The sequence below is a fragment of the Neospora caninum genome, chromosome III (assembly GCF_000208865.1).
Source record: "Neospora caninum Liverpool complete genome, chromosome III".
Classification (NCBI taxonomy): domain Eukaryota; phylum Apicomplexa; class Conoidasida; order Eucoccidiorida; family Sarcocystidae; genus Neospora; species Neospora caninum.
This window is the reverse complement of record NC_018388.1, coordinates 788,964-1,036,078: the sequence shown is the minus strand read 5'-3', so window position 1 is coordinate 1,036,078 and position 247,115 is coordinate 788,964. Positions and strand designations below refer to the sequence as shown.

At 56.1% G+C, this 247,115-nt stretch overlaps 29 protein-coding genes and 1 non-coding gene across 30 annotated transcripts; 12 read left to right on the top strand and 18 right to left on the bottom strand.

Annotated features, from left to right (window-relative positions):
- Positions 1-9,510: 9,510 nt before the first annotated feature.
- NCLIV_008120 (conserved hypothetical protein) lies at positions 9,511-37,572 on the top strand (the record flags this gene model as incomplete). The annotated part of the gene is made up of 10 exons (XM_003880325.1): positions 9,511-9,619; positions 10,563-12,397; positions 12,550-15,349; positions 15,787-16,389; positions 16,831-17,446; positions 17,992-19,477; positions 19,640-29,788; positions 30,117-32,545; positions 33,106-35,356; positions 35,929-37,572. The coding sequence occupies 10 exons, from the start codon at positions 9,511-9,513 to the stop codon at positions 37,570-37,572; spliced, it is 23,922 nt and encodes a 7,973-aa protein (XP_003880374.1).
- A 1,263-nt stretch (positions 37,573-38,835) lies between these two features.
- On the bottom strand, positions 38,836-43,554 carry NCLIV_008110 (conserved hypothetical protein; the record flags this gene model as incomplete). The annotated part of the gene is made up of 6 exons (XM_003880324.1): positions 38,836-39,320; positions 39,644-39,794; positions 40,188-40,661; positions 40,911-41,916; positions 42,238-42,481; positions 43,446-43,554. 6 exons carry the CDS (start codon positions 43,552-43,554, stop codon positions 38,836-38,838), a joined length of 2,469 nt encoding a protein of 822 aa, XP_003880373.1.
- Positions 43,555-48,901: 5,347 nt separating this feature from the next.
- Positions 48,902-57,915, top strand: NCLIV_008100 (putative IMPortin-alpha re-exporter; the record flags this gene model as incomplete). Its single annotated transcript, XM_003880323.1, has 12 exons — positions 48,902-49,133; positions 50,230-50,946; positions 51,366-51,470; positions 52,167-52,379; positions 52,971-53,406; positions 53,796-53,955; positions 54,201-54,557; positions 54,989-55,399; positions 56,374-56,632; positions 57,131-57,183; positions 57,437-57,532; positions 57,790-57,915. The coding sequence occupies 12 exons, from the start codon at positions 48,902-48,904 to the stop codon at positions 57,913-57,915; spliced, it is 3,165 nt and encodes a 1,054-aa protein (XP_003880372.1).
- A 2,217-nt stretch (positions 57,916-60,132) lies between these two features.
- On the top strand, positions 60,133-63,791 carry NCLIV_008090 (conserved hypothetical protein; the record flags this gene model as incomplete). Its single annotated transcript, XM_003880322.1, has 4 exons — positions 60,133-60,307; positions 60,696-61,621; positions 61,928-63,262; positions 63,621-63,791. 4 exons carry the CDS (start codon positions 60,133-60,135, stop codon positions 63,789-63,791), a joined length of 2,607 nt encoding a protein of 868 aa, XP_003880371.1.
- Positions 63,792-71,307: 7,516 nt separating this feature from the next.
- On the top strand, positions 71,308-78,283 carry NCLIV_008080 (hypothetical protein; the record flags this gene model as incomplete). The annotated part of the gene is made up of 8 exons (XM_003880321.1): positions 71,308-72,477; positions 73,302-73,463; positions 73,697-74,168; positions 74,473-75,749; positions 76,221-76,300; positions 76,828-76,930; positions 77,209-77,625; positions 78,131-78,283. 8 exons carry the CDS (start codon positions 71,308-71,310, stop codon positions 78,281-78,283), a joined length of 3,834 nt encoding a protein of 1,277 aa, XP_003880370.1.
- A 7,711-nt stretch (positions 78,284-85,994) lies between these two features.
- Positions 85,995-86,834, bottom strand: NCLIV_008070 (conserved hypothetical protein; the record flags this gene model as incomplete). The annotated part of the gene is made up of 2 exons (XM_003880320.1): positions 85,995-86,420; positions 86,805-86,834. 2 exons carry the CDS (start codon positions 86,832-86,834, stop codon positions 85,995-85,997), a joined length of 456 nt encoding a protein of 151 aa, XP_003880369.1.
- Positions 86,835-87,908: 1,074 nt separating this feature from the next.
- NCLIV_008065 (uncharacterized protein) lies at positions 87,909-89,312 on the bottom strand (the record flags this gene model as incomplete). The annotated part of the gene is made up of 1 exon (XM_003880319.1): positions 87,909-89,312. One exon carries the CDS (start codon positions 89,310-89,312, stop codon positions 87,909-87,911), a length of 1,404 nt encoding a protein of 467 aa, XP_003880368.1.
- A 1,394-nt stretch (positions 89,313-90,706) lies between these two features.
- On the bottom strand, positions 90,707-93,365 carry NCLIV_008060 (conserved hypothetical protein; the record flags this gene model as incomplete). The annotated part of the gene is made up of 3 exons (XM_003880318.1): positions 90,707-90,768; positions 91,378-91,738; positions 92,190-93,365. 3 exons carry the CDS (start codon positions 93,363-93,365, stop codon positions 90,707-90,709), a joined length of 1,599 nt encoding a protein of 532 aa, XP_003880367.1.
- A 2,020-nt stretch (positions 93,366-95,385) lies between these two features.
- NCLIV_008050 (conserved hypothetical protein) lies at positions 95,386-95,856 on the top strand (the record flags this gene model as incomplete). Its single annotated transcript, XM_003880317.1, has 1 exon — positions 95,386-95,856. The coding sequence occupies one exon, from the start codon at positions 95,386-95,388 to the stop codon at positions 95,854-95,856; it is 471 nt and encodes a 156-aa protein (XP_003880366.1).
- Positions 95,857-102,233: 6,377 nt separating this feature from the next.
- On the top strand, positions 102,234-105,942 carry NCLIV_008040 (hypothetical protein; the record flags this gene model as incomplete). The annotated part of the gene is made up of 7 exons (XM_003880316.1): positions 102,234-102,321; positions 102,955-103,784; positions 104,238-104,372; positions 104,586-104,677; positions 104,943-105,051; positions 105,472-105,645; positions 105,868-105,942. 7 exons carry the CDS (start codon positions 102,234-102,236, stop codon positions 105,940-105,942), a joined length of 1,503 nt encoding a protein of 500 aa, XP_003880365.1.
- Positions 105,943-109,032: 3,090 nt separating this feature from the next.
- NCLIV_008030 (conserved hypothetical protein) lies at positions 109,033-111,351 on the bottom strand (the record flags this gene model as incomplete). Its single annotated transcript, XM_003880315.1, has 4 exons — positions 109,033-109,192; positions 109,579-109,655; positions 110,400-110,498; positions 111,079-111,351. 4 exons carry the CDS (start codon positions 111,349-111,351, stop codon positions 109,033-109,035), a joined length of 609 nt encoding a protein of 202 aa, XP_003880364.1.
- A 3,990-nt stretch (positions 111,352-115,341) lies between these two features.
- Positions 115,342-127,724, top strand: NCLIV_008020 (conserved hypothetical protein; the record flags this gene model as incomplete). Its single annotated transcript, XM_003880314.1, has 9 exons — positions 115,342-116,960; positions 118,145-119,393; positions 119,583-121,085; positions 121,818-121,885; positions 122,444-123,233; positions 124,290-124,739; positions 125,225-125,895; positions 126,505-126,864; positions 127,241-127,724. 9 exons carry the CDS (start codon positions 115,342-115,344, stop codon positions 127,722-127,724), a joined length of 7,194 nt encoding a protein of 2,397 aa, XP_003880363.1.
- A 1,645-nt stretch (positions 127,725-129,369) lies between these two features.
- On the bottom strand, positions 129,370-137,407 carry NCLIV_008010 (conserved hypothetical protein; the record flags this gene model as incomplete). Its single annotated transcript, XM_003880313.1, has 10 exons — positions 129,370-129,641; positions 130,408-130,547; positions 131,007-131,105; positions 131,487-131,612; positions 132,235-132,479; positions 133,233-133,338; positions 133,857-134,751; positions 135,145-135,230; positions 135,695-135,813; positions 136,502-137,407. 10 exons carry the CDS (start codon positions 137,405-137,407, stop codon positions 129,370-129,372), a joined length of 2,994 nt encoding a protein of 997 aa, XP_003880362.1.
- Positions 137,408-140,023: 2,616 nt separating this feature from the next.
- On the bottom strand, positions 140,024-144,295 carry NCLIV_008000 (putative CMGC kinase, CDK family; the record flags this gene model as incomplete). The annotated part of the gene is made up of 2 exons (XM_003880312.1): positions 140,024-140,119; positions 141,503-144,295. 2 exons carry the CDS (start codon positions 144,293-144,295, stop codon positions 140,024-140,026), a joined length of 2,889 nt encoding a protein of 962 aa, XP_003880361.1.
- Positions 144,296-150,367: 6,072 nt separating this feature from the next.
- On the bottom strand, positions 150,368-152,630 carry NCLIV_007990 (conserved hypothetical protein; the record flags this gene model as incomplete). Its single annotated transcript, XM_003880311.1, has 4 exons — positions 150,368-150,508; positions 151,215-151,339; positions 151,876-152,065; positions 152,412-152,630. 4 exons carry the CDS (start codon positions 152,628-152,630, stop codon positions 150,368-150,370), a joined length of 675 nt encoding a protein of 224 aa, XP_003880360.1.
- Positions 152,631-154,910: 2,280 nt separating this feature from the next.
- Positions 154,911-161,059, top strand: NCLIV_007980 (conserved hypothetical protein; the record flags this gene model as incomplete). Its single annotated transcript, XM_003880310.1, has 2 exons — positions 154,911-156,113; positions 156,458-161,059. The coding sequence occupies 2 exons, from the start codon at positions 154,911-154,913 to the stop codon at positions 161,057-161,059; spliced, it is 5,805 nt and encodes a 1,934-aa protein (XP_003880359.1).
- Positions 161,060-163,998: 2,939 nt separating this feature from the next.
- NCLIV_007970 (putative WD domain, G-beta repeat-containing protein) lies at positions 163,999-165,838 on the bottom strand (the record flags this gene model as incomplete). Its single annotated transcript, XM_003880309.1, has 3 exons — positions 163,999-164,403; positions 164,532-164,746; positions 165,580-165,838. The coding sequence occupies 3 exons, from the start codon at positions 165,836-165,838 to the stop codon at positions 163,999-164,001; spliced, it is 879 nt and encodes a 292-aa protein (XP_003880358.1).
- Positions 165,839-168,453: 2,615 nt separating this feature from the next.
- NCLIV_007960 (conserved hypothetical protein) lies at positions 168,454-170,723 on the top strand (the record flags this gene model as incomplete). The annotated part of the gene is made up of 2 exons (XM_003880308.1): positions 168,454-169,588; positions 169,693-170,723. 2 exons carry the CDS (start codon positions 168,454-168,456, stop codon positions 170,721-170,723), a joined length of 2,166 nt encoding a protein of 721 aa, XP_003880357.1.
- A 1,740-nt stretch (positions 170,724-172,463) lies between these two features.
- Positions 172,464-173,803, bottom strand: NCLIV_007950 (putative rpp14 family domain-containing protein; the record flags this gene model as incomplete). The annotated part of the gene is made up of 3 exons (XM_003880307.1): positions 172,464-172,649; positions 172,992-173,120; positions 173,702-173,803. 3 exons carry the CDS (start codon positions 173,801-173,803, stop codon positions 172,464-172,466), a joined length of 417 nt encoding a protein of 138 aa, XP_003880356.1.
- Positions 173,804-175,024: 1,221 nt separating this feature from the next.
- On the top strand, positions 175,025-178,705 carry NCLIV_007940 (conserved hypothetical protein; the record flags this gene model as incomplete). Its single annotated transcript, XM_003880306.1, has 1 exon — positions 175,025-178,705. The coding sequence occupies one exon, from the start codon at positions 175,025-175,027 to the stop codon at positions 178,703-178,705; it is 3,681 nt and encodes a 1,226-aa protein (XP_003880355.1).
- A 2,405-nt stretch (positions 178,706-181,110) lies between these two features.
- Positions 181,111-185,864, bottom strand: NCLIV_007930 (hypothetical protein; the record flags this gene model as incomplete). The annotated part of the gene is made up of 8 exons (XM_003880305.1): positions 181,111-181,278; positions 181,518-181,619; positions 182,565-182,672; positions 182,998-183,103; positions 183,608-183,690; positions 184,235-184,464; positions 184,972-185,122; positions 185,733-185,864. 8 exons carry the CDS (start codon positions 185,862-185,864, stop codon positions 181,111-181,113), a joined length of 1,080 nt encoding a protein of 359 aa, XP_003880354.1.
- A 2,892-nt stretch (positions 185,865-188,756) lies between these two features.
- Positions 188,757-188,828, bottom strand: NCLIV_t040005. Its single transcript has one exon. It is a non-coding gene; the product is annotated as a tRNA-Asp (tRNA).
- Positions 188,829-189,975: 1,147 nt separating this feature from the next.
- NCLIV_007920 (hypothetical protein) lies at positions 189,976-195,878 on the top strand (the record flags this gene model as incomplete). The annotated part of the gene is made up of 8 exons (XM_003880304.1): positions 189,976-190,145; positions 190,562-190,725; positions 191,127-191,188; positions 192,004-192,189; positions 192,374-192,469; positions 193,787-193,996; positions 194,812-194,868; positions 195,813-195,878. The coding sequence occupies 8 exons, from the start codon at positions 189,976-189,978 to the stop codon at positions 195,876-195,878; spliced, it is 1,011 nt and encodes a 336-aa protein (XP_003880353.1).
- Positions 195,879-198,102: 2,224 nt separating this feature from the next.
- On the bottom strand, positions 198,103-204,930 carry NCLIV_007910 (conserved hypothetical protein; the record flags this gene model as incomplete). The annotated part of the gene is made up of 3 exons (XM_003880303.1): positions 198,103-198,489; positions 198,679-200,880; positions 201,040-204,930. 3 exons carry the CDS (start codon positions 204,928-204,930, stop codon positions 198,103-198,105), a joined length of 6,480 nt encoding a protein of 2,159 aa, XP_003880352.1.
- Positions 204,931-208,155: 3,225 nt separating this feature from the next.
- Positions 208,156-209,587, bottom strand: NCLIV_007905 (uncharacterized protein; the record flags this gene model as incomplete). Its single annotated transcript, XM_003880302.1, has 8 exons — positions 208,156-208,530; positions 208,580-208,672; positions 208,726-208,850; positions 208,910-208,972; positions 209,025-209,085; positions 209,139-209,198; positions 209,283-209,323; positions 209,383-209,587. The coding sequence occupies 8 exons, from the start codon at positions 209,585-209,587 to the stop codon at positions 208,156-208,158; spliced, it is 1,023 nt and encodes a 340-aa protein (XP_003880351.1).
- A 1,617-nt stretch (positions 209,588-211,204) lies between these two features.
- NCLIV_007900 (pv1h14125_P, related) lies at positions 211,205-213,450 on the bottom strand (the record flags this gene model as incomplete). Its single annotated transcript, XM_003880301.1, has 7 exons — positions 211,205-211,435; positions 211,557-211,722; positions 211,844-212,010; positions 212,177-212,365; positions 212,483-212,680; positions 212,780-212,970; positions 213,402-213,450. The coding sequence occupies 7 exons, from the start codon at positions 213,448-213,450 to the stop codon at positions 211,205-211,207; spliced, it is 1,191 nt and encodes a 396-aa protein (XP_003880350.1).
- A 727-nt stretch (positions 213,451-214,177) lies between these two features.
- Positions 214,178-214,985, top strand: NCLIV_007890 (conserved hypothetical protein; the record flags this gene model as incomplete). Its single annotated transcript, XM_003880300.1, has 7 exons — positions 214,178-214,382; positions 214,440-214,475; positions 214,531-214,583; positions 214,641-214,681; positions 214,743-214,771; positions 214,829-214,890; positions 214,953-214,985. The coding sequence occupies 7 exons, from the start codon at positions 214,178-214,180 to the stop codon at positions 214,983-214,985; spliced, it is 459 nt and encodes a 152-aa protein (XP_003880349.1).
- Positions 214,986-215,766: 781 nt separating this feature from the next.
- NCLIV_007880 (gm10776, related) lies at positions 215,767-226,612 on the bottom strand (the record flags this gene model as incomplete). Its single annotated transcript, XM_003880299.1, has 15 exons — positions 215,767-216,035; positions 216,230-216,732; positions 216,910-217,346; positions 217,604-218,360; positions 218,936-219,255; positions 219,837-219,993; positions 220,296-220,378; positions 220,816-220,875; positions 221,253-221,393; positions 221,793-221,925; positions 222,305-222,871; positions 223,343-223,943; positions 224,180-224,360; positions 224,956-225,103; positions 225,567-226,612. The coding sequence occupies 15 exons, from the start codon at positions 226,610-226,612 to the stop codon at positions 215,767-215,769; spliced, it is 5,403 nt and encodes a 1,800-aa protein (XP_003880348.1).
- A 3,781-nt stretch (positions 226,613-230,393) lies between these two features.
- On the bottom strand, positions 230,394-236,129 carry NCLIV_007870 (hypothetical protein; the record flags this gene model as incomplete). Its single annotated transcript, XM_003880298.1, has 6 exons — positions 230,394-230,812; positions 231,095-231,140; positions 232,141-232,424; positions 233,593-233,685; positions 233,927-234,652; positions 235,103-236,129. The coding sequence occupies 6 exons, from the start codon at positions 236,127-236,129 to the stop codon at positions 230,394-230,396; spliced, it is 2,595 nt and encodes an 864-aa protein (XP_003880347.1).
- A 2,769-nt stretch (positions 236,130-238,898) lies between these two features.
- NCLIV_007860 (hypothetical protein) lies at positions 238,899-245,314 on the bottom strand (the record flags this gene model as incomplete). Its single annotated transcript, XM_003880297.1, has 11 exons — positions 238,899-238,965; positions 239,195-239,322; positions 239,724-239,839; positions 240,065-240,206; positions 240,510-240,614; positions 241,105-241,216; positions 241,632-241,770; positions 242,203-242,688; positions 243,110-243,304; positions 244,154-244,296; positions 245,235-245,314. The coding sequence occupies 11 exons, from the start codon at positions 245,312-245,314 to the stop codon at positions 238,899-238,901; spliced, it is 1,713 nt and encodes a 570-aa protein (XP_003880346.1).
- Positions 245,315-247,115: the final 1,801 nt, after the last annotated feature.

The following is a 247,115-nucleotide window of genomic DNA, read 5'->3' as shown; positions in this document are numbered from 1 at the left end:
GACGCTCGCCATCGGACTCACGAACTGGTAAAGGATAAACAAAAAAGACCCGGGAATCCTTAGCAAAACAGCCCCCTTCAGGCACACAGTGTCAATCACATTGCTGTCAGCCAGCACGAAAAAGGGAAGGCCGAGACCGATAGAGACAAGAGAGGAAGTGGCCGACATCCAGAGGAACTCTGTCCCTTCCCATCCGTCGCCAATACGTACAAACTGTCATTGACCAGAAATGCGCCCACACCGACATCCCCTACACTTCCCCCCTCTGCCGACACTGTAGGCAGAGAAGCTCTACGACAAGCAAGGACAGAAAAACAGCCGAGGGCGCAGTGGTCCTTCCCGGCGTGTCCCGGCCCACGCTATGTTTTGAGAGATGCTGGGTGAGCTTGGGACTCTGCACTGCACTGGGGGAACTACGCGTCTGCGTTCCTTACCCGCTGGGGTGGTTTCCGAGAAGCGTCGACTTCGAACCTTGGGAGAATCAACCGGCCTGAACCAAACGCCGTTAAAGGAGTCGTATTTTGCGGTGCCAGAATCTGGAGCAAGGTACAGATTGTCTCCTCGGCGGAAGGAGCTGGAAGGGGTCTAATGCGGTTCTCTCACCTGACTGTTAAAAAGCATGCTGAGGAGAGGCCCTGTGTATCTCCACATCAGTTTGGGAGTCTGTGTCCCAGAATTCGCTACCACTGAGTCACACGCATTCTGCCTTGATTCTCTCCTATGCACCATATGCCGTGGTGTGTCGTACTGACTGTGGCATCACGACGTGCGTGAACCGAGGCCGCTCTCGTTGCATCTTCCGCCATTCATCGTCCCTTAACGGGGCCCTCACTGTCTAAACCCTAAACCCTAAAGCGCTGCGAGCGAGTCAGCACTGGTATTGGCGCTTGGCAGGGGCGCAGCTCTATTCACTTCCATTCCCGGCTCGTCTGCTGTGGCAGGTTGCTGGTGGCGGTTCAACATACACAGACAGTCCATCCTGCCGAGGCTTGTGAACCTTTCGCGTTCCCAGCAGAGCTCTCCGAAGTCGACACCATCTGAGGCTGGCGCCACATGTTGCTCTAATCCTTACATGCTAAGCAGGCACGCACAGACAGGGCACTGCAACTCGCAAGAAATGCACACAGTGACTGGAGCAGAAGGTTCGCGCTAGTCCACAGCGGCGCACATCTCAGTCCCAACGGTGAATGGTCACAACAGTCGTGCAGTACTCCTATAAGTCCCTTACGAACTGGATTCGCACACGACATCAAGAACCATCTAGATACATCGACGCCACACTATTTTTATAAAGATGTGTGCTCGAGAGTCCAACAGCATCTCGGTTGGGACCGATTGCAATGTACACTGGTGCTCTCCAACAAACGTGGTGCGGACCGCTTCTTATCGGGATCCAGTGGCTCCGCCACATCGCGGTCTGAGACATGCTAGTTTTTGATCGGGTTCTCCCGCCTTCCCGCCTACATTCTAGTCGAAATTTGCCAGGAACAAAAAAGCGTCGGCATGACGCGAGTCAAGCGCAAGCCAAGACACCACACTTCCACACGACGAAACTGACTGTTGGGCGTGACGCCTGAAGGAGCCTAGACCGTCTGGACTCTACCCTTCCCATCCGGTGGCGTTGGTGCACTTACGCTCTACAGCCGTCGAGGGGAGAACACAGGCAGGGATAGCACGCCATTGGCTGCCACACCACGTGGGACAACGGAGACCACATCGATTGTACCAGAGACACTTAACTAGCGAGGCAATGAAGGTCGCGACTCCCGAACCCGGGATGCACATTCGTCAGACCTTCCCTTCCCTTCACCCGTCGCGCTGCCAAGTCGTTCTCGCCAGCTGGAACTGGGAGTCTGCGCGCAGAAGTCAGGTCGAACACATCTGTTGGTGCGGTGCAACGTGATCGCGCCCCCCCCGTCTTGTTGAACCTCTGGGGTATACAGTCCTAGTGTCTGGACGGCGTACATTAAGTGTCCCACACTGAGGAACCCAGCGGAGTGCGTGCGACGATGCCGAGCGAATGATGAGCTCGGCAGTCGCCAAGGAGCTGCGACCTCTGCGCGGGTACTCACTGACTGAAGACGAACACGGGAAAGCACATTAAGCCGCAATCAAAGGTGAAGTGTGCGCGTTTTTACGGTGTCTATTGGAAGAACTGCCCCTTGGGGGCGCCTCTCGCTGACGTTCCCTCCAGAGCAAGATCGATCCCAAACACACACGTGAGTCTTGTTCCTTCCTGTTCTGCACCAAAGCTGAGGAACGCAACTGATCGTCTAGGAAAGCACAACAAGGACGCCGTTTGTGGGGGCGACTCGCGCGTGGAAAGCGCTGAGAAGAACGCGAGGGTGCTCGATCGTCTCAAAGAAACCGCCGCCGTCTGCCGGGAGGGACCCCTGAAGAGCGGCATGTCCAGGACTGCGAACCGCCAACTCCCGGCCTGAGTGCGACAACCTGGAATCATTCCAGTACCAAACCGAGTAGGCTACGACGTGCGGCAGACCTGGTACGGCGACTCACATGCTGTTTGTCACAGCAGAACCCACGGCAGAAAAGCCCTGTCGGTGCGCCTGTAAACGGGCTGTATGCATGGCTGCCCGCTAGGCAGGACACTACCAAACGGTACCTACCGGCCTAGGCCCAGAACGCTACGAGCGACTCACGACCTTTTCGCGTTTACCGGAAGAAAGCAGATGCTTCTGTTAGGAATCGCTGTTGAGGTGGACCGGCGGCAGGGACGTTTTCCACCGCGGAGGCTGGCGGCAGCCCGACAACTAGTTTAAGAAGTGGAGAGGAGTAACGCCTTTGGGTAATTCGTTCTATTGAACCCGGAGCCCATGCTCGAGACAAGTGAGTGACCCCAAGGCGATAGGCTCTTGTTTCGCCTGCGTGCTACTCGAAGTCGGCATCCACCAAACGGTACGTCGCTTACATCTTTCTGAGCAGGGACACACATCCGACGAGCTGACGAAGCGTGATTACAGACAGCAGGGGCTGCGCCATAACACTCTTTTACAGCGGTCCCAGTCCCTATGGAAGCACACCACCGAACCGAAAACGAACGGCACGGCTCGTTGCCCGCAGGGGCATTCGCTCCATCTCTCGGTGACTCTAAACGCGGCTAGGAGAATCCAGGTGCCGCTGCGAACGCTACTCTTTCTCAGGAAAATACCGGAAAGCCCCGTTGGCTTCTGCTACTCAGTTACCAGTTGACACTATGGAACATGGGAGAACGAGACAAGTGGAATCGGATGCATCTCTTCTGTCCTATTTGGCTTACTATTGACGTAGCACTCCACTTGAGTGTACGTGAAGTAGACGATGCACGCGTAGAACGCGAGCTCCAGTGCGAGCGCGGCGTACGACAAAGCAGTCCGTTTCTTCCTTGTGCGACGCGTTGAGCGCCCCTGAGATTCGCTGTAAAGAGCAAACCTCAGACACCGAGCAGGGAAGAGAAACGATCTGCATGTCAAGCAACCGGCGTTTCCAGAATACCTGGTGGAGAAACGTAGCAAGGTTTCCTCAAAGGGGGGGCGTGCGCTAGCGATTGGGGAGGAGCTGTGTTCCCCAGTTCCATCGGAAAGGAGAGATCTCCTTCCGGCCCCCAGATGACGAGCGGGACGCCCACACTGCCGCGCTTGCCAGCGGCGAGGGCTAAATCGTTTCCCAGTTCCCCTGGTGTTTTCCTCTAGATAGCTACGGCGCAGCTTGGTCTGAATACGGGTAGGGATAACCTCTTCGTTTCAGATGCATGTTTCCTCGAATACTGAAAATCTCGTTAGACGCAGGCTTACGCAACAGAGTGACGGGATGCCGCGACATGGCTTCTTCGATTCTGGCGGGATCTCGGCCACCCACTCTTTTGCCTCTCGGACCTCGCTCTCCCGGCAGCGTTGAGATCTAAAGTCGCGGCGCTGAAGTAGCAAAGACGAAACAATCTCGTGATAAAGGCGGTGTATTATCCGAGAGCGAAACAGACGAAAAAAAGTGCAACGTAAACGCCAACGGGGACTCTCATGAAATCAGACTCCTTCTCCTCTACTCTCCCAGGCTGTTGGACGAATGTTCAGTTTGAACGAAGTTTCGAACCACGCAGATGGAAGAAGAGTGCTGAGGTGACTGAGAATAAGGCCATGCGGGCAAGAGTAAACCTGTACGGTGTCAACAGGTCTTCACCGCGTTCTTTGAACTGACCGACGGCTACAGGCCGCAAGATAGTGCAGGACTATGGGCTTTGAAGTGTGTAGCCGGGATCAGTGGGGGCGTCGACAGCATAGGATGAACGCATCGCAAACCTTTCTAGACCTCCGAGAATGTACCTCTGGTTTTGCGACCGGAGTCTCCCAGTCTAGCCTGGTCTGACTACTGCACAGGTATACCACGACGCCTCATTCGGTCACGAGAGAAAGACAAGTGGGAGCCTCGTGTGGTAGAAAGACGCCCGTTACCCGGCTTCCCAGCACAGAATCAATGTTGGGAGCGCGCAGAGTCGGCCCTCCCCATTAAGGAAGCGGATGGTTCGCGGGGGCAATCTGGAGCCCAGCGCCGCCGACAGGGACGACTTGTTAGGGTGGAAGGGACTCTGGAGCCCACCGGGAGAAATGGAGCATCGCCAGTATTTGACGCAACTCCACAGCGACGGCGGTTTACACGGTTACACATCGTAAATAACTCTCGGTGGCTCTGCGAGGGCTTGGACCTCGAGCACACACTTCTTTGAGCGCTCCTTACGCATCCACGGTTGGAACTGCGGCAGGGGCTGGGGCTGCTTCTTGAGCTTCCTTGACCGCGACGTTAGTGGCGCTTGGGGCGATTTGCGAGCCTCCTACCTGGCACGCCACTGCCACGAACAGCAAAGCTGCGCCGAGAACGACGGCATGGCGAACACCACTGTGAACAGCGGCGCCGTTGGGAGAGAGGCATTGACTCATTTTGTCGACAGTTTCGAGGGAAGGATAGTGCCGATGGCAACTTAGACGACAGTCTCGCTAAAGAGATGCAACCTGGCGCGGTATCTGAGCGCTTCAACCCCCGCTGCGGCAGCAAGATTCGGTCCTTTGCACAGCGGGCACGGAAAACTTTGAAGAAAACGCGTGATGCACGAGGCGCTCTCTCCCGGACTCCTCTGTCAGCTAGAGGAACAGACGGAAGGGCTTCCTTGAAGTGTTTGTCGATCCCTTGCAAGACCCAGCTCCTCATTTAATCGCTCATCGATTGTTCCAAAGTGCATGCCGTGGCATTTCCCGTCCAATTATGGCGAGGGCAGGACGGCGGCCCGGGGCCCGCGCGGCCTTCAAAGCGCATGCGTCTAGCGAGACACATCTCCCTGGTTTGCGTACCCGTGCAACGGGAACACTTTTAACCGAAACGCCAGAAAAGGACTCAACCAGGAAGCGAAACGCTGGCCGTAGAGCAGGACGTTGCAGCGTGTCCGAATGGAAAATGTTCGCGACTTGCCTCACGTGAGACATCTCAAGAAAAACGCCGTCCAAATAGCGCAGATTTCGCGGATTTTCGGCCCGTGGCAACTCTCGACCCCGGGCCGCTTCAAAACGGGGAACTCCAGAGGGAGGCAGACACGGTGACCAACTTGCGAACGTCTTCCCGTTGCAGAAAAGATTCCCTCTCAGCAAATACGCCAAGTCCCAAGTCTCGTCCTCGAGAGGTGTTGCCAAAACAGGACATAGCGTGGCTCGGGAAACGTGATTTCTCCATTTCCTTCGTCTTGAATTTGTTCAACCCATTACACCAACGCCAGCGGTTTTGATAGCAGGAGTATTCCCTACTTGCGTTGCCAAGTGTGTGCACGTGGGCAGATGACTGAGGGAGTACGCTCGAGAACTCTCACCCCGTGCGACGCCTCGACCGGGGCCACCCTCACTAGTTTTGGCCAAACGGCCGGAGGCTACGCTGAAAAGTCAGTCCGCCAGAAACAGCGATGCGCCTGCCATCATTCTCTGGAGTCCCGAGGTCGCCTTGCTTCGGCTCAGTAAGACTGCTACTAAACAAAGGTGCTGTGGCAGCCGTGGTACCCCGTGGCTTCGCGGCATCACAGAACCGAAGCATCGTTTGAACACACGAGGTGATGTTCGTCATAAGGTGGCCTTCACCAGCAAGGCGTTAGCTGCACTCTTGTCTTTCGTTCGAGGATTCGTGTGAAGGCGACGTCAGCGCGAGGGACACTGGAAGGGGCACCCCATTCTTTTGGCATTCTCTGCTGTAGCACCACCACTTACACAAGATCGCACGCCAGCACCGAACACAAGGGTAACTCCACACTTCAATTGTCCCCCCGTCCGATCCGGTGCCTCGACACCAGTACGCCCAGAGGTGACCGGGGCTCTACGCCGTCGGATCGACGCCCTGTACTGATCCCGTGGCAATCACCAGAACCCGGGAATAAGATGACAGACCTGGCGATCACCCACCTAGGAAAACATTTCCTTGTTTAACTAATATGCGCCCCTGTTTTGCAACCTAGGCAGCGTGCCTCTTGACTGAAACGAGACGACATTCATTTAGGGATATAATATACACCATCATTCTCTTAGGCTCGTAGCGCCTGGGGTGAACAAAGCGGGGGCGGGGGGGGGGGGGGGGGTTACCGCTTTACGGCACGCGTAAGAGAAGACAAGGAAAAACATCTAGAGCGGAAATGAGGCGCTAAGCAGCCAATTGGCATACAACTATGCCATTGTGTGGTTGGGACTGTGCGGACTGTTGCGGTAATGAAACATCGCTGAGCATTGCTAGTCACAAATCTCAATGCCTCTTGGACATGGAAGAGTTTTGGGGATCTTGCAGTGTTGTAGACGTTTCCGGCTCCAAGATTCGGTATCTCACGTCGTGTCAAAGGTACAAGCTTGCGCATGCGAAGCGAAGCTGCGTATTTGTGCTGAGGGACACCTTGAAAGGCCATTACGGTGAATCTATATCGAAGCCAACCTAGCATCACAAGTACCTTTCACGACCTCTGTCGGCCCTTCACAGGATCCTCCTGGTCGTCTCCAGTGCGTTCCGACAACGTTCGTACTCCTGCTGTGCGCCCCTGGTGCGGGATATCTCGCACCTATCCCAGTCGTCGTAAAAAGTTGCCAAGGCCATTTATCCCTTTGAATCAGAGGCCCCGCTTGGAGACACAAGCATGGAGACCATGTCTGCGGTTCATGCCGGGGCGCTAGGACTGTTCCCCCCGCTTGCTTCTCGGGGTATGGATCCACCTTTCGCCGGATCACAGGCCTCAGAGGCACCTTACTATTTATTAGAAACGTAACTGAGAGAAACCTTTTTTTTCTGCCATCCATCACTGGAGAAAGCGTAACGGTCCAACAGCGAGCATTATCCAAACGAAAAAAATGGAACGAAGTGCCTATTTCCGCCTCAAGGAACGCTGTCAGAATCAACCACCACCTGGCGCTGAACGGGAAGCTCGGGCGCCGAGGCCGGAGTTTTTCTCCCAAAGCGGCCTCTGACTGCAACAATAAAAGCCCTTTTTCACTGCATCCTCTCTGACGTTTTGGCGAAAAACTAGGATTCCGTGGAGCTGGCCCATACTTTAACGAGACAGGCGAACAGAAAGTGTCGGAACACCCTACAGCCCGTGTCACGTCTCCTCCCTGGGGTGTCCTCGATTTCCCCTTTTTCTTCCCTCCGATCACAGTTTCGCACCACCATTTCCGTCCTGCCTCGAACTCTGTTTCGTTCATGTTGAGGAAGAATTTGTGGGAAAATGGAAGGGAGGAGCGGCAATCGGAGACGTTTTGCCACGCAGGCGTTCGTGGCGAGGACATCTTGCAGCGCGGGCAAGGCTGGGAGACCGGGACGGCAGGAGGCGAGGGAGACGGAACCTTCCCTCCTTCTTTTAGGCCTTCTCTTTTCAACCCGTTCTTTCTTGTCTGTAGCAGTCGTCCACGTTTCTGCGTACTCGTTGGAAAGCAGCACTCTGTGCCTTGCGCTCTGACTCCTCGGAGACACCCAGCCCCGTCCGAACAGCATCGACATCTGGGGATATTTCTGCACACTCTCTCTCCCTCGGACACGGCGAGCGTGTGCCGATGGGTTCCCCTCCCGCGTGGTTGTAGGGTGCCAGGGGGCGCGGGATTTGTGTAGAGTGGTGAAGTTCGACTGGGGCGATGCTTTTCCTGGGTTGAGAAAAAGGGGATTTGAAAAAGTGGAGGTCAGCGTAAAATATACAGCCATGTACACTGCTAGGGGGGAGAAGACTCGCACGAGCGCGGAGCAACAATTTTGCTTTCGAGTACGTGATCGATTTTCGGTGTGTTTGCATAGTTCACTTTGAATTGTCTTCCGTAGCATCACTTTTTCCTCCATCTTTCCTCGCCGCCGGCGAGCCCCCTGTTTTTTGCTGTCGCGACTGAAATCGTTTTGAGTTTCTCCTTTTTGCGCGTGTTCCCCGTTTCACACTTCGCCGACAAAACGCTCAAAGATGGTATTTGTTGGACGTCTTTGAACTGCGGAAAGAAAAGTGTGTTCTTCCCTCTGGATGTTTCCACCGGCTTCAGAAATCCGGGACCACGAGACGTACACAGAGCACTCCGTACCTCATCCGCAAACGGCGCTCTCCCCGTCCAGTTCACCACACTGCATCTCTCTCCTTTGCTGCGTCGCCTCGAACTTTCAGCTCCGTGGCGATCCGTGTCTTTTCTCGTACTCTCCTCGCTTTGGAACCTTTTTCTTTTTCTCTGCGCGAGTGCTCGCGGACGACCGCGGCACAGCAGGTGGTCATGGCTGTCGCCGGCCGCTTTTCTTGGGTACCCTCCAATTTTGTTCTTCTTCGCAATTGTCTCTAGGCACTCTGTCCGTCGCCAAACTTTTCGTCTCCGTGTCTTTTCTTGTTCCCAACTTTCCACATCGTTCGTCTCCGCTTCTCTGCCTTCCGGGCAAATCGTAGAGGGCGACCGATGCCATCCGATAATACACGGCGTCTTCCGGCGGCCGGGCCCTCTCGTTTTTGCGCGCCATTCTTTGCTGTAAGATACGGAACGTCGGTAAAGCTTTGTCATCCCGCGTAAATTCCGGCCGGGAATCAAGAACTCCGCGCATGTCCAGTTTCTCCTTCCGAAACGGACAAAGCCGCCGGATTCAAGGTTCCCCCCTCCCACAGCCGCTCGGCTCACGCCCTCTCCTCCCAACTCTATTTTAGCCGGGAACGGAACGGGTTTTCCCGTGCTCGTTTGTCTCATTCATCCCAAAAACATTTCTTCGCGGCTTGATTTTTTCTTGGCTTCTTGATAAAAAAAACAAAAAGCGCGGTTCCACACCCCCCCCCCCCCCCGGTTCTCCCAGTTTCAACAGTTGCCACACGCCACAGGCTCGCGCAGGTTCACCCCCCTTTTTTTCACCTTCTCTGTCCGTGTTGTTTGAAACGGAGCACAGCTATTACGCGTGTCAGCGTATCCGTCGCTGTCTTCGTCCGTTCCTGGCACAAATTCCTACCCCTGAGAACTTCCGTTCCGCCTCTGCGTATATGCCACGTGCGAGCGGTGACTGATCATGAGTGGTCGTGGAGCCGCGGCGCCCGCCGCTGGCAAACCAGTTGGAGACGCAGGAAAAGGCGCGGCCTCTGGTGACGACTCTGCGCCCAATGTACCAGAAACCGCGAGTAAGTGGGTCTGTCCCGCTCCCACATCAGAGTAGGCTGACACGGGGGTGTATCTCTCTCTGCGTCGCAGGGACGGGCCCTCGTAGCCCGTGACCACCGCAAACACACGTCCTGTAGTCGCCCCGTCTCTCCTTTACCGCGCAAATCGAAAAGCGATGTGTTCGCGTTCTCGATAACTACGTATGAAGATCTCTTGCTGTCTACTCACTGGAGTGACTGCGACGTGTCCATACTGTGCGCCTTCACTTCCGTGTCGGGAGACGGCCAGGTGCATTTCTCTCTCTCTTTATATATATATATATATGTATATGTATATGTATATATATGTATATGTATATGTATATGTATATGTATATGTATATGTATATATATGTATATATATAAATATATATATCCATTCGCTTATTTGGATGTGCGTGTCTGTAGTGTGTTGCTCGAGATTTGGGTGCGTGCGTCTTTTGAGGAAAGCGAAGCTTGGGGTGTACGCAGCAGGACTGGCACATGTGGAATGCTGCAGCGGACTCTCTGGCCGTTCATCTCGAGTTGTGGCCTTTTGCACTTCCCGCAGTATTGTTCTACCGTCAGGCTGGCGAGTTGGGCTGGCCGTGCGCCGCACGTCCCGTAGTGACGAGTGTCGGGCAGCCCCTCGAAGCGTTTCTTCCCGCCTCTTGCTCTTGGATTTGGAAGAACTGCCGTCTGGCCTCTCCGGTGTGACATTCTCTCACACGGTGCACGTACAGCAACAGTTGGCTTTCCTTGCACTTCCCACATTGAAACTGTTATTCTCGATCTGTGTTTCCTCTATATGGGCGCCAAGCGTGCTAGGCTCAGGCGCCGCGTAGAGCACACACAACGATAGTCTGCGGATACGATGTGAGGAATCTGGAGACGCGGTGGGGTATCCGCTCCTTTTGGCTGTTTTGTTGTGCGGCGTCTCCTGCAGCGTCGTCTCGGCCGTACATGCGCGTTCTAGGCCCGGCGTCGTCTCGAGGCGGCTCTCACAAGAGCGTGCGAGTAGATGCGCTGACCTATCAGACGTGGACAAATCCGTATCTCCCTGCAGGCGCCTCGGCGCAGGCACTGAGAGAGGAATCCGAGCGAGCTCTGGCTGCCGAGGCGAGTTTCGATCGGCAGCTGCTTTCCGTGGATGCCAAGCTGAGGGCCGCGCGAGAAGACGGGGAGGTAGACCAGGAAGCCGAAGGCCCAGGCGAGGCAGAATGCGGAGAGGCCGGAAGCGAGGGAGACGACGGATCGCGAGGAAGCGCCGACCTCGCAGAACAAGAGCAAGAAGGGATCGCGCCGCACCGTGAAACCGGTCAGAGTCCGGCACAGCCGGAAGCGATGAAGGAGGCGACACGGGAGAAGGTGGATGCGGGCCAGGAGGCGGGGCCTCCGAGGGGATGCGCAGCGGCGCATGCCGAAGAGGAGGGAGACGCGCGAGACGAAGAGGGAGACACCGCGTCATGTGATCGGTGTCCAAAGGGAGACTCGCTGCCACGTCATGGCAACGACTCTCAGAAGGAAGACGGTGAGCTCGCGCCAATGCGCAATCCAGCGTTGACGCCGGCATCGCCGCTGCACACGCCGCGTCCGAGTCGAGAGGAGAGACGCAGAACTGGCGCCGCGCCCACTCTTGAGGACGTCGCAGTCTCGGCCGAGGATGAGAAAAGCGACGGGGAGGCAGACGCCGTTCGATGTGTGAAGGCGGAGTCGCCCGCCTCGGGCCCGTCGCCCTCGCCGGCGTCTGACCAGGAGACGCCCCGCGGACTCCAAGGGAGCCGCGAGGGATGCGCGTCAAGCTCCCCACGCTGGGCGAAGGCGCCGCCTCGAAATCCAACGCAGCGTGCGTCTCCGTCGGGCCCTGGACATCTCGTGAATTCGGCGGCAGCCCCCTCTGCGCCGCCCAGTGTCGTCGCAGTGCCCGTCGCCCAGCTGGTGACTCCCATGCCTTTCAAGGTCTTCGACGCCGCGCCCTTTCTTCTCAGCCGCGCGGCCAGTCCGCGTGGAGGGAAGCGGGGCGCGGGCCTCGAGAAGAAGGGTAAGCGGAATCCGACTTGTCAAAATGCATCTGAGGCGGCGGGGCCCGCCGCGGGCGCGGCTGCAGCGCCGAAACGCGCGTTGCATGGGGCCAGTGAGAGAGGCGGACGGAAGACAGAGAGGAGCGGAGGCGACGAGGAGAAGGCGGCTCGGGGCGGAGGTGGGCGAGGACGACGCCGGGGCGGAGGCGTGTCAGGAAGTGAGAGAGGCGCGCCAGGCGGGCACGCGGATCTCCGATATGTCGCTGTGAACGAGCCGTCTGAAGAAGAGCTTGCAGAGCTTCAGCAGCAACAGCTTCGAGTGTTGGAGGAGGAGACTGCCGCCTTCGCCGACGGGTGCCGAGACTGGTCTGGAGACTTCAACTGCTTGGACCAAGAGAAGGTCTACGGCTGTCTCTATGTTCACCGCAGAGTCAAAGTGCTTCAGTCCCGCGACGCGGCCGCTCCTTCGGGGACCGCAGGCGGCGACGCGACGCCTTTCGCGTCCCCGGGCGGAGTTTGCTCGTCAGCCTCGAGTCGCCCAGACGAGGAAGGGTGGCGGACGTGGGAAGAAGAAGAAGACCTCAAGCAGCAGCAGAGAATGTGGTCTGAGGAGGGCCATGGAAAAGAGTATGGTGCAGGCCTGGCACCGGAAGGTCCAGGGGGAAGAGCTAGGGAAAGTCTCTTGCAGATTCGGCATCCCCATAGCTTCGACGCCTCGTCGAACTTCGTTGCCCAACACCTCCACACGCCGGCCCGAAAGGTGAGAACGAAAAAGCGTCTGTCAAGACGAGTTGTGGTGCGTTTTTTATGCGTTTCCGCGAAAAACCCCGTAGCCACTAGCTAGGACCCAACAAACGATTCCTGGGATCGCTCCATGTGTACTCCGCTTCTGCTCTCTTCACTCTTGCGCAGCTTCAAGAGCGGGCGGCGGCTCTCTACGCGTTCCAAGATTCGTGTTGTCCGTCTGGCGATCGAGACGAGAAACGTCCTTCTGCTCCGCCGCCTTCGTCCCTAGCATCTTCCTTCCCGTCCCTCGTTCTCCTGCCGCACCTCCTCACATCCACGGGCCCGTCGGCAGCGGGAGCGTCTGCATCTGCGCGCTCGTCGTCAGCCTTCTCGTCGCCTCTCAAAACCAAGTCGAGCTTTCCAGCTGTCGCTTCGGACTCACTTCCCTCGGATGCAGCTTCGCTCCTCTCTGCGAGTTTGGATTCAAGCGGCGCGTCTGGTGCGCGCGCCGTGTCTGGCACCGTCCCGCGCGCTCTCGTCTCCTTCAGTGCGCTTCAAAATCTCCACCATAATGTCTCCGTGCAACTCCGGCTGGTCTCCGATTGGAGACGCGCTGCGGCGATCGCCCTCCAGGACGGCGCGACCGGTCCGGCTGCGCCGCTCTCTGCAGCGGCGAGGCTAGCAGAGCTGATTGCGGGAGAGGAGGAGCGTGGGCGACAGTCTTCAGAGGACGACTCCAGTGGGGCGCAAGATGAAGCGACGCGCGGAGACCTTGCAACGGAGGGTGAACGCAGGGGCGAAGCGGGCGGAGACGCGCGAGAGCCCAACGGGGGCAGCGCCAGTCACACGCAGCAGATGCAGGACAAGCGACAGGTGCCGGAGACCTGCGAGTCGGGTCTCAGTTCCTTTTTGGCGCCTTCGATGAACAAACCTGGGTTGAGTGGTCGGACAAAGTGGGAGAGAGAGCGGCGAGGTCGACTGTTTTCTGTCCCTCTGGGAGGACGCCTAGACATCGTAGAGGGAGAACAACTCCTTCAGGAAGGTCTCCTCCTTCACCGTTTCGTGGGGCTCCAAGATCAGCTTCGACCTTTGGCGCAACGGGTGAAACGCTCGCGCGCGTTCGCCGCAAAGATTCGTTCTCTCCTGCGAGGTGAGGATCCCGCGTGTTCCACGCCGCAGAAGGCTTGTGGCCCCGACGCAGACCAGGCGGCCCCCACGCCGGCCGCGCCCGCTCGCCCCACCAGCTCGGGCGCCTCAGCGCGAAGTCGAAGTTCGCCCGCGGGGACCGACGGTGCGGCGGCGTCTCCGCGGACGCCCAGCGAGCACGCGACTGGCCCTCAGGAGTCTGGGCCCGGAGTTGGGGGCGACGGCTCGGGGCCGGGCGCAGGCGGGGCTGGCGGGGAGGACGCCCCGGGAGCTGGCAAGAAGGAGCGGGACAGGGTGTCGCGTCGCGTGCGCATCCCGATCGGTGCGCTGAAAGCGTTGCTGATTGAAGGTTTTTTTTCGGTCCCTTTCTTAGTCCCCGAGTTTCTGTACCTGCTCCAGCAACTCCAGCAAATGCTGACGTGGAGGCAGCTGCTGCATGCAGCGGCTTCTGCCGGGGATCTCCAGCAGTGCGAAGAGCTGCTGGAGGAGGCGGACGACGTCTGCGTCTTCATCCCCGGATGGGATGACTACAAGGGTCACGTGGCTGCCGCCGCGTGGATCGAGAAGGTCGAGCGTTTGCTTCAACGGCCTGTACGCCTCCAGCTTGCTATCGCCTTGATCAAGGACGAGGGAGGATCCTCCGTCTATGTGCAGCAGAGCGCGTGCATGCGCGAACTGAAGAAGCGGCTGAGAGCTGCGCATCAGTGGATCTGCCGAGTCCGCGCGCGTCCGTTCCGGAAGTACCTCGACGTGTCGTGTCCCGACAAAAAGCTGATTGAGGAACTGAACCAGCTGGCGACAGAGATCGAGCTCGTTCTCCCAGCCTCCGAACTTCAGCATCCGTTCCTCCCACAGCCGCACGCCGCGTCAGCCACTCCGGCTCACCGCGCCTCGGGTGCCGAGCAGCCGTCGTTCGCGCCTGGTGCGCCAGGTGCGTCCGGTGTGACCTCCCCGGCGCAGCAGTCTGCGGCTTTGAAGTGGGCGAAGAGTGGAGCCAAGCAGGGGTCGGCCGCGTCGCCGTCGTCGCCCCCGTCTTCGCCTCTGCTTGAAAATGGAGACGGGAAGAACTCCGAGTTCGGCCCGGAGGCGGCGGACGGGGCACTGCCCTTTGGGGAGGAGAAACCGACTCCTGAGGAAGTCGAGGAGTTGGTGTGCGCGCACGCGTCCATGAAAGTTCAGCTGTCAGCGGCGAAGTTCTTCGAGGCGCTTCACGGCCGCTGGCGCAAGTGGCTGAAACGGTCCAAGAAGGTGGGAGCGAGTTCGCTGTCTCTCCCCGAGACCCAGCAACTCCTCCAAGAAGGCGAGAGCCTCGGCGCGTGCCTCAACATCCACCAGTGGCTTCTCGACCTCCGCAAGCACGTCGAGGCGGCGACACAATTCACGACGCGGGCGCGCCTGCTGCTCGACCGAGCGGCGGGCGCCGCCGTCGCATCCGCGGCAGAACGGGCGAGCTGGAGCGTCGGGTCTCTGGACGCGTTCCGCCGAAAAAGCAAACTGCAGCCCGAGGATCTTCAGCACGTGCTCGAGCTCCAGCAGCAGAGACGCGATGGCACAGCGGCTGCGGGCGACACGGGGAGCGGCGCCGGCGACCAAGTCACTCCGGACCGAGCGGGCGCAGGCTCGACCGTCGGAGACAGTGGGGGCGGCCGAGTGACCCGAGGCGGTGGCGCTGCACAGAGGTCTCCGGGGACCGGGGAGGTCGAGGTGGGAGACATGGCAGGGAGAAAGAGGGAAGGCGAGGGTGGAGACGCAGACGGCGCATCAGGAGGAGAGGAAGGAACGGCTGTAGACCACTGTCGCGCGTCCTACGAGGAACTCCTGGAAGTCATTGGACTGCATGGTAAGCGCGTGGAGAGTCGGTGCTGTTTGACGCAGTTCGCGGTGTGCCTCGAGTTGCGCCTTCCGCCAAAGAGCCGACGCGGCACCCGTTGCCGCTGCCTGTCTCCTCACACTGAGCGCTGGACGGCGTGTCCCCGCGCGCCGCACGCGCAGCTGGACCTGAGACGCGACAGCCCCTCCGCCAGCACTTGTTTCGGTTCGCACTTGGTGCGCCACCCGAGCCTGTCGTGTCTGCATCCTCGACCTGAATAACGCGTGCTGCGGCAACATTCAATCGCTGGACACCAGTGCGCCCGCGTTTGCCGTCGCTGCTGAGGCGCAGCCTCGCCGAAGACCGGCGCGGGACAGTCGCGTGTTTGGGACCAGAAAGGCAGGTGCATGCAGTGAATTTCGGCGCGCGTTCCTGTGTGCGTGTCTGTGTGTGTGTCTCGCCCGCAGATTCCCTTGTAATCAAGAACTGGCCACTCCACCAGGAGCTGCAGGAGCTTCGCGAGAAGGCTGGCCGATGGCTGAAGCGGGCCGTCGATCTCATCGGCCCAGTTCGGTCCCCTGTCCAAGATGGAGCGCGCCGGATCGACGTGCGCGCCGACGGTGCGGATCGGGCGGCGCCAGAGGCGGCTTTCCACGCAGGGTTCCAACGCGCGGAAGTCTGCGGCGTAGGAGGCGCACCCAGCGAAGACAGGGGGCTAGTCAGCGCGAGCAACGGCGCTTCGAACGACGCATCCGATGACTTCGCTCAGCTTCCCAGGGATGTGGATGGGGCGCCCGACGCACTCGCTGTCAAGGAGGGAGTGCCCGACCGTGCGGATCAAGCAGGCACGTGTTACCCCCCCGCGTTGATTGGCGGCAGCCCGACAGTGGTGCGGCAGGCTGCGCTGTTGCTGCTCGACTGCGACGGCGTTTGCATCTGCGAAGCGACGGAGAAACGCCTGGAGCAGCTGCTGAAATACGCGCTTTGGTGTCGACGCGTCCACGCCATGCAGTGCCCCGTGGACGAAAAGGAGGTCAAGGAGCTTCTCGAGGAGCCGACGCGCGAAGGCTGTACGTTCCGTAGACACCGGAGATCACGGTGCCTGGATCAGCTGGTCACGAGGGAGCGATGGGATCGAAGTGCAAGGATTGCACGCGTTACCCAGCACACATGCGACCTGCGTGTAGACAGCCGACGCGGACACGTTCAGTCCCGCCGCTCGGTGGGCCGCTGCGTGGCGAACTCGGCTCTGTTTTTCATGTTCTGAAAACATGCGGGTGCTGGTTCACGAACAATTACGGACATGCTTGCGTAGAAAAAAACCCGAACAAGTCTTTGCCGCGTTTTGCGTGGAGGAGGGAGACACACGTGGAGATCGAGTGGTGTGTGTGCGCATTTAGGTACGTCGCATATAGATGCTGAGGCGTACGTGCGACTCTGGGGTGTTCGGCTTTGCAGCAGTCGATCTTGATGCCAGTGCGTGTCTCCTGCGTCTCTGCTTCTTGCTGCAGTCTTCGAATGGATCGATCGCCAGACGCCCGTCCGCCGCCTGATGCAGGCGGCGGCCTCAGCCCCTCGAAAGAGCGCGAAAACGCTCGCGTGGAAACGCGATTTGGCAGAGACAGTTGAGGCTGCGGGCGAGGCTGCGGCGACCGCTGCTGCTGCCGACGTGGCCGCAGCTGCTGAGGCGCGGCGGGCTCTGGAGAGCGGAGGAGTCGCGGCGGGAGACGCCGAGGAGGCAGCGAGGGCAGAGAAAGAGGATGAAGAGGGACAAGGTGCGGGCCCAAGCCTGGAGGAGGAGCAGGAAGAGGAAAAGGCAGCGAACGCGTCTGGGGATGTCAGCGGCGAGACGGAGAAGGAGACAAGCGCACATGCGGAAAAGACCGACGAAGGCGAAGGGGAGAAACGGACGGCAGAGACGGAAGGTGACGTCGAAGATGACGACGAGGATGCGAAACAGGGTGACGAACAAAGCCGCGAGCCTCCGCTCGGGATCGAAGACGCCGCTCAAAACGACGGTGACGCCCGGCAGCTCGCAGCCTGGGATGCGTTGACGAAGCTCCCCGAATTCGAGTTCATCCAAGCGCTAGACGCCGTTTCCTGCCACTGGAACGAGCGACTTGAAAGGTGAGCCGCACGGGCGACGGGGACGCGCACCCCGTGGAGAACCGCTCGAGAAGCCTGGAACATCACAGGCGCAATAAACCAGTCACGAGACAGGCTATGGGCCAGCTAGCCAGATAGATAGGCGACAAGACAGAAAAACGTGCAATTCCAGTTTCGAATGTGGACACGTGCTTGCTTGTCGCTAGTAGTCCATACGTTTGTCTATCTATCTCCCCATATATATATATATATATATAGGTATACGTAAATACAGCAAACGGTAGGAGCAGGAGTCTTCTCCGCGACAGCTATGGCGTTTCAGCGTTTGGCTGTCGTAGAGAGAGAGACAGAGGTACCCGTGGACCTCCTGGATGTTGAAAGGAGTGTGCATGTCGACAGTGGGTGTTTCCCGAGCTGGGCCGAGCTCTCAGATCTTGAGGTTTTGGTTCGTGCGGAGAAACGTACAGGCTACTTGGTGTCCTCCGGGCCGCGCGCGTCGCGCTTCGTCTACATGGATGAGCCGCGTTTCGATTCTTGCGTCGCGTTGCTCTGCGTCGTTCCTGTAGGTTGAAGAGCGCCTCGCCGCTCCCGACCGCCTCCGAGTGGCGCCAGCTGTTTGAGGAGGCGGCGGAGGCGCCAGTGCGACTCGTCTCGCTGCGCGCGGAGGTGCACAGCTACCTGCAGCAGCAGCGGCGCGTCGAGGAGCAACTCCGTCAGACGTGTGCGTCCCCGGCGTCTTTCTCGTCGCTGAAGCATCTTCGCCAGATGCAGAAGGAGGTGCGCGGCTGCTGCGTTCGCGTCGAGATGTGGGCGGCAGTGGAGGAGCGCATCGGCCTTCTCCAGCACATGGAGCAGCAAGCGCTGGCGCTCGTGCGGACGCGGCAGCCTCTCGTGGAGCTGCAGGCCTTCCTGGCCGAGCAACAGAAGGTGCTCGAGCTCCCCGAGGAGACGCCGGATTTGCCGCACCGGACGCGGGTCAAGGAGGCCGTCGCCAGCGCCGAAGCGTGGGCTAAGCAAACCGTTACTTTGCGAGAAAAGGGGGCGACGCTCCAGCAGTGGCGCCAACATGTCCACCGGGGCAGCTACCTGAAGGTGATTGCTCCCGGCGTCGAGAAGCTTCGGCAGCAGCTGGCCCAGAGCGAGGAGTGGATGGCAATCTACGAAAAGCTCTTGGAGTTGCCTCAGCAGCTGCGCGCCCACCGCCGGCGCCAGCGGACTGTCTCCGGAAAGTCGCCCCTCTCCCTGACCTTGTCTACGTCGTCTCTCGCGTCGGCTCTTTCCTCCCCGTTCCCGCCGCCTGTCGCCGGGGGGTCGTTCTATCATCCCGGCTCTCTCTCGCCGTGCTCGCTCGGAGGTCAGCTGTACCACCGTGGAAGCACGTCTCTCTCAGACACCAGTCAGGCTGGGGTCGGCGGCGCGAGCCTTCCAGGAACAGTTGGAACTGGAGTCGGTTACTTTGCTGCTCATGGCGTCCAGCCTTTCCCTTCGTCACCTCTCGACTCTGCTGGGTATCTCGGCGCCGCACAGTACACACCCGGGCAAGCCAGTTCGCCCCGGCATGGCGCGGCTGCGGCTCACACGCCGGGCGCTTCGATGCAGGGGAGCGTCACTCCCTTGTCACAGGGGAATGCGGCTGCAGATCTCGGAGGCGGGGGGACTGGCGGGTCTGGCGGTTCCTTTGTCGCCACTGCCTTGTCCGCGGTGTCTCCGCATTCTGCCAAGCAGTCGTCGTTCGGCGTGCAGTCTCCGCTGTTCACTGTCCCTCCCGAGGCGGGCGGAAGTGCAAGCAGTTTCCGGAGCGCCCCGAGTCCGGCGACTGCTCACCCGCATGCATTCGCTGCCGCCCCGCAGCCTTCCCAAACAGTTCAGGACGGAAAAGAAAAGGCGCAGAGGGGCCGAGAGACGTCCGAGGCTGCAGGCGCAGAACCGCTGTCCTGCTACCTGACGCTGGAGGACGCGGAGAGGCTGACGCGCCAGCCGTTCGGCTTGGGCACCTGCCTGTCGACCTTTGCAGAGTTGTGTGTGGAGACTGAGGCTGCGAAGAAGCTGCAGGTGCGATGCATCTCCGCGCTCTATCAGTCGTACGCCGAGCGACGGGCGTGTCTCTTCTCCGTCGGGGCGGGTCTGGAGGCCGGAGAAGCTCAGGCATTCAGGAGACTCCGAGAGAAGCAGAAGGAGATGATGCTCCTCTGTGAGGCGGCGTCGCGGAGGCAGCGGTGGAGGCGCGAGGAGGCCAGGAAGAGGAAGGGCGAGGAGGCGGAAACGCACTGGGGCTCGACACGCAATGGAGTTGAGAACAAGGTCGGCACTCTCGACGACAGCGGAACAGCGTCCGACGGGCAGCCAGATGGCCGCGAAACGCCGGGAGACGGAACGAGTGCTGACACACACGGCGGAACAGGCTCCGGAGGCGGGTTGAGCAATCTGCGAACTGAGGCGGAAGCTGGAACGCCTCGCCTGCACTCTTCGTCTGAGGGGCTCGAGAGGGCCGCTGGAGAGGCCGCGAGTGAAAGCGCTAAGTCCGCCTCGTTGGTGGACCCTCTGCGGGGAGGAGACGAAGAGGGACGGAAGGGCGAGCAAGGCAGCCGCGAGGGCGACTCGCCGTCCTCCGTCTCCCCCCCAGGGGAGTTGGCGGAAGAGCAGGACGCGTGGCGACGCCAAGAAGCGGAAGCAGAGATTGCTCGGCGGGAGGCGCGGCTCGAGCACCTGGGCACGCGAGAGGCCTTCCGCCAGCTGAAGAGAACCACGAAACGGCTCCAGCGGTTGTTGGCGGAGTGCAAGGCGGCCCCTGTGCGCGTCGCGGAATCCAGGTTCCTTCAGGCCGAGCTGCGCATTCGAAGCGTGAACCACCAGCTGCTTTCGCTCCTCAGATGCTCCCGCCACCCGCTGGAGGTCGCGGGAAAATTCGTCCAGGAGGTGGAGAAGAGAAACCTGGAGGAGCCCAAGCGACGCGCGACAGAGCCAGCCCTGGCCACTGGGGACGTGTCTGCAGGGGAGGAGGCGAAGCAAGGCCAGGAGGAGTCTCAGGTTGGAGGCGAGCGTGGATTCGAGGGCGAGGAAGACGAGGCGGAAGGAGAGGAGGATGAAGAAGAACAGATGGGGACACAGCGGGTCGCCGGCGCTCCTCACGCGCAGCCCCAAGTTACCCACCATATGCGGACGCGGAAACGCGCAGCCGCGCAGACGCCGGCTTCTGCGACGCTTGCCGCAGGTTCCGCCGACGGCCAGGCGCCGTCCCAGGCTCCTCAGTGCAGCGGCGAAGTGGCTGAGGTTGTGAATCTTACTCACGGTCAATCGAGTCGCGACGACAACGGGCAAGCCTTTCAGTCTCCCGGAGTGGAGACGGAGGCAGCAGGACAAGAAACCTCGCCGTCGGATCCGACTGCTGCCGCGCCGACTGCCGCCGCGTCCCCGCCAGGGTCTCAGGGCGCGCGGGGATCGCAGAAGCGGCCGCCGCCGACGCGCCGCAGCTCTCGCCCTACGCGTCGGCCGCGCACCCACGGCAGGTCGCCCTCTCGGCCGTCGCCTGGCGCGAACAAGGCAGGGGAGGGCGCAGGTGGAGACGGTGTCTCCTCGCCGTTGACCGCGGTGTCGCCGGCGCAAGGGCCCGGGACCAGTCTGGGCGCGACGGCTGGCCCACAGGCGCCGGGGACCCTGCAGGAGTGTTCAGCTGGGAAGCTGGCGGGGCAGGCAGCAGCGGCAGGCGTCTCGAGAGTTGGAGGCGGGGCGTTCTTCTCTGCTGGCGGGGGCCTGTGGGACTCGGCTGGGGCGACTGTGGGGTTCGACACTGTGCGGGCGTCTGTCGGAATCGCGATGACTTTCGTGGCGACGCCTGGCGAGCGGGAAGAGACGGAAGACGTCAGCTCCGGCGACGAAGACAGCGAAGAGGAGGACGAGCGAATCAGGATTCTTCAGGAAGTCCATCCTCTCGACGGTCAGGCTGCTCTCCAGTTCATTTTGCACAGCAAGACCGGTAAATCCCAGCGGCGCAGCTCGCCCGGTGGCGAGGGCGTTGCGAGCCTCTTGGCGCTTCTTCAAGACTCCGACAAGAAGGAAAAAAGCAGAGGAGTTTGCCGCTCCGGTGAGGCCACGACGGGCGACGAGGCACGAGAAGTGGATGAACGCAAAGCGCAGGATGACGCTTCGCTCGTCCCCTTCGTTGGTCCGCCGTCACTGATCATCGATTTGCCTGGCTTCGCCGCGCTCAAAACTCGCGTCGCGGCAGCCTCGCGGTGGCTCGAGCTGTACAAACACCTGAAGCTTCCGCTGGACAGCTTCTGCGGCGTTGTTGGCAACAGAGAGGAAGCGGCCTCTGCCGGCCAGCAACTCGAAGTCTTCAACCTGGCCCATCGTCAGAGACAGTTCCTGCTTTGGGAGCTCCGCCAGCTACAACTGGAAGAGACGGGAGGCTCGTGCACATGCAAGGAGGAGGAAGAGGACGCAGAACAAGACGAAGAGGAGGAGACTTCGCCAACGGCGGGTGCTGGTTCAGAGGCCGGCTCCGCAGGTGCGACCTCCGAGGAGAAAGCAGCACAGACCCGCGCGCGACACGAGAGCGAAGAAGGGTCAGAGAGGATCGAGAGGAGAGAGGACCGACAGGAGGGAGAGAGGAGAGGCGGCGTAGAACTGGAGCTGGCCGACGCGGCTGTGTCGTCGGCTGCGGATGCGGCCGAGCCTCGCTCCGTCTCAGAGCGGTCGCGTACGCGAGAAGAGGACAGCTCGGATCGAAGCATGTCGCTCTTGCGAGGTGAAGACGTCGAGACTCCTGCGCATTCCTCGCCTTCATCCGAAAAAATCAGTCCAGTGGAAAACGAGAAAAGCAACGAGATCGGTCCTTCCTCGTGGACCGGCGATGTTGGCGCGGAGGGTCGGAGCCGACCTGCAAAGGCAGAGACCCAGCAGGCAACGTGCTGCGCACACAAATGCTGTCTCAGCGGCACATCTGGCGGCGCCTTTCGCCACCGCGCCTCTCCATTGTTTATTCTCAAGTGTTTCCAACTCGTGCTCCCCTTCCTGGCTGACGAAACCCAGAAGCTCCTCTTGTACATTCTCCTTCATGGGCTCGAACCTCGCACGCGGCAGCACATGCATGTTGACCTCGAGAAGCTGCTCCACCATTTGCCGGCCCCTCTCCAAGTCAACCCGGATCTCCTGGCTGCTATGAGTGGCGGCGAAGAGGCGGAAGCGGAGAGTGGCGAGACGCCGCACTCAGAGAAGGACGCGGAAACGACTGCAGAGGCGAAACTCGAGCGAGCGGCAAGGGCGGAGCAGATCGCCAGTGTACAAGGTGCGAAGCAGGTGGAGCACGCTGGCGAGGGGCGCGGCGAAAAGGAGCAGGACTCGGAGAAAGTGCAGTCTGACGCGAGTGCGCCGAGCGAGGCTCGAGGGCCTGAGTCGGATTCCTTGCCCCCATACGTGCCCACCGACGAACCGGTGTGTCCCTGGTTCCTCCCCGTTTCGCGAGTCGCCCCGCCGTCGTCTCTTCTCCCCCCCCAGGGTCCCGGTACGGTGTCGGGATCGGCACCCCAGAGCGCTTCGGGAGGCCCCGTTGGGGCGAAGAAGAACGCCTCTCAGTCGTTGGCCGGTGTCGGTGGGGGGTCGGCGCTGCCTGCCGCTAACCCCGCGAAGGTGTCTGGTGGTCACGGCGCCTCGGCTGCTCCCGCGGGAGCTGCAGGCGCCGCAGGCGCGTCGTCCACGTCTGGAGGTGCGGCGTCGTCTGCAGGGCCCTCAGGGGCTCCTCCGGCATCGCCCTTCGAGGGGGACGGCGGCGTCGCGAGCTCCGAGGCACTGCGGAAGCTTTTGGGGCCGGAGATGATCAAGAAACTCGGGACGTTGCCTCCGCCGCCTTCCGCGCCAGCACCGATCTACGCGTTCCACCTCTTGACTGCCTACGCGCTCCAGTATCGACACCTGACGTGCAGCAAGGTCCCGTGGCCAATCAGCGATATCAAAACGTACCCGCCGTCCCTCCTCTGTCTCTTCAGAACCGTCAAAGAGAGGAAGAGTGTCCTCGAACACATCACCAGCTATACGTCCTCCAGCCGCCACGCGTCCATAGGTGCCGCGTCTCTCCGGGCGATGCACGGCGCTTCAGGCAGCCTCGATGCGTCCACCGCCGCGTTCTTCCCGTGCTTTGTCCCTCCTGGCCTCCCCGCGTCCTCCGCCGGCGTCCCTCAGGGCCGGGTCGTGGGGGCGCCAGGAGCGTGGGGAAGCCGCGCGGCACCTGGGAACCCGCGGGCGCTTCTGTATGCGCGTGGGTTGCCGCAGAGTGGAGCCGAAGACCTTCCCACCCCTGACTTCAAGTTCCCTCCAGGACTCGCCGGGGTCCCGCCCACGCGAGGCGCGGCCGGCTCGGCCTCCGTACGACAGAAAGGATGTGGACGCGCCGGAAGGACAGGCAGCAGTCGGGCCGTGGACGGGCCACTTGCGGCGTCTCAGAAGCGGCATCGTTGTCTGGAGGACGGAGGCCTCGTGCACGCGTCGGACGGGGTTGCAACTCGTGACTCGCCTTTCCAGGCTTCCGCGCCGCCTGCAGCCTCCCCCCTGCTGCTGCCTCCTCCAGGTCTTCCCACGTCGAAAGGTGCGGGCGGCCCCTCGCTTCAGTCGCCCACGTCGCTCTTGAGCGCTGCGCAGCCAATGGACTCGACGCCAGCTGCGACGTTTCTCCCCGAGCCGAACCTCGAAGGCACAGACGCGCTTTTCCCTGCGCTCTTCGCGTGGCGGAGAGGAGACCAGTCGCTGGTGACCGGCCTCGAATCTCTCGCGGGGTCACCTGACGCGCACTCAGCGGCTCTCCAAAGGCAACTGGAGCAGCTTCGCCGCGCGGCCGCAGTCGCCGCAGGTGTGCTGCCGTCTGCCTTCTCGGCTTCTGGCCCGCCGGCGTCGGAGCTCGCCTCAGCAGCTGGGAGTCTCGCAGGTGGAGACGGTCTCGGGGGCGTGCCGGGTCTCTTGGGCAAAGGAGGGAGGCTTGGCGGAGCTGCGGCGGGCGTGTTCCCGGGCCAACTGTTCGACGGCAGTCAGAGTTACCCGCGGCCCGAGAGCGCGGGGCCGTCGTGCGCAGCGGCGAACGCGGCGGTCGGCAGTGGCGGAGGCAAGAAGTCGAAGGAGCGCCTTTCGATTCCGCCTCGGAACTGCGGCCCCAAGTTCGAGGAGGGAGCGCGAATTCGGAATTTCACGCACAAGGAGTTGCTGCGGGCTGCCGACACGCCGGGCGCTTCGCTCGCGGAGGGCCTCTTGCTCTTGCGAGCTGCGGGAAGCGTCTGTCGATTTCATTTAGACGAAGTGTTGATGCTCATCGCCGTTGTCGTCGTCGAACTCGTGACGCAGTGGTGGCTCAAACGGCAGTACGCGTTCCTCGCGAAACAGGAACGGACGCTGATGAAGAAGGAAAAGGCGCAGGCAGCCTTGCTGGCTGCCGAGGCTCGCGAGGCGGCCGTCGAGGCCGAGCACCAAGTCAGCAGTGCGCAGTGCGCTCTTGAGGCGGCGGCACAGGCTCTGGCGACCGCCCAGGCGGAGGTCGAGAGACTCGAGACCGCGAGCCTCGCAGGTCTCGAGGCAGACGGCGACGAGGCGGCTAGAGACATGAGCCGCGGCGGGCACCGCGCAGGAGCGGCAGGATGCCTGTCACTCCCTGCGAACGCAGCCGAGGGATACGGCACCGGCGAAGCTGGAGACTTGCGGGGAACGCGTGCACGACGGTCGATGTCCCTAGATCTGCGCTCCGCACGGAGGGAGGACAGAGGCAGAAGCCGCCGGGATTGTCTCGCCGCGCGCCACTTGGCCCCGCCGCTGAGGTGCCGGCTTCTCTCTGTGTTACGCGGGCCTTCTCGCGGCGCGACCCCTCCCCGGTCCGAGGAACAAGGAAACGGGAAAGACGACGCGTTCGCATCTGTTGACGGAGTTTCATCAGCGGGCAGCCAAACCTTCGCTTCGATCCCTCAGGCGGCGACTCCTCAGCAGCTCCAGCAGTTCGTGCCGTACGAGGGCATGACCCTCCACGAGCTGTGTTCGGCAGAAGGTGTGCAGAGGCTGGTGGACGCGAAGAACAGACGAGATCGACGCCGCCTCGAACGCGGCAGAAAGAAGTGTGAGAAGCTCTCGAAGATTCTGGTGTCTGCGCGAAGGCCCGAGAGTGCCCGTCGCTCGAGCGCAGCAGAGCACACATGCCGAGAGCCGCATGCAGACGTTCAACAAGCCGAAGGCGAAGCAACGATGGAAGCGAGGCCCAACGATGAGAACAGCCACCCGCGCACTGAGGAGCCTGCCGAACAGCGTGAGCTCGGCGACCGCGAAATAGGAGCCCCAGAGGGTACGGATGAAGTCGGCCTGGAGGACTCCGGGGAGCGAGGCCTAGAGCGTGACGAGGAACTTCCAGGTGCTTCGTTTAAGGCGTTCGGCGCGGGCCCGAGACGGGGGGGCCCTGGGCGAAAGAAGCTGATTAGGCAAGAGGACCAAGACGACGCTCAGCAGGCCGGGGAACAAGAGGGCGGTCCTCTCCACGGAGGCAGTCCGTATTCGTCTACAGTGGTTTCAGAGCAAGACGACGATGCGTTCCAATACAGTGACCATGTGGGAGAGATATCGAGCAGCAGTGAGCCGGAGTATATGGCTGCACTTTTCGATCCCGAGGAAGGCGCGCGTCTCCTCTCGCAACGTCGTCGGCAACAGCTCCTGCGTTCTCTTCAGCGATCCGCGAGGAAAAAGCTGGGGTTTGGTGGCGAAAAAGAGAACGGTCAACGGAACCGTCCACGGTCTTCGTCTGCACATGACTTTATCTCGCATCGCCCGTATCGGTGCGAAGACGTGCCTCTCGCTGCTGACTGGAGGCGAGGTAGCGAAGAAGGCCAGGACCACTCCCGTGGAGTGTCCGTATTCGGTTCCTCCGGGGAGCCTAGGCCTTGTGCGGTTGAGGCCTCAAGTGAGACGGCGACTCCGGGGGTGTCGCCAGGCCTCGCCAGCGCCCATCAGAAGACCGCGGATGCCCGTGCCGCGTTCGCCGAAGCGACGCAGAATCTGGCGAACGCGAAAGAGCAGGCGGCGGCGGCGCGACACGCAGCGAAGGAGGCGGAAGCGCGAGCAGGCCGTCTCGGCAAAGACGTTTTCGACGGCCTAGATTTGGATAAAATGGAGAGCGGCAGAAGGCGGACGCGAGCGAGTGGATCGAGCACTACACTCTGGCAAGACTGTCCCTGGAATGTGGGGCTCGAATCTTGGGAGTGGATTCCGCAGGTGGTCAGGCGGCAGCGTCCGTCGCGACGAACTCGAAGAGTTGGAGGGCCACGCTTGCCTCAAGGGTATGCTGCGCCTTTTGGCGCATGTCAGGCTACAGACGCATTCGGGTCAGAAGAGGCCTCGGGGCTTGGCGCTCGGGGTCCAGGCCAGGCCGTAGCATCGTCGAGTCGTGAACCGGGCTTCTCTAGCCCAAAGGGCGAAGAGCCAAGCCGCGCCGTTGACGACAAGGAGAATGCAGCTCTGGCGTGCCAGGAAGGGGACGACAGCGAGCACGGGCAGTCGCCGTTTGGTGCGTTCACAACCGACACAGAGAGCAATGCGAGCAAAAAGGCTCTGCATTCCCGCAAGCTGTCCCCGGCTTCCGTGCCTTCCACGTCTTCGCACTTTGCCAGTCGGGTCCGGTCAAAGAGACCCAGGGCGAAGCGTCTCTCGTCGCCCCAGATAGGGCCGTCTCCCGCTGGCGAGACGCCGGCGCCGCCGCGGACGAGCGGCGATCTCGGCGAGGACGACTTTTCGCTGTGGGGCGGCGCAGGCGGGGAAGGCGACGTGGCCGCTGCCTCGCCGCATGCAGACGCTGGTCTCGCCAACGGCGCGCTCGCAGAGCTGCCGAGCCGCCGCAGCGGCAGCTCCTCTGTGAGCTCCGGTTCCAAGCGCAAAACGGCGAGGGGCTACGACGAGGACGCGATCCGGCAAGGGACTGCTTCCCCGCATTCGCCTGCTGTGGCGCCGTGGCTGCCAGCGGGGCCGCAGTGGGCGACCGTGGCGGCAGCGCGCCGTGCGGCTGCAACGCAGTGTGTGTTGTGGGGCTTCTGCGAGTACCTGGCGAGCTTCCTTCCAGAAGACGAGACCAGTAGTCGGTCGCTCTCCTACGTCTACGTCTCTTCCTCGCTCCCGCAAGAGCCCGCGGCGAGTACAGGCAGTGGCACGGCGCCGCCGACGACGGCGGTGGCTTTGTTCAAGCGCTCGTTGCGCGACTTTGACTTCATCAAGAAAGAGTATGCATTCCGCCTCTTGCCTCCTCAGGCGGAGCATCAGCAGCAGCAGCTGGCCGTCCAGCTCCACGAGGACGAAGGCAGCCTGTGGGGCTCGGCGCCGGGTGACCTGAGCACGCGATACAGGCCTGGCGCGGACGCCGGCGAGACGGACGGGGGGCGAGCGCGAGACGCAGTGCGGAAGGAAACTGGAACGCCGAGCCACGAGAAGCTGTCGGACGAAGAGCGGGCGTCTGGCGACGACAGCACAGGGCGCGGTGGGTGGAGCGATGATACCGAGGATGCGACAGAGACGTCGATGGACGACGCCAGCGAGGAAGAAGCCACGCTTGGGCGAGTTGGCGGGGCACTCGACGGCCAGAAGGATAACGAAAAGGAAGGTAACCGGTGCCGCGCGGGGTCGGGCCCAGCCTCGGAGCGGGCGCGCAGGAGGAAAGCGCGACGGCGCTCTGGAGAAGAAAGCGACGAAGAGGAAGACGATAAAGCCTCCGTGCTGTCGCTCACGCGTCTGGTGGAAATGCTCGATTCGCTCCCTCTGCAAGTCCCGATGAAAGGCCGACTCGTCTACACGTTGCTCTCCGCAGTCGATTGGGCAGTTCAAGCTCGGGAGGCGATCGCGTTCCTCCCCAGGGACTCCCTGCGCCGGCAGTGGGTGCACTTGATTCAAGACGCAGGCGAGACACCGCAGGATCCGCCGCTTCCCGTCACGCGTTCACTTCTTCTTTCGCATGTGCGGCGTGACGCCAGGAGCGCGGCAGCGGACGAACGGGCGAGCGCTGAAGGCGAGGCCAAGAATGAGGCAGACGCCACGACCGACGGGCAGAGCGCGGGTGGCGCCAGTCCGCGGGGCAGGACGGAGGAGAGCGAGGACGAATCCAATGGCGGCGGGCCCACGGTGGAGTCAGGCGAGGCGCGTGAGGCTCCAGCCAACGAGAGCAAGGTGGAAGGATCGGAAGCTGTCTCTTCTTCTGAGGACTGTATTCCCATTGCATCCCCGGGACTGGTCCTCGCCTCCGACGGGACGGCGTTGCCTGTTGCGGGGAAGCCCGCGAACGACCTCGAGTCCCTCGATGCTGCAGGCGAGCAACGCGAGGACACACACGACGAGGCTTCGTCTGTGCACGGCTCCACGTCCGTTCGCTCTCGGCGGCGCCGGGCTGCGCGGCAATTCTCGCCGTCTTCCCAGGACCGCCGGCGATTGAGTCACCAGCGCCTGTCGTGTGGGCAGTCGCTGGACGAGGCTGCGACAAGTTTGTCGCCGTCCTGTGCCACGCCGAATGGGGCCGGCTGCGGCTTCTCCGGGTCGCTGGCCGACGCAGCGAGCGCCGCCCAGGACAGGTTCCTGATTCAGACCTTCCCTCACCCGACGCTGTCTCCGATTCAGCGCGCCTTTATCTACGTCGAGGAGGCTTCTGCGCTGCTTCACGCGACTTCCCCCGAGGTCTGCCTGGTGTGCGCCCGGCCCCCCACCGTGCCGCGCGCAGCTGCGGTCTCGGCGGCGTCGATTTCTGCGGGGACTGTCGCCGACCTCGACGACGAGCTCGCCCGCGAAGGCGCCGAGGGGATCGCCGCAGGCCGCTCCTGGATTCGGTGCGCCGAGTGCTCTCGTGCGTTCCACGTCGCATGCGTTGAGAAGCTCGCCAGACAGCAGGCGATGCGCGAGACGGGCCAGGACGGCGTAGGCTGGGGGACGGACGGCGCGGGCGCCTTCTTCGGCGACCAAGGCGCCGGCCTGAAATCGCCCTCGGCAGCGACGCTGCGGATCGTGTCGGGCACTGGCGGCACAGAAGGCGACCGCGCGATTGTCGGGGACGCCTCGCGGGGGTGTCGGCAAGAGCCGGGAGAGCGAGACGAAGCTTTTGAAGGCGGGCGATACGACGCCGACGATCTTCAACGGTTCCCGCCGGGGGCGCTCGACCCTGCAGCTGGCGGAGCCGGAGAGCGAGACTTCATGAAGGCGGGAAGAGGCGAAGACGTCCTTGCGTGTGGCTTCCCGCCCACGTGGCGGTGCCCGTGCTGCATCGTCAGAACCGGGTCGTTCTCTGACGCAGCACTGGAATTCTTCTTCCTCACGTTCACGTCTACGCTGCGCATCGCCACGGATCGTGACGGCACGCGGAGAATGCCTTCCTTCAGACGCGTAGGAAACGAACGCCAAAAGCGAACGAAACAGTTTGCCACACTCAACCGCACGCGACGCTCAAAAAACCATTTGAACGTCCACCATCTGCACAGACTCTTTTAGGTGCTCTAGTCTCTTGCCGTAGCGTGCAACTTCGTCGACCGAGGCAATCATCAATGCATATATATATATATATATATACCTACGTATATGTTTTCTCGTGTCGTGTATGCGTGTGTATATATATATATATATATATATATATATATATATATATATGCGATTCGATTCGAGAATCGGATGCATCGTGTATTGTGCGTGTTCTGCCTGTGGGTGTCTCTTTTAGGTGCATCGTTTGCTGAAGACTGCGTCTGGGTGGCCTCTGCGAGGTATCCAGCTGCGCGAGCGGCACATTCTCCAGCAGAGAATGTGTCTTCTTCGCCTGTGGCTGTCGGACTACCACACATTCCTGCTTTCTCTGCCGACAAAGCACAGCACGTTTGCTGACCTTTGCGCCTTTAAGCGCATCGCCAAGCAGCAGAGACACATGAAGGCGCTGTCTCCTGCGGGGCCCTCTCGCGACCAGAGCGCCGTGCCCCTGTCGAAGGCCGTGACTGCGCCGGCCGGGGAGGACGAAGAGGGCGAGCAGGAGGGCGAGGAAGCACAAAAGGCAAAGGCAGGCGAGGAAGACGTGGCGCTTCACGTGGATATGGAGAAGAAGATAGGCGAGGGAGAGGAAGAGGAAAACGAGAAATGGGAGGGAGAGGAAGGCAACGGCATGAAAGCGGAGCTGGAGGCCGAGGCCGACAAGATGTCGGAATGGCGGGCGAGAGAGCCAACCGACGAAAAAGGAGACGAAGGCGTCGACCTAGGAGAGGTGGCCGGACACCCTCTCCCGAACGGGCTGGAGGGCGGAGAAGTCAAGGCAGAGGACCGGTGGCGTGAAGATAAACACGCAAAGGGACACCCAGGAAGACCTGCGCGGGGCGGAGAAGGCGACGCTGTGCGCCCTCTCGGTCCCGAGGAAGAAAGCGCAGAAGACGCCCAGGAAGCAGCTCTTGAGACGTCTGGACAGGTCGCCTCCTTGGCTGCGGGGTCGGAGATGGACTGTGGGCTCCGAGGGTCAGACGAATCCCGAGAAGGCGGAATCGGTGGAATGCCAGAGGGAGAGTACGAAGCAGAGAGGGACTGTGCGGCGCGTGAGTCGTCGGAGCCTGGTTCGTGGGGAGCATTCTCGAAGGGCCGTGAAGAGGACGCGACTGAATACAGTGCAGGTTCTCCAGAGACGAATGGCGAGAGAGAAGGTGAAGGCGCGCATGCGCCCGAGGACGGCGGCCTCGTCGCGCCTGACGCAAGTGACATGAAGGTCGAGCACGAAGAGCACGAGGACGAAAAAGCGGACAGGGAGGATGCTGAAGCTCCTGAAGCTTCTGAGGCGGCCCCCCGCCAACCGGCGGTCCAAAAGAAGCAGAAGGCGCCGCTGGCGCCATCGACGAGAACGACGCGGAGTCGGACAGGGGCGATCAAGGCCCCGTCCGCGCGGCAGATGCTTCACCTGGATCGGCGAGGCACGAAGCTCCAGGGACGGAAGCCAAAGGGAATGTCCCGTGCCGGTCGTCTGCCGGGCGCATTCGGACAGCCTGCAGATACTCCGTTGGATGGCCTCCCGTCTTCGCAAGACGCGAGCTTATTCCCGCCCACCCACACCGCCGGGGCTGCCGGCGTCGACGCGTCCCTTGCTGGGGGTGCGGGCGGAGGCCTGAACGCCTTCTGGTTCCTCGAAGACGGCACGGGCTTCACGACCCAGGGGACCGCGCCCGGCGCGCCTGCGTCTCTTCTCGCTCCAGCGGGATTGTCGCGCCATCTCTCTGTCTCCTCTGCGTGCGTGAGACCAGGAAAGCGACTGGGTGGCCCAGGCCGCGGGAAACGCGGACCCACAGGAGTCAGTCACTTGGCGTCTCTGGGCTTTGACGGGTTCGGGCACGGCCGAGGCCCTGGCGGGAAAGGCGCAGCGGGCGGCTCGGCCCGGCGAGGACGCGGGCGCCGAGGTGGGCATCCCCATCGGCTGGGAGGAGGCGCGAAAGGCGCTACCCAGGGCGGATCGGCGGGCGCCGCAGGCGACAGGACGATGGCGCATGATCCCGGCCTGCGGCAGGAGAGAACGCGGATGTTTGTTGAGGTCGAGAAGCGGCTTCTGGGCCGGCTGATTGTCCACCTGGAGACAGACAGCGCGGACGAGAGAGAGGAGGAAGAGCGCGAGGACAAGGCGAGCGTGGCGCGCTTTGTAGCCGACGGTTGGGAAGCCGGAAGAAGACTGGCGGCGGACGAGGCGGAAGCAGGCGGCCTCGCGCTAGGAGACGCCTCCCGTCCCGTCTCGGAACACGAAGAGGGAAACCAAGGTCAGGACGACATGGTGTCCCCGGGCACCAAGCGACCCCGATTCCGGAGTTCCGCCCTAGCGCCTGTTTCCTCGATTTCTTCGAGAGCGTCCGGACGCTACGGCGACCGAGGGAGCGGAGACGAGGACGGGGCGGAGCTTCTCGCGGCTGCCCGCGCGGAAGACGGTAGGGGGACAATCATCGAAATCGTCCTCCCGAAGGGCCTAGGTCGCCTAAAAAAGGGTATGCGAGGCCTGGACTGGGGACGCGTCCCGGAGATCCACGGTCTCTCTTTGATGCTGTGCGTCGGTATGTTCCTTGGCATTGGACGCGTGGAAGAAGTCCACGAGCTCGACCTGCTGCTCGACCAACTGCACAAATGGAACAGTGCTCTCAAGTAAGCAACGCACCACGCGGCGTCCCGCGTGGCCGCCTTTTGGTTTTGCTTTTCTCACGTGAAAAAAAATGCAACGGAGATGCAGTTCCAGGGCGAAAAAAACGGTTTGTGTCGTAGCGCCCCGCCCCTTCTCCACCTGAACCGCGAAAACGTGTCGGTGGTCGAAAAACGACAAAGAGCCTTATTGTGAACCCACACACAGCTATGCGCCCATGAGAGGGCAGCCTCCCGCTTTACATGGAGAGGCAACCGGCAGACTTTTTCCGTTTTTAGCCACGATGGTGCTAGTCCTCCAACGTCTCACCGGGGAGGGCCGATGGGCATCTCACGAGGTTGCCTCGTGGCGGGTGGTGTCCCGGCGTCGGCCCGTGCTCGCGCGGGATTCCGGTCGTCTGACCCCTGGAGCATCAGCGAGTGCACGCGATTTCTCTCCTTCAACAAGCCACGCTTGGTTCCAATCTGGTTTTGGTGACCGTTTTCTTGGGCGTTTTCGCTTTGATTCCCTGTTCCCTCGTTTGTCTCCACGTTCTCCCTTTCGTTTCCTTCCTCTGTTCTCTCAGACTTGTCGCCGACATCCTGCCTCAAGGACGCCGGGCAGCTCCTCCCAGTGCAGCTTCGCGGCCAGCGCCGGCCTGCGTGCCCCTACAAAAGGTTTCAACTGTCCCCACTCCGACTGCTGGGCCTACGGGCGCCACGGACAGTTCCGGCGCGGGCGCCTCTGCGCTGGCTGCGGGACAACCCGCGGGTGCGGCTCCCAGTCCGAATGCACACGGTGCCTCAGACTGGCCATGCGTGTCCTTTGCCGCTCTGAAGCTGTGGCTGTCGGACGCCCGCCCCCACCGAACTGTGTCGGTCCCGTATCTGTGGAAGGCGGAGACCCTGCTGATGGAAGGCGTAGCGCTGCAGGCGCGGCTCCAGGAGGCGCTCGCGGAGATCGAGAGGGAGGAAGAAGACGAGCGCTTGGCCGAGGCGCGAGACGAAGAACAAGCGACACGCGCACAGGAGACAGGGACAAGTCAGGACCAGTCGATGAGTCGAGTTCCTGTGCAGGCAGCTGGAAGCGCAGCGGAAGGCCAAGAACCACAAGGCGATGGTGGCGAGCACGACGGCAGGCTCGGCAGTGGCGAGAACGCGCCGGAGAGTGAGAACGAAGACGCACTGGCCGTGGCTGCTGACGAAGCTCCCGACGGCTCTGCGTCGTCTGGACCCTCTGCCGCGCCTCCGGAGTCCGACGCGGTGGACGAAGAGGCCGAGGACTGGCAGCGGCTCGACGCGCTGGCTGGAGCTCGGCGAAGGGTGTGGGGCGCACGCGCAAGGCACTCTGGGGCGGGCGGGACGCAGCTCGCGCGGGCCCCCGGAGAGAGCGACGCGCTGTGTCTGCTCGAGAAGCGCCACGTGGAGTGGCTTAAGCTGGAGCAGCAACTGTTCAACGCTGGCATTACGGGCCTCGAAGGCGAGGAGTTCTTTCACCATCTGGTCGCGTGCAGTGCGTGGTTCCGAGAGGCCTCCCTTCTCGTTGCGTCTGTTCGCTTCCACGGGCTCAAGAATCGTACGCAGCGAGTGCGTCGGGCAAGCAAGGTGGAAGGCGGAGGAGCACCTGAGGGGCGAGCTCTTCGACAAGCTCCTGGGGGCGAAGGCGGCCCGTCGCAGGACAGGCGACAGGGTGACCATCCGAGTCCTAAAGACGAGGAACGCGAGAGGAATGGAGAGGCCAGCGACGTGTCGACGCAACTCGCCGCCTCTGCAGTCCCGTTCGTCCAACGGTCGGTTTACCACCTCTGGCGAATGACTCAGGTGTATGCCCCGTTAACGAGAAAGTGTCTGGACCGCTGCAGGGAGCGTACGGAGACGAGGAGGCAGCGCGACCAGCTGTCTTCAGCGCACGAGCAGAACGGCGCAGAAAGCCTGGCGTGTGCTGTCAAATCCGAAGGTGCGGAAGCCACGCCATGCAGATTGGCGGCGGCGTCGCCTGATGGGCCCCCGGCCGCGGGAACCGGGCGTAACTCGACTGAGGACGCGGCGCGCCCGGCGCTCGTGCCGGACAGCGGCCCGGGGTCTCCGCGAGATCCGGGAGCGTCTGCAAAGGCCAGTTCTGACGGAGAACAGGAGGGGCTGCACCAAAACCCGGAGACGCCACTTCCCGTTCGAGTGCGAGGCAGCGTGCGCGTCTTCGTTGAGGAGGGCAAATTCCTCAGCCGCCTTCTGCGGTCCACGCTGGATCGCGCCATGGCTTTTGAAAAGAAACTTCGTAGCCTCCGCGTTCTCGCGCCTCTCCCGCCAATTGTGCTTCCGCAGGAGGTCACAGCCCTGGCCGATGCTCCTGCCGCTTCGCCTCCTGGGGCGTCACGGTCTGGGGACCGGTGTCGGTCGCTGGAGCTCGGTGGCGTCGATCGCGCAGAAGGCGGGGCCGAGCCGTCAGCGCCGGCAGGGGACGGAGCAGAGGCCGCGATGCCCAGAGACGCAGGTCATCCGGAGCCTGCTACCGAGGAATCTGGACTCGCAAGAGCCCCGCTACACACAGCGAATCCTGAGACGGCCGATGCGCCTCCATCGCAGGAGGCGCCTGGACAAGCAGAAAGCCGTGCAAGCGAACGGGGAGACAACAATCGCGGAAAGGGTGTGAAACCTGACAAACTCTCCATGGCGCAGTGGGAGGAGTTGCTGTACGAAGCAAGGAGCATCGGGATCCGCGTCGAACGAGTCGACTGGATCCTGAAGGAGAACGAGGCCGTTCGACGATGCGAGCAACAACTCCAAAAGGTGGCGAACCAGGAGCTGAAACTGCCCTCGGTTCAGGCCTTGCATGCTCTGGTGAGCCAGTTTCTCTTTTCGCTAGGTCCGGCACAGAGATCGTGCCTGTAGGTTTCATGAGGGCGGGGGCTAGCGGGGACGAAACACGAACGGCGTTTGGCACACCGAAGCTGTTCCACAGCCCCGCTGGTGCTTCGGGAGACACCGCGACGTGTTTTGTGTCGTCGCCGTGCTGAGGCGCGGATGCACGTGGGGACTCGCGAAAAAAAGGGCCGACGCGCGCGTAGTGGCACGAGACGCTGAAGCCGTTTAAATCTTCTTCCACTGCGTGTTTTTCCTCTCCTGCACGTGCTGTGTCACGCAATTGCTTAAGCGGTGAGGTCTTGTTTTGCTCGCCGGGACCACAAGTGGGACGCACACACGCGGTATCCAGACGGCCCCACACGCTAGGCGAGCGCACCGCCGGCATTTAAACGCAGAGGTGTACCAAAAGTGTAAATACATTTTCGAACGTTCCAGCACGGCCATGGCTCAGGTCACCGTGCATAAGGCGCATCCGCCGTTGCCAGGAAACGTGGTGTCCTTTGGTCATGTCTTGCTCCTTTCCCTGCCGTCTTGCTCTCGTTCCGCAGGTGACCGAGGCAGCCACTTTGCCCGTGTCTTTGCTGGCGCTCTCTGCCGTCGAGGCAGGTGTCGCGGCGCTTCTGTCGTGGCGAGCGAAAGCGGAGGCCGCGCTGCACCAAGTTCAGCTGCATCTGCTTCTTCAGCGGCGCCAACAGGCGGCTCCGCAGCTGCTCCAGCAGCTGCAGTTGCTCCAGCAGCTGCAACAGCATCCCGTGAATGTCGAGGCCGTTCGCGCGCTGTTGCGAGAAGCCGAGACTCTGCCTGTCCAGGCATCCAGCGTGCCTCTGTACCAGGAACTGTCTCAGCGCCTGGAAGACCTGGCGCTCCTCGAGCAGCAGCAAGCAGAGAGGTCGCGGGAAGGCGCGAAGCAGCTCCAGGGTTCGCTCTCCTCTCAGCCGGCTTGGGGCGCGGCCTTGGCAGCCGTGGCGGCTCAGCACCAGCAGCACCAACAGCTTCTGCATTTGCAGTCGCAGAGCCGCAGCGCCGAAAACCCCTCGCTTCCGCAGGGTCTGACTCCGTCGCCAGCGAGCCTCTCGCTCGCTCAGTCGCTGCTCTCGGGCGTGGGAGGGACGGGCGGCGGGGCGTCGCCAGCGGCAGCTGCAGTCGCGGCGCTTCAGCAGCAGCACATTCTTCGCCACCTGGCAGCGGGCGGCAGTGCCTCCCAGGTTTTCGCGGCGGGGAAACACAACCAGGCCGCTCTCCAGGGTCGAGGCGTGTCGTCCGCGGCGACTGGCAGCGCCGACGGCGACAGAGCCTCCGTGCAAGACGGGGACGAAGGCCTCGGGGGGACAGCCGGCCCGAAGCGCGGCTCGCGCGGAGGCGCCCTAGGGCGACCGAAGAAGAAGTCGCGACCTACGCTTCCGCCTGCGCAGGCACCCGTGTCCCACCATGCGTCGCATTCCCTCGGAATGGGTGGTGTCGGCGGCGCAGGCGTGTATGGATCTGCGAGCCAAGCGGCGGTCTACCCACAGGCTGGCGCGTCGCACTCGGAGCAGAGCCAGGCTCTTCAGCGAGGCGCAGCCCCGTGTGGGGCCGCCGAGCGAGGCGTTGGCGGCGCGCGTTTTTCCGGCGGCGGGCCGGGGCCTCTGTCGGGGCACGGCCCGAGTCAGCACGAAGGCGGGAGCAGATCGCCGTCGGCAGTTGCAGCCGCGACGCAGTTGCTGCTTCAGCAACAACTGCACCAGCACCAGCTGCAGCATTTGCAGCAGCAGCGCCACCAACTCCTTCAGCACCAGCTGCTCCACTCCCACCAAGGGGGGGGGCCTCAGCAGTCGCCGGGCATGCGGCCCGCGTCGACCGGTGGGGCGCCGGATCTGCCTGCTGGCTCGACGGGCGCCATGGGAGGCAGTGGGGGCGGCGAAGCCCTCGTGAGCGGAGGCACTGGCGGCGGACAGGGCCAGACCTTTTTGCAGCACCGACTGCAGCTTGACCATTTGCAGCAGCTGCAGCAACAGGTGCATAGACAGCAGCTCCTTCAAGAGCGACAAATGCTGCCTTCCGGCGGGCAGCCCCAACTGCCTCAGCAGCTCCAGCAGCTCCAGCAGCAGCGCGCTCAGCAACAGGCTCTCCAACAACAGAGGCAACTTCTTCTCCACCAGCAACAGATGCGGCATCTCACCCAGCCTCCTCAAGGCATGCCACCGCCCCGATAGAGAGTGAAGGGGCACGCGGCGATGCCATCTGAACGCGGCGATTCACGAGGCGCGTCGAGCGCGGCGCGTCAGCGTGACCAGAGAAAATATCTCTTTGAGACTTCGCAGTGTGCGTCGCAGCAGTGTGGACGGTTCGAGGTCGTGATGAGAGTTTGTAGTCTCTTGGGTGACGGGGAGGCGGAGGGGAGATTGAGACGTTTCATGAACTAAAACGCGTGTTGCCTTCGTGATCTTGTCGTGGAGAGGGTGGTCGGTGTCCCGGCGCAGTCCGCGCGAACGCTACATGTGATGGGTTTCCATTGACTTCGAATCGGCAAACGCCATAACAAATGGACGCCTGTTTGATATCCGAGGACGTGTCTCTCCTCAGCTTGTTTTCGCCATCAGCTCTCTCTTCGTAGCAACCGTGCAATGCTTTGCGTCTTCGAAATCGACCCGGGCATGGCGCATGAACTTCGAACACGTGTCCGTCAGGGTCGGGCCCACCCGTCCGGCGTTTACATTTTGTGTCTGAAGTTGCGAAGGCGCTACCTAAAAGGTCTGTCGTCCCCACGCACTGCACAAGGCCTGGGGCAAACCTAGGGCGGAGAGCAAAGTGAAAGAGACTCGGAAAGCCGAGGCGCTACACCTCGGACCCGTAGTCTCGCGTAACAGGGCTCTCTAGCGGTGTCAGAGTGAGGCAGCGGCGTGTGCCCACTTGCCTTTTCAGTTCTGTTAGCGTAGTCGATTTCGATACCGGCTAGCGATTATCCAAGCCCTATAGAGCCCGGCACACGCCACTTGCCCCAACACCCATGCTGTTTCCAGCGGTGACGCCGGCTGCCCAAATTGCACGTGGCCGACGCAGGCAGCGGCCGGAGGGAGGGATGCATCGCCACCTTTTGTCCGTAGCCAGGTTCATGTGGTGACTGTACAGCTCTTCGCTCTGTAGGAAAATGCGGAAGCGTCTTAACTGAGTGCGGGGCGCTCCGCGTGATCCGCGACACCGGCAGAAAATAACCAGAACTGTCTACCCCTTTTCAGCGTGTGTGTGTGTGTGTGTGTGTGTCGGCGGTTGATGCGTATCTTAAACATGCATGCAGATGACGATGCCCACAAGTTTGCACACATTGTCACATGCCTGTCTCAGGGCGCCTGTATGCCTGGGTCTTCACCCCGGGCACAAAACGCATCACGGTCTCACGTCTACTGTGACACATTTTCGGAGCGTGACATCACGCTTCCCCGCGTGGGGAGTGTCAGGTTCTGGGCAGTCTCCCCGAGTCAGAAGCCGAAGAACACACGGCTTGGGTTCTCCGCCCGGCTCTTCAGCCTTGCTTTCTCTAGCGGTGTCCGGTCCCACCTTACAGCCGGTTCGCGCGGATTAAGAAGACGCGTGCGCACTTGATTCTTGCAGGCACCCGATTCACGGCTTCCACGCTCGTCCTGCGACGCCCCTGTGTCAGCCTCGTGCCTGGATTTGCACGCCACCGCCCCCACTTCTCTGCCTGCCTCTGCGTCCAGCGGCTCGTCGTCGGCCGCCTTGTGCGGTTCTGCGAAAATCTTTGCGAGGCGGCAGTTCGCGGCTTTCTCATGCCTGTCGTCCAGGCTGGTCCTGTTGCCAAGGCCTCGAGAGCGCCCTGACGGGCGCGCCTCCAGACCAGGTAACCTCATGAGACACCGCGACAACGCGAAGTCCGCTGCGGCCTCTTTCCCACGACCCGCGAGGGCGTGCGCGGCAGCCCGAATGTGCAGAGGGCTGAAGAGAGCTGAAAAAACAGGCGGAGTCACACGGGGGCGCCGACGCATGTACAGATAATAAGGAAAGAGGGAACGGGCTGCAACCTCAGAACGCACCCGAGGCACGAGACAGCGGTGCGCCACGCAAGTGCCGGGCACAAAGCAACCTTCGCAGCACTGCCCGAAGCGACGTCTCGATCGACAGCTCCTCCTAGCCTTCGCTGCCAGCACTGCCCGAAGCGACGTCTCGATCGACAGCTCCTCCTAGCCTTCGCTGCCAGCACTGCCCGAAGCGACGTCTCGATCGACAGCTCCTCCTAGCCTTCGCTGCCAGCACTGCCGTGTAACTCACAAAGTAGCGGAAGTCCGGCATGAGATCCGGAGTTGGGGTGAGATTGACCTTCCGGCGAGGGCGAAGAGAGGAACCCCGGCGGCGGCGAAGCAAAGACCTCCGCTGGAGTCCAGATATCGATCGCCAATGCCTGGGTGGCCTCGCGGACAGCCTGCGAGGGACGCACATGCAGCAAAGCTCACATGGGAAGCGCCTGGATGCACCCTTGAGTAACGCCTACACCCGCCCCGCGCGTGTCTTGTCCTTTCCAGCGGGTGGACGCTGCCTGGAGAAATGTCTGCTGGACAGAGCCTTCACTGCTCTCGCATAGCTTTGCTAGGAAAGGCGAGGGACGGACACCTACAGGGCGACACAGTTTCCCACCCTGTGGACAGCCTGCCACGGCTGCTTTGGCCGTGCCTTCTTTCCCTCGCTGTTTCTCTATCTCTCGGGACTCCCACAGACACGGTGGAGCGACGACGAATCTGAAAACGGGGAACCTAACCGCCTCGCATTTCCCGCAGGGCGGCGCTGTGCCTGCATCTGCTCTCGCCCTCACACGTACGTCGTCCCACTGTCTCAACTGGAGGAAGCCCCGCGCCCTCCACGCGGCCGCAGCGGCCATTCGATCGACGTCGCCGCGCTTGAAAGCGCCCTGGAAGCAAGCCTTGAACGCCAGGGAACTCCAGGCCGAGAGCTGCCGCAGTCGTTCTAGATCGGCGTCGTCGAGCGGGGCCCCCGGCGCCGTCCTTGGGAGATTGAAAGCCACGACGGCCACTGCGTCCGCCACAGTCGCTGAGTCTGCCCAGGTCACGGCACGCGTCTCGCAGTGAGCTGTCGAAGACGCACGAGAGGACGAAGACGAAGGCACTGCAGAAGGTACGTTTGGAGACAAAGGCGAGCGGGAGACAACCTCGGGGCTGGCGCGCGCCTCGTCTGTCGAGTCATGGTCTGTCGATGGCGCCGCGTGCATCCTGGCCACGTCTGCCTCGCTCGATCGTTCGCACACGCCAAGGTTTTCTTGGATCTTCTCCAGCAGCTGCACAGAACGAAACGGAGACGTGGAAAGCCACAGGGACCAGCCAGAGAGGACTCAAGTTCGGTATCATGACGGACACAGATGAAAAGACGCGACGCGTTCCCAGCTGGCATCCCAGCCGTCAAGGCCTTCACACGCTCAGCTGAAAGGAGGCTTGTCGAGACACAGCGCTGACGGTCGACTCCTCTGGGCATGCACAGAGACACCAGCGCTACAGTGTACGCTTGCGCGGTGGAGGCGGCTACGCACCGGCCAGTCCATTGCGAAGAAGGGGCTGTTGTTTCCCGCCTCGCCTGCTGCACGTGTTTGAAGTCTTCTGGCGGTCTCCGACAGCAATTCGCAGACGCTCTGCGCACCCAGAAGCAGTCCCTCTTCCACGACCGTTCGCCAGTCAACGCGGGCGGACGGACCCGCAGCGCCCGCCGTCTGCGCTGCGCTGGCCGTGTCCAGAAGCCCGCACAAACTGCGGAGACACTCGACAGGTCGCCCCGAAAGCAGACAGCACCGCACGTGCAGCAGCTTAAGCTCCGCGTACACTTGGCACCGAGAAGGCGATTGTCGTAGGTTGGGAAGCTCACAGGCAGTCTGCTTCTTCGTTTCTCTCTGCCTGTCGAAGCCCTCCAGCAAGGCGAGCAGGGCTCGTGCACCGGAAACGCTCGGCGAACGTTTGGAAACCCGCCGACGAAAGCGCCAGTGCGCGAAAGCGGAAGGCCCCAACAATGGCGCCTGAGAGACCGGAGGCACAGTCGTCGCCCCGTCGGTCCCTTGCCGGCTGTGGTTTCCGCCGCCCTGCGTTTCAGCCAGGGCCAAGTGACCCCACATCGCGTCTTTCTCCACAACTTCGTGGACGCCGCTGACGCAGACCGGCAGGTGCCCTGAGTGCCCGAGCGCGGCGGGCGCAGCCTGAGCCGGGACGCTGGGAAAACAACTGCGCCGCCGCGCTGTCCGTTCGATCGCAGCTCGCAGCACAGCGCACGCAGGGAAGGAAGCCGCCGCCACCGACGGCCTCGTCGGCGCCCGCAACGACACGCCGCGAACGGAAGGCCCAGCAGGCGCCGCGGAAGAAGCAACGGGAGACGACGTCGGCGACGCCACTTGCCGGTGCATCGGGCGACGAAATGAAGGCGACACGGGGGCCCGCGTGTGGACTCCGCGGCCTGTCATGACGCCTAGCGCAGCGGCTGCTAAGGCCGCCCCGGACCGCCAACGATGCGCGAGAACGTCCGCGAGAGCCGCCGAGTATAACGAAGAGAAGCTGAATGGAACGCAGAGAGAGCGAGACGACGAAAGGGAAACCCGATCCGCGCGGAACGTACACATGCGGAATCGAAAGGCTTTGCTGAAGGTTTGCAGAGCCTGGCCAGAGTGTGTCTGAGAAGGGTCCTTTTCCAGCTCGGGTGGGAGCGGCGCATGTACAGGAACAGGAGAGGATCGCCGCCAGACGGTGGCGGAAACGTGTGTGCGCACGGACACACCGGCCCCGGCAACCATAGAGCTGAGCGTGGAACGGCTCACAGCCGAACGCGACACGCAGTGGCGAACCTTCCGTGGACTTGCCTCGCAGAAACCGACATACCTCGTTGGATTGAGTTTGAGAGCGCGTGCAACGTGCCATCGGGCCTGTTCGACAAGAGCCAGTTCTCCTTTTCCGCCCCAGCCTCTGCTGTGAATTCTCTCTTCTCCCGGGCAAGGAGACAGGAGGCCCTCACGGACGCGTCTTCTGCCGAGGAGAGGAGGCAGTCCGCCGCGCCAGGAAACCGCGTTCCCGGGGCGACCGGGCGCGGCTCGAATCTGCCCCTGCTGGGTACGGAGCGCGTCGCCTGCACGAGGCGCAACAGAGCGAAATAAAGTACCTGGGAAACGACACCGGCTGCTACGAGCGCACTCGAACTGTTCGTTGCGAAGCTCCTCTCCGGAACTGGCAAGACCAGCTTTTCCGCGCGACTCTCTTTGTCCTGAAAGAGTCTCTGTCTCCTGTTCTCGGCAGCCAGGTTGCGAAGAGGGACAGTGTGCTGGCGACGAAGGGGTGCGTCGTTCACGCGAACTAGGGAGCAGGGACGGGACGAGCGAGGACTGCGCAAGACTCGGCCGAGTCGGGAGGAGATGCAGACGGCGTTCCACTGCGGCCACGAGATCGGGATCGCTCGAGGCGTCAAGCAGAAGAGCCGCTTTTCTGGAGAACGAGACAGAGAGAGGAACGGCGGGATGAGTGCTGCCAGGCGGGTCCCTGCAGATCGCGGGTCGAGCGTGGAGAGTCAGGAAAGCTAGTCGAGTGTGGCTTCAGGCTGAGTTTTCTCCACTCAACAGATGCCAGGCTGCCGGAAGGACGAGAGCGGAGCAACTTGCCAGTCATATGACAAAATCCAAGCTGCGAGGAGACGAGAAGCAAAAACCTCTCCAAGCAGCAGGTTGCACAGGACTTCCGTAACCACACAAACTTACCTATCGCCTCAGCTGTGTATATACACACATACGCATACATATACATATATATATATATATATATATATATATGTAAAAATATACACATTTATAGATGTACATTTGGCAGACAGGAAGGCAGTTGACAGCATGCAACACGATGGCGAAACGTGGAGGGTCGCGAGTCCTCTGTGGTGTCTTCTGCATTTTCTCGGCCATTCCGTTTCTTTACCTCGCATAAACAGCAGCCTTCTCTCCTCGTCCGCGAACGGCACAGACGGCAGCCGAGTACAGGGATTCGGCTTGTCCCCATTCTTGCAGCCGGCGAGCCTCGTCTCCTGCCCTCAGCAACGCTACGCCCACCGACGTGGTAGGCATCGTCTGGGAGTAGTTTTTTAAAGTTACGGACAGTGTTGCGCGGAACGGCAAACTTTCCCTGCAAGGTTATCACACAGCCTGGCTGCTTCGGCATCAGCAAGGCGGAGCTCGTATTTTTGCCGAACGCGGATGCGAGATGCTACGCGTCAGTGACAGCCAGCGGATTGTTGGGCTTTAAGCTGCCGTCCGAGTCATTCATTTGAAAAGCACTTTCCCTCCCAAGCGGCACCCGATGAAAAGGAACCGAACGACGGTTTGTCCGAATAAGCCCAGACGTCTAGGCATACTTCAGATGATACCAACGCTTATTTTTTGTGTGTATGTACAGCGCAGGAAGGTAAGAAACGGTCCAGATTGGCAGCAGACCAGACGCCCGGATCAGCCAATTCGAGTCGGAAGGCACGGCGGTAGAGGGGCATGTAAAACTCAGGTTCGATGGTTGGTGTGGAGGCTGAAAGGGAACGCTTCAGGAGTCCTTTTCGAAGAAACATTCTACGCAGGAAGAGTACTGTTTCAAAGAAAATCCCGCCAGCACAGTAACTGCGAATGTGTGAGCGGCTGAATGCCGCGGGAGTATCCGAGAGCAACCGTCTGGAAGAGCATGAAAAAAAGAAGAGGCGCAAAGATGTGCAGAAGTGAGAAGGAAGAACGTAGCGAGAAACCAGGCAGAAGTTTCTTCCTTGCTTCCAAGGTCCAGCGTAGTTTCGAACCTTCCAGATCTTCTCGGCCCTGTTTGACTACCTGCATGCAGAGTTTGAGAATTTACGTGCGCTTTTCGCCGACTACCTTTTCGTTCGTTTACTCTTCAGCTGTCCAGCTTCTTCTATCCGGTTGGCCAGACAGAGCGTTTCTCAGTAGTGTTTTTACATTGCATGTTCTAAGCGAAAAAGTGGGCGTGCGCCGTTGGCGCCAGATATTCTGCTCACAGCAGGCGGGCTGGAAGCCAGTCCCGGGAGACATCAGGAAGAGGGACGGAGACGCAACTGCGAGTAACTGAGGGATCGACTCCTAGTTCCCGCGTTCACGTGGAATGACACGGGACGCACAATAGGTGCTTTCTCAGGAAATGCGGAGTTTTACGGCGTTCTTGCCGTGGCCACAAGAAAGGTGCATAGCTGAATAGTTGGCGACAAAGTTTCTAAAGGGCTTGTGCGTTCGCAATGGATTCGCTGAGGCGACTCACTCGGCAGACGCAGTGAGAGTTGTGCTGTACTTTTTCATAGAGATGCTCTCTGCACGTGTATTCTGAAGCAACGTTGCTTCGGGGTGAGGGTATCCCACCACAAAATCCTGGATTCCATCGCTCTGTTAGAATCCACATGTAGAAAACAGGCGCTCTGAGTCATGAATTTTTCAGGGGATGACGGCTGCGTCCTCGCATCGGACTAACCGCCTCCCACCGAAGACACACAACTCCTTCGCCAATGCCCTGGGAAGGAAACAGTTGGAATTGAGAGAAAATTGGTGTGCAATGGCCTGGAGGGAGACCCCTCGTCCCTCTGGAACTTCAATCTAATATCCAAACTCAGATGAGTACTCCTTCCAAGATGAGTACTCCTTCCAAGATGAGAAGACGAGGGCAGTGATGCTGTAACAGGACTTCATAGAGCAGGTTTGATCGAGAGGACGTTCGTCGTGGTCCTTCCTGGAGAGCACGGCTTTTAGAACACACAATATACCGGAACGCGAAGGGTTAAGTCATCGGGTTACTAGCCACGGTCAGAAGCTGTCATACTCAGGGCGTGTGTGTAACAGGTACTCCATTTAGCCAACCGATTAATCGGAAAGGAAAGCTGGTTGGGTGTCCACAACTTCGAAGAGAAAACCGTGAAGGTTTGGGCGGGCCCGCGCTCTCGGGAACGGCGTGTTCTGCACGGCATCAAACATTGTGGAAGTTTCGTGGCCGAAAAACTGAGACCCTCTTAGGATTTGATTTCCCATTTGTTACCCGTCACACGGCTTTTTCGTCTTGTTTAACGTTTCTTCAAGTACCACCAGTCTTCCGAAGGATCGTGGGCACACTGCTCTTTATTTGGTCAACATCCGTAAATGTATGAGTTTCGCTGAACGTAGATCCTCGCCGTGCCAATAAGGGTGAGCGTCGCAGGAATTCCCCTTTTATATCGACGTGTCCAGGTCTGCCCAATTCGGGACCACTGACGCTTCCGTCTTTCATGCCTATCCCGACGTATTTAGCCTTTTGGAACTGGCGAACCACCCAACAATTTTGCATAGCTACACGTACGCGGTTGTCCATTCATCGATCCATCGGTATGGCATATCAGCGCTTGCCGCAAAAGCTGTCATCGCCTCAGTAGAGAGTGTGCCATTCTGCCGGGCTTCGCAGAACGGCTTTGGCCTACTCTCAGTCCCCATCGTGTGCAGTCCTGTGTGAAACGTGTTGTTTAATGTGCATCTTGGGGTCCAGCGTACAGAAGTTGTGAGACCATGAATCTCCGCCCCAATCTCTTCTTTTTTTGTTCACGGAAACGGCAACGGATCCGAAGTGTGGCCAATGCCGACTTCGCATGATACGTGCCCGCGCATACACACCGCGGTAGACGAATACTCCATGCGTCTCCGAGCACTCCCCCTCGGTTCACTCCAAAGCGCATAGAGTCCAAATAGAACGAGAACATAGCCATCACCGTCTTCTACAAGCCTACCGCACAGTTGTGCATGCATAAACTAAATACATATCGATACCATGTTGGGGGCGTGAGGCGTGCATACGACTCATCATTCTCCATATCATCGCAGGTCCCGATGTCGTTTTGTCTCTAGCATAGTTTTGCGCCTTCCGCTAACGTAACACACGTATATTTATGTCGGTCTAAATATGAAGGCAGAAACAGAAACTGTAGGCGTTTCGCGGTGGGTACACCCGCGGCTGCAAGGAAGAGTGACGACCAAACGGTTACTTGGCAAACGAAAACACCTAGAGCGAGAAGGTTGCCGTTCCACTTTTCGGGGTGAGACAATACGGCCAGAGTCGGAATTTGTGTCTTACGCCCATCCCGCTGTTTTTTAAACTGTGTGGTGTCGTCGGCAACATTCATGTCTTCAGTCACGACGTCGAGAGAAGCCCGTCACGGTGACACATGATGTATCGACGCCGATTCCCTCGGCGAATTTCCCAGCCGCGCACACCGAGTAAACTGAAGTATTTTCGGATAGCTTCCTTCTTTGCTCTCCTAATCTCCTCTGTATTCTCGAAGAACCGCTGGAAAGAGGCTGCTGTCTGTCGGTCCCTTCGCAGGAGACGCGGCCGTATACCGAGACAGTCCCCTCCCTGGTTTGCGCTGGCGGTTTGAGCGACGGGAGCCTCGAGGTCTCTTTCGCTTGATTTTGCCTCCGTTTCGCCCGCGCGTATGTCTTGTCTCCCTTGCTTCTAGATTTGTACGTGAGGAATCCAAGCAGGTTGCCGCGAACCTCCCTGAAGCGGAATGGGTAGGCGCAGAGGCGAGAGCACCCGCACGACAATGGCAGGTGCCGTATACCAAGCTTTCTCTGCACATGAAGAGGGACAACGCGTCCTCTCAGTTGCTGCGCGCATCTCGGTGGCTCTTCATACATGTCAGAAGAGAGGGAAGGCGCCTACCCAACCTGGAAAAGCAAAGGAGAGATGTTCTTCGCGAAAAATGCTGCCAGTCTCTGGCTTAGGGGACCGAGTGCCGGCGCTCCCCTTTTCCGCGCCCATCGCATGCATCCGGGGAACGAGAAACTCCCATCCGTCCACTCTCGCCCTTTCTCTCGCTTGGAAAGGAGCCTTTTCTCCGAGGGAATCACTTTCTGGGCTGCGCTCTTCCCATGATTTGCGAACACACAAGTGAGCATGGAGAACATCGTCGAGGCACACAAGTAAAGAAGACAAAGTTCTTTTCTCTCGGACTCACTGTCTTCCCGCGCTTTCGAAGGACTGCGCCCGCTCTGTCGTTGCGGAGCTCCGTGGACTATCTTGTCCGTTCCTTCTTCCTAATTTCGCCATTCCCCTCCGGGAAGTTGTCTCCAATCTTCGTAGCTCCCCTGCGTAGATCTTGTTTTTTCCTCCGATCCGTGTACAGGCCAGTGTTCGTTTCCCCCCCCCCCCCCCCCCCCAACTCGCGTCACATCGCTCCGGCCGGTGACACGCACAGTTCGGGTCTTGCTTGGCTGTTTCTTAAACCTTGCATCTTTGTTTTCTCCTCCCATGGACCCAAGGAAACCAACCAAGCTCATGCTTCTCGATTTCACCAATGCCGCTGTGTGAATGGGACTGTCTACAACTGCCGACACCACACACATTTTTCAGTAGCCGCAGAGCGGGAACACCGTGGGTGGAATCGAAATAGGGCGAATCCTTCTCGACAGTTCAGGCGACTGTCTGCTTCATCTGTCTCGAAGTTGTGTGGGCACACCGATTTTCGGGTGTTTTCCACAGCCTGCGCACCCCTTTTTGTCTGTCTCCACTGCCCTGAGATGAACGACCATCCAGAGCATGTGCGCGTTTTCTGCTGAGACCTGACCCCTTTTCGCTCTTCCAAGAAGTCCACAGACACCTGACCTAGCAGCTTGCGTGGACGGGTTCCTCGCTTCTTTCGTCGATGCCTACGGCATTCTCACGCGACTTCCAGAGCGACTAGGTGAGGAAGCGAAGAAAACAGTCTCGCCTCCTTCACTGTTTGTCTGAACTGGCCTTTCTCACACCTGAAAATGCTCCTGGAGACGACCCCCGACTTGCTTCGGAGTATCTAGAGTGTATGTGCGTGTGTCTCTGAGTCCTGTTGCCGTCCTACGGTGCTATTTGTCCTCGAAAAACCTCGTGGGCTCTTGGCGTTGCTCGTCTCGCTGTCTCGACACCTTCACTTGCGTGCAGATCTTCCCTCCTGGGTTGTGTAGGCGCGTTTCTTTGTTCCCATTGCTTTGTTGCTCGCTGTGTCGCCCTGTTTCTGTCTCATTCTTCCGTCCGCTCTTTCCTCTCTCTCCCGTGTCGAAACGCCCTTCGCTGCTGTCGGGCCTGTTTTGGTGCGTCGTGCACCCCCTAGAGTCTCATCTCTCGCCGCTTGTCCGCAAATCCCCCCCGGGTCTACACTCACAGTTCATTTTGAAGTCCTCTCCTCTGCACGGCTCTCCCTAACCTCTGTTGACTGCATCGCTGGAAGAGCGCACACGCGCACTCTGTGCTTCTTCTTTCCGTTCCCCGTTTTTCTCTGCGCCGCTCCTCTTTCGCCGACACTTCTGCCCACCGAGTGTGTCTCCCCCTCGACTCCAGGAAAAGGCGAGGAGAGCCGGTTCGCGCCGAACGCGAGAGTTGCGGCAGGGCGACGTGCCTGGACACTCCAGCGAGAAAACACTCCATAAGCGGGAGAGGGGACACTCAGCCGTGGGTATTGGAGGTTCGAAACGGCGCCAGCGTCCGGTGGACAATTCCACGCCAAGTCCTTTCCCTTTCGTCACAAAAAATGAGCGTCGGAGCCCCAGCCGGGGCGGCTGCAGGAGCGCCCGGCGCCCTTCAGGCGCTCGCAGCTCAGCTTCCGCTGGCGGCGCTCTTGGAGGAGACGCTGGCTGCCAACCCCGCGGCCATTCGCTGCGCAGAAGAAGAGCTGCAAAGACGCAGCGGCACCGAGGCGTTCGCCAAAGACCTTCTCCTCCTCCTCGTCGGGGCAGACGCGTCGCCTGCTGCGAAACAGGCTGGTAAGCCACCCGCGGCGGACGGACGTCGCGCGCCACGCGAAGGCGAGAAAAAGGGGAAGCGTTTGAGCCGTCTGCGCTCTGGAGCGGAAACGCCCAAGGGGTAACGCGCTCTTCTGAGCGTTCATCCAGTTACTAAACAGTGCCAGGCCAACAAGAATCCGATGCGTGTATGCCATACAGACTAACATCAGGAAGGAGACGTAACCGCAGAAGACGCTGCACTCCCTTTGCGAGTCTAGGGAAAGAGATAAAGGAAATGAAGTGTCTGGGCTTCGAGATGCAAGCAGGCTTTGTGGGGAACAGTGCAAGAAAGACAAAAACAGTGCACTCACAGACACTGGCCTGGCTCTGGCCCCTCTGGCGAAGCGAAAAAGCGCGTGCGGGGCGAGGACAAAACCAGAGAGGCCTCGAGGCCCCCGCGATGCATGCCTTGCTTCCCTGCAAGAAACGCACTCCGCTCGACACATGGTGAAAGAGTCACGCAGGCCTGACGCCAAAGACTTGAGAGAGACACCTGCGGACATCCTCTCTCTGCATACCCGGGATTCGGAATGCCTGGCTACGTAGAGATGCAGATTCATATAGAGCTGTGTGCGTCAGTCTCCGGGGACGTCTGGCCGTTGTGCGAGCGGAAAGAGTAGGCGTGGCGCTCGCGTCTTTTTCGTTTCAGTTGCCGTCTGTGAGGTAGCGGCAAAGCCGCCGAAAACGGCCAAAACCGTTGCGTGAGGGCGACGCGATCGGCGTCTTCCGTGGTCCAAGGAGGGGAAGCCAATGCGGAGTCAGGTCCGCCGGATTCTGTTCGAGTGTGTTCCCGTCCGAGGCGCGTTCCGGGGATTTGGAAGCGAAAGGTTCGCGCGGCGTTTTGACTGTTTCTCTCGCGTTCTTTCTCCGCGTGTGTCTCTTTCTGCGTCATCGTACTTGCCTGCATGTGGCACGTGATGTTTTTCGCGGTGAAACGCCAACCTCGGCGTCTCTCTGTCTCGCGCGTCTCGGCCGGTCACGTGGCGCTTGTCAACGCAGAGCGCGTCTTCCAGTCACCACAATCGCAAGGTTCACCCGGCTGCGCGCCGCTCCGTGTGTCTTCCGGCTCTCTCAGGTGCGATCTACTTCAAGAACTACATTCGGCGGCTGTGGGACGTGGACCCGCAGCAGGGCGGCATCAGCGAGGCGAATCGAGTGTTGGTGAAGGAGCATCTGTTGTGCCTGTTGCTCGCGCCGTCGACTGAGAAGCGCGTGCAAATGCAACTCGCGGATGCCTTGGCGCGGATTGCGGAGACCGACTTGCCGCTGGACTGGCCAACGCTTCTCCCCGAGTTGAGTCAGAAGCACTTGGTTCCCACGGTGGCTTCGCTCCAGCAGAGTCCGTCTGCCGCTGAGCAGAAGGCGCTGCTCCAGCAGCAAGTCGCCGCCCTGGAGATCCTCCACGCAGTCCTCAAAAAGTACCGGTCGGCCCTCCGCTCGGACGACGTGCTGCTCGAGCTCCAGCAAGTGCTGCCTGCGACCCAGGAGCCGCTGCTCCAGGTCTTTGGCACTGCCTTGAAACTCCTCGAAGTGGCGATTGCAGAGAGCGGGGCGGGTGACCACAGCGCGGGCGCGGCCGTGAACGGCAGCAAGGCCGTCACGAACTGCCCCGAGCTCCTCGAGGTTCTTCTCCTCGCCTCCAAAGTCTTCTTCTCCCTCAACACTGTCGACTTGCCCGAGTTCTTCGAGGACCACCTCCGAGATTTCATTGGCGGCTTTGTCGTCCTCCTACGCCTTGGCCTCGCTCCCCAGCAGATCGACCCCAGCGCAGATGCCGACGAAGACATCCCAGGTAAACGAGCAGCGAGACGCTCCGCGATTGCGCAGCTCGCCAGCTTTTTGCGAAAACCCTGCAGCCAACACGGCCTGGCACCCGCCCTCTGTTCCGTGGGGCGCAGGGACGGAGTTCGGCCCAGACATCCAGGAATGCGCGGCAGGAGAGACGCTTCGCACAGGCAGGCACCGACGTGCGTGCGTGCTAGAGCGCCTGACGCGGGGACGGGAAGGGAAACAGAGGGAGGCTGCAGGGGCGTCGAAGTCTGTGTCTGCGAGGGCGGGCGTCGGCCAGTGCCGACAAAAAACGACTGTCCACTACTCGAGAGCCGTGTCCCGAGATTTTTTGACCTGACGCCCAGCTGTGCACCGTTGGTGTGTCGCAGTTCGAGAAGTTCAGAGCAAACCTTGCTTTTCGTGCCTCGATCCCCCCTGCAGGTCTGCTCGAGAAAGTCGCGACGCAAGTGTGCATCAACCTCAAACTCTACGCGGACAAGTATCAGGAAGAGTTCCAGCCTTTCGTCGCCGTGTGCACGCACGCAGGTAAACGAGCAGAGAACGCAGGCAGAAGCGGGCACGCGCGGGCGCGGGAGACAGCACGCGCCCCGTTCTCGAGAGGGTCGTGAGAAACGGCGCCGGAGGGACGATTCGCGCCCGGGCACCCGCTAGAGTGGAGAACCACACACACACACACACACATATACGCATACACACACACACGCATACGCACGCTTGGCCGCAAGCCTCTGCCATGTGTCGAGGAAAGGCAGCGGCGGTTTCGCGTTTGGCGAGTAGACGGTGAGGTCCGCGTCTGAAGATGGCGGTGACGGCGCTGCCTGTCACAGTGCGACGCGCTTTTAGCAAGGCGACCTAACGAGTGAAGAATCGAGCCAATCTCCTGCCGAATGCTGTCCCCGGTCTTTCCGCTGAATCGGAAGACCGCCCAGTCCCCTTTTCGTTTGGCCGTTCTCCCGGCCGGGGGTCTGCCTGTGTCACAGGAGGACACGAGATTCCATCGGCACGCCAGCGCCCTTCTCTTTCGCCCCCCTGGGCGTGTGCGGTTTCTCGTGGGCATGGCGCGTGATACGGTTCGCAGCGCGTAGCCTGTTCCGCGCGGCCTCAGCTTTTGTGGGGCCCATCGCTGGCGAAAACGTCGAGTGGCATGTGTGTGTGGGGGCGTGCACTTGCACGGAAATCGACGGAGCATGTCCCAGTCGTCTCTTTCCTCTTTCTCTGCAGTGTGGGAAAACATGCAAAAGATCACGTCGAAACAGCGGTACGATTTCCTGGCCGCCGCTGCGATGGACTTCCTCAGCAGTGCCGCATCGACCGCGTGGCAGGCACCCGAAGGCGCCCCCGAGGGGACATCCGGAGATCCGTTTGCGGATGCCAATCTCCTCAAGGAGATATGCGAGAAAATCATCGTTCCAAACGTGCAGCTGAGCGACTATGGTAAGCGGCGGAAAGCCTGCAGTCCCTTTTTCTGCCTCGTTCACCATCTCTGCGTCCCCGTATGCCTTCGCATAGAGACGATGTATGTGTCACTGGGCCTGTGCCCTTTGACTCCTTGCATGTGTGTGCAGACCAGGAGATGCACTGCTGCGTCTGCCCGTCTGCACACACTTTTATGTCGTTTTTCTGCACACGTTGCGCCGAGTCCAATGCGTGCGTCTTTGTACGGAGAGAACCTCCGAAACGAAGGAAGCGAAGGCGTATCTGTCAGCCGTTTGGCAGCAGGAAATGAGCTTCTTGGGCACAGGCAAACATTCGCCCCATTTACGCGCGCGGTGGCGCTTCGGAAGTTCTCTTTTCCTGCGTGGATCCGCTTCCCTTCAGCGTCGCCGTGGCGTTTCGGTCCTGCGGCCACAAGAGAGACCGGTGGGGCGCGTCCGACAGCGTCCCGACGCCCGTGTTCTACGCGTCATAGGCACCCCTCGGCTCCACACATGCTTGCGGGTCCGTGCCTCCCGTCTGGTAGAGTCGTCTGTAAAATAGAAACGCCGAGCGCGCGTGTGGTTTTGTCTGTCTGTCCCTCCTCTGCAGATATCGAGTTGATCGAAGACTCGCCGCTGGAGTTCACGCGGCGAGACCTCGATGGCGGCGAGCACCACGCGACCCGGCGGAGCTCAGCCCTGGAGCTGGTGAAGAGCCTGTCAAAGTTGCACGACGAGGCGATCACCACTCTGCTGCTGCAAATCGTGAACGTCTTGTCCGCGCAGGCGAGCAGCCTCGGAGGCGGCGAGACGCTCCGCGGCGAGCGGCTCGTGGACGCCAGCACTTTCCTCGTCATGGCGGTCGGCATTCGCGGCTCCACGCGGTTCCGAGGTGTCCAGGCGGTCAACGCTCGCGTGGACGTCGAGGCCTTTTTCAAGGCTTCCCTCCTCGAAGAGCTGAAGAAACCCGACATCAACAAGCACGTCATTGTTCGCCTCGCCGCCATCAAAGTCATCGCGGCGTTCCGGAACAAATTCGACGTCCAGTAAGACTCACGGCCGCCTCCAAGGCGCCTTCGAGCAAGACCAACTGTCTTTGCGACTGTGTGCAGGTGCACGGGGTGTCCTGTGTGTCGACGCTGAGAGATGCGCCGACGCCTCGACTGCCACGCTCGGGGGACAGGCTCGTGCAAGTGGAGATGCGTAGTCGCGTCGATGGACAGACGATGAGTCCTTCTGGCGCCGGTAGCTTCGTTTTTCGCCACAGACTCCGTTCCAGGCGGCTCCGCCTCGCGTTTTGCGGACTGCGCAAGTCGCCGTGGACAAGTGTCCGGGGACGTGCGACCGTGAGTTGCACGCTGCTGGGAGCAACGACCCTAGGATGCCTTCGTAGCGCGTTCTGCCTGCTGAGCTGCATTCTGTGTTTTTTTGTCAGATTGCTTCACGGGGTCCTTCCGCTCTTAGTCGCTCACTTGGCCTCGTCTCAAGTTATCGTGCACACCTACGCGGCGTACGCGCTGGAGAGGCTCTTGAACACAAAGCAGAACGGGAAATTTAAAATCGACAAAGCCTCGGCGGCTCCTCTCCTTAAGCAGGTAGGCGAGCACCGACGCATTTGTTGGCTGGAAACAAGGCACGCGTGAATGCTTTTGACGATTTGCAACACCCGCGCAAGATTCGGAAACAAGCGAAATAGAGGGACGGGGAACGAGGGAATTGATGCAGGAAACCCCGGACTTCAGACGGGGCAGGCAGACAGGAGAGACAGGCGTTTGACGGTCTTTCGTCAGGTGGGTGGAATCGTGGTCTGGTGTGTCTCTGTTCTGTGGGTTTTCTCCAGGCAACTGAGATCCTTCTTCGTCTCCTTGAGACGACACGCAGCAGAGCGTCTACAGATGGCCTCTTTGAGAACGAGTTCATCATGAGCTGTCTGTTGCGGATTTTCATCTTTTTGAAAGAAGACGCAATGTCCACAGCCATGCCAGCCCTTTCTGTCGTCCTCGCGTGCATCCAAGCTGTCGCAGCGAAGCTGTCGAATCCCTCCTTCTCTCATTATCTTTTCGAGTGTCTCGCCACTCTCGTTAAGATCGTCAGTGCCTCGACGGAGCACCGAGCCCAGATGGAGGCGCAGGTCATCCCGGTCCTTAGTGTCCTCATTCAGCAAACCCTCCATGACTTCATTCCATACTGCTTCCAGGTAGGAGAAAATTGCGAAAAATTCCCCTATCCCGTCATGCAGTAGCACACCCTCGCGTTGCGATGTGGACCTTGCCAATCACATGCAGAGACAGTTCGCCATGTGCGTGCCGAACGAGGCGATGACGAGACGCTGTTTGCATTCCCGGTGCGTGTGGAAAGAGTACTGGTAGAAACACAGAAGACAACTTGAGTTTCGCAGCGCGTTAAAATACGCACGGTGCGTGGTTGGGAAGTTTGTGTTGACTGTGTGGGGTAGTTCGCGATACTCGGCTTTTGAGACCCCGCGGCTTCCCTCGTTTTATCTGTGTCGTTTCGTTCTCCCTCTGCGTGGCGCCGGTAGCACCGCGAGAGGGGGTTTTAGAGATATGATCTTTTGTGTATCGCGGAGGCGACGTTTCGTGTGTGGCGTTTTGCTATTGGCAACTGCAGGTCTTAGGACTCCTTCTGGAGACAGCAGAAGACCGAAACGCGGCGACGTCCCAGCTGTACGTTGAGCTGTATAGACACCTGCTTCAGCCGAGTGTCTGGGCAGCTTCCCAGGGGAACGTACCGGCCCTCATTCGCCTTATTGGTTCCTACTGCCGGCGTCACGTCCTCTTCACTGACTTGATCAAGGATAACATGCAGACACTTTTGGAGAGATTCCAATACTGTCTGTACCACAAGAAACTGATGAGCGCCTCGTTTGACCTGCTCAATACCGTTTTCAAGCTGTTGCCGTTCCCATTCTACGCCCAGTACTTCAACATGATTCTCACTGTCCTCCTCAAACGGGTCCACGAACTGAACAAGCGGCAGGGGGTGTGCCGAGATGTTTGTCTCTCTCTCATGGTCTTCCAGGTGAGTTCTCTTCTCGAGCAAGCAAAGAAGACCGTCTGGCCTCCTTGCTGGAGGCGGTTAAAAGACGAGAAAGAAAGGAGTGAGAGGTAGCTTTAAGGAGCCCATTTCTGGGGAAAAAGAAAAGGTGTACAGAATGGGGAAGAACGGCTCGTGACGGACAAAAGAAGAGGGGTGATGAGACGACTCCCGGGTTTTGTCAGGAGAGTGAGGGGTAGCAAGGAAGATGGCCATGCATGTAGGGAGAAGCCAAAATCCTACATGGTTGTCTTCCCTATTTCGATGGATTGCGTGGACCTTATCAAGACTGTCACGTGTTTGTATATCTTTAGCTTAAACGATGTATTTACTTCAAATAATCGTAGACAACCTGTTGGACTGTTTTATTTATACATGCACCCGCTGTTGTTGAGATTTCGTATTCAGCACGTGTAAACAAAACCGGTGGTTTGTTAGTATTTACGTCAAGCATCATGACATTCGCTGTGGTAGTCCCCTTCACGTTAGTCTGTACGGGATACGTAAGTCTTTCTAGTTGTATACACGGAAATGGATTTTGTGCTCCAGTGGCGAGTTTTTGACAGCTGAAAGTGTTGGAGTGCCGTATCCTACGGCATTGTGGTTCCTCCACAGTTTCTGTCAAAGAAAATGGATGCGTACCCAGGAAGCTCTTCAGTGGATGATCCCTTGCTTTCCCTGTTTATTGCTGCCATCGTTTAACACAAATCGTTGATTCGGCCGGGAGCCTCCATCCGAGATGGCCCACAAGAGATTTAGCGGTCGTACGTGTCTCTTATCGTCTCCATCATTCACTGTCACTCTCACATCTGTTTATCCCAATGACACAAAACCATGCGCCCACCACCTGAGCCTTCGGGATGTTTTAGTTTTAGACACGCGTGTGTATACAGGTGGATGCGGATAGAAACGTCGTGGCTGCGCGTGTCACTTTTGCGTGTTCGTGCTGGTCTCTTCAGTGCAAAAGTGAAGATCCGTCATCGCTGGTGAACGCGCTCGAAACCATCCAGCCGAACTTGTCGCAGCAGGTCCTCTCTTTCATTGTTCTGCCGGCGGTGGCGGCATCGCCCACCTCCCCCCTCCGTGTGAAGAAAGTCCTGATCCTCGGTTTGGCGCGCATGGCCACCTGCCCGGCAGTTACTGCTAACAAGCCGCTTCTCAGTGCGACGCTGGAAGCGCTTGCCATGCTCATATCCAAGAAAGAAGAGGAAGAACGAAGTGGGTTTCTACAAAGAAGAGCCTGTGTCGTGTTATACAACCCCGTGGTCCCTTAATACTTGGATTCGCATTTATACATCGACATGTACACTATGTGAGCGAACACGTGTCTCCACGTACGCAACGCGTCGTGCGTGGGCGTTGCGTTTAGATGCAAAGGCGACGGAGAACAAGGGGGACACCCGAAGTGGGGAGCACGGCAGCGCGCGATATGACGATGGAGATCTAAAGAAGAGCCTATAATGTGTATAATCAGTTACGTTTCGGGGGCTCATTTGTAGTACGTACACATCATTCTGTCTACAGGGTGCATTTAAGTTGTATCTCAATGTGCATATCTGTGGCCACATCACGGAAGTCTTCTCGCTCCTCGTAGATAGACAGGCCTTTTCGATACTCTGTTTCGGTGGCAAAAGAGTTTTTCCGGAGTGCCTAGAGGCAGCACAAGAGTAGGCACTATACTCCTACAATTGCTGTCCGTGCCCTTTCCTTCCGCAGGTGTGCAGCGAACCCAAGCAGCGACGAAAGAGCTGGCACTGGAGGAAGAGGATGTGAGCAGAGAAACAAGTGTTAATGATAAGCGTCTGGAAAAGGGTTCGATCGCGAAAACTCTTCTGCGGCAGCAGGGGTTTAGAGAGAGAAGTCCGGTCACACAGTTCCTGAGTTCCTGCTTTTACAAAACGCATAGGTGAAAGGTGTCCAGTGTGCGCCCATGAGAGGCCTTGTTTCGGGATGAAACGTGTCGAAACGTCAGTCATTTTTGTAGATAATTGCTTTCCTTTCTGCCTTTCACGTTTCTTGCAGGACGGCCCCGGTCTAGGAGGAGCGGGAACGGCAGCGGAGTTCGACGTGACTTACGCCCGGCTGGCTGCTGCCGACGTCGCTCAGTCGAAGGATCTGGTACATTCTTCTCTGGAAAGCAGGAGGAAAATGAAAAAACTGAGGAACAATCCTGGCGTGCATCTAGATGGCTGTGTGTGTATGTGTACCGGGGCATATGTTTGTTTGTGCGTATCTACAATTCTGTGTGGACTGACAGGCCTTTTCACCACTCCTATATTTCGTCTTCTCAGGATAAGGCAGCAATTCATAATTGATGCATTCTTACCACGGCATTATCATCTGTCCATCTCTGGGTTAATTCTTTTCCTGCTCAGGTGGAGGAAGTTACCGATGTTCAAGGGAGCGTTCAGCGGTGTCTGACCCCGCTGAGAGGCGACATTGAAGAACTGGCGAAACGGGGAGCGAACGTGAAGCCTCTACTTCCTTTCGTTTGTCTCTGACCTTCGTAAAACACCTCACATGTAAGGAAGGACATTCTCTATTGTCTCGGTCTTCCATCGAACGGCATTCATTTGACTACATGGGGATTTTGTTCGCGGCCCCTCTACATTATGTGACGTCGTGTTTGCCCTGTAGCCTTGATCTGACCCTCCCAATGTTCTGAAAAACCTGGCGATTCGGTTGTTCCAGTTACCGTTACTTTTCTCAATGTCGCCACAAAAGAGAGAGGCCTGCGGGGCCCCAAACCGGCGAAGTCTTCATTAATACCGGATTGCTTCAGTCCCAGACATCGGTAGCTTTGGAGGAAAATAGCTTTGGAGGAATAATGTATTACTGCAGTCACATATCTATATTCGCAGAAGTTGATCGAGGGTGGGAAACATGGTCGGCTGCAGTAGCCGCAGGGTACGTCCGGCCGTGGGCTACAGAGCAGCAAGGTGTTAGAGCCCGTTTTTCGGGGTAGCCGTGCCAGCGAGAGCTCCGGTCAGGTATCTAGTGGGGAGCACGGGCATCCGACATCGTGGTAAGCGGGATGATGCTGCTGAGAGGCATCGGCCGCCCCATGTCGTTCGATTTGAAACGGGACAACCAGAAACGGATGCTGGAACTCGGGAATGCTGGGGACTGTTCCGCGCAAGCGGCCGAGACTCATTGGACTACTGAAGTAGGTAAAGACACCAAATAGGTCGCCATTCAACAGGCACGAACGTTCCCATCAACAGTATTGATTTTAACGTGATTCGACGTCGAATCATCATCAGTGCTCATTCGGATTCGAACTTTTTTGTGTACCTCGCGGTCTGAAAAATCTTCGCGTCCCTAGCTGTATCACGGTAGTCACACCGGACTTGTGGTCCTCGAGTCAAATTTTCCAGTGGTTCGCTGGCGTCTCATACGTAAACCCATAAGGTTATTAATGGAGTACGTTATATATCAAAATCATTCACACAGGAGCGTCTAAACAGCCCATGTTAGTTTTATTTAACGCGTCTTTGGAAGTCTTAGCGATACCATCAACCCGTGTGCCCAAAGGGCGAGCTGGAAATGTCTAGCCACGAGGCGAGGTCCCACGGGGGAGTTTTTGGCAGTGTGCTTCCGTCTTGCTCACTGCCACATGATGGCGTCAATGAATAACATGGTACGTCAACACGCGATACCTTTTTATTCAGAAACATCCATCATCCCGGATACCCGCCGCAGTGGGTCATTGTGAAATCTACTTCGTTTTTTGCTACTCCGCACGTTCTACGGTAAAAACAGCACAATCGCGATTTAACAGCTTCGCCTTCGGCAAGGTTATATTCCTCGTTATATTTTTGGCTCGTTCCCACCTGGAAACACCCCTTTTTGGTGTACAGCGTTTATCACCTCAACACGTTTACCAGCACTGACACGCCAATTTTTTGGAAATTCACTACAGAGTCCGTATCTCCGGTTACAGGAATCCGTGCACCGATACAGGTGCCTACAGTCCCTTGACTCCTGTGCTTCGAGGCGTGTTGTGGCTGCTGGTAAAGAGAGTCGTTTTTCCGCCTACGGGCCCCTAACACTTTCTAGGACCTCGGCATTGGATATTCTCGCCACTGACATAATTCAATAGCTTTGTATAAGAGGGTGTGCCGCAGCGCATTTCGTTCGAATGCGGCATAGCGTCATCAGCGGTTTACGTGCTTGGCAAGGTAGTCAAAGGTCCATCGTGCGAATGCGAAATTTATAACATGTGCGTATTTGTTGTGCGATGAGTCGATAGAGAATCTTGATCGCGCATGCCTGCATGAGTTCGCGCTCAAACGAGAAAGAAACATCGAGAATCGGATTGAGATCCGTGAATTTCCTTGTCAACAGGGAAAGCGGTGTCCCGCCAATCTGGACATTCCATGAAACCTTGCCGGTTCGTTTTTCGTTTATGTCTCGGCTGGCTTCCAGTGTCTTCTGTATCTCGTATCCTGTTTCTGTCTCTCTTCCACACTACTCCGTAGAGTTTCTGCAACTCACTGCCACTCGTGAATCACACACCGTCGGTAATTTTCGGAAGTGTTTCCGCTCGCATCGCTACAGTGTCGACGGGAGTGACAGGGGCTCCTGGGTCCAGCGACGGCACACTGCGCTGGCGTTTGCTAACGAAGCACAGGCCTCTCGTTGTTGGTGTATCAGTCGGGAAACGCTGTTACACGTTCTTCAAGCGCAGCCCCAATAGTCCCTGAAACGGCGACAACATGGCGGATTCTCTGTCGCGAGAAAGCGGTCGGACAAACTTCTTGGCTGCTGCTGACCTTCCTTGCGCTCCCTGCCGGCGCTGCAGCGGCGACGACCCAGGAGAGCTTGGCGGATTTTGCTTCTGCAGTTGCCACGAGGGACGTGACCGGGAGTTTGCCAGTTCTTTGGAACCGCGTAAGATTCTCCGTTGTGCTTTAGCTCTTTGAAAGCGTGCTTGTACTGTGGTTCCTTTCGATCTTGGCTAAAGGCCTTCATGTAGTCACATGTTGTAGCCGTGTCAAAACGCGAGTGATTACGAAAATATATATGTGCTCTGTGGTTTGCATAGTATACCTAACCTCGTGCACAGCATGTTTCATTTTTCCTCTAGTTGGTCCGTTTCTCTTCTTCATCGAACTGCATTCATGGTTGCCCATATCGAACGAATTACGCACCCTAAGGAGTGGAGTGAAAGGACGGGGCTCAGTCGAATCTCTAGATTTAATTCTGTTCTGCCATATCAAAACGTTACGGATTATTGGTTTCGTTGCTGCTTGCTGCCTGTCTGGTATTTCTTTTGCAGCGGTAGAGTCGACCGGTGGTCTGCGCCGCATTTCGTCAGATTTTGCAGCAGCAGCCGCAGATGCTGCGGTGTGTAATGCCGTCGTCGCTCAGGCAGCTGCAGCGTCCCAGTTTGGCGCCGCTGAAGAACAGATCGAGAGAACGTTTGTGCTCGCCTCCAGTTTAGATGCGCGCCGCGTTCTGCCCAAGTCGAAAGTAAAATTCCCTGATGATAGGAAGTCCCTTTTGAAAACTATCCCCAACTGTGTTCCCTATGTCTTCATTTCCTTAGCATTGTATGCATTATTTCTCATCGTGTGTGGTGTACGCCCCTTGTACAAGATCGTGATGCATCACATTACTACTGGAGGCTATCTCAGGGCCGTAAGTGCGGTGAAGCAGACGCCTGGCAGTTCAGTTATGCCAAGCTCAATGGCGATGGTTACGTTAGTGCCACACGAAGAGTACGCGTATGAGTTTTGTGCACCGGATGTCCCGTCATCTGAGCAGATGAATTCATTACTTCGTGCGCTATATTGCGGTGAAGCATTTCTGCCAGCTCTCTGGCAGTTCTGGGCTCAGCTGTTGTTTTGTATCCTTGCGCATATCTGGGTAGTACGTCATCATTTGTTTCATTTACTGCGACAGCAATTTCGCCCGTATTCCGTCGCTGGGGAATTCAGCTTGGATGAACATTCTGCCGAAAAAACGACCCAGTATGTGTCTGCACTCCAGCCTCAGTCTCCCCTTTGTGGGCGCTACGGGTTTGTAAATTCAAAGGGACACATCCGCCATATACTGGCACTCATCAACCCCACCAGTGGAGGAAGAATGGCGATGACCTACTACCAGCAGCTCATTCTACCGGTCCGCTCGATTCGTATAATGAAATGGCCAAGATGTGTTAGCGATGAGCATGATTTCTCCCCAAGTTCCTTTTGCTTAGTCGTACTTCGTCCTTCCATTTTTGCGAACTCAAATCTGCATAAACATGCATAGACACCTGTAGTTCCAGACACGTATGTTATGCACGCAAACCCGCGTGCCCTATGTATGTATATATATACCTTCTGTGGCCGCTATCGACACCCAGCATGAGTCGCATAGCTTCTGCAAACGATGCAGTGTTGGAACAAGGATCACTTTCTTGTCGGTGTGGTTCGATTATCTTATCTCCTCCCAATGCACAGAGTGACCATGAGGAGTGCTCTTTGGTGTTAGTTACCGCTTTCCTTGCATCGGCTTTGCCTTCAGGAATTGCTCCTTCTCTTCGGTGCTGACACAAAGGTTCTGCCAATTGTATTGGACGAAAAGAATGGAGAGTTCGTTTGTGCCTTTATTCACCGATGGTCTCACGTCTTCGACCTTTGCCTGATTCTTGGTGGGGACGGTTCTTACCACTCTATCGTCAACTTGCTGATTCGGGCTGGCCTCGAAAAACGACAGGCCGACTGGGATGACTGTGAGGGGTCAGACAACTCGCAGGAAGCTCCTGTAGGTGAAGGAGTGTCTCCAGACTATGACAATTTGTTTAATTCAAATAAAAGACGAAGCAGAATCAAGACCCCGAAATGCGAGGCATGCAGGAAGAAGAAGTGTATCTTTCCCTTAAATCTGCCAATCACCCCAGTTCCTCTTGGAACGAGCAACACATGGTGCAGTGAATTCGTATTCAGTTATGCCGGCCCTATTGCTGCAAAGTGTTACGCAGCAAATGCTCGACAGGCTGCGGCTGCAATTATGGAAGAACTGGACAGAGAGAAAGCAAAGGCGTCAAGGAGAGTCTCGCGTCACTTTGCCCACCCCGAACAGACATCAACTGATGAAGGGCTTGAACTGGTCCCGAATGAGGCAGAGCACGGGCTTCGAAACGAAGAGCAAACTTCGAATTCTCAAGACGGCAAAAGGAGAATTGTGCGTCTAGACGCATCGAAGAATTGTTCTTCCGGTTGTGCTCAGAGCGCATCTCGGATGGAGACTTGCGACGGGTACGAATCAGATACAAGTTCTCTTTCCAGCACGCCGTCCTCCAGGCCAACCGAATTCGTGGATCCAGCCCCCCCTGCAGCGTCTCATTCTTTGTACCAAGCCATTCCAGGCATCTGTGACTCATCTAAATATCCTTCGGTGGCCGCTCAAGCAGCCGCTCAAGCAGCAGTAGATGTCGCGGCTCTTGCCAGAAACGAGGCGTCTATTGCGGCAGCCTCTGTGGAGAAAGGGGCGTTTTCCGCGAACTGCGATGTGAAAGCTGAAGAGGCAGCAGTTGCAGCGGAGGCTGCCTGCGACGCTGCGGCCAGAGTGGCAAAGGCTGCCGGTTCAAGAGGAGCCGGGGCATGGGAAAACCTAGCTTCACCTTCGTGCTCTGATGGCGCCTGTGAAACTAAGGAGATGGACGACTGCTCAGGGGGAACCGAGCGAACACTCGATGCCAAAGCTTCGGTCCCCGAGATGCCTGCTGCTCGCATTGTCGCCAAGCTTGCTGCCCAAAACAGGAATGAGTCTGCAGATCTTGCGGAGTGTTCAAGGCTGTTGTCTCCTGCTCCTACACCAGAATTGAAAGGTGTCAGACTGGCAAAGCACCATTTAAGAGTCGCCAAAATGATGGATGAACTAGCCACAAAAATGGGGCCTGGAAAGGACAAGAATATGATGCAGCTTGGGCGAGAGAGACTTCTGCATTTTTGGATGAGGGTAAGGAAACGGGTGAAGTGATTTGCTTCCGTATACTGGATTTTTCAAACAACTATTCCCGCTTTAACATCAGCCGCTAGCCATTTGCCTACAGATCTACTTGTTTGTCTAGTCACGGAGGTATGGGAAGCTTGCATAAATATGTTTTACAGGAGGTAATCAGTATGCTGTTCGTCGGAAATTTTGACCACAAAGTATCACAGCAAGGGGTGACCATGCGGAAACTCATTGAACTGTGATTGCATGAATTTGAAAGGTCACAGCCGCATTTAGGATAAATATTTGTTCCCTGACTCGGAAGAGTACAGGAGCTGAGGGGTCGAGGCAAGGAAAGGCAGGTGCGCTTTGTTTCGGTTTCGGGTCTTTAGCCTCTTCACCGGGGCAATATATTATCCAGTCGCCTACGCTTTTCTGGATGTTGGATTAGCTACAGCTTTGTCACCGTCCTCTGTGTGTGATGCCTGCCGCTCTTTTACATATATGTTCGTATTTGCATAGAGGCTCCAAGAAAGTCGGTCAACGAGAATCAATGCACTACTGGTTGAGGCGGGAGGCGAGCGCCACATCTGTTGCAACTCTCTGGAATTCGGTAAGCAGTTGCATTCTGTTCATTTTTCCGCCTACGCGGTCGTTCTGCGACATGTCGAACTTTCACTCGCATACACGCACAGATGCATTTTCTTTAATACAGGGAGGGTTATCTTTTCCCCGTCCTCTGTGCATTTGTCTAAAACTACCTACATGCTTATGCCGGGCGAGCGTTCTGAGTGCGGAAGCTGGAGTATATCTCTATGCCTATCTGATTTTGAGTTGATGCACCAGAAGATATCACAGGGGTGTTCATCAGTAGGTTTCGGCAAGAGCGTTGCTTACTGGCTCGCTCTGGTGAGGATATAATTGGTGTATTCAGTAGTAAATGGTCGTCGTAACTAAGCGCAAATGCAGAGTGGTCAACTGAAGAACTCTGCTGAGAAGCATGGCTCCCCGAATGTATGGTGGTATTGTGGTTTTTGGTCCCGTGCTCACAAATTCAACATTGTCTGTGTTTCCTTTTCCCTGAAAGCCTGACGTTCATATCTGCATATTTTCAAACTCTTGTCGTCCTCCAAGCATGTGTCTGTTTCACTCTGTCCATCGTTCGCCACGCGGAGTCATTCATCGCTCCAAAAAATCTTTATTGGAACAATGCATCTTTGTCCGTGGTAAAACGTTGTCTTTTGTTTTTGTTGTGCTTCATGACGGAATCTTGCAGGGTTTATTGGGACAGCCCAAGTTCACAGCGAAGATACACGTTGGACAGGACATATGAGATACACGTTGGCTTTCCTTTACCAGCTACTTATGAGACGTACCTTCCCAGCTTATATTACGGCGACATTGCCGAATGGAGAGGTTGTCCACAGGATCGGTATGTTGCCTTTCCCCCGTCTTTTCTTTCTGTGACAACCAGCGAAAAGTTCAGCTGTCAATATTGAACTACCAACAAACGCCGTTTTCAGTCGGATAGTAGATGCCACTGCTTCTCATCCGATTTGCATGTTCACAAATGATGTACGACAAAGGATAACTTTATGTACAAAATCAAAGGAAATACACGACTGGAATATGCAGCCTCGTAGCCTAGGCCTGGCACGTATCAGGCTGACTTTGCACAAGCTAGCTTTGTTATGTCGTTCACGTAACAACCCGTAAGTGTTTGCCTTCACGGGTGTCTCTGTGTGGGCTGGTCGGCAAACACCTAGCTGTATGAATCAACCTCGCCAGCGCTTCTGATACAGAAAATCGGTGAGTCACATTTTGAACGGTCCTGCTGATATTGCATGTGTCCCATATATCAAACAGGCGATTACATGGTTGTTGCCCTCGACGTGATTCAGCACTGGACCGACGATCGCCCAGTCGCGCGACAAGCGCAGATGGACGGGCCGTGCGCTTGGCTTCTTCTGATGAATGGTGGTAAGACCGAGAGGCATACCGTGTGTATGGTTTTGTTCGGAGCGTGGACAGAAAACAGAATTATTCTCGCTGGCTGGAAAGGACTGCACACATTATACGACTCATATTCTCCTGTATGGTTCCTATACAGAACTCCAATCTTCGTTTTGCTCCACAGTTGACATCATATTGCAGTTTTGCCGTTTATGAGGAGCCTGAATGGGTTAGCAGTCACCAAGGTTAACTGTCGGAGAAACGATAGATCAAATATCTGGAGTTCAAGTTTCCGTGGCGCTTCCTCGCAGTTGTAGCGTTCAGCCACTGTAATTACCAGACAGTCGTAAGTTTTGAGACAAATTCTCTTCTTCAGCCGTCTGCGTTGTAATTCGCGTGGGCCTCAGAGATCAGCCGGGCACGGCTGTGGGCGTACACGAGTGACCTGCGACGACTGAGCATGGCCGAAGAGAAAGGCCTCGAAATGCTGCCCGTGAAACGTGTGCACATTAAGCTTACTGAACCAGGTACGGTGAAACAGTGGAATACATGAAAGCGTACGCTTGCTATCGTACACACCTCTTTGCCATGTACGTTGAAGACAACGCGAAGGCGCCCGCCAATTACCGTGTTTTCTTTGAGAACCACATCCATGAGAGCAATATCACACTTGCAGCATCATTGGCGATTTACTTGGATGTTTCAGTTGCAACAGAGATGCGACTTCCCCAAAGTCACTGCACAAACTCTCACTCTCCGTTTAAGGCGTACCTGAGACCGGAGAGTTGTTCTAAACCACTCAGTGTGGCAACAGTGGTATTGTAACGTTTCTGGATCTTGCTTTTCTTTGCCCATGTATAAAGCAGTGGAACGCATGTCGATCTGGCGCTTCATGTTTTATGTTTTTCCCGTTCTTTACTCGTGTACAAGACAACGTCGGGAAGCAGGCTCTTGTTGTTCGTTTGAGTTTGTTTGCAGGCATTTATGGATTGGACGGGGAGGTCTACAGGCACGGTGGAGAATTAACATTCACTTTGCTTCCTGGACCCATCCGGGTGTGTGTATCGGAGTTCGATCAACTTGTTGCCCATCCAGCAGTTGGACACAGGTGGATGAAACACATAAGAAAAGAAGTGCGTTAGTGACTGCAGAGGAGATAGAGGAGGAAATAACCCCGCCGTTTTTCCGCTGAACGGAAGATCAGCTAGGGGACAGGTACCTTCTATGCTAGGCTTTGGATTCCTTCTCCCGTGTTCGACAGTTCCACTGACAGCCTCACAACAGAAAAAGGCCATCGAGGGAAAGGCATGGCCTTTCTCAGACGAACTCGCGATTCAATTCTCGTATATTTGCATGCAAATTCATACTTATGTCAAAGTGAGAGGACTGCCAACAGCGTTCCTTGTACCGGTTAAAATAAAAGGCCATAAACAAACGCGAGAATAACCTCTCGATATATCCATAAAAGCGCCCATGAGCAATAGAAGGCCCCTTCCAGAGCTCCTCAAACTCTCAGCGATTCATTCCCGCCATGTTACCAAGTAAGATCGTTCACATATTTTGCTTTAACTGGGGCAACAGGAATAAAAACGTGACGCAGAAACGAAACGAGCAGGAACAGAAGAGAATCTGAATGGGGAGGTGTCGCCTTGGTCCCGCTCTTCATCCAAATCATACCCATCGACAGTCGTGTTCGATGAAGGGGGTTCCACAAACTACCAGTGGCTTCTTGAAAGATGTTTTTTGTCACAGGCGTTCTCGCGCCATCCTCGTTGTGTGATAGGCGAGACAGAAAAAAATGTGTTTTGTTGCTTCAGCGGAAGATTGTTAGCGGAATCCCAAGTTTTTTGTGAATCCAATGTATGAATCAGTCCGCAACTGAGAGTACCCCCGGCACACCCCAAGAGCGCGCTGCTCTCGTTGTGAAGAGCAGCGTCTTTGACGGCCGTTTACAAGTATTTTTGGTTTCATATCCTGAATCTCTAAGGACAAATTTATCAGGAAAGTAAGAGCGGATTTCCTGCAAACTTGGTGTTTCGCCCGTCAACCGTTGTCGGCGTGTGTTGGTTGTCGTGTTCACTTCCGTGGTTCCCTATTTCTCCTATCACGTTATACACAAAACTTGACTAATTGACGCAAGGATACAGGATAGCACACGCTCGCATCCATGGCTGTTTGCGCTTTCCTCCCAGGTCCCGGCATAATTCCGAACCATTTCTCAATGTGCCGTGTAGTGTCTGTAGTACACCTGCAACTGGTTGTTCCTTGTAAAAGGTGATTCTCAAAAGGTGTCGCTTTGTTTGGTTTCCATCTTCATCTCCCTGGTTCCGTTATGCGTTTCGTCTCGTAGCAAACACCGGTTGAGGGCGGGAAGCGTGGATACAGGTGGGGCGGTCATACGCCTGTTGTCGTTTGTGCTTCCATCCTCCGGCCAGGCATTGAATAGAACATGCTTCATCTGCCAGGTGGTATTCAACTCGCTTACAGTTGCAGTTTGTTGATTTATAATGGTGCTCCAGTTACACACGGTAGCTGTGGACGATAACCAGTTGCTTTACGAGGTAGATGGGGAGCCAAGCAAGTTGCTTGTGCCTTTATTGTCAACGAACTTGCTAAAGTCAATCTTCCGCACTTAATAGCCACCTCTCGCTGTCCGGTGGACAGCGATCAGTAGCCGCCGCTCAACACGACCACGACGCAATACGGCATTGACTGCGCGGAAACTCGTCGCGGCGTACGTCGATCATTCTCTACAGAGACGCCATGCCGGTCCTCTGCTTTACTGTCAATTCTTCTGCCACAGCGCGAACGAGTTGAGAGGATGGTTGGTAGCCAATGGATGTGCATTACTCATCGGCAGGAGCGCACGCTGGGTAGCTTTCTATAGTTTAACGGGGTTTCAAGCAGACGTACAGCTGCCAAGAACGAAACGACCTCAGCATGTGGGCTGTGATAGCCGTCTCCACTTTCCCGGACCTTTTCGAAGACGTGCGGCCAGTATGTGGGTTGTGGCACATGGTGGAGAGGGCATGTGCTGCGCTTGTCCTAGCTCAGGAGGCAGGGCCGTAGTGAGGAGAGCTTTTAGACCAACAAGCGAGACAGTGACGTTTAGTCTAAGGAATAAAAAATACGTCAGCAGACACACACCGACACCCACTCTAGCACGGCCTCCCAGCAATCGTAATGCTAGAACGAGCCGATGCGGCCACACGATACATCGGCGTCCGCGCACTGTACGGCGTATCGCGTGTCCCTCTCACGAGTAGTACAGCAGAACAGTCGAGGCGGGACAAGCGTTGCTGCAAGCACGAGGTCAGCAATGTTGCAAGTGGACCATGAATCCCACTCGAACACAGCTAATGCCAACGCTCATGTGTGGGCTAGGGGGACTCAGTTTCCGAAGTACCGTCTCCGGACATGAAGGTAATACAGGCCCTTCCACTATTGCGAGTATTGTCTCTGCAGCATTCGCTTTTCCGGCTCTCGGCATACTTCAGCAGGTTCCTTCCCTGCCTCCATTTAAATGTCGCCTGAAGGGCCATGGGCGTGTTCCTTCTGTTACCGTGTGGCGAATCCCGGTTCCCTTCATTTTTCAGCTGACCTACTGAGCAGCTGAGGGTTGATACAATTTCGCCGATGGGGCAGCAGTGAGCCTACGTTAAACTGGTGCAGACGGACGACGACTAGCGCAGTTTGTCCCTTCCAGCGTTACCTGCCTTCCGACAGCACACACCCTCGCGCAAACTTTGTCCTACGTGATGCTTGCTACGTGGTTGAAGCACACAGTGTATACGCATGATAGTCCTGCTAGGGTGATTCGTCTTCAGTGACATTTGGCTCTGTGCTACGTTGCTCAATCACAGTTACGCAGCAGGCAACTGTCAGGGGAAGATCGGTCACCAAAGTAGGAGAGGAAATGCGTGACGAGAAGGCGGATTTTAACTTCTCGGGGCATGCTAGGAGTTTTTTCTGTGTGTTTATCGGATGAAAAGACGACACTTTGAGTGAACCGTTTGTGCTCATGCGGGGAACAGCCTGCGACACGTGGAATATGGGTAACAGGAAGACGTGTCTGCCGGGCTAGCACTGCGAAGTACCGGTAAATCTGCTGGCAAGACACGCTTCACACTGTTTACACGGGTGGACGAGAATTCCGTTCTATTGCTGTTTCCTGTTTTTTGAGGTACATGGGGGAGGCTCACACGGCAGCTGCTCTCTCTCTGCCCTGCCAGCCTCGGGGGGCCATCCAAATTCATTGTTCATCATCCTTACGACATCTCGGCTGCGCCCCACCCAACCTTCCGCTTCGCTGCTTTTCGGTAAAAGCAGACAGGGACGTTTCGATTTCGTTGGTTTCTGGCGTTGCCTCTCCTTTTACACTTCATAGGCCGGCAGTGTTTGTTGTCGACTTCCTGTTGCGAAGGTAGGCCGGGTTCGCGTTAGCTGTTCACTCTGCTGGTAGGTGCGTGGCACAGCAAGCAGGTGGGGTCTCTAGGGCGTTGGAAGTTCGATGTTTCTTCGGTGTGTGCGCCCCGGCAAAATGCCACCTTTGTTTGATTTCCTCTTCTTCTCCGCTGATCGTTGAAAGATCCGGATTCTTGCCCGGTTTAGGCCATATTTTGCAGCAAACCGGCTGCCTGTGAACCCATTGTAATATTTCTCCGGCAGGACCTCTGCGCTTCCGCGAAACTTCGCGTGCGACACGGTTCTCTCCTGTCAAGACGTGCTGTTACACGGCTGGTTTTCTCTCTAGTTTCGGGCATTAGGACTGTGCGTTTAACCGCTGCTTATTCCTGCATGAGTGTCTCCTCTTTTTATTCACCTTGTTGTGCGTCTTCCTGCCTGCTACTTCCCAAGCAATATGTTTTTTGTCAGCACTCGCCTCTGCAGGCGGGTTCTGTCCCGTCGCACATGAATCTTTTCGAAACTGACCAGGTGACATAGTTTATTCGAAAGCAATGATGCACTCTTGTTGATCCGAAGCGGTATTTGACGGAGATTTTCGGAGGCAAAAGGTCCGCTGAATGCGACTCGCGAAACAGAGTTCGGCTTGCCCTGTTGTTTATTTGTCCGCCGACGAATAGTGCTCGACAAAAACCCGGCACGCATCGGGAACGTCTTCTCTTCTGCCGTACTCCACCAGAAGAGTCTTTGGAGAGCAAATGCGGTGACATGGCGTATGTTTGTGCCGAGTGAGGCAGCTGATTTTTGAGAGAGAACCACCGCAATCGTCACCGTCAAATGCGCCCAGGGTGCAGAGGCTCTCCGGGCTTTGCAGGCTGTCGCTTCTTTATCAGGTTCCTGGAACTACGGGTGAAGGCAACGCGCAACTCAGTGCGCGGAAAGGCTGCCTCTTTTCCGTATATCCCGTTTTTCGCTCGTTTGTCACTGACTGTGTCTACTGCCAAGCCGTTGAGCAGGACAGAGACGCTGGCGAAGTGGACGGCCTCACCGGGACCACACGCTTCGCATACTTCAGCTTGTGTAGAAACCCTCCGCGAGGCTTCCAGCGTCATCGGGGCCAGAGGATGAAACGCTATCTTTCTTGCCGTATTCAGGGTTTTTCGTCCCGGCCATCTTCGGCTGCGTCTCTCCGTCTGAAGTCCACGACGGTTCTGTTGCTGGGAGCACCGAAGCTATCCCTTCCGTGAACTTCCAGTCTTTGTATGGGTCGTGGCGAACTGACGACAGGTTTCGAGTCAACTGACTGGGTCCTTGCCTCCTCTGTCTTTTCCCTCGGTTTCGACGAACCTATGTTTGTGGACATCCGGACGTGTGACTTTCGCAGCTGACCGCGCGCACGTCATTCGTGACAACCCGTTTCCACCGAACCCGACTGCGGGTGGCTTCCGCTCTTGCGCATCAGGGACGAGCACGGGCTGCGTGCCCCTCTCCGCTCTCGTTCACGTCGAGTCTGGCGGCTGCAAGGACCGTGCGCGGTTCCTGGCCGTTGGAAGCGCATCGCCGACCAGAGCGTCTGTGTCTGTGTGCACGAATGAACTTCTTCTTTCACCATGGTGGCCGCTGACATCCATCCGGAGTACCCTCCGCATCAGGAGATCACTCTCGTTCATGCATCCCTACCCCACGCCAGCAATTCATCCTCTGTCTCAACTCCCGTTTCTTCCTACAAGATGCACCCGCGCGGAGAGCCCCGTCAAATGAAGCTGGGAGACCTCCCGAAAAATGCAAAACGAGGCGCCATGGGCGGGAGTCGGTCAGCCCTCGAAAGCGCCTGGGCCGAGACAGGGGGGCCATTGTCGCAGACCGGTAAGCCTCTGGGGCAGCCTTCTGGGGACGACTTTGACGGCAGTTCAGTGGCGCCGACTGCAGCCGAAGTCTCGAATGTGTCGTCCAGGTGGACGAGTGGTGGAGATGGTCAACCCCGCGAACACTGTGCAGGATCGTGCAGATCCGCTGGTGCAGAAGAAAGGGATCAACGCTCAGAAGGGAAGAAGAGACGTAGTGGTCTTGGATTGCTTCAGAGGCTGCGGCAGAGACGGGTTCTTGGAGGCGGAAATGTTCCTCCTGGAGCTGACGAGAGGCAAATCACGGGACCGAAGGGTGCTGACGAAAGAGGCGGAATAGCGTCTAGAGTTTTAGGCCGCCCAAGCGATGTTATGGCTGAGGGGGAAGGGGAGAGAGGAGAAAGCGCCGCAGTGGACGGTGGGCTCGACGAGACAAAGATGAGAGACGCCGAGGGGGAGTTCCCGCCAGAGGCGCTGGAAGCGATGCAGCGACAGCGGAGCAACGAGAAGATGATTGTTGCCGTTTTCTGCCTCATGTTCGCGCTAGAGATCTTTGTAAATTTCGATTCCGGCGTCGTTCCTGCAATTCTCCTTACTCTGCAAGAACAATTTCACCTGGATGGCGCCGCGGCCGGACTCCTCGGGTCTCTCCCATACATTGGCCTTGTCGCCTCGAGTCCGTTCGTGGGTCGCGGCCTAACCACTTTTTCGCCAAAGTGGTTCTGTCTAATCACCATGATGGTAAATCTCGTGGCAACGGGCCTGCTCGGTCTTGCCTCCAACAAGCTGATGCTGTATCTGTCGCGACTGCTCATCGGCTTGAGTCAGTCCGGATTCTCCATATACGCGCCGGTCTGGGTCGACCAATTCGCGCCTGCGGACAAGCTGACCCTCTGGATGGGCCTCGCCCAGGGCGGCGTCGTCATCGGCACAATGGTAAGGCGACAAGGAGAAGAGAGAACGCGAGACGTGCGGGCAAAAAAAGTCGAGTGCGAACCCAAACAAGAGACGCACAGCTCCCGTGCCTGCCGCTGCGACTTCAGCTTGGAACTGGATGGGCCCTCTCCGCGGAATCCGGCGGAAGAGCCAGAATCTCGTCTGCGTAGACTGCGTGCTGCGGCGTTGACGCCGCAGCACGCATATCGCAGCCGCTGGGCGAAGGGAATACATCCCACACACAAGACTGTATTGCGCTAGATGGTGTTGTGATCACACCGGGTTTCCATAGTACAGTTTTCACCGCCGCACGATGTGCGAGGAAGTACCCACATTTGGAGTTCAGTGTGTGCCTTGGTGGAAACTACCAACCTGCGTCGGGATTTCGAACTGAGTGCTGTTGCAAAACCGGCTCGGATCTCTGTTTTTCCTCTCACTACCGGCGGTGTCAGCCTGTAAAGCTGCCGAAGAATGATGTCGCTTGTAGGGGCATTGCATTTCGCCGGGCGGGTGCGACTTTTTGCAGTGGTAGCAAGAGGAGCTCCTGCGTTCCTGTTCCTGTGTACAGCACGATCCCGTGCGTCCGTAAACGAACCTTCATCTACCTCGCTGTCCAGGCGTCTTCTCGTGTGTCTTTGTTGTAGCTGAGGAACTGTGGAGATTCCTCGAATTCACTTGGCACGAAAAGGTTTCTGTGTCCACTAAGACATATCCATGCTTTTAGCGATGCCTCTGCTCAACAGTAGTGTTTATCTCCGAATCCCGAATGAGTTTTAACCTTTCGTTGCTTGCTGTCTCTGTTTCTGTCGTGTTCCCTGCCTCAGCTTGGATGCATGATTGCAGGCTCTTTCGACACGGCTGCTCGGGCAGGCGTGGAAACGATCTCGTGGCGCTATGCGATGCTCATTCAGGCGATCGCTTTGTTCATTCTCCTCACGATTTGGCTATTCTTTCCGCGCCGTTTTGTCGATATCACGATGACCAAGGTAGGCTGTAGGGCTGCTGGTTAGCAGACGCACCACCTGTTTGCGGTCATGGTTGCCGGCGATGTGTCACGTTCCCACACGTTCAGGAGTCACTTGGACGGCTCAGCTTTGAATGCGCGCGGCTGCCTGTCCCTGGGTCGTCCTGCCTGTGTATGTCCACTGCTTTCTTCGTCTTCCCCTATTTCAATTTCTTTTCTCCGGTCCTGTTTTTTCTCCCTGGTTGTTTTTAGCAGGACGCGGGAGACACCGGCGTGAGCGTCGTGGACGCAGCCATGGCAGATGCTCTTCCGGGCGCGACTGTTCTGGAGGAAGGCGAAGATGAAGCCGATGAAGCGGAGAGGAAACGTGGCTCTGCCGAGACATTCGCTTCTGCCTCAAATGACACGAGTTCAGAGCAGCGACGCTTCGGCGAATTGCCCCCCCCTCGATCTCGGGACGGAGAGTCGTCGGATGTTTCTCCTGCAATTGTTGTGAGGAGCGAGGGAAGCGACGCCCGACGAGGAAGTCCGGAGACCGGGCCGGAAGAAGGCCTCGCGGACAGGCAGGTGACCTCTCCCTTTCGAGGGCGGCGCGACACAGGAGACGCGTCCCCTCGAGGGCGGCGCTTGTCTGTCGGGCTTCTTCAGCGGCCGCCGTCAGGTGGTATGCGAAGGACTGGCGGAGACGAGGAAACCGGAAGAAATGCCGGAGCCGGACAAGGTTTAGGTGCGCGGAGCTCAAGAACATCTCGACGGGTTCGCAGCTCGGAATCCTCTTCAGTTGAAGGTAAGTCAAGTCGCTGGGTCGCCATTCCGTCGTGCGCCGGGGCTTCCTGTGTCTTCATTGTTGGCGGAGGCTTTGCAACCGCGGTGCCAGGTGGACGTTTTTCCGCCTTTGTTCGTTCTGGGCGTGTGCCCGATTCGGGGCAGAGAGCGTGAGACTGCGGCCCGTCGGTGTGTTCGTCTCGCGGACCCGCGGGCCCCCTATGGTTATTTCGGCGTTGTCTCTCGTTCGGTGTGGCGCCTCTCAGGGCTTCCGCAATTTCGCAAAGAGCTTCTGTCCAACTTGCTGCCGCTGGATTTCATTGCGACCTCGCCCACCTTCACCCGTCGCGCCTCGCAAATCAATCCGGGGCCTGCGCCGGGCAGCGTGAACGCGGCGCGTCTGTCTCTTTCGTTGATGATGGGGACGGCGGATGGTGTGCCCCGGCCGGTGGGAGACGTGCCAGTGGTGCTCCTGGACGCCTCGGAAATCCCCCAGACGTCGACGTCTGCGGAGGGTCTTGGGCGACCGAGCGAGGGTGGACGAGAGCTGACGACGTTGTCGCGCCTCGGGCCACCTCCCTCATCGTCTGCGGAGGCGGCGCTGGCTGTCGCGTCGGCGCTGGAGGAAGGCCAGGATTTCTCCCCAGGAGAAGGCGAAGCCCATTCGCTCGACCGTTCTTCGTGTTCGCCGGAGGTCCGGGTTGCTCATCCGTTTCAGACGCGCGGTGGCCATCGGACGTCTGCGTCTGTCCCGGACATTGGAGCGGGACGAGGCCGGAGCCCGTCGACCGTGTGCATTGGGCGAGGAGGGAGTGCGTCGCTCGCTCACATCCACGCGAGGCACTCGGTTGCGGGAGGAGTCTCCGCGCGCGCAGGGAGTATATCGGGCCCCGGCGACGTGCCGCCGGCGACCTTGAACCGAGCGAATTCGACCGTGAGTGAGGTGCAATACCAAATGACGTTCCTCACGCCGCATTCAACAACCCTCGCCTTTGAAGCTTTCAACTGGGCGGCGGGGACGGCGGACCCTCTCCTGCTCGTTCGCACGGATGTGAGGCCTCCAGGAGATCTGCCAGCTGTCGAGGGTCGCGCAGGCCCCGGGGCCGCGGCGCTGGGCTCGCAGGGCCCCTCCCACCGACGTCGCTCGAACGCCTCTTCGGTGGTTTCTGAACACGCGCATGCGGTTCGCCTTCCAGTCGGCGTGGCCTCGCCCAGAAGAAGCCGCGTCAGCGAAGACAGTCCCGCAGATGCCCGTGCCGCGCAGACGGCGAGTCAGCAGATCGACAGGCAACCCCGTGCAGAAGAGCAAACTGAGGCAGGCGCAGGAGACCGAGTGACGGAGCTACATGCCTTTGCGGACGGAGGCAAGAGAAGGGGGAAGAGAGAGAGCGACGACCGGACGGCTGCAGACAAGGCAGAGGGCCAGGGGCACTCGGGGGCCGCGGATGAGTTTTTCGACTGGCTGCCTGGGCCGCGAATCAGCACAAGCAGCTCCACGGTTGCACCGCGACTCATAACGCTTCCGCCGGACAGTGCAGAGTGGGTAAGGCTTCGTTCACTTGTGACGCAGATCCAGCGAGTTTTTCTTCACCGTCGCAAACAGGGCGGCCCCAGAGTTCCTACACATGTGTGTGCGGATGCCGGGCGAGCCTCGTGCACATTGGTCGCAGCCACGACGTTGCTTCTGCTTTTCTAAAGTGGTCTGGCTCCTCTCTAGGTATTCCAGTGCATCTTCCCTTGAAGTAGAACGCAAACCTCGAGGGCTGAAGAGAGTGTGGTGCGACACTCTGGGTGTTCGGTGGCCGCGGTGTGGGCTTGGCGTCGTGGGTGATCCTACGTACGAGATGTGGTCTCTGAGTTCCCGTTTCTCGTGTTAACAGGATCACTCAAGTCTTGTCCGATTTTTTGAGAGTCTGTTTCCCCTGTCGTGCTGTTCTGGCCCTCCACGAGACGTTCGCAGAGGCCTCTGGAATTACGCAGCGCACATTCACCTTCGTGTTGTCTCTTGCTGCAGGAGCCCGAACCCCACGTCGAAGCGCTCAGCGCCACCCCAAGAACTTTTGGCGTCTGGCAGTCCATCTGCATTCTCTTCGAGTGAGTGTTCCGGTGCTGGTTCGCTGTTGCCTCCCGTGGCGTTATGGATACATGGTTTTTGCCGGTCAAGGAACGGCTCTTTCCTGGAGCGCCAAACTGTGGGTACAGCGTTCAAGGTACACTTCCTCCGGCAACTGTATGCAGAGCCGTCTGTGTTCCTGATGGTGCATCTCAATAGATAATCTTCTGTATCTGCGGTGCTCGCTGTATCGGTATGCATGCAACCGAACTGGTCAACTGGCCGCTGACGCAGTCGAGGTATCTTCCTCATTGGCGCTCTCGGCGTTCCGTGTGCATGTGCACTTCCGTGCTTCCGTACGTTTCGCTGTCGCTTCACCCGGGACGAGGTGAGACGGCGAGGCGCCGCGGGATACTCGTTTCCATCACGCGCTGTCCGACTGCCGTCCTCGACCGCGCAAAGACCACACGGCATCTGGAGGGGACCTGCACGCTTCGAATGCGTTGTTGCCAGCTTTCCTGCTCTTTCGCTTCAACACTGCGACGTTGTGGTCGTTTTTTGTTCGCAGGAGTCCGATCTATGTCTGTGTGACGATCGCCCTGTGCGCGCTCTTCTTCGAAGTGACGGCTATCCAGTTCTGGTCCATCACCTACTTTCAGCAGGAGCTCCACGTGAGTGATCCCACCTTCCTACGAGCTTTATTGGAGCAGTTTCTGTGCGGCACAAATGTCTTCGTCCAGGATTTGGAAAACAGCTTTTCGTCGCGGCAGGCGCCCCGTGGCGTTCGCACTCGGCTTTCGACTGGCTGGTGGGGTCGCCCGCCGTGTGTCACGTTCGGTTATTTTCACTTTGTGTTACGAGTGTGCTGGACTGCCTTGCTCTCCCCAAGCCCTGCCGAGTATGTCGAGGATGTCTTTGCGCTTTCCTGTCTGTGGTTGCTTGTCTGCAGGTGCCAGGTGCTCAGGTGTTGGTAGCCTTCAACGCGACAGCAGCGACGGCTCCGATTGTTGGCGTTCTGGCCGGAGGCTGGTTTATCGACTATTTGGGAGGATATAAGAGCGAAAAGGGCATGTTGCGAACCTTGCTTATTCTTGGCTCGTGGGCTGTCCTGTGTCTTTTCTTTGGAATATGCGCCTCGTGGGTCCCGAACTTTATCGCAATTATTTGCTTCATCTGGGGCATTCTCTTCTTCGGTGGGGGGATTCTCCCTGCTGCCACCGGGATCGTCATCGCCTCCGTTCCGCTGGAAGTCCGTGCCTTTGGCAGCGGCTTTTGCATGATGATCTACAACGTCTTCGGCTACGTGCTAGGGACTCTTGTCCCCGGCGCCATCATCCAGGCTGCGGGTCTGACCTGGGGCATGCGAGTAAGTGAAACGCTTCTAAAATACAGCCTTTCGGAGCCCAGTGGTTTTCGGCGTGTCAGTGTAATTTGTGGAAGAAGGCAAATTCGCGCAGGTAAAGAGAGGTGCGTAGGTATATATAGGTGTGTACGTGCTCGCAGGCAGCATCGGGCTCGAAGGAAGGCAAATACGTCCACATGATAGAAGCGCATCGATGCATCGTTTTAGTCACACGGGGAAACATTCGGACTCAAGGGAGACAGCAGAAAAGGCGAGCCCAGACACATACGGTACACGCAGGTACCTTAAGCTAAAGGGCCAAGCTAACGGTAACGAGGAACGGGTGACTGGGTTGTTGGAAGCAGGCTTCAAGAAAGCGGAAAACGGCGGGGGGCGTGCTTCATACGAGAGGCTTGACGGATTTGAGAGAAGAACGAACGGACAAAACAGAAACAGAAAGGGGCAATCTTTTCCCCACGACGGTTTACGCATGTGCTTCCCCGCTTCGTCCCTCTTCCGTTTTCCCCAGGTGGTTTTCTTGTGGTCGATTTTCGGAGTGAGCGGTCTCTTCGCTGCCGCGTTCGTCTGCTGGCGGCTGCGTATCAAACCCGCCTACGTTTCCTACCGAGAGAAGTCCTCCCTAAAGAACGAGATCGAAATCCGGGACGTTCATGAGGACTGAAGAGGATTAGTTTTAAGCAAGCAGCAAAGTGAACGCCGCCGATGAAAATCCGCAATGCCCAGGTATCCGGCATACAGGCAAGGCATGGTACACTTCGCTCAGGAGAAAGCTTACGGCTTTGTCTTCCCTTTTTGTCTGGTCATTGTTATCTTCTTTGTCATCCAGCGTCCCCGCAGCACCGCGGAACCAGGGAATCATGTTTGCATTCTCTGTTTCGCCGCCTGTCCGTCTTCTGCGATTGCCCGGTAGAGAGGCATATTTGTTTCAATAGGTCTGTGTCGGGCAGGTTTCTCAGCAGTTGAACAAGCTGTAGAAACTCCCGAGCGGAGGCGTGTGGCGCAGATGGTGGACTGTGTAGTTTGTCGGTGCGGGCATTGCCCACTTGCAGGAATACGGGGAAGGCAAACGCAACATGCGCTCAGAAGATCTGTATTCTACGTATTCGACAGCAACACCATGCGAGTGCCTTCCAGTGTATGTTTGTCTGCTTCGTTTTGAATCTTGTCGCGAGAGCAACGAAAGAGTCGAGGGAGGTGGAAAGAAAAAGTGTTTCAAGATGCGATGTGTGGAGCAACGAGAGTGTGGCATTTGTGTCGAGTAAGGAACTGGAATTGAAATGTTTCGTGCTGGAAGGGGAATCCTCGCCATTAGTGAAAGGACTCCAGTTGCTGAGTGCGCTGTAGCGTCTGCACGCTGGATCTGGAAACGAACATGTACGAGCCACCCGTCTGGGGGTCTCAAGACGAACGAATCACGGTAGTGTGTTCAGCCCCTGACCCCCTCTGTCAAGAAATTGCCGTCTTTTTCAGAAATAGATTCGCTCGACATGCCATTCCGAGCTTCAGCCTACTGTCACTTACTAGCGAAGAGGTTTCGTCGCACGTTTTCTCAGATGTTGCACATCACCTTGCCACGTCTTGTAAAGCAGTCAGTCCCGATGGGTTGGAGTCACCCCTTTTTTTTCGGCGTGTAGTCAGACGGGCTTGGGACAAAAAACAGTGTTGGCTCCTGGTTCGATGTAACGCCATAATGGTCAGGACGAGGGAGAAACGAAACGGCTCTGTCTGTGTGCTATGCTAACAGAGTGGAACATGGGAGGTGTGATTACCATGTACTCGGCATAGACGTAGTTTCTATCGTGTCACAATTACGTTGTCGGGTCAGCCTAACTTTGGAACGCATGAAAACCTGGGAACAAAGTGCGCAAGAACTAGAGCCAGCAGGGAGGCGTAGTGTGGAGGAGGTATTCTCTTCCTCGGTGTTTCTTCTTAGCCGGATAACAGCTACGCCGTCAGCCGCCCGTCGTCGGCTATGAGGGTTTTTACGTTCACTAGCTTTCTCGTTGATTGTCGAGGAACGTACTCTGTATGCAGTATGTCGCCAAGTATCTAGTTGAAAATTATGGCGAACCTGGACTTCCGAGTTCGGCTTTTCCAATTGGTATGGCGGACATTCCGTAGTGAAATCACTGCACCGGCCCTCAAAAGTCAGGACGAGCGGTAGAGGTGTGTTCGTTCTCTTCTATCGAGAAAAGTACCTGGAGTGATGCGGCGAACCAAACTGTAGGACCTGAAACTCCAGCGTGCCTTTGCCAAACCAGATTCATTCGTTCCTTGTTATTCTTTAGGGGTTAACTATGGATTCTATGTGTGTCGTAGCTGATGTGATACTTGACGGACGAACACAGCAAAGAGCCTGAAGCCGATCTTTGTCGATTGACACCGAATCTTGCACAGATCTTCAAATTACCGGAATCAAAATCGTATTTCTTCTTCAGCCGCTCCCTGGACACCTTTTCAGTTGCAGGCAGGACGTCGCGTGGTTTGCGCTACTTCTAGGACTCTATTGACTAAATAACAGCACTCGGAACTCTTTTCTGAACGTACGATGCTTAACCGCCCTACACAGCATTCATGTGCATTATCAGTACGAGGCCGTAGTCAACGCCCGCGAACTGTCTCGGAGCCAGACAGGCAGTCTGCTTGTTTTTGAGATTTTCAAATGTGGCCAGGTCCAACAAACAAAGAGTTTCTTCGGTCCCCACAATACGTAACGCCACTACAAGAGGACGGTTGATGCATCAGCTCTACAGCTTCAATCCATCACAGACGAACACTTTCGGCAGTCGATAGATTATCTCCTGACTCTCCTGCTGTCGTTGTGCCAAGAGGCAAGCCAACCTGGTTACCTCCCTCGAACGCCCCAACTGTTTTCTCTATCACACTACAGCGTGCTCTCTCACGCCCACTACTGTACCACTTGCTGAGAACCAAAACGAGTAACGGAACCACTCTAGCTGCATTTCCCAGAGGTTGCATCCTGACACGGAAAAGGCGGGACCACTTCGCCCCATATTCTCCTTTGCGCCAGAGTTGGTACTCCTACCAGCGCATTCCTGGAGAATGCAGACTTGTGGTTCTCTTGGCATCTCTCAAAAAATAAACAGCAACAGACACATACAGTCCACATGCACGTGCCAAATGTTGCCATGATTAAAATGTCGACTAAATTCAAATAAGAACGTTATATTGAAAACCGGAAGTGGGCAATACGCGCCGACGTGCGGCCTAAGGAGCCGAGAACATCAAAAGACCAGTCACGCCAAAAGTGGTACGCGCAGGCCAACAGCTGGTATACTCAGCCCTGTATCCTTGTTCCCCGGAAAAAACATCTCCTACGACAACAGGCATTGAATGCATATTATTGAACGGTTCATGCAATCCAGACCTGAGGGCTACACCCTACGGAAACAAGATCTTCCGGGAAAGCCTCACAGTTGAGCACCGAATGTTGGCTCACACCCTCATCGCGTTAGACAGATTTTACACACCACAGCGGGAGCCTCTTAGGAACACCCTGACTTTACTGAAATACCACCACACCTCTGCCACCAGGGTGCCTTCATAGACCTCAAACGTCGAATGAACAATCCTTCCGGTCCATGCTTTGGGCGCGTATATGCTTGATATCATTTACTAATACGGGAACTGCCTTTTTACTGCGAAACATACTAGTCACTAACGAGGAAGAAAATCACTCTACGTTGTGGTTCCTTTCTCCGCCCACTTTTCACGACTAAAGCCTTCACATGGCGATCGATGCTGTGAAGGAAGGGAGGCACACGATACAAAAGGTTGAACATTGTGTACAACAAACCAGGTACAATAATGATACCGGGTAAAATCCTACAGATACTTCCGAATATGCTTCGCATCACGGGCACCTCAGTATGTCGCTGGGCAACCCCAACCTCCCTGTGTGTTTTTTCTGAAGCCGCGAATCCAGGAGAGGCCCATGGCGAACTGGACCAGGGTGGCACTGAGCTTGTCCGCCTTTCGACGAGCCTGTTTGGAGGCGCGAATTCACCAGCGGATGAACTGGACTGCTCAGTCATTGTTTCTATCAAACTGAGTCGCCCTTGTACACGCGATGTCCCAGTCGCTCTCTCGGCCCGCGTACCTTCCATGAGATTGTGTTCACTGAGATTGTCTCCTCCTGTAGCGTGTGAACGCATGTGGGCAGTTTCCTCCATGTTTTCCCGGTACACTGGTTGACCGCGATTCGTAATGGGCATGATACCGCATACATGAAGAAATCCCGACACTGCTAGAACGCCGCCAGCAAGAGTAGCCGATGACTCCGTGATTCTTGTATGCAGATTCGCTGCCTTCTTCTCAGCAGACGCTGCATAAGTAGGTCCACCAACAAAAAGCACATACATACAGGATTGAAAAGAACAGAAATACGAACTGCACACAGAGGGTGCAGGTATGTCTCCGTGCCAACACATCATCCTCATTAGAGACTGACGCTGCTGCTTGGTCCGCCTACATACTGGCCGCCTCAGAAAAAGAAACACAGCTTGACTAAAGACTGCTTCACGCAGTTCGGATCGGGGCTGGCACCCTGGTAGCATGGTACATCGAGACGAATTCGTTTGCGAGAAGAAAAATTATAAGAACACGACCCATAGACGAAAGCATTTGTCACGATTAGTAGCTCACCTTTCCAATCCAACAACCACTGGATACCCTTGCATGACAGCGTTACGGGTTTTCCCTGTTCCTTTCTCTCTAGCACCCATGGGCGAATCTCTGCCAATGTTTGCAGGGCAAAGGCGGCTTGAGCCAGCTTTGGGCCTGTGATAGTACCAATGAATGTAAAGATGTCTCGGCCTGTAATACGTAGATGAGGAGCGGAAGGCTGCTTCTCTTCCCTAGCAACGACTAGCCTGGTGATAACGACAATGACTCCTGCTGTGTCAGAATCCGAAACGTCAGCTCGCAAAACATCGACCGGGATCATGAACGGTCCAGGCGGGAAAGCTGGAACAAGAACACCGCATTGAGCACACAAAGTTCATTGCGTGGAACAGCGGTTGATGCTAGCCCATGATACACAGGGTGATGTACTATAATGGTAAAAAAACCACTTGTGAAAACACGACTTGCGTCGTCTCAAACGCACGGACTCCTTGACCCACTAGTCTCTGGTGGACGGCTACGACTACCCAACAAGTTGGACAGGCACGAGCAGAAACACAGCAACAAGACAATGGCTGTTTCTGCTGAGGTATCGATAGGGGAGCTTTCAATTTGAAGGTCGACACAGAAATAGACAAAAACTGTTGCGCTTGGAGGCTGCGAAGTGGAAGTGACCCAGGCATCATACTATATATCGGCGTCCGTCTTCTTAACTGTCGTGGTGTTAAAATGATGGTGAATTCGAACAGCGGTTACAGAGTTTGAATTTCACTAAGAAATGGTGTTTAGGTGCATTTGTAGCACAGGTTCGGCCATCCATTTCCATGCCTAACATGATTTCGTAATACTAGCCCATTTGCAACATATACGGGACATCCGTGCACCTATGTGATGAACGAAAGCATCCACATGCATTGCATTCTAAGGGTTCCCTGACCTGTCAGAGGAAACACTTCCTCTTTTTGTTTCTTGAAAAACTTCGGAGGGGCGCCTGCTGTTACACAAACCAGGACACCACTTGCTCCAGGAGCGAGCACCCCGTCCCGGGTTTGTTCTACGTCGACTTGGGCTGCGTCCAACTCAAAGGGGGCACCAGTCACACCTCCTGTTGCCGGATTCACGCTCTGAAAAATGAAAACATTGCCAGCGCCTTTCTCTTGAAATGCCTCCACAGTAACGTCGGTAAACAGTCCACCTGAAAGAATGCATACCCTCGCAGAAATGTCGCAAATGGAAGCTTTCAGGATAATGAACGTAAACGCCACATCTGTGCATATTGTTGATACAACAGAAAACAGTCATAATCTCGGCTTGTAAAAAGGAGTGAGCACACTGCACACTGCGGCTGTGGTTTCTCGCTCTCTCCCTACAGGAGCCGTTCCAAGCCTTTATTTTGACTCGTTAACGCAAAGTTGAAGACAGCAACATAGAAGAAAGTACTTTGCCGTTTTCTACAACAAAAATATATGCCGTTCACATGCGCGGAAGTCGACACACAAGGCGGCTGCAAGTGGATGGAACTGCAGACATGGATGCCCGGAGATCGTGATCCCTCGTAAGAGTAAGGTGTGCCGCTTCTGACTCTCAGGGTACAGCCATTTTCCACTTCATACCGCGGTCACACATGCCGTAGACAAATGCGCTTCCTTCCAAAGCATCGCGCCGAAATAGAACGTATTCTTCAGTACTTGGTATTCGGAACCCTTTCTTCTGTAAGGTCTTCTCAATGCGCTCCCGTCCTTCAGGCGTTACTAATGACGTTAAGGGTGGCAGTGCGACCTCGTTCACAAAAAAGGACGGGGACACAGGTTCTCCATCAACTGCTGGAACCGCCACGCCTGTCTGTCGTAATTGGTTTCTGTTACCGGGTATCAGATGATACATGACTGCCGGTGCTTGTTCCACAGTACCTGCGACAGCAGCAACAGCAGGCGCTTCTCGGATACTGCGATTGCTACCCGTAAACTGCGATACCCCACGTCTGGTGGAAGTGACCGTGTCGGCCTCCCCCCAAAACCGTGGGATAGTTCCTTGAGTGGCCCGGTTCGTGGCTCCCACTACGTTTCCAGAGACTAGTGCGGAAAGAAGCAGGAATACAAGTAGAAAGCAGCACTGAAGATACAAGTACGATTTCCACTCCATGGTGCAGATAAACAGGGAATTGGACGTTATGGCCTAAACTGAAATTAACAACACACACGACTGCACTATTGTTGGAGCCGACACAGCAGCAGTGCGGGTTGACCAGGGTGGCGCTCGATGTTAGCGACGCATCAACAGCGTAGAGCTCTCACTTTCCGAGTTAGCTAAGCGTGTTGAGGTTCGCTCGTTTTCTTCATGGTTCTGATATCAACAGTGACGAAGTATCACCTTGGTGAACGAGGTGAGGAACATAAAATTGCGGTACGTCGCTATTGTGTGTTAGCCTGATGACCCGCCAGGAACAGTGGCAGAGAATTCAGGTGTTAAAGACGACAGTATTTCAAATCGCATAAAGGCTAGACCAAGTTCGCCCCTCATGCGGTTCCTCGTAGACAAGCACTGGATACTTACGGGGATTAAATCCGTGTCTACACTGGAAAAAAATGTCACTAGGGTGTAGGTGACTTCCAGGGGTGCTCGATCAGTAGGCAGCATAACCTCAATTTGCCAGGCCAGCCAGCTATGGTTGTAGCAGCAGTCCACGAAAGTCTCCACGTCTGCAGACATCGCCTGGCGTTTGCGTTTGTGGGGTCGTTACTAGCAAGTCAAATGTTACAGTACTAGTCCGTGAAGGTGACTCATCGCGCTGCTGCACTGTCCTGGCCTGGGTTCCGGTGCAGTGACGGACCTCAGATCAATTACTACGAAGGAAGAAATGTGTTAGGTGATGCGAGATGGCAGGGGTGTATGGGGAGTGGTACCCATGTAGTAGGTCTGCGGTCCGGGACCTCGAAGCCTTAAACGTCTGCGTTGGATGCGAACAATGTCGCCCATACCGCCAGCAGACCATCAGCTACGCTACTGCTCTTGGAGGTTGCCGATGATGTGCAAGCAAGGCCACATAAAACTGATCATGCTTAACTAGACGAGTTTCATGGAAACCTAGAAAAATACTGCACGTGCTCTCATCACACCCAGTGCGCGAAAAACCTGGCTGACACAAAAACTACCGATTGGCCTCGCGTTGTGCCTCAACGCGTATCCACACTTGGAGGTACCCGATGACTCTCACATCAGGAAGGCCTGCCCAGAACAAAAATGGAATATTATTCCATCTGCTGTTCGTTTTTTCTTTTTGAAACAACAGTGGTTCTGCGATGACGTGAGCACACCAATAGCCGCGGCTACAAAAGGGGGCAGTTCGTCACATATGTGACAGCCGAGAACGACACGGTGAGCTTTAGCCAAATAAATTTACTGCATATTGTCATATCAATTACGTTCACAATGCGAACCCCGCAGTCACCGAATATATTCAGCAGCGCAGATACTAAGAATATTCTGCCTCTGTAAGCGTCCCTGTTAACATGAGCCCATGAAAATAAGAGAAACGAAGCGTCGATGAATGCGCCAGAAAATTCAAACAAGCCGATGCGACGTGCAACAATGACTCAGAATAAGTGTCAATATTCCTTGAGTGCCAAGCAACAGTTCTGAATCAAGCCATTTTAAACGCCTGGACGAGTCTCAATACCCTGGGCTGCTCATGCCAACGTACAACCACTCGTCGGTGTGGTGCATCATCCTCACGCGGGCTGCATCGGAGGCGTGGTACATACAGGACCAGGTTGTACCGGTTGCAGAGTGTATCCAGGAGCTGCTGGCGGTGGGTGCATAATGTATGCAGGAGCTGCTGGCGGTGGCTGCAGAATGTATGTAGGACCGGCTGCCGGCGGCTGATTAACGGGCGGGGCACCTGTAGCGGCCGCCGGCGTCGTTGCCGTCGGGTTTGGAGAGGATGCCACGATCATCAAAATGCCATGAATGATACTCCAGACAACTCCGAACACAAGAAAAGAACAAATTAACTGGAATATACCTGACATAATAAGTTGTGAGCTGTTGACGGCACAGCCAGCAACGAGCGCGCCAATCCCAATGGGGCATAGTAGATTAAGTATACCACCGACAAGCAGCATCATAGACTCTCGGTGAGTCTTCGGTGGAGGAACCTGCACACACAGAAAAAGCAAACACCTACCGTTAGTGTAGAACAGCAGTTGCTGTTTTCGAGAGCCGCTTCCGATGTGACAAGCGAGCGGAAGAATCCACGATATCTGTTCAGCAGATGCTGCCATACACAGTATCCAAAAAAGAGACGACGCACTCTCGTGCAGCACACGCCCCCTTGTAAGGCAACCTTCCGGCAAAAGCAGTTGAGCCTACATTCTACTCAAACGGAACCGCCTCGATACGAATACCTTTCTGTGATGCTGACGGCATCGAATGAATGCTAAATACTATTAGTCTTTGCATCTGTGGTGAAATTCCGAAAACGGAGGTGAGACGCCATCACAGTGAACACGCAACTGCTGTACATCTCGACGTCTACTTACTCCACAGCAGCAACTGTCTGCGTCGCACATCATGAACTGTTGCTACTGCGCCTTTCGGTGGTGCAACAAACAGACTTGAGGTAAACGCGAACGTAAATGGCAATGCTCCCACAGCAGGCGGCTTTACTTGTGGTGAACGTGTCGTCAGCGAGCTGGTAACTTCTGTGGTTCGCCATTTTGAGGCCCGACGGAAGGTACGCCGCAGTAACTTCGTCTCGGGTGGAGCCACCTTGGGGCCGCAACCCAACCACGCATGCGTCGCCCCCTCATCGGCTTTCTTCTTGATGTGTCAAACCACAGTGTTTCATGTGACCCTTGTCTACTTCTGAGGAGATAAATAATGATTTCGCCCAGCGGCCTGCAAGTAGGCCAGGTACAGTAAGAATGACTGTTGAAAAAGATAGGGCAAAAACCCATGCGCCATTGGCGTTCGGCTTCACCACGGCTAGTAGCGGACAGCGCAGGGCTTCTATGTCAGTTACTGCGCACCGTCTGGCGTGTACAAAACAAAAATGCAATTCTCTCGGAATCTCCAAGTGTATATGTCTCGGCATCCTTCCAAAAGGATTGCGAGCAAACGACAGCAGGAGGACAGCGCACAGGCAAGAAGACGGGTCCCATTTACGGTCCCATGATTTAGCTGCAACAAGGTTTGAATCCCATATAATTCGAGGTATGTGTCTCCGACCTGCTGCGAGTCTCTGTGGTTGCGCAGCGACGAAGGACCGTCCATATAAGAGCCAGCGTTTGTTCGGCCTACATCAGTATTCACGCAACTTCCAGTGTCATCTGTCCTTGTTGTTGAGACGGGCCTTTCCACACTGCTTGACGGCAAATGGCGGTCCAAGCCACGTATTCTGCCAGGCTGGCGGCCGAGAGATCTTAGCTGAAGAGACCGAGATAATAAGCCAAACAGCACATGCGGGAAGCTTCCACCGCTGATAAGGACTCACCAGCGACAGCAACACAAGTCAGTAAAATAATTCCCTAACTACCCAAGCCTCGTGTGGCACAGCAGCCAGTCATAACGCTTTGGCTACCAGCCAGTTAGGCTTGCTTGTACAAGGAAAGGCCAGTCGAAACCGTGCTTCTGGACCCAAATGTCTATGAAGGCTGTCGTGGGGCAACCATGCTCTCACTTCTGTCGTGGAAAGACGAACTCATACCCAACGGACACTCAAGAACAGTGGCAAACCACGTGAGGCCGTACCGCATGCAACAATAAGTGGCAATAAACACTGCAACCTGCTTCACGACTTCTAAAAGAGCGGACCCCAATTTCACTACAATTAACACGCGAGATAGCCAGACAAGCGCGCGAGCTAGAAGTTGGTCGGAGTTTCCTTCCGCTCCATCGCCCTCCTCCCCTGGCGTTAACTCCCTCCCGCGCTTCATTCTCCGTTCATTCATGTCTTGTGTCTGTCGCCTGCGCTCGAACCAGTTGTCGAGTTCTCTACTGTGCTCAGCAATAAGAAGGAAAACAGCAGGGACGAGCACCCAAAGAAGTGGCTGCCACACGACAAGCGACACCACCTCTTCGACCTTTTCAGGTGGTGCACTGGGAGGTGGACGCCGTGAAGGCAAAACCTCGGAAATCCAGGAAAACTCCTCTGTCTTGTCGTGGTCAAAATGGTGCGAGGCCATGGGAAGTGAGGAAGGGCCGGCAGACGAGGAAGGTGGGGGGAAAGAGGCCCATGTTGCGGCTACGACGAAACGAAGTAAACGCTGCAGTCGCCGAAGAGCTGGCAGGTGGTTTTGCCGTCTGGCCAAATACTTGACACACCTTCTCGCCAGAGTGGAAAAGAGAACAAAGGGAAATTGCCAGTGGAGAACCCAATACTTTAGCGGCTCGGTTGCCGGCACCCCACTACAAGTAACATGTTCAGGAAGGCTCTCAGAGGGTGTGCAACCTTTTTGCTCAGGGGGGAAGAAGCCTGGGACGCACACCCCGACTTCTTTTCTCGCTGCTTTAAGACGATAAGAGATGCTACCGGCTGTGGAGGCGCCAAAACACGAGAGCTGTCCAGCCGCACCAGACCCTGTAGCATCGGCAACGTAATCGGGCGCAGAAGAGACTAAATGCAGCGTTTCTCTCTGGTTTTCTGGCGGAGCGTCTGACGGGGGACCCGACACTGGAGCCTGATTGACTTGCACACGCTGTGTTCTCATCGAACATGCAGACGGCCCGGACAACTCATCATGTCCTCGATTCATTGCTGCCTGTGTGGATGGACTGAAGGCGTCTTTGGAATTCACTGCGGAAGCGGTTTGATCAGTTGGTGGGCTCAAGCGGCAACTGTCGTTGAGCTCGTCGCCCGAAATTTGCGAGTCATCTAGGTCTGCCAAGAAAGGTCTCCCTTTCCCTGAATTTTGAGGAATAGGTGAAGTGTTCACAGTCTGTGGGTTCTGCTCCGGTACCCCGGTTGCCTCCCTCCCATCATGTCCTCGGAGGTCAGTACTGCTCGTTGGGTTCCTCCACTGCACTGAGGTCCCAGTGACGACGTGCATACGGCGGGTTGCTTCAGCAGCAAGAAGTCGCCGCTGGCGAGCCTCGGCTCGCAGTCGCAGCCTTTCTGCAGAGGCAGCATGTGAAACGTGATCGGCGGCGACCACCATTGATAAAAACAACGACTACAGATATACCGTGGACCGACACTCTGGAGCATCGGCTCCACACGTCGAATATGTGCCCCGTGAACGGATTCACACGCAAAGCTTATCTACTTCCCAGAAAGCGTTGCTGCCATACAAGTCGCGAGACTGCCGGGCAATACGTACACGCAGCCTTTTCATGTTCGGATGAGAGGCTTCGTCGCAAGTGACAACACCGTGGCCAGTCACAGCCGTCGAGCCGGGCACTCTTTCATGCACGGAACAAAAATGTAACGGAAGCCGTGTCGCTTCTGCCAAAAACTCCGCATACACAAGACGGACAAGAGAAAACTAGTCCGTATAAGGGAAATAGGGATGTTCCTTTGTCTTCATTTAGAGGTTGTAGGAAAAGAGGTACGGGACTGGAGCGCCGGTCAGTGACCGAAAGGAACAGAGTGCCGTAAAGTGCTACATAAGAAGAGAAACAGCAACCGGAATAGACCTCGTTGATCTCTCAAAAACCCTTCTGTCGCAGTTGGTTCCCCATACAGCTCCCACGATTTAAATTGGATAGTAACTTTTGTCTCCTACACATGGTCGGAGGAGAAAAGATGGCCCGTGGATGTCTTCGAGGTCGTCGTCCAATACAGGTCTCGCTCGTGTGCTGTCTCCAGAAGGCGGCCTCCAATTCGCGTCTGGTTTGGCCGTTTTGCCGCAGTCGATTCACCTCGAGTCCTCTATATAACAGGACTCGTACGTGCTTTTTATAACGACATGACGGAAATGACGTCACTCGTCCACCACTAGAAAATACACTGCGTCTGTCGATGGGAAAATAATCAGATTCCCGTGCAAACTATCTATCGTGCCACAAAAGTTTTTGCGACACGTACATCATCAGCACCGTGCGCGGGGGTCAACCATGCTCGCTGTCGCTTCCGCGGTCGCCAAAAGGTTCGGGATGAATGACAAAAATTATTCCTTCATGTCATAGTGTTGCCGGTGAATTAGTACAGGGGTTCCTCCGTGCAGGCGCACCGTGCAAAGTTGCGCAGAACAAATTTCATTGAATGCTTACGCACATTGCGATAGACAACGACACGCATCAAAACACGGTAAAAAGATGCACGGACATCGATTGTGTTTAACAGCATACAAAAAGGCACATGTCACGCCGTTAGGGATATGGAAGCAGTACGGCGACTCACGGCATTCGAAAGAGCCAGTTGCGGGTCCTGACTCACTTTTCCAAAGTAGGGACACCGGAAACGCGTACTACTTACTGCTGATGTTGCTCTTTGGAGGCATAGTCAGTGTTCGACAAGCATGTGCTTGTGAAAAGGAGCTTTCCAGGCAGGGTTTGTCGTGCAGACTGCAAAGGCACAATGCAAAACCACTTCATCCACTCTAAAACGGGTCTCAGATTCTGCGGGAGAAGGCTTTGGAACGGGAGGGCACAGCGGCGGCTAGGGTACTAGGGTAAAGCACCGAATTCTTTCGTGCTAAATCTCTAAAATGACGTCAGTGGACGGTGCGCAAATACAACCGCAGAAGCTCAATGTTGCAAAAACTATGGCGCATGAGACTGACTGTCTCTATCAGCACCGTACAAATCCATGAACAACGGGGGTATACATGCCCTTGGGGAGAGGCAAACAAAAACCGCTGGATAGTATACGCAGCTCCAGACGGAGGAGTCTATGCGCCTGATATTTTCGTATGACCAGCTGTTCTGTAATTACTAAAACAAGTTACTAAAAGCAAGCTTATGGGATGACGTGGCATCAGCACCAGCAGAGGCGCATACGTTAACTGCAGAGCCGAACGGAGTCACATGCTTCCGACACCACTAGAGTGCACCGCACAAGCATGTCCTCTGTTGGTTTTTGCAGGCATACTGTGGCAACATTGCCGTGGAGGTCCTTCCCATGATCAAAGGAGTACGAGCGTGACGGCCTACATAATGGCTTTGTAAGCGTACCGACAGTGGCCGAACAAAAGAAGATCACTTTGGGCACCAGGTTGTATGTCGGTTTGCCAGCAATGAAAAATTTCATTTTGGACGTGCCTAACTCTCGACATTCAAAACGTGTTTCTTGCTCGTAGTAGATGCCAGCAGAATTCCACACATCCAGCTCAATATCTTGTTTGCCCGACATAACTCCAGAGAGAAAAAGCTGGTAGATGTCGTTGTCCAGCCCTCGAAGATCCAGTGTGACGAATCCACCAAGCGGAACAGAGAACACAGGATTTTTACATTCGACCATCACACCAGCAGCAGCTGCATTTGCGACATCCGGGTTAAAGAGAAGCGGCAGCAAGCCTTCCGCCACTCGATTTCCCTGCAGTTAGCGACAAAACAATTCACCCAATGCACGTAAGATGACATACCAGTACACTTCCAGCGTAGGTAGCCAATGAAATGTGAGTCCTTACAGTATAGTAAACCCACACCCGGAGCGTGACGACCACGCCCAATGTGTTAAGGGTCTCTTTCTGTGCCACGGGTGTCTAAGTTTCTCGGATGCTTTTTATTCTGAAGTATTATCCAACGACACGAACAAGGAAGGCGCCCCTCCTGTGCTGAGGGGAGAGGGGATTCAGCGACAGGACAAAATTCAGGGCGTCCCTTGGGCCAGCAAGCGCTGTGTTTGACAGAGGTCTACTTGCAGCTGGCAGCAGTGTCTTTGGTCATAATAAAAGGCCAATACTTGTCTCTGGGCAGAAACAGCTACCACTGTTGAGCGACAGACAGCCGGAAGGACCACCCATCTGTGGTTGTGTGTGACGTACCGATTCATTAGTTCTGACCTCCAACGAAGCCTTCCTCTTCTTCGCGGTTTCGTCTATTTCTTGTCTCAGCCGCTTCATGGTCTCCTCTCTCACTGTGTTCACATTCTTATCTTCCACCCACTTTCTCTCTGAAACAGCTGCCCACTTGTCGTCAGCAACAGGTGGCCTTGGCTTGAGAACAAATCCTACTGGGTGGGGTACAACACCCGTGGAAGCATCATGCTGCTGCACAGCTGCTAAGGAATCTGTAGACAGAGATCCAGGGCTTGCAGGAAGCTGCATGTCCACCTTCGTAAAAATCCGGTCGTCAGTTTCTTGTTTGGACTGTGGAGTATAGCTTCCTGGGAGCCCGTCTTGTTCTGACCCGGAGACTCCATGGTCGAGATCAACTCTTCCGTTGGACGAGCGCGGTCGCGGAAGAACAGAGCCGGCTGCAGACAAAGTGTCTCTGAGCACGCTTACTCGAGTCAGAGCCGGCGCGGACCCTGCTATTGAGTCGCGTACGGAGGTAGTGGAGGAAGTGAACAAAAAAGCCGGATGTCGCGCGAGGTCAGCAACAACATCATGGTGGAGTCCGGTCGGATGCGACAAAGCAACAGCTGCTTGGGAAAAAGGTACTAGTTCTCCTCGGCCTCCCCGAGCTTGAGGAGGAGGTGCTCGCTGCGATGCATAGTGACTTGAGTCATCCTGCCTGGAACTACCGGATGGAGGAAGTGGCGTGAGGGAGGCGACAGCCTGAGGAAAGTAGGTGTTAACACCAGCTGCAAGGGCGCCTAGGTGTGGCCGGAGTAAATCGCTCGCAGCAACACCTGCTGTTTCAATGGCCTTCTCTAGCATATGAGATGCTCCAAGTTTTCTGAGTTCGCTTTGTGGTTCGAGAGACGATGCACCGACGACAGGCCACTCACAAGGAGCGGAAGCACAGCCTGTGCTATCGAAGTCGCGAACGCGTCCGATCTGAGGCGCCTGACCGCCCAAAAGAAGCGAGGGGTTTTCTTCATTGACGTGACCTGAAATCCTGACTCCGCCTAGCTCCGGCGAACTCGCCTCAGTTGCACATGATATTGAGTTCACCAGAAACTCCAAAGAAACTACCACGGCAACCAACCATAGTAGCTTGCGAAGTGCTTGCTTTCCGAGATCGGAGAGACCTATCATTTCGAAATGGGAATGCATGTGAAGAAAAAGAAACAAGAAGAGGTGTCGCCTCCTGTCGACCCGAAAGAACATGAGGGACCGAACGAAGACAGAAAAAAAGCTTTAGAGTTGTATTGCTGTTGAGCGCGTATTCGCAGACCCGACAAGGGAGTAGTTGGTAGCTAGCCAGGACATCTAAGCCTGACGGCTTCCGCTTGATGTGAGTGCTATCCTGACTCACCTCTGAGTCTGTCGTCCTAAGACACACATGAATTAACTGGTTCTTCCATTAAGAGCGGTTCTTGTGGCAACAGTGACTAAAGCTTTTCTGTTAGCTGGTAACATGATGTGTTCCAGTGTGCTCGGCGCGCCGATGAAGCTATCTCTCTACAAGTCCTATACCCGGCCAACATCGTTTCGCCTCAACTCGTGAATCGAAAAGGCTGGGGGACAGGTTATTTACACACAAGAGATTGAGAGCTGTACCGTTTACTTGAGCTGCTTGACGGCATATCAACAGCCTACAGTCAAATTAACGTGCCGTGCTGCCAGTTGGAGATATTTAAACCTGCCGGATGCCTTGTGTTCAATGCATCTTCCATCAATACTCCAGTTATTCCACATCCACAGTAACACAGGACAGCCGGAGAAGATGTGCAGTTCCACGATCTGCAATCAAACGGATCCCCCCCCCCCCCCCGCCCTTCTCATTTCCACATGAAGGAAAGCAAGGCACTTCCCTGTTTTCCCCACAGTGCCAGTCTTGCAGAGGAAATGAGAGATCATAGTGGAGAAACAGCAAGCCCGAACCCACAAGAACGCTTCATATGGTTATTGTATCCTGTGTTAATCACATGCTACCGGCCAGCCGGTTAGTTCCAGGGTGGATTCCGGCCACAGTAAGGCACCTGACGCATTACGGGATCTACAGCGTCACATTGCAGTTGTCTGAGGTTAACCCGACGTCAATTGCAGGATCAACAGATGGAGGAGTGGCCCAAGGCCCGGAAAACCATCTGTCTCTCTACTGGTGTCTGTCCGAGAACTGGGTCGGTCTCAGATCGTGTTGCTCGCCAGCAAATGTTACAGCTAAATTTTACCGCAAGCTCGGCAACCCACCAGTATGTGCACGTGTAGCATAGAACTGCACCTGGGACTCCGCCAGGGGGACGCTAAATTGACGAATCGAAACGATATGGAACCACGCAACCTTGGTGTCGAGTGATGTGTCCACCGCCTTCGCGCTGTTGCAGTGTGCCCAGGCGTCACGCATGGCCACCAAACCATTTGAATTGCTTTCTTCTCACGGCCATCTGCGGGCGCAATCGATGGGCCGTTTAGTTTGTAGAGAACGCCGATGATGGCACTGATGTGCTAGTTCTTTGCTGGCGGTAGTTGGCGCAGTGGCATGCTAAGAAACTGCTACGGTGCGGTGCAGATGATCTGTAGGATCGGTTGAGAGCCGCCAAAGGTTGTATTTACAAGGCATCCTACGTTCAGTTTCTCTGACGGTTGATACCTAAACAGTTCTGCCAGTACATTGACGTCCGGACTGTTAGACGAAACCAAGCATGCTTCGTCATTTGCAGTAAGATTTCAATGGAGAAGCCGTGCAGAATCGCCAGCGATCCCCCCACATTCGTACTGCCTGGTGCCTCTCTAGAGCTGGTGGCTTTAAAGTCTTCGCAGCGTTCGCGGTGCCCCTCTTGTGCACCCGCCCCTTTTTGCCGCGGTTGAGACAGCGACGAAATCATTCTTCCTGTTCTGTGCCGCATGTTTCGAACCAGGGGGCTCTGCCGATCTGCGTCCAATTCGAAACAGCGCAGCCGTTCCTCGATAGCTGACGGGACGTCGCGCCTTTTTGCTGAATGCTAAACATATGACGGTACCTGCATCGGTCATGATGAAGGTCCACGCTGATTTGTCGACGTGTCCTCCGTCTACTAATGGGAGCGGCTCGACACAACAGAGTCAAACAGCTCCTTCACTTTCTCAATTACAGCACCAGTTGCACCTGCGACAGGCGGATATCGAGCAACGCGACTTTGCGCTGCTAGCTATGCAAACTAGTCTTGAATGCACTAAGTCGATTGTCCGGCAACAACAAACCGAGTTGGAATGGCTCATCAAGCAACGAGATGTGGCCAATCGTGTAATTGCCCACTTACGAACAGAACTGGACCTCACGAAAAGAGAGATCAACGAAGCGAAGCACAAGTGCGTCGTTCGTAATCACCTTGTCCAGGAGCCTTCAACTGTTTCAGCAACGGGCCGAACTTCATCAGTCGGAAATTCATCGGAATTATCCAAACAACTCCGATCACGGAGTGGCCTATGGAGACAAATTGATGAGATCAAGGAGAGGAACCGTCAACTAACCAAGGAGACATGCGATCTAACAGAAACAGTGTCCCATCTAAAACGCTTAATTGGAGAAAAGGCAGAAGTTGAGCAACGCCAGTCCGAGGTACGCAGCTGTTGTAGATTGCCTGACATAGCCGAGGCGGTACAGAGCTGTCCTCTGTTTTAAATGGTGAGCTCCGATACCACACTGCCGCAAATGTCAGATACTGCACCCACGAATGTCTTTCTTCCTGGCGTAAGGGCAGAAAAAGCCGACTAACCCTATCATGCACATGCAGCAGATACAGAAAGCAGACTTGGACGCTTGTGCATATAGAGGCTACAGGAAGCGGACTAGTGGACAGATTGGCAGGCAGTTTTGGTTGTGAAGGCTGACTTCGGGTACGTTTCGATCTCTCGTCTCGAAACCATTACTTCTCGTTTACGTTCTCGCTAGGCAATGAACACTAGTTGTATGCGATACGAGGACGCTGAACGCTCCATGTTTAAGCTGGTAAGGAGCAAGCTGAATATGTACCCATGCTGTCGGATTACTCGTACAATCAGACTAGTGAGGACCCCGCTTGACTCAGGTCGGTCAGTCTTACGGGCCTAAGTAAGGGTATCTGGCAGAAGCGCGCATCGCCAGGTACAATTGTTGAAAGTAGCTTCGTCGATGCTCCATTAATGCAAGACTTCACTTCCCTCCTCTCCGCAGCACACCCACGGCGTTGTCCGTAATGTTCTGTCCTCTCTAAGCGTCAATCCCCCTCTCAGATGCCGCTTGCGTGCTTGTGGTTTTCAACAGTGCACTATGGGCCCGAACAGGCGTATCTCTGTGCAAATACTCAGCTGGTCGTCCTGCGGCTAAGTCGAGGACCGTTGTTGTGGATGTGGTCCGCTGCCCGTATGAGGAGTTCGCTTCTTGGTACAAGAATCAGAACTTCCCTTACATAGGATGAGAGAACGGTACAGGCAGTCAACTGCCTGTACTGAGGAGCGCAGATGTACATTCCTATCCACTGAACAGACCCTATCCATTTGCTGGGAATTGAACTGTATACACAGGCTCAACGACTACAAAAAGAAACAAAGCTGCTGTTGGGGGAAAAGGAATGCCTGGGGCTGGAATTACAAGCGACGAAAGGTGACATAAGGACCCTAGAAATCGATATCAAACAGCTACAGTCTAAGCTAGCACGAACGCAATGGGAACTACAGGATACGCAACGCCAGCAGAAAAAACGATTCCTGGCTCAGAGTCAAGAGCACGAACAGGAGATCACCAAGTTGGAGGGACGCATGCGCAAATCTGCGGTAAGCTTTCTTCCAAGTCACCAGTGGACTCACAATTTGGAGGTGGCGGCCATTAATTCTTCTGGTGATATGAAGGGATACAAGCGGTGGCTCCTTTATTTGTGCGGTGTGTACAGCGAGCTCAGCAGCAGATATTGGCTGGTGAGAGGGCCCTTGTTGCAGCGGCGGAAGCGAGAGAGAGGAAATGGTGGGAACAATCGATGATGGCTGCTTGCGAGGTAATGGGGCGCCTTCCTCTTACTCGTTCGGAGCTCCATGTTCCCACTCGAGGTCGCAAGTCCAATGATTTCGTGTTCTTCTAAGCTTTCTGGCCCCGGGGACTTTTTTATATGCTTAGCTCTCCCCTAGGGTTGGATGCTTATCCGCTTACCTCAAGGTGGCAAAGAACCGTAATGAGGCTACAGACAAATACATGCCAGGACCCGCCTGCGTTTTCCTGGCATGCTTGAGACATGTCAACGAGGCTTGTGTCTCCTGCCTAGATCAGAAAGGCCTAAAGTAGCCAATGCCCTCAGTGGCAATGAAAGTATGACTCTGTGTTGCCAGTATAATCGAAGAAACAGGCCCTGCGGATATCTCAATTGGTTCTCTGCAAGGATTGTCCTGTTCTCGCTTTTGGGAAAGAGCCTGTCATGCTGCCAGTTGAGTGGAAATGCGGTCAACCATCGGTCGACGACCTTCTCTAGTCACAAACGAAAATATGGCCACAGTCAAAGCAACGGTAGCGCAGATCTGTGGCTTTCTTCAGGCTGCTTGAGAGAGCATAAACATGGATTACGCATTGTCAAAGCTTTCTTAATTAGATGGTGCTGCTCAGCACGTCTGTTGCCACTTTTGAGTTCTGAGGCTTATGGCAGATCGTGGTTAACAAGTGTGTTTGGGAGCAGAAAGATTTCGTGAATTCCCGAACGTGGCTTTTCCCTTCACGTCCCACTGCAAGCTGAGCAACACGGCATTAGCCACGACCGATGCAGTGAAAGCAATTGATGTGCTTCCTTTCCCTTCTTGTAGGTGTCAGAAAGACTCGATTGCATTAACGAACTAAAGGCACAACTGGACAAGCAGATCGTATATCAGCTGATGCTAATGGAGTAAGGCCGCAGCACTACACACAGACCTGCCGTTGCGTTGATTTGATTGGACAAATTCCGCCCTTGTAACACCAGAATAAACCCGAGAAAACGGCACAGTATGAACTGAGCACGACTCAGTATCCATGTTTCAGGCTACAGCTAGGCCATCCATATTCCTGCGGCGTTCTGGGGTGAAGAAGTAGAAATGAACATGTTCTTGTTGATCTCTCGTTGCTCAGAAAATTAGTTCAAAAGTTTCTTCGTTCACATTTTGTTCTGACTCGTACAAACCCATCAGCATATTCCCGACTCACGGGAAACCAACGGCTACATAAACAGTAGATAAGGTCAAAGTTTTGTGGTACGGCCATTGCACTGAGAAAAACCGTTCCATTTGGTGGCCTAAGCTGTTTGTCAAAAGGCAAGCTTCATCTTCTGGCTATCACCTATTTTCGCCCTCTCTGAGGTGAGAAGGCAACCCAAGAGAGCGCACAGCGGTTAGAAGGCCCCTTTATTGCTTACGTCTACTGAATGCGTTTACGCTTTTCGATACTTCTTCATTTGGTCTCGGACTCTACAAGTTTACGGACGTACTGGCATGTGCCACGAAATCCTGGCATCACTCGAATTTATTGGCGGTTTTTACAGGCTTTCCAAAAGCACTCGGGCAATAGAAAGCTCTCTCAGCTGCGCGGCGTGTCTGCAATGTGAGTCTTGATGTAGAAGCACTGCTTACCCGAAGACACGCATTCCCAACGAGAACCGTGTGCATCTGCCGAAAGTTTGCGTGCAGTTCCGTCAAGGCCTGTCACCTTCGTCCCATGCACTCACACTGTCTGCGAGGATTGTCTCTTCCCAATCCGATTCGGGCTCGAGAGTGCTGTAGCTCGCCGAATGTCTTGCCCGGTACGCGGAGAGAACGAGAAATCGTCGCACGATGCGTGATGCCCAGCTGCATCCTACTGACGTAGAAGCAGTTTCTTCCCTGGGAAAAATGAAGGGACACCAAGCGAGACGTTGCTGACAGCCGAGGGACACTGAGGGAGAAGGCTCCCAGGTCGTATATCGCAGCTGGATGCGAGGATGCGTTTGCGCAGGTGTGCGAGCCGGATGAAGGGAACAAAGCAGGTGACGGCCTCGGTTGCGTTGCTTTTGAGAACGAAGTTGCAAAGCAGGTATCCGTCCACGCACAGCCTAGTGATCCGGACTGCCATGAGCAGTGAAAATTTGTCAGGAATCTTGCCGACAGATGAACGAACCAAAGCATCATTGCCGCTTGTATGGAATAGAGAGGCAGTCGTGGCCGCTGTTCGGCGGAGGCTGTTCTCCCAACTGTCGACACTTCTTGCAGCGTTCATCGGCGTTTTTGGCTGAGTGTGTTGCGTTCGCAATACTCGGAAAGTGAAGAGTTGCCGGAAGCTATTCGCAATATTTGATCGTTTCACCGCCGCACCGCAAACTCAGGGTTGACCCTGGAAGTTGGCAGTTCCTCTGGGTGTACACAGGTTCTTGGAAAAATATCTGTATCGCGGTCACGATTGCAAACTCTTCGAAGAAAAATTAAGTGGAGCGCCGCAGAGCAGAGAACCTTCCTCTAGCTGGCCAAGATGGGCGAAGTCAAGTGCTCTCTGGCAGGGCTGAGATTCAATATCAGCCCGATGTTTCTCCTTTTCCCATCAATTCACCACCCTCTCTGCTAGTACGGGAGAAAAAAAACTGGGTTCTACAAAAAATAAAGTAAGGACGTGAGGGGCACCGCTGATAGTTCGAGCCTAGCCGTAAGATCTACGACGATGTATACAAGCCAGAGAAGGGGAGGCCCAGGAACCGGTGCCTCCTCAGTCTCACTGGCACATCTTGCCCAATTCGGACCAGAACAGCTTCAAAACCTCCTCAAATGCATGGAAAAAGGAGATCCCTTGTGGGTCTTGGCGATTCTATCTGGAAAGGCGCTTTCAGCTTGGTTAGGACAGGCGGAAGCCCTGCGTAATACAGAACAGGGTGGTGTGCTGACCCGGAAGCCTCACTGGCAGCAGTCTACAAACAAGGCTGCCGAAACAAACTAATGAGACTTTGCACAGCGGTGTGGTCTTCTGTGGTGCCGCTCGCACCTGCTTAATTTCCCCAATCGTCGTCTTCCAAATACACCACAGTCGCAGCTCACATTACCTGTAGCCATCGGCAGCGAGGGGGTAACACGATCATGCTAGTTACTCAACAAACTGCACGCTGTCGCCGTCAAGCAGGAGATCTCCCTTGCAAGAGTCATCGCATCTAACCAGCATCAATGACAACCCGTCCCTATAGCCCTGGCGACAGCGATGTGTACCTCAACCAATAAAACACTGTCAGCCGAAGCAATCCTACAGCTGCTCGGGAAGTCCACGTCCACAGCGCTGGATTAATACTGCGAGGGGCTCTGTTCTGTGTCAGTTGTGAAGCAAAGCGACCTTGGACGCTGAACTCGGATACCGAATAGGGAAACGGATGCAGGGGACACGTCCTGGTGCTCACATGTTCAATTGGTGTGAGGGATTACATTATGGGGTCACGAGCGCCTGACGACGGGAGCGAGCGAAAAAAGAACACTTTCCCCACCCGTCAGTACGATTTTCTGCTGGTTTTCTTCTTTCGCTGGTTTGGGATTGCAACCGTTGCATTCAACAATCTGCGTTATTACATTGTTGTCGTTGACTTGATGTAGTAAACTCGGCTTAGGCAGCGTGCAGCCGGAGCTCTGGTACCTCAAGCAAACTGGTTACAAAAGTGGTGTCGACGAAGGCTTTTCCGGACGAGCACCGCACCCCCTGAACAGGCGAGGGTCAACGGCACCGCGGTTCATCACATGCGGATCTATTTACTAGTCTTAGTGCTCTGCGCTGCGACTCTTGCAGAAGTGTTCGCTGGCCACCAGAAAGTTGACTCGAAAACACTCTGAGAGACGCACACGTGCTGGCCGTTTTGCGCTGCCTACGCAAGGGTGCATGCACTTCTGCTGTTTGTCTGAAGACATCGTGCTGCGCCATACAGCTAAATACTGGCATATCGACGTTACTTCTCATCTCATCTTGTAAAGGAGAAGTTCGGGCGGTTCACAGTTCAATGTGAATTTGTGACTTGGCCTCGGTGCACCACTTTGGTATTTATAGCGTTGCATATTGGGCACGGGCCGCGAAGCTGACTTTGACGGAGCCGGCTTGGGGGGCTATTCTGTCTCCCCGGTGCCGCCTTGTTCACTTTCGCGTGGCGACATCCATCTGTTGGCAAGATTCCGTGTCCGTTTATCAGGAAATTTACTCACCTTCGTCCACATTTCCTTTCGATGTTCTGTTTTTTTCCCTTGGGGATGATTTGAGGTCAAAGCCGGCCGTGACCGGAGGGGGGCTGCTGTCTCCGCGCACGGACTGGTTGAGCACATAGTGTGCCGAGTGTTTCCCATCAAGAAAAGTCGCATCGACTCCCGAGTGGTTCCCGTATCATTTTTTGTTCTCTCATTCCCGTACGCTGCCCAACTATTTTGACCGCCGTCCGCTCCATGGCAACGCGTGCCTCTGGATGCGACAATATTGTGTGCGCACCTGGAGAAGCAATCCTCCCAGATTGCGCGTTCATTCTGGAGGGGAAGACAAAGGCAGCGCGTCGGGCAGTAAACGTGCGCATGTGACATGTAGGGCGGCCCAAATGCATATTCACTGCAAACAACTTGAGAAGCAGACTCTCAGCTGTTACCTTCGCGAAAACAAGGCGCTGAACGAGGCGCCTTCAGCGCTTTCCAAGGTCGATGAGTTCAGTAGCGTCCTGAAACAGCAAGAGACTCTCCTCCAAAATTCGTTCCCGACAGCCAATTTTCGAAGCTTTATCAGGGATGTGCGACTTTTTAACAAGCTGCCCCCGAGGAACAATGAATATGTAGAGCACGTCAACGTGCAGGCCGTTCTGTTCCACCGGCGCCATTGTGGGTGACTCTCCTCGGGGATCTCTCCTGGTCGCCTTTCCGGTAGAGGAAGCATCGGCGCACGTGTCAACAGGGATGCCGAAAAGGTTTCTCGTCGCTCCTTGGGTCTCAGTCGCGTCTGCATGCGTCTGCGAAGTCTGAGAACTCCCTCGAGAACCCTGCGGCTGCCGCGTCCTCTCAAGGATCTGCGCAGAGTGTTTTTTTCCGATGTAACCCGGTATGCAGGCAGCAGCAACTCATGTCAGATCGGCAATCGTGGAGAACGGCGCCCAAGTTCTTGAGAAGAGAGGGGAAAGCGATGTTTTAGGTGGGCTGGGTGGTAGTGAAGCTGCGCAAGCGTTAGGCGTATTCGATTCGACAATGGCATCTTTTCCCAGTGCAAGACCTCCCCAACGGGCGGGTTGCCAGGGCGGCACCGCCAGCCGGGTTTCCTCTGTGTCTTCCCACATCTCTCGTCACGGAAGGCAAGACCAGGTGAATGCGTCGGACTCTCCGTCGAGAGTCATTTCTATGGAGCGGTGCATGGCGCTCAAAAGCAGTCGACAGCAACTGCGCTCACGCATTGGGTTCATTCATTATCACCTCTCTCTTCTAACAGTCTTCTGCCTCACAGTGCTTGCCACCGGGTTATCTTCCAGGGCGCCGCAGTCACGTAATCCCTTTTCCCATGCCGGGCGTCTGCACTCACAAGAGTGCTTGCGCTTGAGTCCACACACGCCTTGCTGCCACGGTAAGGAAGACGGTGACCATTCCACCGCTGCTTCGACATGTGCGGGCTTCCTGTCTGTGGATCGCCGAGTCGGCTCGCGGGGCCCTATCAATCGCGCCTTGAGCGCTGCTACCTCTGGAGCTGTCGTGGCTTCGGTACAATGTGACAAATGCTCGAGGTCAGCTAGAAGGGGCAATGGGTTGGCGGCTGTGGCGTCGTCGTTCGTTGCAGCGCCCGCGACCGGCCAGCTCCACCACGTTTCCCTGCATTCCCCTACAAATCACTTATTACCAAATTCTCGCGACCAGCTGTCACCCGCGGCACGACGGCGTGGGCGCTTCCTTCCTCTAGGTGCCTTCCCCTTCCTCGGTCGAAAGGGAGACGACGCAGGCGATGCGCAGACAGACGCCGTTCCCGGTCCGAGAAGCGTACGAGTTGATCTGGATCTTTATGCTCTTGTTGGCGTCTCTAAGGAGGCAGAGAAGACAGAGATTGATGCCCGCCTCCTGCAAGCAGAGAAGGAGCTGTCTGATTTGGGTGCGGATCCCTCCGTCCTCAAAATGCTCCGCGCCGCGCACGAGGTTCTGACTGACGATGACATGCGAGCGGCTTACGACAGCACAGGCCTCTTGCCAGCACACGTAGCTCGTGCCTTGCTGGTGACGTCCTCGTCGGACGGCGAGCCGCGAGAAGGCCGTCCAGAGGAACCGCCTGAACAACTCAGTCCGAGAGACGACGGCCACGCATCGCAGTCAGGGGAAGACGAAGAACAGCGCGGTGGCGAGGTCGGTGTCCGATCGCATCCTGGCCTTTTGAATGTCTTTTCCAGTTTGTTCGGAAGCAGCGCCCGGCGGAGAGGGACCGGCTCGCACCGAGCTCAAGGAAACGACGTGTGGGCAACCGTCACTCTTCGGCTGAGCGAAATCGGCTGTAGCGACGCTGAAAAGCAAGTCACAGTGGAAGCTCTCGAGGACTGCGTCACCTGCGACGGCACTGGAGGGAAGGACGGCCAGAAGGCAGTTTCGTGCGCCGCGTGTGACGGCAAAGGCGCAATCGTGAAGGTACTGGGCCGCAGATTTTCCAGCCCTTGGACATGGGCAGATCAGCTGCCGGAATACCGAGAAGGTGGAAAATACAGGGACGGAACGCGTCGCTCCAGTCGCTGCAACGCAACGAGAAAATTGCCATGAGGAGATTCCAACAAAACCCGAAATGCTTATTACCGGGGTCACAGGCGTCGCGCCGGCTTTCAGTCGTGGCTGTTTCTCGTTTTGCACTTTTCACGTCCCACCGGGGTCGGGCAAAAACGCGTCGGTTTCGTCTTTTGAAGAAATGGGATGTCACTACGTGGCATGGATGCCTCCGGTGTAAGTACCTTGTGCCTTTGCTTGTCATGAAGAAAGTGCTTTCACGCTGAAACCACCGAACCGACGTTGTGTGCGTGTGTCACTAACGACAGCTCCGACAGGTTTCCAGTACCGGATGTGGCTAGACATTTCTGCATTTGTGTTCAGACCAAGAGCACAAATATGGGCATGCTGAGAACATCGCAGACATGCCCAACCTGCCGCGGCAGTGGGGAGCAAGCGCGCCTACGCTGCTCGAACTGTGCTGGGTCGGGCCGCGTGAAAACAGAGAAAACTCTTCAAGTAAGCCGGGCGTGCACTGCAGGTGGCGGGTGTGGGGGAGGCACAGGGGCGTCTGAGCAAGGCCACTGTTTGACGCGGCTCGGGAGGTTGGTCCGAGTCCCGGAAAGGTAATATGTGTAGTACTAACGTGTAGGGTTTCTGCTGCATTTAGAGTGACGGGCAACGACGCTGGGTACCCCTCGCTTCAGTGCTTTTTCTCCTGCGTGCCTGCAGGTGGTGATTCCGGCAGGAGTTTCGGACGGCATGCGTCTGAGGATCAAAGGACAGGGCGACGTGGGCGTAAACGGGGGTCCGTCAGGAGACTTGTGAGTGCGAAAGGCATAGTCGCTGAAGTTGCAGGTCTTTTAGAGTGCCGCTGAGGCTGTCGGAATCGACCAGAGCCTCAAGTAAAAGCGGATGGGAGGCCGGACGGTTGCTGGAGCAGTCGTGCGTGAATACTTCAGGCGACGCTCAGAGAGCATGGGTTCACAGTCCAACAGAGTCCTACTCTTCTGCGACGTTGAGTGCGGTCGAGTCACTGGTAAACGACTGCCGGAGAGTGTGTGTTGCGCACTGTCACTCCCTGTTCAGGCTTCTTAAAGTCGAAGTGGAGAACGACACCCCCTTCAGGAGAGAAGGAAACAACCTGCTAGGAATTGTTCGGATTTCATACGTGGACGCCATCTTAGGCTTAGATGATGTACGTGCCTTTGGTCTGTAATAGCGGTTGCCAGTTCCCCGGAAGCGCTGTAAACGCGTTTTTTCGTACAGCGCCCTGAGGAGGTTGCAACCGTGTGTGGTCACGGCTGCAAGTTGTGCGTGGGCTTTGCCTCCGTTCGGTCATACTCTGTTGCATCTCCATGGCAAGGCTGGTGCACAGAGGTTGAGTCTCGTACATTCATGCGACACTCGTATGGTAGACAGGACAGCGGAGTGCTTTAAGTGGAAGTGTCCGTAGGAAAGTACTCAAAGCTGCAGGCGGCCCAGTCCTGACAGAACCCCCTTTCGTGGAACAAGAGTTAGGGCCGACAAACTGATTCAGAGACGTTCTGACTTCTTTCCTGGACAGCGAAATCCGAGAGGTCAGAGACTCCACGTGGAACTGGATGTGTGTGCGCAGAAAGAGATCGATGTTCTTGATGGCGTCGCTCACATCGCCATTCCTCCTGGTACCCAGAGCGGTGAGAAGATCGTGGTCAAAGGCCGAGGAACACGGGATCCGGACATGGCTGTTCCGCCAGTGCCAGGCGCAGTGCCTAAAACTGCGCGTGGGGACCACATTGCAGTCATTGAGGTGAGCAAATGCGCGAAGCCAGGAGAGCGGTCCCATACAGAGAGCACGATGTGTCGACGAGTCTCCCATGCAAGGTGCGAAAATGTGTTTCATAACCCATGAAACGTCGACTGTACGAACACAGATGCCCCATAGGCGTAATCGAGGTTGACAGAGAGAAGAACGGTCTTTTGAGCAAAGGCAGACGATGTTTCTTTTGTCGTTGTTCTGTTATTCCCGCAGGTTGAATTGCCGAAGAATGTGTCACCAGAAGAACGTGCACTGTTGGAGCGTCTTCGCCGCCTCCGTTCTCAGTAACTTCGTGGGATGAAAACCACACCTGCGCATCTCCGAGAAACGGTCCGCTGACATCCGCCAGGGAGGCAGCTAACGCAACGGGCGCCGCCACGAACCAGCCTGAACTTTCGTCCCAGGGAAGGCGCGTGGCCTCATCGTGCCGAGATTATTGTCAACCGTTCGTGCGGCCGGAGGACACGGAAACACACGTCCGTTTTGGTGTGGCAGTCGCAGAATGTTCGGGGCGTCTTTCCTCGCACCTGCAATTGCTGATGTGTTGTCAACAGAGCAACGCGTAGTCTCCCAAGGAGAGGGGAGGGAGGGGGGATGGGAGAAGAAGTTCGCAATAGGCGGTAGGGGGGCGGCGCCCAATTTGTCGTCGGTGGAGCGGAGTATCTTGCTGACAGCGCACATGCATGGCCCTTCTGCACTGGAGTCTGGTGCCTAAATCCAAAGGCACGGCGACACATCCCCCGCGAAAGAACAGTGCCAGTCAGGTGCTGACCACTATTATCAGAGGCTGCAAAGTGAGAGCTCAACAGCGGTTTCTGAGCAGGAACGTCGTGGTGGTCCGGCTCCAGCCGAAACTGCTGAAAGTGCCCCGGGAGTACGAGACGGTCTCGGTGAGGGTGACTGCCCAGAGCCGTCACGCACGTCGCCGCGCAACGACAGATGTGCCAAGTTTTTAGAATACGAGGCCTACGGCCGCCGTGCCTCTGAAGTCCTAATCTAAAAAGAACGGAGACTGTCGTGGAACAGGCGGCCGCAGCTGCGGGGTGACCTGGCAAAACTTTCGCATGCCTTTTGGTAGACGCGTTAGCTGATAAGACGAGCAGCGGAGTGGGCAATTTGGCGCCGATATCGCGGTGACATAGAACTCGCACTCGGCCCTAGAGGAGAGGACCGGTTGTGATATTTCATGTTTTCTTGGCCGTCATGCAAGAGCGAACGCGGAGCAACGTGCATTCAGGGAACACTTGATTCGCTGTACGAGAGAAACAGAGTCCTCTAACAGCCCCGCAAATGATGTGCAGGTGGCGTGATATGGAACGACGGAATCTATTCGATTTTTTTTCAGCGGCGGGAAGCCGCTAAGCGCTCGCGCATAATTCTAGCCCAAGTGCATCCCCCTGTCGAGATACGCATCCGAAAGTTGGTGTCATACGCCAACAGACTTTGACGTGATTGAGCAAGGTCCCACTTGAGGGGAAGTGCAGATGAAACAGCCGTTTTTGACGTCCTGCATAGCCCACATATAAAGTTCGGCGTTCACTAGAACTCTGAGGCTACCATTAGTCTTTGCTGAAGGCGTTGAGCCACGTGCAAGTGTCCGTCAATATCTTGTCCATGGGTTCGCTTCGCAGGCGGCGATAAATTGAAACGGTCTTCGTATGACGTGCCGACGTGTCGCGGTCAGTGTTTTTTTGTCTGTGTGGGGAGAGAGCATTATGAGTGCAGTGTGTTGGGAATGTTGCTGACTTCCAGTCGCGCATTTTGCTCCGGTATGTTCGTGTGCTGACCAGGATAACTTTTCGATAGTACGGTGTGTCACTGGAGCAGCCGTGTAATATATTGCACGGCTGCGTTTATGCCTCACAGCGTGCTCTTCGTCTGTCGCACCCCAAGTGCTTCGATCAAGTCGAATATTCCACTGACACAGCAGGGCCACTGTCGGGCGATCACGACCACGTGAACAATAACGGAATCTCGCGGGAATCCAACTGCGCAACTGTGAGTTGAAGCCCACTGTGTGGCTCAGTTGGTCAACAGTGTAAAGAACCACTTACAAGTGCCCGAGAGTCTCGGGCCTCGCATTGGCCACATCTGCGCCAAAAACGCGACGTCCCCAGCAGATGCTCGGGGGTCACTGGGGCACCGAAAGCTAAATGGTCCTTCAGTTTTTTGACCTTCTGTCCCGCCTTTACATTGTTCGCGTGACGTTGTCAGGAGAACGGGTGCTCTTTGCATGCTTTCCTCCTACCGACTCGAAGGAGTGTGACCTGGCGTCTCTTAAAATGACGAAGCGACTGTCGCGTGAAACACTCGCTCCCCCGAACACGTGATTGGCTGAGCCAAACGTTCACTGCAACAGAGCCACGGGAAGATATGCAGTGGCCTCACTTGAACTTCATTTCTGCATGCAAAAAGCAACATCCTTGGATTCACTATGCAGGCACACAAAGAAGCGGTCACTATACTCGACACGGATGTAGCCCCTCGATCCCTTATTACAGTCCGCAGTGCGGGGATGAAGAAATTTATGACACACGCCTTCGGATTATGTGATGCTTTTAACGACCCAAAAAAGAGTAAGAGTCTGCGTAACACCCGAAGACGGGGTGAAATCATCCTTCTTCGTACTGGGCGGAAGAAGCGATCTGTCTCTTGTCCGGGTGGGATAGCGTTACCTCCACAGTGAGTAGGCTTTTCCTTGCCACCGCTGTGTCGTTCAAATCGTCTGCCTACCGCGCAAACCTCGCAATCGTCTCGTCCGAAGTTCGAGCGGACGCACTTGGCCCGACAAAGTTGTTACTCGGCCCATCCCTTCCTCCAGCTTTTTCGACAGACTGACCTCTACCGCGTATGCCAGCTCTGCGCATGCGATCACCTCCTGCAGTTGTTTTTGCGAGTGTCGAAGCCCAGCGGAGGCTGTACAGCGCAGCGCAGGCTTCTGGAATCGACCGCAAACACGGGAACGAGAATCTGGTCAGTCCTCAACCAGACACAGGGCGGCGACGAGAGCAGAAGACGGGCGGAGCACGTGTGGTAACTGATTCTTGTCACGCAGGCGTCTCTCTCCTTGCTGCACGAACGACGCCGCTGGCCGCTTGCATTAGGGACAGCAAGGAACCACATCATGCTGGCTGCAGCCTCCGGGTCTCTGTAGGTCCATCTTCCCTACAAATCAACACCTCGCAGACTGCCTAGTTTCCTTCCGCGGTTTTGGTCAAGCGCATTCCTAAATAAACTGCATGCAAGGCCGGTGGGTGAGGGAAGGGAAATCCCCCACTGGTGAACTAACTTCCCGTTGTTCGCCGTCCGTGGACCTGCCTAGCAGTGAGGGGAGCCGTGCCCGAGTTACGAGCTCTTGGTCGATTTGAGACCGCTAAATCACATGGCATCGACGCGGACGTGTTGATCGTTTGCTTCGAATTCGTTCCCGAAAACGCGTCCAGCACTCGCCGCGTGAGGATCGAAAATAATGGGTTGTTCTTCAACCGCAGTCTGCACATCTTGCGCCTCGGCACCGGTGCGGACGAAGCGGATAATTCTGCAAGAAAACGCGACCGGGAAGAAAGTGAATGAGGATCCACTCATGGGTTGGGCACGCGACAGAAGGCAGCCGATCTCCATCATGCACCCCGAGCTAGGACTACGAGTTTTCTCCTGGATGGGATGATGTGCACTGGTAGGCCGACACCACATTGATTCATCTGCCTGGGGCAGCGCTCAGAACCACGGCACACGGAGTACCAACACGTATCTGAAAACGAAGGCTATCTGACAGTCAAAAGGGTTCCAATAGCAGACCATGGGACGCTTAGACGGAACGCCAGGTAGCTCCATAGCGACCCAAGGCACACTCTTGCATACAAGAGGCTGGTAACCGTAAAACCCGTCAGTAAAGGTGGAATCAGTAAACCAAAGAAAACCCACCTGACCGCCTGTGCGGTGTAACGACAGGTAAGCAAAAGAATGGTGACGAACTGATCGAAATTCTTAATCACTCCAACCTGCAGACACACGATGTTGAAGCAAAACACTTTCCTCTTCGTCAGTACGTCTCACTGGCAGACGAGAAAAGCAAACGCTTCCCCGTGTGCTTTCCTGTACGAACGACACACTCTTGGAAAGATGTCCTGAGGCATGGGGCCCTCACACCAAGTGGAAGCGAACAACTGACGACTTTGTTGATGGAAAGCCGATTCCCCAAACGAGGCAGCTGCTGTCAACGTCTCCTGGTAGCCGCAAACGAGCTGTGCGTGACCAAAGTTGGTTCTCGAAACAAGGCTTGAATGTTTGCGAGAAGCGTCATGTAAACGCCAAGAGCCGGACACGCGCACTCACCACTTCCAGCAGCAGCAGAATCCAACTGACCAAACTCGTCAAGGCCACCGCGAAGTCAAAGACGTGCCATCCGCTTCCCCAGAAGCGCTGCATGCAACAGGCATACCTGCTGACGGGGTGTTTGACCCAACTGGTCGACAAGCCGCGCAACGCACGTCACCCTGCCGAAAAAGCGTAGAAACGATCCTGTCTCACAGATGGGCCCCCACGATCTGACCCACGCCTGTCTGGTGATCTCCTCCCAAGCGAGAACCTCAAGAGCTTCCCGACAATACTCCGTCCTACCCACCACCGGCTGGATGCGTTAGCCGTGGAGTCGGGCCGCAGCTGCTCGCATAAACGAAACGCGGGGCACGAAAGTTCCCTTCCACATGAATCTACACTCTTGACCACTTTTGAACGAAGCTCACGTGTCCGATGAAGTGAATGTCCAACGCAGTCTCAACGCAGAGCGTCACCGTAATGACTCCATCGACGGCGACCGCCCAAATCGGCATCGAATGTCCCTTCTGAAACAACAGGCAGGGTTCGGAGAGGATGCCAGGGATGTGGCTCACGTTTTCAGGCGTCAGGCCGTCGAAAGGGTGGCCCGATAGTTTCCGGGAAAGACAACAGACACCGGGTCAGGTGCGCATCGAAAACGGGTACAACCTGGTAAACTCCTCCGCCGCGGAAGACTGGATATGGCAAAACTGCTTTTCGCGGGGCTTTGCTGTGTGCATTTTGCTCATACTGTTGTTCGTGAAGCGGGTGCTCACGGACACGATTTGAGCTGGGAAGTTCGCACGGACTTGTTAACATGGTCGTGGAACGCCGCGACAGCTTTCAGATGCAAAGTGTGCCTTCATCTTTAAATGAAACGCTAGCACGAGATCGTGTTGCTACTCCCGACACTACAGAAACTGCTGCGCAAGACCCAGCTGGCTCAGGTGTCGTTTTTTAGGTGCCGAGAGAGTCGAGAGAGACGAATCCGAAGATCAACGCGACTGCCATGCGGACACGCGGCTGCACATCCCCTTTCGTTTAAGCGCGCACCGCGTGTCTGCGCTGCCTTGGAGACTCTCCCGAAGTTGTAGCCCCGCGGCTTACCACATGAACGTCGGCGATCATGTAGATGACCAAGCCAAGAGTTGCCAAGGCCATCAAGGCGCAGTAGAAGATATACCATTTTGAAAGGCGGACAGCGAAGACGAAACCCTTGCCAGCGTCAGCCTGGACAGAAAGAAGCATCTTCGATTTTCTTCGTTCGACTTCGGGCAACAGAGGCCTTTGCTCTGCTCCCCGTGACACCGATCCTACTCGGCCAAAGACTGCTGAAGAGGCGGAAGCCGCCCCTCCAAGGTCGTCTTCCCCTGCAGGCATTGTTAGAGGAGGTATAGAGACGGTCGGAGAAGCTAATGGGTGTAGCGAAGGAGAGGAAAGCGCGACCAGTAGCGGAGGCGGGAGACTCTCCTTTTCTCGGGAACAGCCAAGCCGCTTCAATGGGACATCGACTCTTTCCAGTTGGGAAAGTCTTGGGGAAGGTTCGAGCGATAAAAGAATTGCCAGAGACGGGACACTGGGTGCCTGGTTTGCTGGGCAGCGACGGCCGTCGTTGCGACGGCTAAACGGCAGGAAGATATCAGACCAGATGAAGGCGCACGAAAACCGAAAAACGCTTATTCCGCGTAATGTGATAATCTTTCAGAATGTGCCGAGCAAAGCGGCGGGAACCTTTGCCATACAGCGATGGAGGAGTTCCTGGAAATAGCGTCACCGGAGCTAGCCAGTGGTTTACCTCCGCGAGGCGGGCGTCCGTTCTCGATTCCGTGTGGCTGCATGCACCGGGGAGAAAGAACCCCATCGATGGGCCACTCAAAAGGTCTGGAGGACTGGCTCTGGACGGCTGTCGCTGACGCGGTTCGAAGTCAAGATTCCAGGAATACGAACGAATGAGCCAATGCGAGGAAAGATCTTTTCCAGGACAGAAAATCGCTGGCGGTTAGGTGAGGCGTACCAACACCGCGGCGTCTGGCCTGGGGTTCGTGGACGGAGCAGCCGGTGCGCCAAGCGCGTCTGTAGAGCAGCACACCGTATTTTCTTAAGGCCGCGGCAGATCTGGATGCGGTGGTGTCTGGGGATTCAAAAATCGAGGCAGAAAATCGTTCCTTCTAAAGGGTCATTTAATGTATCGCCGGAGGCCAGCTGCTCAAACGGAGTGGCCCAGTCGGATGCGTGGATGTCACCAGTGTAATTCCGTACCGGGTTGTTGTTCGGCGTCTTCCATCAAGAGAGCAGTTGAAGAGCGCGGTTGAAGAGACCAGCGATCTTTGTGGGATGAAATGTGCCTCGAACCTGAAAAAAGAAAGTGCAGTTGGCTTTCTGGCAACAAAGGCCTCCTGTTGACACCCTCGGAGCTTGCAAGTCCGAGGCCATCCCCGGGGACTTCATAGGTCCGTTTGAGAAATATATCACTAGAATTCCGTTCTCTTCGAATGGTACGGGATACCCCCGTTTTCTTGCTTCATGCGTAGTGTGGGTTAGTTCCCGGGTGAGTATTTCTTGCTGCCCCTCGATATATTTCAGCCGGTGGTCTGTGACATTCCGAATTGTTACATCGGCGAGCAGACGGATTAGGAGACACACTCTCTCTGGCCTCGGATGCGGACAGAACGAGGGGAGTATCTGCGGCATCCTCTCACTTGGGCGTGCCGCTCCCTGCAGTTCATACGGCGTCTCATGTAATACAGTGGCAGCAGGTGAAGTATTCCTTCCGTGTGTAATTCAGCTTCTCGACAAACGACGGGCTGTACCACGGACGGGCTTTCTCATGGCAGTTCACTTGTGTTTGCCTGCTATGGAGGTGACAGGTTGGGGCTTCTTGACAGCCCGCCCTTTCGGCACCTGCCGACCTCGTAGCGACGCGAGTACTCCCTATCAATTCGTGAAGGGCTACCCTCCGCGAACCATTGCTTCGAGCATCAGCCCCGGCAGCCCCAGGCACGCATTTTACTCTGCAGCTCCTTTGTACGGCAGGCTTATTTTGACTATGCTACCGCCTAGTGGTCGGGACTGCCGACGAATCGCAAGGTCCGTGCTGGAGAGTCACTGACCAGGAATGCGGATGCCATCAAAGTGCAGCCACCGATCTTGATTGGGGTTGACCCTCGATCACTACAGCTGCTCGTGTTTTGGGACATCACCAAACACTCCAAATGTGATTCCTCGAAACGCGAAGACGTGCTGTTAGTGCCATGTTGTTGGGTACTGCTAGTCTTTGCAGATACACAGAAAAACCTCCTGCCGTGCGAACTGACAGATATTGCTGGACTGTACCTCAATCCGTACCCCGCGCTGGGTCAGTGCGCAGTGCCGCACCAATCGCTCGACTTCTGGTGTAGAAACTTCGGCTGAGTTGCGGTGCTGCAGTCGGTTTGCAAAGGCAGGGCTTCTTCGAACACCTCGAGCTTTCGTGAGCACGGCATCCACCGACCCGTGTGGAGAACGATATCGAAGCGTCTGCGTCACTGAACACGTACACCAACACACCAACACAACTCAGAAAAAAATCCGCGAGGGACAGAACTGTCCAATTGCTCCCTTCAAGGCATCACGGAGACAAGCCGTGTCGCGTCAGAGAACACATAGCTAGAGGACAAAGTGCTTAGCAGCTGTGAACCGTGTACCGGCAGGTGACTGGAAGGACCACACCGGCGCACGCCGGGCAACTGGGCTAGCAGCGGCGACTGGCGGGAGCCTAGCAACAGAAATGGAACTGTTCAGTTTGAAAACCTGTCTTAAAGCTGAGAGCAGTGTGTGCGAGGCAGCGCGCGAACAAGCAGTGGGAATGCAGTTAGACCCAGTATAGAGCCTGGAGAGAGAGTCAGTCTTTCGGGGATGTCCCGTACTGGACGGTGGCCGCATGCATGACGACTACGGGAAATGCTCTGGTCTTCTTGGCCAGCTTGAACATCAAGGGTGCTATGGAACTTCTGCCTTCGCGTACGACGATGAATTGTTGCAGCCCCCGTTTCTTCCACAAGAACACAACTCATTGGTGTTTGGAGAGGGAAGTTTGCAGCAAGGCAGTAACTTCTTTCGTTGACCAGGGGATTCACTGTCGCTCGGTGCACGCGTTCGTGCATGCGGCATTGCTTAAGGCCACAAGTATCTAAATGATGGAAGACACTCGCCAGAAACGAAGGACTTGCCCATTCATTCCGGTTTTCCCTTCGTGTTTTCTTCGTCAGTTTGTCGCGCTTCCATCGAGTGCCCGAGTGAAAAAGACCTAGCAAACGCCCGCTCGTCATGCCTCGGTGTGCCGCTCGGTCTCTCCGTTCCAGGTATTGGTTCGCATAGCCGCTTTTCCTGCCGCTAGGAAAACCGCCTGACGACGACCGTTCTTTCTCCTGCGTAAGATTGCAGCGCCGCCATCCTCTTTTGGTTCTGACAGTACGTTGTTTCAATCGGTATCTTCTATACACCTGGTCCCGCCTCGCCGGTCTGCTGTATGAAGCAGACGGCCTCGAGGGTCAAAAAATCACTGCATTGTGTGCATTGTCTCCTCGTTGTCGTTTCTGAAAGAAGAGCCCACATGTTTACGCTTCGAGGGGCTTTCAGTCGGTCCCATTCCAAGTTTTAAAAATACACCCGTGTTTTTTGCCGTCGTTTCTCGCGGCTGCTGCAGGACAGCGTGGACACGCGCATTGCTGCACTTCGCTGTGATTCGTTTTCCGACTTCGTCACACTCTGCTTTATCTGTAGGAAAGGAGTCCGCCTTTCCCACATTTTCTCGCTCTCCACTACGCGCCCAAGGAGTATCCGACCCTGCGTCTTCTCGGGAAACCAAAGGAGATCCGCAAAACCACTGTTGTGCCGAAAAAGGATGGCCAAGCGACTGTCACTCTCCGCAGCAAACGGCTACTGAGTTTCCCTGTCCTTCTTTTGCAACGGTAACAAAGACAAGCAAGGCAATCTGGGATCCTTCTTGGCATAACGTCGTGTAGTTATGTGTTGCGTCCGCCGCCCAACAGCGATGTGGAGAGAACGGTCGCGCCTCCAGCGGCTTCACCTCAGAAGCTGAAACCGAAGGCCGATTCTTCGGAGCTTTATCGGGTGCTTCCCGTCCTGATTCGGTGTCGGCCAACGCAAATGCGGAGTATGACAGGCAGTAAAGGCGAGCCTTCGAAAGGCGGTCCTGAGCATAGGATGGAAGCGGTCCTTCCTCCCTGCATGCCGGCAGGAAAATGACGATGGAGATGGCGGGAACGAGGACGCGACACTCTTGTGGACCCCCCCGTTTCGTGTTGCCTCACGGCCTTCCTGCTTGAGCAATCCGCTGAGGACGGCGCTGTCTTATCCCTACTTGCCAGCATGTTTTTCGCCACTCGCAAGCGCAGGAGAGAGGAGGGAGGGGCGGCCCGCCCTCCGCATGTTTCCGCTTCTTCCCCGTCGCCGCCGCGACCCAAAAAGAGGAAGAAAGAAAGAGCGAGAAAGGAAACTTCTCCCTCTCCGTCGCCCGGGCGTGAGCGCCGACGCCGTCGCTCCCCCATCGGCTCGACGCGTCAGGGCGTTGAAAAATCCAACAAACTCTCGTTCGCTTCTCCCCTGTCGTCGCCGTCGCCTGCCAGTCAGTCGCCTGTCATAATTGATCTTTGCTCAGACGACGAAGAGGGGAGAGAAGAACGCTGGCCCCTTCAGGCCGCGACGAACGCCAGGGAGGAAAGCTCTTCACCTTCATCGTCTGCATCCTTACTGGAGAGGCGCAAAGCGTCTTCCTTCTTGGCGGGAAACGTGCGGAGGGGACTTGGGATAGCAGACGCCCACGGGGACCAACCAGATGAAGACGGGGATGAAGCGCCTGCTGCCTTTCCGGCGTACGCTACCTCAGCTGCCGTGCAGCGGGGCGTGAGTCACGCAGATGCGACTTCTGTAGGAGCCTGGGGAACGGAACCTGCCTCTCTGTCCTCCAGGGCGGCCTCGTTCCGCCGCATCTCTCAGCCTGGTCGCGCAGATGCACAAGAGCTGTCGGTTTCCTCGTCCATGTCTCTCTTTCACCAGGCGCTAGGTGAGAGGCCCGCGGCTCCAACTTCGTTTCCTTTCTCTGCTTCGGCGCCGAAGAACGGTTCCCTCCAAACTCTCCCGTCTGCTGCCGAAGTTGCTGAAGGACGTTCCGAGGGTTCGCTGAAGCCCAAATGGCTGACGGTGGGGCGGAGCTTCGACGTGTCTCTTCTTGGCGGTCGCGGAGACCGCTCGTTGGGCGCCACCGCTGGTGTGCCGAGCGGGCCGCGGCTCGAGAGGGGACGGGACGAGGCCGCGGCCAGCCTCAGACCCATCTCGGGCTCTGCGGTTCGGCGAGAGGAAGAAGAGCGAAAGAGAAAGAACGCAGAGGAGAAGAGTCTCTTGGAAGTGAAGTGTCTTCTCGGGCGAGATGAAGAGACAGTAAAGAGACGATCAAGAAGGCAAGAGCGAGGCGACATGACGGCTTTTGAAGATGCTGACTTCGATTCACTGATGCCGCCGCCTTCGTCCATCTTCTCAGCGGAAGACTTTGATCAGCTCATGGGCTTCTCGCACCCCACGACGGTATTTTCCAGTCAGAGGGAGCATAAGAAAAGCGCGGGGCGAGGGCCAGAAACGCCCTGTGAAGGCCCCGAAGACGACGAGGAAGAACACTTGACTGCACGCCCGGGGCCCCGGCTCGCTGAGGTTGAGAAACGACAGACGAAGAATGAAAGGAGAAAGCTGTTGCCTTCTGGCCTCCTGCATGACAGTCCGAGAAGGAGGGAGAAGCGAGGGAACGAGACTGAAGGGGAAGAAGAGGGCCCTGTCCTTCGTCTACTTTCCTTCACACTCACCGACTACAAGGTACAACCTGATTCGCTAAAGAAGCGGGCGAAAGAGACGAGAGTGAAAGAAAGCCACCAGGCGTCCGACGAGGCCAAGAGACCGGAGATTCAAGCACGCGACGACGGCCTTCCGTTCTACGAGAGGTAAGCTGGTGCTTGCACTGAAACCAGGTAAATATTGCAGTGTGCAAACACTAGATCGAAAGAGGGTTCGCCGCTCGTTCTGAGGCGTGACAAGAGCCAACAAGAACCCAATTGGAAGGGACACTCCCTCTCTACACTCTTCTGGCGTCTATGTGAATCATCCGGCCAAAAGGGTTAGATGTTCCACGCTCAGCGTCCGGCAGGGTTCGTCTCCTGGGGAGTCGCTTTCCTGCCAGCGTGCCTGGTTCCATGCGTAGGTGGTCCATACACTCCTCCTAGACTGGATGAATGCATTTTTACGCCGGGCGGGTGGGAATGACGCGACACTTCCGTAGTTTCACCGCTGCTGCTGGGACATATCGAGAGCGGCGCGCCCCTAGAATATTTTAGGCTTTCGACTCTCGCGGCAACGTTGTGACTTCAAAAAGCTGGAGTCGGCTTGCCCGCACATCCGTCATTGGCGCTACTCCAGGCCTCGACTCGACGGCGCTCTGGGATCGAGCTTGTGCCTCTTCGGATTTTCACTGGCCTCTCGCCCGAGAACGCCACGAGAAAAACCGTCTCCCAACGTCATGAAGTGAACTGGGTTCTGATAAACTTTTTCTACATAGAAGAATCGCCGACGCACCTGAGGGCAAACGACTTTGTATATATATATATATATATATATGCATATACATATAAATATATGTAAATGTATATAGATGTATGTGTGTACGTACATATTTGTAGCCATGCTTATGTGTGTACATGTTGTTGTATACTTAGTTATCTAGGCATGCCCGTGTGTATCCCTACGCCTGTTCGTGGTAAGTACAGAGCGATCCAGCTCAGCAACACGGAGCAGGAGATCGAAAGGATATCGTTTTATCTGGAGTTAGAATGTGGCGTTCTCGGCTCCAGCCTCACTGCGTGGAGGAGCGGACTGCGGTGTTGTGGTCCTACGCAGGCTTGCTTCCCCCCGTGCTTTGTGTGCCGGTCCCGCATGCACCAGGAAGCAAGATCTGTTTCTGAAACGCAAACTGCGTCCTCTGGCTGCACATCTCGAAGCGCCCTGTGTCTCCGTGGGGCCTCGCACTGACCCCCGCCCCGTTTTGAGTTTTCTGGGGATTTGGAGCCGCAGAGTTTGACAGCTCCGCAGACGCGCGAGCGTTGTTTGCTGTGTGCGTCTGCTGCTCGGTCAGAATCCCGTTTGTCGTCGGGCGCTCGTCCACTTCGTCGACCGTCCTCGCGCGACTCTCGCGCGCCACGGGTCGCCCCACGCTTTGGAATTTCTCTCATCTCTCTTCTTCGTTTCCGTCTCCTTCCATTCTTCTCCCTACTCTCCGCCATGTTTCGGCGTCGGGGCCCCCGCTTCCTGGCGGTCGCCCCGCGGCGAAAGCAAGTGGGGAACGCGGAGACCGCGCGCGCGCGCAAGGCGGAGACGACGCTGCGGGGCTGTACACGGTGGGCGTGACGTTTGACGTCGAAGGCGCGACCCTGTCTGGGGAAAACGAGAAAACGCTCCGGAGGGAGCATCCCGCAGTCCAGGCCCCGTCCGTCGCAGGCGGCGAGATGGAGGTCGCGCTTCAGGTGCATCAGTTTCGCCAGCGGCTCGGCCTGCGTTGCCGGCGGGGCCCCGGAGATGCGGCGAACTGGATGTCCCTGGTTTCCTTCGAACCCCTTTTTCTCTTTTTCAGCAAATCCCGCCGAAGTACCACCTCGTTCTCCGAAACTGCGGCGCACCGGCAACTCGCGCTGCTTTCCAGAGCCCGCCGGGAGGCGCCCGACAGTCTCCAGCTTCTCTTTCTCTCTCTGTTTCTCTCTTCGCTCTACGACGAACCCGCGCATGCTCTCTTTCTCTGGCGCCGCGCGCTGTTGGATCTCCCCGGGAAGCGCCAGGAATCACGGCCCGTGCAGACTCCCGACACGGTACCAGCGAACCGGCGCGTCGCGACCGGAGAGAGCTCGGCGGGTTTTTCTCCCGGCGCTGCTGAGGACGGCGCGCGAAGCGCCGCAGCCGCACAGGCAGAACGTGGCTCTGGCGTCCCCGCCTGGGCCTCGTCGGACCTGTGGGAAGGGCGGCTCTGGCTCGAGCACTTTTTCTCCGCGGTGGGGATCTTTGACTGCTTTTCAGTCTCGGCGTCGCGAGCGCTCGCAGGCGACCTTGTCGAGCTCCTCGCGCAGCGCGCGGCGCGTCGAGAGGCCGCGGGGTCAAAGGCCCGGAAGACGAGCGACGCAGAGCCGCGGCAAACTCCCGCTGCCGAACGGGGCGCCGACTTCTCCGCGGAGGACGCTCGCCTTCAGGTTCTCCTCGGGGGGCTGGTCCCTTGCGAGATTCGCGGTGGACACCACGGCTTTGTTGTTCGCCTGCTCCAGGCCTTCCTCCACGCCGAAGTCTACGCGGCGAGTCTCGGCCCCGGAGGCCGCATGCTCGGGATGCAGCAACTCGAGGTGAGACATATCCAGACTTTCGACGAGGAGAGAGAGAATCGACCAGAGAAGAAGAGGTCGCCGTCGAAGTGGGAGAGGGCGACGCTGCCGAAGGCGACGCCTCTCTGCGGCTTCCGCACCTAGACTTCAGCGTTTGGTTTGATACCACTCTTGCATGCATGTCGTGTGTCGCGGGGTGTGCGCCTTCAGCTCGCCTTCGCGTCCCCGCACAACCTGCATTTCGGCGATCCGTGCGCCGGCTACCTGTTGCACTCGACGCTCCAGCTCGCGTCGATGATGCGTCCCGCGAGCTCGCTTGCTTCGGCGCCTCTCGAGGCGAAGACCGACGAGGCTGCGGACGGCCTCCGGCTTTGCGAGGCTGTCGACGAGTGGGTGAAGAGCGAGCGACGGCGCGTCTGCGAGGCGCACGTGAGCGCCTTTTCCTTCCTCGACGAAGAAAGGCGGAGAAGGGCCAAGGCGGCTTCTCGACGCCTCTTGCCCGCGAGGCCGAGTTGCAGCCGAGCAGAGCTCACGGAAGACCCCGACAAACTCCTCGCCCTCTTCCTCCACCATACCGAGCGCGCCACGACGACCGCCGCTCTTTTCGACTGGTTCCTCGCCGCCGAAGAGGCCAGCGAGACACTCGCGTGGTGGGCAGACGACGCAGGGGAGGCGGACGCGGAACAGGACGCGGAGCAGACGCCAGAGTGTGAAGACGCTCTGGCGTCTGATCCGCACAACGCGACCGAGAGCCTCGCCTTCAGCTCCGCGTCTCCGTGGACCTCGCGCGGGCGCAGTCGTGCACCGGCCGTTGGCGAGCTCCTCACGCGTCTTTGTCTCCCTGCGGAGGCGCGTTCTGTTGCCGACGAACGTGACAGCGAGCGCAGCGGCGAAGAAGGTCGAGAAGACTGGCAGAGAGACGAGCGGAGGAAGCAGGAGCAGAGGGACCGGCTCCTCGCAGGCCTAGACGCCTTAGCGTCGCCGTCTGTCCATCGGTTCTGCTCCAACGATCCGAGAGCCGCGCGCGCCATTGAGGGGGCGGCCGATGCGCGGCTTCTTTTCACCGTCAGTCTCCTCAGCGTCCCGTCAAAGTTTGGGTCGCCTTCCCCCGGCGGTTCGTGGTCTCCGGTTGCCCCTTCGCCTCAGGGGGTTGCCGGTAGTCCCTCGCGAGCGGCAGCGCACGAGGCAGAGAGCCGCGACCGCTCGAGTCGCCTTGTACAGTTCGAGGACCCGGACTCCGCCGAGCGGGCGGCGCCTCCGGAAGGGAAACTGGAAGAGAAGGAAAAGCCCAAGAAAAAACGAAGCAGGGAGGGACACCCTGGCGCGCTGTTCGGCTCGTGGTGGCCCGACAGAACGTTTGTGGAAGACAGCGCCCGTTCCTCGCTCGCGGCGACGCTCAGCGGACTCTGGAAGGGCGTTGAAGCGCAGCTGAGCGACAGTGTAGCCAGGCTGGCGAGGACGAAGCAGGAGGCAATCGGAGAGAGAAGACGCAGAGAAGAAGAAGCGGAAGAGCCGGACGAAGGCGGACGGCAAAAAAGCGGAGAAGGACCGGGAGACGGTGGAAGAACACACGACAGAGGTGGTGGTGCAGGTCGAGGAGGCGACAGGGAGCGCGAGCCGTCTCTGCCACACGATCTCTCGATCGAAGACGAGACCAAGAAAATGAAAGAAGCGCGAACTCGCGCGCAACTCATTGGTCTTCTTTCTTCCCAGGTAACACAGAAAACGGGGCGAGACGGCTCCAGGCGAACGCGACCGTGCCCCGACTGCGCCCATTCTCGCCGGTCGGCCATAAGAACGGAAGACAGCGAAGGTCAACGCACACATGCGCCAGAAAACCTATCGTGTTTAATTAGCGATACCTCAGCGTCTTGAAAAGCGGTGACGTTGGAGGTTCCTGCCTTTCGTTTTGGTGCCGTTTTTTCCTTCCGGCAGTTCCAATTTGCCTGCTTGTCTGTTAACGGGGGTCGCTCCGTTCGTTTCCAGCATCGCCAAGGCCACCAACAGCCGTTCGCTCGCGCGTGGTTCCTGCTTGCTCTCCCGTTGTGCATGGCTGCGTTTTTAAATGAAAAGTTCAATTTTTGTCCTCGCGTTTCCACTCCTCCCTGGGGCCCTTTCGCTGTCCTTTTGGCGTCTGCATCTCATTTGAATCCTTCAGAGTTCCTCCCCGTGCCTCCTCTTGTGGCGTTGCCATGGTCCCTCTCTTCGCCTTCTCGCATTCCCCGTGAACGTTCTTGTCTCGCGCCCTTCCGCGCTGCTTCGTGCTTTGTTTTCTTCGCCTCCTCCGATTCGTCAACGCTTCTGTTCTTTCTTCCTTCTCGGCGCCGCTCCGCTCCTTTTGGAGCACGGCTCCGCGCCTCGAGGTTCGTTCTGCTCGCATCTGTTAAAGTCCTCTTTCCTCCCTTGTGTTTCCCGACTTTGTCTGTTCCCGCCCCGTTTTCCCAGGCGCTGCTCTGTCTTCCTGGAGATCCTCTGGTGGCGTACTGCGTCATGGCGGCGTGTCGGAATCCCAAGTAAGGCCGTCTGCAGTCTTCGCCAGGTGTCGTCCGTCGCGCCTCTCTCGCTTCTCCTTTTTTCGTCTTCTCGCCTCTCTTCTCTCTGTCTCGCCCCCTCTTCGGGCGGCGGTGTCTCTGCCAGTCCGGCTCGTCTCCCTTTTTCGCCTGCGTGTTCTTTTCGCGGCGTCGGTGGACTTCGAGAACGGTCGCTGGGTTCTCCGTGGCCACTGCGCTCTCGGCTCGACGCCCCTTGCGGCGACAACGTACCTACCCCGTACCTAAACCTCCCCCATGCCCGGCCCCGGTGAATTAGAGAGTCTATGAGGCGCATGCACTGGGCGTCTGTACGGCCCTCTTCCGCAGAGACAGCTTTCCCCGTCTGCGCGTCGCGGATTGCATGGGTCCGGCAGATGACAGTGGAAAGCACCTTTTTGTAGCGTCCGAGACTCTATCGGCCGGAGCCACACGTGTTCTAGAAGCACGTGGTTTCGGGCAGTCGTTTGCAGTGACCGTGCTTTCATGGACCGTCTCGCTCTCCAGAAAGTTCTCTGTGTGTCTCTTTCTGCGCTTCTCCAGAGTGACCAAGGCCGTCCTGCGCCTCTTTCCGTCTTGTCCCGGCCTCTGGCTCGCGTACGCGTCCTCCCTCTACCACGAAGCTTTCCAGCAGCACCCGGGAGCACGTCTCTTCTCTTCCTCCGCACCCTCGCCTTGCTCGGCCTCGGTGCCTTCGTCGGAACGCTGTAGAGGCGCGCAGAGTGGCGACGCAAAGACAAAGGAAAACAGGTGCGCTCTGGCGTCTGCCAGGAACGTCATGTTCACCTGTTGCTCAGCCTTCTCCCACCACCTGCCTCTCGCGGCGTCCTGGGCTCACCTTGAAATCGTTTCCCAAAAAGCGCCTGACTTCTCCTTGCCTCCGCCCTGGCCCCTCCCGGTCGGTGCCGACTCGCCTCTCTCCTCCCTCTCGCCCCAGGAGGTGCTGGTTCTCCACGACGCGTGTCGCGCCCCGCTCGACCGCAGCCTCCCGGCGCTCTGCTGGCTTTCCCCCCTCTTCGCTTCTCCCGCGTCTTTGCGAGCGCCCTGCCTGTTGCCGTGGGAAGGCGCGGGGCTCTCTGAGCGGGCAGTGGGCGTGGCGTGTTGCGCAGCAGAAGGAAATTTCGACGACTTGTCTCCTCGCGCGGCAGGCCTCCCGGCAGAGCCGCCGTTAAAGGCCCGAGGAAATCGAGAAAGGGAAGAAGAGCGGGAGAGGCCGCCCGCTTTGTCCTTCCTTGATCGCAAGCGCCTCATCGCTGCCAAGCGAAGACTGACCGAGAAACTGAACGCCCTGGCCAGAGACAAGTTCGCCGCCGTCCCTCCACGCCAGGAGCAGGTACGCATGCGCTCACCCGAGAGCGGTGCCGCCGATAACCCGTCTCGGCTTTCCAGGTGCTTCGACAGGCACAGCTTAATCTTCTATGTTGTTATGTTAATCAAATAAGTTTCATCATTATTGATATTTCCTTGACATGTTGATGACATAAATACTAACAAACCACCGGCTGCGGATGGTATTACTTTTAACACCGCAGAGTATGCTAGAAAATACCATTCAGGTACGATATGATTAGATGGCTGTGATGTTAAGGAGCATAGGAAATGCTGCACACCGTAATTGGTAATGCATTGATATGATTATCATACAAGCACTCAGCTAGTTATTGAGAGACACTCACGAGCGCAAAACCACAATTTCGTTGATGTCTCTTGTCGTTTCATGTGGAGGGGGACGGAGGAAGAGGGGCAGACTGGAGAGAGAAAGAAGGAGGGGAAGAAGGCGAAGAGAGAAAGAAGGAGGGGAAGAAGGTGTAGAGAGAAAGAAGGAAGAGAGGCAGACTGAAGAGAGAAAAAAGGAGGGGAAGAGGGTGAAGAGAGAAAGAAGGAAGAGAGGCAGACTGAAGAGAGAAAGAAGGAAGGGAAGAAGAATGAGGAGACACAGGCGAAGTGGTTCAACCGCGAGTGGGGTGTTTGGCGCCATTCCCTCTGAAGTGTACGAGGACAGAGTCGAAGAATTCGACGTCCTCGCGCTGCGCCTCGGGAGTCGAGAAACCCCCGCCGGGGCTGTCCCGAGGGCCGAGGGAGAGTCTCCTGTCGTATGCGATGTGCATGGCCGCCTTATGTCTTCCCCGCCTCGTGGGAAAGGCGTACACAGGGAATCCACACACGGCGGACTGGGCACATGTCCACGGGTACATCCGTGACTCTGTGGAGGCAACGCAGCGTCCACTGTGTGCGGCGACCTATAGTTGCGCCGAAATGCAAGCCCGCGCGCAGGAGCAAAACAGTCTAGGGGGAGTTCACAGGTTCGTGTCCCTTGCCGGTGTGTTGCGTGCATTGTTATGTGTGTTTGTTCGTGTGCGCCTGTGTGTGTGGATTTCGGTGCGCGCAGGAGTTTCCTCTTCTTTCCTCCCCGCTTTATTCGTGTATCTTTCTCCTCTCCATTCTCTCTGCCGCCCTCTCTCCGGCATCCCCATCCGTCGCGGCGTGGCGGGTCTTGAGCGGCTCCGCTCTTCCTCGTCTTCTCTCTTATCTCCCGCGTCAGCGCGCCCCCGAGGGTTGGCATCCGTCGGGCGGTCTCGGCGAGGAAAAGGGAGCACACCTTGGGGAAGTTCCCCGCGACTGTCATTTCCTGGCCGGCGTGTCTGAAAGGAACGTGACGGGCGCATGCACGGCCGCGGAGGCGGGGCCGCAACTCAGTGGCGAAGAGGCGCGCTGCGTCGAACTTCTTTTCACTTTTCTCTTGTCGCTTCTGGTTGCTCTGGGGCGCTCTCCGCTTCGCCTCGCTGTTTCGACGGAAAGCCGAGAAAAAGCTGGGCGCGGAGAAGGCGAGGCCGAGGGGGTAGCCAGCCGAGCGACGCGAGAACACGCACGCGGGAAGTCGTTGGAAAACGCGACAAAAGATGTACTGGCACGCGCGTCGGAAGTCGCTCTCGCATTCTTTCCGCGAAATCGACTCTTTCTCGCGGTGTATATCCAGGCAAGCAACCCTTGCGGAAGGCGGAGGGGAAAAGGGGGAGCGAAACGGGGGAGAAAAAGACAGAAAGCCAAGGGCTCACCCGAGAAAGACGGGCGGCTCGGGCGCTTTGGGAGGAAGTCGAGAGGAAGCCTAGAACAAAACGGAGAGGGAGAGACACCTGAGGAGCGCGAGGAAACATCGAAGCGAGAAGATCCCAGTGCGAGAAGCGACAGAGAGAGGTTCTCGTCGAGGAGACAAATCAGTCAGGAAAAGCGACTGGAAGAGAGTGCAACAGCGAGAACGGTTAGCGGCAAGAGCTTCAAGGGAGATCACGGTTTCCTTTCCTCCCACGTGTCTTTTTCGTGCAGCACTTTCGGCGACGACACACGGACGCGCTCGACGTTCGCCACCGCCTTCTTCACCTTTTGCGCGTCCCGTTTTTTGGGATTCTTTCCTCGCCCTGGCCGCGCGTCTGGAGCCCCAAACGGGAAGAAGAAAAGGCCTCGAAGCATGTCGCCTCCGGATCCGGGACAGCTCCAAGCACCGCGGCGCTGGCGTCTGTTTGCGCGAACGCAGGCGCGCCGGAGGAAGCCCGAAAAGAAAGCCGCGACGCGCGTCGGGCGGAAACGCGAGTGGGTCAGGGCGAGGCCGGAAAGGAGACAAAGTGGAGTCTACGGGACGGGGGAACGGGTAACGCAGCAAAGACGGAGATGACGGAGAGACGAAACAACGCGACGGGGGAAGGCGGCGCAAGCGACACGGAGACAGCGAGGAAGATCGGAGAGACGGACGGCGCGGAGGCGAGCGCGACGAGGGCGACGAGAGCGAGAGAACAGGCCGGAAACGTCGAGACTCGCGAAGGAGAAGGTGGCGAGATGCCTGCTGAGGCAGAAGGCGATGAGGAAGGCTGCGTCGACATCGAACATACGTTTTGTGCGGAGGAAACTGACCTGGAAATCACGGCAGAAGGCGCCTTCTCGCTGGCAATGCTTGAAGCGTTCGTTCTCGCCGAAATCCTCGCCGGGGCGCCCTCCCTGAAGTAAGTGCCGAAGGGCGGAGAAGCCCTGAACCCTAAAATCGAACGGCTTTTCCCGCGGCCGCACGCGCGGTGCGCGACAGCGTGGGAACGAGAAAACGAGCCGGGAGATGCGTTGGTGCAGTCGTGCAGCCGCGAGGAAGAATTCGTGAGAGAACGCCTCTCGGCCTTCTGCCCGACTCGAGAACAGAAACGAAAGAGAAAGGGCGTAGATCGAAGCAGCAAAGCAGCAAGGTAATGAAAGCTTAGGGAAACAGGGGAAAGTTTCAGCCGGTGCTGCCGCGCAGTCAAACCGGGGTCTCGGCTCGGTGTCGCGGTGAGCTTTGGGACAGGGAGAGGCTACGAAGGGCGAAGCCAAGAGGGGACAGGAGACGCCGCACGCGCCCGGGGCGACTCACGAGGGGCGAGAAAAGAACTCCGGAGGAGACACGCTCGCCTCGGGTTTTATATTTCCACGCTGCGTTTCCGGAGAAACTGTTGTGTGTCATGGGGCGCCTCTCTTTTTCGCTTTTATGTTTTCTTCGCTTTTTCGTTTCTGTTCTTTTTGTCGCCGCATTGGAGGCGTCACTCGGTTGGATCTCGCTTTTTCTCTCTTCTCTCTGTCCCCTCCAGACTCCTCACCTCGGCTTTCGAGTTTGCCTTCCACGACGCACAACTGTCCATCGCGTACGGGGCTAGCCCTTCTCGTTTCTTCTCGCGCTGGTCTCCCACTTCCTCGCTGGCGAAGGAAGGGATATTCTTCATGTACGCTCACGTCCTTTTGCTTTTTCTACGTGATTTCTCCGCGGACGAAGGCGGCGAGGCGGCCTCAAGTAGCCAGGCGCGTGGAGTCGTCGGCTCCTCGCTTCTGAAGACACCAGGCGCTGGGAGGCGAACGGAGACCGGCGCCCAGAGGAAGAGAAGGAAAGCCCTCGAGCGCGATCTCGACAGAGTACTCCTCCGAGGGATCACGCAGTGCCCCTATTCCAAGAGGTAAGATCAAGGAGTGGGACACGAAAAAGAGCGATAGATAGGAAGAGGGAGAGGTTGGAACCCGGAATCGCTAACCGTGTGCGGTCACTGCCCGCGAGCAAGGTGGCGTCACAATGAACGAACATCCCCAACGGAAGACCGGACCCTCTTGCTTTGAGTTCAGTCTCACGTAGATCGAAAGATTGCATTTCGCAAGCTCTAGGATTTCGTCCATGCCCGATGTCTTCCGAGACCTAACCCCTGCACCGAGTCTCTGAAAACAGGCATTTTTGTCAGCGAGATATCCAAGTCTGTTCCGTGTGCGCCTTGCACGGGTTTGCCTCCCTTGTAGACTTGTGTGTCTCGTCCGTCGGTTTGTTTCCGCGTCTTGCCTCAGTACTTCTCAGCTTCCCTCTTGCCTCACAGATCCTGTGTTCCTCCTTTTGTCTTTGGCCGCATTTTTTCTTCCGGGCGCGAGTTCCTCTCGTCGCCTCCCGTGTTTTTCCTGGTGTCCCTCCCCTCTCCGCGTCTCCCCCCTGGCGCTGCTGAATGAGCAAACTGCTCACGTCTGTCCTTTTTGCCGTCCCTCTCTTCTCCGTTTTGCCTCTACGCTGGCGGTGACGCTTCTCATCCTCTGGGGCCTCTCTGTGCTGGGTTCTCGCGGTCTTCCCTGGCAGGCTGTGGCTGTTGCGTCTTCATCGGCTGGCCAAGGCGCGCTGTGCCCGCCGCACTGCCTCGGATCGAGGCGATCTCTGTTCTTTCTTCTTTTCCCCGACTGGAGAATCATTAAAGAATCCGCAGCAACGCACCCACCCGCTTTCTGCGACGTCGCTCTCGCCGTCCAACTCGAGGGCCCCGCTGAGCACGGCGCCGGCGGCTGAAAAGGAAGACGCGTCATCCTTCGAAGGGAAGGCGCGGAGCATCAGAAGTGAAAAAGAGGGACCAGAAACGCCACGCGAACAAGGCGAAAAGGGACCGGAGAATGACGCAGAGCGGCGCCTCGCTCCACGCTGTGTCTCGCTCTCGTCAGACGACGAAGCGTTTTTGCATTGTGTGGAGGAAATGTGGGAAAAGGGAATTGCTCTTCATCTCGATCCGTTATATGGATGTGTATGACACAATCCGATGACGATTACCTATGTAATTGCATAGGCGTAAAGAGATGCTTTCGGCTGGTCACGTGCATACAATTATACATATATATATGCTCCTTAGTGTCGGGCTTTGTAGCTGCCTTCCCTTCGCTTGTTTTATGGGTGTGTCAGCGTGAGACGTGAAGCCAACAAGGGTAGGTATCATATGGACACACATGTAGAGAAAACGTTTGTGCATGTGAGTGCGTTCTTCTAATGGTATACCTATATGTGTATCTATCTATATGTAGGAGGTTCAACGAGGGAGAACGAGGGGCCAGGCAAGAAGAGAAACTGACCGGAGGTTCGAAACGCTTTTCGCAAGCGAAAGTGAGACTAGAGTTTACGGGTGACTAATTGTGTAGAGTTCTTGCCAAGACGCGTTTCTCTCCACCTTTAGAAGCTGTAGTCCTTCGAGCGCGTTCTCTCCACGGAGGCTACGATAGAGCTTTGTAGGTATGTCACTGTTGGTGTCTATCAACACAGTACTGGCCTATAAACCGTGGAGACCAGAAGCTTGCTGGCACGTCTCTGTTGCAACAGGAAGGCGTGGCTACCAAAAGTTCTTGGTTTGTAGACGAGAGCGTTTTCGACTTCGTCCCCCCATTCGGCGGTGTTCTCGGAAGGCGCTCTCTTGCCAAAAGCAGCCTACGCCGAAATTTATATGAAAACCTAACGCTTGCGTCGCTCTGGCCCCCGCGCCTCCTCCACCTAGAATATTTCTTTCTCCACTCCGGCATTCACCCCCGCCGGTTCTCCACGTATCTGTCTCGATGGGGGCGATCACGACCTCCGTGGGTGTATGGGGCGCAACCGACGTCGGCCGCCCTTTGTTTCCGTCACGCCTACGCGGTTCGGATGTTCACATCTGGAAAACGAATTGGTTACCTAGTACACGCGTGCGCCAAATCTACGCTCCGAGTTTTACGCGAAACGCAAGTCCCTGAATTGTCTTCAAGAAACCAGTCACGAAAAACACACACTGCCCACGCCACAGAGAGAACGGGGGGTGTTTTAGAATCTTAGCGGATCTCGTCGGCGACGCTGATGTGCCCGCGAACTGTACACAAAAAGATTTCAATTTTCCGTACGCCGAGCCCGTAGGTGTATCGTATATATATATATATATATATATACATATATATACATATATATACATATATATATATATATATTGAGAGAACACGAAAACAGCAAGGCATCACCTACTTATACATATATATGCATATATATGTATGTATGTGTGGCGTCTGGAACGTAGAGCCGTGCCTCGTTCTCCCCGCGTCATTTTGTTGCATTCTCCGCTTTGACAGTGGGAGGTTAGAGCGTCTGGTCCTCTGCACTTGACGCATGGTGGGCGTCCGATATAGCCAATGCGTTTCGGCTGTTCCGTTCACTTTGCAGCCTTAATTGTCGTCTTAAAGACAGGCTTCTTCCCCGCCCCGGGGGCCTTAATCCCGGGCGCCTTTGTGACCGTAGCCCCAGCTGGCTTCGCCGCCGTCGCCGGGGCGGTCTTGGTCGCCTCGGCAGCCTTCGGCGCGCCTGCCGGTGCTTCTGCGGCCTGCGGCGACGCACTTGCAACGGCTTCCAGCGTAACGCTCGAGGGGAGGAGGGTGGCTCTTTTCAGAAAGAGGGGAGTGGCCGTGCTGGGCTGAAACGCGCTGTCTGCGGGGCGGAAAGGCGCACAAGAAAAACGTGGGCGGCGGCACAGCAATGAACGACGCAAAGAACGAGAGGAAACGAAGAACAGCAACGGGACCAGAGACAGCAGTCGATCCAACGGGGAAGTGAGGGACACAGAGGGGAGGAAGACTGGATGCAGCGAAGCAGAGAGGCTGCTATATGGAGGCTGGCGCCGCCTTTGAGAGAAGCGTTGTTTGCTGGGAAGCTGGACACTCCGCGGCGGCTGTACCTGACGGCATTTCTCTACCATGGATATAAAAGTAGCTAGCCACACATCTGCACTCGCACAGATTCCGACCGCGAAGTACGTATATATACATATATATATATATATATTCACCGAGTTCAAAGGGAAAATCAACCGCCCGCACGCCTGAAATATGCTTGAACGCGTGGACCGGATCAATTAAGGAACCAGAGGCGGCTGTCCCCTCCCGTTTTGACAGGAAAATGGGGATGTGTGACCCGGAACCAGACGAAAGCCGCGCAGGGGACGCGGCAAAGATCAAGAAGGCAGAACTCGCGAAATCGGATTTCCATGAGCCCCCACAGTGGTCTCTCAAGCACGCCGGCAGCGAGCCTCCTTTTCCTTTTTTCCTTGCTGTATGTCACCCATCGCCGCCTGTTTGTTTGTCTCAACCCCTGCGAGTCACGCGGTTTTCTATCTCAAAACCCAAAAACGGCCGAAAGGTAAACCGAGGGTAAGCGAGTCAGATCTCGTCCTCGGTTTTCCCTTCTCAGAACTCACCAGCTGGCACGAGAGAGACAAGGTCGATCTCGTCAAGAGCTCGCCACTCCGGAGGGAATTTGAGCGCGGCGTTGGCAGTGGTGAGGTCGTGCTCGAGCATGTCAATCACCACGTGTTGTTGCTCCACTTGCTGCTCTAACCTAGGGAGAGGAAGAAAGCGAAAAGGCAGCGAAGAATAAGACAGCAACTCATGGCACAAAAGGCAGCGTGCGCGGGGCACAGCGGCGACGGGATATGCACAGACATGTTTAACTGTTTGCTAACGGAAACCGCAACCACGTGCGTGTCCGCTTTAAGCTCCCCCCCCCGTAAACCCCACCGCAGCGATGGATGCACATGCATACGCAACTATACATACACGTGCGAGGGTCGCTGAAAAGAGTGTGCCTACGCGTTGGACGCGCGTATGAAATTCACGTGCAAGCGTATGTGTCAGTGCTTCTGGATGTGTGACCCGATGTGCTCGGATCTGCGATTTGGTTCGGCGAGCCGTGGAAGTACCAACGCGCCTCCATAGCGCTAACACGAAGGGTGACTCAGATCCGCCACGCTTCAAAAAGGGGGAATCTTTCATTTCCACGATCCGCCCTCGGACCCACTTGCGGCAGAGAAGCAGCAGATTGACGATCTCATCCTGGTCTTCACTATCGAGGTGCGTGAAGTAGGTTGCAAGCTCGTTAAGGCTCTGATATGTTCGTCTGAAAGCCACAAAAAGGGCGAGTCGAGGACAGCAACGAAAAGAGCATGAAGAGGCAGCGAGCACAGCTGGACTTGCCGCGGGTCCGAACGAACCGTAGTCATAGTGCTGCAGAAACGTAACGCTTCTCCTGCCAAGTCTGCTAGTTCTCATCCCATTCCCTGATCCCGAGTGGTGTTGGTGCTCCTTTCCGCGCTGTGTCTCTCCTTCTTTTCCCCCTACGTCGGTCCGCTGTGAGTGTGCTGCCTTCCAGTGCGCTACATCTGTAGCCGTCACATCGGTACGTGAAAATACATATACAGTTAAAAGTAGAGGTAGATATATATATATATATATATATACTTAGATATCGGCGGATGGATAGTTGCTGCTTCTTGCTTACTTTCTTGGAGCAGTAAGGCCCCGTTCAAACCCCCATCGGTCCCACCCTTTTGGGGGTTTAGACGAGAACTTTCCCCCTCGAGGCACCGAACCGTACTCATGCCGGGCAGGCATCGGCGGAGTCGTTCTGTGGAGAAAGGAAACACGGAAAAAGACAAAACACCGGACTGTCCTGACGGAACAAGCATTGAAAGAGCTTCTAGCGAGAAGGAAGGCTTCAGGGGAAGACAGTTAGGGATCAAAAGAACAGACTTATGGTATTCCACGCTCTGGCGGCCGACCGATGGGTGCATTTCAACTCGGGGGCCTCCTCCACGAGTGTGCGTAGTTAGTATTTGCTTCCAGATCTACGCGGGAGACATGAAAAAGATTTCCGCTCTTTTTCTCTATCCAATGAACGCAAATGTACACGCACCCCTGAAAATGTCGCTGCGCAGCTCTACAGGTAGCCTCCCACCGGCGCTTGCTTAGCGTTTGGTCTTCCGATGCGGCGGTGCGGCGCGTGCCAGAATCCATTGTCTTGCTAGAATTCGTTCCTTTGCTGTCCCTCAAAGAAACGCGTTGTTCACATTCAGTCCTGGCCTTCCTGTGCTCTAAAAGCAGGGCGCTGGTCCTGCTAGTTCTTCGGCATGCACGTCAACCAACCTGCTTTTGTACAGATCGATCTCCTGTGAGTATTTTTTTCATGGATGCTCGTGCCCAAAAGTGCTGACCACGATACAGTGCTAGCAGCTAGGCACGTTTCTTACCTAGGTACGGCTTCATTGTACCACGGTTTCTTGCTCGGCGTGTAATGGGGATCAAAGTATTTGTAATAGTCATCCCCCGCTTGCGCTCCGAACGTCGGGTCTTCTCCACGGGCTTCTCTCTCCTTTCTTCCCTTTGCGAAGACAGCGGGATCAAACGAGCGCTCTTCTTCAGGTAGCCGCGCTGGGAGTGTCTCATCGTCCCCCCCCAGGCGTACGCGATGTGCACCACTCCTGATGTAATTCAGCTGGACAAGGGAAAACGAAGGGGAAGAAGCGACAGGCATGCAAAGAGAAATGCAGGGGGGGAGGAGGGGGTCGAGTCAGGAACGCATGCTATATCGAAGGGCGATCAAGAGGCAGCGAAAGAAAGAGAAAGCGCCCGTCACCGCAAAAAGACGCCCTACACGGCAAAGAAGGAATCCAGAAAGTGACGCGGGAGCAGGAGAAAAAAAAGGGACCAATCCGAACAGAGGAAAAGCCCGATTCGAAAGAGATCGCAGCGGAGAAGAGAGTAGGAAGAAGAGAAGGCGCAACGCCGATGAGACGAATGAAAGGGGCAAAAGGAGTAGAGGGGCAAAAAGCGTAAGTCGGTGAATGGCCAACCCATGAAAAGGGGAACGGAAGCAACCGATACACGACAGCTGTGCGCGAAGACATCAGAGAGATAGGCTTGGGACGTGGTGCGACGGCGGATGAGGGTTTTCCTGGATGGCGAGAAAAGAAAGAGAGCGCATTCCAGAACAGAAGAGGCAGAGAACATACATGTATACGCGTACGCACATCTACACTATAAGTGCCCAGGTGCATGGGCGTAAACACACTTCCTGGAGATGCCTCTCGCGAGGTCAGACGACGTCGGAAGAACGGAACGCGACTGAAAGCACGACACAGCGAACTACACACATGTCGCCGAAAACACTTCACTCGCATACCTACTCACCTACATATAGAGAACAACCAGGCTGACGATTCGACCAGAATAAACTGAAAAGACTCACGCTCTTCTCTATGGTCTCCCAGGGCGTAGCCCCAATAGCCTTGTTGGAGCCTCCGATATAGGCACGGGCGGAAGGGCCCCCGTCGCATGGCATCCCCGGTGACCACCTGCAGGTGAAAAAGAAGCAAAAGCGTACCCGCGGCAATCCAAAGCAGATTACCTTTCGCCACGACCGGGAGATCAGCGCCAGTCACCCGTTCAGAAGAGCAGCGCTCAAGAGACCCCGAGAACCCGAGAAGAAAAACAAACCGGGCAAGACTATGAGCGAGCCTCTATTCTCTCTGAATCGTCTGTGTCGTGAAGCATCTTCGTCAATTCCTCTGTCTGGCGGATCTACTCTTTCTGGTCTCTCTTGTGGGTGGTGCTTCTGCCCTCCACAGGACCCCACCACCGCGTCCCCTCTTTCCTGTGTTTTTTTCTTTCTTTCTTCCCTGTCTTTTGTGAACATGCCTTCTCAAGGATTCTTCTCCTTTCTGCCTCATGTCCCTCGCCATCTTCGCCCTGTGCCTTTCGCCTCCACCCGAGCCGCGTATCCACCAAGCGAAAGACGGCCCGGCAGGAAAAAAAGCGCTCAACGAACTGTCTCCCGTTTCTGTATCCGGCTTTCTTCGGTTTCGCGTCTCACTCCTCAGTATTCCAGCGTTTGTCCTCCATCGCATCCTGGTCATCTCTCTCTTTCAGAGCGCGCAGACAGTCCCTCGACGGCTCGAGCCCCGCGTCCTCGAGAAGTTGCAGCACCGTGCTTCGCCGTCGCCTCCTCTCGTTCCGAGTGGATCCTGCGCCCTTGCCGCCGTCCTTTCCTCTGTGCTGGAGTGCAAACGTCACGCGGTCGCCGGCGCCTTCTCTCCCTCTTGCGCGGTCCGCCACCACCTGTGGTTGACTCCCACCGTTTTTCGGCGCGTCGCCCGTTCCGCTCCCCTCTGCCTCGCCGCTGTCTTCCGGCGTCGCCACCCGCCCCGGCGCTGCAGCAGCTGGATGCCGCGGAGCCCCCATCGACGAGGCCCCGTGGGGGGCTGGCGGGTGAGGCGGGAAAGGAACGCCCGCGGGAGGGTAGTAGGGCGCCGCACCAGACAAGGCGTCCCAGGCAACCCCCGGCTGCGGGTACGGGAGAGGCGGGGCGTAGGGCGCGTAGGGCGCGTACGGCCCGTAGGGCGCCGGTGGACATGGCAGGTACGGAAAGCCCCGCATGGCCATTCCGGGTGGGCGCGAACCAGGCGGGAAGGGGAACGGCGGAGAGGCACTGGCGAACTTTTCCTGGTCTGGTGGGGGCCAGGCAGGCACCGGAACAAAGAACCCAGGCAGCCCATCCATACTTCCTGGGAGGGGAAAAAACGACAACAGGTCAGGAGTCCGCCGCGACGAACGGTCGACCTGAGCGCTGCGAGCTGCCCGAGGGACGCGGTCGGCGGCGGCGTGGTCCTGGTGGCGCATCCGAGCTGCGGGACAGTGGCCAGGGAAGCAAGGCAGCGCAGTTTGGAGCGCGAGAGGAGACATCGAGGCACGGCCGCAGGTGGACGCGTCTGGAGAGGCGGCAGAAGGCGCACGAGAAACGCAGACCGGGGAGACACAGGCACGTAGTGCGCGAGGCACCACGACGACAGGCGAAATCCACTGGCAGCGGGGACGAAAGGGCAGGAAGAAACGAAAACGGAAGACGAGAGGAAAACCGCAGGAGGAAATGCACGCAGCGGTGGCGACAGGGACAGAATCGGTGTCAAAAGAAAGAAAGAGAAGAAGCGGAAGCCCGCAGAGAGGACCACGCAGGACAAGGGACCCAGTGGCAAAAAGGGAAAGAAGCGAAAGATGTCGAGAAGGGCAGCAGGGAGACAGCAGGGAGTGCAAACAGGGAAGCGCCCTGCAGGCACTACAAGAAAAAACCGACTAGGGACTTCGAAAATGAAGTCTCTCCTCACATCTTCCGCGATCGGCCGGTTGTGCGGGACGGTCTTTCGCCGCCAGCGGTTCTGCGGGCCCGCTGGCTTTTCCCACGAAGTCGCCGCTGAAGGGACGGAAGGACACAAGCAGGTAGCGCTTCTGACCCCTCAGGACCACGATGCACGCCTTCACGTGTGTCACGCATAATGCGCGCACGCGAAAAACGCATCGAATCCCTAAATCACCTGCAGCTAAAAAACGTGTATACATCCAAAGACACTTCGGATGCAAATGCGTTATCCGGAGCAAAGAAGGGTGGAGACGAGGCATGGACCGGCACAAAGGCGTTTCAAGTTCCCCAACGCACGCAACACAACGCGGTTAAGGCCCTCCCCGGGGGTGGAGCTCCATAAAATACTTCCAAGCGCTGCAAATGCATATATATATGCATGTCCAAACGCCTTTGTATCCTTGTGTCCATGGAGAAACAGATATGCGTATATGAGCTGAGAATAGCGTCCGCGAGTCTGCAGGGAAGGAGGTGTGTGTTTGTGGCAAGAAAACAAGTTCTCCACGAATCTCGCTTACTTCCTGGTAAAAATGCTTTGCAGCGTCATGCCACTGCTCTCCTTTTCAAGGTTCGACTCCGGTGAGAGTTTTCCACAGGAGCCTCGGCGGACTCCGTGCTCATCTACGTTGTCGGACGCCTACGAAGCAGCAAGAGCACACAGGCGTGGACTGCGATACAGCAGACCGCCGCGATGTATTCACACTAACTCCGACTCCACAATGTAGCGATATCATGCCCAGAGCGATCCAGAACCAACCGGAGGCCTCAGAGCACTCCTCGGTCAACTGGGCTTTCACCCACGGCTCAGCGGGGAAGGCGTGGGGGGCCTTTTCGCCACAGAAAATCACACTCGCGCGCTACCTACTGATACAGATACGCATATATATATATATATGTGTGTGTTTGTCTGTACATGCCAGTGAACAAATGTAGATCACGTGCTGTGTGCTATTGAACAAATACATGTGCATATGTACGCAGACCGTACATATACATATATTTATATACCACCGCACGGAAACGGCAGGCGTGAGGAGGCGGATACGAGAACTCATCGGGTAATAAGCCAGGGACACAGTTTACATAGTGTAGTTAACATGGGAACGCGTGTGTAGTTTGCAGTCCTGATCGAGAAAACAGGGGCACCGAGGAAAGTTGGAGTGGGCGGGCACGGAAGAAGCGAGGAATAGAACACAGCTCGTAGCGGCAGAGAAGAGGGACACGCGGAAGTGCGAACCAGGGTAAAAGAACCCTCGCTGTCTCCCCGGAATCTCCGAAAAGCTCCGAAACGAAAAGGCCGATTGGGCGAATGCCGCGGGACGCACCTGGGTCCCGGGAGTTCCTGGCTTGGCTAGCGGAGGCTTTGGAAGCGATGGAGGCGTGGCGCCTAGCGGTCCAGCACCCTTGGCACCCGGCAGAGACACGGCGCCGGGTTTCGGGAGCAAACTTTTCACTGGGGCAGTTGGGGTTGCGGGCCCTGTCAGGAGCCCCATCTTCTTCACGGCAACGTCCTTCGAGCCCATTCCGAGCTCCTTCGGCTCGCCTGCTTTCAACGGGATTCCGGATTTCTTCAAGGTTTCCAACTTGGGCTTGGCCAGCCCCACGCCCGGACTCGGCTTTCCGAGACCTGCAGCCGGCGGAAGGCCCTTCGGACTTCCTGGCGATAAGGGCGACATGCCAGCTGGAGAAGGAAGTCCTTTGGGCGACGCAGGAAGCACTTTCGGCAGCTCTTTTTTCGGAGCCTGCACCGGGCTCGACGTCCCTGCATCCGGCGGTCCACTGCTCCCTGGAATTCCCGCTTTCTTCGGAGGCCCCGACGGAGGGCCTTTCCCCACGACCACTGATCCCTTCTTCCCAGGCAAGGGACTCCCTTTCGGTGGCATGGATTTGGAGGGTGCGGGGAGCTTGGGGGCATCTCCAGGCGGCGCGCCGTCTGCTGCCGAACCTCCGGGATTCGGCGCTTTTTGCGGAAGGGAAGGCTTTCCCCCCGAGGGATCCCCTGAGGAAAGGGGGGAAGGCGAAGTCCCCTTGGCTCCAGGGAGCGACGCTTTCGTAGCCGCGGAGCCTCCCGATGGAGGCGGAGGAAGACCAATTTTCTTGGCGGCGCCTGCCGGGGTAGTGCCCTCAGCTGGGGGCGCCGCTCCCGCGCCTTTCGCCGCCGGCGGCTTGGCTGTAGATTTGGGTGGGGGGGTTTTCTTTTTCCCCAGCGGCGGCGGGCCTTTTTTCTCCATTGGGCCTCGCCAGAGAAGCAGAGAACGGCAGCCAGCGACGGAAGGAGTGCGGAGCACGGACTCGAACAAGCAGGACAGGGCCCGACAAAAAGAAAGCACGGCCCACGCACAAAAATCAAAGGTGCCTACCCCAGTGGAGGAAAACGCATTCGTCCCCCTGCCTTTCCCCAGTCCAGCAGAAGAAACTGGGGGAACGGGACAGAGCCGCAACGCGATGATAGAAGCAAGGTTCTAAGCCTTTTGGCCTGCGTGTGTAGACGTCGGTGATGCGACTGCCAGCGAGACAGTTCTCTACCCCGATGAAATGAGAAGACTGGATGAAGGGGGAAATGTCGGAAAAAAGAAGACCAGGTGGTGTCAGCGTTGATCATGATTCTCTCATGCACGTGGACGACACGGGAAGACTTCGATCCCATGAGGTCGGGCTGTTTGCAAAGTGGGAACAGGAGGCGTTTCGAGGACAGATGAAAGAGCAGAAGGAAAGGTTTGCTCACAAAACACATTTCAGCTTCAAGTTGAGGAAACAGCTAAGCGCAGGCTCCATAGTCTCTTCAGCGTTGGGTCACTTAAAACAGCTTCACTGGTCGAACAAGCCTTGAGGCTCGCGTATTAGTCGCCAGAGTGGACCAGTATCCGTTTGCGGAAGTCGACCGAAACTGGAGCAAAAACCTTTTCGGTCTACAGAAACAAAAGCGGCACGTCCAACGCCAAATATGCAGCCGATTGACGGAAATGAACGAAAGAGGTCCTCTCGATTGCTGCGTTCACCTCCCGAGAGAGGAAGGCGGTCAGCCTCTCCCGTCACCGTGGCCGGAGAAGACTCACTGGGGGAGCAACCTTTTCGTCGAAGCGGTGTGGCATTGTTCTTTGCAGCAAGCTAAAAGGTTACGGAACGGACAGATTGTGTCATTTTGCCACGGAACTGCCAAGCCAAACGCTCAAGAACGGGGCTTCTCCGAAACAGCTGGTTCGATTCGTCTTCAGCGTCTTCCCGCAAGACACATTCGGCGATCCGAGTGCACGCGCCGCACGTCGAGCGAACAGCCACGGGCGTCTCCACTTCCGCCCGTCGCAGTTCGACTTTACTTTTTCCAAGGCAGCCAAAAAATATAGTAAGAAGAGAAAACAGATTCCCCGTTGAATTCACGTCTCCTATGCTCCGGGACGTCTGTTGCGTACGCGGCTGCAAAACAGGCTGCGGACATCCTGCAGGATGCAAGCGGGCGAGGGCTGAATGTTTGACAGCAGGAGGGCCATTGTCTAAATAGATACAGACTGAAAACTTCACAAGAAATCTCCCTTTTGCAATCTCTTTCTCGTCTTCCCTTGTTTTGTACCTTCTGGTCTGGTTTCCCGCCTGCTTCCGGGACTTTCCTTGACTTGGTCATGTGACCTGGCATACCGAACCAGCCTGCAACAGGACTCGTTGACGCTTCGTTTTCTTGAAAAAACGTGTACGTAAACACATGTCTGTACGTGTGGTTCCAGTTGCACGTCTCTCCGGCTTCTGAATGCTTCGGTGTCTTCAGGGGTAAGGGGACCAACTCCCGAAGACCGGCTGAAACCAAACGTGCCGGGGTAGGTGTCGACACGGATGTAGTTCTGTTCGACCTTAGCAGCACGTGCCGTGTCTTTGGTGAGCTACTGATAGTTTGTACCACGTTTTTGCCACTTATACTTGTTTCACTTGTTCTAGAAAAACGATATTGTAACGCCCCCATAGGGGCGGGGCAGTCGGTCACTGTTCCTCGTATACTGGCAACGGTGAACAGCCTCGACCGGGACGCGTACACACGTAAGCTTGTAACGGGAGAGGAGAGGTTTCTCTGTTCTCCGTGAGCGCGTTGAAACAGCTAGACTAAGGCTTGTGGAACCCGTATACACTCTGAAGGTGGGCTGTTTAACTGTCATATTTTCGGGGCATTTGCTTGGATATCCAAATGCTGCCCTCTGCCTCGTTGGGGTTTGCCTACAAATTTGAATCTGATCTATCCACATGCGCGCGGGGATGAAAAAGGCGCTCGCCCGCGTTTAGTTGGACGGGTTTCTTTCTTCTGTTTAGGGACGGTGAGGTCACTGCCCCGAAAAGTTTCCTCATCGGAAAAATCAAGTTCGCCAAAAAACACAACCTGCTTCTGCTCGGGTTGTTGTAGACCGATTCTAAGCAAGTATGATACACACAGTATATCACTGGCTTCTATTGGAGTCACTGACCAACCAGTTGGCCCGGTTACAAAAAAATGGAATAGAAATTGCTGTACACCATGGCATTATCGATAATGAACCGTCAAAGTGTAAGCATCTCACAGTGCTAGAACAGGGGCGTGAATTAGACACCTACAACGTTTACAGGGGGATACCCTCGCTGTCAGTATGCACAAGTATATGTAGATACGGACATGTTCAATGTAAGCAAAGGTATCATTGCAACTTATTAACTGAGAAGCAGACGAAAGGGCCTTTTTGACGGGCGACCGAGTGAAACCGACTTCCTAGCTCAAGGGAACCTCTTTCATGTGCGGTGTCGTCGCTGATATGGGCGCTTGAAAGAAAAGGGACACTGCATTGCACGGTATTTTGTCTTGTTGAATAGAGTCAAGAGTTCTTCGCCTTACTCTATCCGTCAAGCCGAGCCACCAAAGTCCCCTGGAAACTTAACCGGCGGGTGTGGACGCCAGGTATTTCAACTTCCTTGGCGATGCAGTGGACATCCTATGAAAGGAACAGGGAAAAGAGTTGGAAATTTCAACTAATAACAGCAACCGTATGGATGCAGGATGAGAAAAAACATGGCCAAAGTAGGTGTGTATTTCGAGGGATGGAGGAGGGGGGCTGCTGGAGATGTCCACATGGAAGCATCCCCTCTCATGTTTGCCTCAGGAACTGCCGATTCACTTGGCTTTATCGAGAGCATGATTGTGACGGATTCCCTATCTCTGCAAATTTTCTCACTAGTTAACAGCGCAATGAGCCGAGAAAGATCATAATTCGTCGCCAATACAAACGCCGTCGAAGAAAGGGTGTTTGAGGGCTTCCTTTGCTGTTATCCGTTTGTCGGGCATCACCTCAAGCAACCTGATCAACAAAGCAAAACAGGTCCGCCGTTTTCCATATCGTTTTCTTTTCTGTTACGAGACAAAGACAATCCCGAAAGTCATGCGTCCACACTGGTACGGACGATGGGGCTTTCATTCAACTCGAGTGTGTTGTTTTCTGTCTTCTGTCTCGTCAAATTTTTACAGCGTTTAACCGGTTCGGTGCGCTTCGTTTTTGTGTGCTTTTTCTCTTGTTCGTCTTGCGAGGATTGCACGCTGCATCTGTGCCACCGAGAGAAACAAATCTTGCGCTTGAGGCGCACCCCGCCATATGTGGATTTCAAAATTTTCGTAGACGTAAGTCTGTGCTGGGGTCTATGTCTTCCGGGCAAACGCTCAATGCATCTGAAACGTCTTCAAACGGGCAAAGTGGTTCCGTGGACTGCATTTGTACACGTCGATGCATGTTGTGCGGCACGAGATCTCCATATTTGATGCTGTTTTTACACGTAAAAAACCCCATGTGCCGACCAGCAAGATTGCACAGTCCCACCGCTGCTTGCTTCGGATGTGGCCCGAAGCCGATTTCTGCTTTTTTCTCTGCGGCCAAGCATACTTGGTTGCCAGGTCCAAGAGATGCGGTTCTGCCAAGGCGTCAAGACGACCATTCTCTAGGAGAATTCTCTCTAGGGGTCGTTCTTCTCCTTCAAAAGCTGGAAGAGCTTCTGACTGCAAAAAGGAGATTAATCAGACATCATGTCTGCCTTTGAGTACTTGTATATCTCGCTTTATTGGTCGTGGTTTCTTCTCTCTGAAGGTTGCCACGTACATGTGTGTCCCTTGGTTTCTCTGTGCGTGGACACTTGGAATATCTCCTGTGTTTTCTGGCGTCTCTCCAACTGTCCCACGCGGAGAGACAGCGATCGAAGCCGGTCGTCATATCCATTTTTCATGTGCGTTTGTATACGCGTACGCAATCAACTCACTAAGACTGCATACACATTTATACGCTCTAAACGGGGAGACTGCTGGGATTCCTAGTCTGTGGTGCTCGGCTTACCCAGAATTTCCACTCGCTGCTTCTTGTCAGGGTTGTTTGTCGAGATCTTTTAGGAACACTCGGTCTTCGGCTACCTTCTTGAGACTGCTGGTAAACAGTCGGCCCATCTTTGGGATCCTTGCATCCTTTTCCTTCCTTTTCGCCCTCTCTTTTTTCCCCACTCTCGTCCTCTCCGTTAGAATTGCCCAGCGTCAGAGATTCCTCCACGCATTCTCTTCGGCGTTCTTCCTTTTCTTGTTTCTCTCGCCGCCACGGATTCCCGAAAAGGCGCATGATGGCCATGATACACTGGAACTCCGAACACCCGTCGATAAACTCAGTGCCAGTGAGCAGTTCCATGAGAATGCACCCTGCGCTCCACACGTCGACACAGAGAGAGTAGGAGCTGCTTCCTAGGAGAACATCCAGCGGCCTGTAGTTTAGCGTGATGATTTCTGGGGACAGAGAAAAGCTGGTTCGCCAGGCTGTATTTTCATCGCTGTCTGACTGCAGACTTGATTCCGGGGTCCCGGAGCCTTCCAAGCTGTGCCTTCTCGTTTTCTCCGAGCTATTCCCATGATCGACTTCCCGGCCATTGGTCTTCCCAGGTTTCTTCACCCGATGCAGCGCTCCTGGCGCCGCTCCAGAGGAACGGTTTCCATCAGGTTGCGAAGTAGCAGCAAGGCTTCTTCCCGGTTTGAGCGGCTCTTTCCCCCTTTTCTGGGACATGTCTTTCGATTGCCTAAAGCCGCCTTTTTGGGTCTTCTGATCAGAGGCCATCATGACGGCAGGAGTCGTAGACGCGGTGGCAGATAACTGATGCTTTGGCATAATTGAAGAAGAGATGTAGAAAGGGAGCGTTCGCGCCAAGCCGAAGTCTGCTATCACGACCTTCCTGGGCAGAGGAGGATAGGGGGGCGGGGCTTCCTGTTGACTTGTGTCTTTGCTCCCGTCGTCCTCGACGGTCTTCTGAGAAGAGGTCCGGCTGTCTCCCTCTTCTTGTTGACTTTGGCCTGTACTCGGTTTTGCAAGATCCTCTTTCGCTACGATAACACTGCTGCTTTCTTTACTCGGCAAAATAAGATTTCCTCTCCCGTTAGAGGGTTTCACGCAGTGGGCGCCTCCTTTACTCTCCACTCCTTTCTCCACTCTAGAAGGAAGAGAAGCGTTTCCTGATGCATCTTCACTTTCTTCAGTCGTTCGTCCACTTCGTGATCCTTCTTCCTCCTTTTCCCTCTCACCTGATAGTTCCGAGTTCCTCTTTAGTAATTTTGTCCTCAACAGTTCGGCAGCTGCTGCGGCAAACTCAGCAGCCTTGGATCGACTTGCCAGATGCACCCCGGACTCCAAACTGGTCATGTGTCCTTCCTCTCTTACGCTCGCTTCGTCGTTTTCCCCGCAGGCAAGTCTCGCAGCATAGCATCGGGCAGAGGATACAGGAGAAGGAGGCGGTGGAGGGGGAGGCGGCGGATGCTGTGGGATCCATTCTACCAGAATATTATCCGGTTTCAAGTCTCTGTGAGCGATCCGATGCTCGTGACAAGCAGCAACACCTCGAAGAATAGCTTGAGTGATCGTCCTACAGAGCGCAAGAGGAAGTCCGCACGGTGGCATATCGGGGTATGAGAACGGAGCGGGAAACACAATGTGGCTTCTCGGATCTCCCCATGTTTGCGATCCGGGCGACACGGAAGAAGAGCCTGACGTTCGGGCTTCGGTGACGAAAGCGAGATCCTCGTCCTTCTTCTCTCGCTTTTGTGATGAGGAAGAACGCTTCTCTCTGTCCTCGCTCAACGACTCTTCCTCTTCGCGCTCATGAAACAGTTTCGGAGGGTCCCCCCCGGAAGGGTGGGCGTGCTGCTGAGACTGGTGATTGTACAAAAGGTGCTCCTGCCAGCAGGCGTAGGTCCGCATCAGTTCCGTGAGACTTCCTCCGTGAATGACAGGAAAGGACAAATAGACCCGACGGCAGCCTACAAAGACGCGGTCGAGTCGAATGACGTTCGGCGCCCCACGGAGTGCCTTCAGACTTGCGACTTCTCGCTGGACGACCGCTGGAACCCCTCCTCCCGCAACGGAGTCATCATCTGTGGCGTGCCGGGAGGACTGAAGATACATGCGTTTAAATGCCCGCTCCTCTCCTGTCTCTTTATTGCGAACTAGATACACCCGGCCATACACGCCCTCACCGAGAAGTCGAACGCCCTCCCATTCATTCCAGATTTGTTCATCTCGGTCACACAGCCGCACAAGCTTCTCTCTTTCCGTTCCCAACTCCCCGCCCTCGGCTGTGTCGCCAAGGGGCTTCGAAAGAACGCTATTCGGAGCAAGGCCGTGTGTATCCTGGGACACCGCCGGGGCTGGCTGCCGAGTCGCATGGGAAGCCCAACTGGCGCGTCTCCCAAAGCCCCGACCGTTGGCGAGAGGCGGCACTGCATGATCGTCAGAGGCGGGACAAGCATCAATCGCAATTCTCACATTTGCTTGTGTGCGCATCGGATTCACACTCCCCTCCTGGGTAGCAGTGGCGCTGCTCGTTTTCGGCTTCTTTGGATTGACCCATACACCTTTTCTGCAGTTCTGGCCGCCCTTACTCCCTCCCCCATCCGGCAAAACGCCATGTCCTGCACAGCTGTCTCCGGCGACAGCCTCGATTCGCTCGCTCACCGGTGCGCCGTCGCCCTTCCCTCCAGAATTTTTCTTCTGAACACTCGGCCCACTCTTCGGGACGCCTTTCTTGTGGGGAATGCCAGCAGGCCTTCTTCGTCGTGTTTCGCCAACACCAGTCGGAGGGTCAGAAGAGGAACTCGACATTTCCGGAATGTCTCTGGCGGTGACGCATGCACATGCTTGCCTGCTGTGGTTCGGTGCCTCGTTGGTTGTCCCTCCTGGGTCGGATTCGTTTTGTGCATGCTGTGAGGTGTGTCGAGAGGCCGCACAATTACCCTCACCAAAGTGCGATTGTATGGAATCAAGTAAAGAAGACGAGCTCCTCGAGTCATTCTCATTAGATAAGGTAAGCACCGGGTTAAAGCCATGCCGATCGGCATGTGTGTCTGCCTTCCCTCCACACTTTGCACCAGCAATGGCGTTGCCTGAGGCTCTGTCTCCGCCAAGAACTATTCCTTCGCCATCGGTTGCGACCTTCCACCCATCCCCTCTTGTTTGGTTCTTCTGCTGCTGCATGTGGCGCTCGTTGAACCCCACCCTCTTACTGTCTGGCACAGAACTATCGCCCGGCCCATCAGAAAGTGGAAGAGCAGCGGCGTAGACCATCCCTGGGTCGTTGCAAGAAATCAATGGGACTGGTACGGCGCTCGCGACGGAGGCAGACTCGACACAGCTTGTTCCCGCGGATTGTTTTGTTTGGGCTTCAGTTGTTTTAGCACGCTTACTGGATATCATCCCGAATCCCCTCGGCGCGGGAGGAATGAGCCTCAGCTCCATACTCCCTTCTTGCTCGTGTTGCCAGGGTTGGGGTACGACGTTAGGCAAAGGGTGTGGTGGGCGCTTTTTCTGGTTCCCAGGAGCCAAGCCGTCACCGGGGACTGGGACAGGACGCAAAATGTGACCGGTTTCTCGTTTTTGTGTGGCAGTTGCAGAATGAACTACCGTGGGATGCTGAGAGGCCGCTCTATCTGCCCTCTGACCTCCTGGGGCCAAGACACACCCGTTGTCGGTCTCTCGAAGGACAATCCGTGGCAAGGGAAGACGCGCACGCACCATGGCGCTCAACAAAGTGTGTGGAGAACTCTCCTTTATGGACTGTGCGAAACAAAGACCGATTTCAGGTCCGTAGCCAATGCGCCTTGCTCAATGGCCCTGGACTGCCCGCGTCGACCGACTGGAGAATCCGTAAATGCAGACGCCTCTGAATCAGGTTTCGACACGAGTCACCGTGACAGATGCCATTCAAATTGTTGTTTCGCCCGCATGAGGCAGGTAGGCTTATCGAAAAAGTTCCGACACTAGTGTTTGCCCACGTGTTGCCGGTCCTCGACCAGGTCTTACAACTCACGCGTTTCGCTGTCGCCCTGGTTGTGAGGACGCTTGAAGAAGTGCAGATAAGAAGACAAGAAACCGCTCGTACAGAAAAACGAAGCAACGCCACATGTGCCCTCCAGGGCGATAGTTGCATGAAGGCAACAACTTTACCTCCCTAAGCGAGACAGCAAAAAACGAAAAACGATGACTAGGATATTGCGGAGAGGACTAGCAACTAAGGGGTAGCCCTGTATTGTGCTTCTTGTCCTGTGTTTGTGCGCCTGCACTGCTGCTGCCATGTCACTCCTTGTACGTTTCCCCTGACCGGTTTGGAACACCTCACATCTGGATCGGCTCAGCTGCAGGCTGCCGATGCCTCTTGGCCGTGAAGTAGAGAAAACATCATGCCAAAAGTGAAGGACGCCAGATTATTGCCATGTGGTCATCGAGTCAGTTCTGTTGTTGTGTGCCTGACAAGTCCCGTTATTCGGCGATGGACGCCCGGGTGTGAAATACTAGATGGTTGAATGAAGAAGCGCTGAAAAGGACGGAGACAGTTATGTGGACTGCCCTATGCAGAGAATACACAGTTTTCTCAAGTGAGAATGCAGCAGTTGGCTTTCCTGAAAAACGAAACTCTGGGGACTTTGCCCAATGGCGCAAGCCCAGTGGGGATTTCGAAGAGATCGCCGAAATTGTCAAAGAAGAAACAGAAAAAGCAGCGCTACAACGTATACGCTATCGTAACATGGTATTTATTTACTAGACAAAAACCAGCAACGCCGTGGCGAATTCTGCAAGTCGAAACGGACACTTGACAAACTTGTACCGCACACCAGATGAGGAGGACCGTCAAGACTTCTTCGTGACGGCTTCGTAAGTCGCCCAGCGAAGCGTGAAGATACTAAAATGGATGCATTAGAAGTGAAAGGTACGAACCCGAACGACCATAAGACGTAGCAGTGACAGCAGAATAAAAAGCAATTTGTAATCGAGGAGCGGCAGCAGAGAACTGAAGGCCAAGAAAGATGAGAAGCCAACAGAAGAGGTACAGAAGAAATGACAACAAACAAATACTTTTGGATGACTGTAAAACAACACAAAAATGTGTGAGACGGGGACACAGTGTTGACATGGGAAGGGATAGTCGACATAAAGCAGACGTCTTGAAGGGGAACCTGGACAACATATCTGAGGGGAGGCGGCTTTGCCAGCTAATTGAGGGGGGGGAAGGACTCCAGAACGGAAATAGATGCTTCAAAGGCAACCAAGAAAAGTTAGTATTCGCATCCTTTCGTTTCCTCGTTTTATAGGAGTTTGCTTTTTCGGCAGCTTGGATATATGCGCACAGGGTGCAATACCTTAAAGAGAAACGAGAGGTGAGTGGGTATGCTTTTCGAGTTCAAAAACGCAACCAAGATTTACATGCAAAGTGAAGCTTCTATGTTCGCGGCTGCCACTCGTAAAAGTGTGTCGCGGGGCAGAGAACCAGTGTTTGGTTTTTGATCGAGATCTTCCCTGACATGAGGGTGGAGGAAAACGAGAGCGGGCAACCCTCAGGCCCCAGATGTCCACATGGTCTGTCCTACGACCACCGCGATCGTGTAGAAAGCGTAGTTTCCGAGCACGAGAAAGGCAAGAAGCGCTCTTCTGTTGTAGAGAAACGATCACAAACTTACAGGCTATGGTTCGCTCTTCTGTAGTTTACGCCCCGACTGTTGGACTAAGGAAAAGCCAAGGAAAAACCAGGTTCCTAGGTACTCCGCTCTGTAAGGCAAAAGGACCATAAAAACTTTGGTGAAGGCATTGCTTTGCCACTCAAATGCAAGATACAAACAGCCCCGATGTATACATGCCCATATCCGCACATTTATGCGCATATCTCGAATGTTTATATAACTTTGTTGCTCAGCTTTTGACACCAACTGGGACTTCATGTGGTGTGCCTAAACAAGACTAGCTGGAATACGTCGGCACCGGTCAACATAAACAAAGTTGAAGCAACGTTAGCCAAGGTAGCTGTGGACCTGTCCTGCGCCGAAGGGAGTTATGTAGTCCCTCCTCCGAGCCCGATAACTTCAACCTGTAGCATTGCTGATGGGGTTTCCGCGCTCCGCCTCTGCATACTGCCTTTGGGGTTTGAATTTAGTACCCCCCTGCATCGTGGTTCATTATTGCCGGCAGTCAGGCGCGGGTCTCCTGAGGATCATTGTTCCCCAAAGTACGTGAAACGCCCCTACGTGTCACAGCAGGACACTGCAGGTCCCAAAGCAAGACACATCGACTAGTTTCTTCAACATTAAACTCAGGTTCTACTGTCTCCTGCTCGAGGACTCTGTGTGCTAAACAGACCGGAGGGAAACCGGGCACTGCCTTTGCTATCAAAACGCGCTGTCGCGGAACTTAGGTCTCACAGGCCGTCTACGTAGGAAAGAACTTAGAATATCCCCCGCTCGGTGAACGTTTCGGGGTGCCCTGAGCTTACATGCTACCAAAAACTAAAACACGGGAAACGACTTTCTACTTCAGTCCATATGAAATGCTCATGTTCGCGTTCGATCAACTGTCCCAAGGTAAAATTTCGTCTTAACTTTAATTCGACGACAGTATGAGGACAGACAGCTATAGGTTCATCGATGATGTGTGCTGTACGGGCACGAATCTGGAGTCGGCAGCAAGAACGACATCGCACAACGATTATGTTTAACTAGCCGCTCGTGTACTTGGTCATTGGCTATATGCACTGATCGGTGCTAGTTTCCATCCGGCCCCGCGGGCGCTTTGGACCATTTTTGTGATGTGAGGAAGACCCAACGCATGTCCGACAAGGAGTTGCATTCGTGCTGTTCGAGACGAAACGAACATGACGATTGAGCCCCTGTTCCTGCACTCGTCACACAGAGAACCACCACCCCCACCAGGTAAAACATAAAAATCCCTTGGTCCTGCTCCCGTTCTCGTTCGTGAGGGAGGCACCTCTCGTCTGGACCTTTCAAGGACCACCGCGCCCACATGCGGGAGACGAGGAAACACAAATAAAAAGTATGTATATGGCAACTTTAGCACCCTGACACAAGAACCAAACTCATTCAACCATTTTCCTTGCACAAAACCTAAGTAGCCGGGGAAAAAGGAGAGACAAAGCCGAATCACGTCCCTTGCATGCCTCTCAAAACACGGGGAGAAACGTCGCGCCGAGTTTGCGCTCTCGCTTTCTCGATTTTGCTTTCTTGCCTCTCCATCTCCCTGAAGGAAGCGAGACACTCTCTTCAACCTCCTTTTGTAGGGATTAATTGCTTTTGTGACCGCCGCTTTTTCCTTTCTCTTCCTTTTCGCTACAGCCACTCCGCAGCGTTCACTTTGCTTTTACTTTGCACGGCCGATCGGCGAGCACTCTCTGTCGTGGCTGAAGAAGACCTGCGCGCGCTTCGTGCGCGGGATTTCCCTCGCATTTTCGACTGCGGCGAATCACCCGGCGACGCGCTACCCTGGCTCCGCGACTGGGAAACGCCCGACTCCACCTGGAGACGGACAGGAGCCCACACAGATGGGACGCACCGATGTGCGGAACAAATCCATGAGAGAGAACGCAAACAGCCACGTGCGACCAATTCCATGGAGGCAATCGCATCGGCGCACATGACATATACGTCTACATCCTAGGCTGGACGTTTTAACGCGCTTTGGCCATTCGTACCTACCACCTTTTTTCGCGACACCTAGGTATCTGCATATGTGCACATACTGACTAACACAAACATATACATAAATTTGTATATTTTCATGGAAATCGACCGGCCAAAGAAGGGTACCAGCAGGTGCAGAAGTGAGAATTCCAGCTCATCACCAACGTGCCGATATATGGCGGCAACGGGCGCTCTCAGTTGGAGAAAACGCATGTCACTGGAGCAGAAACAAGAGCAGAACCTATTCGAAAAGCAGGCACCGGTGGATTAGGACCAACTGCTGCACTGGATACGTTTGATAACAACCCTGAATTCCAGGTTGAGCCCCGCCTTCGTGTCGTCTGTGTTCAGTACGCCAGCGACAAGCTCGTCGAATCAAAGAATACTTACATCGCGAGATCTACCCGGTGACGCGGACTGGTCGTCTGGCTTTCTGCGAAACTTCTCCTCTCGTAGTTTCTTCTTCCGTTCTTTGTTCTTCGCGCGAATCTCTTGAAGCCGATGCTGAAGGAACCGCTCGTGAGCTTCGACCTTGACACAAACACACCCGGTCCAACACAAACCGAGAGGCATCTTGACTCTATTAAACATGCAAAGGAGCCCTTGCGGTTCCCACGGAATCCGCGGTCAGTTGTGCCAACGATGCAGCAAAGGAATCAAATCTAAACTGAGCAGTCCAGCAGATAAACGTTAAGGCTTCACTGCGCCCCAACCGGCGATGAAATCTCCCCTCAATCCTGCCATAGGTACTCCCTCTTTTGACTCCAACAAGGATCCAAAAGTGGAACTGTGGAATTATGGGTGGCCAGCTCGGATTGTAACTCATCTAACGGGGGGAAAGGACAACCTGCACTGCGAGGAGGTACCTGTAACACGGTGCAGCCTTTCATGGTCGCATGCACAAGCTACAGCATATTTCTAGCACGAATTTCGAAAGAGGTAGGTTAACAGGAAACAATTGGAAAGAAAGAGACGCTACAAGTGGAAAGTACTATCGCGGCTCCATAAACAAGAAGCTTCACCGCGCTCTGTTGATACCAGACCGCGCCCCTATCTACACTGCTGGACTCTCTCCCTTCTCCCTGTAAAAGTGGCTGCGATCTCCACCATCCCCAAATATAACTGTGCTCTCTGCTTCCTCCAGGAGAGACTATATTCGATGGATGTACGCTCCACAACGTGACGATTCCCCCAAGAACGTCCACGGGTTCTTCGTTTAGTCAGTGACCCCCCCCCCCACGATTGTTTCCCGGTCGCTAGAACCCACTCTGAGCGCTTCGTGATCCGCTTCATCTTTTATCATTTCCAGCTGCATTTGCACCGCCTGGCCTTCGTAGGTCCACAAAGCGTTAACTTGCTGCAGACAATGAACAGAGCAGGCTGCTCGATGCGCGGTTAGAGAACAGGCAGCAACTCGACGTGCAAAACCGCCGGAAAACGCACAAACTGACATCCTCCTCAACATCGTCAAGCCAAAAGCGAACGCGAAAACATGGCCCAACGTTTCCGAATAAACTCTCTGCCAGGTCGCAAGCTTTTCCTAAACCCTGTGTTTTCGCCTGCCGCTCCCTCGAGCGCCTTCCCAGTTCTTCTGCGGCGTGTTACCAGTTTTCCCGTTAAATCGCTCTGCCGCTTCACACCAGCTTTCAGCCAGCGCACACGCAAAATGACACAGGTGGATTCACATGTGAGGGCAAGTGCACATACGCCGGCAAACATACACGCCCTTTAGTGTGCTGGAAACGCCGTATGCGACTGCAACGTATACATGTGTAGAAGAGACCAGTACGACTGCGTAGATCTGAACAGGACTTGGTTCGGAGTCAGGCCCATAGTGGTGGACCCGTCAACCATTCCTCGCTTATCTGCGTTGTGCAAGGACTTCTTCGGACTCCCACAAGACCACTTTTACGGTTGAATGAATCTACACCTCCATATATATATATATATATATATATATATGTTTATATATGCATGCATATCATTATTTCTGAATGAGTGAATAGTCACCGAGATGTGAGTAGACTGTTAGAGCTACGGGGTACAGAACAGCAGTGCCGTACCTGAGCAGTTGCCATGGCCGAATGCTTGACCCAAAGCGCATTCTCAGATTCCTCCAGTTGCGACTTCATGAGGTAAAAAGGGTAAATAATCTTATCAACCCACTGCCGGTGCGTTTCATTGAGGCCTGAAGGAAGTTTGAAGATGCAGAGGAGACAGTGTCGAAAGAGAAGGTGGAAATGCGACAGCCTGCACCCGGCGATACTGCAGCAGAGTCGGTGCCGTTCCGAGCAGCCCTACCCCTGGCACACGTAGTGCCGAAATGCCACATGGACACGGATTTACTGATGAGTATGTCTGCGCATCTTTGTGAGACATGCGTACACAGATGTGCGCCACAGATACACATTACAGAGATAGACAGAGGAACAGCGATACATACAGGTTGCGTGTGTGCGAAGCTTCAACCTATTTGTGTAGCTCTGGAAAGAATTGAAGTCAAAGCAGATCGGCAGTTTTCTATCCTACTTTTAGGCACCAAATAGAGTATTTGAGAAAGCATGTCTGTAATCACTATACCACCCCAGAATGCATTTGTCCCCAGGGTACAGATCCGATTGTTGTGTATATCCGAGCCAGTGGCTGTAGTAAGAAGATATAAAACTAGGCCAGTCTTCCTAGCGGAAGCGAAATACCTACACCTCCAGTTTCCCTCGTTTTTACCTTGCATGATAGCAAAATATTTAGGGTGCGCAGTGGAGGCAACGAACTCGTCCTGTTCCTGAGCGCGCTGGAACTTTTTGCGTTCATTCTCCAGGCGGTACTTGGCTGCTTGCTCCATCGCTCTCCTGAGTTGGTCATCCACCTGTCCCAAGAGTTTCTCAGCTGCTTCTTGATGCGGTTGCAAAGCAGCCTGCGACGGTTTTAGCACCAAGCCACAGACCACGGCCAAAAGGCTAGCAACAAAAAAAAAACAGGCACGGGGAGCGCGAAGCGCGACCGGAAAGGCCCGAGACAAAAGCACACGCCCGCGTGTGTGTGTGCCGGCGCCGCGCTCCACTGCTACCGTTTCAGAGCTTTTCCTGACCTGCTTGAGAGACGAGTGGAACGAAGGAGAGACGAAAAGGGTAGACGAAGACTCCTGACCGCGGCGCGAATCACGATATACTGAAGATGACTCCTGTTACGAGATACAGACAACCCGATTGTCTATGACTTCTGACCCGCCCCGTGTGCCTGCACGATGCTTCTCGTTTTACCTGAGCCTTCAGATACTGGTCGTAGGCAAACGCATATTCTCCTTGCAAGGCAAGGTAGCGTTGCTGAGCGGCCACAGCTCCTCGGGATCGAATATCGACAAGGAAGTACCCGAGCTTTTTCTGGTCCAACTCACTGCTCCGCATTTCGAGGCCTGCGGCGCGGTAGACTCCTTCCATCAGCGTCGCGGCGCTGATTGGGAGTCCTCGAGGCGCCGCCATCGTGACAGCGGAGGGAAAGACAGAGCGACAAGCGGACACAAGGGGGGGAGAGCGTAAGACGCTCCAAAAACCGCAAAGGCCCGACTCGAGTTGGCGGCTGCCCGACGACGACAAGAAAGCAAGAGACGCGGCCTGCAGGCGACGTAGTGCACGAAACGAAAGGAAATTTGTGGAGAAAAGCGACGTGGTTTATAAACGCGACGTTGGGATGCCCGAGAACCGAGGCTCTCGAAACAAGACAGCCCGCGGAGTCGCTCACGCGACGGAACGCTAGTCACGGAACCGATGTGTGGCCACAGGTATGCATATATCCAGATAGACATATTTTAATGTGGGTATTTCCGGACAGCTGACGCTGAAGATTTTTCCTAAGTGTGCACGGGAGGAGGGAGAACGGCATCCATCAGGCCAGTCCGCTCTGTACTCAAATGACCTTGCGAACCCGAGCGTTCAGCGAAGCGCGACTCGAAGACTGCCCGAGAGCACGGCTTCTTCTAGAGACGAAAAACACAAGCAAAATCGATTTTCACGCGGCAGGAGGGTTCATTGCCGCATGTGTTTTTCGACACCTCCATACGGTGTGTGTACTTGTTCCGCAAAACGGGGGAAAATTCCGCGTGCCCAGCGCCAACACCGCATGCTACGAAAATACCTGAGGTAGCCCGTCCCGTGAATGCGCTGGGTTCCAGGCCCGAAACGGACTACTTTTTCCATGGGTGGTTGCTTTCATTGACTAATTTTCAGCTTAAAGGACGGCATACCGGTGTGTAAGGTGGAGTTCCTTCCGTCACGTCTTTCTGTTCCGTACTTTTTGGTGAGCCCGCGTCCCCTGCAGATGAGCGTCCGTTAACGTGGTGGACGGTTCTCGACGTGGCAATACGCATCACATACATACCATTTAGCGGCGCGGCGACCGAAAAAATCGCTAGCTTTCTCTCGTCGCCACACCCTTCTCTTCGGCTCAAAGCTACGCGCGTTGCGGTTCGTTTTCTGTGCCCGCTTACGCCTTCTCCATGTCTCCGTTGCACTAATTTTCGTAGGGAAACGCTTGGCCGTTCACCCAGCTGCTGCCGATTTCCTGTGTGCCTGTTTTCGCCTGCTAAAGGTAAAGTTGTGCGCTTTAGGGTCGTACGTCTCGCGCATTCGATTTTAACTCGTCATTTTCCCTCATTCATCCGCTCTTGTGGCGCCGTGTGCTTTCGTCGTCTCCGACGCGCTTGCTCCTCGCGGAGCGGCTCCCGCCCTTCGAGGTCACAGGCCTTTTGTTTGCTCTCTGCAAAAGAAAGCACACTACAAAAGTCGCCCAGCACATCTGTGGTGTCGTAAAAACACTACAGAGTTCTGCGCTCTTTCGGTGAATAAGTGTTTATCTGCACAAGCAAGTTGAGCGCCAGCACAGCGAGAGCTTTCCCCCGGGCCCAGCCGCTTGACTTCTCAAGCATCCGGGCAAAGAGGCGACTCCTTCCTTTTCCCTCGCCTCCTGGTGTATACCACAGGACGTAACGAAGTGAGTGCTTCACCTGACTTTCTCCTTGCTACTGCGTTTTGTGGATGTGGCGCATCACAGCCAACCGCTCGCCCACCGGGGAAACGAAGTTTAATTGTCGTTTGTACCACTCAGAATTCCCAACGCGGCAACGCAGTCGCGTTCTTTAAATGTGTCTTCACACTTCCTTCGTCTCTCCACTCGATCTGGACAACGCGTCCGACAACCCCTGCTGGCCAAGTAAGCGTTCTCGCAGGTGTCTGCGCAATTTTGATCTGCAAACGCTAATCGTCGACGGGTGGGCGAAGCCCGTCGATAAGAACAACGAAACATCGCGGCGTGTGTGGTTCCTGCGCCCCGCCTTCAGCACCAGCCGAGCGGCGGAGACGACGACGGGGTGTAGGGAGACACCGTTTGAGAGCACCTGGCGTCCCGCGATTTGAAGGTTCGCCTGTTTGAGCGCTGCTTTTCCGAGTGCAGGAGACAAGTGGCGCTTGGTGTGGACAACTTCTCGGAAACAAAGGGAAAGACGACGGCGCTGCTCTTTTCCCTGCCTCTGATTCTTTTCCCTCCTTGCTGAACAGCCGTTCTGTTTCTTTGGGATCCGTCGGCCTGCTGCCGGCGGCTCTTGCCCCTGGCGCCTTCTGTGCAGCAGTGCATTCGCTGCGCGCCTCCGAAGGGGGCGGCCTCCGGCTTTTTGACGACTTTCTGTGGTTTCTTCGCTCGCGAAGAAGAAATGGATCCTGGCGCGAGGCGCCTGCGATGAAGCGCGTGTGTTTTTCTCTGTGTCGAGTATGGGAAGGCTGTCGAGGCTCCTCACCTTTGGTCTCCGCAAGTCTCCTCCTCACCTGTCGACGTCCTCCACCGACGCCGTCTCTCCCTCTCAGTTCCACTCATCCTTCATCCCCACGTCGCCCTACTCTCGCCGCTTCTCGCCCCCGTCCCCGCACCCTTCGCTCTCGCCTCCCACCGCGACTGCTGCGCCGCCCCCGCCGTCTCCGCTTGGGTCCTCGCCTCCTCCAGCGCGGCGCTCGTCCACGTCTCGATCGCCTTTCGGGAGGGCCTCCTCGGCTTCTCCCTCCGGGAGCAAGTCGCCCTTCGGGGCCCGCCAGTTTGCCTCGAGGCGGGTGACTGGCGAGGAAGCAAAAGCGAGCGATTCCAGACGCGGCAGGTTTCGCTACCCGAGCGCGCCTCCCACTTCGCATTCCCCGCCTGGCAGCCGCGGCGCTGCGCTGCCCGTCGGCGGGGCCGCTGCAGGGGCGATTCGGAGGTCTGCGGGCGCGGCGGGCGCTGCGCGCCTGACCTCTAGCATTCCTTTGAAGCCCAAGTCGCTCTTCGGGCGCCGCGGCTCCGGCGCCGCGAGCGTGTCTCCGACGCGCGGACTCTGGGCCCGCAGAGACACCATTACGGCGCAGTCCCAGCACGCCCTAGAACGACCGGGCGCGGTCCTAGAAAGGGTGCCTTTGCGTGAAGAGCCGCCGGCACCGAAAGCGGAGCCGGTCGTGAAAGGGAGGAGCGGCACCGGGGGTCTGGGGATTGAGAGAAGGACAACTTTGCCTCCAGAGAGAGGCGGACCCGACGACAGGATCCAGAGGAAAAGCGTCTCGTTCCAGAAGCCGGCGAGTCGGTCGCGGTCCTTGTTTGCTTGGGCTCGACGAGCCTCAGGCAACAAGACCTCGACGCTGTTTCCCGCGCAGAGAAAGACGGGGCAACAGACCGTGGAGAGAGAGGCGAGCGGGAGAGACGACGTCCACCGGTTCTTGTCGAGAGATCTCCAGAGCTTTGGGCGCCCGGGCGAAAGGCGCGGAAGCGAAGCGAACCGAGGGTGGCGGGAAGAGAAGAATTCGCTTTCGCGAGCGGCCACCGCGAGAGGGGGAACTGGAGACGGCGAGCCTGGCAACGCGTCCCACGTCTTTGTACACGCGAGCGAAGCGCGCATGCGGAGTGTCTACCTCGACAAACAGGGCACGAAAGTCGTCGTCGAACAGAGACAACAGGTACGGCAAGACAAGTCAAAAAAGCGCAACACAGAACGGAAGCAGACCAGAAAAGGGCGCCTAGTCGTTGGTCCCCTGGGGAGTGACTGGCAGTACGACGTCCGCGCTGATGAAGCGTACCGAAGACTAGGCAAGATAAGTCTTCCGTCTGCCTCTGTGATCACTGCTCAGTTCGGCCAGCCTCTACCCCTCACCAGATTGCTCACGTGTTCCGCATCCCGTGCTCCTAGTCGTCCCTCTTTCCTGCATCCTCGAATCCTCTCTTTGTCCCCGCTCTGACGGATGTGTGAATGGTACTCTTGGTCTTTGTCCTGTCCCTTGTTCTGCCCTCTTGTGTCCCTTAGGCAACATTCGCCCGGCGTGCGTCGACGGAGCGGAGCAACTCGTTTTCTTCTCCCTCTCCTGCGTTTCCGTCTGCCTCGACTTCTCCCGTCTCGCGTTTCCCTCCGAGTGACCCTCCCTTCCCGCCTTCTCAGGCGTCGCGGCCGCGGGGCCCCTCCTTTTCCTCTTCGGCTCGTTTCCCTGGACTCTCTGAGCCGGCGAGTGGTCTCCTCCCCTCTTCCGCGGATCCGGCGAGTTCGGAGGATGCGCCTGCGCGAGGGCGCTCGTCGTCAGGGAGTTTCAGCTGGAATGGGACACCCGCTGCGCATGGTCAGGCCCCAGCGTCTCAGACAGCGGACGAGCACGCGGGCGTGAAGCGCTCCAAGAAACGTGGGCTGACGAAGGGTTCGTCCTTTGCGTCTTCGTTTGCGTCTTCGTCGTCGCCTTTTTTCCATCACGAGCCTGTTTCCGGCCGTCTGGACTCCAAAAGGGGATCGCCCCTTCCGACAAGTCCGCCGTGGAGCGACGGAAGTCGGGGCTCGCCAGAGATGACACCCGCGTCGACGGAGCCGCCTGCGTCTTCTGTCTCGCGTCGGAAGTTCGCGGCCTCCCGCTCCTCCAGCAGTCTTGGCTTCGGGAAACTTCTGGGGAACCTCTCGTCCTCGTTTTCCCGACGCAGGAACTCGACGTCGTCCAAAAGCTCCGCGTCGCCCTCCGTTGCCGCCAGTGGCTCTGTGGGGTCCGCCGCCACCGCGGGAGGCTCGAGGCCTGACGCGCCGGGCTGGGGCACGAAGGCGCGGGGTGCAAAAACGGAGACACGAGCGAGGCCGTCTCCTCCGTACGAGGCGGGACCCGGCAGAAATGGAGGTCCGACTGAGGGGACAGACCGTGAACGCGTCGCCGGTGGGGGCGCCCGAGAGCAGGTGCTAAGTTGCTATTCCTTCCGCGCATCGCAGGCTGAAAATGAGCGTATGAGCGCAGGCGGAGAGCCGCCTCTTTCTTCCGTTCTGTCTCTGGATTCTGACACGGCGTCCCTTCTCTCGTGCCACTCGCTTTCGTCTCGGAGTGTCTCCGCGAAACTGGACAGCAAAGCGCGTCCGCGAGGTTCGGCCGCCTCCCCTGCCGAGGGAGCCCAGCGGGCGGAACCCAAATGCAAGGAAGCGGTGCCAGCAGCCCACCGGCGATTCGATGCGTGCGCTGCTCACCAGACGCCGGGGAGAGCGGAGGCCTCACTCGCTTCGTCCGCGTCTGGTGCACCCGCGCCAGGAAAGAAGCCGCCTGGAGCCGACCAGGCAGCCGCGAGTGTCGGCCGTCGCAGCGCCAGCGCGGCGCCTGGCAAGTCTGGCCACAGCTTTTCAGAGCCTCAGATGCCGCCGCCCAAGGTTCGCCGTTCGGGTCCAGGCTCCTCGTTTGAGGCGCCGGCGGGCGCGGCGGATTCTTCCTCGGAGCGGCTGTGGCAACAGACCGGCGGCCAGGCCTTGCGCGAAGTGGCGCACGAGTCAAACGACGCCAAGCGCGAGCTCGAAATCTTTGCCTCGGAGTTTCTGCTCACAGAAGACGAAGAGCAGCCCCGCGAGGCCCTCCCCACACGCTACACAGAATACTCGAACCTTCCCGGTCCGGATGGCTCTCCAGTGTACGAGCGGCGCGCGACGGGAGACGTCGCACGTCACCACAGAAGCTTGAGCCGCAAGGCCCGCGATCGCGGAGATTTGGAGCACGAGGAGGCGCGGGAAGCTGCCAGAAAGAAACGCTCCCCGTCGGGCACGACCCCTCGTCGAGGCCGCACGCGAGGCGAGGTGCGGCTGCGGAGCAGCAGCAAGCGGAAGTCGAGCGTCGTCGCCGTGCGCGACGGTCGACTCGTGAGCAGTGCAGGCGCGGCGAAGGCGGCCGCCGACGAGGAAGCATATGAGAAGGTCGTCCGCCCCCGGGGCGGTTCGGGGCACCGCCGAAGCACAGATGAGGGTACTGCTCATCGCCGTCGATCTCGGAGAAAAAGCTCGACGGCGGATCTGTCTCGCCACGGCAGTGGAGGCCTCAGGCACGTGGAGTCGAGACGCCACGGCCATCACGGCTCTCACGTTTTGCGGACCGAAACGTCTCCGGCAGGCTTTGCGCATCAAACCTCCTCCGTCGATTACGAGGTGAGTCGCCCTCCCGATCTCTCCTTGCGCCTGCGGCGCCACCGGACTCTCCAGTCGCCTCTCCTTCACCTTCCCTCCTCGCCTTCCTTTCCCGCGCTCCCAGCCGACAGCATGCAGTCTTCCTGGAGCGTCGGGGGGGACGGGGGCCGGCGAGGGAGAGCAGGGCAGGAGCCCCCGCTAGGCGAGGGCCTGAGGCCGAAGTTGGACGACGCGGAGCGGGCGGAGCTAAGACGAGAGTTGGCGGAACTAGAAGCTCGGGAGAGGCACCTAGAGAAGCTGCGGAAGGATTTAAAGAGAGCGGAATCGCGCCTCGCACGAGCAGGAGAGAGCCAGGCGCGACCATCGCGACAGGGGACGGAGGACGTGCGCAAAGAAGCCCGGCGCCTCAGGGAGGACTCGAGAGTCTTCACCCGGCAGAGAGATCTGCAGACGCAACTAGACGACCGCGGTGTTCTCTCTCTGTCGAGCGACGACGGGGCCGACTTGCCGTCTTCTGTCTCGGCGCAGGCCAGCCTCTCCGAAGGTGAGAGAAGACAGGCAGAGTGGGAAGATCGCGTACGCGAGATCGACGACACGGATGTGCCTTTGCCGTATCCTCGTCGGACCGGTTTTGCGTATGAGGCTTCCCATGGGGCATTACCTTGTTGGTCTCGGCTTTCGTCCCACAACGCAGACGGTGTGGAGGAAGGAAAAGAGTTCTGTCACCCAGCGCCTCCGCGATTGCTCGTGAGCGAGTCTTGGCGCGGCGCCCCTCCTCCGCCGGAAGTCTTTGAGACGTCAAACGACTCGTGGGAAAGCCCCGTGCGGCGGCGTCCAGGTCCAGGTGCGTCTGCCACAGTTGCGATGTTGAGTGGCCTTGCGAGGTGCCGTTCCGTTCGAATCCGCACGCAGACCCGCGGGGAATGTGTGTCCCCCCCCGGAGCACGAGTCAGGACAGTCAGGGACGAAGCCCCAGCGCAGGGAGATCTGCGACCATCGTCATCGTGTTCGTCCCTTCCCGGCTGCATCAGGGAGGAAACGGTGGGGACCGACGCGCCGAATCCTTTCTTTCGTGTAGAAATGAGGCACAGCCTCTTCAGCACCTTTCGAGCCTCCGCCATCTGCAGCCCGAGTGCCCACGGCGGCCTGGCGGCCGGGACGTCTTTGGTGGTGGACTCCGACGAAGATGACTCGGGGATACCCGGATTCCTTTCAGGAACCTCAAGCGAAACTTTGAGCAAAATATCCTGTATAGACGCCAGTTTCGCAGACAGCGATGACGCTCGAGAGGCGCCTTGCGTCCCGCAGCCATCCACCGCGTCTGTCCCGTCGAGGAAGAAGACCTTGCTGCCGCCCGGCTTTTTCGGCCAGCGGTCAAAGCGGCTCACTGTGGCGGCTTCGCCGGCGCTTCCCACGATCCAGTCTCGTGCATCGCGGCGCCTGGTGGCCTTCGGAGCAGGCACTTTGTTTCCCTCGGGCTCTGCGTGCGGGGTTTTCGAGGTGCCTGTCAACGGCCCTTGTCGACAGTCGTCGGAAGAGACCGAGAGAACCTGCACTGCTACAGACTCGATGTCAGAGGTGGAGAGAGAAGAAAGGGAGGACGGGAGAGTCTGTCGCCTCGCCCCGCTACCGCTGCCAGCGACGGAGGCCGAACTCGAGCACGCGTTGACTCTGGCGGTGTCCGAAGGCCCCTACGAGACCATGGTGGGGCTGGTAAGTTCCACAGAAGCCGAGCTCGACGAGCAGCGCTTGGACCAGGAGAACACGCCGCTGCGCACATGCATTCGCCGTGTCCCGGTGTCTGCGTTTGCGGGGCGAGGTCGGCCGCGGAAAAACGTCCGTTTGTGTGTACGCTTTGCGGCCGAGATTGAGGAGCTCTTGCGCATCAAAGAAGAGGAAGAGGAAGCCCGGAAGGCGCTAGAGGGTGGCGCGGAAACGCCAGCCGCGGCGAAGGACTCGAACGACTTCGACTGGAACCAAACGTGGAACGGAGGATCCACTGCGTCCAAGCAGTCAGGGCAGGTCGACGGCAGTTCCGAGCCGCGGAGAATGACGCTGTGTCAGCGTCTAGGGTCAGGAGGTTCGCTGAAAGCCTTCGTGACTCGCTTGCGGGCCGCTCCACAGGGCCCCAGCCAAGGGAAGCAAGAGAGAATGGACACGGAGGCGTCGAGTGAATCTGCTCTGGGGCAACTCCGGCAGCAGTTTGCGGCGGCCGTTCGGTTCAACGCCGCTCGCGGCGTCTCTTCGTCTCCAGATTCGCCCCGACAGACCGACGGAGAGGCCGACAGAGACGCCAGCGACACGAGCGACTCCAGGAACTTGCACAGGGCCCAGAGAGGCGCTGCAGACACCGCAGGCGGCGTGCTGGCTGCCTTCCGGCTTGGCCGAAGAAGCGGAGAGGGGACTGATGGATGGGAGTCCTCCCGTGATGCCAACCGGAAAAAGACAGAACGACGAGCCTTCTGGCTGAAGGGAAGGCTCTTGTCGAAGCGTGACGCTTGAGCCCCAAAATGGAGGCACGCTGTCGGATGTGAAGAGGGAGAAAAAACGGAGTTGGAGAGACGCGCGCGAGCTTCTGCACACACGGGGCAGTTTAGGGTGTGCGACCCTGGCGCTCGATTCGATGTGGCAGAGAGTTGGGGTAGTCGAAGCCTGGCGGCCGTGTGGGGCCGTTTTGCAGGGAGAGGGAGAGGTCCGAGCAGAAATTCAGCGATTTCTTTCCAAAAGCACAACGCGAGAGCTGCGGATTTCTGTAGGCGGCTGTCACAAAGGGGGTAGCCCTCTGAGCTCGCGGAGCTTCGTGTCTGCCGTTTTGTACGGTGTCATGGCAACGGATCGAAACGAAGCGCCTTGGTGGGGCCCGGGACGGTGCCGCCAGTAAGTACTGCCCGAGGGCTAGAGCGTCACTTCCGTCGGTTGAGAGAGAAGAGAGGATCATGTGTTTCTAGGGAGTGGCTGTGGAGAAACGGAAGAAACGAGGTTAGACAACGCGCCTGACAGAGAAGTCCGTACTGGTGCCTCTTCGTGAGGAAGGCGCTCGTGTTCACTTGGATGCAGGCGAGCAACGCAGTCGAACGAGGCGGTGAAAAAAAATCACTAGAGGGCTCCCCATGGTTGAGGGGCCGTCAACAGGAGCTCGAAGATGTAAGGCGTCTTAGCGGCGTCTAAAAGAAGTATAGGAAGGAACGAGAACGTAAAGTCTCAACTTTGCAGCGATCCGGAGGGACAGTGAGCCGGGAGCGGCGTAGGCGTGCAGAGGCTATGCCGCACTGTTGGAGGCCCGTGGATTTGTTTCCTCTGTGCTCACGCTGCCTGAGGTGTTCCACCCTGATATCCAGCATGTTTTAAAGAATTCCATGGCAAGTCCATGTGTGCCCAACTGAAACGAGACTCCCGCTCTAGCGCGAGAGGAGTAGTCTGCGTTATGGGTGTGTATATAGTGTGTGCTCGCCGCCCTTTTCAGCTTGCCCTTTCCCTACAAGAAATATCTATTGTGTGTGGTCGACCAGACTGATTGACGCGACATAACATTATCTACCGCAGTTTGCGGCGGTAGGGGGCCGCTGACTGCAGAGAATGCTTTTTCTTCCCAGTTGTAGACTGCCAGGTGATAGCTGGGGCTTAAATATCCTGTGAGCCCTCAGGGAAATGTAGTTTCGTTGGAGTGTGTTTTACTGCGTGGGGCAATGGATGTGTCAACAGGTTGACAGATCTTTGGTCTCGTGGAACGGCTCAGTCCGTGTCTTTGCTGACTCATCCATGAGGGAGCGACAGGTGTCGCGTCGTGTAGTCTTGCTGTGCTACGAACCAGCAGACTAAAATCAACGTTTGCAGCTGTTGAGTGTAGCTTTTCACTCTTGGGTTACTGAGGGCCGTCGGCCACAGAAGCCCTCTCGATTTTATTCCCCGGCGCTGCCACGACAGGAAAAAACAGGAGGGGCCGAGATGCGCTCCACAGGCGATGCCTTCTATAGCTGCTCACAGTCACACGGGCCTTAGCCTTAGCTGAGGAATCTGACGCGAAAACGGCTCTGGAAACTCTTCGGGACGTAAGTGAAAAGCACACCTGGGTCGGTCGCTTTCTTGCCAGCCGAGCTGAGCGGTTAGGTGTAAACCTCTGCAGTGTCTAAGGCTCATATGCAAGACTCCTGCAACCTTTCCTGTGGTGTACTAAAGGCTCTCCTAGCGCGCAACGGTATTGCGGGCTTTTCAAAAAAAGACATGTAGCGGAAAAGTGAGCGTGTGAGCAGGAAAAAAAGAAAGGGTAGCACAGCACAACTGCCCAGATCGCATCTCCCTTCTCTGTAGTGCAGGCTATCTCTGATTAACGGGAAAAGCCACGTCGGCTTCGTTTTTTTCTTGTTAGAAGAGATTCAGTTTGGTAACAATGTAAATTCGGACTGCTTGATCGAGGGAGGCGAACGCACAGAGTCCTAGTTTGTTGGGATGCCAGTCAAATGAAACGAGAGGCTGCGTGCTGGCTTCTTTGTCATTCAGGAGTTCGCACGTGCCGACCACTCCTCGTTCCAAACCGGTTTCTGCGTCGGCAACGACTCTCTGCTTTGGATATGAATACCTGTGGAGTGCGAGCTAAAGAACACAGGATGTGGCAAGGTACGGAAAAGGCTGAGAGATGAGATCTGCCAAGGGAGTTAATGCTCAGCTGGGGCAGATAGTATGAATTGCACGAATACGCAAACGCACAGGCGTAAAAATGTCTGCATTTTATGAGGGATAGCGCAACGTCGCCCCTAGTGCTTTTTTCAAAAACTGCCGTTGGGCTTCCGCGAGCCTAATGCTGAAGCCTCTCTTCTCTAAACATTTCTGCCTAGCATATGCCCTTGCCCCGATTTCCCCACCGTCTCGCCAAGAGAGAGATTGGTATTTGTTACAACCCTATATGCTTGCGACTTCGTTTTCCGAAGAACTGCCGCGATCTGTTTGTTTCCACTGTGTGGATGGCGGCAGGACGCCTGACGTCGAACTGTGATTGAGAGCTTACCTGACCATTTCCGGTGCAGGCGGCGAAGATTTCACGATTCTGGGGCAAAAAATGGGCTCCCCAAATGGTGCCTGTTCGAACCACCAAAAAAGATCCAGAGTTTCCTATTTTCTATGAGACCTGCGCAAAGTGTAGGAGGGAGGAATTCAGACTTCTCCACGAGGGCACTTTCTTCTGGGTGTTGACACGCAAAATACAGCTGTGGCCTGAGCATACTACAACACGGTATATTTACAGCAGGAGATATGATTATGCTGCCAGTTGGAGAGACAGGCAGGGGGAAGAATCACAGCTATGCGTTTCCAAAGTTGAAAGTGCGTCTGCTGAAGGCTGTCTGCGTGTGTATGTCATCGTGTATACAGAGACTTTTTCTCTATACGCCTCGGAGATAACAGGAAATCTGCGACAGTGTGGCCAAAGGAATGATTATTTAACTGATTTACATGGCACCGGTATAGCCACCCGTGCCTTTCGAATCGTCAGACATTCGCAGTGTAAGGCGTCCGTAGACGTTCTCACTTTCGGAGAGCTTTTGTGAATTCTTGGCGAAGCCCTCTTCTGGATGAAACGTGCGCATATCCGCCATGAATAAGTGACCCTCGAGACAGGAGATTGCAAGCTTGTTCATGACTATATTTTTGCGGTCGAATTGGAGATGACAAACACCGTAGTCAAGGTTAATATCCCAACTAAGTCTCGCGGCACGCATGTCGAACAACTTGACATCGCCGTTATCGTAGCCTGCGGCAAGGACGGCATCGTCCTCCGAGCTTTCAGCATTTCCAAAGGCAACTGCCCAGCAGTCAGCGGCCTCTTCCCCCTCCGCTGGTTCTATGGAGAGAATCTAGACACAAAATACAAGACACGTGGAAGGACACACATAACCGCTCGTTGGTGTGTAAATGCATCTCCATCACGCTGGCACCAGCGGTCTCTTGGCGACAACATAACTGAAATCCTGGCTTTAATTACCTCTCCAGAGTTATCGCGAGTGTCCCATACACTGGCGCAGCCATCTGCACTGCCCGTGGCGATCGTAGCCCGGCTGCTCGACTGTCCGTCTGATTTTCCCGATGACGTGCCGCAGGCATCGATGGAGTTCACTGAGGCCTTGTGCGCCGTTATTCTGGTGATAGGCTCTCGCAGGTGTTCGAGATCCCATAGTGTCATCGAGCCATCAAGGTGTCCTGATGCCGACAGGAGACAGATACTGCAGCATAAGACCAGGTGAGGCCCCGTTTTTACTTAGTCATGCGCTATCTCAAATGCACCTGCAAAGCGAAGGTTCGACGCAAGCGAAGTGCTTCTGTGGCTACATATATATATATATATACAGATAGACAGATAGATAGATAGATAGATAGATAGATAGATAGATAGATAGATAGATAGATAGATAGATAGATAGATAGATAGATAGATAGATAGATAGATAGATAGATAGACAGATACATGAATACGCTGATAACCGCCCAGAAAGATTATTTCACAGATGGATCGGTACAGCCAGGCAGATGGACAACAACTCCGCCACTTCCACCGCTCTATCCGTAGCCACAGAAAAGCCTTTGGCCCGCCGGTACCCACATTCCGTAGTTGCAGAATAAATAAAGGAAAAGTGCCAGCAAGAAAGGGCACGGCGTACTTCAGAAGCCAAAAGCGTAGAAGGCTGCATGCGGTTTGCCATACAAGGTGGCTGTAAAGAAGGTGAACTGCGAACAAACGTGCACGGTGCTATACGGTAGAACCCCGTCGACTTTTCTGTGTCATGAGTACGCGTCAGTTGAGCTGTCACGATTTCGTAGTGGCATCCCTGGTGCTATGTAGTCCCAAAACCCTGTAGATAAGCGTTTTTCTGCGGTAAAAAAGACCTCCGTCCCAGCTAGAATCCATGGCGCTTCACTCAGATATACGGGAGCGCTGTCGCTTCGCCGTTAGCGGTTCTCGTAGAAGCCGTTCAGGTCAGGTTTCTTTCAAAGCATGGAGGATGGATTGATAAAACGCTTTTTTCGAGAGCTACCTGCGGCGAGGCACGTCGCGCCGGATCGGCTTTTGTACGTGACAGCGCTTTTGAAGCCGCTCGGCTGCTCTTCGTTCTTTGCAACTACGGATAGACTACTCTCTTCCAAGGAGCACACAGAGAGCGTCCCCGTCCCTCTCGGTGTCTCCCCTAAAATAACAAGCTTCGCCGTTTGCGGAATCCAGCGAGTTACAAAAGGCGTGTACGCCACCGAATGGTAAATGTGCTCGATGAGCTGCGGCGCGTCCTTGGTATCCATGGGGTAAAAGCGTCGAGAAATTCGGTGCGCGGTGCGGGTTCGGATTCAATGCCTTCAAAGGATGATAGATGAATCAAATGCCAGCAACGATTAGCGTGACAATTCTGAAAAATGGGAAGAAAATGCGCGTTATCCTTTTTCCTCGACGGTCCGGTGTGGATAACCTTGTTTTATTCACTTGACAGGCGGAACACAAACCAGAAGTGATGTACGCGACAGGGACGGTTTGTGCAAATATTTTCGTGTATCTGAAAGAGCATAATGTTCGTCAAGATTTCCCTCTTACACAGGCAGCTTCACCACAGGAGACGCAGGAAACGGTGATCTCCAGAGATCTCCCTTGACGCTCGTGAACGCATTCAACGACATGAAACGCTCCAGGACAAATTTGCTTTCTTTTCTGCCAAGCCAGATATTTTGCGCAGTGTGCGGCGGGAGAGAGCCGGTGCCACGCCCTGAATCTGAAAACACAAACGGGGTCACTTCGTTTCGATTCCCACTTCCGTGAATTTTGTCAGAAAGGTATATATACAGGGTGTCTACGTGTTTGCAGGACAACAGTCATCTCGGGCGGTGTCCACAAAGGATTTTATTGTCCAAAGGGGAAACAACTGCGTATCCGGGCATTGTTGCGATCAGAACTGAGTCTGTAAAAATATTCGGAGCAAGGAAAGCGCCATCAAAGGCGGCGCTGTCCTCGTTTGGTGGCACGCCGCTCTACGGAAGACAACAGTCCAACACAGATGGCATTTTTGATGTAAGAAAACGCGTTTGTCGATGAGAAAGACACTTCTTCTCAAGAGAATGCTTTTGTCGACAGGAAACCAACACGAACGTCAATTTCCGGGTCTAATTGAAGAGGTGCGTGACGGGGAGCAGAACGACTAACATGTGTACAGTTGGCCAAAGTCCTGTCAACCGGGAACACACATTCCTTACGAGAAAACACCATAAGAATATCTTTCTGTGCACTAGGAAAACTCTGAAGTAACAGCACACTGCAGATCAGTTTTGTTTTGTTGTAGTGCAGGGACTGCTAGAAGTCGTAAGTCGCCTGCACTTGTGCATTAAGCCGGCGAAGTGCTGGAACACGTTGTGTTCTGGAAGAAGAGTTTAATTGTGGAAAAGCGCCTCATGAAGTTAAACAAGTAGTCGAAACCACGGAACGATCCAAAACTTTGTGATCCCAGCCTTGGGAAATGGCTTCGTTAAGTGGAGAATATCGTTCTCAGCCCTAAGAAAAGTACTCGGCAAGTCGCTGATGTTTTTTGCATCATTTGGTCCGTCTCACTTAAAACACGCGCTCATGAACTGCCAGGCCGTGTCCCTGTGTTCCAGGGTGCGGCCACCCCACTGGCTTTCAGGTCAGAAAGAAATGTCGAAGAATTCCTATCCGTGATGCATCTCTTTTCCAAAGACCTCGGGAATGTTTAGGGACGCCAGAGTGACGGTCGTGGTAAGAGGGGAGACGATCCGTGGTCTCCCGCCCTTTCCGCCACGCTGCCGTGTTGTTCTGGAATTTTTGGCCTTCTTGTCGAACCCAAGGACGCTCAGATATTGTAGGCATCGGCCCAACTAAACGTTTTTCCAGAACAGAGCTCACTCCCAAAACCAGAAAGCGGCGACGGGCACCAGAAGCTGATATATCTCAGGCGTTCGTCCTGGTGCTTGAAGGCGCTTTCAGTCCAGTAGCTTGGGATGAACGCTGTCTTGTCGAGCACACCGTCGGCGTTTTCGCCAGCAACGTTTCCGCTTTTCGGTTTTCTCTAGTGACACAACCCCAAGTTTCTACACTTTCGGTTCCTTCGCGGTTGAATCCTGGATCTACACGCCTCTGCATCTGAAACCCAGTTGTCCTTTTCCCCCTCGCACACACCATGAATGACTAGCAACTGCTGCGAGAAACCGTGTCTCCTGCACAAGGAAACGCGTCGCGGGTTTGGACTCCCTGTTCCCCTCCCCGTTGCTGGCACACGTGCAATCTCTTTTACGCTGTTAACCGCTGAACTGTAGTCTCGTCTAGTTTCCGCATTGCTTGAAAAATATCTCCCCGTTTGCTCGAAGAAATCGCGCGCCCGGCATGCATCTGTTTTCCCGAGCCCGCGTCAAGAAGCAGGAGGCTCGGAGGCGGGAGAAAAATCTTCCACCGCGGAAGAAGACACGCGCACAGCGCAAGAGACTAGGCCTCTGCGCGTCTTCTTGTCGAGTTTTAAAAATATTTCGCGGCAAGTGAAACGCCTTCAGAAATTGCCGTCCTAGGGAGTCGTGTCGCCAAGCTACCTGGCGCAGGAGTGTGCAGACGATGTGTGCACGTCTTCCTGGCCGTAGACCGGGACTGCCTAACGCAGAGCACCGTGTACACCGCTCTCTGGATTTGGCTCTGTGCTTGTGACGCTCATCACGTTTCCGGTAACTTTGGTCTATGCACTCGCGCAGAGCGTATAGTGTCGGGTGTATACGCACACGCATTTCGAACCCTTGGTTAACAGTGGGGAGTTGAGCGGATTTCAGCTCGCTTTCAAAGCTCTAAAGAACAAGTGAAATGGACTCCCAGCTGACCTGAATCTGGATTATGTTGCGACTGTATTCGCGTCGTTGCTTGCTTTCTGAGCAAGATGTTCTCCAGGCCCGCGCCGTCTAGAGGCGGTGTGCCGAGCAGTGCTCACGGGGGCGCCGTGATGACTTCGGCGCTCCAGATGCGACAGCAGGAGACGAGAAAGACCGAAACGCAGCTTGCCTGCCAACCTGTCCACCCCGTCAAGGGAGAGAACCGTCCTGTTGTCGCGAAAAACCACTTTGTGGACGCGGATTGTGAGGATCCAGTTAGGCGGCCCGATGAAAACACGCCACCGCAAAAGCCGCAAATGCAGGCTTTCCCTGCAACAGCCGCCACTCGTCCAGCTTCCTCCGGCTCGGTCCAGCCACCTTCACGTCTCTCTCCCGCCCCACAGTCTTCTGGGGCCCAGACCGCGCGCCAAACCCAGCCCGAGTTGTGCTCGTGGTCCAGTCTGCCTCCTCTCTGCAGCGAACGCTTCTCGTCCTTTGCTCCGCCGAAGAGCGACGCAGCCCACTGCGGCGGGGAGCGAATCTGCGAATGTATGCTCGTGTACAACGCCCTTGTCCAGAGAGTAGCCGCTGTGTCCGAGCATACACCCGAACCGTGTTCTGCCAGTGTCTCCACAGCGGCGTCGACACAGCCGCCGACGCGCGTCTTTCCGGCAGGAGGCGAGGACTGGGAAGCAGACGTCACTCTCTTGACGGCGCTCCAGTCAGTGGCGAAGCATCACCCAAGTTGGCTGTACAGGTCCAGTCTGTTGCGGAGTCCCCTGTCGGGGAGTCCCCCGTCGGCAACCCCCCCGGTCTCCTCTCTGTGCGTCTTCATCGCGAGTCGGACACAAAGCCTGCGCAGCATCGTGGCGCGGAGCGCGCTCCGCACTGCTGCGACTCTCTTCCGAGCCTCTCGTCTGTACCGAAGTGCCCGCGGGGATACGAACGGCGTGCGCGCCTGTCACTGCAGTTGCCCGTGCTGCGGTGTAGAAGGACGCGCCTCCGGTCGCGAGGGTCGCTGCTGCGCGACAGCCAGAGGCGAGCCTGCCGAAGAGGAACGCCCTGGAAAAGAACCTGAAGAGGCGTTCTGGACACTCTGCGATCACCTCTTGCCCATTTTGTTGGCGAAGGCAGGAGCCCGCGACAAGAAGTTCTTGGCCATGGAGGCGGAAGACGCCCTGGACATCATTGCTACGTGCGTAGGTAAGTCGAGGTGAACGTTAGGACGGGGACACCATCTTCCTCGGTTTTTTCTGCCCCACAATGGATGGTTTCTGGGCCCTCTCTTTTCTCTGATTTTGCTTCAGCCACAGCCGAGTCTTCGTCGCTCCTCTCCGCCACGGTTGAACATCTACGAGGGCACCTCCGCAGCGTCCGAACGATGGCAGCTGCGGCGCGCCTCGCCCAGAAGGTTGCGGAGCAACTGCTGGAGACGCGCGTCCAACCGGCGAAATCTGCAGGCGCCCAGCCTCGAGCCTGCGGCAAAGACGCTGAAACCGCTGCCGACGGGCAATGCGCACCTGGTTTGGCGTCTCAGAAGAGGCCGAGAACAGGCGACGGCGCTCTGTCTTCTTTCCCGCATGCAGAGTTCTATTGCCTCCCCGTCTCGCTGCTTCCGCTGCTTCTGGCCTTTGCTCGCGCGCAACACGCTCCAGCCAGGAAGGCGGCGCGGTGCGCGATCGTGAAGTTCGCGAAGAGTCTGCTGCCTTGCGTCCCCCACGACGGCGAGCTAACCACGGGGAATTCAGACTGGAAAGTTCAGCAAGTGCTAGAGTGGCTACAGACCTTGTTAGCTGAGGCTGACCACAGCAGTGAACGCAAGAGGGCAAAGGGGAGCGGCGCGCATGCAGACGAAGCCAGTGTTAGCTGCCAAGAAGGCAGTCGAGCAGATAAAGACAGCCTGCGTCTTCTCGCGGAATGCGTTCGGTCCGCCGTCGCGGACTGCACAGTACCAGAGGGGAAACCGACACTCTTTGTGTCGCCGCGGATGCCGCTGTTCAAGAGACGCGCAGTCGCCAACCGGCAAGGTAGGAAGTCGGTGGAAGTGCACGAGTTTGCGGTGGCGACTAGAGTGTCTCTCCCGGGAGAAACGGAGGCTACAGTTCTCCCGAGATCCACGCGTTTGACAGGCGGCGAGCCGTCCGAAGATCGACTGGACGAGATGGCTCGAGAAGCGACACCGGAACACCCAGAAGCTGAAGAGAGAGCCGAAAAGCTATGCACGGCCGCAGCATCCAATGAAGGGATTGCGCGGAGCACGACAGCACCGTCCAGTTTGTGCCATCGCCAGACAGTCTCTTCTGAGGTTGTGGCGGGCGACTTCAAGTCGAGCTCGTAGCCCAGACGCAGAGGGGACCGCGCGCGCCTCTCCCGAGTCCCGGGCGCGTGCTGCGGTTGCGTCCCGTCTACATGCTTTGCCTTGTCTCTGAAAACAGAGTTTCGCTCGTCTAAAGGAAAGGTTTCCAATCTCGCGAAGACGAAGGTGGAAGCTCATCCGCCAAGCTTGCGGGCGCGTAGTCGCCTCCAGGGGTGCCCTAGCCTGTCGTTCTCTTGACGTTCAGCGCACGCAAGCGGAAGCAAGGCAGAAACAAGACAGGTGCAAAAGGGTTCCTGTCGACACAGAACACACGCAACCAAGCAGAAATCTGTTTTTGTCGATAGGAACTCCACTAGCGACTTGTGTTTTTCCTGACGCAGTGTAGTGGACTGCGCGGCAGTCCGTGGTCTCGTGAGAAAATGAACTCTTGAGGAAACCGCGTGTTTTGGGCTGTTCGATGCACAGGAAGGTGCATCGCTATATTGTCCCATAAATAATTGCACTTAGAGCGATGCTGTTCCGTCGGTGAACGTGGCTTCTTTCGTTCGAAAACACAGCTTTGAGAACCGGAATTAGCTGACCCGTCAACGTTTTCGTGTCCACTTGAGCGAGACAATTCACCCAGCGGCCTCTACAGCTACCATCAACTATATCGACAGATTTTTCGAACACCCCTTTTTCTCGCAGACACACAGACTCGAAGATTCGTTTTGCGAGATGCAAATGGCAGTGCTCACGAACCTAAAATTCCAAATCACTGGCATACACTCAACGGGGTTTACGATGTACAGGGTCCGTTACGTGGTAGCATACGCTTCGTTCGTGAAAAGCCTAGTAGGTAAAAACCGTTTTTTTCTTGGCCAACATTTCGCATTGGCTGCCTCAGGATAGCCCCCTAGTTCGCCACACGCGCGTCCGACGCATCTTTATTGTTCGGTTCCTGCCGAGCAACTACGAGACAGAAACATAGGTTTTACGAGCTTGCTTCTGGAATTTGCCGCGAGCGAGGGGAGAACTCCAAACTGTCTCCGCACGGTGGTCCGAGCCTCTCTTGAGAGCATAGGCAGACTTGAGACTTGGCATTTGGCCGATAACTATGTCGCAAGGACGTACACCAGGATGCCGCTGGCGATGCACCAGAATGATGACGGATTCCATGCTGTGCACTGAGGCGCTGTATCGATCTCTACGCTTTCTCTCAGAGCCTGACACTGCATACCTTTCAAGATGAACTACCCACGAAAGCCATGAGAGCAGTGGTAATCTAACAGATATAACTCCGTGCAAGGGCCTAGGATATGTGGATTGTGACTCTAGTGGAAAAGTTCCTGCGACCGCATTCAGAGTAACTGCCGTATTGATCGAGGGCGCTGGCGTCTTTGCCTGTGTTCCCTTTTTAAAGACTCCGGCTCCGCGCCAAAAGGGCGCATGGCTCGGTTTTTCGTCTCTGCAGACGGTCCGTTTCTTTCGAGAAAATCTTGCGCGAGATGCGCTCTGTTTTTGTCGCAGTAACGAGGGGATTGTTCGTGCTACATGCACGACCAGCCGATGGGTTCACAAGTATCCTGAAAGCGTGAAATTTCTTGTGGGCAAGGAACCAGGATCCCTGCAAGAGGGTCAATTGGGACGGGCCAACAAGAAGTTAGGCAGTCTGTTTCTCCTGTCCGACCCGTAAACTTGCAGCCCGCCCGTTCTGTCTCGGGTCCTCGAGGCCAAAGGACAGCCTGTCCTTTCAAGAATTCCCTGGAACTGAAAAACACTTCAAATTGAGCATGCGCCCTCCTGCATCTGTGCAAGCTGTGCAAGAAAGAGAGACTTGATACGCTCTTCGACCTCTCGTCTGCCACTGCGCAGAGTTCCACCGACATGCACGACACAGACGCGGCAGCGCCGGTCGCCCAGCTCCCGGATCGCCTTGAGGACTGCAAGAAGTTCTTGGCAATACGCCTGACCACGCATGCACACGACAGCAGGAATCCATGTCGAACCGATCTGAGAAGGGTTGCCCGCCCTTTTCACAGTGGGGCATCGATAGACACACGTCAGCATATCTGAACAGCTGCGCAACCCGCGCGATGTCTACGGGAAGCGCGCCACTAACGGCTGCATCCAGATACGAATACGTGTTAAGAGAGTTGTGCACGCGGGTATAGGAGACCACTGTCTTCACGCCTGCTGCCTCCAGAGGCCTCGATGAGACAAACCCGCGTATCAGCATCCCGAGATATGTACCCGTCCTGAAGATGACACACACACACACGCGTGTGCAGGGAGGAGCCCTCGACGTACCCTGTCAACTTGAAGAACAAAAAGGGGACAAGGCTCACCGCCTTGGCCAACGTGAGCGACGCGAAGCGAAGACGCCAGGTAGGCCGTTCCGAGAGCGCCCCAGCATTCCGCCACCGCTGCTCGTAGAGCCTGAGAGGAGGGAGAAGACAGAGTTTGAGATAAAATTTACGCTATGAAGGTTCTCTGTGAGAAGTTCAGACGCGGAGAGACGCAAGCTGGAAAGAGTTTCCTGGGCAGGGGCTGCGGCTGGGTCTCCTTCCTGCGCTTCGCGGCGGCGAAAGGCGCGAAGCCAGGCCGTTTGCGAGACGCGGGGCGCGGTCACTCCCCTTCGCTTTTTCAGGCATGCGCGTGTGCCTCGCTGTGGAGTGCGCGAAACAGTCTCTTGCACACGCCGAACTACGGCACGGTAGCGGAGGGACGAACGCAGGCAGCGTCAGGAGAAGAGACGGCCTTGCGAGCTATTTTTGGGCGACGTATTCGGGCACGAACAGACTAGAGGGAGACCGGAAGAAGCAGCAGCCACCCGAGAGATAAAAAGAACGAAAAAGGGGGGAACGAGATGTCCGCAGACGAACGAGAGAGAGACTGCGCAGAAAGGTCGAGGGGAAACAGCGAGACGAGGCCAGGAAGGAGAGTGGATCGAGAACAGGAGGAAGAACGCCCATATCCAGGGGCGTTTCTCGAAATTCCCCAGATGCAAAACCACTTACTTCTTGCAGATTGGAGGGGGTAAGGCAAACTCTGCGCGTTTTATCGACGTCGTCTGCCCAGACAACCGACCCTAGCACCCAGCGGCTTTTTTGGCGAACCATCGTCTTTGTCTCTCTTTATCTCTCCTTCTCTCTCTCTCGCGTCGCTGTTGCCGCCTGTTTGCTCCTCTCTCCTGTGCCCCAAAGACAGAAAGCGGCTTCAACGAAACAGCCCATCTGCGCCGCCGTGTATCAGGAGACGCCAGAGATAGATACACGCGGAACGCAGCGCGTGCATGCAAGCTCTGTCCCGGTGAAGCCTGTCGGGCGGAATCTTTCAAGAATCTTTCTGCCGCGAGACTCAGAGGCCGTTGAAGGGGGAAAAACGTGCGCGCAGGAGAAGGGACGAGAAAGAAAAAGAGGAAAAGGACGAGAACGAATCTTTGGAGAACAGACGAACACCGCGGCAGGCAGAGGCGCAACAGTGGAGCCGATCCGTACACCGAAAGGCGCGGCAGGGACGAAGAAGGGTGTTGCGCCTCTTCTCTCACATCTCGGGCTCGAAAGAAGAGACGCTGGAAGAGGACGGGGAAGGAAATGGAGAGTGAAAGTCGAACGCAGGAAGGAAAGCGCAGCAACGAAGAGACAGGTTTGGGATGCCCCTGTGCGCATGCAGCTCGACTCAACAGCAGAACAGCGCGTTGTTCGAAGAGTCGGGTGTCGAAAAGAATCGCCCGTCACTTCTTCTTTTTCTCATCTCCTCTTGCTGATCTTCTCTGTCCGTGCATTTGAGGGAACACAGAGGAACAGTGCGCTTTCGCCCATTTCTCGAAAGAGTGCGTCCCCTCAGAAGATGAGGGAATTCCTTGTTTCCGCCAAGGGGTCTGTGGGGCGCGGACAATCGAGAGGGCGAACCAGAGGAAAAGGGAGCGATCGCCGACTTTGAAAAGTAGCGCTTCGGCCCGCCAGCAGTTCTCTCTCTCCTTCCCGCCCGCTTGTCCAGTCGTTTCTTCCCTGAATCCGCAATCACACATTCCTTTTGACTTCCTCGCCGCTGCCGCTTTGCCTCTCCTCATCGTCTCTGCTTCTCTGCCGCCAGAAACCTTCCCCAACTCTCCTCTCCACTCTCGTATCGCTCTCGCTGTTCTTCCCCGCTGTTTCCTGTCGCGCTCGGCCGTTTTGGTTCTCGCCTCCCTTCTTCGGTTCTCAGCTCCCGAGCCGTTTGTGTGTCCCCCCCCCCCCCCTGGGCGCGCTCTCTGGGTCGCGCTCTTCCTCCCTCTCCCTCGGGCCGTGTTTTCTCTTTACGCGCCTCCCCGCTCTCCTCCTTGCGTCTGAAGAAGCGCGATGGCCGACGGCGTGCAGCGGCGCCTCGAGGAGGGCGTGGACGAGCTCGAGTCTCTCGTGACGCGTCGCCTGCTGCAGGAGGAGGAAGCGCGCGAGGTCCTCCGACGCAGGCGGGACTTCGAGTTCGCGTGCAGCAGCCGCGGTGACCCGGCGGAGACGGTGCAACAGTTTCTGCTGTACATCCAGTACGAGGCGAACTTGCTGTCGCTGCTGAGGCACCGCTGCAGCTCATCGCTCCACACAGTGTTGCAGGAGTTGGAGGAAGTGCGCAGATCCGTCTCGCTTCTCGCGCTCCGCGAAGAGGAGCCGCGGGGCGCGAGCGGGGCGAAGAAGCGGCGGGGCGACGCGTCGTCTGCGCCGCTCTCTGCGCTCCTGCAGCGCCGCAAGCGCGAGCAGTCGAGCAAGGAGAAACGCGCCGAGAACCTGAAGAGCACCCTGCATGCAGTCTTGCGGGCAGGCACCAGTCGGCTGTACTCCCTCATCAACCGGCTCCTCCACCGCCACTCGTCCTCGCTTCCCCTCTGGCTGTCGTGCGGCGACTTGCTGCTCCAGCTCGGCGCCAGTCGCCTCCTCCAGACCTTTTTGTTGCAGGCCATCCGCAGGTTTCCCCGGCTCTCTTCGCTTTGGATTCTGTCGGCCGACCGGCTGCTGCAACAGGGGAACCTCCAGGGCGCCCGCCTGCTGCTGCTTCACGGCCTCCGGGTGGAACGCGAGAGCCTCGCGCTCTGGTCTGACCTCCTCCGCCTGGAAGGCATCGCCCTCGTCAAGGCTGCCCAGGGAGTGCGCCGCGCGCGCGAGAGAGCGCGCGCGAGAGAGAAAGACAAGCGAAGGAGCGGCCAGGCGGGGCCCGCAGAGGACTTTGAGCAAGAGAAAGCAGCGAAGCTGCGTGCGCGAGGCCAGGCTCTGATGGTCGTGCTCAAAGGTGCGGCGCAACGGCTGGGGGGGGAAGGCGGGGGCAAGCAGAGACCCGCGCAGAACGGGAAAGGTGAGAAAGGCCGATCGGCTCCAAACGCAGACGAAATGCAAAGAGCCAATGTCCAGGCGTTCCTCCTTCGCGCCCTCGGCCTCTGTCTCCACCTGCAGGCGTCGCAGGAAGCGGAGTTGTTGGAGGAAGCGATTTCGGAGTTCCAACGTCAACTCGCCGACCTCCTCCACGCCGCTGCTGAAGACCAGCCGCTGCTGCGACTATACGAATTCAAAGTTCACCTTCTTCGCGCGGCTTCGGCCCACAGCGCTTCCACGGAGACCGATCTGGGCGCTGGGAAACCACAGGACGCACACGTTAAACGGCGCCTGCAAGACGTCCTGAGAGACGTTGTCGCCGAGTGCTGTGTGGATCCGCGGTTGCTGCTGCTCTTTGCTTTCTTTCTGGGGAGCTTGCATCTGTCCAGCGCGGCCTCTCGCGACGGTCGACCGCGCCGAGACGGCGCGCCGACGGAGGCCGCGCGACAGCCGCTCAGCGGCGGTGGGGCGGAGTGGCAGTGTCTCGCCGACGACATTGAAATCTGCTTCGACGTGGACGGGGAAGACGCGGACACTGCGAACGGAGTCGAAGCACTCTTGTCGGACAATCCTGCCGAGGAGGGGAGGCTCGCAGAGGACACGCGAGGAAGCCTCGCCTCCGCCGCCGAGGTTGCGCCCGTGGAGACCGCCAGCTCCGCTCTCGCGCTCGCGTCTCGGGCGCCGCTCCAGCTGCAAAAGGGAGAGGATCTGGAGAAGCGATTTTTCGCGGAAGACGCGGACGCGGGAGTCCAGGAGGATCCTGCTGGTCGACAGTCTGCTGCGCCGGAGGGAAAACGAACGGCGTATCTGGCCCGCGTGTTCAACCGCGAAGCCAAAGACGCGTTTGCAGTCCTCGCAGAGGAGGATCTTCCGGAAATCCGTCTCCTCCTCAAAGAGGAGCCGCGCTTCCCGGTGGCGCTGCTGCTGCACTGCCCAGACGACGGCGACGCGGGGCGAAGCCGGGAACGGCCGGAGCAGGCGACCCAGAAAATGACTGCTTTGCTGACGGCCGACGCGTTCGCAGAGTCCCAAAAAGCGGTTCTGTGGGCGGCGCTCTGGGGCGACGCCGGCCCCAGTCGCCGCCTCTGGCTTCTCAGGTGTCTGTACACTGCAGTGCAGCAGCTCTTGGACGGGCCGTCGAAGGCCGAGCGGGACGATTCGCGCCTTCGTTCTGCAGCGGTGTCGGCGACTGCGGAAGTCCTGCAGGCGCTCTTGACGGAGGAGGCCGAGCTGACCATGGGCCTCGCGGAAACCGAGAGTCTGCGGACCGACCTGAACAGCGTCGTCCGCCGAGCCTTCGCAAGGTGGCCTTGCGTGTCTCTCCTCCTCCTCGCACACCACAGACTTGCCCCGCTTTCTCCCAAAGAGACGCCCACACGGACTGCTGGTCTGCAGCTCTCGGCTGCGGGCTTCTCGGGTCTCGTGCCCCATCCGCTACAGTCTGCGGAGGCGGGTGCCCGCTTTGTCTCTGCCGCCCGGAGTCTCCTGCGGCGACTCGCCGGCGCGGGAGAGGCGCAGTTTCGGGTTCCAGAGGGCCAGAGGCTTCTGAGTGCCCTCCTCGCTCAGGAACCGCGTGGAGACAGCTGGGCTTTCAAAAGCGAAGAGAGGCATGTCGTCCGCGGCGATGGGGTTCCTGACTGGGTGTCCGAGCTTCTCTTGGCGGCGCGCCCAGAAGCCATCGCGTCTTTAGTGCGTGCCTTTCTGGGGTTTCTTGAGAGCTGCGACGCGGACGGGGGAACTCGCGGGAGAAGCGAAGACCGAGGGGAGGAACGAGGAGAGGAGCGGAACGTCCCGCGAAAGAGGAGATGTCCAGAAAGTGGAGGCCCGCCAGGCAGCGAGTCGCAAATCGGGGGGGGGAGGCAAGCGAAGTGTCTTTCCTGGAAGCACGCGGTCAAGGCTTTAACGCAGGACAAGTTCTGTCCCGCACTAGGTGTCCCATCGAGGCTTCTTCTCGTCCTGGCTAGCTGCGAGTTTTCTCTCGACCGCCTCTGGGACGCTGTAGCAGAGGCCGCCGCAGCGGAGAGACACGCCGGCGAGCCGAGCCTGCCGCGCCCTTCGCTCGTGGCTCTCGAAGAGGCCCAAGCGGTCTTTGAGTGTGCGCTCTGGAGCTTTGACCGTTGCGGCGTGACTTGTGCTGGCGAGGAGAGCGGGAACGCGTACTTCGAGCCAAAGCGCAAACTGGTGCCTCACGCGCGTCGCGGCGACCGCCTGGAGGCTCAAGCGAAGCCGCTGGTGCGCCAGATTCTTCAAGTTGTTCCGCATCTCTCCGAACTCCACCGTCTGTGGTGGATATCCTTTTGGCGCTTCGCACGGTTCCGCGAGGCGTGCAAGGCTCTGCCCGCGTCCGTGCCGAGTGAGAGGAAGCGGAGGAACGTGGGCACGCCCTCGGCGGGCCATGCGCGCGATCTGCATGCGCCGACCCCGCGTGACGCGCTCGCTGCTTCGCCTCTCTGCGAGCTCCAAAGAGGCGGCCCCGCAGCGGCCGGAGGGAAGAGCGCGGCCATCTCTTCCGCGTCCCGCGGGGCAGGCGGGGGAAGCGGCGAAGTCGAGCGGCGCGCCTGCCTGGCTCTGGGGACACGCGACAGCTCCTGGCTGCTCGAAGAGGCTTGTGTGCCGGGGCCAGAGGGCCGGGGCTGCCGTGTGTGTGACGCAGGCCGTCTGTGGTGTATGTACAGCTGAACCAGGCAGTGCTGACGAAATGCAGTGGAGCTGCGACATGTGTTTCGCACGAACTCGACCTCATAAACGCGTCGGCGTTTTTTGGCTTGCTTCTCGTTTTGTCCTTTCAAGGTGTTTTCGTTTTCTGTTACCGCGCAGTCGCTGGGCCGCATTTCGCAAGGCAGCTACGGCAGGGGGCCGGACGCCCCGCGAGAAACGAGACAAAGAAGCCATACACGACTCGACGAAGAGCGACAGACACTCAAAGAGTAGAGAGCCGACAGTTCGACTGGACGCGGCAAGGCCACCCTCCCAGTGGAGGGTCAAACCCGAAAAACCCTAAACTGTAGCAGACAAGCCTTCGGATGCATCGTGCCGGCATCCCCTCTCCAGCTGGACTAACAGACGAGTCGCTTGTGAAGCAACCCGCTACTCGCCTTCCGTGTGGTTTGGGGTAGTCCACACTTCAGAGTAGAGGCCGCTCTCACGCGCAACGGCGAGAACGCGAATGCAGGCAGTCTCTTGTGCATGCTAACACGTTGCTAGTGGTGCATTTGACGCCGGAGTTCACGGGGAACTTTGAAGATTGCCAAAGTCTAACTCAGCAACGTCCACACAAGACAGTCGGATTTCGCGGAGTCCCGCAGGAATCCCGGTTCCTCCTGTCGCTGTTGCGAGGCTCTCTGGAGACGAATGCACCAACCGCGCTGGGCGTGCCTCACGGCGGAAGTCCTCGTGCTTATGCGTGTGGGCGTATACTCACATATAGACGTCTATTTATACGGCCACGAACCGGCCGCCTGTGCACACAGCCTACGTGCGACGGTGTTGACGATTCGAAAGGCGACAGAATGCTTCGTTGCTACGCACTGCCGGCGCAGCTCGCGCGTGACTCACGGGGTTCACACTTCCCCCCCCCCCCCCCCAACCCCCCCTTCTTGCGCGACTCAGCTGTTCTGCCGAAACCGACACAAGGCGTGGGAGAGAGGCCAGCAAAAACGTATGCGATTGGGAGAGTGAACCACCGGCCGCTGGGAAGCTCTGCCTGACGCCAGCTGTTTCAAATGCCTCATGCACCGAGCGGCACGACTTCGCGATAATAGCGCAAGTTCTCTGAGTCCGAGCTCGGTTCCCAAGTTGATTCTGACGATCACAAAAAGACGGAGAACTCGGTTTCCAGAACTTGCCTGTGGAGACCGAGCACTGCCCGTAGCAGCCCCTTCACAGTGGAGAGGCAGTCGGGCAAACCTCCGGTAGCGGGACGGCTCGCCTAGGCCCCGAACTCGCCCGAAAAGCCAAGATACAAACACGAACACTGTCGCCTTCTACCTGCGCACTCTCGTCCTTCCTACCTTCCATGCCACTGTGTGTCTTGCCAAGTACAACCCTGCAGTCGCGACGAAGAGCTTTTAACGGAAAACAAGATCTCGGGAGAAGACAAAACTGCCTCTCGAAACGAAGCTGAACACTGGACCGGAACCACATCCCACCATTCTAGCAGAAGACGACTGGGGCCATCTCGCGCGCTTTCGTCGGCCCTGTCTTCGTCGCTGCGAAGAGCGAGTCTTCTCGCGGGCGGGCTTCCCAGCTGCTCTGTCTCCCGCAGCCTCCGACCCGCGTCCAAAGCGGTTGCACGATCGCGAAAAGAAACATGGTTCACCGACTAGACCGGCTCGTTTCGCCACCTCGGAAACACACCCAAAAAGCCCGCTCTGTCCTGCTACACACGATCCGCGTGCTGCGACCGCCCCGCTCTTTCGTGTCCCCACAGCGACACGAAGCTCAGAAGCGTCCTTAGGCGCCCCTTCGCCCGGGACAGAGGTGCTGACCGGCTTCGGTCCCCCCAGCACAGAAACCCCTTTCGAGCTCTCTGGATTTGCGAGGTTTGTAAAGGACATGCACCGTTTCCCCTTCTCGTCCATGGCGGCGCCCTTGAGGGAAAACGCGACTTTTGTGCACGTTTCGAGGCTCTTTTTCAGTCGCAGTCGCCGTGGATCTCTCCGACGGTTGCGCCAAACGCACAAACGCACAAGACGGGAAAGACGGGGAAGAACAGAACCCCTGCAATCCGCGTGGACCGAGCCGCACGCGGCTGAACTTCGCAAGTGTCCAAACCAGTCGCTGTCTTGTTCATTCGCTGGTCGCGTCGAGGTCAGAAACCGAGACCGCCGCACCGGAGGAGTTTCCCAACGTGCTTACTGCGAACAAACTCCGGCCTGTCGCCTCGACGGCGGCATTCAGGCTCTGGTCTCGGTGTCGAGAACTAAGCGTGGAGACAGCCCAATCTAATCTGCTTCAAAAGCCACGGCTACACACGGGGGGAGACAGCAGCGCGTTCTGCGCTCCTCATCTTCCTTCTGTCCTGTCCGTATCGACACCGAGCCGACACGTTTCCGAACTGGGTGAACAACCTCTTCAACATGTGTTTAGTGTCGCTTTCGGGCGTGGTGTTTGTTGCTCGAAGGGAGGGGAGGCGGAAGTGAGGAGTGCGAAGTGGCGAAAGAGGCTTTCCCTGGCGCGGGCTTCTCGCGGGTAAACAGTTCGCGAGACACGAGGCGGTCGCCGACGGAATATACCAGCACGCCTGCAACGCACTGGCCACGAACGCAGCAAACGCAAAGAACGCGGAACAATCCAAGACCAGAACCTCCGGCACACTTAAGAGGTCCTGGCGCGCGAGATGGCTCCACGCGGCGCGCCGAAAGGAACGGAGAGGGCGACAAGGCGTGTGCAGGTGAGCGGGCACGAGCAGACGCGGTGCGCATGCATACAAAGGTTTCGGCTGGTGTTTCAGGACGCGCATGTGGCGCCGAGACGAGGCACGGCAACTTACGAGCACGACGGAGAGAGCCTTAACCGACGTCATGCACTGCGACTCCTGCAGGTGACAGTAGAAGACGTGGCTGAGGAGAAACACCACGGCTGTCCGCGCTCCCTAGAGAGGCGCACACACACACACGCAGCAAATGCGGGAAAGGCGGCGTCATGGACAGAGCAGGGGACGTGGCACCAGAGAAGGGATCCTTTTGCCCTTCTTTCGAGAGACCACCGTTTCGCGCCTCTGGCTGTCACGACCGCGCGACCTTCCTTCTCACTCGCAGAAACCCCGAAACAGACGGCAAACGAGAACGACGAACTGACTACTCAGACGCCGCTTGCCGGCGTCGAGGCGCGGTCTGGCGGCAGGGGAGACGGGAGACGAGGAAACGTTAGGGGCGGAGGGAACCACCCGTTGCTGGGCACAGTGTGGATTTCGGCTTCGCATGCACCTCAAATGCTCCGGGCGCCTTAAAACCGGAAACGTGAACAATTCAAAAAACGTCCCGAAAATGCGATTCAGGGAAAAAAGGCAAAAGGGAGAGCGCCAATCTCCCAAAGGTCTTTTCTCCTCTCGCTCGCTCTCGGAAAAAGAAGCAACAGAGCGGGAGGCACGAGGTCCAACCGTCGAAGACGAGAGCGCCACACGACCGTCCGACGGACGGCAAACGACTTGGTGATATTTATGTGACAGAAAAACGACTACCTGGTGAAATTGAAGTACTAGTAAACAATTTCTTTGTATTTTTAGTCCTAGGCGGGGGCGACACGGTGGAATTAAAGAAGGCACAGGACCGAACCGCGAGGAAGTGTCTTCTCAACCGAGGCCCGCGCAGGATCAGGAGTAGTCCCCAAAGGCCAGCGCCTCGCTCGAGAAGGCTCGCCGGCAAACGGGACGCAGGGGATAACAGGTCACATAAGATTGGGAGTTAGTTCGGGCACCCGCAGTTTTTTCTCTACAGCGTGGACATCAGCTGCGAGGCAGGGAAAGCGGTACGACGCCTGGGGCGTATCCAACTCGCAGGGGAAGAACGGGGAAGTCCTCTTGCACACTGTCTCTTACCTTGAGGATCCCGGAAGACACTGCGCCGACGTGTTTCAAGAGGTACCACAGCGTCGCCGACCGGAGGACCGAGAGGAGGAACAGAGCCACGTGGACAGCGGCGACGACCTAGAACGCAAGCAAAGCTCAAAGGAAGCGGTTCACCAGAGGCGCGGCAACGGCAAGCAGACACTGAACAGATACGAAGCCAGGCGTGCTGGAGACGAGGAATCGCTCCTCTCGCAGATCCGCGCGGCGGCATTCGTGGAGCGGCAGCGGCGCACAGAAAGCCAACGAGGCGCTCGGAGTCTAGGAAGCTCGCACACGCGTCGTGGTCCGCGCATAGTTCGGCTTCGGCGCGTTTCGGCTCTTTCTGTTTTCGTCTAGACGCAGTGTGTCCCGCTTTCGAGTCGCGTTCGCCTCTTTCGCGCTCTTCGCCGTGGTGTGGGCTCACTGTAATCGATCCGCCCTTGCTGGCAATGGAGCCTCGCACGCGCACGTCCCACTGAGGCACCGTCCACACGAGAATCCAGCTGGCGACGGCTGTGCTGCTGATCATTCTGGACAGGAGCGCAGAGCAGCGAAAAGCGAGAAACCACCGCGGTTATAAAGAGGAGGCTCGCAGCGGGCGCATGCGTCGGCGGATCGCAGCCACAATCCGCAATCTTGACCAAAGAGCAGAGGCCAGCAGCCACCCCGTCGAGGACCAGCTGTGACGGCGCCGAAGAGAGAAACAAGGGAAGGAGGCAGAGAGGGGAAGACGAGGCCAGACAGAAGACGAACAGAGCCCAAGAGCGACTGCGCACACAGTAGCGGTCGCGACTGGTTTTAGCGTATCTCTTCGGTGCCGACAGCGTCCAGTTTACACTCGACATGGGACAGAAAATGCAGAGAAAAGGTGTGGACGGAAACAGAAGAGGCCGAGGAAACGCCCGCACTCAGGGGCACGCGCCTATAGCGAGAGAGGCGACACGCAGCGAGGAAAAGCGCATCTAACTGTCGAATACGAGCGAGGGTGCCTAACGGATCAAGGGAGAGCGTCGGCTGCGTTTTCGCGTTCTTACCCGCACATGCCCACGAGATTTGGGCCCTCGATTCGATGCTCGCCCGTCATGTACTTCTCATTCAGAACGAAAGATAAGCCATGCTGAGCAAAGAAAAGGAACAAGTCAAAGGCAGCCCCGCCTTGCAGAAAAAGTTCGAGGTGTCGCGGCGTGTTGTCCCCCACAGCCTGTTGACGGTGCGGCAGTCCGAAATCCGTCGATGCCCCCAAGGCGCAGCAGCGCAGTGTGCACTGTGCCCTGCGCGGTGCCAGCGGAGATTGCGGACGCAGAGAGAGACGCCAATCAGCCACATCGGCGATATCAGCAAGCACGGAAGCGCGCTCGCGAATATGTCCGTGCACCGCTGCCGTTTTCGCTTCCCGGAAACGACGCGTTCCCTCGGTCTTCTGAGCATCTTTCCGTGTTCCGGGCGTGGCCATCGAATAACGAGTCACGTGCGCCAGAAACAGATGGCTGTGTTGCAGACGGAAGGCGCGCAAGAGAGGGCACCTGGAAAACGGTAGCACGATAACGAGCCTCTTCTTCCAAAAAGACTTCATTGATTTCACGGCAAAACGTAAAATTCGCATGTTTTTGATTGACACGTAGCCGCTTTGTCGCTGTGGCAATCTGTTTCCCCCCGCTCACCAGAACCGAAGCAAAGAGAGTCAAGAGAATCCCTATGGCCTCGTAGTTTGTGCGCGTGAAGTTGATTTGCGCGGCCTTCACGGAGAAGCCAATGCAGATGAGAAGAATGCCTAGCCACTGGTGCTTTTGGAGTCGCTTCCGAAGAATAAGCAGCGACAACAGAGCTGTCCATACAGTTGACCAACTCGCAGTGATGGTATACGCAGCGCTGCCTGCGAAAACGAGACCCGCTGCAAAACACCCAGAGACGACACACTCAAGAGTGATCACCCCCAAGGACGCGGGCGGCCGGCGGGGATGTTGAAGCCTGGAAACGCTTTCGTCGGCGGAGACGCCGAGTCTTCCAGGTCGTCTGGAATTGCTTTTCCCGTCCCGCTCGCGCCGTCGCTCCCCCCGCATTTCGACGTGACCCGTGTCTCCGCGGGAGCATCCAGCGAAGGCGCCGATCAGAGTATAAACGGCATAGCAGAAGGTAGACAAAAAGATGCATGTCTACCGCTTGCGAAAGATGCGCGCACAAGTGCGTCTAAACGGCGTAGATGGAACATAAACGCTCCGGCAGATAAACACACACGAGGAAACGAGACCGGGGTGCATTTTCGTATACCTACACACGTGCATGTACACCCACATGCATCCGCACATACGCACTTTGTGACTTCGCGCCGGGAGCATGAAACCGCAGGAATGGAAGGGACCTCGCTTTGCGACGGCTAGGACGAATTGCAGCTCCGTACCTTTTTCAGCAATTTGGTGTAGCAAATCGCACAGGCAGAGGAGGGACGCTCTTCCCCACTTCTCGTTCCAGATGCTTTTCCTGGTCTTCGACGCGAGGCCGACAAATACCATGCCCAAGTACGTCGGCAAAAGGTATAGGAGAGTTGTGGGCTGAGGGAAGCAGTGACATGCGCATCCACGTGCTCATTTCGGCTGTATGTACACCACCCGTTGACACCGGCGTGGAGATGCACGGCAACCACACAGCCGCCAGTTCGAGTCGCGTCACGCACACCCGGCTCCAACGCGCGCCAGCAGCCATCAGATTTCGATCACAGCTTGGGAGCAGTGCCGGAGTCTATCTCGTCCCCTTTCCATGAACAGATCGAATGGTTCCGTAATCCGGGAGACACGTCTTTGGTTCGTCCTCTGTTCCGAAGGCGGTCACGGGGACTCAGCCGCTGTTGGAAAGCGGTAACGTATCAGTCACTTCTCACGAGTCCTTCCGTCTCCCCTGGTTGACGCGTCACATGTTGTCTGTACAGGCAAGTGTTCGATGACTTCACCACTTCTCCCCTTTTGTGCGGCGTCTTTGTTTCCGTTCACGCGCGAAAAACTACACAACCGCCAGGCGAACTCCGCGTTCGCTGCTCCTTCCCTGTGGAGGTCGTGGCCTGTGTTCGCGGTGGGGAGCAGGCAAGAGCAGTTAGTCCTCTCTTTGCTGGCGACAACCGCAGATGTGTTTCCGGGGGTGACTACTCGAGCTGCGTTCAGGAATTACCTCTGCTCCCCCGTGGTAACGAAGGAGGTCCACCAGAAGGGGCTGAGTCGAGTTCACCAGGACGATGGCCGCGCTGCGCAGAGCCACGGGTCCGAAAGTTGGTGAAGGCTCTGCATCCAAGTCGAACGCCATCGTGGCTGGGTCCGGTTCTCAGATCAGAAGAAAGGCGCCAAATGGTGAGCAGCGCAACAACTGGGGGGAAACGAAGCGTCCGTTTTACGGTGCAGAACAACCGAGAGAAACAGCAGACCAGGGGAATGGGAAAAACAGGCGCCAAAAACACTGGAGGGCCCCGGTGTCTCCGACAGCCAGGCTTTCTCTTTAGAGGACAGCAGGGAACGGTTCCTTGGCTGTGGGTCGCCTGTCTCGAGAGTCGAGTGGGTTTGGAGCTTGTGGACGATAGAATACCGGTGTCCTTCGTCTTTCCCTCTCCAAAGTTTCCGTTTGCCAAAACACAGATGTCTCTCTTCTGACCCCGTCACTTTCCGTGCAGAGGGACTGGTCGCACGTTCGCGGGGAAGCGTCCTAGCGGCACAAGTAAAGGAGAGAAAGGCAGCTTAACCTTCCACGTCTCTTTCCGCGGAAACGCGATGAGCGAGAACCAAATGCAGATGCACGAAAGGCTCTGTGTGTCGAAGGCCAAGACGGAGAAGCGTCGATAGACGCGAAAACGGCTTAGAGGACAGAAACTCTGACGGCGAGGGGGAGACGTACCACCGGAGCCGGGCGAGACGGAAAGAAAAACGGAAAGCCAACGATTCGGGTAAGGAACATGTGTCGAGAACCCGACGGGACTGGGACTGACTAGCAATTCCACCAGACGACGGAGGAACTGGTACAGGCTTGCAGGCAGATGAGAGCCGAGGAGACAAAGACAAACGACTAGCGCACGAGAGAGCGAGAGGAGTTAAGACGAGCTAACGGAAACAAGTGAAGAGCTTTTTCGAACGAGACCGCGCCACGCACACGTCCCTCAGAGGAACCTCAGACTTCGCCATTGAAAGGAGGGGGAGTGCGAACCGCGGCTGTACGGTCACTTTTCACGTCAAAGTGTCCTCGAGAAACGCGAGTGAACACCGTTATCCTTCACGCGAGACGTGCATCCGGAACCTCTCCTTTTCGCTAAAGCACAAGAATCCAATTCTCGACATCCCCCGGTACTCTGGACAAGATACGGTGCACTCCCTTTGATCCAGAAGCGCACACTTCACGAAGGCATATTGTGAGATGTATGTGCGAGGAGCGTCAACACATCAGAGCTGACCTCGCCTCCGCAATGCGTGTCAACGGTAAGCAGTTAACGTTCTCGCAAGGGTTGCAAGGGTGGAAACCCAGAAGAAAAGCCGGGTTGCTTTTCGTACGCCACGCACATCAAACGGACGACTGAAACAACGGGACGCAACTACTGATTCGGACACCATTTATGCGAGATCTCCCACGGATCACGGCTTCTACATGGCGGTCATTCTGTCAACAATCTTTGATACGCCGTGCCGCATTTTGAACTGAAAGAATTGTCTAGGTTCTCGATGCCTGGTGGCCAGTTCGAGTCGACGCCGTGCAAGCTTCGCTTCGAAGGACAAACAAAAAGCCACGTACACACGGAGGACGCAGCAGCGTTCTTCACGATGCGTTTTGGAGACGCAGGGACTGTGTGGACAATTACAGCGGAGGGCAAAACTCCACAAAACACCGATTCCCGCTGGGAAGCAACGCTCTAGTTGCGGGAGGCTGCGACGAGACAAAGTGAGTTGAATTCGTGGGGACAGGTCCAATGGGGCCAGCTGTTGAAGAACAAGTCAGAATACACGGGGAAAGAGGCGGACCCTGATTCATCGCGTCACAGACCGAAGCGAAATTTTGCTTGGGACTCGAGGCTAAGGAACTTTCTAAATCCGAACCATCGACGAGAGTGAAGAGACAGGCCGACGCTGCGAACTCGGTGACGATGGCTGTGCCGCCGCACTGGGGGTCGAGGGCCACCACTTTGCATCCGTGACACGAGGCGAGGACTGCCTGCAGTATGCGAGAAATAGGAAGCAACGGAGCCAAAGCAAAAGCAGAAACAACATAGGGTTTCATATTCGTGGACAAAAAACATATCCTGCAGGATCTGTCACCTCGAAAAGGCACTGCGCATCCCCTCTCAAGCGTCGCGCGAAACGCGCTCCGCACATCGCGCACTTTCAGAGACCGTCCAGGGTCACCTCCGTCCCCGAAGGGGGTGTTGGCCTCCTGCCAAAGGGACATTGTTGTTTGGCCTCCTTCGGGAGTGCCATCCGATAAAATTGGAACGATACAGAGAAGATTAGCATGGCCCCTGCGCAAGGATGACACGCACAAATCGAGAAGTGTAACCAATTTTTTTCGCCCTTTCCGCGGTGTACATCTCCATTTTTGTGACATAGTGACGGTTCTTGACACCAATTCGTTTAATAAGACTGTTTACAGCCAAGCACTCATCGGAACCCATTCCGGCCACAGGCGTGTTCCGAAGGGTGCGTATTTCCAGTACGCCACAAAAAGCAACCCTGTGAGGGAAATTTGTAGGCAGCCAGAGTGTCAATCAGTCCACGTTGCCTGGAGGGACACAGTCCGTGTTGCTATCGCTGGAGTTCGCCACTGGCAAAGCTTTGCATCGCCGTGCCGCCTCGGTCCTGTGAACGCTCCTACACACTGCCCCTACCGTCTCCAAAGTGTGTTACCCGAAGCAAACGACGACAGACAGGCAGAAAGGCTTTGTGCGAAATCAAAACACGTGTGAGGTCAGACGTGTAAGACTAGCAAACATTTCTCTTCTGCGAAGGACAAACAGGTGAGGGCTGATGATTGATTCACCGGACTGCGGCACGCGTCACGGCCCAATAGAAATACTTCCCATAAAAGCTGTCAGAGGGCAGAACGCGGATTACGCTATAAAGAATATTAGAGACTACGCGTGTTCCCATAATGATTGTTCTCCAAGAGGTTCCCCTGCTCAACAGTGTCAGTCAAGAGAGAAGTCAACTCCTAGTCGAAAAACTTCTCCGAGACCGGGAATTGAACCCGGGTCTTCCGCGTGACAGGCGGAAATACTAGCCACTATACTATCTCGGACGAAAGGGTACAGTCCAGCTATACCTCTGTCACGCCTTCAGATTCTCTTGATTTTTGTTTTGCCCAACGAGGAGGAAAATTACCGCGAATTCGCCGCCGTAATGTTTTCTCGTCCTTTTATGAATATATCGGGTTTGTGTCTGGTGTCGGTCTTGTGCTGTCCCCGATGGCCTCTGCCTGTCGCAGGCAGCGTGTGTGTTCTGACCCTCTCTTGTGTACAGCTTGTCTTTCCCTGTCGGATCTCGATTGTGTTCGTTTTCAAGGTCGTTGCCCTTAACAGCGTCGTTACGTAGCGCCTCAAGCTCTACTGCAGAGTGAGGGAGGCCAATATGGTGTTCTTGCTGTCTTCGGCTATTCTTAATTGTATTTCGTTACGTGGAAATGGATAATGGTGGGACCGAAAGGCATTTCTGCTTGATAGAAAAGGCGCACTAGACATTGAGCTGGGGCCCCTGGGAAAATGTGGCAGGCTACCAAAAAAATTCGATTGTCGGATGATGGTTTTTCTGGGGTGACACCCCATATGTGCGTATGAGATCGTCTGTGGACACAGTCAGCTGTTCGGATTGTGCATTCGTCTACCGGGAGAACAACCGCTACCACTGAAACATGGCAGTATAATTCTGGCACTGCATGAGGCCTTCATGGATGGGACACAAGTTGACAGCGTGTTGTCTACCCGACATCATGAGTTGGTTTTAGCTATTTAAACTGCAGGAACTCTAGAAACTGTTTGAACTTGTAGAAGAACACTCGTTCGCCCGGACAAGTGTTCTGCGTGTAGTCCAGTTACAAAACAGTTCATTCCAGACGCCAGAGGGCAAGGGCCTTGCTATAATGTTCGTTGGCGTGAACAGAACTATGATCGGTTTCTAGGGAGTGATAGCATATGTGAATTCAGCGCATTCCATCCTAGGGAAAGTGGGAAGTTCTTCGTCCGACGAGGTTCACAGCGCGAGTGTCAGTCCAGAGGAGCCGACCTGTTGACTATTGGTTTACGCATCACCTGTTGGGCGGTGTCGCTTGAACAAGCTCTTGCCTGCAAAAAAACTGCGGTGCCTCGGACGCGGAGCGCATGACGATCGTCCACGGACCAAGTGTGGCTCGAAGACTGTCGTTTTACTAATTGGTGAAAAGACCCCGCAAAATGCCGACCATTGACCCCGGCGGGCGTATGGGGAGCTCGACCATGAGCGGTGCTCTGAGTTCAGTCGGATCGTCATCACAAATTGATCTGGACGCTGTTGGCCACAGTGAACAGATTTACAATCTGGTGTCGGTTATCAATAGTTGTGATGAGAAATTGCTCGAGTGCGGGTGAGAGCGCTTTGGACTGCGCAAAAGGTTATACGTGGACTAGAACTCTCGGGAAGTGTGCCGCAACACTCACGGAAGATAACAAGTCATGAAATCACCTCTCGGTCAACTTGGCCCATTGTGTCGACCGGCAGCCCCATGTTGACATCTGGCGTTATCGCGTCTTGCCGCAGTTGGACTCTCGTGCCAGCTTTCACAGGTTTTACAGCCGCCGCAGCTCTTTTTAATGTGGCTAATGCATCTTTCAGGGTTATGCTGCGATAGCAGGTGTTCTGCTCTCCGTGAATGCGGGTTCCTGTGGACTTGCCAGTACACTGCACATCAGCGAGCAACTCATGGTTTCGTAAAGACTCGTGGAAAACTGAAAAAAAGACCGTTCCCGACGCCCTGTAGCTGTGGTTGACGTGATACATCAGGGACCTCGAGAGTCTGACGCGGTACAGCTTTTGCCATCCTGGAGGAAACGCGCAGCCTCAACTACAGCTTTACCAGTCGTGGGTCGTCCACATACTGCGGTTGCTTGGAAAAGAAATCGAGATCAGGAAAGACGATGACCCAATGACAATCACAGAGGCTATTGGTGCGTTCGCTGCGAGCCTGACACGGGTGTTGTACCACCGTATTCCAGCGCGTACTTGATGCCAAACGTCGCAATTGACCCCGGAACTGCGAAAAAAGGAGGTTTTCCAAAGTGGATGAAAATCCAAAAGAAAAGATGCTGCCTACTGTATTCCAAAAACCTTCCCTTGTCGGTGTGCCAGGCTAAGGCGAAAGATGGAACCAGTTGATCAGGATCATTGTGTGCGGCGAGGGGCACCTCAATTCCTACGTATCACAACACATACTAGAGAGAGATCAGAATTAGATGGCAACACCTTAGGTCGGGTTGCATCTACAGGTGGTTTGCGTTCCGTAGGGAAACCATTTGCATGGTCTTGCCGATCTTCTTTGTGTTTTCTGACTGTGCTTCTTGTATTTCAGTTGACGCTCTGCAAGGGTTCGATTTGTGCGGCATCGAAGTATCTGTCTCAAGTCTACGAACGGTAAGGCATGCCGACGGGTGAACCACTCCATGTGAGACGGAATGCAACGCTGGTTATGCGCTTTGAACTGATCTTCAGCAAATATGGTTCAAACCGGTCTCAATTTGTGTGTACAACGCTGTCCTACACGTCTCGAACGTGGTTTATGACGACTAGTGAGATTACGAGAGGGCGAGGTCTACCTTCAACAGTGTGACACGTGCAATAGCAACACCTGTTTATCAGTAACCACCCAAAAGAAGATTCTCTGGGAATATTCGTTCCCGTCCGGTCTGTCGCTCCTACCTGTTCGATTGCTAACCGTGTGTTTATTGCACAGGGCTGCGGTTACATCCCTTGCAAAGTACTTCATGAGCTGCTGAAGGAGGTATGCGATTTACCACCTCAAAGTCACGTAGGCCGACACTCTCGTCTTCTGAGCCTGCATGCGCATAATAACAGATGCACCGCAATCTCTCCTTGAGTGGCCAAGGGTTATTTGCATCCCCCAAATGAACTCTGTTGCGAACCTACGAAGAAGAACGGGTGCGCTTCATCTGCTCGACTTATAAAGAAGCAGAACGCCTTACTTTAGCTGAGGCTCCAGTTAGCAGTGGAAGAAAAGTAGAATGCTTTTGGCTGTGCTGGATACATCTTTACTGTCACACTTGCGGATGCCCGGTTCCCGTGCAAGACACCTTGCCACGGGTCGATGGAGAGTGTGCGTGGATTGAAGCAGAGAGTTGTCTCTTGCGATGCCTTCACCGGGGGAGCGAATTTGCCTTAGCCTGCTCTTTATGTTGGGGAAGAGTTCCTGTGTTTTGCATCTGGAGCAGCTTGTCAAGCATCGGGGCCTACGATTGGCTACTTATGAACCGTACAGCAGAAAATGCCTAGGTGACGCACACAACCCTGCTGAGCACGTAAAAGATTACGCCGAGGCTCACAAGAATGATCTCGGCACGCATTCCGGTTTCTTTGCGTCGGACTACGAGGACGACGAAGATGAACCCCACAGGACAGTAAGTCAACGGATATATCGCGAAGCGCGTCTAGAAAAGATGAGACCTAAGGTGGCTGCTCTCTAATCCAGAAGTGTCTCTCTCGGATCCCGTTCTAGCCAGGACACCGACGGACCGAGTGTTGCGACGTTTTCTTTCGAGTGGAGTGGTGCGGCACTTCTTTTGTGTGCAAAACTTTTGCCAGGAGTTGAATGAGCCCAAAGAAAGGGAGCTTGCTGCTTCAGCCGTCAACAAGAACTCGCGTAGTTTTGCTCGAGAGCAGTGGAAGGAAGAAGTCGAGGTATATACCAGGACCTCCATCTCTTGGGCAGTCGTAGTTCGGCCGACCCAGCGTCGCCGTTGGCTCTCCTTTACAATGACTTTCGTTGTCTGCAGGGAGCGTGCGTATAACTTCGGGTTTTGCGCGCTGTCATGCTACTCATGTGCCCGATGCTCTGTGGTCTGCCTAGTTGTGTCTGCGCTCGCGGTGCCTGGCGCGGTGTACTACAGATATTCACTTAGCCGATATGTGCCTCAACTATATATATGCGCTGTTTGCTGCAACGGTTCCATGACAAAAAACACAACCATAAGAAAAGCTGACTGTATGAGCTTGTTCCAGAAAGGCTTCCTGACAGTATCTTGAGATTCCAGTGAATTTGTCTCTGTGGGAGAAATTCGTCTAACCCTACAGGCAAGCACGTTGGGGGTGACGTGATCAGCCGCCGGAAACAGGTGGTCTGTGGTTGGCTTTCTTCTGCGGGTCAGCGTGTGCGCCTCAGGCTCAAGCATCACCAACGTAAGCTGGCGCTGAGGGGTTTCGGGCTTTCAACTCATTCTTCAGGAAGTCGCATGGGAGAGGGTGACAGCCTGCTTCTGTCCGAGAGCGATGAGTGGCGGATACATTTCCAGCAAACGCTAAAGTTCAAAAAGACCTTCGATCAGTATCTACCAAACCTCTGCCACGCCTTCAAGCAGCTACAAGAAGAGCTGCAGGAGATGCTAACGAGAGTCGAGATGAAGGAAGATTGGATTGAAAGGCAATTTTCACATATTGTACGGATGAGTAACCTCATTTACGCCTGCGGCATTTCCAAAGAAGGCCGATTCCGTTCTTTTTTCTGAATGATTGGTACTTCGCGAACACGCACACAGCAGTTGGAAGTCGGTGTTTCCTCTCACAGTCAGCTGGTGTGGATTTACAAGTCCTTCCGATGATAAGGAAGCCCGAAGTCTACCAGTACAGACACACACCTCGGCATGCGTATTCGTGGCATTACGAGATACGCATGCAGGCACATTCATATATATGTATATGTCCTGCAAATCTCATGCGATCGACAAAGTTACTTTGGCAAGCTACCGGTAGAAATGTGCTCACGTATTCATTTGTGTAATCGACAGCGACACAGCCCCGCATCAAGTGCAAAGACGAAAAGGGGGAAAGGGCTATTGAACGCGCCTGCCAAGAGACGGCAGACGATCACGCTGAGGAAGATTCAACGCAATCACAGAGCGCCGGATGCTCAACAAAAAAACGCGGTACCTCCAGGATTCGTACTGCTCCACACTGTGTAATGGCAGGGTGTTTTTTCCGTCCCACTTTTGTCGAGCACAGGTTTCGGAGCATGGGGAAGTTCTCAAGGAGCTCACGAATCAAGCAGAGCGCCGCCAGCAGCTCGTCGCTCAATTAGAGGACCTTCAGACAAAACGCGTCGCAACCCAGGAAGCGTGCGATCGAAGTAGCAAGATTCTCCAAGATAAATGCAACAGAGCAACAGACACAAGGCCGCTTCAGGAGCTGGCGAAAATGCTGACGACCTTGCGAGTAAGAAGGCGCTTGAGAGACTTGGTTCGGAAAGCTGCAAACCTTATATTTTCGCTAAAGCTTTACCAAAGCACGCACACATGGCCCAAGAGTCGCATTGACGTTTGACGCAGAAGTCCAACGGCGACGTCAACTGCCGAGCCAGCGTTTCGTTTGACTGCTGTTGACGGATAGAGATGGCTCGTAACCCCGATCTGCTTCAAGGCGTGCTGGTAAAAACGGCACTCAGAAATGTGGGAAATATTTCGAATGTGGAGGAGACTTACTGTCTCCTAACAAGCGGCTGTCCGTAAGCCTATATCCTCGTGACAGAACAAGATGCCCCTTACCGAACGCGGGCGATTGGGGCGGTACACCTGGTGATTGCTTCCGAACTAATCCGCTGAACGATAGAGGAGATCTCCACTCAAAGAGCCGAGATCGATTGGCCGAACGCAAATAGGGGAAGAACCTGGGCCCCGTTAGTTTTCGTGTTAGGTAACTGTCGGCACAGAAAATGCGGCTTCCGGTAACCGTGTGAAAACTGCAGCGAACAACACCCTGCTTTCTGCTCTTGTAGAGGTCGAAACTGCGTAGAGTCCAAACTGTTCCTTTCGTTATCTAGGAGTCTTCCCAGCAGAAATACAGGTGCTCTTTTCAATTGTTTGTAGAAATCCTGTAGCTCCTGGCTTCACACGGACAAAAGGCCATCGCTTGCATGCGGCAAGGCCTGACACTAATTGAACAGCGAACGTCTTGTGTTAAGGCGAGACAGGGGCGCGTCCCGAGTTTACTGGTGACTACATTGTCATTTCCTCGGTTTCGCCTACTCGCAGGGGGAAATCAAGCAGATGGAGCTTCGCAATGGAGTGCTGCAGCACATCAACTTGAGAGTGAGAAAACATAATCCAGTTCGCCCGTACCAATCCTTTGCTAGTTCAATGTCGAAATGCATACTCCATGGCTATCCGTATGTTGTCGAAGGTAATGCGTGGATGAGCTTCTTCTATATTTGCCTTTCTTGGTGGACAACTACAAGCGGCTATGGCCGTCCAGAGGATTTGATACGGACGCATGGCGTCCACTCTACGTATCGCCCTCGGTAATCTCCCGCACGATGTCGTTCGTTGTGCCGCGCGTATCGATCAGGATAACCTTCGCGACTACTGTCACCAACGGCGGTAGGAGACAAGCGTGACGCAGAAAAAAAGGGGGGATTACTGGAGCAAATTAGGACTTCTAAGTTACTTGGCCTTCATCTCCTGGGAGGGCGGATTCGGAGGAATCGTTCAGTAACCACTTCGCAGCGCTCTCTCTCTACGCTTCTTTGTCGCGATCATCTGCAAACACAGGCGACTCGATCCATAAATTTTAGTCACGAATCTCAGACGTCAGATGCCCATCACCATTGGTGCTACGAAAGTCGACGTACTCGCTACAGTCACGGATTGGTCTCCGGCCGCTTGCCGCCTTCAATCTAGCTTCACAAGGTGGATGTCTCCCCCGCGGCAGCAAGTCTCGTGAAACTACAGTATATCTGGATTTTCACGTTCGTGCAAGTCAGGAAGATAAAGAGACTGTCATCAAGCCGACTTTCTCTCTAGCGGATCGCTGCCATCGCCGAGGAATGCCGACACCATTTGCTCGCTCGTAGCAGATGGGACAAACACGAAAATGCTCAATTTCTGGAACTGCACGAGGGTCACGTGGGAAGGCCGAGCAGCCTCATCGCCATGCATGAGAGTGGGGAGATCATATTTAGAAGGCCCTGGTAATGCGGGGAAACATGTTATATATGTAGTGTACGCTTGCCACATATCAACTTGCGTTTGAGCAGATGCTGTTACAGTCTGCGCTACTTAGCATGCAGCTGAACTCAGGCCTTGTTTATTACTCGACCTGATATTCCTTTCACTGTTCTCTCCCTGCTTTTCAGAAGTTCGTTTCGTTTGCTGGAAAAATGCATTTTTTACACTGGCCAGCTGGCGTGCTGTGTATGAAACCTCTTCATGATCCAAACGTCCGTGAAAAACAAGTGAAACACATTCGAAATGCTCATAGCAGCCATTGCTGGGCCGCCGGACAGCCCCCATAAATTTCTACTATCCGGAGCGTTTCCGCGTTGCCTCCTTGAAGGCTTCTCTAGTAGGTTTAGTTCGGTAAAGCAATACATTCTCGTACCGAGTTGTAGCAAATGCTTGAAACGCGCTTGAGCCTTCTCACATACAGTCCGGCGGTTTAGCTGCGCCGCCTTTGAAGGGGGCGTCCAAACCATAAGAACTATAGAGCGCTCTGATATACAGCGTAACACAGCCTCGCGTTTCTTTCTCCTACATCCAGAGGAACCATTCCGTTCGCGAAAATGTATTACGGCAAAAATCCGTGCCTAGGCTTCCCGCCGTAGCGAGTGTCTGGCATTGGCGCCTACACAAAAAAAGCGGCAGTAGCTTAACCGGCGTTTTCCCTTCTGTTCTGAAGTGTGGTGTCGTTCCCAATTGTCAACTTTAAAAGGTGTGATCTTTTGCCTGTTTAAGATCAACGGGATCCAACAGAATGTGAATGCAGCTTTCGTCTCGCCCATGGGACAGCGTTACCAGTTGCAAGTCAAACTAAAAAAACCTAGATGAACAAAGGCACCTCGAGGTTCTAGTCGGAGGGAAATAACACTACAGTATAGAAATACACTGCGATTTGTCTCATATGGCGATAGCCAACTCTAGTTCCGCTTGGTCTTGTATCCAAAACCCGCGTCCGCCGACATAAGATTCAAGGCCTTTCCTCTTCTTGGCACTGACCACCGTAGTTTTAATGAAATCCTCCTCTCATCTCCTGAAACCACGTCGATATGCAACGATGAGTTTTTGTTGCAGATGACATGGACACCCACGCGTCCAACCACGGCTCCGCACGGCAGAGACTTCACGTTCCAGTGAAGAAACGGACGTGACCCTGCAGTCCTTTCAGGGAACTGCGGAAGATGGATCCGGCCTCGTCAGCAAAGAACACGCCAGGAAGGCGTTCCAACGCGAAATACGGTGTCACAATCACGACCGCTGAAGTTGCTCGAAAGTTTCTGAAAAAATTATGTAAGATACACTTTTGAGGGGATTCGGGTGAAGCCCCTTGCCTTGAAATGCGAAAGCAAAAAAACCTCTTGACGGACACTCAGGGACGACGCTGTCTTCAGCTCAAAGAACACAAAAATAGAAACACACTCAGCAGAAAGTGACAAAGAAGCAAAATCGGCAACATTTCGACCGTCCCTGCGGCGGATCATTCGCACCCTTTTTTGTGCGGTCGAAAGAGTCGACCGCACAAAGAAGAAACACGAGCCGGCGGAGGATTTTGAATGTTTTCTACACTCTGCTGCCTTTACGACGCCCAATGCGGGATCATTACATTCTCTTTGTCCGTTTCACAGGAGGAAGAGATTCCCGAAATCCACATCCACCGCTACCACGAGTTTCTAGCGAATGCAAGTACACCTTGTCCTAGCCCAACACAAGTGGCGTCACGCCCTGCTGTTTCTTCGACATCCAAAGGAATGGTTGCACACACATATTTGTGCACGATTTTCCTGTGATTCAGTTTCTTTCGTACGGCAGGCAGCCGCGATGACAGTTCTTACTCCGTAGAACACACCCACTCCCACCTTATTGCACAGACACCGAACAAGAACAGCTCTTCTCGCTACCAGTCGAGCTGAGAGCATCTCCCGGTGAACAGTCCCACACGCCTATCGCCGTGTTGCCTTGGCAAGCAACCGCCTGCTTGACCAGCTTCGGGAGGCCTGTCGGAAGGACGCCCAGCCTGTCGCCCTCAGTTCCACTATGCCCGACACGTCGTCGAATTTTTCTCCTCTGCTTCTTCCTATACACGCCACGCCCTTCCAGTCTCTGTCATGTACGGCGTTGTTTTCTTTCCGTCTACCCGTGGAATGAGGTGACGTGGTCTCGGCTGTGACGCAGAGAAGGACTTGTTCCACATGCCGCGCCGCATGTTCCCCCCGACTTTTCTGTGGCCATTCTGGCGCAGAAACCCGGTGCTCCGGCGTTTCTTGAACTTCAGAAAGGCACGTGCACCGAAGCGTTTCGTCTTCTCTTCCCCGCCGTTACTATTTCCACGATCTACCGCGTGGCTTGTTTCGCGTCTCTTCTCTTACCCTCGGCGTCGTCCTTCGGGCCTCCGGCGAGACCGTGAAACACGAGCTCCCGGTGTCTCCGTGAGTCATCCCCGATAGGGATAGGCATGCCATACTTGGCAACTCGTTCATCGAGGAACGCCACAAGGCGGTCCAGTTCAACAATATTACATGTTTCCAAATCGAGTTCATCCTCATCGTAGACATAGTCCTTGTCCTGTGTTTCCTCTTCAAATTGTCTCGCACATTTCGTTGTCAACCTGGACCCTTCTTCCTCTGTCTTTTTCCCCGGCTCCGTCTCAGCCAGTCTCGTTGTCTCGCTCTCCCCCTTCTCCTTTCTCTGCCTGCGGATCCCCAGCCGTCTCTCAGCTCTCTGGAGACAGTGGAAGCAGAAGCACGGCATTCGCCTGCAGAGAAACTGCGTGAGTTCGGACGGATCTACGGGTCTGACCTGCGATGCGGAGCAACACGCGTCGCCTTTCCTGTTCCCCCCTTCCGACAATCCCTGCATAACACAGCCATGCCTCTCAAGGCCACCGGTCAGTTCCTCCTGCGTCCTTACCCCCCCTTCGCCGTGCTTGAGACGGGGCGACGCAGACCGACACAGCGACAAATTGTCTTCCTCCGCCAGAGCGCTGCGCACTTGAGCATCTGCCGCTGCGTACTCCGCCGCTGCTGCGCAGTGTTGAAGGGCGTAGAGCCTCTCCCCCCTCTCTTGAAGAGCTTGCTGCAACCGGTCGGCCAGTTGCGCCGAGCGTTCTCTCCCTTCGTTCTCTCGCGTCGTTTCTCGCTCGCTCGTGCTTCGCCGAGCCGACCTCGCCGGAGAAGGGAAAGACGCACCCGAAGAGTCGGCGAAGGACGAGAGGCGCTGGATCGGAAGCCTGCAACGGAGACTGGGAGGAAGAACAACCGGATGAACTCCATTGAAGGTCCACCGAACGAGACACCCGGGATGCTTTTTCCGAGCTTCTATCGGCTGCGGACTGGTGCGACGCTCCAAGAGCGGATGCGGGAACGCAAGCGGGCGACGCGACGACGGCCCAGAGGGGGAAGAAGGTAAACTTGAGACGTCTGGAAACGGGCGAGAGGATGGTGACGCTTTCGCAGGAGTGCAGGATGACGCGGAAGAGGAGAGATGCAAGAAGTCTGCTTTCCTCGCGCTGGATGGGTACCGTGCAGATTTCTTTTCATTCGCCGGAGTACGCGAACCTTCTGCGCTCTCCGCCTCAAGACTGGCAATGTTGGAAGCGAGCGAACGAGAGATAGACGATTCACTGACAAGCGCATTTCTCGGCGTACTGGCACAGAACAGTTGGGTCTCACATCCAGAAATCGCATGCAGAGGAGAGAAAGAAGAACACGGATCGCCACTCTTGTTCTCTCCAGCGCCATCGAGGTCCGAATCACGGGGCGTGTGGTCCCGAGCCTCGCCATCCGGAACGGGAAGGTCGGCAGCGCAGCGACCATCTTCTCCGGTCGGCGCCGATGAGACGGCCGGTCTTGGAGGACGCGGCAAAGCCTCTCTCTCTTCTTTCTGCAAAAACGTCCTCTCCACGCGTTCTGTGGTGTCTCGTCGTCCGTCCGGGCGCTCCTGCGCGCCTCCGTCCGCTTCTTCCCACACGCAACCAGAAGACCACTCGTCACCCGCGGAAGACGGGCAGAGACGAAGCAATTCGGCAGAGATGTAACACCCGAACGGCGGCACATGGAGGTCCTCTGTCTGTACACCCAGGGCACCTTGAAGAGCCAGCAGTGCGGACTGGTGAGTCACAAAGATCTGCAGCAACGGCGGTTGGGAGTCGGCCGCCTCCTCGTGCTCGTCCGCTCGCTCTTCCTCTCCTTTCGTGCTAATGTCTGTCTCCCCCTCTCTGCCTTCCGCGTTTCGCCCGGTCTCGGTCTCTAGCTCGACTTCTCTCTCTCCGTCCTTGCGCGTGTCTTCTGCGCCAGGACGCGTCGCTCCGCACGCCTGCGCTGCTTGGCTCTCCTGAGGTCTCTGCGCGTGGCAGCTTTCTTCGCGCGCGAGACACCAATCAGCCATCTGCTCAAGACGCCCCGTGAGTTCGAGGAGAGAGATTCCCCCTGCCCGCCAACCCACTTCTTCTTCCTCGCCGAATTGAAGACGCGTGATGACGTCGGCTCCAAGAAAAATCGCTTGCAGCAGCGAGGCCGACGCCGCGCCCCCCGGTGTCTCCTTTTCCCCACTTCCTTCTTTGCACTGGCTGTCTTCACCCTCCCCTTGCGGCAGCTGTCTCTCTCTTGCCTCGGGCTTCCTCTCGAGATCCTCGCCCTGCTCGCCACTCTTCCCGCCTGCTCCAGAGTCTCGCGCCCCGTTCGCGTCTGCCTCTCGCGGGTCTCGGCTTCCCTCACTCCCTCCGCCCGCCCGCTCCCCCGTCTCCTCTCCCTCGCTGGGCTCTTCGCTCCGCGCCGCTCGCCTCGGCCCCAGGATCCCCGCGACCTGCGACGGGGAAGAGGACCGCTGCTGGGAGAAAGACGCCGGCGAGGCCGACGCTGCATGCGCCTCGTCAAAGTGAGAAAGGACAGAAGACTGACGCGAGATGTCCCCGCAAGACGTGGCGAAGGAGGCAGTCGTCGGCGCGTCTGGAGCTCCCGGAGCGAAGTGGAACGCGCCGTTACTCAGTGGAGGAGGCGGCACACCGTGAAAGAGATAGGTGCTGTACGAGGAGACGAATTTCTTCATGACCTTCAACCCCGCCTTCTCCTCCCACCCCGTCAGCTGCCGCAGCAGATCGGACTCTGCACGCAGCTGCGCAAAAAGACGCACACACAGGAGGCGTCTCTTGTGAAGAGGTCTTGGCAAAGATGCGAGAACATGTGCAGAAAACAAAACACTGACCGCTTTCGATTCTCTCTCTGGTGCTCTGTCTTCTGCATTCGCGACTCGCGACACCTCGCGAAAACTCACCAGCTTTTCTCCCGAAAACATGCACGCACACTTGACGGTGGACAGCCGACGAGCCTCTCGCGGCGCGAAACGGGGGGATTCGAAGCGCCCCGCCACCCCCACCTCAGCTGCGACGGCAGATCTGCGAAACCACGCTATAACTTCCTCTTGCCCTACCTGCATGCATGCTCTCTGGTAGCAGGCCGACTGCGCGAGTGTCCGCTGCTTGAGAAGCTTCACAATTTGACTCTTCGCTTTCAGCGCGAAGGCGAGTGGAGACCCCGAAGCGGCGACGTGGAGGCTGGGGAAGTCCGATGTCGCTGAAGAAAGAGGCAACCCGGACGCGAATGGAAAGCTAGACCTCGCAGGTCCCGGAGGGTTTCCCGCCTCTTCTCGCGAGCAGAGATCGCGACTGTTGCTCGCGTTCCGCTCTTTCCCGTCCCTCGGGTGTTCCCTCCCGCCCGCAATGAGCGCTTCCTTGCCGTTGATCTCCACACACTGCTTCTCCACCCTGTCTCCGTCGCCGCAGCTCGCCACGGCCTCTTTGCCGGCTCGCCAATCAGCCGGCGCCTCTTCGCTTCCTCTCTTGTTCTCTTTGCACAGCGACGATCTCCCGGTGCGCATCTCCGCTTCACGGTGGGTGGCATCGCCGCCGAGCTCTTCCTTCGCCTCCGTGGTGCCTCGCGTCGCGGCGTCGAGACACGCCGCACCGCTCGGGTTTTTCCCTCCAGGGGCGAGTCTTTCTTCGACGCTGCTCGTCGCTTGCCCGACGTGCCGAGGCGCGGCGCTTTGGCCGCTCGCGGGCGTGACGAGGAGCGCGGAAGGCGACTCGTTACACGTGTCGAGAGGCAGGCACGCAGTGTTCTTCTGAAGTGACCAGGAAGGCCGATCCCCGCTCGCGGCGCACGCGCAGCCGCCCTGGGACTCGCGAAAGATCGCCGGCCCGTGGAGGAGACCTGCGAGGACTCCCGCCGCGGTCTGTTGACACCGCAGCGACTCTGTGCTGCAGAGAAACAGGGACGCGTGTCGATTGAGGACGAACGCCGCGCCCTCCAGAGCGTCACCGGCGACGCCCCGCGAAGGCGCGTTTTCGGGGCGCTCTCGAGCGGAAGCCAAGCCGCTGAGTGAGCACTCGCCCAGCTCGCCGGACACAGCCGAGGGCGACGGCGGGGCACGCGGAGCAACGGCTGAGAGCGGCGGAGTCTCTGAGGATCCTGGAGGAACCTGGCGATCCGACTCGCCCCGGGGACGACCAGAGACCGGCGAGGTGCGGTCCCTCATCTCGCCTTCCCTGAGGGGCGGATCCCGAGCAGAAACTGAAGGACAGACGGGTTGACGGTCGCCCGCGAAGCTGCGGATGCGGACCCCAGAGTCGGACTGGCGACACGCAAGGGTACAGCTCGGATCGCCAGGGCGAGGAGGGTCGGAAGAATTAGCAGGCGAGACACCAGCGGAGACGTGAAGAACGGAGGCCATGCTTGACTCCCAGTTCGAAATCGAAGAACAGGACGGTTCAACGCAGTGGAGAGACAAAGTGTCAGACTGAGACAGCCAGGAAACCGCAGGCTCGGGCGCTGCCAGAGAAGACTCGCCAGCACAGGTTCGCGCGCATGCAGACGCAAGAGGCGATAAGGCGCTCGAACCACCTGACTGGGAGGCAACCTTTGTCGGCGCGCCCGCGCAAGCACTGTCTGTCTGCTGCCAGGCTTCCCGCTGCAGCGTTTCGCGGGGACCTCGGGGACTGTCACTTCCCCTGTGGCGCCGGCAAGCTCTCTGCGTCTCGCCAGAATGGGGCTCTTGTGTGTGAAGAGAGCGCAGGGTCTGTTGACCGCCTTCTTGGGCTTCTTCCCTCTCCAGCTTCGCCAGGCGCTCGCGCAGGAAGGCGTTCCTCAAAATGATGCGCTGCGTCCGCCGCAGCGCACAGCCGATGCATGCGGCCTGTTGCCAGCCCGCTGCCGTGAGCAGTCCAGGCGCGCAGTTAAACGGCCACGCAGACGGCGAGCTCGCGAGGGCCCGAACCGGCGCGAGAGGCGCGCCGGTTCGGGCCGAGATCTCTGCGGCGTGAGAACCCGGAAGCACGGACGCGAGGGAAGAGACAGCTCGGCCGTCGCCGGGCGGCGCGCGGGACGGCGATCCGGAAGGAGAGGACTCCGCGGGAAAGGCTTTGTCGAAGCCGTCGTTCTGAGCACACGCAGGCGGTCGCCCTTCCGGCCCCCTCTCAAAGTTCCCCGGAGAAGCAGCGCGCCAGGTGTGCGCCGACGCGCAGGCGACGAGCGCCTCCGTTCCGGAGGAACAGGACCGCGAGCGAGACGAGATAGGGGTGGAGGAAGACGAAGACGCGGTGGATGTGGGGTCTGGAGACTGAGGAGACACAGGAACGGGGAGCGACGCCAGGAAAGGCAAGGTTGAAGTCCTCGACTGTGTGTGAAATCTGCCACTGCCAGGCTGCGCGCCAGGAGTGCCCGTCGACACCAGTCCACACGTGCACACGCCAGGCGTGCTGTTTGCTTTCCGTTTCGTGCCTGTCGCGTTCTTCCGCAGAGAGTCGCCTGGAAAAGCCGCCGATCCGTCCGGCTGCATGCACGCAGGGTCCACACAGGACGCACGCACCCTCCCTCCTCCAGTGGCGACACTGAAGGATTCGCACGTGCCTCTCTTCTCAAGGCTGCTTTCTTTCGGCGGCCGCGAAGTCGCCCTCCCCGCCCCTCCGCGTTCTTCAACGGTTTCCGGCAAGCTGGCAACGACGCCCCGAGCCGTTCCTTCCAAACGCTTCTCTGCGCCTAAGCAGGGCGCCGCTGAGGCGCCCGCAGTCGCGTCTGCCGTTGCCTCCGAGCATGCGAGAACCGAGCTCGGCGGAGATATCTCGCGAGATGCACTCGCGAAGTGGGCGCCGTCGGTCCCAGCAGCAGCCAGCGCGGCGGCTCTTCTCTCTGTTCCAGTTGCCGGGGCGGCGCTCTTCGCTGTCTTACAGCCAGGATCCGCAGCGGGCGAGGGGCATCCTGCAGAAGGCGCGCCTGAATCCGGAGCGCTCACTGGACTCGAGGCACTCAACGGGGCGCCTGTCTCCGGCCGCAACATCTGCGCGCGCGGACCCGCGACATCGCCTAAGAAGACATTCTCTGGGCCATTCGAAACCTCGAGGTCACCCTCTCTGTCGCCACACACAAGGCCTGGCGTGTCTCGTCTTGGGAAACCACCTGCAGAATGCGGAGTCTCCAAATCGACTTGCGTATCAGCTGCCAGCAAGTCTGGGCTCGCCGCCGGCTTCCCTCCCGCTACGTCCCGCGAAACGCGAGGCCTTTCGCCGCATGGCGGTTCTCCATTCTGTACGCTGTTTTGGACTCGCATGTCGCCCCCCTCGCCTGCTTCTTGCAGTCTTTTCGCCTGCGGCTCCAAGTCGTCCGCCGCCACCGCCGACTCTGATTTCTGGAGTTTTGAAGAGGAGCTGTCGATTTTTCGGCTGTCCTCTTCCGAGGGCGACTCGGCTCTGTCCACCGACGGGGAAGGCCGGCGGGAGTCTGGGCCGGCCGAGATCAAGAGATTCTCTTTCGGAGTCCGCGCGCCGTGCCGCATGAAGAGGCAGGCCCCGATCAGTTCCGCCCGATACCGTCCAGCGACGCGGACGCTGAAGAGGCCCTGCCGCAGCATCTCGGCTGCGAGCGCACTCGACTCGGGGGTTGCTGCCGCGGTGGAGTCCACATTCTTTCCCTTCTGAGCAGGCAACGCGTTTGGCATACGGCCTGGAGCGGTCGCGGGTGGTGCGGCGCACTGGATAGACGCATCGCGCGAGGCTGCGAATGAACAGCCGGACAGGAGCGCCTCTCTCGCAGGGCGGGGTGCCGCCGACTTGGGAGCGACGAGGCACGACGCAGGACTCTCCCCACAGGGGGCGAGAAGACGAGGGTTCGCCATTCCGTCTCGTCGCAGAAGAGCCAGTGCAAAGGAGATGAAGGAATCGAATGGACAGGCGTCCGCATGCACGATGCGAATTTTACGGTTGACGGTTTCTCCCACTGCTTCAGAGGCCACGTTCGAACAGAGAAAACAGACCTGTTTCCCTTTCTCTCCCTCCTGAGGACGGACGGCTCCAAGAAAAATCAAACACGATGAGAACCTCTTGCGTACTGTGAGAGCCTCCTCCCTTCTTCACGCTTTCCTTGAGAAACACGAGAATTCGCTTCTTGACTCCCCTGCCAACACGCCAGAGCCAAGACACGACAGGGAGTCTGAGAGCCGCAGAAATCCCCACACGCTGCTGTACAGCTGTACAAGCCCGCACGGCTCGGCAGTTGCCTTACTGTCGCAGAAGGCTGTGCACGGTTAATACAATTAATCGTGAAGTTTGTGCGTTCCGAGGAAAACAGCGATACAGTCGGGGTGTCTCTAGAATCACAAGATGTCCAAACGAGAAGTCACACCAGCGGAAAGTGGAGGGGCGCGCGTAAAAGTGGCGGCTCAGGGGGACACAAAGAAAGGGAAACACCCATACCTGCTCGAGACTTGCCTGTCGGCACCAGAAACCGCGGTTCCAGTTTCCGCATGCAGTCAGCTGAATGAGCCGAGAACTGAACACGCGAGGGAAAACGAAAGCCAGCAGGGGAACGAGAAAAGAGGACCACGAGAGAAAGAAGAGGCAAAGAAGCGAAAGAATACGATTCTCACAGGGGCAGTCTAACGAGGCCGGCACGCATCTCAGGGCGACTATCTCGGTGACGCACGACGAACCGCCAACAGGGAAGCGCAGGACGCGAGAAGAAGGCTGTTCGCCTGCCTCGCATGGGCACAGACAGACCTACGCGGGGGCGGATGGTCCAAAACGACCGGAAAGGCAAGGCTTACAGCTTGCACGACAATCAAGGCGACAGAAGCACACCAGAGAAGAAGCCACCAAAGGAGCCGTACGGCTGGTAATATCTGCTATTTCACAAGTCCCTCTACGTGAGCCCCACCTTCTCCAGGGGAAATACAGACAGAAACAAGCGTCAACAAGGAAAAGGGACGAAAACGGCTGAGAGACCCAGAGAGTAGTCACACGCACTGGCGGAACAACGCACACAGCTGGGGGTTCCTACGAGACACGTGCATATAAATGCTGATTACCATCACTACGTTGTACAACGACAGCTACGCAAAGTGTGAATCCGCAGATCACCTAAAAAGCAGATGGAACGCCAACAGACGAACCTAGCGCGAGTCAGAACACGGTGCCAGCGGAGGAGACCCTACAGAAGAAGTACGCAAACCGAAGAACTCGGAAGAAGCGCACGAGAGTCTTGCCTGCGAAGTAGAGTCACCACAACCCGTGAATTCCTGGTGCAGGGGCAAGAGGGCAAGTGAGCTAGAGCAGGTCGAGAGAAGAGCACGTATAGAACGCCGCCTGATAACGAGTGAAGAGGCACGCGAGCGACACTGCTGCTGCCCGAGCAGCGAGCACAAGCACCAGTGAATAGGACGAAGGTCAGCCATAGTGAACGAGAAGAGAAGTACCAGCGGGAGACAGCTTTACAAATCCAGACACAGAACACAGAGAGGGCAGCCACGCGTGGCGAGGCGGTGGTCGAAGGATTTGCGGGACGGTTCTCGACGAATCTTCCGACGGCGAAGCCGGGAAGAGCTTCGAGAAAATGCCAGTATCGCAACTCATCCCAACAGTTCACACGAAAGCAGGGTCACACAGTGCAGATTTCCTCGGGGGGCTATATCTCCCTCTCTCCTACGCTGCGCAAGCTCCGTTGCAGGAGAGAACACCAGCGAGAGAGTGTACAGTTTTTTGAATAAATAAAGGGTGTGGCGGAAGAATCGCGGACTGAAACGCTACAGGGGGTTCACCACCCCCGCGGAAGAGAAAGTCGCCAACTCTGAGCTCCCCTGTGGGATTCTTTGAGCCAGGCGCCAAAACAGAATCCGTCGTAAAAGGAAACGCAGGTTCCACGGAGTACTGTCCTCGCACAGAAGCCGCACATTCGCAGCGCAAAGTGCGTTTGACGGAACACAGTGGCAGACGGAAGGAGTAAACCAGAGGAAGATATCCCTTCGGAAGAGAGCTGTTCACACCACCGCTGTGCCGCTGCATGGCAAGGATAGCAGACAGAAAAATAAAACGGCCGCTGCATCCAGAATCCCGCCGCTATCTGCGACACAACAGGACAATGTCATCGGGAATGGGGAGTCACAAAACAGAAATGTTGGGTTGTTACCGGAGAGAAGCTGCAACTTTTCTCTGTTGCAAGAGCACTTGCCCCCTCATGCCTTTCGCTGCCGTAGTTGCTCGCCCGCGTCTAGGATAGTATATATTCCGCTACTCTCTCTTTCAGGGGGGCCGCTCAAAATGGCCCTCTCCAACCTTGCGGTGCCCTATGCACAGCGTTGCGCCACAAAGACAGCAAGAAAAGCGCCACTCAGTAGAGCTTCTCAACAAGCATAGTTCCGACACAATGTACAGTCCAATGGAAGATGGGAAACGTGCTGGCCGTCGGAGAGAAAATACTTTTTACTGTGCACATCCGCATGTGCAGTGAGGGCGTACCTGTCATGCAACAGCGGTCTTGATGGTGAGTTGCTGGTAAACATAGTTCTCATGCAATCCGCTCTCCATCGCTGGTTTCCGCAGATGCAGTTGGGCATGCCTCTTCTGACACCGGTGAGGGTGAGTTTAACTGCAAATTTAGTTGCCTGGATGGTGCGTCCTGGTGGCTAATGACTCGCTGGGAAGGTCACTCTATTTAGCAGCGTGTCGCACAATACCGCGCAGATGCGGTGGAGTGGCTCAGAGACTGGGTCTGTGTCGGGCCGAAAGGTCTTGCCACAATCCACTTTCACCTGAAACGGCTCTCGTGGAAAGTGCGTGTGCCGAACACTACATCGCGGTCGCTGGGCGTTCGCGCAACAGGGTGGATCGATACAAGGGAGCAAAAGTGGTATGTCCGCCTGAATCCAGGAGCATTGCCTGTGTGTTTAAAAAAGCGGCATACATTAGACTGATATCAGAGAGTGGGGCTTCAGCGATTTTCCAGCTCGTTGATTTCACGCAACAAGACAATCTCGTCAGGATGCAAGGTCTCGTGTCAAATGGCGGGCGCTGGCGTTTGGCTCTCCACTGAGAGACAAAGGAAGAGTTTGAATGAAGCGTGTAGCCTGTCAGATCCACGTCCGTTTGAGGATTTTCGACGGAATGTAATAGCGAGCAAGATAGTCGAAGCCTAAACTGGTAATCGCTTCGATCTCGAACTTCGTATCGTGCTCCATCATGAATAAACACTGCTCTTTCAGCCTCTCGCAATTACGTATCTTCGGGTGTACCAGCAGACTTTTTAACAACGCTCTGTCACGGTTAAGTAGGCACAACCGGACATCCAGGGGCAGCTGCTTGAGATCTTCAGAGCACAAGCCGATCCAGTGCAAAACTGCACATCTGACCAGTGGCCCCTCAAAAGCCTTGCTGCCATATTGGTACGACAGGAAAATGCTGATGCCATGCGGATCGAAGTCCCCCACATAACCGCACTGAAACGACTTCCTATTCAGCGAGATGACTGAGCGCAGACAGAATGAAACTCCCTACTTCTATGTTCAGTGACATTTGAAGGTGTCGGAGCAGTTTGCGAGTTGCGAAGTCTGGGAACCCCTTTCCCGTAATCAGGATACATGGTATGATCTGCGGGTTGTGAAATTCGACGCTTGTGTCGATAAGAGGTGGCGTTCTCTTACATTCCATATTTGTTGCTCGCACAAGGTTTGGAAAACTGCGTCTTTCTCGACGACAATTATGTAGCTCGCGTGCGATTCAATCTTGTCGACTTCCAACAAAGTTTCCGAAATAAGGACCCCTGTCCCTGTGACGTTTCTCGATGAAAATACCTTTAGCCATGTGCTGTTTTGGTTATGCGTTGACCTGTTCTGCGGCAGTCAAGCGTTAGGGACCCTTTCAAAAAGGTCAGCATGCCAGCTACAAGCCCTGCGAAACGAACCTTATATATCTAAACATGTCCTCGCAGGAAGTGCCTTACCTTTTTGGGAGGCGAAAACGTTAAGACAGTCACGCGGGATCTCAAGCCAGGATACTATTTGCTGTACGCTACGTGAGCCTCTGAGAAAGTGATTCTGAAGCAAGGCAAACACACCTGCAACTGGACGTTGACTTGTGCCTGTGTATCAAACACGTTAACCAATCTGTAGAATAGCTCCCGCTGCGTTGCCGCACGACTCTGGTCACGCGTGCTTTAATTTGCAAGGAAAAGAATGGATCCATTGAGGAAACAACTCACACTCATCAGGAGGCCATGTATCTGGTCCAGTAGCGAGAGGACTGACCAGAAACCCATTTCGAATCCAGTTACCGTTTCTCCTCCTTTGATGCTGACTCACCCCAAGTTAGTTTTTTGACTCCAAATTTTCGCAGCCGTTCTGTCTGGCTTGCCTTAGTCAGGCAAGTAAGATGCTCGACGTCCCGATCAGCAAACCAGCCGATCACCCTCAGCACGTGCTCTTCAAGAACGTGTTCAACAGGAGCTATCTGCTGCAGGTTTTTGGCCTGTGCTCGTGCATCTTGTGACTCGCACACTACCTTCATCTTTAGGAGGCGTCTTCCGGTTAAAAGGTCTCACGATTGGTAGTCAGAAATCTCGAAGGAGAAACTTCTGTTGGCAAAAAAGGAAAGTGGTAAATTTGTCGTACAGTACGTACACGTCAAAAGCCGCCTACACGACAATGCGTCAGATGCGCCTATCTGAACCCTTGCCGCCCCAGCAAAATTTCTCCCTGAGCGATAAACCCCCGCACTAGAACCGTCAGAGCCCCCTTTAAACCTTGCACATGATGCAAGCAGCTGCTAGAGGCACGCTTCCGACCGCTGCATACCAGCGGACACAAGTAAAGGGATAACTGAGGGCGATCATTTCGATTTGTTTCCGGCAACACCCTTTTCCTAAGTGTTCCATCCAGGTAAAGGGATTTGCCACCACGCTGCGGCACCAACATCTAGCGCCATCATTCTGGCGACCAAGTCATTGGCGTGCAGTGAGGATGGAAGGTGGCCAGCCGCCTCCACTCCCTCAGAATCGGTACCGAAATCTGTGATTCGCCATGTCAGTCGTTGCCCCTAAAAGTCAGATGGCCCGGGGTCGCCTTCTTTACCCCGTCTCACAAAAAAACCACCCCCTGGTTCATTCGCAGCCAAACCCGTTCAGCACTGATGCATACTTCGTTGCGGGACTCGTATTTGGCTCTCATTTTCCCGCGAAAAGACGTGGTCACGACACCAACTGACTGTTTCAGCCACTAGCCATATTTATTTCTCATGCGTCTAGGTCGAGCAGTGTTTCTACATTTGATTATCAGTTTCAAAGCTGTCAACAATGGCATTAGAAGCATTGTGAGTGTTCCAGGATCGCGGCGGTGCAGAACCCAGAAGCCTGCATTCTGATCGATTGGACTTCAATTGAGATGTGGCACATCCTCGCGTGTGCAACAGACAATCCCAGCTAAATCACTGCTTCTCGGGAAAACGCTTCCCTGACCGAAACCCCAGTCGTCTGTCACAGCTCAGGGTGTGAGTAGTTCCGGGTAAAGATACAAACTAGACTTGAGCCAGTGCCTGCCTGCTGGAGCAGCAGTGGGGAGACGGATAGCAGACCCACCAACAGGTTGGGACCCTTCAGGTGCTTGACAGCCGAAACAAGGTAGGTAGTCGATTTAAAAAGGCTTTCACAGACATCCGAAAAGCTAACATAGCAACAAATTGACAAACTACCAGACAAGTGGACAAGAATCTTAATGAACATACAGTGGTCAGCCGCCTCATTCACACCGGCTCACCACAACCCTCTACCGCAGATGCCTTCAAACCCAAATCTGTTCAGTCGTCATGAGCCACCAATTCTGTATGCCCCCTAATACAAGGCACTTCGAATCAGTTGTTCGCATGCGTAATAACGGCACCATTCATTGGCTTTAGTAACACAAGGATATCTGAAGGGTTGCGGGGGACACAACTAAGAGTTACGTCTTTGCCGCGTTTCCTACGGACTCCTCGGAAAATATGACACCAAGATGAGAGTTTTAGTGAGTAGGCGGGTACATCGGTGAAACCCGGGCACTGGGATAAGCCCTCGGGCTGCCTTCGTAAATCGCTTGGGGCTAGTATAACTGGTGAATCTCTCGCCACGACAGAAAGCCTCAGGACTTCCAGTTACTTCTGGAAACCAGGAGAAGATTGACTGTTGCACTCATGTGACATTGATTGAGCTGCAGGCCGGACATGAGGGGGCGCAGTAGCAAACCCACCTGGCGGTAGGTATGGATCACTTTCGATAGGCGGCGGACGCGATGAACTGTCGTACACAGGAGGAGCCCACACCGGCGTCTCGTAAATATATCGAGGCGGCCCCTGCTCGTAGATCGGTTCCTCTTCAATTATTTGCTGCAAACAAGTTGCAACAGACGCACAAGGCATATCGTTTACAAGTCCTCTGGGAACGGTACTTGCACGCTGATTTGGTGCCAGTTTGCTGTCCTGTAGTCGACACTGCTAGTCAGCTTACGTTTTGCAGGACTGGATGAATGATCGGGGGCGGTTGCGGGACGGGGACTTGAACGGGTACTTCGACAACTTGATCGACGTAGCGGGGCACCGGAACTTCCTTGTAAACATCAACTGGTACTTGATGTGGAACCCGCACAACCCTGATGCTTTCTTGGGCAACATGCCTAAGCGCGAAAAAAAAAACAGATGTAAGACTGAACGTAAGTTATGCCCGGCCGAGCAAATCCCGAATGCCGTCCCATGTTCCCGCGACGCCCATCGAAACTCCATACTGTCAGTACTTACACTGGCACTTCGACTAGCTTCTCGTAGAGTTTCTCCTTCTCAACCGGGATGACCCTGGCAGGTACCGGGTAGTACTCAGGGACGTCATAGTAAACAGGAACTTCAACGGGGACTTCTACTTCAGGTCCGGGAACCGGCACCATAATTGGCTTCTCCACTACGACATCCTGCACGCAAAAGTTCACAGCATGCGACAAGACCAGTGAAAGCGGGACGCACCTAACGTCGGCTACTCAGAGAGTTCTCTTTTCAGTGTCAGGCTGCCTGGTTCTGTGTCAAGTTGTTGTCGGGTCGTCTGCTGAGTTCAGCCTGAAAACGTTGTACGCGACTCACATGCACTTCCGGTACTTCCACAATCTTCTCAATAGTTTCATAGATCGGTTTTTCAATAATGCGTTCCTGAGGGACGTCAATGTACTCGATCGGCCCAGGAACATGGCGAATCTTCTCAACAACCTTGACCTCAATGCGGGGGACTTCACGGATTTTCTCGACGGGGACCTCGACAATCTCGACTCTCTCCTGAACATCACCAGCGCAAAAAGGGTGCCATAATGTTAAAACAAGCCGGACGCTGTACAGTCGCACTTTGAGGAGGGTAATCAGGAACTGTGACCCGACCAAAATTAACATGCTTACCCGATATTTCACTACTTCTTGGATCTGTGGAACCTCTACATATTTTTCCACATACTGGATCTGTGGGACCTCCACATATTTCTCTACGTTTTGTACGTGATACCGTGGGACCCTATGGACTACTTCTTGGACTTCGACGCGAGGAACTTCTCGACGAATCTCATGTATTTGGGGGACCTCGACGATCTTTTCAATCACCTGAAGAGTCGCCAGAAACACGCAGCACATGGGCACCTCCATATACGCCTGAGACGACGGGTGATTCGGGCTGAGATTTCGACCTGAGACGGTTCTTACCTGGATCTGAGGGACTTCGACGATCTTCTCTACCCATTGAATGTCAGTTCGAGGCACTTTTCGAATCACATCTTGCACCTGTATCTTTGGCACCAGTTTCTCAACTACGTGGATCTCAGGAATTTCTACAATGCGGTTCCGCCTGATGGTCTGATTTATGAGTGGAACGTAAATTGTGTTTGGTGGTGCTCCTGACAGACAGAATAAACGCCGCAGTAGTTGTTCTCTTGTGCCCGCACATCACACACAGCTTCGCTCGTGAGCCTATTCCATGCTGTAACACGACCGGCTTAATCCAATATCCATGTTCGACGCTCTTGAGGTGGCGCAATAAGGCAAATCACGTCAACAATACGCACACTGCCACCAGCCCCATGTTCACTGATGTAGGAACCGCGCGGAGACCGAGCCGGGCAAGGCGTCGAACGAATATTGCCAGTAAACCACCCTAATGCGCAGTTCCTGCCAGCGCAGTGCCAGCAAAACGGGAGACTCCAGAGATTCCCAACGGCAGCAAAGCAACGACACATCCTCCGCCGATACTGATATATACTTGCTGCGAGGTAGCAGACAGCGTAACACACGGCAGACTAAACTGTGATTAAGGACGCCCGGTCCTTACCGTTAACAGGAGAGCCTGGAGGCTGGCAAAACCCTCCCTGCTGGGCCATCGTTTCCAGAAGCCTTGCAGACACTGGCACCGCCGTGCCCGAACAACGACGTGCTAACCCGGACGTAGACGCTCTTCTACAAGGATCGAGCCGCATCTCTGAGCCACTGTGGCTGACACCCGGAAAGGCTCAAAAGACAGACTTGGGACGCAAGAGCCACCGCATCTCAAAGGTACGGCAAATTCGCGCGATTTCTGTCAACTGGCGTTGCATCATGCTGTTGAATAGATACCAGGCTCACCGTCGGTGCCATACAGAGCAACGGCGACGACCCACGGCTTAAAACATCTGAGGTGTACGCCTCACGGGATTGTTAGAGACGTCGTCTCTGGAAGAGGCAGGCTGCAAAGCATACCACAAAAAGTTGCACGTGTCTTCAAAGGTAAGTTCCCTGGCGACACACGTCGGAAATTTAAGGCGCACAATGGAACAAAGGAGGTACCAAAGCCTAGCGGGGAAACGGTACTTGAAGCTCAGGCTGTGTTACAGTCGGTCGCACGGACACGCTGCTACCCACCAGCGCATGCGTGACAGTGTCGAGTTGCAGCGCTGGCACACGGCTTTTCGGTTGCGCGGTCCGAGTCAGCTGTCAACTGGGGACGGAGTAGTGTCCGTACACTGCTGCCGGTAAGGTCTGCTGTGTGACTGACACTTGCTGCACAAAGGCCGCGTACAACAAAAAGCGCATTGTACTTCTAGCTTTGCCCTTTTCTTCCCCTTTTCCACCATGAGACTTTTCGTGTGTGTAGCTACCGTGGCTCTCCTCTACTCGATGTGCGCCCACGCTCTTCAGAAGACGGAACACGGTCGGGCCCTGCGAAACTCACGCGTCCACCAGTGCAAAGCATGCAAGGGCGCGTGCCCTCACAAGCGCAATCATGGCAAGCCTGTTGATGCCGTTAAAGTAAAGGAAGAGGCGGAGCTCGCAGCCGGTACGCTGTTCCACTCCCTCGCTCGTTCTTACAGTGCTGACTAGTCGCTATTTCCAGCCAAGAAAAAGGGCGAAGAAGAAGGCCACGCTGCAGGCGAGTGGAAACGGGTTGTGCCACAACGATGAACCGTAAGACTGGAGCAATACAGCGCGAAAACTGATACCGGAGGGACCACGTACTGAAACGCCTCACCCCTCAAAGGTAACTGGGATCAGTGCAGCCACTCGTCTGCCTGACAAACATTTAGGCATTCACCAGAACAAGATTCCTCGATCTGGCGAAGCAAAGCCAGAAGAACTGTAGGGTCACAGGGTCATGCGATGGGCCAGCCCTATACTAACGCGCAAAAATTTTGTGCAGGTCGTTGCCTGCGAAGATCGAGGGCACCGGTAGGGTTCCCGTTCGATGCTGCATGTCTCCTACGCAATAGATGCCTCTTGCTATAGACGTTACAGAAGCTCTTGAAACAGCGGAGAAGACGCTGAGTCAGCTTCCAACAGTTGCGCCCGTGAGAAGCGAAGCTCCTCTTTCCATCCACATCCGATGTGCATGCCAAACTGCCTTATGCAGGTCGCGGTTGCTAAGGAAGAGGTACGGGTTTAGACTCTAGAGTGGATGGGGTCCAGAACCCGTAACTAAAATCCCTGATACAGGTTCATGATTCGCCTCCCAGTAGCACATTTTTGCAGAGAAGTATCGAGAGAGGGGTAGCTGTGTTTATGGGAATTCCCGTGGTCCGTAGTTCTGAGTATGTAGGAAACGAATCGTCTACTAAAGGAATCTGATGTCCACTATTCGTGTAAGCCTGGAGAACCATACGAACGTTAGCGCTGCTAAAATGATTCCTCGGCGACAGCCGCTGGCGGAATTGAAAAGCTGCTGACGCTAAAGGTGAAATAAAGAAGACAGACAAAAAACTGCACAGTTAGCAGTTAGATGAATGTCCCCCTGCTGATCTTAGATAAAGAGTTCTTTCCTCACATAGGTTTCCCGACGCTTGAGCGGCACGCACGGCCGCTGCACCGTGAGCTTTGAGTAAGTCAAGGAGAAGAGATCGAAAAAAACACGGCAATAACGGAAGCGCCAAAGCAACACCAGAGAAGATAGTGGAGCAGCAATGAACGGAAGGACAACGCGAAAAGGTATCGGACACCGGCAGGGCGCACTCATGAGCGAAAAAAGGAGAGGTGTTCCAGAGGACGTTGACTGAGACAGACCGGCGACCTCCTGCAAAGCTGCCTCCACAACCAGAGCGCACCCCGGGAACAATCGGGGCATCAACCCCTGATTAAGACACTCTCCCCTGCTGTGGCACGGCATATACCAGCGACCTCGTAACTGAGCATCGCACAAACTAGGCATTCCCAGCGCACACAGACATTCGTCACTGTTGCTGCAGTTGCTGTTGTTGTTGGAATTGCTGTTGTGCCTTTCCGAGGAGGCGTGTGAGGTCTTCCTGCTGACGCAAAAGCTGTTGTTTTAGCTTCTCTCGTTGATCTCTCTCGTGGAGCTGCTGCTGCATTTGGCGCTGAACTCCATCTTGCTGCACTATCTGGTCTATCTGCTGCTGACGTGCCTGGTACTGATGGAAACTGATGCCCGAACAGTCTGGACGCCATTGCTGGCACATACCCGCTGGACTGGCCTGCCACCCTGAGCATTACGCACCACACATGACAGCGCTCACTACCTTCAGGCTTAGAAGATATTGCTTTACCATGACCGTCCGCACGTTTCCACAGCACTGTTCAACGACCTCCCTTCATGAATGTCATCCCCCACTAAGAGGCCACGCCATACTCCACATGGAATTTTCAGTACAAAAGACGAGTTGGCTCTCTGCTTACCTCTCTCGTCAGCCTTCCTTGTCGCTCCAGAAAACGCATTGTCTCTGCCTCCTCCAGCAGTCTGTGCATGCTGTGATACAAAGGAGTCAACGCCGGGCGTTTCTGTCTGCGCTAGTTGCTGCGCCGTACATGACCCGTACGAAAGCTGCTGCTTCAAGTCGCCTCCGCCACCAGGTTTCACTTGTGCTCCAGGCGTGGCACTACTGCCAAGCCCAGCATACGAAAAGCAACTGCTGACGGCCCGTTGCTCCTGCTTCAATGCAGCAAGCAGCTCAGCACTGGCCAGCTGCTGCTGATTTTGAATCTGCCACGGGAACGTTCCACTCGCCGTACTGCTCGGAAGCGTGCTACGACTTCCCTGGTGTTGGCATCTACCGTCTGCTCCACCGAGAAGCATGTGGACAGCTCCTCGAGCGTCCGAACCCGCCAGATCTCGTGTCAACGGGAAACCCGGCTGAGTGAAGTCGACATCTGACGGAAAGTCGACATCTGTTGCGCAAGCCCTGAAGACGACACGCAGAAGCACACGCGTAAGAACTGCTTAGCTCAGACGTCCCCCTTCCCGCAGCATTTCGCACTGTAACTTTCCTGCCGCAACGGGTGGACTTTCCCGGCACAGCTAGAGAGTTCCCCTTCACCGGCTGCTGTTCCCGCATCCTGTGGGCGAAAAGAACACGCACCCTAAAATGCCGCTGCTGTTTGCGCACGCGTCGCCAGCTGCTCCCAGAGGCAGCGACGTGCAGTGTTGTGGGCGGATGGCTGCAAATTCGTCGGTGATCAGCGCGTGGCGATCGGCACCCAGCATGGAGGAGGCGACGCCGTCAAGCATCTGCTGTCGCAGCTGTTCCCGTCTCTTCATTGATGCCGACCGGCTGTTGGGGCTACCCAACTGATCCTCGGCTTCCTGGTCGTGTTTCCTTATGTCCGTCGGTCCTCTGGCAGACGCAAGAGCGGCAATGTCGCCGGATGCGTGTGCATGTTCACTGGTGGACGGCCGCGCCGACACAGGAATCCTCATACCCGTGTTTCTCCCCACAGGGTACGGTGTACTGGGAGGCGATGATGTCGTGGGCGGTGGATCCACCCGTCCCGCGAGGAACGCCTGGTCGAAGCCGTCCTGAAAAATCCCACACACACGCGGCCGACATCAATACAGCAGCTCGCCTGAACCGTCTTGCGTATCCGGGAGTTGGTATCAGCCGTCTCAGAAACGTTACACAGATGCTTTATTCCCCACCACCGCAGGCAGGCCTGCGCACACGGTCGCACGTGTCACGCGTGCGTGGTGTGCATCTCACTTCACGTCCAAGGAAGTGGTGCAGGAACGGGAGCCTGATCCTGCCTCGGCAAGAAACGCCCAGGTTCTTGACTTACTAGCGGCACTGTTCCTCGTAGTGCAGCGGAAGTCTCCACACCTCTGCTGGCCGCCGCCCCACTGACAGCACTGTGTTCCTGTAGGAGGGCTTGTTGTTTTTCCGGCGGAAGTAACAGCAGAAGCTGCTGCAGCTCCTGCTGCGGCAACTGCTGTCCGAAGAGGCTGCCTCCTCCGCCGGACTTCCCTTCACCCTGCGACGAAGACCCGTCGTGGGAAGCGAGGTGATGGAACGCGGAACTGGACAGAGGAGAGCCGCCAACGAACGCAGTCGCGCTGACGCCTCCACTTCCCTTTCCTGTCCCTGCCGAAGCTGTATCCGGCGCACCTCCGGCTGGGCGAACGCCTGCCGACGGGGACGACTGGCCGACCGCCGGCTGCTGCGCCCGCGCCTGGCTCTCTCCACTTAGAGGGTAAGCTGCGTGAGAAGCGAGTGAAGAACAGGGCGACACAGGAGAAGTCTGGTGCGCCTGGGCGCCATGGGGACTCAACGCCATGGCGGGAGACAGATGGGGAGGGATACGCGCAGAGCCGGAGACTACGAGGCTCGCGGCTGCGCTCACAGACGCCGTTGTCCCAGGGGCCGACGAGGAGGGGGAAGACACCAGCCCGGCCACCGCCGCCTCAAGCGCGCTCGCGGCGTAGGCCGCCCGGGCGCTTCCTCCCGCAGCCCCTCCGGTCAAAAAAGAAGACGCCGCACTCACGACAGGGAGAGACACGCCTCCGCAACTTCGCGTCGTGGCCGGCGTCGCGGCAGCTCTGCAGACAAAACAAGGAGAAGAGACACCCCAAAAGATAACCGCCCGGCTCAAAAGAGAGAGACGACACACCGGAATGCGACACAAGAGATAGTCTCGATACCGAACGCCGGACGGCAGGTTGCCCCGGCGCACGCACCTCAGGCCACAGACACTAGCACCGGCCAGCCGGCAGAAAGGACAGATCAGGTACGCTTGGACGTTTTGATCCTCGCATTGGACCAGCCCGTCGACGTCGGTTCATTCCTTCCTTGTTTTTGAACAAGATTCAGACTATGACAAACAGGCTTCCCTCTCTCAAACCCTGGCCCTTTCAGAGGAGCGGCGCAAGGTGAACGCAGCCTGTGTCATGGAGGAAGAAGGCGACGGCGCCACTCCACGACCCGCACCGCCCACGCTACCTAGGACTAGCACCGAGCACCCGAGCAGACGCGCGGTGCAAACGGCGTCGGCAGCAAAGACAGCGCCATACAGGAATGTGCCGTACAGACACTGCGGGAGATACAAGGCCGGCGCACCCACGAGACCTCCCTCTGGCCTGGCTCTCAAAAAAAAAGAGAGGGTTTGAAAGCTTACCCTTTTGCTCCAGGGACGTGGGTCCCTCCATTAGCTGCAGCAGACGCGGGATCCAGCCCCCCCACAGCCCCCGCTCCTGAGGCCGCGAAAAGACTTTCGTACGGGAAGTGGTGCCCCGTCAAGTGTTGCTGCGCAGCTGCGAGTGCCGCCTGGGAAGCGTCGATCGCTCCTGAGGAAACCAGAGACGCCGAGAGGGCGTCATGCGCGGCGGCCGCGGGGCCTCGAGGACGGGGGCGCGTCAGGCCCTCCTCTTCGTCGGCCACCGGCGGGTGCTGCAAGATGCCGTCGATCGCTGGATGGCTCACATGCATGTTGCGTTTCTGCAGAAACACGCACCAAGCCGGACAGCACTGTGGGAGTGCCCCGCCCGCCTGCTCAAGCGGAGCCAGAACGCGACATCTCCCGGTCGCTCCTTCGTCTCGTCCCTCCCCTGTCCCGCGATGCGAAAACACAAGAGCCAAGAGTTGCCCCACTCGGCACGCACTCATCACCATATATCAATCTATACCTGTAAATACGCATACTCGTATTATATATATATATACATATATATGGGAGGGTTAAGATCCTTCGCTAAACAGACTTGGTGACGTGCGCAGAATCCGGAGAAAAAAAAGAGAGCGAAGCGCGAGCGGTCACAGGTTCTCGAGAGAGGGGCGAAAAAAAAGCAGATGGAACGGATCCTTCCTACATGAGTCGCTACATTGCGACAAGAAGCGCATGCACATGCGGGAGAATTCGGATACACACATGTCAGCTCCGACCTATATCGGCTCCGTACATCACAGAGACACCGCATCAGCGTGGCCGTTCCACACGGGCACAGTTCCTGTTTTCTTGCGGCTCCGAGGTTCGCGCCTTTTCCTTGGCGTTTTCTGAAGCGTGTGTTCAAGTCGCGTACCATCTGCGCGTAAACGATTTCGTCCTGCATCGTCCGCATGCGTAGCCAGGGATGCTGGAGCATCTGGGCTGCCGACTGTCGGTGTCGCGGATCAATCGCCAACATGGGGAGCAGGAAATCCGAGAGCGACTCTGCTTCAATGGTAGGGAGGTGGTACCTGGGCGAAGACGAACGCAGCAGCCGGTGGACGCGTCCAGAGGCAGGACGCGTGAGGAAGGGAAACACGAGCAAGAAACCAGGAGGGAGACGGAGCCGCGAACCTCGGCATGTGCCAGTGACGGCACAGGGACAGATACGGGGAAAAGGAAAAAACAAAGAGCTCCTCGAAGGGCCCGTGTACTGGGTGGATCCGTTCGCGGGCCGGAAGCCCAAGCACGCAAGGCAACTTCCAACGACATGGTTTACACTCGAACCGCGCGAAAGAGCGGATATAACAAGACAGGCCGACCCTGGACTTACTTCTCCCGAAGGACGGCGTCGAGCGGCCAGAAGCGGAGTTGCTGGATGCGCCGCAACTGGCTGGTGGTTCCCCGGAAAAATCTCTGAAAGTGAAAGGCACCAGCAACCACCCGCTCGAGAAGGAAATACAGCCGAAACGCGCGCAACCCGGCACCAGCGCAGGAGATAGCGAAAAGCGAAAAAGCGGACAAAGGAAGTGGGAACAAATGCAGAAGCGACCGGAGGGACAGTCGAACCGGAGACCGACACGGACGAGTGGAAACGAGGGGCGAGAAAGACGCGCCGCTGTGTGTGTGTTGCCAGAACTGTCTACCGAGCGACAACGAAGAAGACGGAGTCAAAGAGACAGCACACAGAAAGGCATCAAAGAGGACCCGGGACTGAAACTGTAAAAAACAGAAAGGGCATGGAAACCGGTCGAGAAAAGACCCAGGAGGGCCCTTGCTTCCCCAACAGCGCAGCGCCCCGGGCGTGTCTGAGCATGCTCAGAGCAAGTCAGCAACACGGCGTCTGTACTTACACTGGAGAGCCGCCCGCGGCCCACAAAATCGGTGGGGAACATGCCCAGGAGCTCGATGATCTACAACAAACATGCACACAGAAGACTGCATATGGGAGACCAAAGACCCACAGAAAACCCCGCGTCCACGACGAGAGGCTGCATTCTGACGAGAGGGTCAAGAACCAAAAACGACACCGGGGAGACTTGTCTTTCTTGAACAGAAGGAACCGCAGCTGCGCTCGGGTCTAACTCCGCTTTCAATTTTCATCTCTCCTGCTGCCTCACAAATCTACCACATACATACATATATATACATATATATATGGATATACACACATGAGACTTGAGTTCTGCACACGGCGTTTCTCGATGCAGGCTGGAAGCGGGGCGAGAGCCGAGACTCTCAGTGTGTGCGGCACACTCGTGATGGATGCACACACCTGGAAGTTTCTTACCAGAGCGAGGTGGTCCTCATCTCGATCGAAGGCTGAAGAAGACTTTGGATCAAACAAATAGTCCCCCGTGATGAGCTCGAAGAGCATGCATGCGAACGACCAGACGTCCGCCGAGCAGTCGTACCCTGCTCGAATGATGACCTGAGATACCGGAGACACTCTCACCCACGCACTCGTTCACAGGCGGGAGACAGCTCCACGACTGGAAAGGCGCAGCACGGATGAAGTTGCGAAGCGCACACCTTTGAAAGACGCATGTGCCTCAGGGAAACCGGGGGTACACGGGTAAAAAACACGGGGCCCAGCGGCAACGAGAGTGTGGCCAGAAAAGAGGGCTAGAGATCTGCAGAGGAAGCGCGACACGGCATGCAGGCTGGTGATTTGAAGAGAAACGCGCCACGTTCTCCGAAGCAAAGGCAGGAAACGCGACTATGCAGGAAGGAGAAAGACAAGGGGTTGCAGCGACAAAACGGGAGGCGAGGACGACGAAGCGAAGACCGACACTGGCAAAAGGGATCTCTGACTTGCCCAGCGTCGTACCTCTGGCGAGCGGTACTGCCGCGTTTGAATGTCGTCCGTGAAGTGCTCGTGAACCCAGCAAGCATTTCCCAAGTCGCACAGTTTGTACACCGCATTTGGCTGTTCGAAGACGAACGATGAGGGAGGCAGGGGCCTACAAAAACGGAGAGAGGCGAGGAACCCCCAAGGAGATGGAAACACGCAATGGTACCTTCTTTCGCTCGTTCCCCGGGCGTTCTGCCTCGTGCGCTACCTTCTCCGTAGCTCCTTGCCTTTTGTCTCGTATCCGTGTTTCTCACTTAAAACCGCTTCGTTTGCTCGCCACCACTGGGCCTTTTCGCCTTCCTCAGAGTGACCTTTGTAACTGCACCCTCCGTTTCTTCTCTCTCCCGCACTCATCCTGAGTCCTGTCCTGACGTCGCCCTCCTCGTCCCGGCTCCGGTCTCTCGCCGCCTCCCCCGCCGAGCTCCAGGCCTTCTCTTCCCCTCTCGCCGTCGCAGCCCTTCTCTCTTCCCGACCCCCTGTGGCCTTACTTGATGCAGATCCGCCCCTCCGTGGTGTTGACGACAGTCATTTCTTTCGGCGGCTCCTCGCCGACTCCCAGCTTCACGTACGGCCCCCACATGAGGACGTCGCCGTTGTTGCTCTCGCCCGTCTCGCCGTTCGTCGCCGCACTTGCGCCCTGGCCGTCCTTTCCGGCCGAACCGCCCAGGGCTGCGGCTTTCTGTTGCTTGGCGTAGATGCCTTCTGCCGCCGGATGCAGCAAAAGGTCATCGTGGAGCAGCGGAAGTTGCTGGTGCTCCGTCCCTCTCTTGCCGCTCTTCCCCGTCGTCCCTCCGGCTGCAGACGACGACTTATCTCCGTCCTCGGCCGCCTGCGTCTTCGGCTTACCCTTCTTCGCGCCTTCGCTCTTCGCGCCTTCGCCGGCCTCCGCCTTTCCACTCGACCCCTCGGCAGGGTTGCAGTCGTCCGCCTCCGACTGCCTTTCCTTCTCGTCGTAGTCGATCGGCAGCCAGTACATGACTCGGCGCCCCGAACGCGGGCAACAGTAGGCCGCCGGCGAGCGGAACTGCGAGTATCCCACGTAGTTGTACATGTGCCTGAACACAGCGGATCGGGAACCCGCGGCCACGAACAGTTCGCCAGGCACCGGCACGCGACGCACGCCTATACTGCCTGCATTGAGGCGCCTGCAGGTAGACCCCTCTTCATTCGCGTTCCCCGATACACCAACGCGTGTTCGCCGCGTGTGAGCGCTGCGCGATGGGACAGCTCCACCTGCGCAGGCTGGTAAGGCGCATTCGATGTGGCTTCCCCTGCTCGAAATCGACCGTTCCACAGAGACACAAGCTCCCTGGGCATCCTAACCAGCGTGTGCACTGCGGCAGGCAATGGAACGTATCGGCAGCTCACGTGCACACAAATTGAGTCTTTTTCGACGTCCCTGCGACTTCTTTTTCAAATTCGGATTTACTCCCCTACGCACCTATCCCAGATCTATACATACAGGTGCGCATGCGTGCATAAAGCCGTGTGCGGGGACGTGTGCACAGCTCCCCACGCGTTCTTACCTGTTGAGCGTCCCTTGAACGGCATGGATGCTGTCTGTGTACGACGTGAGGAGGGAAGGGTCGGAGCGACTCGGCCGGAGTTTGCCTTTCACGTAAGGCGGTGCATCGCGTTTCTCCTCTGGTTTCTCTTCTGTGTCTTTGGCAGCGGCCGTCGCGCTTGTCGTTTCGTCCGCATTCTGGTGTGCGTCGTTCTCTGCGCCCTCGGTCTCGTCTTCGTCCTCGTCGCCTTCCGCGAGACTCTGCCTGTCCCCCTTCTCGTCGCCCTGTTCGCGCTCTGCTGCGGCCAGCGCGGCGGCGAGCGCCTTCTTCCGCTGTTTCCGGTTTTGCTTCTTCCGCTTTCGCCGCTCCCGCTTCTTGTCTTCTGCAGTGAGTGGCGCAGAGACCCCGGGAACTGCCGACGTCGCTGTAGCCGGCGGCAAGGGAGGCGGGAGAGGGTACGCGGACACGCACACGTTCTCAGGCTTCAAGTCAGTGTGGATGATGTCGCACACGTCGTGGAGGTACGAGAGGCCGTACAGAACGTCCGTCGCGACGCGCCGAACGAGGTTCATCGGCAGCCCGCGGAAGTTGAAGCGCTTGATGAGCGACAGCAAGTTCGGCCCTGCACAGACGCAAAAAAGGATTTGCCAGAAAGCGACGGCGCGTGCACACCCGCAACACGCCGCGTGTGAGTCACCCCCCCAACTCCCCGACAAATTGAGGGGCGGCACTGAAAACTACACACAGATCTGCACTCGCGCATGTGTGGATGTACGGACACAAATATATAAATATATATGCATATACGTAGGAAACGTTTGCACACATGGACAGGAGCGACAGTGACGCAAGTCTTACCGAGGACTTCGAAGACGAGACACATGTGGCGTCCGTTGGGGCCAGTATGCGCAAACTTTTCTTTGAAAACCACGACAGGTGGGGGAGCTAGCGACGAGTTCGGTGAGAGCGGCGGAGGAGGGAGACGCGAGTTGTTCGTCTCGATCGGGTTCGCTTCCGCTAGTCTCTCCTTCACGATTTCCTGGATCAAACAAAAAACACACGTCACTGAGGATCCGCACGTGAGTCTACTGCCTTTTGATGATTGCGCTTTGTGTGCAACGTGTTTCAGATTGCTACTCTTCCCAAAAGATCAGCAATTACCACTACGACGCTTCTGGGACTTTGGCGGCATGCAGTCCACATAAACATATCTGCGAGCTTGGCCATGGCACTTAAATCCCAACACAAAACATGCCAAACACATGTAGCGCGTTTGCCACTGGAATTCGAACATTTTTTCAGCGGTACGAAAGGTAAGCAGCCACGACCACGTGGCTGAGCCCTCAAGTCTCCGTGCTCTCCGGACGGGGCAGGGCCACATATCCCAAGTAGAATGATTTTGAAACCCACAGAATGGAGACACAAACAAGAAAGGAAGAACAAAATGCTTTGCAACTAAACAAAGGGTTCCCTTGCCTTCAGTTTGCAACTCGAACGAAATCTGCAATGCGACCAGCACCGAATGCTGTGAAGAGAAAGGGTCATCCCGTGTTTTTTTTTTGTGCGCATGAAGATTTCTCCCCCTTCGCCTCTCCCCCTCTGCTCCACCCCCCTGCCCCGCGAGGTCGACGTACACTGTAGCCCTTGGAGGCTTCGCGCCATATTGCGTTCTTCACTCCCTCCTTGACGGCAGTCAGAAGATGAACTTCGTCGACAGCGGCCTCTGTGTAGTGTTTGGCGCTCTTCTGGAATTTGATTGCCACGTACTCCAAAGGTGACGATCTGCAGGCGTGCACACCAGAATGGGAGAAAAAGAAGCGCAAGCGCGTGCACACTCCTTTTCTTCTTGCCGCTACGGGATGCCACTCCCAGAGCGACGCCGGGCGCAGGATTCGCACACGACTTCTTCTCTTCCACGCAGTGTACGCGTCGACCAGCCACGTGCCCAGACACCTACGGATCTCATCCATCGAGTCAAAGAATGCCCGGACACAAACGAAGAGACGGACACGTCCAGGCAACCGCTTTACCGACAGATCGAGGCGCGCTAACGCGGCGCCACCTGATTCGAGAGGCATGCAGAGCGACAAACGGGACTGAAGTCGCTGCGTGAGTAAACCAATGAGCAGACCGCAAAAACAAAAGGACCAGAAAACGCCCCGTCCCACTGCGCCGTGCACACTCCCAAGCGTGAAGAACGCACTCTGGACGAATCGACTCTGCAAAAAAGTCGAGTGTGACTTACTGAAGATCCGTGGCAAGCCAGACAGTGCTGAAATGGCCCCATCCAAGCTTGGCTTCTATGCGGTAGCGCCGGTTGTAGATCTCGCCGACTTTGACGGGGTGGTACCCGCCCTTTCGGTACTCCTTGGCATCTTCATCGTCACTCTCTGTGAAATACATGTCGCTCTCCATATTGCCCTTGGTCTCGTCCTCCACCTCTCCTGTCTCGTCTCCGTGGGCTGCCGAGCTACTTCCTTCTGTTCCTGAGCCCTCTGTGTCTCTGGAAACTCCGCCGGAGTTACAGCTGTCGCCCTTGGACGGAAGGCCAGGACTCGCGCCTTGAGGGCTTACATCATCCAGAGAGTCTCCATCATCATCGTCGTATTCGTCTCCCTCATCGTCCCCACTCATACCCAACGGTGGGTTGCTTCCGTCCTCGTCATCGTATCCATCGCCGTCTTCATCTTCGCCCTCCGAGGAGTACGACGAATCGACGTCTTCCGGATCACTGCGGTGTCCAGGGTTATCATAGTCATCCTCATCGCGGCCGCTGTTTGAATACTGTCCGTCGCTCTCCGTCACACTGCATTCCGTCCCTCCACCCTCCTCGTCTTCCTGTCCCCTCTCGCCTGCCCCGTCACTCTCCATCTCCTCGCCACTACTTCTGTAGTCGCGCTTTTCGCAACTGCCATCTGAACTGCGCATCTCATGAGTTTGTCTGGACTGTCGAGCTCCCAGAGAGGAGCGTGGCTTCCCTAACAGATCCGCTCCCCCCGGTTGGCAGCTGCCTCCTGGCGGATGGACGGAACTGGAGACAGGAGAAAAGAATGACGGATCATCATCGTGGTACCCGCAGCTTCCAGCGCTGCCCCCTCCCGACAGCACCCGGGAAACGCCCTCTGCATGCGTCCCTTCCTCTCCTCCGCTACTCATGCCTCCCCCGCTTACATCGCTCGCTGACTCATCCCTGCCGGCCGCAGGAATTGCATTCATCACCCCAGTGGGCGCCGCGCCTCCGCCCGGCCCTTTCTTCTTCCTCTGGCGGCGACGGTTCCGCTGAAGTACCATCGCCTCTACCTCGATGGCTTCGAAAAGCACACTCCGGTGCAGTCCGACCGGATTTACAATCGAGCGAAATCACAAAATGCCTGCCGCCGACCACGCACCAGCCGGGGTCTGCTCCCCAGTTACACGCCAAGAGGGCTCTGAACAAACGGCCACCGAGAAAAAGTTACCGTTCGGCAGCAGCCGAGCAGGAACTGACGGAAGGAACGGATCAAACGGATGAACACCAGTCTGCGCAGATTGGTCCTTCCGACGTTCCACAGAACAAGACAGGTCTGCGCCACAGTGGAAATGAACGTATGAAGCAGCCTGGAACAGAAACGCAGGTGAACGACGGCGGGTGGGAGAGAAAAAGAAGCCCACTATTTGACAGCTCAGTTGTGTAGTGCGCTGAGGAACCACATCCCGTGTAGGGAATGCACCGCTACAGAAGAAATCTGAAACAACTGCCGCACGGGGACAGACGACCTGACCAACTTCTCTGGAACCGGGTTTCCATGCCTATCCACGCTGGGGAAAAAGGTGTTCTACGACAGACACAAGAAAAATTGACGGAGTACGCGGCGTCCGCATACATTTTCAAGCCCTACGTTCCAGTTCTCCCCCCAATAAGCGCCTCCTGTCGTGAAACCCCGTCCTTTGAACACGAGAATGATATACACAAGGTGAGTGAGGAACGTCACACCTGGTGTGCAGCACCCCAGTCTGGCAGTCGCCAGGTGTGCATACACCCAGACGTTTGTGGATCCGCAGAACAAGCACACGGAATTGACGCTGGGGTGATGCCCTAGGATGAAAATCGAACACCATCGCACCTCTCCTTCGAGAGGAGAAACAGGCACAAGAGGACTGCTACATCTAGAAGTGTATAGGTATGTTGCAGCCTCTCAAGCGAGAGAAAAAACGGACGCGGGGCGTGGCGTAACTTTTTGACAGTTTGTCTTAAGACGCCGTCTCCCGGTCGACAGGTTGGAACAATGGAAAAACAATGGCAAGAACTCCGGGCCGTCTCAAATGTTGACGACTGGGACCGCGAGTATACGGCAAAAGCTGCAATGATTGTCAAACAAGAAAAAAAGCGGGACGATTACGTCGCTGTAACCAGAAACGCACACGGCTAAAGGGGATTGGGTACAAAAGAAAAATGACGCATGGGAAGTGGTGGAATAACGACACAAAAAGAAGTGACATGGACGAGGTGATCGCCGAATCTAGAGAGACTAGGGAAACAAGAAAAGAAGGGGGCGTTTCCGTTTTCGCGGACGAGGGGGAGGCGGCACTGTGGTATTTAGGTGCAGGTAAAAATACCCACAGATCCACAGAGAGAAACCTAGACAAGGAAATAAAGGAAGAATCCGAACGCATCACTACGAATTGTCCGCCTTTACGTTTATCGGGGGTTCACAAAAGACTGCCCGGCGCGCTGCAAGGGAATATTTCCCTCCCCCCTCACCCGTATCTCAGTGACACGATCCAAATCTGGCACGCATTTGGCCATCCCCGCTGGTGACACCGCGCAGCAGCAGGAATCAGCAGCAAGCCTCTTCGCCCCTATTTTCACAGCAGCTGTGTAGGTGTGGCGGCCTGCGCAAATTGCCGTTTACCGGCCGGGGTGCCATCTCCGTCTCCTCCTCTGCCTGCCGTCTAGTTTGGCCGGGTGCTAAAGGGGGGGAGGGGGGGGTTGGGTGGAGGGAGATCCTACTCTGATGCTGGGGACCCGGCAGGTCCACGTTAGCTTGCCTGATTTTGCGATGATCGGCAGTGGTGTGACTATGTGATCTCGCGCTGTTTGGCATCTAATGCCTCCCGATCCAGTCCGTTTGTACGATTTTCACGGATATATGTAACACACAAGGCTACGACGCAATCGATTTTCCAATCGTGAGAAAGTGCATTCCCATTGTCTACATGGCCGTAGTCCCCTTGTGGTGCTTCGGGAGTTGGTGCCTCTGCGCGAATACGCAACAGACCCGGGAGAGCGCAGTGCGTAGACACGAAATTGAGCCTCCGTCGAGAATTTTACCGCTCAGCGGTTCGCTCGTACGTGCACCAGTTGGCGTACAGTGCAGGCGTTGCGTCTGTTCGAGAATATAAAGTAACACATCCCAGTGTAGTCGTCCACGACGTGCATAGCGTAGGCAGGAATCGTACTCGTCCACCCAACTTCGGGGTCTGTAAGACGGTGCAGTCGCGCTTTCCCGAAGTTCCCTGATGAGCGTGTGCCCGTTCCACCAGGATGTGACGTCAAGCACCGCTTTCCAGCCACGTCAACCGAGCCGAAACGGTACCAGGGAGGAAGGCGAACAGAAAAGTAGCAATTTTGTGTTCACAAGGCAAGCGTGTGAGACGCGCCGGCATTTGTAACGGCGAGACAAGCCAGGGGAGACAGGAGTCGCTACTGCTGCCTGGCAACGCTGATGCAGGCCCCCGGTACGCGTAAAAGTAAATTATTATTCTCCCGCTTGTACCACGCGCGTCAAGTCGGCCGGAAGAGAGATGTCTGTTCGCGTATCTCCATCTTGCACAGGACGACCCCGTGCTTGCGAAGCTTGTTCATCTACAACATATACAGCTCTTAATTTTATATCCTCAACTGGTCGTTTTTCTGTAGCACCGGAGAACGGCCATCTTACAGGTTTTAGTGGTACAACACAGTGGCCAGTTTCTGCATGCGCTGTTGGCAAGAGGTGATCTCGACAAACTGCCGTGCCGTCGGAGTATGGATTTGTACTACGAGCGTGAACCAGGGAGCCCTTTTGGCGAGGAGCGGTAGGTAGCATTTTTGACATCCAATAATGACCGCTGGACAACGAGATAGTGACCCAACCGGAAAGTGCGAACTTCGTTTTTCTTCTTCCCCCAAATCGTTAGCATGCTCATATTTCGACACGACTGAAGGCACGCGTTATACATAGCCGCTGCACGAAGTAGCGCTCAAATAGGGGGACACAAAAATCACACAAAAAGGCCGGAAAGTAGAGAGGCCTCCCGTTTCGTGCTTTCAGTCTAGTACTTCGCGTACCTGCTAAGAGTCGTCACATGCAGCAGTGCCTAGCTTTATATCGACGTCAGCGGCATTCGCACACGGAACTGGACCGAGGGGAACAGTTCTCAGGTTGCCTTTCTCTGCGATGTATTTAACAAAAGTGGATCACAAATCGAACAGAAGGTGCTCCACTATTGAATATATATTTATGTTAACATAGTGACGGCTTCGCTTCTTCAGTGTTTGTCGTACTCTTAATGAGGACTGATCATGTGGCACTAGGTTCCAACGTTAGCGCGGACTGAAGCATGTCTCCTGGTTTCGCCGTTTCTGGTGGTTGTGGGCGGGCCGCCGATATGACTGTGAAAGAAATGATCAATACAGAGGCTTGCGGAGAGCACGACAACCACTGCTCTGGTTCTTCGTTCTTACCGTCGCATTCCTCCTCCGCCGTGACTGCGCTATGACCAGGCCTCCTTTTGTTTTTTATTAAATAGTTACTGGCATCTCGCCTCTACTACACAGACGTTGAGACGTATATAGATGGGTGGCCAGGCGCCACGCGGACACGCAACGGGCGTGTCTGCGTTTTGGCACTTCTTATCATGGAATTGGTGTTAACGTATATTAAGCTTCGAGAAATAATAGAGCACTGGCGTACAAATCACATGGGAGTGGAAGAATTGGTAGGCATATCGGATTCAGGATCCGATGCAATGAAAATGAAGCTATGTTCCGTACATGCGGTTCTACCCATTTCAGCTGCTCCGCGAACACAAACAACCACACAATATCCATTTACGAACCACTGAGTGCACCGTCGCTTAGCGAAACGAAGATTTTCGTGTTTGTCAGAGTAGTGTATGGTCCAGCTGGGGAGGTCTTGATCAACGACCTCGTTTCGCTGAGAAGCACACTGTGAGATATATAATTTGCGAGCGGAAACGGCTGGCCCTTACCAGTGCCGAGAAACAGTTGACCCAGTTTGCCGACGCACACGCAGCAGCCGATGCTCTCGCCGATTGTTTTCGACAGAACTAGGTGGCAACTAGAATCCCAGACACAGACGAGTCCAGACGAGGAGATGCCAGCCCACATGTCGATGTAATCTTCGTTAAGAGGCACGATACAACAGATCGGTTCGGGCTGGTTGTTCAGCACCCGAGTACATTCCGCTCCGTCTACGTCCCAAATTCGAATTGACTTGTCCAAGGATCCTGACACAAAGACAAGGTATGCCCCACTATTAAACCATCACATGCGCTTTTCCTGAGAGGCTCGTTTCGTCACGACCCCCGACTGACACCAAGTAACACCCACAGGTGACCGTCGTTTACCACTCTGTTAGAGCTTGACTGTGCCTCTTGAAGCACACATGGGTACAGGAGTGGAGTACAGTTCAACTATCCAGAGCACTCCTAAATCACGGCATCACATCTCCGTTTGTCAGAGTAGTATGGCAGTGGGTACACGCTCATCGCTGCGCTTCGGTGTCATACCTGAGATGAGATTTACGCCTGCGCTGGACAAGCAAGTGATTCCATCCTGGGCAAAAAAGGAACAGCAAAGAAAAAAAAGAAAGAACATCCTGTTGTGTGTACTGTTTAGAGTTACAACGTTCAAGCACACGTATAATGCCTGACACATATTCTTAAAGACGTCTTACCTGATGGCCAGCTAGATCATCGTCTGGTGTCATCGATCGCAGACTCCACTTGGTTATCAAGCATCCGTTGCCCGCTGAAGGCACAGTTTTTCTGGGTCGTTGAAAGTGAAGATTAGTCACTATCTGTATCGCTTGCAAATGCGTTCGGTAAGTTGTCGGTGAATGTGCGTCTGCATATCGGCAGCCTGCAGTCAGTCCTATCAATAACCCACGTTGATTTCCTAATAAGACTACCACGCTACACCCTTGTACAGATGCACACCACCAGAACTGTCTGAGTTCCAGCCGGCTTTTTCTCCGCCTACCAGTGAAGAAACAACGTCGCTGGGCAAAGGCAATACAATACAGAACTTCATCTCCGGCACCACCACTGTGGGGGATATCTGCTAGCTGGTCCTGGAATACATAGCCACAGCGTGGAACCGCTTAGGGTTTGAAAGTGTGTCGTGGAACACGGCGCTAACGGTAGGCACTTTTTATGGCTGCGCAAAAGCCGGGTTCTCCAAGGTCGTCGACTGGAAATTGCTAGACTCCCGTAAAGATCGGGTAGCTCAATGCTGTTGGATCAGGCATAGACGTCTGCTCAACGCGAATCAGTACGCTAGTTTCGCAACAGCAGTGGCACGAACAGCAGTGGGAGGTGATTTTGTGAATGTCGGTCTGATTGACGTACTCAAGGATGCATTTTTCGGCCGCATCCGGATGATGGTGCAACACAGAATAGAGAGTTCCCTTTACCATCAGTGTGCCCACAAGACTTCGCCAAAGAGTGATCACATCGAACATTCAGGCGTCAGCCATTGTGTACAGCAGCGCGGCGTGTGGTCAAAAGTACTAGGGCCTGGCAAAAGACCAGTGGATTTGTGTGGCACATCTTACAACGAATTTTGTTGTTATTTCGCCTGTCTCTGCGTCGGCTCGGATCTCAGTGACGTTTAGTCGGCCGTCATAACCGCATGTCAACACCTGATAGATAGGTGGTGTGGAAGCCATATCGTGCTCCCCGTTCGGTCTGATTCCACTGTGTTCAATTACGTTTGAGTTGACATCGTCACTGTCAGCAATAGTGACAACCTTGCTTCTCCTACGGTCTTCGAGCTTCGCGGTCGATGTGGGCCGCCAACAGCACATACCGGTGACGCTGTTGATGTGAATGTGGTGACCTGGCCATTTCACCAGCAGCAGGAAGCATTACAGAGGCTCAGGTCACTGCTTTTCGCGCGGTGTATGGCTTGCCACCTCCACCAGGCAACTGACGGGCAGCTACGGGTGCTCGCCAGGGCATAACAGAGGGGGGGTGGTATTACATCTTAGCATAGCCTTGTCGGTGCGCTTCACACGTGGTGAGCCGCGACCTGGACACTCTGGAGGGTGTGCAGTGATATCATATTCGGTCAGAATTTGTTGCCCAGGCGTAAACGATCCGGGCGCAGGCATACGTGATTCTTCACCGCCAGAAACCGGCACTAAGAGCTGGCATAGGCACACTTTTTCGTTCTACGGTGGTGCTGCCCTGTGGCAGAGGCGCGCTCTCGCTCCCTCGTATCGAACCTGCTAGCAGACGGTTGTGAGCTCTGCTTATCGGTGTTTTTTAGATCAGTCTAGCCGGAGCGCAGAGGCTCATTTGCTGCCGACCACCTCTCACCTTTATGATTGTGGGTCGAAAAAGATGAAAAGTCCTTTAGATTCCACAAGCGAACGTCTCCGTCTTCATGGCCGGAGACGAAGCAGTGCAGGTCGTCGATCAGCATCCAGCTGTTGCGCGAGAAAGGACAGTGTGAGCCTCGTCGCCTTTCATGCTTTCTGTCCCACCTGTGCAGTTGCTGAGTGCGTTCCTGTTTGCTGAGGGGAATGCGCATGTTCGCAAATGCGCATTTAGGTACCACCTCAGGGTTGCCTCATGCGGTGTCTTACCTGGTGATGTCCGCATACTTATGTCGGATAACGCGCGTACAAAGACCCTTTTGTACATCCCACCTGATCATTAAAAAGCATGGCCGATATACGACTTCTCAAGGACCTTGCAAGTTAGTCGGGTTGCCAACGACAGGTTTACCGGTCTGTAGGGGCACGATTCGTGGTAGTGCCAGAACAATCTCCCTGCTGGCAGAGCTCATCCTTACTGACGGATTGCTTTGTCGTCTGCTGACGAGTAGATGTAACAGCCTTCTGCAGTTTGCTGCCGCAAGATATTCGTTACCGCGCCTGCAGCCAAACATTGTAGATTAGAGGACAGTTGACGGAAAGGAAATGAAGAGGAAAAAGAAAGCGTGCCCCGACGAGCGGTTCAACAACTATAGACCACATTCTCCCGATGTGGTAGACGCTTACCTTGGTGACCGGTGAGCGCAACCTCTTCTGCCGCCTCGACGAGTTCCACTAGAAGCAATTCGTGGGCGGTACCAACAACCACATGCAATGCATCTGTCGTGGAAAGCAGGGGACAAGGCGACAGAGGTACTCAAGCACATGCTAGGGACGGCTGTCTTGAGTATCCGGGTCCTAGCATACAACCCCGAAATTGTCTGTTCATGAAAACAGGGAAATTTCCTGTGGACGTGAATCACAGGGAGGCTCAGAGGGTCGGTCGTGCATTGGAACGCTTCGTAGCCTTTCCTTCCTTGCATCATCTGTCTACGCCGTTAGGATCCAGAAACCAGCTTACTGCTTGCGAGGCACAAGGAAACAATTCGATGCTCCGTGACCCGCTGCGAATGGACACGCTCTTTGGAGTATATGTTGTAGAAAGAGAGGCATCCGTAGTCGTCCCCGACGAGCAGGAGGTTTAAGGAGCTTATCCAAGCGCATGCGGAGTAACAGCAACCTTCCGGATTTTCTTCTTTCCATGAGGTCTGACCAGCCACCGGGTCAACAACGGAGATCGACGCTTCGCCGCCAAGAGTTGCCACTGCGGACTCCAGAGGCAACGCGTAGACTTGTCGGAGGCCCAGAGCATGAACTGTTAGCTTATTCTGCAGTCGGAAAGGGACCGCTACCGCGACACTCTGGATGGTATCGCGGGCAGGGGACGCTGCGCCTGTTAGGTGTTTCCCCTGGTGGCCCACATCCTCTCCTGCTTCCTGTCCTATGATACTTCCCCAGCAGGATGTGTTGCACAACAAACTGCTGTAGAGTCTTCCTCGCCCCAGCGCCGTACTGGCGCGTTCTCTGGCTTCCGACCACACCGTCGCTCGTTGCTGTGTATGCAGATTGATAGGAGGAGCTCCTCCTCTGCCCACAACGGGTTTCGCTGGGACGTTCGTCTGTGTGTTATCCAGGACAAGAAGTGATCCATCCGTGGCTCCACAGTACAGGCATATGCGATCTCCGTTGCAGCGCACTGCGAGGCTGTCGTACCACGCCTGCTTGTTGGACAGGACGAGCTTCGTTGCTGCAGGAATCGGCAGAGCCAAGACCGCACCAGAGAGTTGTTCCTTTTTTACCATAGCTTTAGTTCGAGCCATATCAGAACTGTAGCTAGTGAGTCAGTCCGGTCAGGAAGAAGGCTGGACTTTGCAGCATTAGCGTCAAGACATGAGAAACCGGTCTCATCAATTTCACATCTACGAGTGACTGCCACTCACATGCACGATGGCTTACGTGCGCCAGAGCCACTATCTCTTTCGGTTCCATGGGCCAACAGGAAAGGAGCCAAGACGGGGACGTGACCGTCGGCGGCAATCGAAGCTGTGACAACGATACCCTCTTCTGTTGCTGACGTTTTGTCCTGCAACTGGCTGTGGAATGTGTGGAAAGCAGGAAGAATTCTGAACGGGCGGCAATCAAAGAACCACAGCGCCTATCCAGGCTGTTCATTGTGAAGGATGCCTCTTTCGCTTACAGGGGTGATAAATACTGTGCGCGAAAATCCTTTCCGCGACAGTGAACTGGGGGTATTTCAGGCTCCCCGTCGTCGGGTCAGCTCGGCATATTAGAACAGTGCCATCGGTGGAAGCCGAGAAAAGGTATGGGAAGCAGAATGCAAGGGAGACAACAGTGCCGCCATGGAAACAGAGCGTCCGCACACATGCTAGCCTCCTTGGTTCCACGACCCAGAGCTTGATGTTCCTGTCAGCAGACCCAGTGAATAGAAAGCCACCCTCGTGCTCAACAGATCTCGAGTGGACAAGAGCTCCTTGCAGAGTAGCCGAGGCAGGCACGCCCAGCTTTTGTTCATTCCGTTGATTTTTGCAATCGTCTCGGAGCGCCCGATCCGGAGCAAGAGTCCTAACGAAGACCAAAGAACTGATTGCGCCTGAGTGCTCTTTTGCTTTTATAACAGTATGGTCGTTATTGGACGATGACTGAGCATCGGAAGAAGTGGCAGGTTCAAATGCGTCTTTCCATACCATGAGCGTCCCAGTGCTTAGCCCTAGAAACAAGTTCTTTTCTGAGATATCATAATGTACACACAAAATCTCAGGAGGAGGCTCTGTGTCGGATCGTACTGAGATTTTGTTTGACCAGAACTCATCGTGTCGGCGGATCAAGCAAGTGTGAAAGGCCAGAGATTTCTCCGGTTCACCTTCACTCTGATCCATGGACGATCCACCTCCTACGGGAATTCCTACAAATTTTAGTGACCCGTCTGGTGCCCGTTTATCAAGTTTTGCCGCCTTAGCATAGATGGACCGACGAGCGGCGCGAGGCGATGCGAGCTTTTGACTCCCGCCAGATTGACGAAAACTTGCAAACGTCGTTTTCCGACTCCCATCAGAGACAGAAACACCAATAACACTATGCCTGGCAGCTCCGCCGCCTCCAGTTGTAACTATGCTTTCCCTGCTCTCCTTCCCGAGAACAATGGACGTTGTCCGGAGACCATTTGATGACACTGCTACAGGTTTGTATCCTGTCGGGTCTTCCATCGTTTCGACAATCCCTCAGCTGTTTGTCATGCGATGTAAGGTTTAGGAAATGCCATCCCTCGCAGATAGGCACCGGTTTTCGACACCGTTGTTGCTTGACTAATTTCAGGGTATGAGATCTGCCGGTCGGCTTCGGAATGGTTTTTTCGCTGTGAGTTGGGGGCGACAAACGACATAATACTTTCACGGGTTTCGGTTTTGAGGATTCAAAAAAGTTACACTCACCGTGTGACTCAGGAGGCCTCATCCTCTGGAAAAAGGCAACTGAAAGCACGACTAACAAACGTGGCAGTTTCCTTCTTCGCACAGGAATTATATCGGCGGATGGTTTGCTTACGCAGATGATGCCCGCCCAGCACAGACTGGCCACAGAGCCATTTTACCGGTGTCTTCATCCTTTAGACCATAGGTTGCATAAGTGTTCTATGGGATACGTGGCCGTGACTACTCAGACGGAAAAGACTATACTACGATCGGGCAACGCTTTCGTCAAAACATGTCGCGCCGACGACCTGGCTGTAATGAGAAATAAAACGGCGCACTATGCAGCCTAATGCGCGTCAGTCAGGGCTGCCGCAACTCTGACGATAAGCAGAAACCCACCAACAAGGGCAGAAATCTCTCCGCCAGTTGTGGTTTGGGTGCCAAAGGAGTTCTAACAGGAATCTATTTTCCACCCTAAGCTGGCGGAAAAGCCCAAGAACAGTATCACAAATGGTCTTGGTAATTCTGCTGCAATTCCAGTTTCTCTTGGCGAGCAGTGGTTTTGATGTATGAAAATCCTGGAGCCTTCTCGGCATGTCAATTTACTGCGCATGCATCATCGCATGCTTTTCTTTGACTGTGGAAAAACGGCAAGCCAGCCTTAAGAAACAAGAGGGGAAGCAATGGGACGGCGGGTTTAAAGAAGGGGGCTGGTGGTCCAAAGGTGGAGATTGTCACCACCGGACTGTGGGTTGCTCACTTCCCGCTGTGTCCCAGACGCACGTCTCTTCCTGTGAGACTGCACAACAAAGATGAAGCTGGTCTGCACTGAATTAGAACTTACCGTTCCATATGCTCACAAGGAAGGACAGCTGACACCGGTTTCCCACAATCAATCCGTTGTAGTGTGTTCTTCGGAAGTAACACGAAACATGTCCTTTGCAGTAGTCTCAAGTTCCACTACTTATTGTTTCTCTCTTTTTCTTCATTCACCTTTTAACTTGCCGCTCCTCAGAACACATGAACTGTGGCAGGTCTAGCCACGACCACACACAAATGGTTTGCCAGGTACATTCCTTGAATTACCACTATCAGAACGCAAAAGTGCATGGGGAAGAAGTGCCTCCAAGGAGCACCGCTGTTTATTCGTCTCCTATCCATAAGGGCGTTCATACTCTACCGAGATGTTCTAGTAGACGCCAGTGGACCCGCCAACGGGAAGTGAATTCCACGCACTGCCCAGAGGTCTCTAACGGGATCGAGAGACTGTGCAGATGATAAAGAACCCGCTCTTTTAACGCAGATGTTTTGTGTTTTCTTAGCGTTTCCCGCAGGGTCAGCGTCCGGTACATGCGCTGAAGGTGCTCCAAACAAGCTGCAGTGCATTTCTCCCATTGAAAACGATCCTGGTTGAACTCTGCAAAACTGCATTAGATGTGAAACAATCTAAACCCACTGAGGGCTTTCACCTGCATATCAGTGGCTACTCAGTACCTCTGCAGCAAGGATAACCATTTAGCTCGTCGACTCCACAAGCTAGAGGCAAAGAACCATCCGCTCTCAATAGTGGCACACCGGTAGCTCGGCATTCACCGTATTCAGATCATCGGGCTGGCCCACAGCGTGAATAGAGAAGATGGTATGTATAGTCCTCCATTTAGGTTCGTGAAGTATCTTCATCCCTCCCTACCTCTTCGTTTTGGCTAAGCGTACTGCAGGTGAAGTGTCTGGTTCAGTTTCCCCTTAGCACGATCCGGACAGGAGATAAAAATGGAAAGTGAATTGACGGTATTGCAGGCTACCGCTGTGTGAGTGCTCGACGGATCACTGGTCATTCATTTTGTTGCTTACGAGGTTTTGATTTCCTATGAAATGAAACAATTTCTCATATTTGCACTGCCCACACGAAAGGTTATTGGCTGTCACCTGAACCAGCGGAGACCACGCAGAAGTCTCTTCTGGCGTGAGGGCGCCACAAAGTGCACCTTGGACCATCACCTGTAGCAACCGCACTGCGAAAATTCCCGGGTACTCACGAAAAACTGTAGCCGCGGAGACATGCGCGTAGACCAACCCGGCTACCTTCCGTCTGGACTGTACGGATTTCAACCGTGACCCCTCCAGCTATCTCTGTGCGGTGCACTAACAATATATACTGTGAAATGACTACAAATGCTGCAGTTGAATTAGTGTAGTGCCGGAAAGTGGGACGGCCTCGCATCGGAATACACAACGTGCTGCACAGCCAGGGAAAGCCCCCGTCAAGTTTCCGTCTTCTTTCGAGTTCTTTCGCAGACAAACCCGTGGCACGACTATACAGGTATGCACTGAACACGAACAGGCACTGCCATCCTTTTCCTACTTGAGCGGAGAAAGTACGCCAAGATAAGCGTGTATACAAGGCCAAACTCGGAGGCTCTCCGGTTGTTGATATGAACAACATTTACCGGAGGAAACCCGCTACAGAAAACTTCCACATATGGGAGTTTCCACTCTGTCCGTGTTTCCGGCTACACGGTAACATGCCCCTATTTCGCTCTAACGACGTTGTACAAACTTTTCACCCTATTCCCTCCGTCCGTGATGGAACTGGTGTACCTCGACAGCCCTTCCAGATTGATCAGCGTTGACCCTGAGAAAAACATAGCAAATCGAGATGATAGGTTCAAAATACTCTAAGAAAACGGTCATACGCGTAAGCGCCCCTAAACAGCAGACGAAATAGCACGGACACATTCCCAACAGGTCGAGTGACACGTGGACCGACGGGAACCGTAGAGAGGACGTGCAGGAGAAATCGATACACTGCACAAGCCGTCCCTGAGTTCATTCAGTCAAACCAGTTTATTTTTTCTGCTTACTGAAATTTGGCGTTCCACTGAATTGCAGCGGCCGTGGAGCAGGCAATTGACGGGCCTGTATGAACCGTACGTGCAGCGCTGCCTTTGTTGAAGTGCTTGGCAAAAATCATGCGGTAAAGATAACCTTCCTGATGAGAAAAAATACAATAGACACTAGAGAGGCGTCATACGGACAAGGCATTCCGTGGAAAGCACCTTGTATAAAGAGACGCTCGCGCCGGAGCAGGACAACGGCAGTTAAAAAGCTACCCTGTTGATTCCCGTTTTCTTTAGCATACTCCCGATGGTAACTTGACATTTTGTGCAAATCCGTTCGTGACGCGTGCCAGTTTGCGTTTATGGCAGGAATCTCCCGCTCGGATCAGCCACACCGTAGCTACACGTTCGGTTTCCTTGGTCCTCCAAAAATGAGAGAAATAAACGTTTCGTATCTCTCCACAGGAGTCTCCTCTCGTCGTTCCCCGGTAGCACCGTATGTGCCCCTTTGCTTCTGCACTTATTTCCGTTTCACCTTCCACACGATTCTTACTTTCGTTACAGGAGTGTTGGTCGGGAAGAGCAATTTCGCATTGCGCATCATAGTGTCGGTCACCCTTCTCTCGGCGTAGCTCTTGAGATGGTCAATCCATTCATATCCGACACCGTCTGTGATCGGCAAGGCAAGAGGATAGCACAAACGCAGGACGCGACAGCTACCCATAAAGAGAAAACGAAAAGAAAAAACCACTCCGTGTGCTGTTCCAAGACATTGCGGTTCCACACAACACTCAGGCCTGCCACTAGTCGCGACATTCAGCCGACTGGACGTGATCTCAGAGAAAAGTGCTGGTCTGTTTCTGTAGGCGCACCGGCCTCGGCCCTTTGGCCTACCAGAGAACTGCTCCTTTTGGCGGTAGAGGACTTCGTCGGGCAGATATCCTTTGAACGCATCTCGAAGAATCTGCTTTTCCATCCTTCCGTTCGTGCACATCTTGTCTTCGGGGTCGATGGACATGGCAAAGTCCAAAAAGCCCTGTAGGACACGAGAGATAAACGCAAGACAGAAACCCCGAGCATGTGGCCAAGACAGACCACAAGAGTGCGCTTCACGCGACGCCTGGGCCTCCAGAGGGGACAGCTCCATCACAGACAGCCAGTCCCATTGCTAAAGCACCGCACTTCCATTCAGCGTCTGCTCCCGGAGCGAACCCACGCACAAATCGAAGTCGAAATGCAGATTGGCCACTGTGGAACGGCAAGGACACCGGTCCCTCCCCGTGCACGAACGCGCCATCTTGAAATCAAAGCGGGGCAGACGACTAGGCACGCTTCCTACCCGGTCGAGGAAGGGTACGCGCGCCTCAACTCCCCAGGCCATCGACGCCTTGTTAGCCCGTAGACAGTCGTAATAATGCACCAAACTGAGCTTGGTCTGCAGTTCCTGAAGCAACGAGAGAAAACACCAGATGAGAGCCGATGATAAAAAGCGAAGAAGGGAACTGCCCCAGCGTGATGAGGAAGCACAAAACGCACGACCTACCCGAAGAGCAGACATACGACGAGAAAGAAAAACGCACAGAGACACACTGCAGAGAGCCAGACATGCTGCGTCAAGAACATGGAAAAGGGGCGCCGACGCAAGAAGCTTACACGGCGGTGAACGAAACAGTTGAGTTCGGCGTCTGCCGACCCCGAAAAAAGTGCGACTCGACCGTCGGAACTTGAAGCACAAATAAACAAGAAACAGATAAAAATGGAGCTACGGTTGTACGGTTGCCATGCACGGCATTTAAGCAGCGGACCAACGGCTGGCGCTCGTCCCGCCAGCGCGGTTTCCGTCTCGATTCTACTTGCACATATCTGCGCCATTCTCTGATCTGTTTCTCCTGCTCCCTCTATGCACGAGCTGCTGCGAGGAACAGAAGACGTACGCGGTGTAAAGCCTCCTTGTTCGGGGCACTGTGGAAGTAGAGGTAGCCGCCAAAGACTTCGTCTGCTCCTTCGCCTGTAAGGACGACCTTCACTCCCAGGGATTTGATCGTCCTGACAAAAAAGAGATAGAAACACGCTTACCATTCAAATCTCAAAATCTGCATACACGCGCGTGGTTTTTGAACGCATTCAAACTCCCTAGCCACCACACATCGTGAGAACCCCATGCCAGCGAAGACGACGGAGGGTAAAGTGATTTGGGGACTTTTCATCGCAGAAGGTGGACACGAAGTCGACGGACAAAATCAACGATTGAACGGTGTCCCGAGGAGATGCACATTTTGCGCATTTTCATTGGTCTGCCAGAAACCGGGGCAATGAGCCTGCTGGAACGAGGCTCCTGTCGCCAGGGCTGCCGCCTCGTCAAAGTGAGCAACGATACGTCGGGCAGAGCGATCCACTTCTAATTGAATTCGACGGACAAAAACGACGTGGAATGACTTGTGATGCTTCGTGCCGTCCTTACCGACAGAGGAGATACATGGGAACGGCAGCGCGAACAGTCGTGATATCGTACGTCTCGATCATGTAGATGACGTCGTCGAGAGCGTCGAGGCCTTCTTCCACCTCGAACGTGAATTGGTGGTGGACGGTGCCCAGCACATCTGAGTTGAGATAGTGCGCACAAACACACAAAACCCAGCCGACTGTCTCGACAGGCATGCATATTCATATTTACGCATGCCACTGCCTAGGCTCCCCTTTCTTTACATTTCTACCCGGAAAAAGGCACAGCAAACTGCGCGAAAGTCCGATCCTGCCTCTGCCGTGTACGTACACGACGAACCACGCTCGCAGAAAAATACGAATAAAATGTGCATATAAATGCACGCCGGGTCTTTCCTTTCGTGTGCGTAGCAGTTCCAAGAGGAAATTGTCCACGATAAGCCTCACCGCACTGGCCGTTCGGTTCTTGCGTTCGCAAATCGAGTGTCTAAAGTGCCCGTCTCCCCGTTCCCCCGTCTTTGTGTCTCTCGTTTGTGCCCGCTGGTCCCCAATCCCAGCATGTCTTTTCGCCGGTATGCTTGCATTCGTACCCGCAACTTTTTTCGCGAACTTCATATCGGGGGCGCCTTTCAATCCGATGGAGAAGGCGTGGATCTGGTTGGTCCAGATGTGACTGCCTTTTTCGGTCGCAGACATTTTTTGGAACTCCTTGGCTGCAATGGCAGCGATGATGGACGAGTCGACGCCACCCGACAACATCAGCCCAAACGGCACATCGCACATGAGCCGCTTGCGAACTGCAGCTTCGAGCGCCTCTCGCAAGTGGCCCAGATCGCAGCGGTACGTCGGCAGCGGCTTCTCGAGGCCCCACCAGGAGGGACTGTAGTATCGCTGGAAACCGCCTTTGCCTTCGTTGATCGTCGACAAATAAAAATGTCCCGGGGGGAACACCGTCACTTGCTCGCAGTCTTTCGTCAAAGCCTTCAACTCGCTGGCGAACCAAATGCTTCCGTCGGACGCGTAGCCCACGTAAAGTGAGCAGACTCCTAGTGGATCACGTGCAGCGATGAATTCACCTACAACACGGACAAGGAAGCCGAAGAAACGCACGCCTCGTCGGCTTCCTAGAACGCCAATCCAGTCTCCCCGAGGCGATCTCTCGAGGCCTTTCCCAAAAGTGTTACTCGCGCAGAATAACAGCGTGGCTACGCGACCCACCCCACCCGAGCAAGCAGCATCGCATTCGGACCTTCGCACATGCTGTGTACCAACGTATCCACATCTTCACACATACGGATGTATCTTCCTCCACATAGTTGCACGCATGCACTGAATCGTGTACTCTATACACCCCCACAGGGGCTCATATAAGCATATAAAGCAGTTACAACTACAGATATATATATACATATATATATATACGTGGATATGCGAATCCCAGCTCTTGTTGGTCTCGCAGACCAGAGCTCCACAAGGAGCGGCGCGGCGCAGACGGACCTGTGGAACCGTTGATGATGACAAAGCTGAAGATTCCGTCCAGTTTGTCGCAGATGCTCGCCCCGTGAAATTTGAAGAGGGATGGCAGAGGCTGGCAATCGCTTGCGGTTTTCCACTGCGCGACTTCCTCCGGAGGAAGCATCGCCTGGGTCAGTTCAACGTGGTTGTAGATTTCTCCGTTCGCCACGCACACAACTGCGAAAAACCACGCATTCAAAAGAAAGACCTTTTCTGTAGACCAGTTCACACGTTGCCACCGTACGCCCAAGACACACGCCTTCTCGCGACTGCCGTCACCACGTGCCTCATCTGCGAGGAGCCACCTCTCCACTCGCGGCGCAGCACAAGCACTCTGGGAGCCTGGGCTACCGTCATCCGTGAAGGGCCAGTTGATTCTGAGGGACGCAGCAAAGCCCCAAAAAAGTGGAGAACGATGAAACCCAAAGGGTTAGAAGAAGCCCCTTGGCCTCAGAGTCTTGTACGAATTTGCTGTCAGTGATAGCGCTTCTGGCAGGATCGCACTCCCGGTTCGCCAGTGATGCGTTTACCGTGAAAAACTGTCTACAGTGCACACAAACACTAAATCCTAAACGGACAGCGGACACGCCGAACACCACGGCAACGCACAAAACCTGCACCGAAAAACGCCTGCTCTTTTGTCGCGACTCCTGGCCACGGGGACCACACATACCGACCCAGCAGGCAGCACGGGCAGACGCGATGCCAGAGTACGACCTCTCACGGACGGTTCGACTCTGCATGCCCGTGTCTCGAGACTTAAAGTCACACAAATGACACTGGAGCGGGGCAGGAAATCTTTTGGTGTCGCCTCAGCAGCGACAGACCGCCACTCGTTACACTCGGGGATGAACGAAGCCGCATACGGGTGGGTTTAGGACGGGACAAACTGATGGTTCGCCAGCTGTTTTGCCTGCAACCGTGTGCACCAGGTTTCTTTACTTTGAGTACAAGAGACTACACGACAACAATCCGCGATCGCGCCTTCCGCGGGCGCGTTGTACAGACAGCTGAAGCCGTGCGTACCGGTGCCAGACGCGTCGCACAGCGGCTGCTTTCCGGTCGCCGGATCAACGATGGCGAGGCGCTCGTGGGCGACCGCACTGCAGAGCGAATCGGGGTACGTTTGCACGTGCACGCCGTTCGAATCGGGTCCGCGGTGGCGCAACCTGCGAGGCAGAAAAGGAAAGCGCCAGAAAACAACCCACAAGTTCACGAGGAGCTGAAGTCAGGACCGCTTTCTCGACAACGTAAGAAAGTCTCCCCCCGCTGCCAACGCAGAGTTCCGCGGCTTTTGTCTAGCAAGCGCGATAGCACAGTTCTTTTCTGCATGAATTCGCACTTTTTGCATATTGCCGCCTTGATGTGAGAGGTTTGTACAGCTCAGCGGTCCCCTATTAGTGAACAACCGAAGAAGGGAATGCCACACGAAAACCACTCCAAGGCACGCGAACCGTAGAGACATCCAAACTGCTGGAGACGGGGGAAGTGAAGATGGATGTATCTTGACGAAGGGGGGAGGACTCCCGGTCCCATAATGGTGTAGGCGGGACGACACTGGAGACAAGCGACGCAGGACAAACGTCCAAGAGTCGCGTAGCGGGACCCCGGAACCGCTAGGTTCAGCTCGTATTCGCAGACGAAAATCGGCTCACGGAACTGTGTGTTCTGTTTGCATTCGCGGCACACGAAACCCGTTGAGCGACTTCTCTCCATGGTGTGTGTCCGTCCTCACAGACAGTATGTCGCAAAAAAACCTGGAGAAAGTGGTCACAGGCCTCTATCCATACCCTCCACTGTTACAATTCCTCCTCGAGGCAGATGCTCCACCGAAAAGCCAAAAGGACGTTCACGTGTACGCACAGTGCATATCGACCGGGATGTGGGCACACACCACGCCTCTGCACGATCAGCAGCTGTGAGCCAAATGATCCATTTCACGTCAGATTTGCGTTCTGACGGAAGACGGAAGAGGCACACCTGGCCTAACGGTATGATTCCCCAAATTCCAGTTCAACGAACGGCGACGGTCGAGGACTCTATGCCTGTTTTTGATTCCCGGCACCGGCCTGTCAGGATAAGTGCTTCCACTATGTGGCCAACTTACAGGCGAGAGCGCTCAAGGGCCAGTTGCCGCAGCCGGTCTGGCCCCAGGTGGGACATCAGAATAGCAAGGATTCCGCACATGTTGTCTCAGGGGGAAAGGAAGCAGAGAGATAAAAATTCAGGCAAACACAGCCTTTCGCAGCCCCTCGATTGCCCGTCGCAATGAACACCTGGGACACGGATCACGCGGACGGCGTACCGGAGGCACCTCGTTGATTATTTTGAAATGAAACACACTTTGAGACACAGATCCCGACAAAAGCACTTTTTGCCTTGTGGGGTTGTTGTACTAAAAAAACTGGATGCACGCGGTACCGCGACCGTGCAGGTTGGAAACTGCAAAGTTGTTAAGCCAATCCACTGAAATCGAGAAACTATGAAATATACAGTCTATCAGCACGCCGAGACAGGAGCAGTCCGCACGGCAGCTGCATCCAGGAGACTGTGGTGACGCCGTAAAAAAAGTGCGCGTGTGTCGCGCTGTCTCAGAACCAGCGATGACAGCGACCGTCCGAATGCCAGTCTGTCGTGCCGAGTGGATGAAAACAGTATCCCCCGAGATAGACCGTCGAAAAATGGAGAAATTTTTGCCAGGTGCATTCTGGGAGTGGCGCGGCGCTTTTTGCCGGCCAATCAAATAGAGAGAGAAATGCTGAGACAAGAATAAGTTTCCGGGAACGGGTGACGCCGCCTCCCGGTGCGATTGCAACTTGACCAGCTCACAAGGTAAGACGAGAGATCCGAATTTTTCGGACACACGGGAGTTATTATAGCCGTGGTCTCACCTATCACACACTTCTGTCAACGCATGAAGATGTGCCTCCCGGGAACGCGGAAAACGGCTTCCGCAAAACGTTTTCCGCAGGGTGTTCTTACGTCGCGAGACCGGCTTCCGACGATGCAGGAATCATTCTTGCAGGCGGAAGAGGTGATCGGCGGTCATGCACAGACTTGCGTACTTTTATCGGCGACACTGCAGAGAGGCAGACAGTGCAAGCATCCACCAACTGCTGTAGAGAACTTTCCAATCAAACTTGCTCAGTTCCGGAAGATCAGGGAGTACCCCACATCGATCTACAGATTCTGCTGCTGCGCATTGAAGCTGATGTGTGCTGTTGTAGAGTTAGGGGAACAGACCAGTCCCTGTTTTGCAAAAGTGCGAACGTTGGCAAAACTCCAGGCAAAGACAGCTTCGTGAACGGGATACCATCGACATCACCGGAGCTTCTGATTCTCTTCAAACGATACTAGCTGTTTCCGTGGCGGTGTTCACAGCCCCGGTAGCTCCTGCAGAAGAACGCATGTACGTTTTCCCTTTGAAGGTCTGCGACGGGCTGGAAACGCGCAGTTTGCGCAGCACGACCTGTGCATGGTGCATGATCTGCCCAAATGCCCGCAAGCACAACCGCTGCCCCCCTGTTGAGGTTCTATTCACTCTCGTGGTGGTACAACAGTAGTAACGGGTAATGGAGTGTGGCTGTTACACTCCACGATACATGCTATATTGTTGCACATTTCCATTTGGTATTGTCGCTTGGAGCTATCTTAGCCACGTTGAGTTCGGAATGAGAGGATTTGAACCTACGACTTCCTATTCCCAAAATAGACGCGCCACCTGGTCTCCAGTGCTGGAAAGCGCAGCTCCGGGAGTCCAGCTCCGGCAGCTCTGCGAAAGACGGTCACTAACCGGAAAGTGAGTAGCAGCCTGGTCCATCCAGGAGAAAGACCGGTCGATGTTCTGTTGTCAAACTGTGCGGCACTGAAGAACCACAAAATGACGCGATACCGGTTCACAGCAGGAGTTCCTGTCCTCCTCACAAACAGCGCATAGGAAGTGAGGCAAGCACGTGTGCTCTTCAGGCACCTTTCCGTTGTCGTTACA